This window comes from Anoplopoma fimbria, chromosome 10 (genome assembly GCF_027596085.1).
Source record: "Anoplopoma fimbria isolate UVic2021 breed Golden Eagle Sablefish chromosome 10, Afim_UVic_2022, whole genome shotgun sequence".
Taxonomy (NCBI): domain Eukaryota; kingdom Metazoa; phylum Chordata; class Actinopteri; order Perciformes; family Anoplopomatidae; genus Anoplopoma; species Anoplopoma fimbria.
Genome location: NC_072458.1, coordinates 13,954,904 through 14,182,900, shown reverse-complemented (window position 1 = coordinate 14,182,900; position 227,997 = coordinate 13,954,904). Strand labels below are relative to the sequence as shown.

The 227,997-nt window shown below is 40.0% G+C and overlaps 9 protein-coding genes across 10 annotated transcripts; 4 read left to right on the top strand and 5 right to left on the bottom strand.

Moving 5' to 3' along the window:
* Positions 1-24,739: 24,739 nt before the first annotated feature.
* Positions 24,740-52,763, bottom strand: glcci1a (glucocorticoid induced 1a). Its single transcript, XM_054605405.1, is given in 9 exon segments — positions 24,740-26,833; positions 26,835-26,979; positions 27,068-27,188; positions 28,898-29,108; positions 29,221-29,373; positions 33,308-33,460; positions 38,395-38,484; positions 44,192-44,343; positions 52,126-52,763. Coding segments are annotated over 9 exon segments (1,791 nt in total). The 5' UTR covers positions 52,487-52,763; the 3' UTR covers positions 24,740-26,428.
* Positions 52,764-55,813: 3,050 nt separating this feature from the next.
* On the bottom strand, positions 55,814-66,773 carry umad1 (UBAP1-MVB12-associated (UMA) domain containing 1). Its single transcript, XM_054605413.1, has 4 exons — positions 66,358-66,773; positions 65,929-66,019; positions 62,899-62,984; positions 55,814-58,598 (listed from the first exon to the last, which is right to left on the bottom strand). The coding sequence occupies exons 2-4, from the start codon at positions 66,008-66,010 to the stop codon at positions 58,323-58,325; spliced, it is 444 nt and encodes a 147-aa protein (XP_054461388.1). The 5' UTR covers positions 66,011-66,019; positions 66,358-66,773; the 3' UTR covers positions 55,814-58,322.
* Positions 66,774-66,848: 75 nt separating this feature from the next.
* rpa3 (replication protein A3) lies at positions 66,849-68,720 on the top strand. Its single transcript, XM_054605415.1, has 4 exons — positions 66,849-67,013; positions 67,091-67,165; positions 68,299-68,410; positions 68,496-68,720. The coding sequence occupies exons 1-4, from the start codon at positions 66,915-66,917 to the stop codon at positions 68,576-68,578; spliced, it is 369 nt and encodes a 122-aa protein (XP_054461390.1). The 5' UTR covers positions 66,849-66,914; the 3' UTR covers positions 68,579-68,720.
* Positions 68,721-70,801: 2,081 nt separating this feature from the next.
* On the top strand, positions 70,802-111,456 carry col28a1a (collagen, type XXVIII, alpha 1a). The gene is made up of 34 exons (XM_054606589.1): positions 70,802-70,844; positions 70,979-71,167; positions 81,282-81,871; positions 83,502-83,561; positions 85,514-85,567; positions 85,666-85,710; positions 86,570-86,596; positions 86,684-86,728; positions 86,833-86,877; positions 91,919-91,972; positions 92,074-92,142; positions 92,274-92,342; positions 93,556-93,624; positions 93,841-93,909; positions 94,006-94,074; positions 94,163-94,231; positions 94,967-95,035; positions 95,127-95,198; positions 96,224-96,292; positions 96,687-96,758; positions 101,112-101,180; positions 102,107-102,175; positions 102,401-102,469; positions 102,828-102,896; positions 103,267-103,335; positions 103,470-103,538; positions 103,865-103,933; positions 104,059-104,139; positions 106,434-106,469; positions 106,562-106,598; positions 107,732-108,286; positions 109,072-109,220; positions 110,607-110,883; positions 111,162-111,456. Exons 1-34 carry the CDS (start codon positions 70,802-70,804, stop codon positions 111,332-111,334), a joined length of 3,639 nt encoding a protein of 1,212 aa, XP_054462564.1. The 3' UTR covers positions 111,335-111,456.
* A 4,113-nt stretch (positions 111,457-115,569) lies between these two features.
* c1galt1a (core 1 synthase, glycoprotein-N-acetylgalactosamine 3-beta-galactosyltransferase 1a) lies at positions 115,570-124,443 on the bottom strand. The gene is made up of 4 exons (XM_054605412.1): positions 124,390-124,443; positions 123,674-124,063; positions 120,006-120,670; positions 115,570-116,491 (listed from the first exon to the last, which is right to left on the bottom strand). The coding sequence occupies exons 2-4, from the start codon at positions 123,825-123,827 to the stop codon at positions 116,327-116,329; spliced, it is 984 nt and encodes a 327-aa protein (XP_054461387.1). The 5' UTR covers positions 123,828-124,063; positions 124,390-124,443; the 3' UTR covers positions 115,570-116,326.
* A 3,469-nt stretch (positions 124,444-127,912) lies between these two features.
* sdhaf3 (succinate dehydrogenase complex assembly factor 3) lies at positions 127,913-137,113 on the top strand. Its single transcript, XM_054605414.1, has 2 exons — positions 127,913-128,252; positions 135,591-137,113. The coding sequence occupies exons 1-2, from the start codon at positions 128,076-128,078 to the stop codon at positions 135,783-135,785; spliced, it is 372 nt and encodes a 123-aa protein (XP_054461389.1). The 5' UTR covers positions 127,913-128,075; the 3' UTR covers positions 135,786-137,113.
* Positions 137,114-138,587: 1,474 nt separating this feature from the next.
* LOC129097678 (uncharacterized) lies at positions 138,588-172,387 on the bottom strand. The gene is made up of 5 exons (XM_054606588.1): positions 172,088-172,387; positions 143,101-143,289; positions 139,939-142,074; positions 139,712-139,805; positions 138,588-139,538 (listed from the first exon to the last, which is right to left on the bottom strand). Exons 1-5 carry the CDS (start codon positions 172,385-172,387, stop codon positions 138,976-138,978), a joined length of 3,282 nt encoding a protein of 1,093 aa, XP_054462563.1. The 3' UTR covers positions 138,588-138,975.
* Positions 172,388-204,615: 32,228 nt separating this feature from the next.
* Positions 204,616-209,675, top strand: tac1 (tachykinin precursor 1). Its single transcript, XM_054605416.1, has 5 exons — positions 204,616-205,008; positions 206,435-206,537; positions 206,633-206,656; positions 209,015-209,071; positions 209,151-209,675. Exons 1-5 carry the CDS (start codon positions 204,889-204,891, stop codon positions 209,195-209,197), a joined length of 351 nt encoding a protein of 116 aa, XP_054461391.1. The 5' UTR covers positions 204,616-204,888; the 3' UTR covers positions 209,198-209,675.
* Positions 209,676-209,869: 194 nt separating this feature from the next.
* Positions 209,870-225,681, bottom strand: asns (asparagine synthetase). 2 transcript variants are annotated; one of them, XM_054605406.1, is made up of 12 exons: positions 225,654-225,681; positions 221,933-222,188; positions 220,271-220,508; positions 219,993-220,178; positions 219,809-219,910; positions 218,101-218,228; positions 217,522-217,648; positions 216,042-216,148; positions 215,463-215,563; positions 214,613-214,694; positions 214,349-214,504; positions 209,870-212,006 (listed from the first exon to the last, which is right to left on the bottom strand). In XM_054605406.1, exons 2-12 carry the CDS (start codon positions 222,179-222,181, stop codon positions 211,797-211,799), a joined length of 1,686 nt encoding a protein of 561 aa, XP_054461381.1. In that variant the 5' UTR covers positions 222,182-222,188; positions 225,654-225,681; the 3' UTR covers positions 209,870-211,796. The 2 variants fall into 2 exon arrangements, with proteins under 2 accessions (XP_054461381.1, XP_054461383.1); XM_054605408.1 differs by lacking the exon at positions 225,654-225,681 and adding an exon at positions 225,279-225,368.
* Between the last annotated feature and the right edge of the window lie 2,316 nt (positions 225,682-227,997).

Genomic DNA, 227,997 nt, shown 5'->3' with positions numbered 1-227,997 from the left:
TATACCATAGAGCAAACTTCCTTTGTTTTATTATCTTCACTTTTAGAGTGGGCAATAGAGTCTCAACCCTTTACCACTATTGACAAGATGATCAATCTGGGACGGACTAAAGTTAGCGTAGGAGTCCTGTTATATTAAGAAATGGTATTGAATTAAACGCTGATGGAATCACTTCTTTAAATTTAGCTACAGCACTATCAGATAGACATCTGGTGTATAAATGTATGCCTAATGGCGTGTAGTTTGGTAGTAGCAATTAAGTTTTAAAGTTTTTAAATAATGTTCCGATAAAAGAGGGTTCTGTGAAAAGACTATAAAATGTTCACTTTCAATGCCACATGCCAGAACAAGGTGGATGGTGTGGTTAAAACAGTATGTGATGCTTGTACACACTGATAGAAGCCAATCAATTCTAAAAATGAGATAAACGCTATGCTAAGGCTATCATTTTCAACGTATGAATGAATACTAAAAACACCTACAATAATCTCCTTTTTTTAAGGACTAAATAACAATCTGAGAGTTCATATAGAAATTCAGAATACAGACCTCAGGTAGGAAACACTATAACAAATAGTATTGACTGTATTGTTTCCCAGGTTGGGGGTGAAAGACTGAGAGCAAAGCTTTCAAATGAGTTATAATTGTGTTTAGTTTCAGGCTTGATTAATAGGCTTGAGTCAAAGATGGCTCCGCCTCCTCGGCCAGTGCCTCAAGGAATGTGAGTATTAATTTGACTGGGGGGAGAGGATTAATTTAGGCTGACTGTCAAGAAGTATAGTATTTAAATATGGAACAGGATGCAACTGAAGAAAAAACATAAAGATTTAGAGACTATGCTTTGACATTTAAATCTGTTTGTTGCTCTGTCAATATTTTTAATAAATGGTATAAAGTCAGACGGTACTGCATAATGTCTCATGACATTATTCAGTCCCATAGTGTTTTCACGGGGCGGAAGGGTTTCCTTCTTAATGCAGAGGATTAAACGCTCCAACCCTCCACTCACAGATCCCACAGTGGTACTGTAAAGGTCCATGCTGAGCAGGGAGGGAGGAATCTGTGTGTGAGAGTGTGGGACACACACACACACACACACACACACACACACACACACACACCCTCACACTGTCCTCTCCCTCCAGTGTGTTTCTCAGATCTTCATATTCCATCAGCAGTCAGACGCGGGACGTCAACGCTCTCGCGTTCTGACATTAAGGCATCGAGGGGTGTAATTCCAATTTGTTTCAAAGGAACTATTAATTTGCCCATTTCAAGGCCAGGCAGGAGGGAAGCCCTGTAAGTCTGCCCAACCGTGAAAGACATTATCGGGAGGTCTCTCCGATTTTTGGTGAGGAGACACGTAGAATTGATGACGGGAGGCGTCGTTGCCTGCAGACGTTTTGAGCCGGGGCCCCCCGCGGTCGGGCTCCCAGCATGCCATCTGAGAGCGATGTCATTAGGCGTATGATAACAGCGATGGGCACATTAATGACAGAGTGGCCCGCTCTGCCACCCGGTGCCCCGCCAATCTCCCATTTACACCCGCAGCATACTAAACAGCTCCTGATGGTGGGAATAATACGCAGAGGCGGGGCAGTGCTTCACAGACAGCTCAAGCAGCAGCAGAGGAAACACTGCTGGCTTTGTTGTGCCTTCACATCCCTGTTCTCACCATCACATAACACACACGTGTCATATGATGGTGATGCTAGTGTAGTGCTAACACATCTGTTACAATCACAGCCGTTTGACAGATTCTGTAGTCTTTCACTTATTGAAATTTTAACTTGGGTGTTGTATAATATAATATGGTTCTCATTCTTCAACACAACTCCCAAATAAAACTGTATAAACAAATAAAGTCTGCTGCTTCAGCTTGTAAGCTTCATTTTGTTTGTATTGTATACCAGCCCGCCCAATCAGAGATTCAGAGAGTTGAGGACCATTTCTAATGTATCCTCCTTAAAGACATTTTTATTCCTTTAAAGCTACTATTGGTAACTTAATCCGAACTAATTTATTTAAAAAAAAAAAAGTCTCTTTATGAGAGTGAAAAAAAATCTGGTTCCTTTGCCTCCTTTTAGAGCTCCAAATGGTATTTGTAAGATTCCACCGCTCCCGAAGTAAAACAACCAATCAGAGGTGAGGAGTCTCTAACACAGCTGTCAATCAGCTTGTGAACTCCGATCAAACATGGCAGCACTGATCAAGATCAAGATTCTGTTAGTGCATTGTCTATTTATGGCCTCAAATGTTTTCAGAAAAATATTTTAGTGTAAAATGAGAGTTTGTGACCCGGCCGCCATGTTGAAAACAGTTTAGCCAAAACCCAAGGGCCGCGCGCCGACTGGAGCAAACGTTTTTACCATTCACTGGTCATGTGACCTGGCAGCAACCTCCGGTTCAGAAAAGTGTAAATTAATTGATTTGAACTTGAGTTTTATATTTAAATATGTAAGAAATATAATATATGGGTCAGTATTTGGCTCCAAAACCCTGTCAGTCCCACCTGAATGCAAACACACCACTCACCACTTTCATTAGACGGTTAGCAGATTGGTGCACTTAATGTTGGACTAGAGGAGATGAAAACAGCCATACGTCAAAAAACAAGCTCAGAAACCAGCAGAGAGGTTTGAGGCTGATGTGGACCCCCGTCTCCTCAGGAGCCAATCAGGAGGTCTATTTTTAGAGGTTGTGAGTGGAGCACAGTTCGGGCAGCAGATGGTATTTTAGAGGGAGTGGGGTGCAATTTACAGTAAACAGATTTTTTATCCTTGGCAGGTCATGGAGAGAGCTACAACGTATGGCGATTTAATAAGAGTGCTCAAACAAACTCTGGCAGGACAAGACTTAAGTGAGACAGAGTAACCTCAGCGTGACTCTGACACGAGCCCTGAAGCCACCGACTTGTTTGTTCTGGCAAATTGTGTATCTTGAGATGCACAAGGTGGATTGAAGAACTCAGACAACGGCATGTTGTGTTTTCAAAGCGCAGACACAAGGAAAACAATCTTCAAACAGACGTCCTGTCTGAAGGCAGACCGGAAATATAATCACCAGACATTTATTAGTTCTGAATAAAAAAGAATCCATGTCTTTATGCTTATGAGTTTAAGAAAAACCTTCACCTAGAGAGATGTGAGGCATTAAATGTACCCATGGCATAAACAGGCTTTTAGATGATGTACCCTCTGAAGGCTACAACAAAGTACCATGATGCTGTGCTGGCATTGAATGCACTGTAGTTAATGGCCTATGTATAAACAGTTATTTTCAAATGGTGGCTTTAATGGAACATCATGAGACTGTAAAGTATGAGTCACTGATCTTCAATAAAAACAATGAAAGTATCCTATTTAAAACAAAGTATTGATACTGTCGTATCATCTCATTGGATGTGTTTGCAGCAAGTCCAAGTCAAGTGTCTAGTCTAAAATCATGGTTTGGGTCAGAATAATTGTTACGGAACGACTAACGTCTAGATAATTTAAAATGACTGACTTGATAAGTAAGTTGACTTGAACAGGGCATTTCACTTATTTCTGTGTGATCCCACTGTCATATCTGTATGCCCCTCCAAGCAGCTTTGATTAACACTTTTAAAGCTGTTGCTCCATCTGCATCATTGCAGTAGACTGACGGATTGATATCTAACCTAGCCTAATCTAGCATGTGTACAGATTGTAAAGCCCTCTGAGGCTAATTTGTGATTCTGGGCTATACAAAATAAACTGAATTGAATTGAATTGAATTAACCACACAGCCAGTCCCCCCATACCAATACAGCAGTTTAACCCTACCGTACGGGCTAACCAACAGCAGTGACGTGTTTGGACGACTTGTGGGAGGGGAAGGCAACATAAGTGATGTGTATGTCCTTGGGGGAAGAGAAGAATGGCAGGAGCCGGTCTGCAGCGCTCAGCAGCGGCGTCCTCTGAGGTGGGTGTTTTATGAGACGGAGGGAAACTGTGCGGTTGACCCCCAACCACGAGCATCTGCCCCACCACACACACTCAACTGCACATTCATCAGTCAAAAGGGTGTGTGTGTACACTTTACTGCTGATACGTGCTCTTCAGATGGTGAACTCACTGACAAGATTAAACATGTTTCATTGAAAATAAGAATGGGGCCGAACACATCAGAATAACATCAGTGTTTTTCCCCATAAAATAGAACAAGAAAAAAACAAGACATCCACATGCGGCAACAGATAACGTGAGCAGCATATGATTCTCCATCATCGTATCCACTCCTCTATAGGCTCTTTTACTGGTTGAGGTATTTTGGAGGCACTACATATAAGCTGATAATTTCTGAAAGGGAGACAATTCTCGGCTAAGGCTCACTGGTGGATGATGTCTGTATGAATTACACCTTCCATAAAGCTGTAATAGAAAGGACAATCAGCAGCTTGTATCTGAGCAGCCTTGCAGGGTATTTACCTTTTTATGTGGGTGTAAATTTGACATGTGCCAAGGACAAGCCTCCTACCAGATGTCTTTCCTTTTTTTGTGTTGACTCTTAGGGCCACATATAGTAGAAACTCATAACCACACAAGAAAAAGAAACCAAATATCTGTTCATGTCGGCGTCCATAATGGTCTAAATGCTGGTTCAGACGCACAATGGAAATAATATGACCATTTCAGATCATATCTGAAGCAGAATATGCTATTATAACTTCAAACCTAAATATGAACATAAAGATATGTTTTTTATCCGCCACCAAATCCATCCAAGTAAAAGTAAAACCACAGTTATTAAACATGTAAAGGAGGGAGGGTTTTTACATATGTAATGGATAAATAATTAAACGGATGGTATATATTCTTTGAGCCATTAAATTCAACTAGCAGCTGTACGGTATGTAAAAGAAAATCAACAGAGTGAATGTATCATAAAAGCTGTCTGCCTAAGAGCTCTGATTGCTGCTTGTTGGATCTGTCATAAAAGCTGCATGTACATGAACAGACTGAATTATGGGTTTTTGGTCTGATAAAAGAAAGAAGAACAGAGGCGGTGAACATTTCTGGGTCGTATCCAACATGTGGTGGACACATATGGACAGGGAGATTCCGTTTTTGTAACTTGGATTCAATTTGTAAAAAATGAAAATCTGCCAATCAGCGACTGAAGCAGAGCACAGCTACATCTTTAGTGAAGCATACATAATTCCCACAACCCCCATCTATACAAGATGCTGTGTGCCAGTAACAGCATGTAAAACCTTTGGCTTTAATGCTGCCAAAATAGTCAATTGAGACATTCAATCCTAGAATATGGCAAACATTCAACATAGGTAGGGAATCAAATTGAATCCACTTCGACAAAAGTTCAAAGCTCAAAATGTCTGTCAATCCTATTTCATAAAAATACCGTTGAAACCAAATTGTCCCTATAAATCCAGGTTCTAAAAATGTTATATAACATAACATAGCACATATACACTGATTACAAAATAAAGTACAGTGCAATGTGCAATGCAATAACACATGACATTTAAAAAGGGTGTCCTAAAGAACAAGACGCACATTAGAAGGTGGGGTTCTTTTCTTCTCTTCCTTCATGTATATATCAGGCTATTCTGATCATCTTTCAAAGCATGTCATGGTGTTTCCTTTGTTGTTCAGCTTTCCATTCATTTCTTATTTGATCACAGCACTGCAGCAGTGGTTAGTGCTTACTTGCATGGCTGACTTATAAAGAAATCCTGGATGTCTTTCATTCACAATCCCCAGGAACATCACATTTACTGATGTTTCTTGAAGAAAGGATGGTTGATACCGAGGCAAGAACATCGATGCTTCAACTATTGCTAGTCGTGTCCACTGATGGGAAGCTGGTGAGGGATCATCGCTGCACTTGTACCTCCTGCTGGTTGGATGGAGTGCCCGCTCAAAGGGGAGTGGGGTCGGGGGTCAGAAGTAAGTTATATCTGGCCTTAAACGCATGATGGTGATATGATCCGTTTTAGCAGAGATGTCAAAAATGAAGTCGACAATTGAAAGGTCACCAACATACATGGTCCAAAGTGAATCTTGAGGAAACATGTTGCATAAAGTTTGTCCATTCTACCGAACGTAATCGAAAGTGTATTAACTTTAGGAATTTTTGCTGCCATCCTGCACAAATGCATTTCTTTTAAATTATTATTATTTTTATAATAATAATATTAATTCATCGTGGCTTTATTGGCATGAAAGTTTCAAAAGCAAATTGTTGCCAAACCATCAAAATAAAACAAAAAAGGTACACAATCATAATAATATGAATATAAACACAACATTAACATAACATTACGATTGTTTTACAATAACATAACACGTACATATTGTCTCCTTCCACTGGGAGTATATTTTTCATTTTGAGATGGTCATTAAACTCTTTGAAATCTATCACATTGTATTGATCACTAATCAACACCAAGCCTCAGTAATTGTTTGGACACTCGCTGACAATGTGGCATTTATTCGTCTCTGTTGGTGTAATTCATTTTCTCATTAATTTGCAGCCACACTTATGACTTTCCTGTGGTGGTTTTCAGTGAGTGGACCAGCTTGCTTCATTAAAGACTCTTTCCTAACACATTATCTGATCATTAGTGTGTGTGTGTGTGTGTGTGTGTGTGTGTGTGTGTGTGTGTGTGTGTGTGTGTGTGTGTGTGTGTGTGTGTGTGTGTGTGTGTGTGTGGAGGCAGAGAGGCTGCTGTTAGAAGCTCCTTTAAATAAATGTTGCAGAGACAGTATACATTAGAATATACAACACAGACACACGACTCTGATTCGTGTGCTTACACTGATGTATATGCACACTAACACACACACAGACAGCAGCCGGAGCAATAAAGCAGTGAAGTTTGTCAGTAAAGTAGAGCTGGAAAAGGTCATCCAAACATCTTCACCACATGGAGGAGATGTTATCTCAGGAATTATTCCCAGCAATTAAAAAAACGCAGAAACAGAATAAGAGTGCACTCAAATCTTCTGGTAAATGTCACCGTGGAAGCAAATCTTACTCTGCTACTGGTGTGACTCGTAGGCGATGTGCTCCCCTGGCACAGCGCTAGCTGTGGAAGTCAGAGTGCACACATCAGGTCACTTCTCCAGGGTTCAAATATTCCACACAAAGGGCCAGTTCAGAAATCGGGTCTCCATAGCTGTGTCCGAAATCACGCACCAATCACTGCATAGTGAGTTCCCAATTTTACATTATACATATTATACCCTAGGGACTCAAAGTATCACACAATGCACTGTGAAAAGTAGTTAAATCGATGGTCACTAAACAAGCACTTTATACCATCATGCATTGCGCTGAAGGAAAAATGGCAGACGGAGAAGAGGAGAAATGGCCTCTTGATTGAGACAAATGAATTTGTGGCATTAAAATAATAATAATTCCTGTGAGCAGAAAAGCTCATCGCAACACAAACGGCCACAAAGTACTTCATATTTACTTATTAATGAGGAAAAATACTCTTATTGACCCTTCTTTGACAACGGCAGCGCACAGGTCTTTACTCCTTTCGTTTTACCTTTCACAATGAAAGTGCTAGACATATATGTGGCATCACTGTTTACCAAGGAAACTTCAATTTACACAACATTTTGATAAGACAACATTTTTTATTTATTACAAAAAACCTTTCATATTTACGCCTATATTTGTTGCTGTGGTGTGACTGATTCCTCTAAGTAGAGAAGTGGACTCCCAGAAAAGCTTTAAGAAGGAACCAATTGCAGGTTGTGATATCATGTGTTGCTCATTGTGAGCTGAGGCTTTAAGCACTTTTGTACATTACTTTTATAAAACTGTGCAGATTAAGGGGAACACCACCTAAATTAGGAATTCCAATATGTTATAGCCATCGAGGAGGACAGTCCAATCAGTATATGTGAACATGAGCTGATCTCTCTCACAACGAGGGATCCAGAGAAGACGGTCTCAAACATGTCATCAAGCTGCTCCGTAGACAATGAATGTGAGACAGATTTTTTGGACCCACAGAATGTTTGTTTCTTTTTATAATCTATTGTAGCGTTCTCAGCTGTTAAACAGAAAATGAACCCTCAAACTCGGAACATTCCCCCTGGTGCTCTCAGGTTCACTTATAATCATAACCGTGGAACAGTTCCAGACTCTATTCTTACACAAATTTGAGTTTTAGCACTCTAGTTTTTGGATTTGGGAGAACTGTTCATGTTTGCTAATATTATTGGACCGTCTTAGACCATAACATGTATGAATTTTGAAAATGGTTGTAGTTCCCCACTTCACTTTCAGATTCTAGGACGGTTTTGGTTTCATTTGTTCAAATATGGTGTTTTTGTTCCCAAGAACGATGAAGTGTTCAACTTTACTGGCTAGCCTGTGCCTCATAGCAACAACAACTTCAACTGTGTCTGAGTGTCAGTATCATTTATAGAGTGAACATGAACAGATTTGGCACTTCAAACCGTGCAGTGACACTGATAACATCCTAACAACGGTAGTATTTTGTTGTTTAATTCACTACTGTTACAAATAAGAGGCTACTATTAAGTCCAGTGGAGATCCTGGTTTAGATACAGTCAGCAATGTAACAATAAATGTGACGATGATAGTGATGTGGCACATTGGTCATTAGTGGTGAAAACGGGTCAAGTAGTTGTCCAAACTGACAGTGTTGACATTTGCAGGTCTGCCTTAAAGCCGTTCAGTGTGCTAAAACTGAGAAGTTCATTCTATATCTGTATCCTGCTAACTGACATCAGCATCCTGTGCTAACAGTGCTAGCTTTAACATGTGAATACTGTAGGAAATGAATTGAAATCAACTCTAAATGATAAACAGCATCTTTTGAATAGGTTAAAAGGAATGTGTGATTTATATGTAACCCTTGAATATTTTAAAGTCCTCTTGAAGTCAAACATAGTCGCCCTGAACGATCGCTCTGTTCAGAGGTTGGGGTGCAGTGTTAAGAAATGACAGATACTACAAAATGCTCTCTGAAGTGCAGCACTTTTCCACCGCAGCCGATAAAGCAGCTCGTAGAATAAAAGGAAGCGGAGGAATCTATAATAATCTTCCAGAGGCAGAGCTCTGCACATATTTAAAGGTCACCGCTGGTTTTACAAGTGGAGGTGAGGGCGTTCCTACATTTCATGAATTGGCTGATCCGTCACTAAAGGCTTGTTTATGAGTGGTTTGCTCCTCTCCAAACCTCAGCGCTCATTTTAGCCGCCATGAAGAAACACAATCGCTCCGATTCATTGCCGAATTAGTGGAACTCTGACGGTTCCCACCATGCTGCCGATTTGATGGCTGATCCAGGTTCAGCCGCCAGCCGTTATTATATTAACTGATTAGCAGAGACTGTTGTATTAGGCGGATGGAGGTCTTACTGTAGGCTGCATTCACATCCAATCAGGAAAATTCCAGTCCTCACATTCATTTGAATGTGGGTGGTGCCTTTAGGCTGCAGCAGGGGATGCCAGAAAACACAACTGAAAATATGAAAAACAACTTTTGGTGAAACACAACCAGACGTCACGCTGCGTGGGCCATTCACGGAACCAGCGATCCAGAGCTTTACAACCGCAGCCATGACAGAACAGAAGCCGTTACTCATCGGCGGTGGCTCGGTGTTAATGGGTCATTAAGTTATGCTCCCACACCCAACGCACAACCCTACGCTACTCGCCGCAACGCCTGATTTGTTGTGAATGCAGCCCTTACACTGTCCTACTGCCTTGAACACATTTCCTTTACTGTGAGTTTTCACAGAACTGAGGCGTCTTCTGAGGACATCATAAGAAAACATTTGAGTGATGGTGTAGGAGAATCAATGAAGTGGAATGAAGGAAAAAACAGCAGCCTATATATAAGAAGTGGATGTAGTTGTCATGACGTCACACATTGGTTTATGGACTAAGGTTTAAGACCATAAAGAGTATGCTTTGGGGCGGGCTTACTGTGATTGACAAGTCGCTTGTGCTAACAGAGCCATATACTGTGTCTCTACGTCACTCCTCCGTATCCCAAATATAATAACTTCTGTCCATCGGTTGCAAAAAATCCAACAAAACGGCAGTTCCCAAACCAATGGGTGACGACTGATGACTACGTTCACTTCTTATATGCATATTATGCTCTGGTAGAGGAAGAGACCTGTCAATCACAGAAAGCCTGCCCTAAAGCATACCCTGCTTTCTGGTCTATTTCACTCTAAATAGACCATCATTTATTAAATGAACATCATGCTGTATTGAAGAAGACTTGAAACTAGAGATTGAGACCATAAACTCATGTTTACAATGTTTACTGAGGGAATAAATCAAGAGATAAGTAGAGTCATTTTCTCATAGACTTCTATACAACCAGAGGAGTCGCCCCCTGAACCCCCAGCAAGTTTGACACTTCAGCATTGGCTTCACTTTTTCAGAAGTCACGTTACAATAATTAATTGATTGCGTTGAGCAGTGTGAATGCATTTCATGATTCCTAATTAAAGTAATGTCTCATTCATGCGCTCATTATAAATCAATAAATATGTTAACTGAGCCTCTTCAAATCGATTGGTTGAGAAAAGAAAACCTCCATCTCCTTAACACGATAGCTTCAATAATATCTAAGGTGGCAGTGTGATGCTGATTTTTGTTGCTGTGTTGTCTCACTGGGTTGACATTGAGGAAAAACAGCCTTTGAAGCAGAGCGCGGTGCCGAGGACAGATACTGATGCTCAGCTGGCTCCCTGTGTATAACGCTGTGAGAGGTCGTTCTTCTTCGCCTAGCATTTTTAGCACAGTTCTATCTCTCACCTCCAGCTCCAGCGGGGCGGCGATAGCACCGAGGCGCGCTGTAATTTCCCTGCGTTTTTCCTCATCTTTATCTTCCCGGCTGGTTTGGGCTCTGTATGAGCGGAGCGTGTCCTACACACACCCCAGAGTGTAATCTCACTTTGTGTAGCAGCTTCATTTAAATGAGGCCCTCCTCAGGGTCGTCACCCCACTCGCTCAAACCCACCCACTCCAAAAGGGGACTCTGACAGGACTGCAACCTACACCGGCCCTCACACACACAGCGCGCAGACACACAGCGCGCACACACACAGCCAGCGGATGGAAAGCTTCTGTATGTGAGGTTTTGAGATGTTGTTCAGGGACAAAAAAAAGCGCAGATCAACCCTGAGGTCATGGTACATCCTGCAAACAATGTGACGTGCATAACGTGGAACAATTTTTTGGAAGGATGGCTTGGATTGGGATATTAAATTTAGTAAGTTCTATAGGCTGTCAGTAACGCCTCTCAAGAAAACAGCAAATGGAAGAAATAGTGCTTTTGTTAGGGACTATTTTAGTGGCGGATTAATCCATGTTTGGTATCAGGACGGTGTGTGTTGACTTGACTCAAAATAAACTACATTGTATGGTGATGAAGGAACATAGCATCCGTGGCTCCTTGATATTTTATCAGGACATAAATGGAGCTCTTTGGCACAAAGGAAGAACTTGTGTATATTGTTGATGATAAGAAAAATATAGAAAACAACAGACTTAGATTTGTTTTCTCTACCTTCTGTATGAGGTCTATCATGTTTTTTGATTTTTATTATTCTGTTCTGCTGTTACAGGTGTTACTAATAACTCTAACGATGGCTCTGTTCTATACAAGTGTCCCAGTAAGAGTGACAGTGAGCTAGCATGCACCATACAAGAGTCACGAAATCAAAGCAGCTACTGTAAATGGAATTCAGCCATCATTTATTTCATTATTAACACCTGTGCTTCTCCTACAGTGACGTTTCAAACTGTCGTCCGTGACGAAAGCCCACAGCGATGTCTTCCTCTGAGTCTGACGTTACAGAAGTGAGTGGATGAAATGCAGCATCGGAACTTGAATCTTGAAAATCTGATATTTGTTGTTGATGAAATGTTCTGCAACCACACTTTTTTACTTTTCTTATTTGAATGAAAATGAGTTTTTTCTCAGATTCCAGAAATCTCCACTTCAGTAGCACTTACATACACCAAACTTTACAGTTTCATTCCCCTCTATATTCTGAAGGTTTTTACAGAGGGGTTTGTTCATATATCATTATTGGCCTGATTTATACAACATTTCATTACTAAAAAACATGTTGAAACTTGTTCTACAATGATATATCTAAAACTCCCTCAGTAAAAATCTTTGACCCTAATATGTCAACAAAATAAAACAAGAATTTTGAACCTGGCTTAGTTCAATGTTCAGATTTCTCTTCTGGGAATGTATCCAAATTAGAACATATTGGGAAAAAATGCCTTATTTGCACATTTAAACATTCATTTTTCAAAATAATAATTTTCTTAATGTAAGTAATCAACCGGGGAAGTTTCATGACCATATCTAGTTAAAAGTTCTACCCTATTCACCTGGGGTGTCTCCCCTTACATTGATATATTATTCATTATACTGTATTATTCTCTGCAAAAAAGATGCTAGAATATGACATCAGACAAAAACAAGAAAGTGAAGCATTACTCTTCGAGGCAAAGATGCAAATACAACATTACTAGAAGGAAGAGAAATAGTTTAAAGTTTGGTTAGTGTATTAGCAGTTCAAAGCTTTAGGTGTTTATCATTACTAATAGTTTTCCATAGGACATTATTATTAATATAGAAAGCATTACCAGGCCTTTTATAATACAGCCTGTTGGGCCCAGCACGTCTGTTCCATGGTAGAAAAGTGAATGAATGTTACTTAGTGCCACATGTATTATTAGCCAACGGGCTGTAGGTTGGACTTTTAGAACAGCGGAAGGAGCAGCAGCACTAGAATGTTCTGGAGCCGCGTCAGCTGGCTACGGGCCCCGGCCCGCTGCGGGGAGCCTCAGCTGGACGAAGAAAAAAACCACATCACACCCGCCGTCTGAACAGCACACGATAAGGCTTCATTACCATACGTTTATTTTATCCCGTTCAAACGGCTGCTAAAACAAAAGGGCAGTTGATTATTTTTCCTTGATCAGTGTAGCATTCAAGGATTCTGATTTGTAAGGGGGGGGTGAAATCCCTCCCAGGGAATAGGGGAAGCTGACATGCATACAAGGCAGGGAGGACGGCTGGATCCTCGTGGTGGGATCGGCCTGTCCAGCCTCCACAATGGACCCGCGAGACAAGACGGACGCACAAAAGAGCTGATTCTGACAGTCCGTCCCCGTCTCCAGAGACCGGGAGCTGGTCACTGGCTCCTCCACCACCACAAAAGCCTCCTTCAGCATTGTGCTGCATATTTGACAGATTTGACACATTAGACTCAGTTCACGGAGCTGTGGCCACATCGGGGAATAAACTCATTTAAATAGGAGGGAGATGAAACTTTCTTGTGCGTCCGTGTTCTGTCTGGCTGGGTTTCCCATATCATGCCGTGCTGGAAACGGGCCTGAGCCTACGCTCTGTGGCCGAGGTGGACAATTCTATCCAGACAAACATTTCCTATGTGGGCTGAACTGCACTAAAAAAGAAGATATTAACATCGGAGACGAAGCTGCAGTTGTTCCAAAGTGAGCCACAACTGTTACTTCCTAATGGCAACCTTTATCCATGATACACTGACTGTACATTCAGATACTGAAGAGTCCAGCAGGAGGTTGATCTGGTGGCCATGAGACAATGAAATACAAGAGGAAAAGTCCAGTTTAAGGAGCAGAACCATGAGTTCGGAGGCTCAATAGACAGTAGAACGCTGTGGTTTATCTTTTCAGAGCTATTGAGGGAAGAGTTCTTTCATATTTTGTTGTAATGACCAAAAGGTAAACAATGGAAATACACCGTGAATGCAGTAAACCACTAGGAATGTGTGCTTGCACATTTGTGTGATTGGTGAATGCGGCACCTTTTCCAGATAACATTGCGTTGTGGCAGAAATCTAGCCAGGCGACCACTGGTGTCTTTTCAGCCCTCTGCATTGAACCGGCCTTTATTGATGTGAGTGAGAAGGCTGGTTTTTACAAACATTTCAGAATATCCTGAAGAAAGAAACATTACACCTATTCATTTATCACCAGCCACAACAGCGATGTTGGTATTGTTTTCACCTTGTGACAGTGTCACAACACTGAATCCGCTGCAGGGTCGCGACCTGCAGGTTGGGAACCACGGCTCTCTTAAATGATTGTTACAGGGTTCAGCAGTAATGCGGCTGTAAACTCCCTTTCTTCACTATTATCGTTGGAGCAACAGCTGTTTAAAACATGCTGAACAAACTGGACAACAGCAGATATTGAACTCAAAGACTTCCATCATCTGAACTGAAGTGAAGATTATCAGGGCTGGAGCTGCCATGAGGTCATGTGCTCCAATTAACGACATTAGGTTACCATTATACACTATTTTTAGTGTAATTCCATTATTTTAAAAATTATTTTGAGTTGTTCTAAATGCAGGTCTTGATCATGAGAAATAAAGTGGTAACATGTTTGTTTTAACTTTAATTTGTTAATAACTAACCTACAGCTGACTCTAATTAAAGGAAATTAGAGATCAAGTTCAGTCAAACAGAGACAGAGTCAGTGGAGCAGAATTTAGAGCAGTTGTTGATTTTTAGGGGAACTTCCTAAACAAGCTCCTTCATTTAAATTGAACCATAAAAAAGACTGATGGGAACGAAGGACTTGGAATCATCACCTCTCTCTCATCGTGTTTTTTCTTAATGAGCCTTTAAAAGGAAACTTTCCCATGTTTTTGTGTCTAAGTGACTAATGAGGAAAGCAATTTTTGAAATTGGTCCAGTCTTAAGGGAGGACTGTAATGTGATTCTATCAGGCGCCTCCTCATTGCAATGTAGAAACTTAAAGTGTCTGCTTTAGTCACTGACTGTTAACATAAGTGTCTGACAACATTATGGAAAGAACCCTACTGAGAATTAAAATGTGGTTCTTTACCTTTCGCTTGATCCAGTGTGTTTGTTATTGTGTCTAACCAAGTTACGCTCCAGAAGTCTCGTTCTGAAATCTCAAGAAAGGTGACGTATAGATGTGTAAAGAGAACCGGATACTAGTCTGAGGTGAGGCCCCATTTATTCCTACAAAGGTTCCCAGTGGAGCAGGGAGCAAAATAAGTTTGACTTCCAAGTATATCATTAAGATAAAGTTACCCGGATCTAGCGCTATCTAGTAGCACTAACGTTTCCTTTAGCCCCGCCTCCCAGCGCACATGAACGGAGGAAGGAAAATAACTCTGGATTCAGCTATTAGTGCATTTAACAACGTTTAGGACCGAATGGTTTCAAGTGTGATTACTGGGAAGATGATTTACAGTCTTTTTGGGCCCCATGACATCACATGTCGGACCCGATAATTCCACCGTTTGGACATTTTGTAAAAGTTGCTTCAGAGCCAGGTGCTCTTCCTGGAGGCTTGAAGACAACGGTGTCAACATGAGACCTCTCATGAGATTTCAGGAGGATTTTCTCCAGGTCCAGCTTGAAAAATACCCCCCAAAGATCCCCTTTAATGTGCACAACAGTACATGTAACCCTCATTTGTTCATTATTATTAGCTGATTAATTAAAGTCTGTGTTGGCCTATAATTTGTCTGCCAGGTCTGTGTGACATAGCAGCATGTGAATGCAACAGAATTGGATTTTGAACTTCTTGACCAGACTTTAAAGGATTTGAGGATTCAAGGATCATTTATTTTCATTATGCAACACAGGGATGCACAACGAAATTCAGTTGAAGCCCATTTGTAACAAAACAAAACAAAAACAATAGTACATTCCTGTAGTGCATTTTTTAAATTTGGATCATGAGGAATTGAAACAGCAGCAACAAAAACAATTCTCTGATAATATGGCCGACATCTGAACATAAAAACTCAAAGGTCACACCTCCCATCAGACACTGAGGGTTGAGGTGCAAAGTGTGATTCTAAGTGAAAGAGAACTTGCTGTGTATCTTGCTGATATCAGATATCTTAAAGTAAAGGATGAATAGTTGAACATGTCCAGCTTCTGCCACCCCACCTCTGATGGAGGTGTGTCGTCTGTTTTCAGGTCTCCTCAACCAGCCTCCACATGTTCATAAAAACCCTATTGGCTCTGTTCTGCAGAACTCCTTCTGCAAGGTCGTCTGCACATCTCAGCTTTGAATCTGGGTTTTCATTAGCGTGTGAATAAAACCAGCAGGTACCAAAAACAGCAAACACTATGTGGATCCGGTCAGAGGAGTGTTGGGGGGGAAGTGTGTGTTTAACCTCCGAGCTCTGCCTCCATGTCAGCAGGCCTGATTGACTGAGTGAGGGGGGCTCTGATTGGGACCACTCTCACTAACTAGCCGCTAATTTAAAAAGGCTTGATTGTTTCGCGGTGTGAATTCAGAGTGAAGGGCAAACCAACCCTGCGTTAAAGCGAGGTGAACTCTGAAATATCGTGATGTGCACCCGCAGGTCACACGTGCGTTCCAGCAGAAGGATGCCGATTCCATGTGTTCCATTATCTTTCTGTTTTTTTGTCTTTGATAAATAGGGATTAGATTTAGCATGGAGCTGCGTCTGAATGGAGAAAAAACAGCAGCATTGCTAAGAAGGCTAGAAACAGAGGATTACAAGAGTCTTGCTGCTCCCTAATTTGATTTTTAAAGGGTCTTACCTTTGTTCTGTGTGCCCAGTTCGGATGTGCTGGGAGGTGGAGATTAGCGCGGGGAATCGAGTTTGTGACAAAGCCGATTAGCAGTTGAAACAGGGCCAACAACGGGTTTCTTCCTACACAATGTGTGCTTTAGAGTAACGTTTCTCCTGTCAAGGGAATATTTCTACTTCCTGTTCCTTTTTTTTTTGCTGAAATGTGTCAATTATATAGGAGTTGTACTAACTACGTTTCTGATAACACATTTCATAATAAAATGTAAGGATGTTTTAGTTTCATCACGAGGAATCTGCTTGAGCTCCAGTGGTGGTCTACTGCCATCTGCTGGATGATTCTACTCCTACATGTCAGATCATGCATTAATCCAAACTTTCATTACAGGGTGCTTAATCAAGTGTTTACCTTTTTATTTTTAATATTCTTATTTAACTGCCTAAAATAAAAGGCTTTTCTTAAAACTAGGGTTTTATCTTTAATGAGAAAATGTCTAATAACTGACGTTTTCATTCTACCAGTATTTTATTCTTTCAATTTATATATGTTTTTTTAATTTGTAATATATTTATTATTTTAATTAATTCATTTTCCATAACTGCTCAGGAGCCGATCCCAGCTGTCATTGGGTGAAGGCAGGGTTCACCTGGACAGGTCTCCAGTCTATCGCAGGGCTGACACATAGGGATAGACAACCATTCACACTCACATCCACGGGCAATTTAGAGTCATCAATTAACCTAAGCTGCATGTCTTTGGACTGTGGGAGGAAGCAGGGAGAACATGCAAACTCAACACAGAAGGCCCTCTAGCCCGGGAACTGAACCCGGGCCCCTCTTGCTGTGAGGCAACAGTGCTAGCCACCACACCACCGTGCAGCCATATTTGTTATTTTATAGTTGACAAAATATTTCAGCGCAGTGGTCCAAATTAGTAGCTTATCTGGAGCTTTCGATCATTTCACACAATCTTCTTCAGCAGATGGAGTTGTCGTGGAATTTTAAATGTTCAAATTCTGTGAGCTTAAAAATTGAGATTGAAGGAAGTATATTGACCCTTATTGCTGAGTAAATGATAAAAGAGTTCCATTGAACTGCCTCAGCGAAACTACGATTTATGTAGTAGACAGACATTTAGTAGAATGTCTCAAAAATGACACATAAAATGTCACAGTATGATATGCTATGAAAAATGAACAGTATAAAGTATGCTGTAAAAAAAAAAAGAAATTAATACTAATATAAATATAGTATGCCATGAAAATAATATAGTATGTCATAAACCATACCATAGTATAGTTGGCCATAAAAAATAATATTACAATATGTCCTAATAAATGTTATAAAATATTTCCTAGTATAGTATGTCACAAAAAAATCCATTAAAAAACAGACTTTTTTTTTATTGTAATTTTGTTGCTTAGGCAACAGTTTTGCTACAAGTTTACTTCCTCTCAGCTGATGCATAAAAAAACATTGCAAGAGAAAATCCAAAAAGGGGCCAATTAACAATGTTATGATGAAAAGGTTTATATTATGGCATAAAAATGCCATAGTACATTAGGTCATGAAAAAATTATGATATAGTTAATCATAAGAAATAGTATGTTAAACCATATAAAGTAATGTAGTGTTCCACAGAAATAATGCTAATTATGTCATAAAAATCATAAAAAAGTGCCATAATAAAAATGTAAAAGTATAGTATGCCATATAAAACATGTGATTGACATGTCATAAAAGAAATTAATAGTGTAGTATGCCATAAAAATGTGTTAGTACACTGTAGTATGCCATGAAAAAAAATGTATATCGTACAGTATAGGGGCCACTGTCACTGTGAGCTATATATGGTATGTCAAAAAAATGTTATTAATAGAGGTCAGAGTGGTAGTTTCTTCACTCACTGTTACTCAGAGAGGTCTTAAGGGTCATGTCTGCTGCTTCTTAAGAAAGAAATCAGATAACTTGTGGTTTTCTGTTCCATAAGCCCCTCCCTCTGTGTCTCTGGAACAATGGGAGGAGACACGTCTCTGGACTCTGGTCTCATCACAACAGTGGGGTTTAGAACCCAACCTTGGCTCCTTCAGAACCGGGAGCATAGAACCCGAGGCACACAACCATTCTCTCCATACGTTTGACTTTTTCATTTTGAGCGTTGAACCTTAGGATTCACTGAACCACACAAGGATTGAACCCACTACCTCAGGTCCTTTGAGCAGTCCACTAACTACCTGAGCTACTTGGACAAATAGCTTCTGCTCACCTCAAACAGCCTAAACATCTGGAACAACTACAACATCTGCACACCTTTAAGCATGACAGATTCTTCTGCAAATTACAGATGTAGAAATAAACTATCAACTGTTGTTTGCATTTTTTTCATATTTTTTTAAAGTTCTGTTTTTTTCTTTGTAATCTTGTTTAGAAAAGTTCATTTTTATTATTATCAGCTTGCTGCTCCCCGTTGACGTCCCAGCAAAAACTCAAAACAACTTTGGACAAACTCTGACTGTGCTTTGGCCCATGAAATAATAGATCATTATAAAAATCTTTTGTCTCTTGTTGTTTTTAACTATAACTGTTGAAGCAGTTCAGCATATTTCCTGAAGTTGGTGTACTTTTTGGGTATGTCATTTCCTTAAGTTTTCCTTGAAGTATGAAGTATGAAGACACTTTGAAGTTTAAGTTCACGTCACAATTGTGCCAAAGAATTCAACTTTTAATAGTTCTTCAACATATTCATTGTCCTGATATTCTCTCCAAACACATCATTCATACAAACATATAACTTCTTTTCAATCAGTACTGGATCACAGCCGGAGTGTTGCAGCAGGAAATCTGCTGGTCAGCATGTTGACAGACTGTGGTCTCCGCTGTTGTTGTACAGTCTGATGGCAGTGGGCACAAATGAGCGTCTGAAGCGCTCCGTCCTGCTCTTTGGCAGAATCAGCCGATGGCTGAAAGAGCTGCCCAGCTGCCACAGTTCCTCATGGAGAGGGTGAGAGGGATTGTCCAGGATGGCTCTGAGTTTGGCCTTCATCCTCCTCTCACCCTCCTCTCACCCACTGACTCCAGACTGTCCAGCTCCAGACCCACCACAGAGCTGGCTTTCCTCACCAGCTTGTTGAGCTTGTTGGCATCTCCAGTCCTGATGCCACCACCCCAGCACACCACAGCGAAGAAGAAGGCGCTGACTACCACAGACTGGTAGAATGCCTTGAGCAGTTTATTGCACACATTGAACGACCTCAGCCTCCTCAGGAAGAACAGCCTGCTCTGTCCTTTCCTGTAGAGGGCGTCAGTGTTGTGTGTCCAGTCCAGTTTATTGTTAATCTGCACCCCAAGGTACTTGTAGGACTCAACCCTCTCCACTTCCCCTCCCTGAATGAATGCTGTCTATGAACCAGTAATTGTACCTTTTGCTTTTGTTTCTATCCTTGCAGATGTGTTTAAGTCTCTAAAACTGTCTGAAGGGTATTTTATTTATCAACCATGGAGGGTGGGAAGAGGGTGCTGCTATCTTTCTATATTCTTAATATGAAAGCATGCACATCATTATTGTCATCTTTACAGATCTTTAGGTCAAGAAAATGGATTTCAGTTAAAGAGTAATCTATGCTCAGCTTTAAATTACTCTTAGTGTTGATGTTTTGTTTCTGGCCCAGACCATAGAAGAAGAATATCATATCAGCCCCAACATAAAGGTATTTAGGTTGGAATGGAGTTTGTATCTTTTCAATTTATCTGTATACATTTTTATTTGTTTATTTATTATATTTCTTATCTTATAATTTGTATCAAATTAGATACAGAATGAATTGAGAGTATAATTTAAAAACTAAAAATGAATTTCTATTATTATACTAGTTAAAACATTTTGAAATCTTAAGTTAAAATTGTTTAAATTATTTTTGATATATCTTTGAACGTATAAAACAGTAATAACTGTTTATTTTTGTATAATTTGTTACATTTCAATATGAAAAAATGTATTATACTCCTCACTTTATTGATTTCAATGTTATGGCCTGATCCATCAAAAAAGTTCAAAGTAACTTTATTTAAAAAGGCGTCTGTATGTAATGTCCGCCTGTGACAACATGGAATTGAAAAGCCTCTAGGCTCTAGTTTATAAGAAATTCATATATTGATATTCAGGCTGATATCATTTCCAAACTTCATCTCCAGAGTGGTTTTATTCTGCACTTTTTCTCCTATGGGGTGAGTCCATATAATGATCAATTTCATCACTTTTTGCTGTATAAAATATTTGTGTTACGACCATAATCATCAAATTTTCTAGAAAACATGGGCTCCTCGGGTAGAGGTATCTGAAAAACTAAACTCTCATATAGTATTTTTAGGAAACAATAAGATGCCCAATAGAATCTGAAATAAAGTCGTGTGGTGAATCAGGTTAATTGTGTTATTTAAAAAAGGAAACGTGTGTCATGCTGCACCAGGTAAGGCATTATTTACACCAGTGGCCAGTAGAGGGCACATTCCACTCAACTAGTAAAAATACTGATTCTGATCTCAGTTCAACCCTCATGCTCAACTCCCCGTTTACTCAAACACCATTCATAAGAAACCAGATCGACCTGTCAACAGTAGCCTGCAGCATTTATCAACCCCTCATTCTGATAAATCTTTTAATATATAAATAAGACACAACCTCTACATTAAATAATCAACCACATTTGGGTTTCCCTGAACAGAAAACGATCATGTGGGCTGCGTTTTTCTTTCCAAAGACCTGATTAAATATAGTGACAGCTGTAGGTTCAATACGGGTCCTGAAGTAAAGGAGGAAGATGTGAAGTTAAGGAATAAGGAGGTGAAAAAGTCAATTTATTCTCCAGGTAATTTACAGGTTCCTATTCTCCTGTATTATACTACTGTAGCTTTCATATTAGAACAGGTACCTGCTCGATAAGGTGTGACACTACAGGCAAAAAAACAGTTTTTTATGAATTCAATTCAAGATTTTGTTCTCTTATGATTCCATCACGTCTTCTTTCAGACTAGTGTAAAGAAAACCTTTATTTACTACTTTGTCTATTTGTGTCTGTGCATTTAACTTAATTTCTCCAAAAGCCATTAGATAATGCCTTAAAAGCCTAAAAATAATGTTTCAGAAAACTTGTAATACAAAAAAATGATTTTCTTAATGTCAGGAATCAACTGGTGAAGTTCCATGGTGATATCTATTAATTTTTTTAACCTATTCACCTGTAGTGTCTTCAAAACGTGTGTAATTTTACAAAACATATTTTTGAAGGCCGTTTTCTCAAAATGAGTTTTCTTTTAGACTCTGATCCAGAAATCTCCACTTCAGTAGCTCTTACATACACCACACTTTACAGTTTCATTCCTCTCTATATTCTGAAGGTTTTTACAGAGGGTTTGTTCATATGTCATTAACAGCCTGATTTATACAACATTTCATTGCTGAAACCTTGGAGAAACTTTTTTATGGTTGTTGACAATATCTTCTATTTATGGAGAGATACAAACTGATATCCAAAGTCCACTCTTTAAAAACCTTTGATTCTTTTATGTCAACAAAATAAAAAAGATTTTGAGCCTGGCTTTATCAAATGTTTAAATTTATATTCTGGAAATGTATGCAAGTTGGCAAGGCCTCAAAAAACATTTATAATCAGCGGTTTCATGATGTTATCTATTATTTACATTTTTTAACCCTATTCACCCTGGTGTACCAACAGCACAAACTTGTACTACCTCATTCCTTAATTTACCATCTCTTGTACCATGTGTACGTACTGTGGTACAACATTACTACAAAGAAAGTGCAATGTGAATTATGAGGGAATACGCAGTGCATTGTGGGCCGTATTTAAAGCGTTTTCAAGGCTTTTGGAGGGCCTGGGATTATTCATAGATACAGATGTCTGTATGACTCGAGCAGACTCGTTGGGTATTTTTTTATAATACCTTCACACACACCAAAACGTGCACAAAACCAAATGTTTTTTTTGTTTTTGTATTTATTGCCATTGTGCATGAACTTTGACACTGTAGGTTACACAGGGAGAATCATGTGGTGAGTCGATGAACACTCTGACCTGCCAGTGATGTGCTCTGGTCGCTCTCAGTGCTGGTTTTGTATCAGTCGATGGCTTTACTACTCCAGCCGCCACGCTCAAAGACCGAAGGAATGCGAGATGAGACGCGTTGTGTTACAGAACGGACGACACCCGGGAGGACGACACGTTGTTTTTTTGTTTTTTTTAAATCCTACTATTGCACACATCTAGTTTACCAATGCCGGGTATACGTGGGACATTGGGAAAGCCATAGCTCTTGGTAAGGTGCAGAAACGCCTCAAGAAACCACAACATTGCATTGAGCCTCTTTGAAAGCCACATATATACAAAATATGAAAGGAGCGTCAATGCGGGGGACTCCGTAACACTGGGTGATAACAGACAGTGAGAGGAGGCAGGCCAGTGTGATCCTTTCATCCGAGTCTGTATCAGTACAGTAGCTCGTCTCTTACAGCGATCACATAAAAAGGCTGAGAGATATTTTAGGAATGGATCATGAGTCTATTTATGTCTTGGATGCTGAAAATCTCAAGGAATGCATTTTAATGGAATAGAAATGATCTGGATTGTCGAAACAGTTTGGATATGCAGATTGGAGTCAAAAGTTGTGCAAACATTCTTGTATGGCTATATTCATTATTAGTTTGTGCAAACTGTGCGGCTACATCTACTGTTTTCTTGACCGGGAATCCAACCTTTACTGGCACTGACTGAAAAGTGCTGCTGTGTCCGTAGCAATCATCATTTTAAACTGTACAGATACCTGCTTACATTTGTAATTATTATATTAGTGGTGTCTGATTTAAAGCTGCATTTATTGATATTTTGGCCACTTGGGGGTGGCAAAGCTGGAAACGCAAAAATCACCATATTATTTACCTTGTCAAGTTGTTACAGCCAACGGCATCTCAAACAATGACTTAATGCTACACCCGGCAGACACAGAGCAACATTAGCATCTTTCTGGTGTCTTGTTTGTTGTCACCTAAACAATGTAAGTCTATTATTCACTCTTCTTTTAAGCTCAGGTTTGGTCACCACCAACTCCTTAGAAAGATATCTGACCTTTCAGCTGCTAAATGATTCACTTTCTTTAACAGCTGGACACTAATTTAGTCTAAGTACGGTTTGGTGGTTGGCAGGTGGTGTACCAAGAGAGTTTATGGGCCATAAAACCAAAACAATGATCTAAAAGAGGCAAAAAAAAAGCTCTATAGCTCTCATGAGAGCTGCAGAGTTGGGGGAAAGTCGCTGTGGATTCATTTCATTTGATTCATTTTGGATGTAAAAAATATTGATCAGTGCAGCTTTAAATCATTGTTATGCCAGTCAAGGTTATGCTGTATTTTTTTGTTCTTTTAACATTTGAGAACAGCTTCTTTTGTCAAAATAAAATAAAAAGTATATATTCAAAGTAAGGTGCTCAATAAAGCATTGTTTTGTTACTGGTACTCAAACTTAAATACATCTTAAAGAGTTCCAAACACACAGTTCTTATTCTCTTTCTGTCGGACACTTTAGTCAGAAAGATATCACTCCCATGTTTATTTTATTGGATTCTTTTCTTATAACAGAATCAGGTCTTCATTAGAGCCCGACAGATGCATTAAAGGGCCAACACTTTTTATCCAAAATTCAAACTGCCACTTGATGTGGAAACAACTTTAAATGAAATCTGTGTTGCTCTGTCTGAAATCAAAATGTCCTGTAATGTACGCACAGCCGGTTGCTCTGTATTTTCTGCCCTGATGCCCTCACTAAACCTGAGGTCATCGGTCTCTTTGCTAACGCTAACTAGAGGAAACTAGCAGGTTGAGAGGAAGCATTTTGGAATTGACTCCATCGTAGATGAAAAGATAACGACAGGAATGTTTGCTAACTTTTCAAATTGCAACTGACTTACATGAGCATTACCATGACAACAAATCAGAGTGACTCGTTAGCATAAAGCTGGGGTAGGTAGTTTTCTGGCAAAGGATAAAAAAACAGGCTAATAGATATTCCATCATTGAATCAGGTTTTTACCATCTGAAGGCACATGCACATACACATCTGTATTTGTAGAGCAGCCAATAGGAACCCTCTCTCTCTGAAATGACCTGTGATTGGCCAAAGTCCATGCAGAAGTCGAGTTTCCTCTCAGACCACTTGAAATACAAAATGCTGAATGATATTATGGCATTTCTGCCCAATGACCCTCCCAACAAAAAAACTGCCTACCCCAGCTTTAAGTGTAGTGGAGGCAGTGCACATGCGTGGGCGGTGGTTGAATTTGTTTAGTTCTGGTCCATTCCCATTACTACTCTTAAAATTAATAATTTTAATTAATTATAAGAAACTCTTAGTCATTTTAATACACTAAGAGATGTTACTAATATTAGATTGATATTGAGCTGTAACATCACTGAGTCCGTTTGCTGATTTTAAATCTCTACTTGTGCTGCTTGTGTTACATTATATTTACCCATGTACTGTTACTTGTGTTGTCCATAGAGACTTTAGAATCTGATTACGTATGATGTTTTTAGGCCTGTATAACCGGGTTGCTTTCCAGTCAATCACTTGTTTGTTCTATTTTTTAAGTTACAGCCCTAATGCATCTGTCAGTCCAATTTATTCAACTTATGTTTAATTGCATCACAAGAAATGTTTGCTGATAGACCACTAGAGAGACTTTTCAAAAGGGAAAGGTCCTGCTCAGTGCTTATCATGGTCAGAATTCTTTAATGATCCAACTTCAGAGGATTCTCATTAACGAATTTGGTGTTTAAAACCAAATATTGGCCAGTATCTATTTTTGCTGGTTTTTAAACTCACACATATTGATTCAAGCCTCAGGAATCCAGTATCGCTCCGGCTCTGGTCTCGATAAGGTCAGGTTGGGTTGCACAAGAAAACGGCGTCTTTGGCTAAGAAAACATGAGGTTTAACTCATCAAATAAGATCATTTTCTATCTCAGAAGAAAGGTTTGCACAACTAAACATCCAATCTGCTCCAAAAGAAATAACTGCTTCAGTTTGATTGTATCTTCGTGGGACGGCACTTCAGCTTCGTCCACTTCTGGTCCCCCGTCAACACAGTCTGCAGGCTTAAATATCAGACAGACACTCTGCGTCATCCCAGTCTCTATTAACATACCTCGACCCGCTGCAGTGGGCTATCACCAGTCAAGTCTCAGACTGGACTCTGGAACAGAAACAAATGATTTGTCTGGGATAAAAAAAAAAAAAAAGGAACAGGAATAAATGAGGGTGAATTTGTTCTGCTTCGTCAAGCTGCAGATATTCGTATGGACATACATTCCAAATTACCTGAGTATAGACTCTGATTGTGAAATACCTGAAGCGGGGCCAGAACCAATTTGAGGCCATTTTTTTTGCTTTGCCCAAATGATTTCCTCATTGCATTTTTTTTAGACAGGGTTTAACATGTGACCTGGATAGTGTAAACAGAATCCTGAATAGTACATCTGTTTTTTCTTTTCTTCTGTTAGGTACATAAACACAGCAATACACTGTTTTGGATTTTCCTTTTTTTTTTTAAACAAGCATTTTTCTTTCTTTTCATAGAGATATATGTGTATATAGTATATGTTTAGAGAGCTTATTCATACTGTGAATGTTGAAACAGAACACAACACATAATTTAATCAGAAATATACTACCAGTTTAAAATGCATGCCCCTCCCCCCATCCATTTGCTCCGTTTCTTCCCTCTGATGCCTGCAGACCATCACCTTCGACCCTCAGCTCAGACATGATGCAGGACGCGACAGTAAGGCGGTGGTTCTTCGTGGTGGCGGCGGTGGTTTTATTCTGGACATTGTTGCTACGTCATGCAGAGATAGAAGGAGGGTGGAGGGGGGGTCAGCACAGAGAGACGGAGGCTCCCCCTGGCAGAGCAGAGGGGGAGAGGTGTTGGTGGGTGGGACAGTCAGTGGTGACGGGCGGTGGTCATGTTGGTGGGTGGTTCCGGAGGGCAGAGGCCAGCTCCGCTCCGGTCTAGCTGATGGCCGGGCTGTCTGTCTGGGGGTCTGCAGTCTCTGAGGGCGAGCCGGGCTCCTCCGGGGGTCGTCTGTGCTGGTGCTCGCGGAGACCTGAGCGGGGGCTCCGTGGAGCGACGCGGCCCCCGGGGTCCGAGCCGGCAGCCGCCTCGTCCTCCTCGGGCTCCGAGGCTGGTGTGAGATGCAGGGAGCCGGGCAGCTTGACGGGGCAGAACGCTGAGCCCGTCGGGATGAAGTTGACCTTGTTTTTGTCGGGGCAGGAAAAGAGTGGGGCCGATGTGGACTGCCTGGAGCTGCAGAGGGACACATGCAGTTCAGACAAACATTCCTGAGGCAGCAGAGAGGTGTTTCAGTTCAACACAAGTATCTAGTGGTCCATACCTCATTTCTTCAAAAGCTTTAATCTTCTCACAGCCCTCTGGCGGCTCCCGCTTGAACATGTAACTGTTGTTGGGTTTGGGCGAGGAGGCGAACTTAGGCAGCGGAGAGCTGCTCCCACTGTCTGCCAACACAGAGACACAGAGTAGAAACAGTCCGTACGTCCAGCACTCACATGTAACAACCCACACGGATTCCAACACCTCCACAAAGCTTTGATTTTTCTATCTTTTTCTATTCTGTGGTACTTTGTGAAGAATCGTTCTAATGACATCCTGTCTACATAGTGCTTTTTTTTGTGAAAGGGCCCACAGTGTCCCTGTGAGCTTTCTGGCTTCACACATTGCTCCTCATTAAAGGAAGTCCATATTTAAAGCAGCCAGAAGTAACATGCTAGCTCAACCCAGACTCTCTTCTGTCCTGTAGTACCAAACACACATACTTCAAAGTTTAAGTGTAGCTAACAATCCCTCCCCTACGCACAGAACAAAGGCTGTAAAAGTATCAAACACACTGAAAGCGATAAACGACGGGCCTCATACGATGCTCCTACGGCTCACAGCAGGTCTCAGATTTAAAATGGCAAAACCACAGAAACAGCATTATTTTAAAAAAGGTCGCAATTTAGTCAGTCTTAATCTTTAACTTGATCTAAATATTGAAGGATCCTTGATGGATAATATTAAATTATAGATATGATATTGACGAAGATTCAACTAGATAATGGAAAACTGTTGTCACACTAGACAGAAGACAAATCCCTCTGTTGGAGTTGTTGGGACTACAGAAACACTCACAGTGGTGTTACAGAGTGAAGCTTCTTCTGCCTCATAAACAATCTTTGACTGCGTACAGACACCGTCCTGCAGGGGGCACACAAACCGACTCAGCTGAGTTTTAGTTTGGTCTGCCATGAAGCTTGTTCATTTCAACCAGTGAAAGGAAAAAAGTATTATTATTATTAATTAATTCCTATAATCAAATATTGTTGTCTTGGAAAAGTACCATAGCTTTTTATTCCTTTTACCTCTATTCCAATATGTATTGCAGCTGCAGTTTTGCTTCCGCCTTATAGCGGCCTTTTAAACAACAGAAATTCAAAATGTGCACGTCAGATACATTTGGGCCTTAAAGCAGTGAAAATTACTGCTGTGGGATATAAAATGGGAAACAGTAGGGCTGGGACAATATGTATGAATATCTCCTTGTTCGATGCTATCAGGATACTTGGGTGCTGATTCGATATGTATTGCAATTTTTAAGTATTTTGATTAGACTTTTTAGTTTTACTTCTTTAAATTGATGTAGTAAAAATGTGTGACTTCCAGTGTGTATGTAGTCAGAGATGCTCTAAAGTCGAATATATATCAGTCATTTTCAGGAACCTTTTTGTTTAACCACAAAAGCTCAAAGAAAAATGATATCTCCCTCGTAATTTAGTGGTATTTTCTTTTTTAATATATAATGGACACAGGTAACACGTTTAATACTTCTGGCAAATATAATCCAGTAAATCTTATTTACATATACGTATTTTGTTAATAACCTTTGTTAACACCTATAAAAAATAAAAGCCGTAACTTCCTTCTACCTCTGCATAGACTCTAATGAAGCAATATTATTGATTGAGGCATTCAAAAAAAAAAAATTCTACTTCAATACAAAATGCGTATCTATTTTTCCCCACCTTTAGAGAACAATAAACATACACACTTGTGCCATTCATTCTACCCTTAATTTATATCGATTCTTACCTTTTCTAGGATTCGCCTTCATTTCACTGCTTCAACAACTGTTTTTTTTTTTTAAACAACAGTTTGTAATGCTCTTTACCTTTGTCCCGGTCATAGAGCAGGTCCTCTGTGGAGTAAGGACTGCCTTCATGTGACCCAGGCGGGCAGGCAGGCGAGGGGCAGGGCGACAGGCTGGAGCAGCTGCTGGAGCGGCCGGGGGCCGAGGGGGTCTGGGTGTCCACGCTGCGGGTGCTGCTGCTGCGCTGCTGGGGAGGGAAGGGTGCCCGCCGCCCGTCAGGAACCTCCAGGGACTGCAGAGACCGATGGAGACACACGGCAGGGAGGAGGGACAGAACACTAATCAGGGCTGAGACAACGGGAGTCCTGTTAAGAGTTGGAAATGTAAATGAAGCAGAGTCCCACCTTGAGCTCCTCTTTCTCCCCGTTATCTTTGATGAAGACCTTCTCCAGCTCATGGTTGATGCCCTCCATGCTGCTGGGCACCCTGGAGATGGAGGGCTTTGGCACTGTGATGCTGGACAGCGGCATCTGGGCTGACTTCGACATGGAAAACTGCTGCAGAACACACACACAATTTTCTTTGATAAGAAAAAAGGACGTCCTCCTTCCCACCTGTATAGAACGGTTTCCAAAGCTGATATAATGTTGTAAGGGCTTGTATTTAACAGTATGTGTGAACGAGTGAGGGACTGTGATAGAGCAGAGGAGTTCCAAATTCAAACATCTCCTGTGTCACACCATTCACATGTTGTGTAGAGAACATGGGATGCACCCATTCCATGCAACACACTGGATAGTATAAAGTGCACACTATTACTCTGAACCTCAAGCAGTTTCGGGCATTTTTCTCCCGTCATATTTCTCTCTCCGTAGTCTGTTTTTCACTGCAATATAAAAGTCCTGCAGCTCTATGGAAACAGCAGAACCACGGCTAGAAGTAGAGAGAACTCAAAAATATATTTTGTGCAGAATAACACAGTAATAATGCCATAAATCATTACATAAGAAAAACATATTTCACATTAAATGTGAAAAGTCTTTGATAGTTTATTCAAGAAAAAAATGACAAACTATGGAATCTATATTTTCATTGTACCAGAATAGTTCAAAATATACGTGCCGTATATATTGAACTATTCACAATTTTACAACCTCTACTTACAGCCTCTGCTCTCCTCCATTCTCTTTTACAAGTTCCGACTACTTCATACAGTTTATTCGGGGCGAGATTTTAAATGAGACATGTAGAATTAAATGTTTTTGATGGAAATCACAATTTAAAGTTCAGTTTCGATTGCTTTTTATGATGGAAGTGTCCGTCACACATGATGTGCTCTAGGACCCTTGGAAATATAAATACATTTTTTTTTTTTTTTTTTTTTTTTTACAGCTTCTGGCTGTGATAAGCCGTGTAGCTTTGGTGATTGTTTGAAGGAAAAATGCTTTTTCATCCTGCCGGGAGGTTTTTGGGTTCAGAGGGTTTAACTACCACTCATGTTGACAGTGAGGGAATAAACTAGCGTAGTTTGGTCAGAAGTTAACGGGAAAGGCTAAGCTTTTACTTGTGGCTGTAATCCTCCATTGAAATGAGTAGTAGAAGAAGCTGAAAATGCCAACCCGAAACAAAACAAGTTGCCTTGCCCATCTAACCATCTATGAGAGAGAAATGGAGAGAGTTCTTCAGGAATAAATTTGTTTCTTATTCTCTCCTGTCAGCTGGTATTGGACATGTTTCATGACGTCCAGATACACAGACAATATAAATATATATATCCGGGAAGTCGCAGACAGCAGAAACAGCTGATCAGTCATGTGAGTTAAATGTTCACCTGTCCCTCCATCAGAGAGACGCAGCAGACAGAAGCAGAGGAATGGATAGGAGCGACAGAGACTGAGCACATAGAGCATTCAGAGGACACCATGGTCTCCATTGGAATTGATTAAAATATTTTTTTCTCACGGTGTAAGCTAGTGTTAGTGGGAGTCCGTGGGGCCAATCTAGGGCTGCAACTGACGTTTATTTCATTGTCCATCAATCTGTTGATTATTTCTCAATTAATCAATGAGTCATTTGGTCTATAAAATGTCCAAAAATGGTGAAAAATGTCAATCAGAGTTTTTCCAGAGCCTAAGATGAAGTGTTCAAATGTCTTGTTTTGTCCATAACGAACCTATATTCATTTAACTGTCATAGTAATAGTAAAGGAGCCACGAAATATTCACACTAAGAGGCTGGAATTTATTACTTTTTTTTTTTTTTTTTAAATAAAGCCATTAACTGATCATCAAAATAGTTAAATCATTGTTAATCATTGCAGCTCTAGCTCAGTCCAAAGATAGAGTAACATCACAACATGCTAATTTTTAACTGCAGTGCTGAGCTGTCAAATATTATCTTCAGAAAAATCTAAATTTCTCAATTGTTAACTGTCCTCACAGTGTTAGCAGGAAGAACAAAGTGTGTCTACTGACCAACATGGAAGTGCTTTCTTTGACTTATTTTGGTCATTTAACTTCCTGTCTCGAAGGAAGTGGGAACATGCTGTGCTGAGCATATTGATCACCTCAAACCTATCTGACTAGTTTTATTATCAAACAGACTGACAGAGGTGGAAGAACATCTATCTACATCCTGGTGCTAAATAGACCAGTTCTCCAGCACAGCACTGGCATCAGCTGGTCATGTTAGTTTCTAATAGTCCAGTTGTCTGGGTGGCTGTTTAAAGTGTGTGCTAATACCAGATTTCGTCACAATGGAAACTTGTGTGGTTAGCTACGCCACTTCACAAAGCCCAGTTTTTCATCACTTGAGTGTATTGTTGGGTTAAGTTATTTTATCAATCAAATATGCATTTAATGCAGAGTTAGGTAAAAGATGTGTTCATGATTTATAACCAGGTAATTCAATTTGATGAATCAGATTCCAGACCAACAGAGTAATAAATCAGATGTTTCAGTGATGAATGCAAATAATGTTAATTCTAAATAACTTGCAGCATCATTCTGATAATTTAAGCATCAGAGCTCTTATTATTTCCCACCACAGAAACATAGTGCATCTGTAGCAAACCCCATGAGCTATTTGATCTAGTTGTGAGTAGGTGGCAACCTCCGTTCTTAACGTGTCGTAAACCTACATTCTCTCTACTGACCAGCAAGGGGCGACTCCTCTGGTTGTCAATGAGAAAATGCTACTCTGAGTTTTGTTCATACTGCGGTTACAGATGAGAACACCTTTCTTACTGACAGTGTTGTTACAGAAAATTATCCAAACAAGTTGTTCACTTATTTGAAAATAACAATGTGTTTTCCTACAATGAGACAACAGTGTACAGATAAAGCATTACATTCTTCAATTTTACTCTGTATGTGGATGGCTAGTTAGCTAGCTACCTTGCTAATGCCACCATAAGTTCATGATGCACTGGTTACAGAAAATGAGCCCAAATGCAGGCTAGTGGTCCCTCTGCCTCACTCCTTGCCGCAAGGGGACTACTTTACCTGGAGGAGAGCAGGCTGGAGCTCTGGACACTAGCTAGCTCACTAGCCAGCTTTGGAGATGGTCAAGCTAGTTGGCTCACTAGTCGGCCGTCCCGGTTAATGTTAACTTTCTCAAGTAACACTTGCGGTCCCGGAAGGTGACTGACTGTACTTTTCAGCTAAAACTTTCAAAGATATATAAATGTAAAGATAGTGGTGTATGTGAATCTTTTTATGTCCCTTTAAAAAGTGTTTCTAATGTGAAAACAAGTTGTATAAGCTATCCTCTACTGACCCTGGTTACACTGTTTATCGGTATTAGCCTGCTGTGTGTGTCCGTCAGAGAGGTGAAGGAATTCCCAGCCCAGCACTGTACACCAGTAGTCCTACTCTCGGACATGTCCATACATGTTCCCTCACACAGCTCCGACACTGGCCCGCTTTAGTGTTGTTGTTGCGAAGCGTGGCCCCAGGAAAACACTGTTAGCGCTGTTTCTGTCGTTTGCACTGTTAGCACAGTTAGCTTCATACTAACCTTATTTGTTACTGTAGGGCAACATTTCTGTCAGTGAATCCAACCATTTGACCATAACTAATTGTGATAGACAAAGGTCCATTATACTGAAGTGGTAATATGTGTTTCAAGTGCTTGATCAGTGCACTAATTATGTATTAATTAATTAAATTAATATATAGGCCAGAAAATGAGAGTGAGAGCACTAAGAAACAATTTATTGCAGACTAAACTATAACACATGATTAAAACGGACTAAAAATGTAATTATTTAAAGTCTAAATGGTTTAACAGTGTTGAATTTTCAATCAATTCCGCCATGCTATACAAACCTTCTGATGATATGTAATGTCATTATTCTACTCTTTCATAGCTACAGCTAACTTTCTACCCCATATGTAAGCTGACCGCACAAAAACCAGACTCCTTAAAAGTGATGATACTTTCTACATACAGACCAAACTGTTCTACTCAGTGAATTTGAATAACAGTTACCTGCGTGTGGCCGGCTGTGGAGGTGTGGTTTGTAGTGCTGGTGAGGGTGGTGTAGGTGATGGGGCTGCACTGCAGGGGGGACAGTCGGTCCTTGTCTTTACTGTGGCGTCCTCCTTGTTTACTGCGCTGGAGCTGATGCCTGAGCTTTGCGATCTGCTGGGATCAAACGGGAGAGCAGGGGAAGACAGAGACAGAAACATTTAGCAGGGAGGTGGGAGTTATTGAATAAGTCCATACAAACATAGCTCTAGCCAGTGTGGCATTAAAGCATGGTGGAATTGGAAACTTAGCTGCTACTTAGCTAGCTTGCTAATTACGCCATGCTTTCATACAACACTGGTTACAGAAAATGATCCAAACAAGTTGTTCTCTTATTTGAAAATAACAATGTGTTTTCCTACAATGAGACAACAGTGTGCGGATAAAGCATTACATTCTTCAATTTTACTCTGTATGTGGATGGCTAGTTAGCTAGCTACCTTGCTAATGCCACCATAAGTTCATGATGCACTGGTTACAGAAAATGAGCCCAAATGCAGGCTAGTGGTCCCTCTGCCTCACTCCTTGCCGCAAGGGGACTACTTTACCTGGAGGAGAGCAGGCTGGAGCTCTGGACACTAGCTAGCTCACTAGCCAGCTTTGGAGATGGTCAAGCTAGTTGGCTCACTAGTCGGCCGTCCCGGTTAATGTTAACTTTCTCAAGTAACACTTGCGGTCCCGGAATGTGACTGACTGTACTTTTCAGCTAAAACTTTCACAGATATATAAATGTAAAGATAGTGGTGTATGTGAATCTTTTTATGTCCCTTTAAAAAGTGTTTCTAATGTGAAAACAAGTTGTATAAGCTATCCTCTACTGACCCTGGTTACACTGTTTATCGGTATTAGCCTGCTGCGTGTGTCTGTCAGAGAGGTGAAGGAATTCCCAGCCCAGCACTGTACACCAGTAGTCCTACTCTCGGACATGTCCATACATGTTCCCTCACACAGCTCCGACACTGGCCCTCTTTACTGTAGAAACACAACGCACGCACTACTTCAATCAATGCAGGCTCTGTCTGAGACGGTTGTTATATGATCCCTATGTGTGGGCCACTGAGCCAGTTACACAGTGCAGTCCTGCTAGTCCTTGTTTCCCTCTCGGCCTTTCACTGGGCCTTCACTCGGGTCCTGCACTTCTCAGGTTTATCAGCAACAGTGGAGAGTTAGTCTTTATAACACACAGTTAGAGCTGACATTAAACAGCAGTGAGCTGACAACAGTGTGTACAGTCTCAGCTCAGTATTTTATGACCCAAAATATCTTTAAATTTAACACAAATAGTTTCAGATTTGATACCCTGCCATAGATACATGATGATACATCAGCATTTATCCATCCATCTCCATCCATCTCCTTCCGCTTATCCGGGGCCGGGTCGCGGGGGCAGCAAGCTAAGGAGGGTCCTCCAGACGTCCTTCTCCCCAGCAACACTTTCCAGCTCCTCCTGGGGAACCCCGAGGCGTTCCCAGGCCAGACGAGATATATAATCTCTCCAGCGTGTTCTGGGTCTACCCCGGGGCCTCTTACCAGTTGGACGTGCCTGGAAAACCTCTAAAGGGAGGCGTCCAGGAGGCATCCTGATCAGGTGCCCGAGCCACCTCAGCTGGCCCCTTTCGACGCGAAGGAGCAGCGGCTCTACTCCGAGCTCCCTCCGGATGTCTGAGCTCCTCACCCTATCTCTAAGGCTGAGCCCAGCCACCCTACGAAGGAAGCTCATTTCGGCCGCTTGTATTCGTGATCTCATTCTTTCAGTCACTACCCAAAGCTCATGACCATAGGTGAGGGTTGGAACGTAGATGGACTGGTAAATCGAGAGCTTTGCCTTTCGGCTCAGCTCCTTCTTCACCAAAACGGTCCGGTACAACGCCCGCATCACTGCTGACGCTGCACCGAACCGCCTGTCCATCTCCCGCTCCATTTTACCCTCACTCGTGAATAAGATCCCGAGATACTTGAACTCCCTCGCTTGGGGCAGTGACTCACTCCCAACGCAGAGGGTGCAATCCACCGTTTTCCGGAAGAGAACCATGGCCTCAGACTTAGAGGTACTGACTCTCATCCCGACCGCTTCACACTCGGCTGTGAACCGCCCCAGTGCGTGCTGAAGGTCACGTTCTGAAGAAGCCAACAGAACCACATCATCTGCAAAAAGCAGGGATGTGATTCTGAGGTCCCCAAACCGGAAACTCTCCTCCCCCGGCTGCGCCTTGAAATCCTGTCCATGAAAATCACAAACAGGATTGGTGACAATGGGCAGCCCTGGCGGAGGCCAACACGCACTGGGAACAAGCTCGACTTTGTGCCGAGTATCCGGACACAGCTCTCACTTTGGTCATACAAGGACCGAATGGCTTTTATGCTGCTACTAAATGCAAAAAACTACAACAACCCTAATCTCACATGCAGCCCACATTTGTAGTGTCTGCCAAAGTGTTGTCCTCAATACACACGGTGTGTAGCTGTTGACAGGAAGTTAAATGCCTTTAGGACTCTGAAGACCATTATGTCCTTGCCAACAGGTTTATTTATAAGAAGAAAGGATGAAACTTCAAAGAAAAACAATGAGGTAAAAGGTGAATTAAGTAACAATATTTGGTTTTACCTTCCTGACCTTTATCCATGTTTTTTTGCATTTGTCCCAAAAACACTAACATGTACTTTAAATATAAACTTACAAATATGCTGAAAAGGTGCTTACTCAGACTTTATGAGAAATATCCGTTTTCTTCACAAGTCTCTCGACATGGTGATGGCTGAGCTGGAGGCTCGCGGCTAACAGAGCTAACAGCGCTAACAGTGTTGACAGAGATAACGGTGTCGGGGACCAGAGGTTGGGCGCCTCACAGCGAGCTGTTTGATGCTATAGTAATGCTCCGAGTATCAAATTTAGCACCTCTAAGTGAGAACGAGACCAAATAAAAAATGACATGTACAACTACTTCCTGGTTAAAGCTTGAACAGGAGTGGCATTAGTGTTTCGAAAACATTAGCATACCAATAGGAGCCACTGGGTATCATTATTGTTTGACACAACTCTGACAGAACAAGAGAGGGTTTTCTTTGACACACTTATTACAACACACCTGCCCTACTGCCATGATGAGCCCTATTAGGCACACTGGTATCCCTGCTAATCATTCTGTAGTTCTCTGAAGCATCCGCACTGCTCAGGTCCCTCCCTTCTCCTCCTCCTTGTAGCTTGTCTATTGACATCTGTGGAATCTGTGTCAGTGCCGCTCCTCTGCAGGCCTTGTAACTCAGTAACGTGCCCGTGCACACATTAGTGAGGGCTGAGCTGTCATCCGGCTGGCCCCTCATTGTTCCTTTTGCTGCAGAAGAGCCAGCTGGGACTTGAGCGGACCATAAATTGCAGCGTGTCTTGGCCATTGCAAAGAGGGGAAGTGGGTAGTTAAGAGTGAGATAGCATTATCTGCCACCTCCCTGCTGCTGCGGAGTATCAGCAGGGTGGAGCTGAGAGGGGCTGATAGTGCCTTGGGCGGGTGCAGCTTCACGGGCTGCTGTAAACCATCGGCACCATAAAGACACGTAGACCAAACACAGGAGATTATACAGACTGAAGAAAGCCATTCTCCACTGTTTCATCACCTCTGCTACAGAGAACACTGGTAGATCTGATCCTTCTTAAAGAATTCCCCATGTCATCATCAACAATGTCACCAAGAGATGAGAACGTGGATAAAAAAAAAAACAAGTATTTCAACCTACTCTATGCTTCCACATGCAGAGCCCTGGTGAAAGTTTAAAAGTGTAAGAAGACTTTCAATGACAAAAAAGACAAATACCTTTTAGTATGAGAAATTCAGCAACAGCAAAATAAAACTTTTTTTGTTATTTTGCTCAATCCATCTAAAAAAGGCAGCCATTTTAAGTTAAAACCTCCTCAAGTGTGAGTTTAAAGTTAATACTGGAGTGTTTGTGCAACAGGAAATAAATTGATTGCAGGTTTAGAGTCAAAAAATAAAAGAAGAGATTTAAACGTAATCTTTCTTATTTTTATATGTATAAATTCCACAGTCCTGTTACAAAAATGAGCTATACGTATTATGAATAAGGCTAGTTACTATGATCACATAAATCCTTTGTTTGTAAAATCTCTTGTTATGAAATTTAATGATTTGGTATAAAAAGGGGATTAAAAGTAGATTCATTTCTATTGTTGGGGTTAAAGTATGGAACAATTCTAATATAAATGTACAAATGTGTAACTCTTTTTTGGTTTTCAAAAGGACTGTTTATAAAACTATTTTTGAGGGTTACAAGTCTGAATGAAATATATTCTTTATTTTATTTTTTAATATATTTTGTTTTATTGAGGGTGGCTTTATTGATGGGAAAGTAGGATAGGCATATATAAGTTTTATGCTTCTGCCAATGCCTTTTCAGTTATATTGAATACTATTTTATATATAGCCTGTATACATTGTATTGTGTGTGATGACTGAATAAAAACAATATCTATCTATTTATGGTTTTGTCAAGACGGCAGCAAGACACCACCATCCTGTTCCCGGTCCCCCCAAATCCTCATATATTAGGATTACCAACACACAGAATGTGTTAAATTTCAAGTAAAGTACTTTGTAAAAATACTGATTCTCCAGTAGAGGGGAAGGGTTGCTATAATGTTCAACTGTTAAATTAATGTGTCACAGCAATACTTGGGAATTTAAGGTACCGTATTTTCCTAATACAAATGTATTTTCTTGTTACATTTGTTCTGTTTTTATAGAAGATGATTGAATTAAATAGTAAAATATAAAAACAAGTTTCTGATATTTATTTGGGGTAAATTAATTATATTAATGAGATAATAAAGAAAACAGAATAATCAATAAATTAGTCATTAGATTAATCAAGAAATCTTAAAAAATAAGTATATATATAAAATAATCAATGTATAAAACTGTTGGAGTTCCCCTTTCAAAACTTTGAATGAAGTCATTCTTTTGACGCCCGGCCATGTGCGTTCAACATCAGTGTGAATTAATTGATGTTATTTATGAGTGCCCTTGTTAGTGTCGTACCTCTTTGAGCTGGTCGGTGCTGCCCCAGGACGCAGAGCGCTGGTGGGTGCTCCTCTTCTCCCTCGTCTCCTCACTCCAACATCCAGGAGTCTGAAAAGAAAAGCACACATACACGTTACTGCTATTAGCAAACGTGGAGTCGGTTCAACACAGTCTCACAGACTCTTTTCCAATTTATTAGAATTTTTATGTTTTTTTTTGTAGTTTTGTGCCATCAATCCTTTAAGATGTGATTAAAGTGTACACGTGGAAGTCTGTCACTGAGATGTGAACCTTGAGTATTCCAGCAATGGACTATCAATGTGACAAATTCATACAGACTCCAATGTATACACACACACAAACACGCACACTCCTCAGAGAAAGCTGAGCTGGGCTCTGCGACACAGTGTGAGAGTGTGTGAATAACTACAGTGAGCTCTGTCTCATCCAAGCATACATTCACACATTCAATAGACCTCCCCGTCCAACACCCAGAGGACACTCACCTGCTGTCCTGCTCATCTTAATGTATCATTTAACCATGTTGTTTTTCTTCTTCTTTTACCAAATATTTATTTTGGTTTACTACTTACAGTTACTAATGATTATAACTGTAAGATAAATGAATTACAATAAAATGTATGTGCCTCTGAAATGTAGCAGAGTATAAGCATAACGTAGCATAAAAAGGAAATAATCTAGTACCAGTACATCAAAACTGTATCTGAGTAAATGTACTTAGCTGCTTTCCAAGAAAACACAAAGATATTAAATTTAACATATTATTTATGGCTTCCCATTTTGAGGCGCTTTATCAGTCCAAGTTTACTGGTTTTTTTGTGTTGTAAAGTCCTTGCCTTTTATTTTATTTTCTGTTGGCTTGTCTAAGTTCATTACCACATGTTCATCAGGTCACAGGTGATCACAACGATCAGCCACCAATCGTTTTCAGCTGATATTCTTTGCGAACAGCTTGATCCCTGGTCTCTATAAAGGTAGATCAGAAGGCACCTTGCACGGCAGCTGGATTCCCACTATGTCACAAGATCAAGGGGAAAATTGTGGAATACCTTAGGGACTGATCAGCGTCCTGTGAGGAGCTACTGGCACCTAGGGGCGTGGCTTAAGTGTGTGTGAGACAATAAGGAGAGACGACTGTTCGTTCAAAAAACAACAATGGCGGCTCCTGTAGAGGTTAGCGTAGGCGCTGCAATAGCATCAGTTCTATCAGAACTGGAGAGTATTTCTTCATTGAAACAGGAGAAGAATGCCACTGAAGGCTGTTCTCCATGGAAAACATGAGGCTTCAGTAAGACTTTGATTGACGGATGGTTCATCCAATAACATGCCAAGTATTTTTTTTAAAGTGCCTGCCCTTTTCCAAACAGTTTGCAATGGAGGCTTGTCGGATGGTTCTGTGTAACAGACACAATGCATTTGCGATTTCCTTATAGGCTGTAAATTTGTTTATAGACCAAAATGAACTCATAGACCCTAAATTAACCTATAGAACGTAAATTAACGTATAGACTGTAAACTAACCTATAGACCAAAATTAGTAACCTGTCATAAATGTTCTGGGTGGCCGACCACCTAACATTTCACTTTTCATATCCGTACTAAGAACATATTCAAATATTCTCATTTGGGAGGCTGCAAACTGTGATTTTCTGACATTTTTGACTTAAACACAATTTAATTGATTATCAAAAATAATTGTCAATTGTCACCTTAGCTCTAAAATGTTCCTTTTTATTTGATGTAACTGAATCCTCAAGGGCCAAATGCCATTGAAATAAATGGAAACTTATCAGGTCAACAGTGACCAAATCCAGTATTTTGTGGCCTACTAGAATCAATTCAGCATTAGAGCTTCCTAGTGCCATACAGTACCAGTCAAAAGTTTGGACACACCTTCTCATTCAACTACTTTGAAGAATCTAAAATATAAAACATATTCTGGTTTGTTGAGCATTTGTTTGTTTACCACATAATTCCATATGTGTTCCTTCATAGTTTGGATGTCTTCAATATTAATCTACAATGTAGAAAAAAAATAAAAAAATAAAAAAATAAAAAACATTGAATGAGAAGGTGTGTCCAAACCTTTGACTGGTACTGTACATAAGCAATTTACAAAATGAATACTACGTTCACCAAAATGTATCATGTCAGAGGAAACGGCTTGTGACTGGCCTATATCATACTCTCATTAAATAATATTCTAAAATATTGAAGTATAAGCGATTTAGGAAGCTATCAGGTTGCTAGCTTGGTCATTTGTGTGCAAGATTACTTAGACATGAGCGTTTTTCTTGGCTCTGTGAAACAATGGTTTGAGGGAAAATTGACATGGGCCTAATCCTTCTCTGTAAATATGACGTATAAAAACATAATGGTGTAGTAATCTGCTATTGCCTTTTTTATGTAATTTGTTAAGGTTGACGGATGGACTATGAAACTGAGCAGGAAGCTTAGTTTATCCTCGCACAGTGACGACGGGTGCGAGATGCGCGCCAGAAAATGATGCCATTACGGCGTGTGTTATCTTGTGCACCTCAGAATTTTTGTTACTAGGTGAACGCTGAGATCCAAGCTCTTCAGACATGACTGTCACAAAAAGTTCACTGATAAAAGCACTGTTAACTTAAAATTAATTTTAAATGCTTGAGTAGCAGGAGGTCTTAGAAATCGACAGATGAATACATATTTTGCAGCCAGGTCAAATTGTTTACAGGATATTCAACCTTCATCTCTTTATAATGTATGTATAGTAATTAACTTTTTTACCAGACTTGTTTAAAGCAGGCTGCAACCTCCGGTTCTGAAGAGTGAAGCCAATGCTTGCATGCTCTCTACTGACCACCAGGAGGCAACTCTTCTGGTTAAAAAAAGAAGTCAGAATGTATAGAAGTCTATGAAAAGATTACTCTACTTCTCTCTTGATTTATTCCCTCAGTAAACATTGTAAACATGAGTTTATGGTCTCAATCTATAGTTTCAAGTGACTTTTGTTTACTGGTTGCAAAAAAAACAACATGGCAACGGCCATAATCCAAGATGGCGACTGAAGCTGAACTCAAGGTTTCATAACGGCAGTCCACAAACCAATGGGTGACATCATAATGACTACTTCCACTTCTTATATACAGTCTATGGTTTAAAGGCAATCAAGTAGTCCATGAATATGAGGTATGAGTTGTCAGTAAATAACAGTCCCTCCTCTGTGTTGTGGAGGTTTGTTTATGTTGTTTTGCGGAGACATTCATGGTCTTATTTCATTTCAGTTCATTTTGTTTATATTCCCTCTGGCGTTTCGGAGAATACTGCGTGCTCGTAGCTCAAGAGCCGTCTGTGGAGGCTTGCACTACTGTGCCACATGCAAGTTGCATGCAAACCTTAGGAAGTAAAGACATCGCTACATTTACAAACAACTGTCAGACAGCAGCACCACACATGCAGACTCTCACAATCATGCCTTTGTATCACCTGAACAGTTAATAATAAACTGGAAGCTCAGAGCAAAGAGGTCATCTGGCTTTTGAAGCTCCAGAGATATGTAGGTGGTAAATGTCACGCAACCAGGGAGAAACAGGAAGTATAGACCAGCTCAGAGGTTGAACAGCGTGAGAGGAATCACAGGGCAGGAAGTTGTGGGCACAAATTAAGATCTAGAATAGGTAAACTGATACCTTTACTATCCTCCAAAACATTCCAAATCCTGCAGAGTCCACATGTGACCTATAAAGACTCATAGTGGTGGTGACTCATGCAGTCCTCACTGAAAACTGAGGAGGATGATGAAGATCATCTGCTTCTGGCACACCCATGGGGTGCAGCTCTCCAATCTTCAGAAAGGTCTTATGTAAGTAAAGAAGTCATGTTGTTGTTGGCATGTTCCTGTTTACATCAATCTCAAATGAATCTCATAATAGCTAGTGCATTCATTCATTCTTTCTGCAGAGGAAGGATAAGGCTTCTGACCTCCGCTTCACGTTGTACGCTAGTGATGATGTTATAATCAGACTTTACAAAAAAAATGTACATAGGTAATAATGTCAGGGTGTTTATTTAAATATGTTGTTCATGTTTATACATTCAGAGATGTTTAGGAATAACATGCAATTTCAATACTTTAATCAATTCGTATGGTTTATTTACTTACATAACCATTTTGCTTAGGATGTAGAGATGTCAGGGATATGAAGCATTTGAAGAAATTTGAAGAAATGACATCACGATGAGCAAAAATACTAATGCAGGCACTGGGGAAATATTTCTATTAAAAAAACAAAACAAGCCTTTGCACTTTGCTCATAAAAATGAACACATATACAAGATTAACTTAATGTTTCTTCATTTAAAAATCTTTTGGATCAATATGTTTTGTTAGACATGTTGTCAAAATTCGATGAACAGTATAATTTTTCATAATACATTTTTTTAAATTCATGACACAATTTTAAAAACTTTAGGAGTTATCTCTATTCATCAGAACAGGACCCAAGTCAAGAATAGTGCTGTACGGTTTATCGATACTAGAAAGGTATCGCAACACATTGGCATTTAAAATGGTACGAGACCCTATTTTATTAGTACCAATACTTTGAGAAGAGCTGGAGGCTATGTGCTGTGACAGCAGGGCAGTGACTGTGTGCAGCCTTCTGCTTTAGAGAGCGTTGGGTTTGGGATCCCACATGAGCTGGCGGTTTTTCTTTGCTGTGGGTGGGAACGAGCAGTCAGAAATAAACTGCTAGCGTTAATCAGAAGGATGGAGTCAACAAATGAAGTCGAAAAGAAGATTAAAGCAAGTCATGAACCGTTCTCCTGGAGCACATTCCCGCTCTGAGCTGTATCAGCAGAACTCCCTTCAAAAAAACATGGATAGTAACAACGTGGCTCTTATTACCAAACAAATGTGCCGATAAAATTAGATTCACCATCTTTTCTGAATCTGTCCAAGCGTCTCTTGTAATTCTGCAAACACATCATAATCCATCAAAGAGCATCTGTTAAAATTTGATTTTATAGGGCTGTCCTCGACCGAAGAAATTATTAGTCAACTAACACTCATACAATTTGGTCAACTTATTGATTAGTTTGTGTAATCAACAGATCTGTAAAGCTCCACAAAGAATAACACAAAATCAAGGACAATCTCATTAATTTAAGTATAGGGACATCAGATTACTGCATACTATGTACATTTTAAAACATTTGACCATTTTTATTTCATTAAAAATATCCATCATTAAGGCATTATCTCATGGCATAGAAAAAAGTCATGATATTCATAAACTATCCAATGAAACCAGCTTTATCAAAAAGCAGATCTATCAAAAAGATTTTGTTTTGGGGAACCCTTTTTTAACACCTTACCTTCAGTCACTACTATCACCAATGACAAACATTAAAAAATCTTCTCCATTATCATGGATCCCATAGTAGCCACCATTCGTCAAAACATCTACATAAAAGGAATCCAAACACCCAAAACTCATTATAAGATTATAAGAAGACGGTATACCAAATCTCATCCCATCAGTCCAAGAAACCTCCACTCTTCAGTCTGCCAAGGCCGAAAAGTTTCTCATCCTGGATAGCCAGCTTTTGCAACAGCACTTACAGAGGACGTTCATGCCATACATTGTTAATCACCTTCTTTTATTATTGCATTTGGAGTGTAAATACTGCATCAAATTCCCAATTCAGAATTGTAATGAATAAATACCTTTTGCCTCCTTTTGTCATTTTATCTCTGTAGGTGACAGGATACAGCACTTGTAAGGAAGACGAGTGTGGGGGTCGTGCTCACCTGTGTGGATTTATCTTTCATACAAGGTGGGTGTTGCACATGGGGGTCACGAGGCCACTGCCCAGTGAGGTAGGGTCCAGTGATAGCGCCCAGGGAGCAGGTTCGCCAAATAGTTCCTGAGCTCCGCACCTGCTGGGATTTTGTCCTTTCAACTGCAGAGACACAAAGACAAGAGACAAGATAAGAGACAGAGCAACACTAGTTCTATGTATTAGGAACACTAGTGACAGACAAATAGCACCTAAACCGCAAACTTTACGCAGCTTCTGGCTTCTTTTGGCTCATTGTTTTGGTTTTAGGGTACATTTCATACTAATAAAAAGCTCCAAGTACAAATAGATAAACCTCTGTACAACAACACAGTGCATTAGTATAAGACATAAATAAAAATATGAAAAGTTACAATATAATATGATACAAATAAACAGACAGTATAATAATAAGTCAGAATAAAATAAATAAGGCTATTGTTAAAAAAAGATAAGAATTAAAAAAAATTCTCACATATATTTGGCATATAACAAGAGATAAACTCTGAATGGACCAAACTAGATTTTTGTTATTTCACTAGGTCTTAAAGCTCCAACAATTGCCAAACCAAAGTACTGTTGGCAGACTAGACAGCATCTCCCTCAGATACACGCTCTATAGGAAAACATGTTTTATAAAAGCCACAATGTCACGCTCCGAGAACAAAATAATAATGACTGCATCTACCAATCCAACGCGTGTTCACACATGCTGCCTCATCCGGTCAGTGTTCCTGTAGTAAACTGGTGTCTTGGCTTCTGGTCAAACAATAGAGAATCCCATTAATAAGGTAGAGGGCTGGGTCACTTGCTATAAATCCACAGGATTACAGGTACGCTAAAGGGACTAAATTAGACATGGCCGTGATCTTCCACATATGTTAAGTAGCTCAACAAAGGTTGCCCTTCTTCAGAGGGACTTTTCTAGACCAGTACTGTGAATCTAGTCCGCTTCTAACGATCTACCACAGTAGGATTCAACCAATAATGGGCCTGGACGATTTTCGGCTGCAATATTCATCATTTTTACAATTCATTCAAAATGTTTTGGAAAAAGGTAAAGTATAAGGCTATCATCAACACATGCTAAAATCTCAGCAGCTACCTTGATTAACACATCGTTGTTAATCATTGCAATAAACCAGAACTAATCTTTAATGAAAAGTTTTTTGTTTTGTTTTATAATTACCAGCTTTAAAACTAATGCAGGTATTTGTCAAACATTATCAGTTAGGCTGCAATGTGTGAACTATATGGACATTTGGGTCAGCCAGCTACTATTTTTCACAATCTGCCCAACTGAACCAGCTACAACTGTACTGCATTAACACATCAACTCGCTGGTTAAATAAGGTGAACACTACATAGCAAATATGGACTGATCTGATGACTTATCATGTTGCAAATCACATTTATTTCAAAATGAACCATTGTGACCATGTTGGCTCAGATAAGTAGCTCAAAGTGCAACAGGGCTACTACTTCCTATCATTTGATGTGTGCTTACATGACACCAATATGCAGCTATCATCACACCACTGAAGAAAAACAGCTCTGGAGTGTTCTATGCAAGATATTTAGCAGAAATGTTAATAATTATCATAATAAATGTAAGAACCCCTTCTTTTACTTTTGACACTTCAACTATTTAACAATGTTGGTCTTATGACTAGAAAAATCCCTATACAAGTACAAGTCCATTTACCATTACCTTTTACTACAACACGGCTTTAATGTCACATGAAACTAACTAGCTTTACTGAAATTGGAAGCACCCACACATGGGTGTGATCGAAGATATCCCATTGATCCGACGGTCCATTATTGCGAAACTATAACAGTCGGAAAAATGTCCCATTTGGGGTTTTGAGCCATTATTGCCTTCAGTTTGAACGTAGCCTTAGCATCAGCAGCTCTGTGAGGCTGAACGTATGGCTCATTTACATGCATTAGGAATGGGAGCTTGCATTGCAGTTTCCCAATGCAGCCCTTACGTGTTTCTAGAGTCAGATTTACTGAAAGAAACTTTGAATGAAATTTCAATAGACCTTGAATAGAACATTTCCTTATTTCTGGAGATTCCGTGGGGCCACAGGCCTCGTGTTATTTATGCATGTAGCGTTAGCGACAGCTGATCGGAGCCCGTCTGGACTCTGGGAGTTCATTCTAACATTTGGTTGATGCTGAAAACCTTTGTGGGATAACAAGGTCATTCAGCATGACTTTGAGTCATCCGACCATCTCAAACCGCAGAGACACATTCCCACCAAGGGGGCTCATACATTATTCAGAGTGCTCTATTTAAAGGACCATTTCACATGTTTGGCATCTCATTTCTATACACAGAATGTGTCACTGTATGTCATAAAATATTACACCGTCGTTCTCTGGTTTACTCACTCCTACAGAATGAATGGCAGTGGATAGTTTACAGTGGGTTGAGTAAAATTACATTATGCAAAAAAATTAAATGTCTTTCTTTTGCCACCCCGCACACATAATATTGCTGTGAATTTATGTAGGTTCTGTATTACATATCACGACAGTGAAACACATTAGCATTAGCCAAGATAAAGTCTGGTCATACCAGCATTCAAAACAGCGAAATTTCACAACAAAATAATTGAAGTAATCACAAATCTACTCGCAGAGGCTAATTATATTAACACAATTCTTTTATATCCAGTTGAAATTTATTTTCACTATCGATTCATCTGCTGATTATTTTCTAGATTAATCATTGAGTCTATTAAATGTGAAAGATATTCTGTAAAATGTCCACCATAGGTTCCAAAGGGCAAAGGTGAAGTCTTGAAATGATTTGTATTGTCTGACCAAAAGTCCAAAACCCCCAAAAATATTCAGTATACAATCAAAAAAACTGGATATATTAATGCTTAAGAAGCTGGAACCCATTACTTTTTTTTGGCCAATTTTGCATACATTTTTTTTGTAACAATCGGTTATCAAAATGGTTGGCCATTCATTTCTTTAAGTTATATAATCAGTTAAACAAATAATAATTTCAGCCTTTGTTTGACCCATGTTCCGGGTTGAATCAAACAAAAAATAATAAAATATATTTGAACTCCAAATTCAAAACTCTAAACTGAGTCGAAGTGTGAATTGCCCGGCATACATTTTTTTTTTTTTTTTTAAACCTTGTAAATATATAACCTTAAATATAATATTTAATAGCTCACAAAATTCACGGTTCGGTTCAATACGACACAATTGTGCAACGGTTCGGTTCGGTACAGCAAAATGCAGAAATGCCAGAGAAATGTACTTGATTGTAAAATATTTTATTTATTTAAAACTAACATCAAAAGTGTTCTTTTTTACTTTGAACAATGATGGATTAGTTTGTGTACAGGAAGCTGCATTAGCTCCTGTTTTGTCTTCAACATGTGCTGCAGTTGTCACAATCTCTCTGATCTTTGCTAGGAGGCCAGAGATCTGCTGCACTGCCAATGCTTTCTGAGATGCTTGATTAATGACAGTGGCAAAGAATCCAACAGCATTTACTATATTCCTGTCATTGTCAGTAGTCACAGGAATAGTTAGAATTAGCTCGCTCCAACTTCCAGTACTTCTGTCATCTTTTGGGCCAAATCCTCACTGATGTGACTCTCAAAGGGGCGTGTCTGAAGATCACGGCTCTTCATCTCCCATTCAGCAGTGAGGTAATGTGCTGTTAAAGTCAGGTAGCTTTGTGCAGCCCTAAACGTCCAGCCGTCTGTTGCCAGAGTCACAGCGGGTGCTTCGGACATTTGATTCTCTATTTGGGCTTTTATTTTCTTTTGCTTAACAGGAGTTACAGTCTGGCTGTATTGGGCTTGTTAAGGAGTAATGTAACTGGACTCATTAACAATATGAATGTTCATAAAGCCTGCGTTTGCCATTTCAGAGTAGGGTCTCATATCAGTGGCTATAAATGTACCAACCTCCGTGGTGATTGCCTTATCCCTGTTTTAATCGGTATGGAATATCAGCCTAAACTCTCGTTTGTATTGTGTGTGCTGCTCCTGGTTTTCTCCTGTGGTGGGAGTGTCTGACAGCGGGTTGCCATGTTGAGCGCAGTGGCTCCACCAAGAACATTATATTTCACACGATTTAAGCTGTATTTATTTTACAAATGCAATAGTTTTATTCCAACGAATTGTTCGGTTTGTCATGCGCACCCAACCGAAAGCCTCGTACCGAACGGTTCAATACAAATTCATGTTTTTTTACACCCCTAATATATACACTCAACGGCCACTTTATTAGGCACACCTGTTCAATTGCTTGTTAACACAAATAGCTAATCAGCCAATCACATGGCAGCAACTCAATGCATTTAGGCATCTAGACGTGGTGAAGACGACTTGCTGAAGTTCAAACCGAGCATCAGAATGGGGAAGAAAGGGGATTTAGGTGACTTTGAACGGGGCAAGGTTGTTGGTGCCAGACGGGCTGGTCTGAGTATTTCAAAAACTGCTGATCTACTGGGATTTTCAAGCTACACCATCTCTAGGGTTTACAGAGAATGGTCCGAAAAGAGAAAATATCCAGTGAGCGGCAGTTGTGTGGACGGAAATGCCTTGTTGATGTCAGAGGTCAGAGGAGAATGGGCAGAGTGGTTTGAAATGATAGAAAGGCAACAGTAACTCAAATAACCACTCGTTACAACCAAGGTATACAGAATACCATCTCTGAACGCACAACACGTCCAAACCGGGTGCCACTCCTGTCAGCTAAGAACAGGAAACTGAGGCTACAATTCGCACAGGCTCACCAAAATTGGACAATAGAAAATTGGAAAAACGTTGCCTGGTCTGATGAGTCTCGATTTCAGCTGCGACATTCAGATGGTAGGGTCAGAATTTGGCGTAAACAACATGAAAGCATGGATCCATCCTGCCTTGTATCAACGGTTCAGGCTGGTGGTGGTGGTGTAATGGTGTGGGGGATAGTTTCTTGGCACACTTTGGGCCCCTTAGTACCAATTGAGCATCGTTTAAACGCCACGGCCTACCTGAGTATTGTTGCTGACCATGTCCATCCCTTTATGACCACAGTGTACCCATCTTCTGATGGCTACTTCCAGCAGGATAATGCACCATGTCACAAAGCTCACATCATCTCAAACTGGTTTCTTGAACATGACAATGAGTTCACTGTACTTCAATGGCCTCCACAGTCACCAGATCTCAATCCAATAGAGCACCTTTGGGATGTGGTGGAACGGGAGATTCGCATCATGGATGAGCCGACAAATCTGCAGCAACTGCGTGATGCTATCATGTCAATATGGACCAAAATCTCTGAGGAATGTTTCCAACACCTTGTTGAATCTATGCTACAAAGAATTAAGGCAGTTCTGAAGGCAAAAGGGGGTCCAACCTGGTACTAGCAAGGTGTACCTAATAAAGTGGCCGGTGAGTGTATATACATCTATACATATATACACATACACACGCATCATGGACAGCCGACAAATCTGCAGCAACTGCGTGATGCTATCATGTCAATATGGACACACTCTGACACACACAAAGAATTAAGGCAGTTCTGAAGGCAAAAGGGGTCCAACCTGGTACTAGCAAGGTGTACCTAATAAAGTGGCCGGTGAGTGTATATACATCTATACATATATACACACACACACACACACACACACACACACACACACACACACACACACACACACACACACACACACACACACACACACACACACACGCACACACACACACACACACACTGGGCATTATCTGCTCATACATACTGCATTCATATATATCCATACTTTCCTAGCCATGTACAAAAGAGTGCCACAAAGTCATTATTCCAACAAAGACCACAGCAGGAACCTTCACTCATTGGATCCTCTCTAGCTGAAGGAGTGCTAATTAGTAAAATCCCTTTGACTGGAACTTCAATACACGCTTCAATAGCCTCATGTCACAGTCGTCCTCAGAGCCTTACATCCTGTCTACATTATCATTGTAAGTCATTACCTTTTATACTAAACATACATTTTTTTTTGTCTATTTTCAATTCAAAGTTGATATGTTAGCAAACCTTTGCTAGTTTTACACATCCAGAAGAAGAAAAACAACATTGGCATTTAAAGTCCTGAGAAAAATATCTGGCTCTTTAGCTATGTCTGCACTTTGTCTGTCTGCAGTTTATTGCTTTGCTGGCTTGCCACAGAGAGCACAGAGTCCTGTCATAGACCTAGCCTTTTAATTTCGTCTTCAAAGTGCACCAGGTTGATGCATTTAACGGGAAGACCCCCGTTAGAGGGCCCAAGGGCCACCCACCAAAGTCTCAAAACCATGTGGGAAACACTGTATGAATACATTGTTTATTGCAACTTTCAATTTTGCATTGAACTGTTTAAAACACCAAAGTGACTAATGACCACAAGGATATTGCAATAGACTAAAATGTCCATGTAGCATGAACAGGACTATAAAATGAGGAAATGATGCTGGCTAATCTATCCGTCTAATATGTCCGACATTGATGGCACTAGCAGCCTTCCATAAGCCATCCCTGTGTGTGTTTACTGGTTGTTGGCATGTGTTCAAAACACCACCCACAGTGCCACCCTGGCTTAAATTCACGCCCCACCTTGGCCAGCCCCCAGCAAAAAAAAACACCAGATAACAACATTGCATTCTTCTTTGTAGACAGCTATGTATTCTCATTTGATCATGTTTGCCATATTATATTTGTATATGTATGCATGTAGTTGCAGAGGCTGGCCTGCTTGCCCAGAGGGCTCTGTTTATGTCTCACAGACGGCTAGGCCCCAATGTTGCCATAGAGCTACCAGCTGACGACATATATTTTATTTTTTTCCGTTTCAATGATGGTAAAATAAAATTTAAAAAAAACTAAACGTTATGGGCTTAATAATAATAATAATAATAATCATCATATCCGATTCTGAAAATGTGGCCAATCATCCGTGTAATGCAGATCAGCGAGCCCTGTTTATCTCCGACAGAGTAGCTGCATCATCACCAACACAGGCATCCATATCCTGACGTATTTACCTCATCGTAGCAAGGGTTATACCAATGTAATGTCATAACGACAACATTCATTTATACCCGTTACATCGCAACAGAAGCACAGTGGAATAATAACTTGCACTAGAAACAGCCCAAAGCTTTCGCATGCTCAAAAATATTACCGATATAATGATATATCTGTGGAAATGTAGCTATGTTTTCCGAGTGTATTATGTGTCTTCTCAATGTGCAACGTTATAGCGTCAATTTTCAGATCCCTTATATGTTATGACCCAATTAGAAAGCTAGCCATCTAGCCTAGCATCTCGCCCAGATATGGATAGTTTCATCGTAGCAACACAGAGAGACGCTCGCTTAATTGAATCTTGCTCAGGGAAACTCGACATTTAAAGGTGTTCGGGCTTATGAGGTAAGTTATATAAGTTTAGAACAAATGGCACAGCCTCTGTCTGAATAATGACTGTCCGCTTTACAATTCGGCGCATATTTAATTTAGAAACTGCGCTCATTTGAACTCAAACGTATTAGTTTTAGCTGCCTCGCCTATCATTTCCACCAACGTATATCACCAAAACACAACGTGGCGCCTGATGGCGAATGGTGGAGGAAGATTGTTAAGAGTTGAGATTTTATTTAAATGTAATGTTTGATAGCGAGCTAGGCATTGGCCGATAACGAGAATAGCGTGTATGCGTTTGGGGAAATCTGGGCTCTCGTTTTTAAAATAGCAAGAAACATGTCAATTAATTGCTGAAACCTCCAAATGTCCTATTTTTCAACCTAGTTTGGCGTGACGGTTAAGTTAGCAGCCAGCTATCTGAACGATGACGGCTGCAATACCAGACACACTTCAACGTACTTCTGAAGGGATTACCTCTGGAGACAGGCGAGTGGGGGGGACGTTCTGGCGAGCTCCTGCTGTCCGGTGGTGAGAGTCTCTGCCTGGGGACCAGCCTGCCGTCCGAGCTGCTTCCACCCGGGTTGGCGGGACTGGAGGAGCAACGGGACGTCGTCGGTCCTGTTCTGCTCCCGGCTACTGACAGGGAGCAGGAAGCGGAGCGGGTTGGGCTGTGCTGACTTCCACGCAAGAGCTGGTACGGCACCGTGGCGCGGATGGGCGGCTGCAACCGGACCGCGGTGGCGTTGTTGCTACAGGAAGAGCCGGGGGTCGTTGGGGAGCCGCTGCGTTTAACCCGCTGCTGGGATGAGCAGGCTGCAGCTGGTGATGCTGACATTATCAGCGGATAAACCTTTTACAAGTGTGTCTTGTTAAACAGCTAAAAAACGTACTTTACGGTAATGTTTTCCAGCACAATACCTATAGGCTATCCATTTGACAAACTTTGACAGCTTTCAAGTTTTCTGAAGTTATTTCATGTTGTCCAGTCTCAAACAGTCTCCACTGTTCTGCTGTCAGCGACGAGACGTAGCTAACGTTACCAAGTCAACACTTCTTTTTCCGTGTTTGAGTACAAACACAAACTTTAAGCCTAAAATATTGCTATTACTGCGTTACTTGGTCAATGTTGTCAATTTCGCAACTCCTGATTCCTCACACGGTAGTTGACAGTTGACACAACCGACCCAAGAGGTTGGACCATGGGTGGGCCCAAATCATTACGAAGACTTTCTGATTGGTGCGGGACTACTTCCTGGATATGTCAATCGGTTTTTCATTGGACGTAAGGGAGCTTTGACCAATATAAATGAGAGTCGGGTTAAAGAAGTGACCTCAGGGTCTGCTATTTGTTGGTGACCACTGCCATAAGGTCATAAGGTGAAGTTGTATTATTTGCATACATTTAATGGGCATTTAAACAGGACATAACATTATACCTTATGTTAATTGGAACTTTCTATGACCCTGATCTTTTCTTCTTATTCCATCGCATTTAAGATTTATATTTCTACAAAGGTTAATGCTGGTGTAACACAAAAAGTATTTTCTAGGTTATCAGATAGTGGTGTGTTAAAATTGACGGTTGGACATTCAAACATGCTCCTATAACATTATAATAATACATTTTATGCTTCTTCACTATAAGTACATGTTGAAGTCCTACATTACATTACAGTCATTTAGCAGACGCTTTTATCCAAAGCGACTTACAATCAGTCATCCTAGTTGAAGTGTCCACAAAGGGGAACATTCCAGAGATGGGACGAAGTCATTGTTTAGTAAGTCTCAAGTAAATCTCAAGGCTTAGCTATACAATTTAAACTAAGGTCAAGACAAGAAAAGGTCCCAAGTGAAGACAAACAAGTCCCAAGTCAAGTCCAAAAAGTCCCCAGTCAAAGCTTACAAGTCCTAAGTCAAAATCAACCAACCTTAAGTCAAGGCTAACAAGTACCAAGTCAAGACACGTACAGTGGGTACGGAAAGTATTCAGACCCCTTTAAATTTTTCACTCTTTGTTTCATTGCAGCCATTTGCTAAAATCGAAAAAGTTCATTTTTTTTTCGCATTAATGTACACTCAGCAACCCATCTTGACAGAAAAAAACAGAAATGTAGAATTTTTTGCAAATTTATTAAAAAAGAAAAACTGAAATATCACATGGTCATAAGTATTCAGACCCTTTGCTGTGACACTCATATTTAACTCACATGCTGTCCATTTCTTCTGATCCTCCTTGAGATGGTTCTACTCCTTCATTGGAGTCCAGCTGTGTTTAATTAAACTGATTGGACTTGATTAGGAAAGGCACACACCTGTCTATATAAGACCTTACAGCTCACAGTGCATGTCAGAACAAATGAGAATCATGAGGTCGAAGGAACTGCCCAAGGAGCTCAGAGACAGAATTGTGGCAAGGCACAGATCTGGCCAAGGTTACAAAAGAATTTCTGCAGCACTCAAGGTTCCTAAGAGCACAGTGGCCTCCATAATCCTTAAATGGAAGAAGTATGGGATGACCAGAACTCTTCCTAGACCTGGCCGTCCAGCCAAACTGAGCAATCGTGGGAGAAGAGCCTTGGTGAGAGAGGTAAAGAAGAACCCAAAGATCACTGTGGCTGAGCTCCAGAGATGCAGTAGGGAGATGGGAGAAAGTTCCACAAAGTCAACTATCACTGCAGCCCTCCACCAGTCGGGGCTTTATGGCAGAGTGGCCCGACGGAAGCCTCTCCTCAGTGCAAGACATATGAAAGCCCGCATAGAGTTTGCCAAAAAACACATGGAGGACTCCCAAACTATGAGAAATAAGATTCTCTGGTCTGATGAGACCAAGATTGAACTTTTTGGCGTTAATTCTAAGCGGTATGTGTGGAGAAAACCAGGCACTGCTCATCACCTGCCCAATACAATCCCAACAGTGAAACATGGTGGTGGCAGCATCATGCTATGGGGGTGTTTTTCAGCTGCAGGGACAGGACGACTGGTTGCAATTGAAGGAAAGATGAATGCGGCCAAGAAAACCTCCTCCAGAGTGCTCAGGACCTCAGACTGGGCCGAAGGTTCACCTTCCAACAAGACAATGACCCGAAGCACACAGCTAAAATAACAAAGGAGTGGCTTCGGAACAAGTCTGTGACCATTCTTGACTGGCCCAGCCAGAGCCCTGACCTAAACCCAATTGAGCATCTCTGGAGAGATCTGAAAATGGCTGTCCACCAACGTTCACCATCCAACCTGACAGAACTGGAGAGGATCTGCAAGGAAGAATGGCAGAGGATCCCCAAATCCAGGTGTGAGAAACTTGTTGCATCATTCCCAAGAAGACTCATGGCTGTACTAGCTCAAAAGGGTGCTTCTACTCAATACTGAGCAAAGGGTCTGAATACTTATGACCATGTGATATTTCAGTTTTTCTTTTTTAATAAATTTGCAAAAATTTCTACATTTCTGTTTTTTTCTGTCAAGATGGGTTGCTGTAAGTCCAGAGTGAAGAACAAAAGTCCTAAGTAAAGTCTTGCATTAAGACAATTAAGCCTCAAAGCAAGGCTAACATGTCCAGAGTCCAGGCTAGCTAGTCCCAGATCAAGACAAGTAAGTAACAAGTCTAATTCTGCATCAAGACAAACAAGTCCCAAGTCAAGGCAAGATAAAGACAAGTAAGTAACAAGTCTAATTCTGCGTCAAGAACAAGTCATGAATCAAGGATAACATATCCCAAGTCAAGGCTAGCAGTCCCACATAATGACCGGTAAGTCCCAAGTCTAATCTTGCATCAAGACCAACAAGTCCCAAGTCAAGGATAGATCAAGACATCAAGAAATCCCAAGTCTAATCCTGTTTAAAGAACAAGTCCAACGTCAATGACAACAAGTCCCAATTCAAAGCTAACAAGTGCAAGATCAAGACAGGTAAGTCCCAAATGTAATCCTGTACGAAGAACAAGCAGACCAAAGTCAGGTCTCATATCGAGGTTGCTGGCTCAGAGGTAGAGCAGGTTGTCCTTCAATCAGAGGATCAACAGTGCGATCCCCTGGTCCTCCGGTCCATGTCAATGTGTCCTAGGACAAGACACTTAACCCAAAAATGCTTTTTAATTAATTGTATTGAATATAGATACAATCAATGATCAAACATTCCCCTCATAAGCAGAGACAGTCACAAAATAGACAATGCTCTTAAAATTTATTTGTGAAGTAAGTTGCCATCCACAGTTACAACCAACAGATGTGATCTCAAGGAATAGCATGGTTTAAGAGGAGGGTCTAAGTGGGAGTTAATAGGTGGCTACGTGCTTACTTCTAAAAGACTGTATATTAAAAAGGCACAGCAGGTTTAAAGAGACCTAATTTGACTATGTACAAACAATCAAGAGCTACAAATACGGTATTTGTTAAATTCCTGGGTAAAATCATGACTCTACGCAAATGTATTTCCTCTTCTCAGCGACAATTCTTTGTTAATTTCCAGAGCTCACGTTTACAAAATAACTCAAAAGGAAATCACCCTTGTAAAGTAGTCAATCGAGCCAACATTATGTTAACTGCCTAGAACATGATTCAGATCAGGTTACACATATCAAACTCATCAACAAGCCCTATATGTTTACAGTGTTTACCCGCAATGAAGCATAAAGAGATTGTAACTTGGGGGATTCAAGTACAATACCTGCTCAGATGAAAAATAATATTCAGATAACAGCTTAAGCTAAAGTCATAACCAGCACAAACAAAAGAAGGCCATACGCTGACAAACCTGGCTGTAAAAGAATGTTGGAACTAGGATTACCTTCTTGTAAATTCTAACTCCTCACTCTGCTGCTCTGAGTTTTAACATAAATACTAATTTCATACAATCATTTTCAAACGCTTCCATCCTCCCGTTTAAAAAAAAACAAAAATTAAAAGGATGTTAAGCAACTGTCAGTAAGCAGATTTTTCACAATAAAAGCCTACCAGGAAGATTAAGACTTTCAATGTGAAATACCAGGGAAGGAAATATTGACTTCTATTGACAGTAACATAAGAATAAAAAAAAAGAGAAAAGTAGAACAGACTGGACTTTGTGAGTGAATGCAAACATTTTTTTCTGTTGGTAACTCAGAGCAGTAGAGAGGAGAGTGTGACACAAATTAATGTGAGAAGTAGCACAACACTCTTCAGCATCATTAAAAACAGATAATCCTCATATGCTGTTGACACTGTGCAATGTTTAAATGTAAAAAGTAGTAACACAGCTTCATCTCTTGGGTAAACAAAGAGTACAGTACATGTTGTCGTGGTTTGAAACTATTTCAGTAGATGTAAAACGTTCCAAAAGTCATACTGAGCCTGACTAGTGGCATGTATATTTGATTGTATTCTACTGCAAAATGAACACAAGAAAGCCATGACGGATGGAAAAAGCGGAAAGAATGAATGATCCAATAAACAAAATCTGGCAGAAGATTATGCTGGATCTGAAGGAAGGCCACATTCAGGGAGCAAAGTTCAAACATGGTGAAGATTTGGAGAGAATAACCTTCGTATGAGTCAAAACATGAATTGTGGCAGGAAGTGATATATATATATATAATGTCAAATACAAAAATCGCATCATATCAATTATTACACAAAAGCTGTAGTTAGTAAAAATAGTGTTACCGCATATTCCATCCATGATGAATGCTATTTGTTGTCCAAGTTCTAAGCGTGCAATAAAATATCAAGCATCACTGAAAGGACTATTTCAACTTTAGACAACTGGTTTTAGTAGTTTTGGCAACTGTTCATATATTGGTAATAATCAGACCGTACTCTCCATGTTAATTGCTGAGATCTGGCAAAATTGAAGCATCACTAAAAAGTGCGACACGGCAAGAAACATGACCAGTCAGTAGTCCTAAAACTGACACATAAACCTGGCCCATACCCGGGTCTTCAAGACCAGACCCACCTACCGAGACCTGAAGCTATACCTATGCTTGGAAAATAAAGACACGTACAGACCCAGGAGATTGGCACAGTTAGAGAGAGAAATTTCGAATAAAATAGATTTGAAAATAACCAATCATGAACAAAAGCCTTAAAACCTTTGGACCTGCGCGGTTTGGAATTCTCCCGCTCCCATGATCAGATACCAGGTTACCAGGTTAGTTCAACTTATTTGGAAGTGACAACAAAGGCTAACGGTAACATTATCACCCAAACTTTATCAAACATCCACTACAGTTTATTGAGCAGTTTAACTTTGACCTACCGTACTTACCGTACTTGTGTCCACAGCCATTTTTGGCTCTACCACTTTGACTTTTCATTGCAATGTTCCCAAATCTCAGCAAATTACGAGATGAGTGCAAAGGTTATCATAAAGTCTAGAAACCTAAGGAGCAATATACCATGAGTATCCTCTTGAGTTGTACAACATCGTTATGACCCACTACTTCACTGTATCCGTAGTGTAACATGACTAGGACTGGACAGTCAGGACGTCTTAACCGATCATAACAGAAATGGTATGCTTTGTAGTTCCACAACACATTTTATGTTTCATGTGATTTTGTAAGTTTCTACTCATTCATAATGCTACAGAATCACATTGACTTGTTCAGTATGCTGCCAGGCTGGAACCTCTCAAATACCCAACAACCAGAGGAAGTTCCCCAGAGCGTGACCTCCTGATATCAGATCTCTAACAGACTAGGCGCTGTGGAGCACGGAGTTCTCTAGAGTGAAGTCGTACTGAAAGCTGGTCAGGTTGTAGTTCATGTCCCGGGACAGCAGCACATCGGGGACGAGGGGGAGCCCGGCCTGCGCGGCCAGGACGTGAGGAGCCAGGGTGAAGGGGACGTCCCCGAGGAGATCCGGGAGAGCTGAGGCGGCCTCCGCCACCGAGGTCCCTGCTGCTGCACCCGTGGTAGACAACGCCGCCGGGCGCTCTGTGTCGGTGGGTTGAGCGGGAGCTGTATAGTATGACTGTGAGGGAACGGAGACGCAGAGTTCATGTCAGTGTGCAGAGTTGAGATATTACCTTAAGATACACATTTGCTGGTCGTCTCTTATTTTTATACCTTGCAAGCAGCGGGGCGGGAACTTGAGGATGACCATGCAGACAGAGAAACTAGTGAACTTTTGTACTAAACTAAACTCTTTCTAAAGAAACAACAATATTTTCTCAAACATTTCTTACTATCCTTAAAAGATCTCCCTCAAGCTGACGAACCACCATCCACATTGGTTTTACAAGTTTTGCAGCTGAGAGCAGCACCTTAACTGCCTTTGTGCATTGAATTGTGGGACATCAGCGAACATCAACAGAACACTTTTGGAGAAAATCAAATATCACGAAATTTGACCAAAAGCTTTGATATCGATTTGGCGACGATGTTGAAGGTTGACGTTTAGTGTTGTTCGATTCAGTTAGGACTAAACAAGCTTTTCTTGGAATGTGATATTCAGTCCTCAGTCATGGTTTGGATTTATTTATTTGCGGACAGTGCTGCACTTAGATGCACATTCCAACATGCTGTTCCTAATTAGTGCAGTTTGCTGAAAAACAAAGCTTTACCGCTGTCATGAAATGAAAGACTGTTGGTAAATTACGGTGACCATTCTGTGATTCATAATGGCTTTAACTAAGCACAAGGAAGCGCTCACCCATGAGTAAAGACTGAACATGAAATCCTGTTTATTCCATTACTGAGACTTTTAAGTAGAGAGCATTGTGCTGTGTGTGGAGGATTTAAAGGTGAGGTGTATTTTCTTTGGCTGAAGGTTGAGGGGTACTGAAAGCCCCCTAGGGAAGGAAGTTACAAATACTTTGTCTCAACCATTACGTACTATGCTTCTACAGCTGTTGACCGTGTACTGGGAGCGCCTTGGTAGTGGAGTGGTAGCGCATGCTATCGAACCACAATGTCCTAGGTTCCACTTCTGCCATTTGACCTTAAATGCACTTCCATTTCTACACTGCTCTCTGTCAAAGGCAAAAATCATAAACAAGCGTCCTGAACATGGACATACACAACATGTCGTCAAACTCACAGCGGCAGTGACTTTAACCCTCTGAACCCCGAAACCTTCTACATGTCTCATTTTAAAACTCGCCCTGAATAAACCCTTTGCTTGAACCAGATTCTGTAAAAAAAAAAACATTCAATTCTGAGCCCCTCAGCGCAACTAGGAAGCCATGATTGATTTGGTCATGTGACAAAAAGTTCTATGAAACTCTGACTGAACTGCTGCTGAACACAGAGCGGAGAGGAGAGTAAGTAGAGGTTGTAAAAAAAGTGCATTCCATTTGCTATTTTTTGTTCAATAAATTATCAAAGAAATCCAACTTGCGTTTTTCCAAATTTTTATGATTTATTGTATTATTACTGAGTTTACTGCACTAAAGACATTTTTGAGTTCTCTCTACTTCTAGTGGTTGAGCTGAACTTTTATATTGCAGTAAAAAACAAGACTGACAGGGGAGAGAAACGCTCTGAAACTGCTTTGGGTTCAGAGGGAGAGACAATGCTGTAAAAGTGAGGGAGAAAAAAAGCTCATGAAGGATTTTAAATGTTGCAAGGTTTCTTGATGAGTTAGCCTAATGTGGGTGAGGTTCACACATTCATTCTACAAAATGGTTTCTCTTAAATAGCGACTTCGTTCTTTTCTTGTAGCTCGTACCGCCTTCAGAGAAGAGCGGACCAGAATGTGAAACCCATCCAGAGTGGCAGATTTGAGACTTTGTTTTTGTGCTTTGGCATGTAATTAGAGGCAAATGTGAGACTAAATGCAGAGAAGATGTTGTTACAGGAAATGGTTATTCCTCTGCAATTAAGAGGCAGAGGTTTCCTCTGGGACTGGAGCACAGAGCAGCTGGAGTAAGATCTAGCTTTGTGTCATGATCTCTGAGGCAGTTTCTATGAAACAAAGCACAGAGCAAAGATGCTGCACCTGGGAATGATTGTGACGTTAGCAGTAAGGACACAGAATCTATGTACACAACAATCATTTTGGTCCCATTTTCCTGCATATCTTTATGAGAGTAAGTGAAAAAAAATGTATGAAAATAATTTAAGTGACATTCACACTAAGGTGAATGTAGAGACATTTTGCTGGACGAACCAAGTAAAGTCAGAGCTCCCCCATTTTGGTAACCGGCCTGCATGGCTGCAACTAACGGTTATTTTTTTACAGACCGATCTTCTCATTGTTTTTTTTATTAACTGATTAATCATTTTGTCTATAAAAATATAAATAAATATTGAAAAATGCACATTTTACTTTGCCGGAGCCCATGGTGACATTTTCAAATGTTTTGTCCAACCAAACGTCCAAAACTAAAACACATTAAGTATCCTCACATTTAACATGAAACCAGCCTGGGCTTAAAAATGACTGAAACAACGAATCCATTATCAACAGCTGTAGATTCCTCTTGTGTCAAATGACCAATGGATTATTTGATTCAGCTCTAATGAACTATTTGAATCAAGCTCTCCATCCATCTCATCAGATGACAGGAACTTTATTCACAGTTCTACCAACTGCTGAGGGGATTGTAACAGACTCTCAGAGCACAAGAGAACTGAGGCTGCAGCTGTGAAGTGTTACATGTTGTGTGTATTGGCCCACCTCAGATGCCGCTGCAGCACCCTATCACACTTCAGAGTGCGCAAGATTTACACACTATATGTTAATATTTGTAATGAGCAGATTCATTTGTTTTTGAAGCTTTTTAGTATACTTCAAATTAAGTTATACAGTAATAACTGCAAGAATGAGATTATTATGTATCATCTGTCCTAATGGACCCCAGCTATGCTATACACAATAATTCAACATCCTGCTGATCTGGCCTCCATCTCATACCAGTAAACAGGTAAAAAAAAAAAAAAAAAAAAAAGGTACAGTAGACAGCGGCCTAAAGAAAACAACGGGGTTTAAGGTGATTGGCTGAGGAGTCAATAGGCTATATTGTTCAACAATATTGTTCAACATTGTTCAATATTACAATGACTTTCTATAAACAAAACTAATATTGAAGAGTGTGTGTTAGCTATACATTTCCTATGTCAGCCTGGTTGTCTGTATATTCAGAAGCAGATTAGAATTGAATATTTCAAATACATTTTTGTTTCTAGAGTAGCAACTTTGAACAAAACATGGAATCCGTCTGCATGACACCGTGTCGTTCACTACGGAGCCTGGATCACATGTTTCCTGATACCCTTCAAAACCACAGATGATAACTTTTAACAGACAGAGGGGTCTATGTGAATTATGACTCCCGTCTGTAAGGAGCAAAGGTGAAACTAGCGTGACGTGAAACGTTTGAAGGTGAGACGTTTGGGGGTGAAACGGGTCGACACTATAAGAGACTGATTAAGAAGCACTGAAAGAACAGTGTTGTTCTGAAGTATACATCAGAGCTCCGGTGTGTGGAAGGAAGTTACAAAGACATATTATTTTATTTAGTGAGGAGGACTAACTTAACTGTACAACAATATCAAAGCAGGCAGTGTTTGTATGATGCTGTGGTTGTAGCTGCAGCACAGCAGCACAGGCCGTAGCTTAGCATTAAGTTATTAGCTTTAGAAGTTGGCTTAAATCTACAGCTGGACTCTTCTTACTGTTTTTTGCGGGGATAATAACTGTTACTGCCACAGCGTCATTTTGAAAACACTGTTTTATCTGTGTGTGTGTGTGTGTGTGTGTGTGTGTGTGTGTGTGTGTGTGTGTGTGTGTGTGTAGGTGTGTAGGTGTGTGTTTGTTGACCATATATGTTCTGGAGTGAAATTCTCAGGGCTTCTTGCACCTTGTGATTAAAAACTAGAGACTCACTGACTGTGTGACATGTGGTCGCTACAGGATACCATATGGACCAAATGTGCGCGCACACACGTACACACATGTACACACTCACACACCACTGTCCCTAATTAGAAACTGAGCAATTAACACGGAAGTATTAAGACTCATACATGTACGTAATAACAATCAGAGGCCAGCAGAGCTCTTTGGAGGCTTCTGTCTCCGCCTGGTTTGCGGCGGCGGCACATGTCGGTACACTGGTTTACATCACTACAGCAGAGATGGTTCTGTATGAACCACGCAGGACGAGGCCAGCTGGTGATGCTCACAGCTACCGGCTCCAACGCTGAGTCACTCAGTGTACAAAGATAAAACAAGGCTCTCCTGCCATGATTCATGAGCTCCACCATGCTGAGTAGAATGCTGCGGGGTGAAAGTGTACATCAGGAAGTGAAAACCTCAACACGCTTACCCTTGATGGCTGCACAATGACGTTTGTAGACGGATGTGCAATGTTCATGGTCTGCATCTTCCTCCTCTGCTCCTCAACCGTCTCTCCTGCAGGAGGAACGTGGCAGAAAGAAGGTTGTTGACAAGTTATTCAAAGTATATATACAAAGGTGCAATGTGTAATTCCTGGCATCATGCCATGTCGTCAGCATTTCACCTCCACTACTGAGTCCACACAATCTAAATTTACAGTCATAAAGTTATGAAAAAAAGCAGTAACTAACAGCAGGGCAAGAATCTGCTACATTCAACCAAACTGCTGAAACTCTGAGAGAGATCAATGTAGCACTGCTATCTTATTGCCTATAGTTTAGGTTAGCCATCGCTGTGTTGACTGTGACACATTCATTGGATTAAATCCAAAGTGGCATTAACAAGAAAATGTTTTGGTTCTGTCCTACCCACCACCAGGAGACTGCTTCAGCCGGCAGACAATGGCAGACTTTCAGCTCGCAGAAATGGACCTCGTCATTGTGACGTCACCCACTGCGGTTTTGAGCCTCCAGTTTGGCTTTTTGTTTTTTTTTGCAACCAGTGAAAGTAAGTGACCATATATGGACAGTGGAGGAGTGAGGTAGAGAAGCCGTCATTGAAGCAATGTGCTGCTGGGGACACACATATTTTAGACACCTAAAAAAGAAAATAATTAGAATTGTACGCTATATTTAAAAGTTTTCTGACGGGGAACTGAAGTAAAACTTATCTATGCTGTTTTCGAAGCTGCCAGACTCACTTCACTTCCAGTTCAGTTTCCCGTCAGAAAACTTTTAAATATAGCGTACAATTCAAATGATATAGATGTTTTTAGGTGTGTAAAATACAAACTGTTCTTAACCAAACAATCCTTTCCATGAGAACCACTTAGCATATCGTATTAGACGGATGGCTCTGGTAATATTTCCAAATCATGTTTAAAGACATATCCGTATAGTTTGACCCATTTGTTGTAACCGCCCCCTATTAATATTCATTATCTTATATACTTGTCTATAATGTGTTGTATTGCTTTTATTACATGGTGTTTTTCAATGCTCTATCTTTACTATGTGACTGTATCACTCTACTTGTAAGCACTTGATTCACATCTGTTTTGATAAAAAACAACACAAGAGAGCTGCAGCGTGTCTTATAAACCTTCAAGCTCAATGACGAGTGACTCTTTTCTGACACCGGTTGACATTACAGATTTTTTTTTACGCCTATATTTCACACAAGACTGGTTTCTGTCTGGCAGATCTGACCACCAGCCTCGTCCTGCTGGGACTTCCCACAGCTCCAGTTTGGTCTGGCCGGGCTGACTCAGTGATGCTCCTGTTGTTGAGTCCATGTGTGAGACCGTCCACTCAGCTTTGGAGAGGATCTCTTCTGTTCAGATGATTTACATCGATGTGAAAAAAAACAGCCTAGCTCTGACATTTGTTTTCCTCGGCCAAAAATATCACGCACCTCCTGACCATCTGTGTCGGCTCCACAGCGAGGGTTATCAGCAAATAACACTGCACTGCTCTGGGGATGGTTGTGATTTTAGGTAAAAACAGTTTGGAGGATGTAGAATCACTGGTAATTAACAGGAACTTCAAACTTAATATTGAACTATTAATAATTCTGTACACATTCATTTCCATTGCTAAGCATTGTCAAGGCATTTCTGAACAACAGAATAACAGACTTTAAAAATATGTTTTTTAATTGATCAATAAATCTATACAACTGTACGTTGAACAGTTATGATGGGAGTAGCTCAGTTGGTGACACGTGACCTTAGCCAGGAATTTCTGTCGTATAATGACAGGTGGTTGTATTTGATGTAATCTCAAGATCTCTGTCTCTGTTGAGGACCATGAGATGTAAGGGGACCTTGAGTTAAGATTCTGAAGTCAAACCAGAGATATCAGAAATGAAAGTAATTTCCTGTTTCTTTGCGACATGGATGTGGCCACTGCTCCGTCCCTTTAGGAGACTATAGTGGCAGCTCCTGAGTCTGTGAACTCCAATGGGAGAAGTGAACTAAGACAAATAATGACCCATTCTATGGCTCCATACTCACCAAAGTAAATATTGGACCCATTTTCTCAAAGCCACACATCTTCACAACATTCTTACACTTAAATGGAATTGTTCAAACACATTTCAGAAGAAAACTAACGTTCCAGACCTGTCTCTGTAACACATTCTTGCAAAATCTTGCAACAGAAGTTCACAAACACCCTAGATAACCCATTTTTTCCCCCTTAATGCTAATTATGTTTTTTTAGCTGTGTCAATATCTAATAATAGCAAAAGAAAATATAAATACATCATGCAAATATATCCCAGTGTGCTTTCATACATCCATATACCCTTCACCACACTTCTAAACGAGGAGGGGGGTCGGGGGTGGAGGTGAACATGACATGATCACGCCCATTTAGGACACAGAAGGGCAAACAACTTCAAACAACTGGCAGAGCTTGTAATGCATCGTCTTTGGTCACACTACCGTCTCCAAGGTCAAGAAGGACGTCTACGCTCAAGAAAAATGATTGCAAAACAAAGTTACACACTCTGAGGAAACTGCTTAACGTGTGATATTTCAGTTTTGGTCACACGGTGAAGGATGATCATGAGACGAGGAGCAAAACAGTGAAACACCACTAACTTCCTGTCCTAATATTTCCTTTTTCTATTCCTCCCTTCACCGTCACAACCCATCTGAAGAGCTCAGCGTCTCAATGAGCTCAAAACACTGTGAATGACTGTAGTTTGATACCACAAGGTTGATTTTTTTCCCCATATTTGTTCATATTTATGAAAAAATACACATGTAATATTCAGATTCAAATTATCAAATGACTGAACTTGGAGAAAAACAAATCCTACCACTTTTGCTAAGCCAGTTTGGTGTTTTAAATGTGTAGAACATTTGAACAGACAAATATGGTGAGCCAGGAACAAATAGCATTTTCAAATGCCAAACTGTCCCTTACTTCTGATATGAGATTGTGTTTCTCACCAATGATAACAAAGCCTCCATCTGCTTCCTTTTCGGATGTTGACTTCTTTGAGTCTTTACGGAGTCCAAGGAAACTGAACATGATAACCCTCTGTAAAAAAAAAAAAATAGAAGACATTAAAAGTTAGACCATGAGGCATTGCGATACGTGAGCTGCAAGTATCCGTGTGTTCAACTTGGAGGTTCCATTTTGATTGTTGGGAAGAGATTAGCTAGTTACACTCAAAGTTCAACCGTGGCTGAGATGTTTATTTATTTATTTATAGGTTTATTCTCAACGCCGACATTAAACATTCAGCTTACACTTCCTGAGATACTTTTAGCTCATATATATCGGACAGGGACAGTAATAGCGTATTCATGCACTGAATGCTAAAGGCTTCTTTTAACGAAAGCAATGTCACAAGAACTGGATAATGACGGTCTTACTGTCGTTGTGTTTTGTTGTCATGAGGTTCAGAGACGGCAATACGTTCAGTTCATGGTTCGCTTGTGTTTTAGTTTCAGTTAGTCCGGTTCCGTCCGGTCCGTATCAGCGTAGCACGGCCCCGCTAACTATTGTAAACCACACGCTATAACCCCATTTAACCTTCCGTCGACGCTTTAACAGTGCAATAATATCCGTGTTATGCTATGGCGCTGACGTCACTGGCCACAATATGGTCCGTGTTTCGTGTAGAAACTGTAACACCACCTACAGTTCCTACACAAACGACGCTGTCAGCAACATGTAGCAGAACTATTGATTGTTGTTTCCGGGGAATGAAATGTCAGAACACAGCGGATATGTCGTCATAAACGTTGGAGGCGTTGGATTTTAATTCCTGCGTTTGCCGTTATCACGAACGCCCGCGGTTTGTCAACGTAAACACAGAAACCCCGCCCGCGTGAGCTTGTATGTGATATAAAAACATGCAACTAAATATTTCCCGCGCGATATTGCTTTGTCGGGAGTTCAGTAACACCATAAACAGCAAACTGTAAAGATGGCAGGTATACTGGATGTCCCAAAACCGAGAATAACCTGTTCTATGCTGTCCCAGCACATAGGCAGACCGGTCTGCTTCGTTGGACGCGTGGAAAAGGTCAGTATTGCTTCAACGAGGTTTAGTAATAATGGTATTTTAACAGTTGCTAACGCGCTACTTTCCTTCTGTACCAGGTTCACCCAACGGGGAAAACGTTCACCGTCTCGGATGGAGAAGGGAAGATCGCAACGGTTGAACTAAACGATCCAGTGAGTAACAACACTTTATGAATCCATTCTTTAACGCTCATCAAATTGCTGTTAACTGTTCGGCATAAAACTCAAACGAGGTTCCGTTGACTAATGCCGCGTTCTGTAGTAACACCAGAGGCAACATCTCTGACGTCACGGATCCTACATGTCACCCTTTGTCACAGTTTTTATGAATGTCCAAATCTTGTCTCCTAATCCAAACAAAGAGGGAAGCCCAAAATGAATTTTCTCAATTTGTATGTTGTTAAATAATGTTTGAAGTGTGTTTTACGATCAGCTATATGTAGTCTGTTTTGATTTGTATTGTAACATAATTTATTGTTTTATATTTTCATACAAAATAAGGTATTGATTATTCTGTCTGTCAACCAAAACGGACATGGGGTTGTGTCATTTGGTGCTATCTGGATTGGAAACACAGGAGCAACTTGAGTGTTTTAGTTGTTAAATTACCTTTCGGGTTTTTCAAAGATCCACATTTAACTTTTTATTTGATTCTTAGCTCTGTGAGTTGTATGTTTAGGTGATACAGGACTGGGCTCACGTTATTGGCCTAAATGTAAAACAGTATGCAGATTTGCAAAACCTGGAACTGGTTTTGTGAAAGACTTTCACAGTACTGGTGGACATGCAGTACTGTGTTGAATATTTGTCTGCACATTCAATATATATAATGTAGCAGACATTCTTCTTGGGGCAATGAGTCTCCTGAAAGATGTCCTGTTAATGTACCGCTCACAGTGGACTGACAGATGTACTCTAACCCACTCCTTTTCACTTGTGTGCAGTCGTACGTTACTAATGTGTTTTGTGTTAAGCTCAAGAAAATGTGAATAAAAAGGAAACGTTTTACAACAAACAAAACCCTGTAACGATGCGTCGTTGCAGAATTAGACAGCATAAAAAATGGTTGAAATTATTGGTATAAATCTGTCTTATTTTAAAATATTAAAAAGAGAAAGGAAAAAGTATGGTTTTTAAAATATTTCTTCCACCACTCTATGCTAAAATTACATGCCTTTTAGTACAATTCCTCCATCAAAAAGGCTAGCCCCTTTTTTCTTTTCTTTTTTAATCAACATGGTATCAATAATGGAATTCTAATAAGTTCTATATATACATTTGCCCAGCTTGAAGAAGAGCTGAGCGGCATTGTGGAGGTCATCGGCATGGTGTCCAACAAAGGAGCAATAATGGCCAGCACATACAACTTGCTGCGAGAGGACAAGGGCATTCCTTTTGGTAGGTCGTCTTTATTATTTCATATGTGTGAATAACCGCATCTCTTTAAAGATTCTAAACTGTGTTCTGTCTGCTCACCACACAGACTTAGAGCTCTACACTGAAGCCCTGAAAGTCATCCATGACTTCCCGCAGCACTACCCTTTTGAAGTGGCTGCCAGTGGATGAGGCTCATTATGTGTAAGAGGAGGTGGTCACTAGAGACTGATGTTTGGTTTATGTGCCCATGTGTTTGTTGTGAGTAAAATATAGATTTGTACAAAGGAGATTCTGTAATATCAAGTTCTGTAAGTAAATAAAACCTGTAAAGACCAAATAAAGTGGTTAGTTTGATTTAATTTATTTATATTTTCCATCATGAGATCCCCTCTAAACGTGATGTCAGTCTGCACGTACACATTCTAAAGTTCATGGTCCTGATCCTCCTTGGAAGGGGAGTCCAGTCTGATCCGTGTAAAGGAAAGAATCCCCAGATCTCAACCCCATAGAAAATCTGTGGAGGAGTTGAAAGTCCGTGTTGCCCAACAGCCCCAAAACATCACTGCTCTAGGAGGAGATCTGCAATCCAGGTGTGAGAAACTTGTTGCATCATTCCCAAGAAGACTCATGGCTGTACTAGCTCAAAAGGGTGCTTCTACTCAATACTGAGCAAAGGGTCTGAATACTTATGACCATGTGATATTTCAGTTTTTCTTTTTTAATAAATTTGCAAAAATTTCTACATTTCTGTTTTTTTCTGTCAAGATGGGTTGCTGAGTGTACATTAATGCGAAAAAAAGGTGAACTTTTTTGATTTTAGCAAATTGCTGCAATGAAACAAAGAGTGAAAGATTTAAAGGGGTCTGAATACTTTCCCACACATACCGTACCCACTGTATGTATATGTATGTGTATATATGTATGTGTGAGGAGAGGCTGTGTGTATATATGATAGTATTTGTGGAACTATATGCATATGTATGTATATGTATATATATCCCATACTTCTTCCATTTAAGGATTATGTGTGCGTATATATATATATCTATGTGTATATTATTCTGTCTTGAGCTTATTTGATTCTCATTTGTAATGGTGCATGTGAGCTGTAAGGTATATATGTATGTCAATAATCACAGACAAATAATATCTATAAGTATGTAGTAAATATAGGTCCAAATCAAAAATAATCAAAATTTATATATATATTCTAGTAAGCGTTGGTTCTTCTTTTTCAAAGATCGGTTCTCAAAAGCTGTTGCCACTTTTCCGCTCAAGTCCTTATAGTAATCCATTTCCTATTCATTTTAGTGAAAACTGGTGTCTGACTTTTATTTATTTTTTATTTCACAAAACAAACTTTCATTTCTGGTTTGCTTGAAGTTTGTTGAGCTGTTTTGGGTGAAAAGAAAACAACAGCTCCATGTGCTGAGGAAGACCATGAAGACGGTGTTTAAAGCTCCAGAAAAATCTAATAAGTGGACCTTCTGTTAAGATTTTTTTAGTTGGAACTAATATTTTATAATAATTTCATTGTGATACAGCTATACATTTAGTATTGATTAACCTCTCTTTGATAAATGCATAACAGGATGCTAAATAGACCAGAAAATGACACATTGAGACCCTAAAGATTTCTTTTTTTTTTCTTTTTTTCCATTTCAATTAAACATGGCCTCCTAAATTCACTCATACCTTGATCTCTTTGTCTGGTTACCAGTCTATCTGATGTTATCATGTTTTGCCATTAGACAGTTTGATGTATTGTATCTGAGTGGATCCATAGGAGTGGAACCCTTGACCGAGCCCTGCAACTCAATGAGCCACAGGACCACAGCATCAAGGTTTTGGTTGTAGCACACTCTGCTGGTCACATGTGGTCTACACATACAGAGACCTGCATCCTTTGAAGGGTGTTTGTCTTAAAGGTGACACTGAAGTGTTTTCGTATTGTACTTGCTTCAGTTGGAAGACTTTGAAGAGACACATTTTGAAAAAGATTGGTCAGAATTGATGCTGCAGAGGACGAGATATCAGGACCTTTACTTCCTAGTACGGAGCAAGTTCCAAAAACACAAGATCCTATATTTCCCAACCAACAGCAGCCAATTTCATTTGTAAACCTAACCTGACCGGCCAGATGGTTTTATCAGAATGAACCATCAAGAAGCCATCATTGGAAACTGTTTGAATTTAAAAAAACTCAATTTAATAATAATAATCAAAATTAAATTTTTATTTGTTTAGCGGGTGGGAGTTTGTCGGTGTAGGAGGTGAGAAAGGTATGAATGGGCCAGGTTGTGAAGGGCTTTGTGCGTAATGAGGAGAATCAGCGGCTGAGGAGGAGAGAGAGGGGTATAGACGGGCAATGTTTTTTAGATGAAAGAAGGCGGTTTTTGTGATGTGGTTGACATGACGTTCAAAGGAGAGAGTTTGATCAAAAGTGACACCAAGGGTACGGATATGTGTGGAAACAGGAACAGTGGTGCCATTGTGCATAGAGAGAAGTTCGTGATCCTCATGATGAGGATTTCAGATTTGTTGCTGTTGAGTTTGAGAAAGTTCCAGGTCTTTATATCTGTGAGGCAGTTGGGCATGGTGGAGTGTGTGGCCAGGGTGATGGATTTGGTGGAGATGTAGAGCTTGGTGTCATCAGCATAGCAGTGGAAGTGGAGACCATGGTGGCGTATGATGTTACCAAGGGGGAGCATGTAGAGGATGAAGAGGAGGGGACCGAGCACCGAACCTTGGGGGGACACCTTGAGAGACTGGGGCTGTGTCAGAGTTGATGCGAATAAACTGTTGGCGGTCAGATAGATATGATTTGAACCAGGAGAGGGCTGTGCCAGTGATATGGAGGGAGAACTCAAGATGGGAGAGGAGGATGGAGTGGTTGATGGTGTCAAAGGCTGCACTGAGGTTTAGTAGTATTAGGATGTTGGGAGAGTGGTCATCTGAGGAGAGACGGAGGTCGTTGGTGACTTTGAATAGGACCATTTCTCTGCTGTGATGAGATCTGAATCTGGATGTTGAAACTGAGGTACCTTGAGCCATCGAGTGCAAAGCCGTGGTAACGCCGTTCACCTCCACGTAACCTCAGTTTCATAAAGCGTGTCTGTGAACTACAGTGGCCTTCAGGTAACGTTAAAATGCAATAGTCTCCCTCTAGAGCCAGTGTTCTGTTTGTCCATTCTGGGCTACTGTAGAAACAGGGCGCAGCAACACGGTGGCCTCCGTGAAGAGGACCTGTAGATATGAAGGACTCATTCCTCAAAATGCTGCAGAATGGCCCTTTCATTTACTGTATTACCAAGCATCCTTAAAAATATTTTATAAACCTTTTCAGTGCAATTATACTGAAAAGACACGCAAAAGTGGTATATTTATAACATTTTCTGCATGCATCACATTTTATACACTAATTAATGATTTGTAAATTTGAATCTTCAAAGTAACTAGTAATTACAGCTGTTGTAATGTAAAAAGTACAATATTTCCTATATCTAAATTACAATCATTCAGTAAATACGTAATGTATTTGCCTGCACAAGTTGTCAGACAGGAAATCTTATGGTTTCATTGGAGCTTTTAATAATCATTGTTTAGTTTTTTTCCACAGCCCTGGGTTTAAATGTACATTGACATGAGTTTAAATTGTAATTGTCATCCTTCAGCAGGATGATAAATGCCAACCACTTTTAATTGTGATATAAAATGCGATCAAGGAGGAAACGATCCCTGTGAAATATGTCTTCATGGCAAACCGATGTATGGATGAGTATATCATTACCAAAGAGGCGGGGTGATAATGTCAACTGTTAACAGAGATGCATCCACCTTCAGTCTGCTGATGGGTGGGAGAGCAGTAGCCTGGAGGAAGCCAGCTGCCACGTTCCAGCAAGTCCAGACACTGTTAATGTTGCAGCATCTGCTCCATCTGCCTCCATCCACGGACACTATCGCCTCCATCTCACACACTTTGTCATGAAAACGTCTTCATTTTCTGCCACATCCCGGTCAAATCCTGCACACACACACATACATTTTTTTTTCTTGGTTTACTTTGGCTCTAAAAGACCAAAATCTTGTGATCACGACCTGATTCATTTTATAGTGTTTAAGCCTGCATTTTATCCAGGTACACACTCTGGTACACACTCTGGTGGTAAAACAACTCTAGTGCTGTAACATTTAGTCAATTAATTGATTAGTCAATCAACAAAACATTTATTGACAGCAATTTTGATAATCAGTTTACATGATTTATGGAGAAAAATGTGAGATTTGCTGCTTTAATGCATTTTATATCCTTGTAAAACTTTGGGTTTTGGACTGCTGGTCTGACAAAACAAGCTATAATAATGATGTAGAGCACAACAAATAAAATGGCATATTCAGAGTTACCAGAGCGTGTTTTCAAGTTAAAGTTTAGTTTCAGTTTGTCTGAAAGTTTAAGTTTTTCATCTATTTAGTTTTAGTTATCTTTTTAGGGCCAGGTAGAACACCTCAGAAGTATGCAGCTACAAACTAAATACAGTTGGAGAACTGTGTGAGAATGTTTGATCTTCGTGCTACTTTAGTGTTCGATGTGAATCAAGAGCGGCATAGCGTCATCTCCTGGAATGTCAAGTCCGATCATTTTCACTGGTTCAAGGTCACGAGAGGTGATGGAAATTCATGCTGTCTACTTTATTTGGTAGTGATATATATAATATATATTACATTAATTTACATGAATTTTCAATTTTTCAGCTATAGTTTACTTAATTAACCCTGATTCACACCTATGGGCAATTTAGTGTCGCAGATTAACCTAATGAACTGCATCATTTTGGACCCACGCTGACACGGGGAGAACATGCAAACAGAACCCTTTTGCTTTGAGACAACGATGCTAACCACTGCACCACCGTGCCGGCCTTAATTAATCTGATGTTTGTTTATAAAACCTTGATTAGTGCAGCTTGAAAGTAGTATTTAACCATTTTGAAATGGACCGCTTTTAGTATTCCTTGCTGTTATACAGAACTTTGTGCAAACTTTAGATTTAGTTCTTGGTGGATAACTAAAGCTGTGAAGTGAAATTCTCTGAGTGAGTTAAGAGCTCCTTTTGCAGAATGAGGCACGTTTTACAGACTGACACTCCTAAAAACTGTCAAATAAAATGATCCTTTTGATGCTGTTGGTGGTTCACCGCTGACTGGTCTCAGTCCCTGAGAAGCCTTTTTTTTTGGAGGGCTGGATGTTTATGATGCCATTCTGCTCTGCTTGTTAACCATGACATGACCACAATAACTGCCAGACTGAGCTGTGGATCTTGTAAACTCGCTGCGTTTAAGACATCACCATACGTCCAGAGGTTATTAGTTCATATTCTGCATACCAAGGTGGACACCGTGATTCTTTTTATTCAGGATTTGCCCCCTGAATGCAGCAGCTCCTCGTAATGCAATGTGAGCCAACATGTCTAAGACAACCTCTGCATATCTACCACATGCCTATCAGGGCCCCTGGGAGGGGCTCTTGGACCGGCCCTACGAAGCTGTCAGGCCTGCCAAAGTGCCACAGGGAGCTTTGACAAATGATTCAAGCATGGCAAGTTCAGGAAGACTCCATACATGCGAGCTCCTCATGTAAGCATTCAAATCTCTGCGGCCTGTTGCAGCAGATATATAGCGCTATGTGGCACTATGAAGTTACATTTAAACAATGCTGCTGTTTAAAAAAGAATAACCACCGCTCAGCCTAAGTCTGTTTGAATTTGTACCTCAAGAACAGTTTCTTCCGCAAGTGTTAGGACTGTTGTCCTATGTTTGAATCACATTCAATGTGTTTTTTATCAGAATTTTTGTTCAGTCCTGAATAGTTGTATGAATAGAAGTTGGCCCCATTGTTTTATTTTATTTTGAAAAACAAAACCTGCAGGGTTAAGTTCATCATGCCCTCATAAGGCTGTGAAATGCAGTCGAAAAGATACTGCTCCCATTGTCCTTTTCTGGTAAATGCTAGGTAGGCTGGCCCACAAGGCCACCAAAAAATGATAGGAATAACAAGGTTTATTAGGGGTTACACGGTCCCAAATTTGTCAAATTGCCAACGACCAATTTGGTTCCCACTGGGACCCTGGCAGCATTTCACAGGGCCATGCTTGAGTCCCGAAAGCATCTGGGCGTGCAGCTGTGTGCTGTAATAATGCCCGTTGGTCTTATCAAAATATGTTGACCTGCGGCAGGAAGCGCTGTCTAAACTCCCAGCCTGGTACTGGTGTTGTAGCCGCCCGGCTGTGTTGTCTTAACGCAGAGCTGTCCGCAGACAGTGTGCCACTGCCGGAGTTACCGTCAGTCTCTTCCCATGCAGCCGGCGGCATCAGGCCCCCGGGCCTGTTTTCTCCACACATCTGCTGCCTCACACACACACATTTAACATGCTTTTTAAACGTATTTACTATTCTGTGTGATATCTGGAAGATTTCATTTGAGATAAAATCTCTGACGCTATGATTCTATATTTGTCACAGTGGTGGATCCAGGGCCCTTTTTTTTTTTTTTTTTTTTTTTACATCTAACGCTCAACACTTGGATGGCTGCCTTAAGTCTCACAATATGGCGCTCTAGGTCTTTAATGACTGTGGCTCAGAGGTAGAGCAGGGTCTTCCTCCAATCAAAGGATTGGCGGTCCATGTCCATGTGTCCTTGGGCAAGACACTAAACCCCAAGGTTGCTCCCGAAGGCTGTGCCATCAGAGTGTGAATGTTGTATGAATGTTAGTTAGAGTCCTTATGTGCAGGTGGCACCTTGCATGGCAGCCTCTGTCATCAGTGTATGAATGGGTGTGAGTGGATGAATGATGACATGTAGTGTTAAAGTGCTTTGAGTGGAGTACAGTCCATTTACCATTTACTTAGGTCCTCTACCTTTGTACATGCACAGTGTCTTTTCAAAATAAACTTCATCAGGGGAAGTTAGGTTTAGGCCACAAAAATAATTGGTTCTGGTTCGGAAAAGATGGTGGTTGAGGTTAACTTCAATGACAAGCGACTCACCAGACTAGAGAGAGCCTCACGACTCACGTGACTCACCAGTGACTATTAAGCTTGACTCTACTGTTTCTTCCCACAAAACAATTACAATTCATGAATTACCTTCGCAATGTGTGCATGTGCAGACAACAATCAACAGTAGTTAAAACAAGTAACTGTGTTTCCATTGATCTAAACCAGCAAGTTTAAAACTTTTCTTGGAAATTAAAGGAGACATGTTTTGCTTATTTTCAGGTTCATACTTGTATTTGGGGTTTCTATTAGATCATGTTTACAAGCTTTAATACCCAAAAAACGTATTATTTGTCTCATACTGTGATTGTCCAAAGCAGGTCCATTTAGATCCACCAGCAGACGCTAAGACAGGCGCGTTTCACGCAAGCTGTTGCGTCTCCGGTCAGCTGTGTCATTTACAGCAGAAAATTGTTCTCTCGCACTCACTCTCCATATTTGTGAATAAATGTTTTGCAGTTTGAATAATGAAAACTGCTAGGGATTAGTAAGCTTTTAAAAGACATTAAGTGACGATTACAAGTGACAAATAATTGTCTTGTGATTTTTGAGACCCCCAGAAATGTTGCTATTAGGGCTTTCAGGTGGTCTGATGTGTCAACCAGAGACACCCCTTTAGTTTACACACTGGATGATTGCGTTTAAGCTACATCAATTTATATATATATTATTTCATGTTAACAATTAATCAAATGACTGATGTAATAAATTGTAGGGGTCGTTTGCCTTGGCAAACCCAGAGAACATTATCAGCTCTGCAATCCCCCTCAGCTCTATAGAACCTTTTAGCATCTTCAGCTCACTGGCTTGGTTTTACTGCCAGAAACTTGTCATCAACCTTGTTTACAGCAACAGCAGGACGCTCGGAATTTTGACAAAACACAAAATATCATGTTAAATGTATTTCTTACTTTCAGTTTCCAGTTCTTTCTCCAAACCAAAATATGTTAGGATTTAATGGTGAAGGTTTTTACTAGATATCATGTGTTACCCCAACTTAGCCTACCATCATTTCCATTTGCCAGAATAGATATTGACAATATTGACTATGCAAACAGGTGTGTAAGCGTGGATGACTTCAGTTCAAAGCACAGTTTATTCTAAGCAGTGGCAAAAAGATATGTTCTTAAAAGGGAGGGTCTGTGAAGGAATGCTTTCTCTGAGGTTCCAGGTAACTTCTTGCAGCAGGAGCAGTGGCAGGTCTCAGACAAATCCATGATTTATGTCAGGAATTGGGCATGAGGCCTTATCTGAGCCTGTCTGTATGAATTATGGAAGCAGCTAATAGACGTTTCTCACGCCGACAACCTCTAGGTACATTCACACAGACGCTCAACCTTCTCAGGTTGCCACTCGGCATACGACTCCATAAAGATTAGGATTAAAACATCCTCAATATTCCTTTTTTCTCTCCCCCACCCTGAGAGAACTGTATCTCTGTCTAACCCCAGACTCCATGTTCTGTCTTCCTCACCCTTTGTCATTTTTAGTATGGACTTGTATTGTATTTGACTAAGTCTCATGCTATTTAGTTTTCTTTGCAGTGAAAGATGGTTGATGGATGCAATTATCTTTTCATGGATCAACACCAGCCACAGTTTGACAGTGTGAAGGTGAGAGCATTTTGCAGAATTAGGCGACTTCTGCAACTTTTCATTTTGCACGTATTTTGACAATGGTGGAAATAAACATTTAGTGCCAAGTACTTAAAGCTGCTCTACTCAATAATTTTATGTCAACATAAAGAGGAAATAATTACGTGTAATGTAAAAAGTGATGAACCAGCACTCATCAACCACGTTTCCAACAGCAGCAGGCAGCTGTTCACAAAAAAATGCTCTGAGAAACTTACAACTCAATAAAATTTCTCAGGAGTTGGTGGAGACCAAAACAGAGCTAATAGACAGTGAATATTGGGCATAAACTCACCATGTGGTAAGAAACATGTTTTAATTCACAACGTTTATCTCGTGTTTACAACTTCAACCATAGTTTTAGAGAAAATATTTTTCACCTCGAAATGTAACTGAGAATGCAGTTTAGTTGTGTGGGAACGTAATTTGTCAGAGACAGGGTTGCCTTGTTTAATTAGACAACTGTTTGCGAACACATTCACACTAACAACCTTTTTTAAAATGATATTGCTTTCTACAAAAATGTACCCATCTAAATGTATTTGACAGATAGTTGCTTTTTAGATAAAACATTTCATCCAACTATTCTGATCCTTTTCTTTATTGCACTTTTCACATGACACAGTTGACCCAAAGTGCTTTACAGTACACACAGAGGAAAACAAGCAAAATAATGGAGACAAAACACAATAGAAGAAAAAGAAAAGATACATGGATACAGGGATTAGTAATAATATAAAGGCGCAGTTAAAGGATGTATCCCAAAGAATGGGATAGTCATAAAGTGGGAGAAAGAGAATTCCATGGGGCAGCCGTAGAGAAGAGCCTGTCCCCCTAACACTTGGTCCTGGATCTCTGGATACAGAGCAATCACAAACATATCAGACATCCTGAATTTCCACCTAAAAAAGCTACAACAATTTGCTGCTTTCACATTAATGATTCAAATATAATAATTTGAATAATATACATTGTACAATAGTAGAATAATAGTATTTTTTTCTTCTTTTACAGTTAGCTCATGGTTCTTCTGTGCATTGTGGCTGAAGGGCTTTTACTGGTGCTGTTCAATGTGTAAAAGTTCCCGTTATTAGTGGTGCATTTCCAGTCACTTCATCAGAATCCCTCAATAGTGAAACTTGGCTCCAGTTTGCTAGAGCGATTAGCCTTCAGAATAAAAGCAGCTGGCGCTATGCAGAGCAATGAACAGCATTTCCAAATGTGCTCCTAATTGCACGTGGAAATCATGCCCTTAATATGAAAAACAACTCTAACTGTAAACACTTTGAACAAATAACCACCAGTTGCTTTGTTTCTCAAGTAAAGTATAATTGTGAAGGGGACTGACAGGAAGTGTAAGTTGGTGTAATGTGGGTGTCTTGTCACCGGTGTACTGTGACCATCAGAAGGGCTGCAGGTTTGAGTCCGGAGCTCAAACCCTTGTGGAGACGCAGCAGTGTAGCTCCTGTTGGTCCTCTGATGGATTAACCCGCAGCTCCTATTCTACTCACACACAGGTACGGGTCCCGGAGGGGTTCACAAACTCTAGGCAAACCTTTGCCTTTATTATTATTATTATTATTATTATTATTATTATTATTATTATTATTATTATTATTATTATTATTATTATTATTATTATTATCATTATTTACCAGATATATTGCACCAGTAACAGCAGCAAGTTAGCAGGGCCAGTTTACTGGTAGGATTCAAAATATAAATAGCATCACTACACTGGCACTAGTATCATCAGAGTCAGGAGCAATATGTAGTTTTGGTAATTAGCTGTAGTGGAAGTATTTCAGTGGCAGCAGCAGGGCAGTGGTCATATTATAATAGAGTTATAAATAAAAACAATAATATCACTAGAAAGCCACTGGCAGTACTTGTAATAGTCATTGGTAGTAGTAGAAGATGATAACATAATGATATTATCAGTAGTAATTGCAGTAACAGTGTTGATAGTAGGGGTGGGCGGTATGAATAAAATCCTTTTTTCATTGTATATGTGATTATGTATCACAATATCAATACATATTGCATGAAATCAATTGAGGTATTGTCATTGTCGGGTTATTGTAACAGCAAAGGAATTTTTGACAACGCAAAAACCCTTTAGAATAAAATAGTGCATTAAATCAGTCTGTCTCTTTGCCCATAATGACCTCACTCAAGCAGAATTAATAAAGAAATAGTTACCAGAGTATAAAAAAGCTTTCCAAAAATCTCTGATGGTGGATAAAAGTATGTCGTCTCACTGTATATATATCATCCTATTGTCCAACGCTAATGTACTAGCTGCTACTATATACTAGCACAAGTAGCACTGGAATGTAGTTTTGCAGCAGTAGTTGTATGAGAAGCATTCATTATACACTAGTATTAGCAGTAGTAGTGGTTAGTTAAAGCAGATGTAGCCATAAAGGTAGAGGTAATAGTGAAGATGTCAAACAGCAGCTGGGACTTCAGCTGGAACAGGGAGCAGAGAGGATGCTGAGGGAATTCACCTGAGGGCGGTCCTGTCTCCCTCTTGTGTCCGTGTGAAATCACTGCTGTAGATTTAAGTGATGCTGCAAAGGGCTGATGCTGTCTATTTATAAGTCTCAGAGGAGCATCATTTAGCAATAGTGCTGCTATAATCGCCTCTACATTTTCCCAGGCTGAGCAGCTGGACTGAACGATGACTACGCGGTGGCTCCTTAAGGTTCTGATCCTTACTTTGACCCTGTCAAGCCCAACCACGTGCCAAAACAGAAGGAGGAAAGGACAGAGGGATAATAACCAAGTCATCATTAATGAGGCCAAAAGTAAGTGTTTAAAACAGACATGACATGTATCAATGCTGTGTATCACCTAGGATACAAGGATACAGTACATAGATTATCCTAGAGTCACTGATGAAGTCTTACATCTTACATTATCTCCTACAAAGCCATATGTCTGATTGTAAGTAAATGTGTTAAGTGTTAAATGACTTAAAGGGGACATATCATGCTGGTTTTCAGGTTCATACTTGTATTTGTGGGTTTCTACTCGAATATATTCACATGCTTTAAAGTTCAAAAAGGAAAAAAAAAAGATTAGTTTTTGAGAAAAATATGACGTCTTTTTACCAAATGTAGTTCTCTAGGAGTGTGCGGTACTTTCCAATGAGCGTGCATGTGACATACTGTATGTGGAGCCAAATCTGAATGGCTTGTTGAATCACATGTTTTTAAACACAGTTTGTGGGTCGGTAAGCACTGAAAAAAGTGAGTTTTTCATTAAATCCCCTTTAAAAGCAGTTAATAGCATAGACTGTATATAAGAAGTGGACGTAGTCATGGTGACGTCATCCATTGGTTTGTGGACTGAAGTTTTGAAGCCTTGAATTTGGCGATTTCACCGTTGCCGTCTTGGAATATTGCTGTCACCATGTTGTTTTTTTATAACTAATGAAAGGAAGTTACCACATTTTGAATGCGGAGGAGAGACGTAGAGACACCTTTATACGGCTCTGGTATCACTATGTAGCCTCGCCATAAAGCATATCCTGCTTTATGGTCTATTTAACTCTAAATGGATCATAATTTACAAAATGAACTCATGTTTACAATGTTTACTGAGGGAATAAATCAAGAGAGAAGTAGAGTCATTTTCTCATAGACTTCTATACAACCAGAGGAGTCGCCCGCTGATGGTCAGTAGAGAGAATGCAAGATTTAAGACACTTCACCATCAGCTACACTCACCAGAACAGTAGAGGTTGCCGCCTGGAAAAGACTTTAACATTTTCTCTTTGAATGCCATATACTAGAACAATGTCAAGCATGTGCGTCTCTGACAGAAACCCATCAAATCTAATAATGAGATACATGCAGTGCTAAGGCTTTAATTATAAACGTCCACATAAATATTATAATCACCTACATTAATTACTCTATCTGTTTTAAGGACTGAACTTGATAAGGACTCTGAGAATTCAGTAGGAATTAGAGATGTCTCATCATTGACTGAAAGGGTTTGTCCAGGAAAAAAGTGTTCTTAAGTGTTGGATGGGTGACGGTATCATTGCTGGTGGAACAATGGAGCCTACCGCTCTCTGAAACATGCAGATATAGGTGTTCATTGTCGAAGTTTTAATGTATCATTGCACCAACTGCTTGACGCTTCTCTAACTGGTTGCTGTTAAAATGTAAGCCGGCTGTATTTGGCTCCTACCTAGCCCTGATCTGCCCGGTGGAGATCATGTTCATCGTGGACAGCTCAGAGAGAGCCAAATCCCTGCTGTTCGAGCGACAGAAAGACTTCGTCCTGCGCTTCAGCACTAAGCTCTTGCAGCTGCAGTCGGCTGGCTGGCGTCTGCGGCTGCGTCTGGCCGCCCTGCAGTACAGCAGCACCGTGTCGGTGGAGCACAACTTCAGGGATTGGCAGGACCTGGACGTCTTCCAGAGCCGCGTGGCCTCCATGGCATTCATCGGCCACGGCACCTACTCCGCCTACGCCATCAGCAACGCCACCCAGCTGTTTGGCCGCGAGACTTCCTCCAGCAGCCTGAGGGTGGCGCTGCTGATGACGGACGGAGCGGACCACCCACGCAGCCCCAGCGTTGTGACGGCTGCCGCTGAGGCCAAGCAGCACAACATCAGGGTGTTCGCCATCAGGCTGTCGGGCCCACCAAGGGACAACTCCATGGGGGCCAGACTGAGATCCATCGCCAGCGCCCCCCCGCAGCAGCACGTCCTCAGCCTCACTGACAGCCAGCTGGATGACAGACTCTTCAATGAACTGGTCAGTCATGTCTGTGTCAGGGTTGCATCGGGGTTAATAGTCTTCAGTGTAGTCTGAAGTTTCACTGATGATGTCGTTACTCTCACAAATCTACTGGCATACATAAAGAGAAAACAGAGTGTTGATACTCAGATAAACCATGAAATACACAATTAAAACATATGAAATACAGATGAGCAACATATAAATAAACAATAAAAGCACCAACCATGACGTAGTTGTGTCACACACCCAACTTGCGGCTGCTCAGAAATACGCTCTGGTTTACAGGGAAAAAAACTCTAGATGCAGACTTTACCGTTAGGCAAAGTGGGCAACCTGGGTCTGGGGGGGCCCCCAAAGCAAAATGCTCCTAACTGCTACTATCCTGTATTATGATTAGACAGGAAAATTTGTAGATCATGTGGAACCTTACTGAGCGGTATTAATTGTTTTATGATAATAGTTAATAGTTTTACTTTGCAAAAAACTTTTAAGTAGGCCTATCTTCTACCTCTGCCAATATTCCCAGTTAGAGAGAGGCTGTAAAGTAAATTCCAGAGGCCAACACGTCCACTTAATGTGCCCAATGGAAAAAATACAGTCACAGTTACTCGCGACAGAGACGTTGGTGAAATTCACTTAGTGGAGATAATTTCCAAATAGGCTTATTACTCGATTGCTTTGACGTAACAACCACGGTTATAAAATAGAGCATGGCTTTAATTTGGTGGGTTTTTTTGTGGTAATGCTATTAATGTTATAAGTTAATATCAAGTAATACATCGGGGAAAGACAGTCTTACGGTGGAAAACACCCACCCAAGTCTCGGCTTACTCCCGGTCACACTGAAATACACTCTGGTACGATCTAGCCCCCCCGTCGGATATCCACTCGTGTTGACTCCGGTAAGGGAAGAAGAGTTGTAAAGGTTGTAAAGGGAAGTGTAGTTAATGAACCGGCGTATGTGAAACAGTTCAAGGTTATGCTGCAATCAGACTGATTCACTGTACTAAAGCAAAAAAAACCTGCACCCTCCTCATTCATTTCAATGAGACCCCTATGTGGAGCAGCAAGGCCCCCAAAGGTAGACGATTGATGAAAAACTAGGTAGTTTAAGAAAAATGTAAGTATTGAAACATGAAGTAGGACTGTTATATGACAAATGTGTAAGACATGACATGTGAAAGTAAAAATAAATATATCTGCAAAACCCACTCTACCTTTGAATATAAATAATATATCATATATGTTGAAAATAATATACATTTCTGCAGCATTGGACTATGAGTGACTGTCTGTCATTTTCTTTAATTTTTTCAGAACACAATTGTCAAAACTGGGGTAAGTACTATGAGGTGTTCAACTAATATCATCCTTGAGAGTATTCACTCACATGATCATTTTCTGTACTATTATATATTGATATTGTTCTTACAGGTGCATGAAACTAATTCAAGATGAGATAAAGTGTAAAAAAAGTATTTAGCAAACTATCAACATTAGCCTTGACAAAAATGAAAAAAGATAAAATTACACCAAACGGAGTAGGTCAGAATTTTCTGTTTTTCTTCTAATCATTTCACCTTTTGTCTTTTTTTTGCTTTGTATCTAAAGCAGATTCTTGTTTTTTGTTTGTTTATATTTGATTTTTCCCGTCACATCTTTATTTCAGTGCCCACAGCCAAAGAGCTGTGTTTGTGAGCGGGGGGAGAGGGGTCACCCTGGGAGCCCGGTGAGTGTATTATAGTATTATAGTATTATAATATGCTACTTTACTATAAATCACTGTCCTTATGTGCTAACTTCTGTATCTATCAATCTGTGTTTCATTTCTCAAAAATATGCATGTATAGATCTACATATACTACCTGGTATTGTGGATTCATTCCACATAGAATAGATGGATGTATGGATGGGACTCTTGCTGACCTAAATGTACATGTATCCCAATTCTTAATACATGTTTATAAACTGGCAATAGCTACAACAACCAATGAGATATAACCATACGTTTGGACAATCAATCAGCTGACAGCCCAAAATCTGTAACTGGTCTTAATGTTATCAAACAGGTCAAACACCAATGAGACATGAGCCACCATCAAAAAGGAAATGCAAAATGTTATATCAAAACAATGCAAATCTGATCTTTCATCTCGATGAGCTTAGAAATGTATTTGTTACCTTGGAAACAGCAATTTCACATACAATACCAATTAAAAATTCACCAACTAACTTTTTTACCGAGTTTTCAAAAAACTTTTCACAATACACAATGGGGCCAGGTAATATGATGTAAAATCAATATCATCACAGTTTTACAAAGCAAGTCCACTAACTAGCTTTTTCTGGATCAACCACATGAGATGGTCTTGATGAGTGAATGGAGATGGGGCTGTTGACATGTTTCATTGAAGATATTCCTAGTAGTTTGTTTGCATCAGAGTGTTGGCCTGTTTGGACAGAACAACTGGCCAGTTCCACCATGAAGGAGCCGGGCCACTAGCTGATCCTCTTACCTGGAGAAAATCTACTTTTCTTTACTTTCTCATGAGAGTAGTGGGAATGAGCTGCTCTCCTGGCCTGACATCCTGGAGACTTTTGTGTAATGTGACACTATTTCCGGCCCAGTCATTTCTGCAAACCACAGATACGTTTAACGTCTACTTTTTGCATGCAGTCAGATCAAGTGATGTGGTTTGAAGAGTGACCAGTATTGAAAGTTACGTACTATAACGATGAATAGGCCACAACAAGTGAGGAAGTCCACTTAGGGAGGGTCATAGAAACACTGGACTTTCACCTTGGAGACCGCTCTACAGGTCCTGTGTGAAACCAAAAGTAAATGTTGACTTTGGGCTTGTTACGTATTGTTGTTTAATAATGTTGTTACGTTACGTTACATGAGAAAGTCTTCTAAGGACGGTTGTTATTTATTAACGCTAGTAAGATTAAGTTATTCTTTCAACACAAACCGTGATCATTTTTATAACTTCATCAAAGTTGTTTGCTTGCCTAAATGTTAGGCAACCTAACCAATCGTTTAGGCAACGATTGGTTAGGTTGCCTAACATCGTGCAGCTCTGAAAACGTGATACAAGGCTGATATCGGTCATATTTTTGGTTCAGAGGCGCTACGCTCAAAGTATCCCCTGGTTTGCATAAAACCACGCCAAAAAATGTTCTGGTGCCGGGGTTGTTTTTTCTGCACCAGTTTACTGCCCGGCTGTGGTAGTGTCTGCTGGCTTCAGGTTGACAGTCACTTCCTCAGTCACACAGAGCCCAGTAAGCCTCACACAGTGGGGCTGGGGGGCCTCCACTAGCAGGTGCGTCTGGCCCGCATTCAAAGCGCTACAGGGAAAAGATGTGAAAGAGCAGGAAATGTTTCCCACAATGTAAGTGTAGCAGGTGGTGCTGGGGCCCCGGCTGAATGGGCTGTTTTCACTGCTAGAGAGGCCCTTGGAAAGAAGCAAAGGTCAACGATGGAAGATTAAGCAAACACACCAGGCTGAGAAGATGTGAGAACCTGCTGCTCTGAGGTGGAGGTTTATGTTGGGCTGGGGTTACAGACAGGTCACACTGAGAATGGCCGTCTCACCTTTGCCTATACATACACAGAGTCCAAACTAAAAGGGGGCCCAAATATTCTCATTCGGCACAATCTCTCCCTTTTCTTTCATCCAGGGGAAACCAGGCGAGCCGGGGTTTGATGGAGCTCTGGGTCCAAAGGGATCTCGTGTAAGTCCCTATTGTCTCCCATAATCCAGCGCTGGTAACAGAGAGAGTCCATGAAGTGGTGTTTGATGTGCTGTTTTGTCTGGGCTCGGTCACTGTAGGGGGAACCTGGCATTAACGGACGTCCAGGAATGGAGGGCCTTGAGGTAATCATCAAATATTTCTCTCGACCTCCTCCTGTCTGGGTCAGGCTGTAAATCTGACCATGATGTTCTGTTGTTTTTAAAGCATGAAGGACGCTCCAAATGGATTTTATTGACCTTCTCTTCAATGTTTTCTCATCAAAACATTGTACTGTAAAATAATGAAGTCTGTAAGAAATAATGGGCCAATTTATTCGGTAAAGGAATACCTTCTTCTCAGGTCTTTGGTTATTTCTTGTTCACACTTAATGTAACATTTTGGTAAATTCACCCCTTCAAGCTACACACACATACAAATATTAAAGATAGAATAGAATAAAATTACATTAAAAAACTAATTTAACAACAGCAGAGTATCCATTTTCTCACTACTATAGTACAGCACATCCAGCTGGATACAGCTTTCATCCTCACTGTGATGACAAGACTATGAAAAAAGTTACTCCGTCCAGCTGTTTCACCAAATAAATGAACTTTTGGACAGCTGGTTCCCCCCTGCTTCCAGTCTTTATGCTAAGCTAGGCTAATCACGTCCTGATAATGTGAGGAATTTATCTTTCTATCTCATTACATCAGAATGAGTGAATTTTCCTTAAATGTCACATAGTTGATAGGTTAATATTACTTATAATAATATCTTCTATAATAATAATACAACTTACCAAATAAAACCATCTATAGAAATTATATGAATAGAATCTATTTTTTTAAATAGTCTTTACATCTATGAACTCTCCTGTGCTCCCATCACATCAATAAGGACAGTTTTGATGTTGGGTATCTGACTGTCTATAACAACAAGCATGATTGGGGGACAGCCAACTGATATATATAAGTTGAATTAAAACTTCCTTTTCTACAGGGTCGACCTGGCAGTAAAGGGGAAAAGGTTTGTAATATTATTATTACAAAGTTTTAAAAATATATATTTTATTCATGATGAATCACTTTACTCTTAACTGGTTCCATTTTCTAGGGAGAGCAGGGTGAATGTGGTGCTCAGGGTAAAAAGGGAGAACAAGTAGGTTTCAATATTTATTTACTTTTTAATCAAAACTATGACTTTTTTTCCGTGGAAAGAGCTGTATGTACACGTAGTGATACTGTACTGATGTCCTTCCTCAGGGTAAAGATGGACCTCCTGGCTCCAGAGGCCCCAGAGGAGAGCAGGTGACGTTTTTATCCAATTAACCAACACTCTTTGCATTTATAAATGTCTGGGCAGTACATTGACGTCCCTCTGTGATCTCTGTGAAATCCCAAAATATTCAAGCAGTCTAATTTGGTCACCAATAGCATTAATACACAATGTTACACATATATGGATCCACAGTCCAAAAAGTATTATAGAATGCCATTTAAGTCAATTTTGAATAAATATAAATATATTTCATATATTCAGTTATATATCTATATCTATATCTATATATATATATATATATATATGTGAAATATATACCCATTTAAGCAGATGGTCTTCTCACCAGAAGATCTGAAGTTCGATCCCCGGCTCCTCCAGTCCATGTCAATGTGTCCATGTATATATATATATATATATGTCCATGTCAATGGTATATGATATATATATATCACTTGAATATACCCCCTCAAATAAATACAAATAAATGTTTGAAAGAAAATCCCTCTTATTTATGGAACTATATCAACTCATTTATAGATTTTACATTTCTTTATTCATTCCCTTATTTATTTATTTCTGGGTTACTTTATGGCCGTATTTATTTACTTTTTATTTATTTAATACTGACTTAAATGGCATTCCATAGTATATGAGTTAGATTCAAGTCATAAATTCAAATTATTTATAATCAACAACAGGTATAACTTTATAATTTATATCAGAGTTATGATTACTGTCGTGCCTATAAGTGTTACAAGCATGGCATTGAAATGTAAGAAATAAAAAATAAAAAATAGACTCTGTGATTGTAGTTCAGTAAAAACTGAACTTTGTGAGTCATGCACTGTAACCACCATGTTGCTTTTTATTAATACTTTATTGTCCAATGATGCATTGTCTCCATATCGATATCATGCAGTAGGTTGGTTATATATTTAAAAAGATATGACGATTGATGTTTCATTTAAAAGCCTGATATTACTACATGCAGTACACCCAACTGAGACATGTTTTCATTTAAAAATTGAAGTGAACTCGATGCATATGAACCCTCATCCTCATACCTCAATGGTTGTGTGGTCATACCCCCCCCCTTCAGATATTCGCGCTGAAACAGTCATCTCTGCAGTGAGAGCCACACACTGCGGGTCCATCTCATGCCTCTGCACTGGTGGAATGTGAGCTGTGGATTAGGTCTTATCCCCCTCCTAATGTAGCCTTTCCAAAGCGGGGGAATCCGAGCTTGCAATGTTTGGTCGTAGTCTTTGAGCAGACGTTGTCCCAGAGGATTAGGATTTGGGCACATGTAATCCATTCCCTCTCTCCTTAAATGCTGGTTGCCCCCTTCAGCGTCGGTAGAACAACGGCCACCAATCGTCAGAGTGCCATTGGCTTTTACGTCCTTCTGGTTCCCATGGGATCTACCTACACACACTGTCAGATGTGTATTCATAAACCTGGAGCACCAAAGTCTACACCGCCACAGTATCAGAGTCCACCAGTGCTTCAACAGCCTGAAAAGTCTCAGTGCCATGTATATCGTATATCAGTATAGTCATAATAACATTATCTCGATTTAAAGGACCAGCTGGTGTTTTTGCATGTTTTGGCCCATTTTACATCAAATCACATCTATTTTACATTCCATTTTCCAAAGCATGTTTCTGCATGGAGCTGTTTTTTGCGCCTCAGAACAGTACAGGATTCTGATAGAAATGGCCAAGTTTGAGCCCGGTGGCTAACAGTCTACTTCCTGGAGTCTGTACTTTACTGTAACTGGTGCAAATATGGTGCCGTCACAATCTTTTTGCCGTTAAACTCCAGAGATTTGGATCTGAGAAGGACAGAGGATGAAGCAGGATCTCTGTGACAATAAAAATGTCACCTCCAGCTCCTACACAAACGAAGTGATGGCAGTGTTTAGTTTAGCTTTTTTACCGTAACTTTAAGACTGACCATCCGACATTTTAGTCCAAACCATGATGTTTCCTAAACCCAACCAAGTCATTTTTGTGCCTAAATCAGACCATACCTTAACCATATCATCATCATCATCATCATCATCATCATGAGACAGCTTTTTTTTTCATCAGTGATTTGTAAGCTCTTTGGAGGACACACAATGCTGAAGGAGGCGTCACATCTGAAAACACTTGTGTTGTTTCTAAAGGACAGTCACTATTTGGAGATTTGTTAACAGGGACAATTGAATAGAACAGATCGATCACAGGTTTTTATTGGCAGCAATGGAAACATGACACCCAGGTGAAATCGGCAATTATCGCCCTTATTCTTGCCCTTTTTTTTTGTCCTTTCAGCCACAACTTCTGTCCCAAAAGATCTAGAAATGCATGAAATTCAATGGCGTTTCACTCAGGTGGTAGAATCATTAAAAGAAAAGATATTACCATTAACTAATCGCTTCACGCCAGCTGAACGTTTAAAACCCACATATAGTTAAAGTTAAGTACAAAACAGTAAAACCCAACTGTGAGTGGAAAAAAATCCCTTTCCTTACTCCCACTCTAAACTAATGACATTCTCCCAGAGCTGATGAGTGTAAAAGGTCAAACCTGGAGAAAACTGTGACCAAGAACCCTCAAAAATGTAAAAAATCAAAAAACACTACTTTGATTGAAGTGAATATAAGTGGACGAACTCAAAAAACACAAAAAGTAGGAGGAGATCATTTGAGGTTTCATTCAGTTTCTGGACATCTTTGATTTAAAAAGCAAACAGTTTATGAATATCAAAGTAAACAGAGCAGCACGTGATCCAAGAACCACTGGGTTTTCTTAAACTTTCTTTGACGACAAGGCATTGGTGGAGGTGTGCTGATCCTGGGAGCATGGGGTTAGAATGGAACCTTGTTCATCTACAGGTTGGAACTACTGGGATGCAATTGTGGGCTTTCAATTCAATTTCAATTTATTTTATATAGCCCAAAATCACAAATTACAAATTTGTCTCTCAGAGGGCTTTACAATCTGTACACATGCAACATCCTCTGTCCTTCCCTCACATCGGCACAGGAAAAACTCCCCTAAAAAAACCCTTTAACAGGGAGAAAAAAGGAAGAAACCTATGGGAGAGCGACAGAGGAGGGATCCTTCTCCCAGGATGGACAGAATGCAATAGATGTCATGTGTACAGAATGAACAGCATAACAGAGATACAACACATTCAATGTATATGACATAAATGATTCATATAATCACAGAAGTAAGCAGAGTAACGAAGGAAACGTTTAAGTACTTATAAAAGCAGCAATGACTATAGTGGAATTAAAATAATGATATAGGTTATAGTATTCGTAATGTGACTAATAATAATAATCAAAGTAGCAGTGGGTGTCAGCCGGGTCACAGCAGGAGGCATGACCACGGTCCAGATATAACCACGATTCATGGAAACCTGCGAGGCGAAAAAGCACAAAGACTCCAGGGAAGAAGCAAAGCCAATAAGCGTAATAGTACAGGGAATAGTAATAGTAATATGACTAATAATAATAATGTTGTTGTTTGTTTGGCCATTAAGATAACACACACACACACACACACACACACACACACACACACACACACACACACACACACACACACACACACACATGCATGCACACCACATCTCTTTTAAAAAAAGATTGACATTTATCTAGAATCCACATTTAATTAGATTAAGAAACATTTGGTCTATATATCTGGATTCAGAATTGGGTTTCTCTTTAATGAACATTTTGGGTGTAGAACTGTATTTGAGTATGAACCACTTCTTATTTCATCACTAATATTTATGTTTTGCTTATCTTGTGCATTTTGGAGAGGTGGTAGCGGTAACATTTTCTTAAAGTGACAGGGTAGAAGTGGGATTATTCTCCTGTCTGGCGCCTAACTCTTACTTTGGATATTTGGAGGTAAAACCTATGCTTCAAGGTACAGTCATACTGGTTTGAGTCAGTAATACTGTCTATCACAGTCAGCATACAGGTTTGGTGCTTAAACCATAACTACAGTTAGTATTTCGTGTTGGAAGTTGACACGTGTTGCTGGCTTTCACAGGAAAACTCCCGAAAAATGAGGACTGATTTTTCATGCGATATCATATGAGCCTTTGTGTGAGGATGCCTGCATGATAATGCATTTGAAGCTCTGATTGTTTTGAAACATCAACAATATTTAAACTTTGCAAAAAAATCAAAGCGCACATTATCAGAACTATGACTTCATAAAACAACGTGTGATAAATACTTAAAAGATCTCTGACCATCAGATAAAAGACCTGACCATTTGATATTTTTAGTGACATGAATTATATAGGCATGCTTTGGTTGATTTTGCTTACTTTTCTCATGATACAGTGTTGATCTTCTGAGGATTTATAACTTATTAGGACAGACTGTGTGTCAGAGAGCTTCATGTGGGGGAGACGTCCATAAAGTCCAGTCACTCTGCTCGTAGACTCCAGCAGAGGGCGCTCATAGATCACCAGCCAGTGCCCCATACGCTGTTCCCAATGTTTTACAAGCTGAATATATCTGACATGCATAATTAACAGTTTCATTTAAACATGCACCCAAATCTCCAACCGTTGCAGAGTTGCATCTGTGGTGATGTAGGCGCACAATTTTCACATGAAAGGAAAATTATTGGAGTAAAGAAGATCTTTTGTTCTCCTGCATCTGCGTCTCACATTTAATATCCAATATTTGATAACCCACGTGTAACACGTGACTACGTACCTTTAGTTGGCGCAGTGGAAGATGCTCTCAGAAACCACCACAGGTAACTGGGCTCAATCCGCTGTGTTAGTCAATGGGAAGCCGGTAAGGGATCCGTGAATCAGAGCAGACACATAATTCCCAGAGAGCAGTGACAAGACTGCAGAACTGAAATAAATAAATAAATAAAAATAAATACACAAGTCTTGTTGCATTACCGTTATTTTAACTAAAATACTGATTATTTCTTATTTTTAAAAATGGTAGTTTAGTTTTTTTATATTTAAGTGCTTAAATGTTATTTATGGTTTATATGTGTTTACTTACCCCTTCCTGTTTTGTTCCTGTCTCAGGGAGCCAGGGGAGGACCTGGAGACCAGGGTCCAGAGGGGACATCTGGGTCTAAAGTAAGAATGCTGGCAGTCAAACTTCAAATATATCAATTGAATCAGTTTGTTCACAGGTTGAAGCTATAGGCACGTTTGTTAATTCCTCCCTCCCCTAACAGGGGGAAAGAGGACTGAGGGGTGCATCTGGACCTCCAGGAGACAACGGCATTGGGTTCCCTGGTCCCAAGGTAAATTTCAGGTTCCGTTTAGAATTTGACTGAATAAAGAATAATATGTTCCTTCTTTCCTATCGCTAGGAAGGCCAATGTGTGTCCTGTTTGATTTACAGTCATTTCTAATCTGCAAACTTACTTTTCAGGGTGACAAGGGAAACCAAGGAAGACCAGGTCCTCCTGGACCAATGGGTTTGGGTGAACCAGGAGCACCGGTGAGTTCACAAAACTAAGTGAAACTAAAGAAATGTACTGTCACTAATACCATCATCTCATTCCTGTAGGCTATGGTATTTTAGAAAGTGTCACTGAATTTCCTATCAATGCATGAATTGGTGATTTTTTTTTTTGGGGGGGGGGGGGGCATGCTAGCCTCCTCGCTATTAGCCTCCTAGCTACCTAGTGACAAAGGCTAACACAGGTGTTCTCATAGACGGAAAAAACGAATTAAAATTCCTTGTATGCGTAAACATACTTGGCAAATAAAGCTGATTCTGATTCTGACCAGTAATCCCTTCCTGTAAATTCCAGTGTGTCAAAGGTTTCTGATCTGTTTTATTTTAATCATGTGACTGACAGAACGTGACCTGACGGAGGTCTGATAGAGTCCATTCAGGCTCGATTGCTCATTCTTGGTAGCGGTAGGGTCTGAATTAAACTAATCCACCCTAAGCAAACCTGATTTTAGGACATGAATTCAGTTTTTGGATCTGAATTTGACAAACTCTCTGAGCACCACATATTAGATGCTTGAATTTTTATGAGAATTTGTGAACCTTCGAAAATTTGAAATTTCTGGATTTAAAGAAAATTAGAAGGATTCAAACCGTGTAAATTCAGACTTGACTTTTAAAGTAAAATATTTGAATGCTACATATTCAATGGTTTTCCAATTTCCACATTAAGTATTCAGTAGTGGGTATTTCAGTTGCTTATAAAATGCTAACTATTATGCCCTTCCTTTGCTTCCATAAAATGATGTTTAAAGGCCAGCCCACTCAAATCTCCAAAAACTAATTTAGTCACAAACCCAAAGGGATCATTACAGAGATTTTTGCCGGCCAGTCTTTTGGTTGGATAATAATTTGAGGAACACATCCAAAATGTTCATTCAATAAATGTCCTGAATACTCTTGATAAGCAAACTGAGTATTTTTTCAATGTTTCCAGGAGCACAAGCACATTTACATTCATATCCTTTGTATTGGGGTGTATATCAAAAACTCAACAAGATAAAATGAGCTATCTGCATGGCCAGGTCTGGGGGGTTTGGGGTTGACCTGATCCTTTAAAACACAAAAGTTACTATTGACAGTGCAGCTGCTTTTCCAGCAACTGGTTTGTATCATTGTTGCTTGAATATTATAATATATAATATAATGTAATGTCTGTTAAGTCAGTACTTCTATCTTTGTGTGATGTGTTTAGGGTCCAGCGGGGCCACCTGGGATGCAAGGGTCGCCAGGGTTTCCAGGTGAGGGTCTTGAAGGGTCCAAGGTAAGTTCCAGGACAAGCTGGTTCACTACAACTAGCATGTGTCTTTATATTTGTCCTCTACTTAAGACAGTCTGCAATCCACAGGGAGAAACATTTCCACAATGTATTTATGAACTGTACATTGGTTGAATGATTTGATTCTTTGGATGCTAATATGTTGTGTTATTCTTCTTGGTGTTGCTGTTCTCTTAACCCTCCCACTGTGTTGTCTTGCAGGGTGTCAGGGGGTATGAAGGTCCCAAGGGCGGCCGTGGTCCTCCAGGAGTTGGGTACAAAGGTGATAAGGTACGGGTTAACTGTTAAACATTGTTGAGATTGCAGACGCGCGTCTAGTGAAAACCTGCGACGACTTGTCTGACCTCTGACCTGTCTGACCCTCAGGGAAACACGGGAGCCCCCGGGCTGCCGGGCTTGGTGGGTTTCCCCGGGGCAGGCATGCAAGGAGAAAAGGCAAGGCCAATGAAAATGTTTGTTCCCCCTGTTTATCCTTTATTTGTGTAGCTATACTTTAAATTCTGATGTCCTGCTCTGGCTTTAGGGGGACCAAGGGCCAGCTGGGCCTTCTGGTCCCAGAGGACCTCCTGGACTGGGTATAGTTGGACCAAAGGTCAGTAGCAGTTATGGATAAAGAGTTGACATTGTGGAGTTTATATTCAAAGGAATGAGTAAAGTTTAGCAGAGTTAAACATGTATCTGACATTCATGATACAGCAGAATATACAGTAAATACATGGCTTTGAAGCACAGCTGGGCCTCAATATTGTGCTAAATGTCAGCACTTGAATAAATATACTCCTGTCACATGTGGCCGCTGCTAAACGAACATGTGCAAAAATACTGAAATAGTCTCTTTTGTTAGGCCTTGCCCTACTTCACTCATTTACTATTTGAAATCATTAAAAATAGATCCAATGTGGCAAGAAACAAGCAGTCATATGATCCAACAGGTTAGAGGCTACACAAACCAGCAGCAAGAATTCCTTGATTTGAAATAGAAAATTAAACTATAAGTACACCCAAAATGTCTGTAACAATCTCTCCTTGCACTATAAAACTCCCAGTTTCCTCTACTGAGTGTGTGGTGGGCTATAACGAGCAGGATACTCTGCAAACTGTGATGGATGTGTACAGCATATAATTCTGGTAGCTAATATTTTTACCAAGGTATTTTATACCAGTTTTGTGCCATGATTTCCTCACAGTCAGGTTATTTTACTTTCCCTTTTTAAGTTGTAAAATCTTAAAATATGAGATTAACCTGAAAACCAACAATAGAGCGCCAAAAACACCTTTTGAATCTTTCAGTTGTTGGTCGTTTGATGTGATTTGTGTTGCTTCCCAGGGCGATCAGGGTTTCCCCGGAGAGCCCGGACATCAGGGAGAGAGGGGTGTTGGTGAACCAGGATCCAAGGTAAGACAACCAAAATCCCCATCGAATAAAACAGGTTGAATAAAAGGCCCAGTTCGACCCAGAAGTGTTGATTTTACTTGTGTTTTCCCAGGGGGAGCCAGGGCCAGATGGGGCTGCTGGGATACCTGGCATTCCTGGTGAGGACGGAGCTGTTGGGCCTAAGGTGAGGCACGGTCACATTTTGTAAAATGACATGGTCCAATCAGAATTAAGTCCAGATCGGATATAATGAACATAACCAAACAATTAAGTACGTGATATATTTTGAAACGGGTGGTCATAGGAATACATAACAGTACTATCATTTGAAGACAGTGGAGCTATGAAATGGACCATTACTGTGTAACAAGTATTTGAAATTATATTATTAATAAAATATGTATTATTTATTACATAGTTTAATGAAAACACCCTATCAACATAGAAGCATTGAGCTGATGTACTGCTGCATAACACAGTAAGATAGTTGAGCAAATGTTAAGCTAGCTAACTCCTTAGGGGTCTTTCCTCCAAAGATGGTTCCTTTAACCCTATATCTGTGCTGGACATGATGGTGTCCGGACAAAGACTTTAAACTTGTATTTACTTTAGCCAGAAATACAGTGCTGCAAGAATGAGTCCTAAAACCCATAAATGAGTCAGCATTTTTGCATTTCCGAGTCCCTCGTCACAAATTCAGTTCTTTTTGGAATGTTTTTTGGGTTTTTTTTTGCCGTTGTTAGCCCTTTTAACACCATTAGCTGCTAACACCATTAGCTGCTAACAGCCTACTCAGACATCTTGGTGTTCAGAGCTGTATGGGTTGAAGTAGTGGGCCAATCACACATTGCATTAAATCGAAAAATGCTTGCAGTGATTGGCTGCGCTCAACATCATGAAAATAGTATGTTTTATCCTAGATCGGAGCACAAAAAGGATTGATTGTAAGTATTGTTTGATTGGAAAAGTTAGTTAGTTAGCCCCAGTAGGACAGAACATTAAATGATCCCTCTTTGTGTTACATGTCCACCTCAGCGTTTTGTTTCAACAGGAATGAAACTACATCGAGGAAGTGAAAAAAGCAATTTCATGATGTCTCTTAAGATGAACTACACCCCTGCTCTGTCTTCACTCACAAGCTAGCTTGCAATTCACTTAGAAATGTTTCTTTAACGCTGTGATGCAGTTTGATCTGCTGTTTTACTCTAGGGAGAGATGGGGCTGCCAGGTGTGCGAGGCCTAGAGGGAGCACAGGGGAAAGGTATCCCTGGAGAAAAGGTAATCCATAATTAGCCACTGTGCAGCTGCTGCCCAAGTGAACTTCCAATCCCTTAGAGGATATCCCTTTTTCTGTTTGTTCAGCATAAACAAATGTTGATTTGTTTTAAAATCCCTTGCATGTGGGTTCTTTTAAATGTGAAAGTTGTAAAAACTAGGACACGTAGGTTAATAGTAACTAAGAATTCAAAGTGGTGATTGTACATATTTTCATACCTGTACTGTCATTGTCTTTATTTACTCTGTCATGTATGCAAAGTTTACTATCTTGATTATTGTATTAAGTTGTATTTACCTTTCAGGGCAGAGATGCTTTTTGAACATACTACACCTTCCTACTAGGGTACCAGAAGTACTGAGATGTAACACGCCATGTGTATGTGTTTCTTCTCAGGGAGACAGAGGTGACCGTGGACCTAGGGGACTTTCAGGGTCTCCAGGCCCCGTTGGACCTGCTGGAGCTAAGGTATGTTGAATAGGTTACCCATAAGTACTAATCCCAGAAGAGACATTAAATTACATCACTCCTGGTTCTTATTTTACACACACACATCGTCCGTGGCCTGCCCACTGAGCAGTTAGGGGTTCTGTATGTTGCTCCAGGAGGAGAACTGGCTCCCAGTTGACTCTCTGTTATCGGTCCGTGAGGGACTTGTATTCCACAATCAAGTTGAAGCACATAGACTAGGGGTGGCCAAACCTTTTTGATTGATGGCCATATACAGAAAATATTAAGGGGTCAGGTGCTAAATAATAATAGTGCATGCATAGTTTTCAACCAGTTGCAAGAAAAACTGTGTTTTTAGACCAGAAAACCTAATATGCCAAAAAAAATGATATGTTGTCAAAACAACCATGCAACAATACTAAACAGTTTAACGTTTGACATTACAGTGCCCAAATATCACCAGAAGTAGTTATGTTTCTGCTACTTTTAAATTGAATTATATGAGTTTAAAATTCAATAATTTTAAACTCATATACTCAAGTGCCCCCTTAAAATATGATGTTATGTGTAAATCTGTAAAAAAGCCAATGGTGTTTTTTGTTAATGGTCTAAAGTTCCATTTTAAAGATTACGATGCAAATGTAATATCTGAATATATAAGTTTAATTTTGAGATGTAAAAGAACAGGCCAACAATGGTAATATATATTGCTTTCTGCGCCAAGAGGTTACTACAGAGATAATTTCACAACATTTAGTCAACATCTTTGTTTTAAACTAGGATTTGCTTTGCACAGTGCCTAAGTCATTTCAATCAGGAGAGGAAAAGAAAAAAAAAACACTGCCTAATATTTCCCCCAAAATGATGTTTACTTACCAACCCGGAATTAAATGAAAATGACATTTTATAGATTTGGCACAGCAGTAAGTCTCCATTACCTGCCCCAATAATATATCATACATCGCTTGTAAGGCATTGAATGGATTTAACCAAAAGAGGTCAGCGGTGACCTGAGGATGTGATGGACACCACACGGGAACAAAAGTGCTGCAATGACTAGGTCAGCACTGATCAGAGCATCCACGAGATCAGCCAGCAATAACTTGAGGACAGCTAGACACAATTACGAGAATACAAAAATATGATCCACTTGTAAAAAATTGATTGGATGCTACTTACCAGATATGACGATATAACACCAATTACCCAATATGACTGTTATGACACCATATATCAAAAGACAATTAATATTGGCAATTAGCAGAATACGATGAAAATGGAACAATTGCAGATTACACATAAGTAGTTATTAGAAAAATACGATGGATACAACTTATTGCTAAATAGATGAATACGTAGAAATAGAAAACCTGGATGTGAAGAATTAGCTAAATACATGAATATTAGTAATTAGCCGAATTATATATTTACTAGATTTTATGAGTTATCTTTTACTGGAAATAACAGATAAAGGTAACAGTGAGCAGCAAAATAGCTGTTGAGCCAACACGCCACCATCAGTTATATGTATGTATCGAGAATGTGGGCAGGCATGATTACGGAAGAATTTAGATGCTTAACAACGCAATAATGACAGATTATGATAGCAGGCAATGAAATGAAAGCAATGGCAGTAACAAAAGCTCCGACACCAGTTAAAACATGACTTACAAGAGATTTAGGGCGGACTTAAAGAAGTATGGGCAGAGCCTGAACAATCAGTTTATCTAGACTTATTGTATAGAGCAGATCAGGACAAACCTCTATATTGACCCAACATTCCCCCACAATGCTGCTCCTGCAATAAATGCAATTCCATTTAAGAGATCACCCAAAGCAGATGCTGCTGCTGCAGCATATGTGATTCCACTAACAGATCCCCATGCTGCTGGTGCAACGCATGTGATTCCGATCACCCAATGGTGCTGCTGCAATGAATGCGTTACATGACAGAATAAAGTTACCAACATGTGAAGTCATGAGGACTATGGTGCAATGACTGGGGTTACGATAGGTCAAAATGCACTATATGTAAAGAACCTTTATTTAACTAGGAAGACACACACTGAGATGAAACCATTTTAAAAGAGACCTAGCCAAGACAGGGTCAGATAGCAGCATCCAACACATGACAGGACAACAGTATGAGGACACATTAGACCATGATGCAGTGTATGAGGTCGCGTTAGACCATGGTGCCTTGACAGTGACCCACTTACCAGAGTACCACAGATAGGAGGAATTGGTTAGCTATGAATAGTAGTATCTAGAAGAGAAGAGAAGAGAATCTAGAATGAATAACAAAATAATGAATACATCAACAGGAAGACATCTTGCGATGGAATTGCGCAGCTAAGATGCCAAATCAGGCCAGAGTGAAAAGTGGGCTTGGCTCCTGATGGACGTGCTCAAACTGCAAAAATCTTGGACCCGTTTGAATTTATTTAATTTATCTTTATGAGCTGCGCTGATATGGAAAACTTCTGAACATGTCAAAATGAGCGTGCCCTTTGCATTAAGGTTTGCCTTCGCCTGATTAAAAATGTAACCATTTTCCGTGTAACAGCAGCATGAACGTACTGAAGGTAGAGAGACAATCATATTTAAAAAGAGACAGCAGCAAGATGATAGGCTAACCACTTAATTGTGTCGCTGTGCTATTGGATTGAGGAGACCAGCTGATCTAAACAGCTGATATCATGATTGACACCCCCGAACAATGACAGCGAGGAAATCATGAGTGAGCATGGTGAGGAGACATTGGCAGATGTATGAGAAATAAATTACAAGACTAAGCATACAATAGAATTGTATTCCTGACTGAACTTACGCTACAGCTCCATATAATAGTTTACCTTTTAAAATAATCTCTAGCTGTTGTGGCCAAACTACGTCCTGTCCGCTGTCCATTTCTAAATGGTCTATTTACCTCCAGCTGCACCCAAGAAGCTGTTTCCAGTGAAAAAGCTTGACCTACCTGCTCAGCTGCAAACAGCAGTCAGACACAGTTAAAGAGCAGCTGGTGAAAAGAATGCAGCATTTAAAGAAACATGTTTTTCATCAGGAGTTGGTATTGACCAAAAACGGAGCTAAAGGAGAGTGAATATTGGACTTTCATTCATCAGGTGGACATAAACATGACTCCAGATGAACTATTTTGTTAAACAATAGATAATTTGTTTTCCAACATACTAGCTACTTTACAACTTTATCCGGTGATAATACATCAAATGTTGAGTTTTCAGCTTGTTGGCTACAAGTATCAGAACAATAGGAACATTCAGGCTCCCTCGTGTGGCTCAAAGGTGTACTGCAGATATAAATGTTAAACAAAAGACTATGGAAGAAATTCAGCAAATTCATTCAGCTACCCTAATCAAATCTCCAGTGAACCCCTCTGAGGGTCACGACCCAATCTTTGGGAATGACTGGTTTGCATAATTCTTAGCTGTGTAAGGCATATGTGAATAGTTTTAAATGGGCTAAGACACACAAAACCACTATGATCCTATAAATCATTAACTAACAGCCTTAAAGCTGCACCAGGCTAATTGATATTACTGTAAACAGAGCACAAGGCTAGTTGATGTTCAAGAACAGTTAGCCTATTTACATGTACACCAGAAATTAAGCAACATCAGCATTCTTTTGGAGTTTCATTTTGTCTGTCTCTGATGAATGTAAGTCCAACGTCCACTCGACTTTTAGCTGTTTTGGTCTCGACCACCTCCTGAGAAAAAACATCTGTCTCCTCAGCTGCTGAATGCTCCACTATGTTAACCAGCTTGTTGCTAACTTTATCCGTCAAAACATTTTGCGTGCCGTGAAACCAAAACAATGAGCTAAAGGAAGATGAAACACTCCAGGGTGAAGGGAAACTGCAGAGTCCGGTGATATTTCTCTGTGATTTCATCCCTATAACCGACACCTTTCAAATTACACAATCATAATATCTATAAATGTTCAAAATACTGACCAGCAGCTTTAAGGAAGAATTACCATAAATACATACAGTGTAAAACTATCTAAAATAGTGGTTTATATGCTACCGAAGAACTGAAACTGTTGGTGGGATGTTCAGTGTTGATGCATATCTTGATGTTCAGTCTTATTCACCACCAGCGTCTGGGCCTGTAACTTCTTTTATCAGTTTGAGTCTGAGAAATCAGAGAGAACATCTGGTTCGGGTTACTTTCAACAGGGTTCAGGAGGACTGTAAGACAAACCATAGTTTATATTCAGGCAGCAGACGGTTCTGAAAAGTGAAGCCAATGAGGAACTACTGCTCTACAGTACTGCTGTTATGGTCTTCTTGACACAAGCTGTCATCTGCAGACAGCTTAACGTCATTTCACTGACATTTTTGTTCAGGGAGAGCCGGGGAGTCCGGGACTGGTGGGCCTTCCAGGACCTGCTGGGCGTGGCTTACCAGGAGCAAAGGTAATAACACCTAGGAAATCAGTTACGCACATACACTCACAGACCCATAATGAAACAGACACCCTGCCTGATGAGTGATCAAGTGATGTTTGACATTAGAATGAGTCTAACAAAGCGAGAAACCAAAGAAACCCCAATATACCCAGTTCAACCAAAGTGATTTGAAAGATAAAGTGAGGACAAATGTTAAAATGATTACCCCCTCTGCCCTTTGTAAATGTCTATTTACATAGAAGACTGCAACCACCTCCTGTTTCACCTTGGGTGCTCACTGTCATTGAGTGTACACACCTTTTCTATGCAATGAGGGATACTAACAATGTTTTGGGTGTGCTCCAAATGAATGGAAAGTTACGTTCCTTCCATTACTTTGATGTGCATTGTCAACAATTATCTTGCTGATAAAAAGGCCTATGTGGTAAGCCCGGTGGGCTAGCAATACACTGGTGGAAATCCTAACTACAATAGCACAAACTCATTTGGCTATAAAAAAAAAACAACACAAAAGAATACTCCCATGTATTGTCTATGGAGCAGCTCCAGATTACAAGTTTGGGACTTACTTGACTGGTTTCTGGCGTTGAAGGGAGTAGCTCATGTTGTTCCCCTCCATTGTTGTAGTTGGGGAGATTTGATCTGTCTGTCTGTCGTTCTATTTTCTTGTTATATAGATTATTCTCTTTAAAAAGACCACCATTTATGTTTTGTGTATAGAATAACAATCTGTAAATTAGCAGCTGTAGGAGTAAAGTAAATGTAACATAACTTATTTACATCAATATCTTATCTGTTTTCTGCAACTATGTTTGTTTTTCTCCTGATACATAACAAAAAAACTATTTGTAGGGGGTATACACAGTAAAAATGGTATTACTTATATTATGAGCTTTAATAGTGGGTTAATTGTTAATTTTTCGATATAACAGGGAGATCCTGGTCCTGTAGGACCAGCTGGACCTGTTGGAGAAGCTGGAGTAGGAATCATTGGGCCGAAGGTAACACAAGCACAAGATTTATTAACCTATATGAATATATCACACCTCACTGCTTTTCCTAATCCTTTTGATAAAGTGGTGTGTAAAGTCTTATCACATTACAGTACGTTTGCAATATAACCACCTCCAGTTCAATCTGTTTTTGATGCTAATGTGTATAGACACAGTGTTACCTTACTGTTTGTCCCCCTGAGTATTTGAGCTGTTCTCCTGGTACTCCATCAGGGTAACAAAGGAAATATTGGACCTGTGGGGCCACCTGGAATGAAGGGAGATGGCTCCCCAGGACCGCAGGTGAGAGGAAACTGTTATCAAAAATGAGGAGTACAATCGAACTATGCTCATATTTAATGCAAGAAATCAGGCTGTTTTCATTCCCTCTTTGTACAAAAAGATGTGCACTGGAATTCTTGCAGGGTTGCCTCTAAGGAAGATAAACACATAAAAAAAAAGTAGTTACGTGTTACGTAACTTGTGTTTGTAGCCTTAGTTAAGAAAAAATAATCACAACACATGCTCGCACTGCTTGATATTCGTAGGAGAACTCACAAAAAATAAGAGTAACATTGCGTTAGATATCATAAGAACTGTTGTATGAGGCATCGTGGAAGAAAGACACGTTTGTAAATCAACATTTTTCTGTGACCGTTAGGGCCTGCCTGGCTTACCAGGAGTGCAAGGAGAGATGGGACCTGAAGGGAAAGGACTGCCTGGACATAAGGTGAGCACTCATTAAGTGTTACTTAATGAATTAATGAGTTAGGATTCTTCACAAACAATTTAGAAATATTTCTACACAATTACCATAGCATACTATAAGCATGAAGATGATTCATGCAGATTTCAACTGCTTAATATCAGCTTCAACACCAAAGAAGCAAAACTCCTCTTAAATGTGGATATGGTTGTGAAATTTACAACAGTCCATGTGGTTCCCATTTGGAACAGACTATTGACTTGTGTTTAGTGTTGTTGGTGATATGGAAAGGGACAATAGTGGAAGTGTAACAAACAAAATGGTGGTTAAGGTGCTGTATAAGATGGATAGTCAGCGGAAAGTATTTTTAGTCTAAGTTTGTTTTGTCTGTCAGGGTGACAGAGGCTTGTCGGGCATACCAGGGCCATCAGGTCCTTCTGGAATTGGACTTTATGGACCAAAGGTCAGTGTGTGGATCTACAGTATAAACAGGGAGTTAAAGAAGTCAATTTCTATTGTTCTTATAAACCATTTCTTCCATATATTATAACATTAGCCTAATAACTTAACAAATACTGTGATGCATTGTGCTCCCAGGGCTCTACAGGGCAGCCTGGTCCACCAGGCCTGCTAGGGCCTCCTGGAGAGGGCATCCAGGGACCAAAGGTAGGCAATAAAAGCACTTGCCAAGACTGGAATGGATTACTTCAAGATGATCGGATCACAAATATGCCCCAACTGTATCATGTTATTCATCAAGAATGGGATAGGTACTTTCTTCGAGGATTCAGCAACCAGCTACTACGGAGCTGAGCATGTTCATCCATCGTCTTACAAGGATGACCATTGTCTCCCCTTAAGTCATAAGCCTTTGCTGTCACATCAAATAAATCCATCAGTGATGTTTTACTCAATAAACAGGGCTAGAAGATACGTCTATATGCTGATGATACTCTTGTTGTGCTTACCAATTCATCAATCTTTATTCTAAGGGAGAACCTGGGTTTCAGGGGCCAATGGGCCCTCGGGGACCACCTGGGGATGGCCTTGCAGGAGAGAAGGTACTGACAATACAGCTACTGCATGTGCCAATGGTTGCATGTCCTGTGGCCTATTGCCTATGATTACCAGTGCTCCAAATTTGCTGTAATAAGGAGTGCTTTCACACCAACTTACTCACACACAGGGTGACCGAGGCATTCCTGGAGACCGGGGAAAGAAGGGAGACAGTGGAGACTATGGAGAACCTGGATCTACTGGACCAATGGTAACACAGCATGTCCCGTCGTGCTTTATTTAATTTAAAATGGAACCTATGAAGGAACCTCCTGATAGCATTTTTGTGTTAATTTCAATGGTGGGAAAATGTATCACATACAGGCTTCAATCAGCAATTTTCAGGCTGATGCAATCAGCAATTTATCATCATTAGGATGGACTGGTCCTAAACAGATTACTAATAAGGACCTGTTCTACAGTTGTAGTCTCTATTTGTAGGATTTGAACACTTCTGACCTATGCGAGTCCTAGTGGTAGTATCCAAAAAGACATGGCATGGCACTAAAACTGAGATAACTCAGAGTAACTGTTATAATTGTGCTGTATTTTTGTGACATGGAAGACATTGTATTTAGTAGTTTTGTATCTTATAAATACTGTTCAAGTCAACATTTTTATGGTAAATACAACTGAGAATCCAATATTTCCTGAAACTCCAACTTAAGGTGGTTTGGCTAAAAGCCCCAAAAGTAGGAAATTGGTCCTAACTGGCAAAAATGTATGTAGCCTACATGTTAACATTATACATTTAATTAGTGTATAATCCGTACCACTGGCTTGCCAGTGTTTACTTTCAGCCTAATTCAAATGTCTTATTGGTAAATATAATTTTGAAATTGATATTTATTAATTTTAACATATTATTTTGCATAGAAATATGACCATTCATCCTCAATCTATAGGAAAATAATCAACCTAACTTGTCTAGATATAAATGATTGACTTGTTACCTCAGTTACCTTTCATTTACTCATACACATACAAAAAGTAGTGCTACTTTTTTCATTTATAATTTTTCGTTACTTGCCAACCACAAATTTCAATAGGTCATCATATTTTTAGCTTTACACAGTGCTATATATGAAACAGCAACTTCACAATCCCTCCCAGGAAATATCTTTCTCTTTGCTAAAAGTAATTGCAGCTTCATAAATATGTGCGTTTCCATCCACCTGTTTTTGTGGTTATTTTTTCAATTTGCGCATAAAAAACTGTGAGTGAAAACATCATTCATTTGAAAAGTTGAAGTATTATAAAAAAGTTTTACACTTGGCTGAAGTGGAAAAGTTGGTGTATTGGTCAAAACAACTAATGTCACAAAGTGCATCCAAACAGACTCATCATATTTTAATTCATGCCACCGAAGAGCTGAAAAATTGCACCAGATTAAAACAGATCACGGTGGACTAATGATGGGACTTTGAGTCACCTTTCTCAAATGAATGCATGAATTAAACATTTCCAACAGGTTTTCTACATGGATTTGTTTGAGTTTAACAAAAGCTTGTTTAATTACGTCATCTCATTGTGCTCTCTTCTTCTCCAAAGGTTAATTGGCACCTTACTGGAGAAATAGAACCACCAACTATTTAACACCACACTCACTTCCTAATATGCATTCAGTTAGTATGTGTGATAATTCGGGGGGGACTTGAAACTTGACAATTAGCTGTCCTAAGTCTTACTCTGAGGTAGGAGTATTATCTGTCCTAGAACAACTTTCATAATGAATACCAGCCTGGTCACCTACAAAAATACATTCCTATACAGCGAAACTGCATTGTCAAGTACACTGACATCTTTGGTTCAGAGATAGAGCGGGTTGTCCAATCCAAAGAATGGCTGTTTGATCCCCAGCTTCTCCAGTCTATGTCCAAGTGTGCTTGGGCATGGCACTTAACACCAAGTTGCTCCTGGTGTTCAGGTGGCAACTTGCATGGTAGCCTCAGTGTATGAATGTGTTTGTGTGAATGGGTGAATGATAACATGGAATGGAATGGTAAATGGACTGTACTTGTATAGCGCTTTTCTAGTCTTCCGACTCAAAGCGCTTTAACACTACATGTCATCATTCACCCATTCACACCCATTCATACACTGATGACAGGGGCCATTTATTTCAAGGGAAACACATTTTCTCCCAGATGAATCCCACAAACGTTTCTAATCAAAGTCAGCACAAGTCCACGTGGGGAGGATGTCAGGGTGGTGGATGGGTCAAACAAACAAACAGGACTTTTACCAAGGGGGACACTGTTCAGGTCCTATGTAAAAAAAAAAACGTTGACTTATTTTTATTCAAGCCCATAACGCTAGCCTCCACCAATCGGTAGAAACTAGCAGGCTAAAACTTAGCTGCTGATCAGTTTTTCTGATTCGCAAATAAAAAAAAAAGTTTAGGTAGTTAGCCAAATGGATCAGGGCTTCCATTAATAACTGTCACAATGTATTTGTCCTATGGAGATTAGCCTAATACTTCCTAATGTGAGTTTAATCTTACAGGGGAGACCTGGAGAAAATGGAGAACCAGGACTCAGCGTGAGTAAAGTGACTGGCATCAATGACACTGAGCTAATGTCTTGACATTCAAATGTAAAACCAATTTTTTTCATCTTATTTGTTGAACACAGAGAGAAGAGGTCATCAGGATTATAAGGGAAATATGTGGTAAATTACTAATTTTATCATTTTTTGCATCAGTTCAATCTTAATATTTTTGTGTTGCTTATTGGGGTGAACATTTTGTGGGTCGGATTTAGTGGCATCTAGCAGTTAATACTTCACCCACTTCAACGTAAAAACGTAAAGGTCCTAGAACAAACATGCATTTGGTTTGTCCATTCGGGCTACTGTAGAAACATGGCGGTGCAACATACAGCAGACTCCATGAAAAGGACCCGCTCCCTCTCTATGTAGATATGAATGGCTCATTCTAAGCCTACGAAAACAAGATTTATAGTTTCAGATACACTAATGAAAACATAACAATGCATATAAGATTCCATTTCTGCTAAGAGATCCCCCTAAATCCAGACACTGGACCTTAAAGTGGCCCTATTATGCTTTTCCACTTTTTCCCTCTTCTTTAGTGTGTTATATACTGTATATTTTTGTACATGTAAAAGGTCCGTAAAAGGAGTGTAAAACCTGAAGTCCAAGCCTTAAAGGAGTTACCCTCCCCCTCAGAATCACTGTTCCTTAGCTGCCTGAAACGGCTCCATTGAATTCTCTCCTTCACTTCTGTAACTTTATGAGATCACAATGTTACAGAAGTGACGTAAAACTCTCCGGCTAGTTTGGCCGGCACTCAAACAACAAAAGAGAGAGACAGAGCTGAAGCTCCGGTGGAAGAGTTTTTTGAAATGTGAAACGTTGACCAATCACAACAGAGTGGGCTAGCTGACCAATCAGAGCAGACTTTGCTTTCTGGAGGGAGGAGCAAGCGCTACAACGGAGCATTTCAGAGAGAGGGTAACTTGAGATAAAAATATGCACCCGGAAAATAGCATAATAGGGCCTGTTTAAGTAAAATACATATTAAATAAATCTTATGATATAATGCAGTCCCACCAAAAATGCTTTAAAACATAACAGAGTTGAGTGAAGACAAATGCAATGTAAGAATAACAAGTTAAAGTCTGAGCTGAATTTGGAGCGTATTTTGTTCCATCAGGTGAGATAATAGGCTGCACAGAGATAGTACTTATTCCGAAATTTTAGATTTACAATGGTTCATGATTTTATATTCACAACGCAGTTTTTTTTACAATTCAAATTTATCTCTGACATTTGTTGTCCAGGTTGTGGTCTCAAGTGCAGAGAAAGCCCTCTGGAGCTGGTGTTTGTGATAGACAGCTCTGAGAGTGTGGGACCAGAAAACTTTGAGTTGGTGAAGGACTTTGTGAACGCTCTTATCGACCGTGTGTCGGTAAGCAGAGAAGCCAGTCGGATCGGCGTGGTGCTCTACAGCCACGTGGATCTGGTGGTGATCAGTCTGCAGCAGCAGTCCAGCCAGGACGACGTCAAGGCCGCCGTCCGGAACATGCCTTACCTTGGCGAGGGCACCTTCACGGGCAGCGCCATACATCGAGCCAACCAGCTGTTTCGGGCCTCACGGCCAGGTGTGAGGAAGGTGGCTGTGGTTTTGACGGACGGGCACGCCGACCCCCGTGACATCATGCAGTTTGAAGAAACGGCAACGGACGCCCACGCCGAGGGGATCGAGATGTTTGTGATAGGAGTCGTGAACAAGACCGACCCTCTATATGAAGAGTCCCAGGCTCAGATGGATGTTATTGCCTCTGATCCTGATGAAGAGCATGTCTACCTCATAGATAACTACAGGGCACTTCCCAGTAAGCAATCAATGTCTTCTTAAACCAAAAACCACACTGTTGACGATTTGCAACATTGGCATGCTGACACATAGCATGCTGTTGAAACTTCAAACCTAATCGAGTTGGTATGCACCATTCATCACCCACGTCTGTAATCTTTAGATCTTCCATTGTTTTCATCAAATTCAAATTAAATGGCTTTCAGCCGTAATCTAGTGATAATGTATCCATGGTAACTGTGTAAACAGGAATCGTTAGCTGCTAATGCAGCATTACTTTCATATCTCAGATTCTCCAAAATGTAAACAAAGACAAGCTACTCAATACAGGGATAATGCAAATAAAACTGCTGACTCACTCACAGGAAAGTATGATGATAACTTTAGTGCTAAAAACTCAGTAATATTAAATGTCAGACAGAACAAAAAAGTAGGAATGACAACCTCCTTGATCATTTTACGTTCTGTATAGTGTGCATGCTTAGTACAGATGTATAGTATCCATGTATGGTGTTTGTTTATAGTGTGCATTTACAGTATGCGTGTATAGTATGCATGTATACTGTTCATGTATAGAATACATGTATAGTGTGCATGTATGGTATGCATGTATTGTGTTCATGTATAGTATGCATGTGTAGTGCAGTTGATACAGGGGTTGATATAGTCCACTATCTCGTGGTAATTGACTCAGTAGTTTGACATTGACCAAGGGGGGTTAACAGTCAAAAAAATCTCTATCATATATGAGTACTACCTGAACTGGTCATTTTTGTAAATGCATCGTTATTTGTTTTGGTACAGCTCTGGAAGGCAAAATACTGAATCGGATTTGCGAGCAGGATGACGGAATGGCATTTCTACCAAACTCTGTCTTCCCACCTCTGGAAATCCACCCAGAGGTTCCAGAAGACGGCCGAAAGAAAGAGTTCACAGTTAAGGAAAACATACAAGTAATGCTGCTTTTTATCTTGTTGGCAAAATTATACTTAAATAAATTACTGTTGACCTGTTCAAAAAAGAAGTTATCTCGAGACACTTTTCATGTAGAGCAGGTCTACACTGTACTTTAGCTTTTGGTTGCTACCTGTTGGGTTGAGAGAAAGAGAGACAGGATCAAAAATGATAGCACAAAAGCTATAATATTAATATGAAGAGGACTAATAAAAAAAATTATAGTAACGGTGACGGCAAGATGGCGAAGGCAAATTGCCAAACTTGAGGCTTAAAAACAGCAGTCCACTAACCAATGGTAGTATATAAGAAGTGGATGTAATCATTGTGATGTCAGTCTATGGATTAGGCCACAACATTGTCTCTGTGTGATATCACAGTGTTAGTTGACTTTATATCATCATAGCTAAACATTGTTGCATTTTGGAATTAAACTAGTATTGAGAATGGCTTTAGTAGTCTTTTCAGCATGACTTGTTGGTCAGTATGCTACTTTGGTCCACACTGAAATATCTCAACTACTGTTGGATGGGTTAGCATGACATTCATGGTTCCCAGAGGATTAAACCTACCCGTGATCTCTCTTTTTCTCTAGCTGCACCATAAGATAGACATTTTTGGGGGTTTGAAGTGTAATGTCTCAACAACTAATGAATGTATTGCCATGAAGTTTAACAGACTAAACCACTCAGATTGAAAAATAAAACTTCGATCCCTGTACTTTTTTTTCCAGAATCAAACTATTTTTACCTAACTACTGGCATTCCCATTATTTTGTGTTTAGTGCTAATTTGTAAATGTTATGCTAACACCATAAACTATCGTTAACTATCATAGAGCTAAATGTCAAGCTAAAATTGCCATTGGGCATGTTAGCATACTGATAATATTATTTACCTCAAACTATTACTGTGCTTAAAGGCACAATGTGTAGGATTTCTTACCATAGACTGTATTTAAGAAGTGGACGTAGTCATGGTGACGTCAACCGGAGGTTGCCTCCTGGTTCTTATAGAGGTTGATGCCCAGAAACCTCCCAAACGACGATCGTTCGGTGCATCTCAGCTCCATCATTGCATGTGATAGGTTAATGTCAGTCAGTCGGGGTAGGCGATGCTGACCAACTTCTCTTGGCTCATGAACAGATATGATTCAGGCTTTTATTCATTGAAATATGATATCAGACTCCAAAAGTTACCCTTGACACCCATCTCTGCAGTCAATGATGGTACTTATGGTCTCGGATGAGGCTAGTCAGGCTAAGGGCTTTTTTTCCACTAGTGGCTGCATGGAAGACAGAAAAGACTGCATTGAGAAGATAAATCAAACTGTGTCATGTAAAAGTGTCTGCAAGTGTGTCTGATCTGAGTTCCTGTACTTTCCAGCTTGAACTACCAGTGGAGACAGTGACAGCCTTGACTCCACAGTCCCACGAGTCAGGTCGGGCCGACGAGAACCTGGTTGATACCAAACTGTTGGTGAAGCACTGGGATGAGCTGCCCGTTATTAAGTTTGCCTCTCCCGGTGGCGGGGGGCTGCAGGGCCGTGGTGTGATCTCCATGGTGGGTCCTCAGACTCCGACTGGCCGGCTGCATAAGGCTGAGAGCAAACAGGCGCCGGTCAGCCCCCCTCCTCCACCCCAGACCGACGCATCGCTGCCCGGTAAACAAGCAGAGTGGCGACAGATGGACCAGCCTTTGATATGCGCCTGTGCATCATATAGAGTTTTACTGATAAGTGTATTTCCTACACATGACAAAAAAGATGGTGTCATAAGAGATAAAATCTTGAGTTGTGCAACACTTCGTGCCTTTTGTTACACCACAACAGGCAGCTTATGCAGATGACCTGCTACATGCATGTTGAAACTGTGACACACAGTGAGTTATCAGACCAAGACAAAACATTTCATTCAATGCACCCTTTTGTTGGCCTTTCAGGTGAGGGGTGCAGTCAGCCTCTGGATCCGGGTCCCTGTCGACAGTATGTGGTCAAGTGGTACTACGACCCAGAGGCCAACGCCTGCGCTCAGTTCTGGTACGGAGGTTGTCAGGGAAACGCAAACAACTTCGAGGCCGAGGCCAGCTGCAGGAGTTCCTGCGTCTACACGTAACAAACTGTGCTCCGAAAAATAGGATGTGCGCAAAGCGAACATGCTCCATCAACTTCGCCGAGGGCAGAACAGGCTGACCCTCATCGGACTGCTGCAGGTCAAGGAGGGGATTGAGAGCAGACCTGGACCTCCTTACTGTTTTTCAGGCTACGTTCCCACTGCAGGTGCTCCTGCTCAATTTTGAACTGCTGCACATGTACTAGCTGGTCATTTAGGAAAAATACTAATATCTGCTCTGGGATTTATACCCAAATATAAAACTCCAAACTAAAACAGGAGAATCTAAAAGACTGGGTTCAACATGCAATCCCTGATGCTAATAATTTTATTGTCCCTTTCTTTCTTTATGTTGTCCATACACTCAGCCTTACTCGTCTTTACACTGGACTGGAACAACCAGGGGCATGTATCACGAAGCAACAATGGTCTTAGTCTGTTTTGTTCTGTCTTCATTGAGCTGAACATCTGTGATCCTGGGTCAACAGGTTCAGTTCTTCAGCTCTGAGCATGTGAACCTGAAGGTTCTTAATCACAAGCCACCACGCTCAAGTCCTTCAGTACCATGAGTAAACCTTACTATAAGGCGAAATACACAAAATACTATAATCACACAACTTGAATAGAATAGCTGAAAATAATTTTGAAATATCCAACTGTTAAAGTAACAGGCTACTACCTCTGTTTTACATTCCAAACGCAAAGAAGATTTTCGCCTCAGGTTACCTGTGCAAGTTCGACCGCCGGATCATTTGTGTTAACTTGTGAGAGATATGAGAGTGGTGGCAGTCTGAATATCTAACCATATGCCAGAAAGCAAATAAGAGTTTTACCCAAAATGTGGAAATATTTCTTTAAATCTAAACAATAGACTGATTTATGGCGACTATGGACACACATTAAACTACATTTGGAGGCGGTTTAACCCTGTAATGCACGACAAAGTGACCTGAACTAACATTCTGATCTTTGCATTTTATTACTCAATATTTCATGAATTCATCAACTAGGTTGTCTTTTAAAAACATAATTAAAATGTTCATATCACCACCCCAAAAATGCCCAGCGTTGGTCAAAATTACTTATATGTATTCTCAATGGAATTTGATAGATGTGAGTGAGTGCACAATGATTATGTTTGTCTGTGATGAGATAACAACAAAGGAATGCAAGAGTTATTTAAAAAAGAAAAAAAATCAGTATTTTTCCACGAGTCTTAATGGTAATACAAATTCACATTTAGAGCAAGTGGCGAACTCAGGCTCTGAGAGTTAGGGGTTTAAAACATATAAGGGCACTAGCGTGCCGAAAAATTTCATGCATGTATGGCAGTTAATATATATAATATATATATATATATAGACATAGATATAATACATATATAATATATATATATATATATATATATATATATATATATATATATATATATCTATCTATATTATATATAGATAGATATTATATATATAGATATAATATACTTATAGAATGCAATATAGAATGACTTATAATAAGTAGAACAGAAACATTTTTTAAATCCTGGGTAATGACATAATATTGTAAAAACAGATATTAAAAAGAACCGCTCAGCTTTGTGTCATATAATAGGGGAAATGAAAATGTTTGACCCATGTTGTGCATTAGAGGGTTAAACAGCGTCTCTGAAAGTGCAACTCATTCAGAGTGTTGTTGTATTCCTCCCTCTTCGGTCTGAGCAGGTTCAACAATAGCAGCAACACGGGTGGAGTCAGCCAAAGAATAGCAGAGCCTCAACAGACAACTGGGTTTCACATCTCAGTACACAGTGTATAATGAATACAAACAGTCAAACTCTGCACCACAATCAGGACATTCCATCTAGTCCATGCAGCTTGGCAGCACTCACAGCTGTGGACAAACAACATTATAACTCATTCTGTCAGTTACTATGGCAACTTATTTCTCAATTATTGGCAGTTGTGTCTAAATCTTGTTAGATCAATTACATGTGGCAGTAAGAATTATGTCCTGACAATATTAACACTATCAAAACAGCACAGGGCAAAACATCAGAATTGAGTAACTTTCACCTGCAGTGTGAATATAGTTACAATATATATTATTGTTACAGATCTAGTTTATGGACCCAACAGTGTATAAAACACTTTGTATTTCATTTTAGGGTATTTCATTCTTTGTTTAGCTATTGTTTTTGTGGGTCACTGTTTGTGGGTGTTTCTTTGAGTTGTCCACAAAGCAGCAGAGCCTTTAAGGGCATGTTGATACCTAAGCACACTGTGTATTCTTAAAGGGATAGTTTTGGTGTTTTGAAGTGGGCTCGTATGAGGTGCTTAAACATAATCCGTGTATTACCTACAGTAGAAAGAGATCGGTACCCCCCCCCCCCCCCCCCCCCCCCATTTTGGAGAAACAGAAAGGAATACCGGCAAGGGATACAAGGAATATACTGCTGTGGAAGAGGCCTGCAGTAAAATGTATTTTGGAATCCTAAAAGAAAGGCTCACTAAATAAATCTGTTTATGTAAACATATGCTATAACATATTACCGTCAGACAGCCCTTTCAGACAGGCAACTGAACTAAAAGAGAATCTTGGCTATGCTCTTTTCAAAGCCAAGTTTCACTTTAAGTTCAGTTACCCATCTGATATTTAAAATATAGCGCACACTTAAACACCAGTACATTGCTTTGCTCTGTTTCTCCATATTGGGGGCATGACTGACTATGAATAAGTCCCAAACACACAAACTTTTCCTTTAACCCATTTAAGGTATATTCACACTAATGTTGTAGCTACTTCAATATTGATTTCTTAAGCTGTAGTTGTTTTAGTTCATCTTAAGAAAAATATTTTAACTTCCATTATGATGAATGTTGTATGGAAAGAGACACACTTGACTGTAAAATATATTGTTTTGTTGTTTAACACTGTTAAAATGCCAGAAGGAATAGTAGACTTAGTACATGGTAGTTCAACAAAATAAACCTTTTTTTCAATAAATAAAATATAATTTCTTAAAGATTGTCCATTTAATAACCCTTTCAAAAGTGAACACAGAGCAACACAGATATTGCATTTGACATCGAGGACACACCAAATAAGCTCAAAAGTCATTTTTTGCAAACCAATTCATATAGCAAACCTTTGTTGAGCAAGATTCCAAATGAGGACTTAAATCTTTGAGCCAGAGTCAAAGTCAAATCTGGAGTCTTTAAAAGTTAATGTCTAAGTCAAGTTTCAGGACTTAAAGCTCGAGTTCAAGTCTCAGGTCCAAGTGAAGTCTCTGATCTAGAGTCCAAGTCAAGCCTAAAGTTTCTGAGCCGGAGTCAAAGTCAACTCTTAAGTCTTCGAGCTAGGGTCAAAGTAAAGTCTCAAGTCATTGAGCAAGGGTCCCCGTCGTCGAGTCCAAGTCACGCCTGTGAAGGAATTTTCCTTGTTGTATGTTAAATTTACCTCATGTAGGTTAAAGGTAACTGTCTGTAGATCAGGTCAACTGTCTGTCTCTCTTCGCCTGTCTCACTCTATGTGCCTGATAAGGCCGAGCTGGCTATGGCAGCTGGTAGGCCAAGGTCAGCTAGAAACCTGTATTAGGTTTAGACTCAACAGGCTGGCGCCTGGTTGGAGACACTGGATAAGAGAGACTGTACAGAGGCTATGTTGTTACTAGCACAGCAACGGTAGATGTATTTCCTTGTTTAGATCTTATATCCAATAGAATCCCCACACATGCCAGGCTGATGTAGAACTAACCCTATTTGGATATAGCGGAACTTAGCTGGTCTGGGGAAGGTTAAATACTGTGCTCAAGGACACCATCTTCAGAATTGGGTAGCAGTACGCTGTGATTCACACGTGGTGTTTCCCTGTTCTCCTCGATCGAGAAACAATAAATGTTACTGTTACTTAAGACATCTGGGTCTGCCAAAACTTTTTCTGTCTCAAGGGAACTAGCTCTAAGATTTCCATCACAGCGCCTAAAGTTTTTCAGCCAGGTTCCAAGTTTTTGAGAGAGGCTCCAAGTAAAGTCTTTCAGCTAGTGGTTGCTTCATATTTATTGTACAAACTTGAGTTGTATCGATCTCCCAGCCATTGATAAGTATTTCTCAAAATGTCGAACTCTTGCATCAAAACTCTTCCGTTATTCTTGCTTTATCATTCAAGTGGTGACAACTTGGTCGGACAATTATATAACAGCGAAGTGGAACCAAAAGAAACACTAAATACACAAAGTTCTTGGTCAAATTCACAGTTTAATGCTTTCGACATACTGAACCAGTTTGCCCCAATAGTGTTTATAATGTACAGAAAAAAACTTTGTAGCTTTGTCTAGCTTGTCAGGTACATTATGTGTAGTGCTGCTGGTTTCCACCCTGCCAGATAGTACAACTGTTCACACCCATGTAATTATAAACTTCCATTGACCTTTACCCATTTCTTGATCGATACAATCTTTATCTTGTGCATGTCTTTTCGTTGCATGGCTGGATATTCCCCACACCCCACCACCCAAACCTGATGTGGTTTACCCTTGATGCTGCCAAACTTCACATCAAGCTTCTTTCAGCAACATCGCTACATTATATACACAGATGTTTTCCCAGAGAAAGGCAAGCTTCCTAAAGAACGGTACAAGTTTGTAATAGGTTATAAAAAGGCAAATATAAGGAAGACAGATTGGCGGCACCTCATGTTAGAATTGGATTCTTCCTCAGATTTCTTGTTGTATACAAAGTAACAGCTTAGTAACACAGACCCATTCACCCCACAAAACATCATGAACACAGTTTAAATCAGACCTTCATCAGGAATACTTTGGAGGTGCTGGTAGAGGGAAACTACACATCTATAAACTTGAAAAGTCTTGAATTATAAAGATATGGTAAGGGGGAATTCAATAAATTATGGTGAGTAAGATAAGCATGGCTCTGAAACCTGCTGAGATCCTCAAGCCCTTCTAAGATTAGTGCAGAGGTTGTTGTGCACACACTAACATTTTTATTTTGGCTTAATTGTGGTCTTGAACTCAGTTTGTTCATCCGGATTAAATCTGTATTTGTATCCGTAAGGCCGCAGATGGTATGTCAGGTACTCCAAAACGTACATCTCGACAGCGTAAATGTAGTGAAAGGACACGACTAAATCCGAGCAGCAGCCTGGACCCTGGAGAAAAAAAGAGAGACAACCAGCATAAAGGTTATTTTTCAGGAAGCCAAAGATGACTCAGCAGCTGTGAGTGTTGAATACCGTGAACTTCCATCCACTACACAAACAAGTATATTTACATTCCAGTAAAAACAGCAACTGCCCCTACGTTAGCTACAGTATTCCCTTAATGCTACCTGTTGGTGAGCCTGTCTCTAGACACTGAAGTATCGGTACAGTGCCTTGCAAAAGTATTCAACCCCCTTTGCGGTTTTCCTATTTGTTGCATTACAACCTTCAAGTAAAATGGATTTTTATTTGGATTTTACGTAACTTGAACTAAACAAAAAAGGTTAGAATTGGTGAAGTGAAATGAGAAAAAAACAAAAAACTGGGTGTGCATATTCATCCCCTTTGCTATGAAGCCTCTTAATAATACCTGGTGCTATCAATTATTCTCAAAAGTCACATAATTAGATAATTTTGTCATTATGATCGGTCACATAATCTAAACAGAGCACCAATAAAAAATGTATTACCAAAATGTAAAGAATAAGGCACCACAACAAATCTGCCAAGAGGGGACCAAATACTCACTGCGGGTTAGCCATTAATCACAGAGGCAACAAAGAGACCAAAGGTAACCCTGAAGGTGCTGGAACGGAGACTGGAAAGACTGGAAAATCTGTCCACACTTTAAGACGCACACTACACTGAGCTGGATTCTATGGAGGAGTGGCCAGAAAATAAAAGACATTGCTGAAAGAAAATAATGCAAAAACACAAAAGACAAGTCTCCCACATGCCTTTGAACAAAGTCAAATGTTGTACACTATTTGGAGAGGCCGTAGTGCACGCTAGTTATACCAGTTGTGAAGCGCGCACACACCATCAGTCGCCTCCTGATGGACAGTAGAGAGAATGCAGGTTTAAGACACTACATCAGCTTCGCTCGGCAGAACTGCAGGTTGCCGCCTGGTTGCTACCCAATGAAACAACACAGTATATTATTCTCTTTGGCAATCCTCTGACTTATCCTCAAGTTTATGGTAAAGTCTTCCGACCACTCAAAGCGCTTTAACACTACATGTCATTATTCACCCAGGGTTCAGTTTCTTCCCTGAGGGCACACAGGAACTGGACTAGCAGAGCCGGGGATCGAACCGCCGATCTTCTGATTGAAGGAAGACCCTGCTCTACCACTGAGCCACAGTCACCACCATGTGGTTTTGTCTTGACAACTATTGGATTGGAATTACTTTAGCAATTACTTTAGTGATCATCTAACTTCATTAGGCAAAAATTTCAGTATGTGGTTTCTGATCAAAAATCTGGAAAACTCCTGACTTTCAGTGGAAATGTCTTATAGTGATCAACCACGTATGGATCAAAAGCTTGGGACAGAATCATTCCTATACCAATGTTGATTGAATAATCTGCTTATGGTAATCAAATCGTCTGCTTACAGTGTTGAATTTGAGTATTTTCATAAATGACAACATATGACAAAATATTTCAAAACTTGATTTTTACTTTATACCAATGATACTTTGCCTCATGATAAGCAGTCTGCTTTTTGGCTGGCTGTCTGAGGCCAGGGCTGTGTCCACATTTAAATCATGAGGGGGAAAAGACAAAACAATTGAGGATGGGTTAAGCACCTGTGGTTTAAGTCGCCCCTCTCCAGGGGATTGCTAATGCCTGGTCATGTACTGCCCCCTAAGTCAAACTGCACATGCAGATGAACGGCACCCTCCTTCCTCTATGACACTCACCGGGTGAGCAAGGATCCCCAGCAAAGGGGCGGCAATCATCTGCATGCAACGCCTGCACAGCAGTTAGATAGGGCCGGCAGACCGGCAAAGCCTCACCCAAAGCAAGCCCTTTGTCAAGGAAAGGCAAAAGAAGTGGCAGCAAGTCAGCAAATAGCGACGCTGTCATTACTTTATCTAATAATCATCCACTTATAGTGATCAATTAGACCCGGACAGACAAGATCACTATAAAAAGGTTTCCACTGTAGTGCTGATAAGCAAATGGGAGCTTTCTAACACACAAAACTAACATTGTGAACACGGTAAACCTTAAACCTACTAAACCTAATCATGCTAAAATGTAGCATGTTAGCATGCATTTAGTACACCCTGACAGAGCCGTTAGCGTGGTAGTAGACCCTTACGGCACCTTATCCCCAGAAAAGATCAGTAATAAAAAAGGATAATTCCCCAAAAGCTCAGATTCCGTTCATCTGCAATACTTTCTAACGTTCAATCACAACCTTAAATTCTTCCCACAATATATTTGCTACCTTCTACATAGGTTTGTTTAAGAAAGGATTGTGGTTAAAAAAAAAGGCCAACTTTTATTGCAGGTCTGTGAATTTCAACCGCTCTACACAAAAGCCACACTACACTGGATGGTGTGCAGAATTGTGCAATATGTGAGGAATCTGGGTGTGAGTGAGGAATCTGGGTGTGACCCTGGACGACCAACTGTCGTTCTCAGCAAACATTGCATCGGTCACACGCTCCTGCAGATTCCTCCTCTACAACATCAGGAGGATTCGCCCCTTCCTCACTGAGGAGACGGCGCAGGTGCTCATCCAGGCTCTGGTCATCTCCCGCCTGGACTACTGCAACTCACTACTTGCCGGAGCCCCGGCGTTGGCCATCAGACCCTGGAGCTTGTCCAGAAAGCTGCAGCACGTCTGGTGTTCAATCGCCCCAAGTTCTCTCACACAACTTCCCTTCTCCGTTCTCTACACTGGCTCCCTGTAAGAGCTCGCATCCAGTTTAAGACTCTGGTGCTAGCCTACAGGGCAGTGAAAGGAACAGCTCCTTCCTATCTCCAGGCCTTGGTCAAGCCCTACACCCCTGCCCGACCACTTCGCTCTGCTGCCTCGGGCGATTGGTTTCCCCGTCGCTCAGAGGTCCCTCCGGCCGATCCACCCGGTCACAGCTTTTTTCTGTCCTGGCCCCTCAGTGGTGGAATGAACTCCCCACCGACGTCAGGACAGCAGAGTCGCTGCCCATCTTTAGGCGCAGGCTGAAAACTCACCTCTTCAAGAAGTACTACCCTGAGCCTTCCTCGTAGCACTTATTGCACTCGTATTAGTTGTTGCACTTACTGTATTTGTATCAGTTCGCTGCACTTATTGAATTTGTATTTGTTTACTGCACTTATCCTATTCGTAGTAGCTTGTAGCACTTACTATATTCGGATTAGTCTGTTGCAATTATTGTTTTCGTAGTAACTTGCCTCTGCACTATACTTTTTGCTCTGGCTTATGCTTTAAGATGCTTGTTTAAGGAGATGCACTTACGACTTCTGGTGACTAGTAGTTCTCTTGAATACCTATGTTGAATACACTTCCTGTAAGTCGCTTTGGATAAAAGCGTCTGCTAAATGACTGTAATGTAATGTAATGTAATGTAATATGGATGAATTCCTATTCAGGAATAGTGGGCATCTTAATGGCATTTTGAGTCTAAATCCAGATTCTCAACAGGAATTTGTGTACGGTGTTACATACCTCTACTGGAGGATAGTGGTCGTAAAGCAGATACCAAGGCCTCGCTCTTGGGGGCTGCCTGACCAGGTAGTGGTCTGGAGGAAAAGGATGAAATGTTTGTCTCCCTTTAACGTCTCTCGAGTCCGCTGGCTCCACCTTCATTGTCTCCATACATTTGCCTAGAGCCATGTCCTCTAAGGAGGAGAAATGGGTACATTTACCAGTATCGAACCCTTGGATAAATCTCCTCAGTGCTTCCTTACTGAGGACATAACCTGCTCCTCCACTCATGTAGCCCTGACTGATGAAGGGGGCAAACCTTCTGCCCAGGTACAACGGCTTTTCTGGATCATATCTGGACAAGGTGTAGCGTAGATTCTCTACGACAACGAACGTGTCGTCGTCTGCTTTCAGGAACCAGTCCGCTTCGTCCAGGTGGTGCTTGTTTATGTACTGAAAGGCCCGGATGGTCTTCCAGTACAGGTTGTCCCTCCCCTCACTCACGTTCAGCTTCACAGTGGGGAAGTCCGTCTTGACGGAGCTCATGTACAGCACTTTGTTGCAGCGATGGGCCCACGTTTCCCTGACGTGCTTGGTCCGGGGTTCCAAGTTCTTTGGCCCCGTCATGATCCAGCACAAGATCCGCGTTGCGCTAGAGGAGTAAGCCGCTGAGCTCTTGTTCTCGACTGGAGGAAATGAAAACAAAAAAGTATCAGAAATTTGTTGAGGACACTTTAGAACGGAAGTTTAAAGACCAACAGTTCTCATGGTAACAATACTGTCCTTGGTATCTGCTTTTATCACAATACTCTGATTATCATGGCAGGGTACGATATTCACCATGGCTCAATGGCTTGATGGCCACAAAAAGCAACTCTGTCACCCCCAAATATCGCCAAGAGGTGGCCACCTGTGGCCATCAGGTTTTGTCAGGTCTCCCTTGGGAATTAGACAGCCTGTCTCAATGAGATTCAAGTTTTGTTACACTAACACGTCTTGTGTCCCGATCCCCAGTTTGAGAACCACAGGGCAAGCGTAACTAGCTCCGCCTTGACAAGCTACAACAGTCAAAATACTGCTTGCATTTCCAATAAAGTTACATAAGAAGAAGTCACTCAGTACTTTTGATCATTTAAGTACGTTTTACTGAAAATACTACTGTACTTTTACACTCTTGTATGCAGGACTTTTAAGTGTGTGAGTAGTTTGACATTGGTACATTTACTACTATTAAGGATATGAATATCTCTTCCACTACTGGTTGGCTGTCAATCAATACCGTCAAAGCACAATATACCGTATTTTCCGCACTATAAGGCGCACTTAAAAGCCTTTAATTTTCTCAAAAACGACAGTGCGCCTTATAATCCGGAGCGCCTTATATATGGATTAATTCTGGTTGTGCTTACTGACCGCGAAGCGATTTTGTGTGGTACACGGCGCTCTGTCAACATGTTTTAGTACGACTTTGGTAAACTACAAAGCCGCACCGCAGCAGCATCACGGCCACCGTAGTCAGGAGCGCCGCGGAGTAATACATACTGTGCTTCACCATAATATTACAGTGTGTGTGTATAAGGACCCAACATGGCTCCTGTCAAGAGACACGCTTACGACACGGACTTCAAACTCAAGGCTGTCAGTATTTTATATATTGTAGGAGTGTGGGAAACAAAAGGGCTGAGAAAGGCTTTTTGTGGACGGAGTAAATAAACGTCGGCTTTATTTCACACTCTGCATTCGCTCTGAAAACACAACACGCGCTCCCCCGTCCCACATCATTAACTCATCAACCCGCTAACGGTCATGGGTAATGTAGTTTGACTGACTGACAGTTTTGTTTCGCTTAATGCGCCTTATAGTCCGGTGCGCCTTATATATGAAAAAAAGATTGAAAATAGACCATTCATTGACAGTGCGCCTTATAATCCAGTGCGCCCTATAGTGCGGAAAATACGGTAAGCTGGACCTTGATATTTATTTTATTTAGGATGAAATGTTTCAGATTTAACTCCCAACAATGAATTATAAATCACATTTTCCCCATGCAGACTGAACTCCCAAAAGGTAGCTTAAACACCCTTAACCCTCATCCTAACAACATATTGAACAAACATATTTAACATACAAGGGCTACTGAAAATAATAAGCTACTGACAACCAGCATTGCATAATGTATTTCTTGTCAAAACATTATTTAATTAATGTCCTCTGAAGAAAAAAGATTATTAATATTCATGTAAATGTACAGTTATTTTGCATATTGTGTGAAGCAATAGACAGAGTGCATGAGGAAATGAGCGTCTGCTGGGTAGAGTCTGTCAGTGTCTCCTTTAAAATGACAGAGTAACACTCAGCTCCTGATGTGACCGATACTTTATTTGAAGAGCCATGGCAAACATAGCTGAATAAATACTCAGTAAATGACACAAAGTCACCAGGAACAAATGGATTGACAAGTCACGGAAAATGGTAATGATAGAATAAATAAAACAAAACAGTATACGAACTGGGTTTGTGGGGACCCCAGTCAGTAGGATGAGGGATGAACAACCGTTTAGTTATTCTTAGCGTCCACACAACTAAATCATCACACCTAGGCTAACCGTAAACCATCGGCAAGGTATCATTATCATCATTATATTATTATCAGAGCAGACTGTATCTGCTGAGGAGACTGAGGTCCTTTGGAGTGCAGGGAGCACTCCTGAAGACCTTTTTTGACTCTGTGGTGGCATCAGCCATTTTTTATGCAGTGGTCTGCTGGAGCAGCAGCATCTCGACAGCCGACAGGAAGAGACCAAATAAGCTTGTCAGGAAGGCCAGCAGTGTGCTGGGGTGTCCACTGGATACGGTGGAGGTGGTGGGAGACGGGAGGATGATGGCCAAGCTGTCATCCCTGATGAACAACACCTCCCACCCCATGCGGGACACCCTGGCAGCTCTGTGCAGCTCCTTCAGCCACCGGCTGCTTCACCCCCGGTGTGTGAAGGAGAGGTACCGCAGGTCCTTCCTTCCTGCTGCTGTCAGGTTACACAACCAGCTCTGCTCCCAGCAGACCACATGACACTAAAAACCTGTGCAATACAAATACACTGTGCAATTATAGTTATAATAGGTTTTTTTTTCTGTCTGTAAATATAATATTTCAGTTATTGTTGATTTCTACTGTTTTTTTATTGCTCATTTATAAAAAAAAAATTGGGGGGGGGGGGGGGTTAATTTCATTTTCATTTTATCTTGTCTTGTCTTTCTTTTCCTATGTATCTTTACTATGCACTTTACCCTATGCTGCTGTAATCCTGCAAATTTCCCCACTGCGGGACTAATAAAGGATTATCTTATTTTATCTTATCTTATCTTATCTTATTGTAACGGACTGAGTGACATGTAATGTTGAACTTGTTATGTTATGACTGTTATTGTGTTCACAGAAATATGTTGTTCAAGGTAAGTGTAATAGTTATTGCATTTACGGAGTTCAGGGAGTCAGTGAAGGTCTCATGACGTGTTTAGCTGTCAAACCTGTCAGTCATGTCAAAATTAAGTTTGAAGATTAGCCCATTGACACTGATAGACCTTGTATATATATATATATATATATATATATATATATATATATATATATATATATATATATATATAGAACAGGCCGTTGTATAAAGAATATGGATTAGATCAGTGCCTACCTGTGTGCACATGCTGTTGGACTTCATTCTTGGCATTCCTCATGAAGTAAGGGGCTTGTTCTGTTGACAAGTACGAGTCCAACAGTAAGCGAGAGGAGAGAAACCCCATCAGGAGTCCAGTGGTGAACACTAGATGAGACGTAATGGGCCTCATCCTCCTGATTGACCTGCCGGACACAATCGCTCACTGCTCCATGCGCACGGGGTACTTCTCCAGTCACTTGGTTCAGCTGCCAGCCAGGACACACGTGACAAAATAATGATGTTCCCGGGACCAAGGATGATCCTCGAGCTGCAGCTCTCTCTCTGTTTGTCCTGTCAACTGCTCTGGCGCGCGGCTGTTTCCACTATATGTGATTCCATTGAGGCGGAGCTCAATGAAACCAAACCCTGTAAACACAGACGCCTGGATGTTAAACAGTAGCTGTTATTCTGGTGCTTTGAATACAAACATGCATTAACACTTCGGGTGAATAGATATCGCCATGAAACGTCAACAGCTGATTATTCATTCATTAAGGCAATTATGAGTAATCTGAAAACCATGTTTGAATATGCTAATGAGGCATTCTCTTATTAAACATATGCTAATTTAAATACAATTCCAGTACAGAAATCTCAATTTGGGATTAAGCCAGGTTAAATTAGTCAATTATTGTTTGGGTCAAAGTCATTTGTATATTGGTATAGACCAGGTAAAAAAACAGAGTCATTACCAGTGGGTAACCCTGGGTTCTGAAAAGTGAATCCAATGCAGTAATGCCTCAAACCTATATTCTCTCTATTGACCAGCTGGGGGCGACTCCTCTGGTTGTATAGAAGTCTATGAGAAAATGACTCTACTTCTCTCTTGATTTATTTCCTCAGTAAACATTGTAAACATGAGTTTATGGTCTCAATCTCTAGTTTCAAGTCTTCTTCAATACAGCATGGTGTTCATTTAGTAAAGTATGATCCATTTAGAGTCAAATAGAACATTAAGCAGGGTATGCTTTAGGGCGGGGCTACCTTGTGATTGACAGGTCTCTACCATGGAGTTGTCCAGTCAGAGAGTTTCTATGTTTTAATCTTAGAACTGTAATCCTTTCACAGTGGGTTTTCACTCAATGAAAGTTAACTGTGATATTTTCTACACCTAAAAATGTTTTATTCAGCGTTTGGTTGTACACAAAATACGTCCACCTCTCCAGCCCAAGGCTTGTCAACAACTCTGTTTCCACACTCAGAGTGATGGTGGTTTTACATTTTTCCACTTTTATTATCTGTGATAAACATTTTACAACATCTTTCAGAATATCTGTATTTTTCAGCACTCCCACAAGCAATGAACAAAATTCATCAGGCGTTTAACACAAATATTCAGAATGTTAGGTGAAATATGATATAATCTTACTAAATAATATTTTGTTTAACAGGGGTAAGGTAGATCATCATTAGTCACTTATACCGACGTTGTTTTTGGCTTGTATTAATTGACTGCTTTTGTGCCGTAAAACCGACAGTTTCCCATTCCTCCCTTAGCATATCTTCTATGTCTTTTCCCCAAACATTTAATCTATCTGATGTTGACTCTGCTGAATGTGTTGCCAATGGGTGATACTATCTACATATGTTTCACTTACCACCCCCATTTTTAAGTTATTAGTTTTCTCAATAATTGATAGCTGTGGTATGGCCATCATTTTCTTATATTTGACGTTATGAAACTTCTTATTTAAAAAAAATGAAAAAAATGTTTTGTGGAAATTTGTTACTTCTTACACAATTGATCAAATGAAAGAAAGTATACCCTCCAAATCAGGCTCCAAAATTACCTGAATGCCTTCTGCCTCTATTTTGAATCCCCCATCTACTTTGCCAAGTTTAAATTGACCATTTCGCCACATAGGAATAAATTGTGACAAAGTTATAGTTTTACAGACAAGTTTATGCAATGTATATCAAACTGATACAGTTTTTTTTTGGCTGCTTTTTCAGTGTCCTAACATCTGAGGACTATGAATCTAGCATTATTGGTAGATCTTAAACAGATTTTTGTTAAGGGGTTACCCAGTTTCTTGGTGGTGGAAGTGGGAGCAATTAAAAGAGATAAATGAATTGGGGCAAATTAGACATTTAAATTAGATTTATCCAATCATTGCCATGAGCAAATGAGACCACCGATCTAATGTCTCTATCACTATGTCCACCAGATGGGTAGAGTTTATGGAAACACTGCCACCATGTTTAGAAGTTATCTTAACACCCAGGTATTTAAGCCCACCTGTTACCACAAAGGATGTATTTAGAAGTTAAGCCTTTCTTTTAAATTGATAATGCTTATTTAGATTTGTTAATTCCATGTCCAGAGAAGTCACCAAAGTTTTCAGTCAATCTAATAAGATACAAAGTACTTTCTCCAAATTTGTTAAGAAAACGAATCCATCATCAGCGATGAAAGATATACAATGTTCTGAGTCTCCTGAGAGTCAAAGGCGTTAAAAAACGTATACATTCATTAGTTACAAAGGGATACATTCAGTTCAAGTTTTTACGACAAAATGACACTGTAAAGTGAGGGCTGTATTATAAAGTGTTGTACTGTTAAAGAACAGAGGGAGCATTTTGACCTGATTAGTTCCCAAAAATGTCTTTGGCCGTGAATTGGCCTTCAGCAATAGACTCGCACACAAACTTATTTTCAATAGGGAGTGCTGCACCAGATAACTGCATATGTGCACATGTGTATTCATGTTTGGAATAAAAAATGATAATGCATGTAGTATGAACCAGCAACTGAGCTCCAAAAGGGTTTTTAAAAGAGCCCTGGCACACAGGGCCCGGGTGTTGCCATTTTAACTGATGACCCTCTTCCACGCACACCCCCAGTATCTGCTCCTGTAAGCAACAGGCAGACAGGGCGAAGACGGTCGACATAGCTAAAAGAGACGGGACTCAGGTTTGGGATATTTTAAAAAAAGTGAATTTTTGACTAGAAATGAAAAAAACACATATCAACATTAGATAAATTGAACGCTAATAGAGGTCAACGAAACATAAATAAACTCATAATACATCAAACTGAAATGAGTGACTTAACTGACCTTAACAAAAAGACAAAATTAGTGACGGGAACATACTGTATGCTAGCCATGCTATTTAAGAGACATGAGGGCTGGACAAAACATAACTAGGTTAAAGGTGCTAAATTCCATTTTCAGAGGGTCAATATACCAAATGGCGTTTGCCAAAATGCTAAACTCGAGAATTCTAAACCAATGGGTGACATCACCCTGACTACGTCCTCTTCTTATTAACGGTCTATGGTAGTGACCAAAAACAGAGCTTAAAGAGAGTGACTATTAGACTCACGTTTATTATGTATACACAAAGGCAGGAATTCAAATTGCAGGATATTATTCAGATACTGATATGACACTTAATGGAGTCAGAGTTGTTTGCTTCACACACAGGGAGAATGTCAAGCTTGGACAAAGAAATTCAAAGAAGTACATTGAAAACCATATTGTTCATGTCCTGCTGCTGAAAGCAGGAGCCTCGGTTTATGGTAGTACTTCAGGAAACAACTGCTGTACTAGACAGTGACATGAGCACATAAAGCGGTTTGGCAGGCCTGATAAGATCAAGTTTCTCCACAACGATGCACAATGAAAGTTTCAGCCCATCAACATTCCTGTTGATGATCTTGAGGAAGTCTATTGTTGTTGTTTTTTTCTGGTTTAGAAACAGAAAAATTGTCTTGCAGTGAATCTTGTTGAAAACAAAACATTTGCTATTGTTTGGACCGTGAGTCCTAATATTTTTCTGCATATGGCACACATTTTTAAAAGTGTGACCACCTCTGCCCTAACAAAACAACAAACAAACAAAGCATTAGAGTGTGGGGAGAGTAGTCTCTGGACCAAACACACCTACACAGTCTGTATAAGAGCCTGAGCTTCCTGTGTGAAAGGTGATGAGGGTGTCTGCATACACGCCATTATGAAGCAGGAGTTGGAATGAGGAAAGCATCATGGGTAATAAACAAATAAACGGGATTATAGAGAAAATATGTTAAAGTCTGATGTTCAGTTTATTGAGTAAAAAAGGAAACTATAATATTTGGAGTGTATCATAGAAAATATATAGATACCCATTGTACAACTCAGATTTTTTTTTTTCTGCGGAACTGTTGCTCTCGTCCAGTAGGTGGCGGTAATGTGCCCGTTAGCTAGCTAGCTAACCAGAAGAAGAAGGTTCATTTCCGGGATAAACAAGGACGTTTGTTAAATAACTACCCTTGCTAATGCCGGTGTTCTGTCTCTACCCTTTACCTCCGCTTGGTCAGTCACTGTTTTGAAATATATGACTACTATTATAAGTGTTATTTAAGTAGACACCGTTAGAACCTCTTAGTTTATGTATGGCGGCCTCGGCTCACGTCTCCACAGTCCGGTGTCTCTACAAGAGGATTCTGGTCCTGCATCGGTTCCTGCCGATAGACTTAAGAGCCCTCGGGGACCAGTACGTGAAGGACGAGTTCAGAAGACACAAAGGTGCTGCACCCGAAGAGGTGAAGGGCTTCATGACGGAGTGGGAGGTAAAATGATTCCACGCGCACCAACCAAACCCCATTCATAAATCTCTCAATTAATAAAAAAAAAGTTTCCATGATTGTAGTTTGGGGCCCCGTTATACACTTCACTTAGACCCACATTTTCATCAGTTTCTACAGTGAATTTAAACGCCACATCTACGATAGGTGGACTGAGCTATTTAAATGCTGCGCTTTGGATTTATTCCCAATTAACACCAAAACTGTCCAACTGACCAAGTATCAAGTCCTTTTTACTTTCTTTTTTTTTTAGCCACATCACTAGCTAAACACAAACTGAAATAAGTTTGTGCTTATTTCCCTTTTATTGGTAAAGTTGCCGATTGCATAGTTCATTCAAGGAAATGTCCATCTAAATTCATAGGAAATGACTTTTAAAATAAAGCCTTATTGTTTTATTTCCCGAAATAAAAGTTTACGTGCTGTTTCAAAGCACGCTGTTGGGAATATTTCTAAAGAATTCTGGGGGGAGAAATGATAAATCATCTATTTATTTAACTTAAAATTTGTCAAATTGAGTTTAGAAATACGTTTAATCAACCTATAATTTGTCCTGTAAGATGTCAATTGTTGAATATAAAGTCCACTTGGGTTGCCTTAAAAAACAGATTTCCCTGTAAAATGAGGACATGACCTTCGTGTTGTTTGAGGGGGCTGATGTCTGCACCAAAGGTACTCTTTGACTTGACCAGTCCTCAGTTATGTTGGCTTTGATGGCCTTTGCATTCCCGGTGTGTTGTCAGTCCATCGCCACATGATGGCAGAGCAGCTTCAGTAAACAGATTGGAACCTAAGAAGTAAAAGTATACTGAATATTCATATTTGGGTTATAACTTTCACTGAAATGGTCACAATGTAAAGGATGTAACTGCGTAACATGTGTTATTGTTGAACCAAAGATACTTTATTATTTTGGGATCATCAGACTGTCAGTGAATGTCTGTGGGAAAGTTTAACAGAATGTGGAGCCGAGCCCATCCCCCTTTAAACTATATAGGATACATTTCATAGACCATCTGATCATATTGGCAAATATATCCTAGCATAGGATCAGGGAGATGTTGCGCTTGAAGGTTCATTATTGTTGTTGGAAATTGTAGTTAAGTAAATCTTGGTACAAGGCCCATTTATTTGGAACTTTCCAGAGCTTTCAGCCACAGTAGAATATCATGAGTTGATTAGTATTGTATCCACAATGAAAACTTATGTCATAAATAAGTATACTAATTGGCTAATATGTTGAATTAAGTTTATTCTTTAAATAATGTAAAAACATGAAAAAATATTCTTGAATCAGCAGATATGCATCTTCTTCACCAGTATTCTAGTGATCTAGTCCAGTAGTGTTTTTCCTTTGCCTTGTTTTTGTCTGTATTTAGCTAAGTCTCTTTTCCAATGTAAGTCTAGGGTAAAAAGTATTTCTCGGTCCGTTGGCATCATGTGACGGACCCTGAATTTGTATTTCACCGTTTGGTGCCAATGTTAAATTTGCTTCAAAGAGTGGCGTGCTGAAGACCGGAGACCTGAACATGCCGCTGTGTGCGCACCAAACAGCATCAGCCTGTGAAATACTCTACTTCTCTACTATGTTGCAGCTGCAGTCCAGAGTACAGTAGCTCGTTTTGCCCGTCTGCTCTCTATTGTATTACAGAGACCAGAACGAAAATACACTGAATTCATGTCAAGAAGAACCTTGTTTTAAGTCTTGTTTTGATGCAAACATTTGCAAATTAGCAGGAATTTAGCACAAAAATAATGATTATCATTGTCATTTCATACCATTTTTTTCTTTTTATATTAATTAACCCAGACCTAATCTGGTCTGATGTGAAAGTTTGCTGAAGCCTGGGAGAAACCTCAGTGGTGTTGGCGTTAGACCACAGTGCCTGTGAATACCAGCCTGGCACCAGCATCAGACCTACCTGCATTCATGTGCTGATGGGGGATCAGTATATATTTGCAACTCGTCCTCCAGTTCCCCAAATAATCATGAGTGTGTGCCAGGTCCTCTTTTTTTACGTCACTACGGTGGAGAGCCAATGTTTTCTGGCACAATTACACACTGCTGGGGAAAGGTAAATCACCCATCTGCAGCCAATTTATCTAATGAAGTAGATGGTGATTGCAGCTGGATTCCTGGAGGTTCTTTTGTCATTGTCATAGCTGTGAAGCCACCAGGGAGGAGGTAGTCAATTTCATTATGCCTCACTATATCAGTATGCATTGTTTTCAAACCCAGAGTCCATTTGCATTGGTTATAATCAGGGATGAGTGGCTTTTGTTATATTTGCACACTTCTTTGGCTGTATTTCAAATGGAAACATTACAAAGCAAAACTAAGTTTGACTAAAGCCACTGGGAGGCATTTGTTTCTGGATTTGGTTGGAAATGTACAGAGTAATGACTGTAAGGTCTCTGTCTAATTGTTGTAACCTCTAGCCAACCAAAACAACAAACCAGCCAATGTGGTCCATGATAAGTTGGTGGGGAAAAGTCACCTGTGCTGGACTGCTGGCCCCATGGGGACACACAAGTACCATTATCTTCCATTCTCTACCACTGTTTTCACTGCTTTCATTGAAGTTCTTGGGGGAAACTTTGATGTTTGTAATGCTGTATCCAGAGCGCCACGTTAACAAAGTGGGGTGCGGGAGAGGTCATTGGTTTTCTTTACCGTGAAAAAGTCGTTTTTGAAAGGCTTAACGCCAACAAATGTGGATTGAAGTAAAATATCTGGTTAGATGTTTAGTCTCCCAAGACATCTAGATGTCAGTAGAATGCAGTATTTTCAAAGCATGTTTTATTGACTCGCAATAGCAACCACAGGGCGCTGGGAGATGCCGTGAGCATGGCCAACCCGAACCCAAGGCCATGTGTCTGACAGGGCAGCTCATAAGCTTCGGTTGCTACAGCCAGCATCAGGCCTCTGCGATGGCTCTGGCATGGACACAGAGTTTGAGGCCTTTTTAAGAGACATCCCCCCATGCTTGGGTACAAACTGCTGACATACTAGTTAAGTCAACTTGGGGAAATTTCCCGCCAGTATATCTGCTTAAACCGCAACATACAGGTGTTTCCAGGGCTGTAACAAAAAAAGATTCATTAATAAGGTCTACATTCCTTACTTGCTGAACCGTATAGGAAACTTGATTTGAATTGCATTCTATTTATATTCACATGTCGAAATGCATGTGATGTACTGTGCAAAACCATTTAAGTTCTACTGGAATTTCAAAGTCGTCAGATCGTTCACGTCGTACTGTTCACACTACAACTTGCTGTCTTGTAATTCGTAATGGTTAATGTGCTTCTATTTATATAGCGCCATTTTTTTCTTCCGACCACTCAAAGCACTGTACACTACATTTCAACATTTACCAATTCACACGCACATTCACACACTGATGGCACTGCCTTTGTGAACAGTTTGGGGTTCAGTGTCTTGCCCAAGGACACCTTAATTGGTAGACCTGAAGTTGTTATGCGTAGCCATGCTTGTTGATGTTGTCCTCAGCACGTGTTTACATTATAGCTTGTTTCCACATGTCTTTATTAATTCCTCTATGAGGACCAGTCACTGTGATATGTGTTATGTGTATTCATGCAGACATCCACATACAGTAGGTGCGACAACACCAACTTAAGTCCTTGTTGCAAAAGCAACACAGGTAGGCCAGGGGCAGGGCGATCCCTCCGCCAACTTTCCCCTCAGCCTGTGTCCTGTGCTCTCATTGGCTGTAGCTCCCCAACAGATCCAGATATTTGGCATGCTTGTTATCTGTACCGCGTCTGCGATGCGTCTTTGACCAGTTCATGTATAGCGCTTTGAGCTCCATGAGCTATGCAAACGCCGAGCCAACGCGCATTCGCCTCTGATCTTTGGCTTTTGTCCGGGCTAAAGTCATGTTGTGTGAACAAGGCATTACAGTACACGTTACATACGGCTAATAACAACCAGAGCTTATTCACACTTTTGTCATTGTCCAGTCCAGAGGCCAGGATTGACTTTAGGGCTGTTTTATTGAGATACAAATAAAATTATTTCATTTATCAGGATCCCTGTTAACTTCAACGAAACAATGTTTTTTCTCTGTGCGGTCCAATCACACACTACATTAGTAGACAACACACAAATCTTATTCCCACACGTTGTACCCATTTGCACCAATTACTGTATTTGACAGCTGTTGTAAATACGCCAAATTGTAATATGTAATGATTATGGCAGAGCCTTAATTAAACAAACCCTCCTCTTACTGTTTACATAGTCCTCTTCTCCTCTCCGTCCATTCTGTCAAAAAGAGGTGAATTTTCACTGTATCTCGGCTTCCTCAGAAAAATACAGAGGAGTGGGAACAGACGAGGAGCAGGACTCAAAATGAGATTACAAGCACTGAGTGTTCAGCGTGTAATCCATTTATTTCAGAGGCACCCATGGGAGTTCTCTGCTACTAATAAATCTGCTCCGCTGGGCCAAACAAGTTTCCCCCAAAGAGACAGAGAAATGTGTTTGTAGGGCACAAAGGAGAAGATGAGGGAGTACTGTAAATAGGAAATAAAGTGATGTTGAGACAACTGGAGAAAACCACCTGTTGTGAAGGTTTGTCTTACGGTGTTCTATTTTTTTTAATTAATATTATTTGGTTAGCGGTGCCAGCAACGTCTCTCTCCTGGCGTTTAAGATTGGTCAGTCTTTTTATATATTTTCATCAAATCTAATGAAAGGATCACATTGATACTTAACCCAATAACAACACAAAACCCAAATATTCTATGGGCAAAAAAATAGTTTTGGATCACATGTCAGACCCGGTAATACCACCGTTCGCAATAGTCCGTGTCGATGTGTCCTTGGGCAAGACCCTAAACCCCAAATTGCTCCTGACGACTGTGCCATCAGTGTATGAATGGGTGTGAATGGTTGAATGATGACATGTAGTGTTAAAGTCCATTTAACATTCACACACATACACACACAATAAGTTAAGAGACATTCATTTTGACGGGACGTTGTATTTTGAAAAGCAAGCGTACATTGATTTCTGTTAGCGGACCAAATGTGAACATAATGGGCGGGGTTGGCTCTAGATTGTATTGTTTAGGACGCTGGTTAAATAATTATAAGACCTGAATGTGTCAGATGTTTTTTGGCTCCGTCTGTTTAATCTTTACGTATCGATAGAAAAATAGCAGCTGTGTGGGCCCCTGGTGACCCGCTTATAACGCCAGGTCTTCCCTGTTAGACCTTGACATTGGTACTCTGTTTGGAGAGTTTGAGCTGCTCCCCTTTGGACGGATGTTCAGACTCTGACTTGAGTTACAATAGTGTTCCTACACAAAGCAAATTTAAAATGTACTTAAATGAGTGTGTGGTTCAAACCAAAGGAAAGAATTAAACAAAACACTGATGACTGCATGACTCGGGTGACTTTCCCAGAAAAGACAGCAGGCCTTATGCTCCACTTTCCCCTTTAGGATTCATCAGATTTGCTTCTAATAAAACCAAAGTGATGATGTTCCCAGAGGCCTTCACATGGCTCAATCAGTGACGCGGCAGACCCCTGTTAATGTTATGTATGGAGAGGCAATAAGAACACATGCATATACTCACCCAGACTGTTCCAGTGAGTCCTTGAATTATACAGTCATAAAGTACGAGCATGCCAAACTGTTGGCGTGATCCTCTAAGCTGCCTCAGGGAGGATATTTCCCTTTGGCAAATGTTCAACATAATTACATTATGTGCAGGGAGAAGCCTCCCAGATGAACGGCTCCTTATTGCTCGGCAGTGGAAGTGTTCGGAACGCCCAAGATGCTCTCTGGATGGGCAAACATCAGACGTTCGCCGTGCGCCCTCTGTTCAAATGACGGATGGCTCTCCAGAAGTGAAACAGACGGAGGTGGACCGCGGGCCTGCTCGGGATGATTCACATGGAGTTCTGACAGCTATGACTTATCATACACGGGCTAATAGGTTAACTAGCCGGTTCACTCCGTAAGGAAAGGAGATCTATGCGTACAGATCAGCCCTGAGCCATACCCATGCTGTAAAAGAGGAACATAACCTTGAGTTTACTATATATTAGTAAGCATTCATCTTCTTCCCATTCAAGGAGGACTAATTGTGATGGAACAGGGGAGAATTAGAAATGTAGTGATATTTCTTCCTGGAGGATCTCTGACACCATCAGGGCTCTGCCACATCTGTCCCTGAGCCACATCAGTCAGAGTCAACCATCACTTTGCTTTTATTCTAAGAACATCTGTCTGATCTTTGAGGAAAAAGTTAAATGCTTGCAAGAGATCACTGAGGTTGAGTGTTATTCCAAATATTACTGGGTCCTGTACTTTTCAGGTAATAATTGTCAACTCATTTTCATAGTTTTGGCTCTGATCATTTTAATGTTAATGTTTTCAAGATATATGCCTGAATTTGAATATACTCCTTCAAAAATACTTGATTTCTAAAATAATGTGTTTTTATCATCTACAAAAACAATCATGGACACCGTCGTATCATATCATATCATGATCACAACATACAAAATTAATATAAGCCTTGATCTATTAATTCCTGATCAATGCATACACAGAACCAAAGCTAAAGTGCAGCTGATGTCGAGAACACATTGGTTAATGCACTTGAATGCATCAGTTGGAAACAATATAAAGGGTCTGATACACACAAGACTCATTGGAAGGTTATTTGTTTCCAAAAAGAAAAAGTTTATCACAGAGTTACCTTTAAACCTTGTGCATAATTTTAAAAAGTTGTCCTTAGGGGACAAACAGTCCCCCTTTTGAGACTGCTGTAAAAATACTTTTTATTAATATTAATTTCCACTTTCACTGAGTGAATAATAAATAAATATTTTAACCAACTCATTTTCTGAATTGTAATCATTTTAATGGCAGTTTGTTTACATAATGCCACTGATGTTTTTTGAGGATTTTTTTAAATGAAAATTTAAAAACAATATCACATTGTTTTTGTCATTGATGATCAGCTGCATTGATTTTGCTGCATTGCATCAAACACTGCTCCATATTACAGCAGCAATGCCCCTAGCAGAAACGAGGACATTAGCATAGAGGATCAATATGAGAAAATTGCTTAATGTGGTGGAAAATAGTAAAACTAAAATGAAAGCCTGATATAATAGAATGCAAAATGTTTTACTGCAATGGCTGTGAGAGTTAAAAAAATGTCTGTATTTTGGCTACACGGTTTATTATAGACTTATTATAGGAGCTGAGGTTGAAATATTTGCTTTATGCTAAACACTGCTGCTATTCCTGTCTGTGTCTCAACCCCTCCTCCAGAACTACAAGGACACCCTGCAGACCCAGGTTCTGGACTCGGCGGGGGAAGGATACGGCTCGGTCAAGTTCGGTGCCAACCTGTCGGAGGGGAAACTCGGCAGCTTTCAGGACGACCAGATAGGTCAACTGTACGAACTCATGCTGGAGTCCTCCAAATCCAGCAGACAGTTTGACATCCAAGGTGACAGCAAGTGAAGCAGCAGGCCACAGAAACCAGAGGCTGGGACAAAAAAAACAGATGGTGCTATGATGGATTCAGACCATTAACATATTACCTCTGAATGCTTCAGATGAGAAGTGGTACTCAAAGGCCGAGTAGAGGCATTTAAGAATATTTGATTATATTAAAGTGCTGTGTAATAGCTCCGTGTTCCTGTGCTTGTCTGTAAAAGCGCTTCTTCGTGCTCCTCCACGGGTGCATTATGGTGGCACTAATTAGTTTCGTCTGTCAATTTTTTTTTTTTTTTTTTTTTGCATGAATACAAATGGGAGTTTGTTTGTCTCGGTGGATGCACCCAGAGCTCACATCAGCGACGCTTCTTTCAGCCTCAACGCCGATGTGGCCATCTTCGGGGTGAAGCCACCATTATCCATGTGGAAATATGAGCACATGAATTCATGAGCTGGGGGTTTGGGGGGGTGTTAGAGCTAACTCATGGTAGCTGACGCATCGAGTTCAGACATCACAATGATTTCTCAAGAAGAAGAAAAAAAGATTCTTTGTCCTGGATCCGTTCCAGATATAATGCTCCTCTGAACCCTTCTTCTCTCTTCTCATAGCCATTGTTTCAATTGTCCTTTCAAATATCTGGAGAAGAACTCATGTCAGATATTTAGTAGTACTTAAATTCTTTATAATGCTCTCACAGCCAGGGGGCAAACTCTGCTTCTGACAAGTGAAGTGAAGTGAAGTGCCCTAAAGCTGCATTCTCTCTAATGTCCATCAGGGGGCGACTCTGGTTGCATAGAAGTCTATGAGAAAATGACTCTACTTCTCTCTTGATTTATTCCCTCAGTAAACATTGTAAACATGAGTTTATGGTCTTAATCTCTAGTTTCAAGTCTTCTTCAATACACCATGATGTTCATTTAGTAAATTATAGTTAATTTAGGGCTATCTTGTGGCTGCTACCAACGGCCACTGCTGCTTCACCCAGTCCACAGACCAATGGGTGAAGTCACTGACTATATTCACTTCTTATAAACAGTCTATGCCATGGATGCTGGGGGACAGTCAGAGTCGGGGTTGCTGAGAGAAAGTCTTTGTTATGACATCATACTTAATGCTGCTAAATGACGTTCATGTTTTTATGCTTCTTTTTGAATGGCCAGAATCATTTATATTTATTAGCTGTCAACATGTTACACTTATATGTGTGCAGCTTTTTGGGATTAAAGCTGAGCAAATGTAAAAGTCTTTGACTTAAAACTATGCAATTATTTTTTACCCATTATTATTATTGGTAGTTAAATAGTTATTTTAATATTTACATATATCACAACCTTTGTCTAAACATTTCAATCGATTGCTTATTCTGTAAATTAAAATATTCAGAAAACAGATCCAGTTCCGCCTATCATTTTACCCAAATGACTGGTAGATCTGCCTTTGCAGAACCTGAACATATATATTGTATATATATATGTATATGTATATATTACAGCGCCCTCGTTGTGACCCTCCTTTACCGCACCGCCTTGTTCCTTGCTTTCTACGTTTTTTAAGCAGCGCAAAAATTGGCCGCCATGGTTGGGAAAACTCTGATTTTTTTACAAAAGCAAACTTGAACATCAAGATACTGTATGCCAAGCAGCCGCAGCGTGACAGCTAATGCTTGAGAGGATGACCATGTTACTATAGTTTATTAGGCCTAAAAAAAAAAAAAAAAAAAAAAGTTTGGTTCCTGTTGGTTGTCAGTTGAGGTCATGGGTAGGTAGGGAATTTATTTTATTTTTTTATTTTATTTTTTCCAGCGGCAGCGAATGATAGGTAGGTTTTTTTTTTTTTTTTTTCACAGCAGCAATGGATACTCCCAGCATGTTACAAACACACACACTAGGGATGGGCGTGAGGAATCGATTACTCGAGTACTACTCGTTACAAATGAACTCGATTGGAGGAAACACAAACTCGAGTTAAAGTTTTCTGAAAATGTATCAATTTTCTGTTTGGCGCCACTGGTGCGTGCCGTGCGCAACGAATACGTTAAAAGTATTTTTAGTATATTTTAAAGTATTAAAAGTATTCTAAAGTAGTGAAGCACAAGCCTGCAGCGTCGAAAGCACTTCAGAGGCACTTGACACCCTCTTCGGGAGGACTACTACGTAAATACTAGCGACGTCAACGAGCTAGAAGCGTATTTCAATGAGCCATGCATCCGTCCACATCAAAACCCCATGGAGTGGTGGAAGTCAAACGGGGATCGGTACAAAAAACTGAGCGTTCTGGCAAAGCAGCACCTGGTTATCCCCGCCACCTCCGTGCCAGCGGAGCGAGTGTTCTCTGCCGCGGGACTGATAGTTAATAGAATGCGCTCTCGTCTGTCTCCAGAGCACGTCGATATGCTGGTTTTTCTCACAAAGAATTGATTTCGGTTTTCGCATAATGTTTCGTTCTTTTTTTAAACCGTTACAGGCCTTTGTTCGGTGATTGTTACTGGCCTTTGTTCGACGCATATTTATTTGTTATTGTTAAGGATGTGTTTACTTTTGAACGTTAATAATATGTAATGTAATAATTAATAATAGGTTATATTAATAAATAATGAATAGTCTCTGATAACTCTGACTCTGACTGATTGAGAATAAGCATTAGGCTACATGTTGGGTTGGTAATATTGCCGTTAGCGTTAGGGTTAAAAAAAAAAAAAAAAAAAGATAAACGAGTACTCGATTGATCCTCGAGGAATTCAATCGATCACTCGAGTTTGGAATTACTACTCGTGCCCATCCCTAACACACACATTTTTATATGAACAAAATATGTAGTCAATACGAATGCTTCAATTAAAATGTGCAGATTTTTTATGTGTGTACTATTTTCTACTCCTAAAAACTAAGAACCCACTAGTTCTGGACCATTGGCATTGAAGACATCTCAAGCGATATTTCCTAAATAACTTTAATAGTATCAACTCTTACAATACTCAATACAGTGTTTATGTACAAACCTACAAAACGTTGAACAAACGTTAAACAAGGTAGCGAGACATCATCCAATCAACCCGGAAAATATTATAGAAACATGAATGACTCCGAAGCTGTTTAATTAAAGTGTAACTCTGGTGTTCTGTGACTCAGTTTTCTGTTGTCCAACATTACTGCCTGCTATTAGTTAAATTAAGGAACAATACAACTGCAGGGCCTCTTTAAACCAGACCACTGCTCATTTCTGCTTGCCGTAGGGTCTGGCCACAATGTGCTTTTTTTCAGCCCCAATACAAATGGGGCAGCAGGGCAAGACCGTTTTAAATTTCAATAACAGGGCTGGGCAGGTGTTGCCCTGAGGCCCGCCACAGTGTGCACAGAGATCTTGCCTCCCAAAGGGTGCCCGGTAGTAGGCCAGCTCTATGGGATCACCACACGAGAGAGACAGCCTGACCTGCACAGTTGATGCAAGTGGATGTTGGGGCTCCAGGATGTAACTCCCACATGTGTAATCCATGCCATCATCTGACAAGGCCTCTGCCAGTGTGGCCTGGTGGCGAGAAGAGAGGAGGCGCATTGAGTAGATCACTCTTGGTTTAGAGCATTCCATGCAGCCGACTACTGCCCGTGCATGTTGGGCAGTAAACAGCCCAGACTCTTTCTGCTGCTTCTCTAGTGCGTCCGACAAAAAGAAGTCAACACATGCAGCTTGTTTGTGTTTGTGTGACAGTTGGGCAGAAGGTCGATGGGCGTCATCTGTGTCTTTGCCCATAACCTCAGCCAGAGTCAAGTAATGGTCACCTATTTCAATACAAGCACAACACAGACATGTATTAAAGTATTTTGCTATAAGCTGTGGGCGTCATACAAATATGTGAACAGGTGTAATATTAGGCTAAAGCATGTTAAAAGTGGATAATCGACAAAAATATTCTTACTTTACAATGTATTGAATGATAAAGTAAAATTCTTACCAGAAGCATCAGGCATTGGGTCAGGAAGCCAGATCATCCTTTCAGACGGGAGGGATGGTACGGAACAGCATTCAGGGTCATCACATTTGCGTATCTGAGGAAAGAAAGAAAGACTTATTTAGCGTCCTTCATACATGGAATGCAGCTCAACATCCTTTATAGTCGAAATATAATAAAATAATCATTACGCGTTATACATAAAAACATAGGGAAAATAAGATCATTACCTGAAACAGATACTGACGTTGCCGGCAGTGTTTCTGCACCCACTCAGTGAATGCTGGATCCTTGTCTGCTTGTTGCTTGGTCACTGTTGCAGGATTGATGGAAGGGAAGAGTGTGGTGATAACCTGCATGACCGAATCTTCCTCTGCATCTGTGACTGCATCTATGATCGTCATTGGCTCTCCCTTCAACTTCAGCCGACTGTAGCGTCCTGCCACTGTGTCCAGCACTGGCGCAACTGAAGTGCTCCAAGCCTCAGCAAGCTGTGGGTTTTTCTCGCCCGCTTTGCGAATCTCTGCCATTGAACTGCACCTCTTCAGCAGGTGTTCCATGTCCTCTGCTGTCTTGTCTCTCTCCAATGCACAGTTCTGCAGGCCGATGTTGAGTATAGCCATCACTCTCTCAACTGGATTCTGCCAGCTCTGGCCTGGAGCTGCTCTGCAGGCAATGAGCATGTCCAGTCTTAGCATCTTAAATATTGCTATCAGACTGAGCTGAACTTTGACCAGTAGGGTGCGATGTTCTGTTCCACCATCACTGTACTTGACATGGATTGGTTTCCATTCAGAAGGGTCTTCCTGTGCGAGCCTAACTGTTGCTGCTGCATTTCTGTATGCTGTAGACTTTTGGAATACAGAGTCCTGCACAATGATCTTTACCTTGCCACTGTACCATGAACCCTCTGGCTGACAAGGGACATTGGGTTGCATGTATACTGTGGATGTGATTGATCCCTTGCTCGTCATATCGTGGTCCAGTGCTGCCAGTTGGGTGGCTGAAGGCACAATTGAGTGTCGACCTCGAACACCAGTGGACACAGGCTCCCCTGGTTCTCCAACCGGGATCTTGGCCTTATCGTCCATGAATAAGACAAATATTTCCGAACGGAGCTGATACATGTGTAGACGCAATAATAAGAAGAGTGCAGCACAGAAGTGTGCATCAGGGTGAGATGCTCGGAGCTGTCTTCGCTGGATCTTGTACTTGAGCTCAAAGCGTGAAGTGAAGTTCAAGGCACTCTGGGTGTAGGGATTCTTTGGTGCAAATTGCAATCTCACAAGGGCTTTGCTGGGCACCTTGGTTCCTTCAGGGCATTTGGACTTAACCTGTTCAATGAGATCCTCTAGCGACAACCACTGTGACAGGTGGGCAGTGCCATGTCTCCTTTCATCTGCTGCAGTGACTTCATTGACTGCTTCTTCCATCTTTGAGAAGAATTCCTCAAAGTTGTCACCAGGACGGCCACTGTTAAGGGTGCGCAAGTCGACAATAATGCCAGGCTCTCCCTGGAGAGCCACTTGGATGCGCTGGTTCATGTGAGGATTTGATGGGGCTGAAGAATCATGGGAGATTTCCTGATAGATCGCCTCTACGATGCTTGGTATCACCCTAGCCACGTTCGCTACCTTCCTCTTGAAATCCTTCTTCATGTACCTGGTGTGGTACTGTGGGAGAAATGGCTGCAGAGAAGTGACAACTCCAGTGGTCTGGGTCAGCTGCTCATCCTGTGTTCTGTTCCTTTCCACTTTCCACAGCAAGGTGACGCCAGTCTTGCTGCCCCCAGGTTGGTATTTCAGCACATCGACAGGTACAGACAGCTGGATTCTGTTGATGAAGTCAAATCTGTGCCATGAACTTGCAAATGGTTCCTCCAGGTGTACAGTGTCATCCAGGAGCACAGGAGTTAGAGTATCTGTTTGACACATAACGTTGTCCAGCAACCGGTACCTTGCAGCCATCTCAGGGGTGTTTTTGTGGTGTGTCACGGCAATGTTCTCAGATAAAACTCTGACAGGTTGACTTGAGTTATGGTTTGCAAATGTAGTATCCCTCTTCCTCTTCAGGTACTCCACATAGTTGCGAAGGCAGGTGGCAAGATTTAAAATGTCCTCTTTCAGTGTTCTCCAAGCAGCAGTTGAGGACATGTATGGTCGGTCACACAAAGACAACAGGGCTTGGGAGTGACTGTCCAGAAAGGTAGCACACATGGGTTGCTCCTTTATTTTCTTTCTCTTCACTTCATTGTATCCTTCAAAGCTCCAGCATGATGGAACAGGAATCACATCTCTCTCTTGGAGAGATGCATCACGTATCACTGTGTGCTGGTTTGTGATGTACCAAAGACAATTTGTTAGCGTCTGAAAATACAAAAAAACAAAATGGTGTCAGATATTTAATATTAAAGATGTTTAATATTTTAATATAGCTCTTTAATAAAAAAAAAAAATCAGAAATGGCGTCAGAGAGAGCGGAAGCGGCAGTTGCAGCAAATTACATATTCAATGACAAAACTATGTAAAAACAGTGTGAAAAAAAACTGGGAATATTTTAAATTTGTAACTTTATTGTCGAGGTTCAATTTCATTAGCACGAGCCATATAACCAGTGCTTAATTTGAGGGGGAGCAAGGGGGAGCGCGCTCCGGAAGCTCTGACGTGCGCTCCGCCAGCTGGATCTGGATTTGTGTGTGAAAAATCAAATAATTAAATACATAAATTAAAGTTTGTTTCGTTTTAATATCTGGTTTTAATATCTGTCATGGTGATTTCTCAATTCTCCCATGAAACGAGATACTCAAAATATCTGGGCTAGCCTATTGTGGAAAAGGAGCGTGCACACCGTCATTGAATGTTTGTTGTCATGCCACGGAGACAGGCGCGCGCCTGTGTGCCTGTGCCTGTGCCTGTGCGCTCCGGGAGCTCCCACTTGACAAATTAAGCACTGCATATAACGTTAAACTAATTGACGTTATATTTTATATAATTATTATAGAACCGAATCAGAAAACTTAATTGATCCCCGGGGGAATTGTTTTGTTCCAGGTGTTCCGTACAAATAGAAATTACAAGCATAGAAGATAAGATTATAAAAAAATAGAAAATTATAAATAAAATACAATAAAATAAAAGTAAGAATAAAGTAAGAAGTGGACATCTCTGAATGGGTTATATAAAACGGCTTCATATTTCTCCTCCGCCGTCCGGTTTGAACCGCAGGTGACAGGAGCGGCGCGTCATCACGCAAGGTAAAGGGTCTTTAACGGCTTGTCACGCAAACTTGAAATGCTCCGTAGGTCTACCAGTCGATCACTGTAGATTCTACAGTGATCATTTCTTCAAATGTAATAACAGCCTACAATTATTCAAATATTATAGTTCACTTACCGTCAGCAAAAGTGAGCCTTGGGTTGTGCTCTCTGGAAGAGAAAAGCCCACTGCCCTGGTCCGTAGATTCTTCAGAATGTCATTATTCAGCTCGTCTTTTTTGGTCTGTAGGCCTACAACTTTCGGAGGGGCAAATGAGTACGTTGCTGTGCTCGAAACAGCATCTCGAAGGCGGACGGGATCGTGGTACTCGTGGAGGACACAGATATTTGCTCTGGGGCGCACTTCAGTGCTAAATATTTGAAGTTAAATACAGATGCGATGCTACCGACATTCGAGGTCGACACTACATCGCTGGCGATGTCAGTCCATCTGTCAGCTCGGTCCACTTTGCCGGCTGCTGACACAAATGAACAAGCGCACTGCTTGACTTCTTCAAGGACATTTCCAAAAGATTTCGTACCCAATCTTACAATTTTGTTTGTTACGTTGTTGCATGGGCAAACAATGGAGACAATGCATAAGTCCATCTTTCTCCCGCAACCATATAACAAGCGCTACCGTACCGATATCGCGTCGTCTGCATGCAGATCCCGTGTGAAGCCGTTGTTTTCATTTGAAAACGAGAGAATGCGCTCATCATTGTACAGAATGAAGAGGTGCTGTACAAAAACGTAATTATTTTTTGCATTAAAACATTTTTTTGTGTTTTTTTTTTTTTTTTTTTTTTTTTTTTTTCAAGCTCATAAAATAATTTGGGTCGCACATAGATTGACAGGGTCGGTCGGAAACCGGAACCAAACAAAATTTTTTTTTAGGCCTTATAATGAAGGAAAGTGAGGATACAGCTATTTCATATGGGAGATGAGTGAGGATCTACCGATGCAAGGTTCATATGAGACGGCAAAGCATTACTAACATTAACGTGGCCGACACATTCTGTACATCAGAATGTCAGAAAGTCATCAGATAATCAAGCCAGCAATGTTACATGTTTGTCTGAAAAGGTCTAAAGCAGCAGGTGTCTTACCTCTACCAGCGGGCGATCGGTGGAGAACAGCGGGGACGGACTGGCGGTCCCTCAGGACGAACACATACAGCTGATCGGAGTGTTTATTTCATTATTATCTCATGCATTCATGATCTGTTAAGAGGCTGGTGGTCAGCTGGTCCCAGGTCTGCTGGCTGATAAATCCTACTGCAGCCCAACTCCACGTGACTCCGTTAGCGTTCGCGTTAGCACTAGCAGCTAATATTTACAGATGAAAGATCAGAGAACAGTGTCAGGGCTGGTTGTGAACGCTGGTCTGAAGTCAGTGCAGCAGAGAACCATGCTGACACCGTTGGTGTTGTAAATGCTAATACAAGGCAGCAACCTTCGGTTCTGAAGACTGGAGCCGATGCGGAAGCATTCTCTCTACTGACCAGCAGGGGGGGGGACTCCTCTGGTTGTTGTTTACTCTTAATCAAGTAGTTATTTATGACTGCTTTTACTACTTGAGTACTTGTTTTTTGCAAAGTAAAAGTTCTTCACTTGAGTTCAGTTTTATGGCTACTCACCACCACATATGCTTCCTGTGATGAAGGGGCCATGAGTACACTTTTTTTTCTGTTTAAAAGGGTCACCAGCCGAAAAGGCTGTAAACCACTGATCCAAACCACTTTATATAGACGTTAAACTGAAAATGAGCACACCTGAAATGTCTGTAAAAATCAATAGAATGATGGACACACCTACAAATATAAAACTACCCAGTATAAAACCGAAAATTCCATTTTAAAAACGCGCTGTACGGATTTAGCATTCCATTCATAAAACATTGATGGACAGTTAAAAGTAAAAGGCTGTATCTTCATCAAACACCATCTGCTCTGACAGTCCAGTGGTCTCAGCTTTACATATGAGGTGATAGCTGTCACAGCAGTGATCTTGCACCTTTTACATGAGACGAAACACACAGCTTAACAGAGCAACCCCCTTAATTGAGACTGAGCAGCACACCAACGGGGCGATACACACCCAGAGAAAAACCTCATCAGCCTGACAGGAGAGTTTCCAGAGGGAAGCGCGTGGGGCTCTGTACCGCTCTGCTTGGTTACCATCGGTACTCCTTCACCATACAACACTACTTTGTCTAGAAGTGTGCTTTACACGAGAGGGGGAAAAAATCAATACTCCACAACAGCTTAATTTGCAGCATTATGTGAGCTGAATTCACTTCGAGGAATAATCCCAAAGCGCTAACTTGCTAATCAATTGCAATCAATTTGTTGAATGCAGAGGTCTTGTTGACCACGCTAATGAACAAACAGAGGAGGCTTTGAGAGGCTGAAGTAGAAGGGAGCCCGGGGTTGAGGTTAAGACTTACGTTAGTGAACTGAGGGTAAGCAGTCGGATGACTGAACGTGCACAAGTGCATGCACCAGAACTCATTCTGTGCAGATGAAGAGTGCATCCATGAGCTGTGTGGACATTTCACTATATATGGACCAGCCAACCATCAGCATCCCTATAGCCACACTGCAGAACAAGAATCATTTGTTAGCACTAATAGATTTTTGCAAGCTGTAAACACAACATTGACATGTTATTAGATTACAGATAGCTGAAGTCATGATGTCCCATCTCAGTGTGTTCTAATGGGACAGAGCATACACAGAGCAGGTGGTGTACAGAGGTAGCAAACTCAGGTTCTGCAGAGTGAAGCCAATGCTGCTGTGTCTTAAAGCTGCATTATCTCTACTGTCCATCAGGGGCGACTCCTCTGGTTGTATAGAAGTCTATGAGAAAAACCACACCTCTGCAGTCCTTATATGATCACTCCCGTTCACAGGTTGCAGAAAAACGAGTTAACGATGGCTAAAAATGCTGAACTCGAAGCTACAAAACCGCCGTCCACTAACCAATGGGTGACATCACAACAATGACTTCCACTTCTTATATACAGTCTGGTCATGTCTGGGTACAGGAAGAGCCGAATGTCTTGAGTCAAAACAACAATGGCAGACCCTAAAGAGGTTAGCATAGCTGCTGTAACAGCATCAGTTATGTCAGAACGGGAGAGTATTTCTTCATTGAAAGAAGAGCAAAGAATGACACTTAAGGCTCTTCTCCACGGAAAAGATGTTAGTGCTCTTCTCCCGACTGGCTTCTGTACAGTTTCCAATGATGACATCTCAGATGGTTCTGTGTAACAAACCGTGTGGCGGGAAGGGTCAGCAGTGAGACTGAACAAGAACAATAAAGTTGCAGGTCTTAAAACTGAAACTATGAGCTGAAAGAGGCTTAAAGACTAAAATAATCTGTAGATTTTGGGGTCAGTTCATCACTACATTTGACCCTTTCATATTAAACATATTAATTTGAACCCATTGTTCTTATACAAATTATAAATTACTGCAGCTTTGATGTAAAACAGACACATATTTATTTTTTCTTAAGAAAAGACTACTTTGAATTAAAACTTCCACAGGAAAGTTATGACCTATTCAGAATAGTAACGTATATCTCCTTGTGTTGTGTAGAATGTTCCATTGCATTGAATGAGTCATACAAATATTGAAATGAAAGCAGCGTATCATATAGTCCATTACTGCACAGTTATAGGGCCGTCAGGTGTATAGCAGGGTTATCTAAAGAGGACCAGATCCACAGCTGGCAGCTACTGATGAATCAATTATCATTGGCAAACACTGTTTGTAATTAGTGTGAAATTAGTGTTGGAGAACAAACGCTGCTGACAACAGTCAATAATATGACAGTACAAAGAGAAATCATTGTGTGACAGCAAACGAAGCAAAGAGCTTCTGTCCTTTATGGAGTTAATTTAAGATTAGTCTCACAATGAAACATTGCATATGGGTTGAACTGATTCATTTTCACTGTGTGTGCAGGTAGCATGGAAGCCCTTCTTCTAAATTTATCGGTATGTTGTTTATTTATCACTATTCTCTGGCAAACCATTATTTTAGTTATTATTTTATTCTTTGGTGTTTTTCTTTTACTTTAGAACAAACAGAGGTCCAGTGAAAAGTCAGGACTCTAACTGAACTCAGAGAAAGAGCATCCAAAACTGAGCAGATCTTTAACATTGTGTGAGCTGAGCATTTTAATATTACATTACACTACATTACATTACAGTCATTTAGCAGACGCTTTAACCCAAGCGACTTACAATAAGTGTATTCAACATAGGTAAATAAAATACACATGCATAATTCATCATTTGACTATTTAGCTTATTTGTATATCTCCTGCGTTTTTTATGTTCTGATCTAATTTGAAACATCAAACCAAATGATCTAAAAAAAATATGCACTTAATGTTCAATAAACCGCTCGCTCTCATAACTGACTTTGTGACCAAGACCTGGTAACCTATGTTCAATGCAAACATCATGTCATTCTATGATCAAACCCAGGATCATTCCACAGGTGTGTCCTCTACCTGAGCCACTCTGTTAAATAAAAGTTGTAATGGTAAATCATGTATTTATTTAAAAGTTACCTTTGTCAAGGATGGTACATTTTTGTCTCAGTTTGTCTGTTTGTTTGTACACACAAAAACAGCTAATCTGTTGTTTAAGCATATAAAGTACAGTTCTTCTTTGTAGCGTCATGTTGTTTTCATATTCCCACTTAAAGCTCACGTTAATGACTTAATAACTGTGGAAATTGGACCATCTGAGGAGACAGTGAATGCACCATTGTCTCAATGGAATTTTTTACAGCCGGGAAAAATATCCTTCAGCAAAATCCATAACTGATACATGAAACTGTCTGAGAAATTTCTATTTAAAATTAGACTCGAATTAAAAGTAAATAACCCCAAACTACATCTTAACTAAAACAAAATAAAAGGACTAAAATATTACTTTAAACCAACTACAATTTTCAGTATGAGACTAAGACTAAAACCAAATTTTAAATTTCTGGTCGATAGACCAGAAGGTGGGTTGTGGTTTGGTTCTTGTTCTTGTTCTTGTTCTTGTTTCTATGTCTAGTCTAGTTAACTCAAACATCTTAAATAAGGGGTTGCTTCATGTTTTGAGAAACAAATTAAGAATATTTGTCCAAACTAACATTGGCACATTTAGAAACTTATTTATTTATATTTTGTATCAGTATATATTGTTATAGTTTAAGCCACCCGGTTGTATACTGAATGAAGTAGTTTCAATTAGCTCCATCTATACCGGCTGCAACATTAAAGTGATGGACACATTAATGCATCAATAATTATAATTAATTTATATGACCATTCTCTATAATGAATACCTCATATTTCAATGTCAATACTTTCGTATGCTTACTTAAGTAAGATTTTGATAGCAGGGCTTTTACTTGGAACAGATAATTCCTACACTGTAGTGTTGCTAGGCCTATTTTTTTGAATATTGTCTGCCATCACTGCTGAAAATGTTCTTGATGTCTTGCTCCGTCTCTCCCGTATGTCTCCCTCTGTCTGCCGTTCTGAAGCTGTCTATGAGTTTGCCTGGATTTCTGACAGATTTCTGACCACTTAACATTTTTTGCTTTTCTTTTTTTTATCTGAAGGCCTATACATGAATGCTCCTAACATCCCCTGTGTTGTCTCAGTGACATAAAACAGCATCTCACACTCAGTGGGTGTGAAGACCTGTGAATGACACATCGATGGCCCATTAAGTGCGAACAAAAAGGACACTGTAGTGCTAATTACAGTGTCTTGGCTCAGCGAGGATCAGAGAACGCTGTCATGGCCTACTGCGTGCAATAACCCACCTTCTCTTCCTCACTCTGAATCACACGGACGCACAGCGGGAGTTTCAGAATGTATTGAAAAAAACATTGATGTCATTTTTTCCCAAAATTCACAACATGTTTTTATCTAATAAAATGTTCCACTTCAATCCATACTTGTTGGCGTTAAGCCTTTCAAAAACATTTTCACTGTAGTCAAATACTGTTTGCTCTGCCAGTTGCCGCACACAGGCAACAAAAGGCAACCTCAATGAAAGCTTTGAATGTTCAAAAAAGAATTTAAATCCAACATATTTTATCGTTATACTGTATTTATGAAAAGGACAACATTTTAACTGTAAACACATCAAATTCATTTTGGCTTAATCATTTTTTTCATTATAAATTTGTAGTTTTTATTATTTTCCACCAGCCAAATTCTCATGTTTGCCCTATGTGGCACATTCAGGCTATTTTCTATAAGGGGCATTGCTGCTGTATTATAGCGCACTGTTAAGAAAATGATGTGTGTGTTGATAAGGACGTTGGAGAGTGGGGTGTGTGCGTGTGTGCGTGTGTGTGTGTGTGTGTGTGTGTGTGTGTGTGTGTGTGTGTGTGTGTGTGTGTGTGTGTGTGTGTGTGTATAGAGTATGTGTGCAGCTAAAGAGATATCCCCTGCATTTCAATGTGATTGCATGACCATATGACCCCAGAGCAAGTGGTTGTCATGTTTTTTTCTGATTATTTTGTCTTTGATCAATATATTGTAGGAGCACCGGGATGAACAAAGTCAGCAAGCGTTTGTCTTTTGGCTGCACACCTCTGTAGCCGTTTCATCCACACTCAACAAACATCCACCTTCACTCTGACCTCACATCACCTTTAACCTTTTTTTTTCATTTTAAAATATAGTGGCATCATATCACCCACTGGCATTTAAAGGATTACAATTCTGAAAATGAATGAAAGTTTGTTGTCCCTTGTAATTCTGCAAACGTAGGAAACTTAAAGTTATTTCTTTCTGTTTTGATTAAACATTTCCGGGTTGTCCCGGCCTGTGACAACCGGTCACACCTGGTACCACTCCAGATAAATCAGCTGCTCATGAGCCAGAAACACCATGTTTCTCTTTATCTCATAAAACACTGCGGAGGTTAGGACACAGGAGCTTAGGAAAGGCTTCCTTTAACTCTCGGAGGTGTTTGCAAATGGATGAGAGGTCTCTTTTCCAAGAGGGGCAAGTCAATTCCCTACTTTCATGAGATCAAGATGGCCTCTGGATAACCTGGTCTCCATCTCCCTAACTGCCTCAAAAGCAGACCACAGGTGAACAGGATGAGCCTGTGGAATAAAGGCTTCAAGACACCAAGCACTTTCAGGAGGAATCCCCTATTTCAAGGAAATCTTGCTTTCTCAGCATCATCCACAACCCTGATGCCCCTGTGTGAGTCCCACAGCTGCTGCACTGTCCTCTGAAAACTCTAAAAAGGATCCTGAGAATAGCATCGTCAAGGCACTTTGTCACATCATGGTGAAGTGTCCACTGTATCACCAGCAAGCGTTTAAGAAAGGGGGCGTCATGGTTTTGTGGCACATAAATGGCGATGGAAAAAGGAGAGCAGTGATCCTGATCAAAAATCGGTGGCTTGCCTGAAATACATGCAAATGCAGCTGGGATGGATGCCCCAAAGCCTGGACCCCACCCCTGATCCCATTCATAACTGAGACTCAATGCAGAGAAGTCCTGCTCGTTATCAACATCACTATGTGCGCTTTCCAGATGGCCACCAATAGGAATCCCATCAACGGCAAGAAACCTCCCTACGTCTCCACTGCTTTTGATATGATATCTATTTTTTTCTATCTGGGTGGGGCCCAGGAGGTCCAATTAGTTTCCCAGGTTACCTCACTTTGGTGCATTTAAGAGCAGGCTACAGCAATCTTCAGATGAAAGTGGCTGGATGCATGCTTGCTGAATCCCTCATCTTTCTCTAATGTAGTTTTCCAATTATTAAATCCTTGATTGGTAAAAACTATACTTCTGTCATTCAATGTGCAGAATTTGCAACAGGGAAGAGAAACCCAGATCTATCTTTGTAGAGGACTCCAGCCACGGTCTCCTGCTGTACCAGCCTGGAGTTTAATGCATGTGCATTCTGGCCAAAGCTAGCCTTGGGAAAAAGAGGGTGGGGGTTTAGACGGTGCGAGGCTGTTAACACCGTGGAGCTTTCCTTTACATAGTGCTTTTCCAAAACAGTCACAATAGGGTTGCAAGGTTTAATAACCAGAAATAAATGCATGGTGATAGTGAGAGAAATAATTGAAACAAAATTTAAATCTTTGTAGAGGAACATTTCAATGCACACATGCAGTCAGCTAACCATAAATGTTACTGTGAACATATTTTCAAACCCCCAAACTGGGACCCTTAAGTGTAGTGTACCACACGTTCATGCACAAGTACAATGCCTATAAAAAGTATTCACCCCCCTTGGATGTTCCCCTTTTGTTGTTTTTATACATGAAATCATGGTCAATATAATTTGGCTTTTTTGACAAGAATTCGCAAAAAAAAAGCTTCTTTCACATCAAAGTGAAAACAGATTTTTACAAACTAATGTCAATTAATTAAAAATATATATAGTCATTGCTGGGTTCTTTACAAAGGAAGAAGTAAACCTCCTGGTGCTCTTTAGAAAAGACTGACTTTGTCTTCAGCATGAAAGCTAACCGTTGGTCTGATGATGTGTACTGAAGCATGTAACCACACATTGATTGATTTGCACACAAAAAGACATATCAGTGTTGAATTGATTGTTTATGTTTTTATAGTGGGTCAGGAAACAATGTTAGACAGAGTGGGACAGAACATGATTAACGTCTGATGTAATTGCTAAAAGCTGAATTATTATCATTTTAATAGTGGTGATAACTGCGGCAATTTGGTAGTGTATGTTGAAAACTTTAAATTTACCACCAGTATTTAAAAAAAATCTAATCTCTCTAAATTATCTAAATCTAAACTAAATTAAAACCACAAAGAGATCCACAAAAAAATCTTTGGAGAGAGACAAACACATACACACACACACACACACACACACACACACACACACACACACACACACACACACACACACACACACACACACACACACACACACACACACAGCCACTAGCTAACCCCTATATTTATAGTAATTCCAACAACCATGAGTTGATGCAAATCACAAGTTTCAATAAATTTATCTACCGCCACCAGTATTTAGACTCAGAATCAGTCACTCAGCCTAAAACCCAACAAGTTACAAGTAAACACAGAACTTTCAATCAGCAGACAGCTGTTTGTGTCGTAGTTTTGTTGCCTAACCTAAGCGTACCTAAAAGCAATTTTGAAAGTTATAGTGTTTAAATGTTGCTATGAAACTTATTTTTGGTTCAGAAATGTCGATATTCAACGTATCAGTGGTTTGCAGAAACATACAATGCCAACATTTTATTCTAGAATAATAATTAAATAAAAAAATATTTTAAATGTACAACAAACTGAGGTGTTAGGAGTGGGAGAAGTTGATAGAAAATTCTGTAGAGCGATGTGATGGCTTTCATAGTCTGACAGCCTCCTGCTCTCAGAGCTGGGTTGATTCAAGGTTCTTCACAACACTTTGAAAAGCCAACATTAAATAAGTTGAGTGTTCCAATTACCCTTGGTGGCTGGTCCATTTCACTGCAGCACACACCAATACTGTATGCGATGCACTGCATGTTGACTAGAAGGATCACAGGTGTAAATGGTCAGCAGTGACTCACTCTGCCTCCCTGTTCTCAAAAACAAGAGTGATGACACAGCCGCACTGTGTGTGTGTGTGTGTGTGTGTGTGTGTGTGTGTGTGTGTGTGTGTGTGTGTGTGTGTGTGTGTGTGCATGTGTGTGTGTTTCAACTCCTCTTCAACAAACCTACGACTGAGCCCACAGTCTTCAGTTATGTACATTTTGTCTTAATGCTGGTGCGTTTAATGCCTGGTATTTTCCTGTACTGCATCGTGACATATCATAAATGTATGTTATCAACCCACTGGACAGTTTGATAGGTAACATATATTACAGGAAGTACTTAATAATAATAAGCTTGATTTTTACTGCAAAGAAATCCCTATTTATTACTGGTTTTGAAATCTGGAGTGAAAGCTGCATTGAAAATATGGTTGATCATGATTTTAGAAGTAATGTTAGGACATTTTGAGAATAAAATCATAATGTTACTAGAAAATGTTATATATATATATATTTATTATAATTTTTTGCCGAAAACAATAATATTTTGAGAATATGGCCATAGCATTATGAGACACTTTAAGAACCATATGGTTATGTTATGCATAGATAAGGTTGATTGGACTGCATTTGCTCACATTTCCTGACACTTGATACTGTAACCCACGGCAACAATTTCTGGTGTCCACACTGTGTTTCTGCTGAAGCACGCTGATGCTGCCAGCCCTTTTTTCTAGATAGAGTTTAATAATAACGGCTAGAATGTTTCATTCAGTTTCATTACAAATGTCATTTATATTTATCCTAGACAGAAAAAAAGTTAACTAATTTGTAAAAACATATATAAAATAACTATCCACAATTAAAATCCAGTAATCTATTAATGTTAGAGCAATGCAAGTTGTTGCATTTTCTGATTGGATGCACGACGAATCATCTCACCCTGCCAAGGAATCCATTACATCGAACAAAAAGACATTTGTGTGAACCTTTTATTATTGACTTGTGAATTCTTGAGTTATGGCCAAAATGTGTTTTGTGAGGTCATAGTGTAAGAGGGTAAAGAATGAACAGATTTTGCTTCAATAATCAGTTCATCATTGAGTCCAAGTCGACTTTTGTTCCAAGATTGAATAAATTCCATCAAGGCTTTTAAAGTTATCAAGTTTGCAAGAATAATTGCCCAACGTGAGGTCACAGTGACCTTTGACCACCAAATTCTAATCAGGTCATCCTCCAGTTGGAGTTCCACATTTTCCAACTTCCCGATGTGATATGCTGATTAGCAAAACTAATCTGTGAACTTCCATAACTAATATGGAAGTTCCACATGCAGTATCTGAAATATCCTTATTCAATTGCATATAAGTTCTGGAAGTCAGCATATTGATTTTTGAAATCGGACTTCCTGGTCTTTCACTTTCTAACATGCTGACTTCCAAAACCGCTATGTTAACTTAAGTTAATTATATTTTATTATTTATTTTGTAAGTTATCACATTCAAGACTAACATACAGAAAATGGAAATTGGTTTATTTTTATTGATTCTAAAAGGTTTTGATATCAGTTTTGGAAGTGGGCATTATGATTTTGTAAATCCCTTTGTAGCCCTAAACCCATTTTTCAACACGCAGTTAACATTGAGAATTCAAAGAACTTTTAGGCAACAAAACTAATTGGTTGGGAAAATATGGTTTGGATTCAAATAAAAAAAGTATGTTTGTTATGTAAATAACGTCATGTTAGCAAGTTAAGTGCATTATGTAAACGACATACGTTTTTTTGTTTGGTTAGGGGTTAGGGTTTTTGGTTTCACTCCAGTAAGACTAACAGTAGCCTCCTGGGTGAAAGTCCTATGTTTGTTTTCTACAAATCCACCATGGCTGTATTCAAAATTGCATTCTGACATACTGCATACTACAAGCTTAATCAGTATGTACTGCACACAGCCTACTAAATAAACGATTTAAGTATGATTTTTCCAGCAGCCTTTACACTCTGAAGTTTTCTCACGCAAAGGCCTGGCCCTTTTCAAGCCCCCCACACCAGTGGCTCCATCCCTTCTCTGACAGGACGAACAGATTTATTTAGAAAAAATGACCACATATTGGGAACCTCATTACATTACATTACATTACAGTCATTTAGCAGACGCTTTTATCCAAAGCGACTTACAAGAAGTGTATTCAACATAAGTATTCAAGAGAACTACTAGTCACCAGAAGTCATAAGTGCATCTCCTTTCTTAAATAGCATCTAAAAGCATAAACCAGAGCAAAAGTATAGTGCAGAAGCAAATTACTACGAAAACAATAATTGCAACAAACTAATACGAATACAATAAGTGCTACAAACTAATACGAATAGGATAAGTGTAGTAAACAAATAAAAATACAATAAGTGCAGCGAACTGATACGAATACAATAAGTGCAACAAACGAATATGAATGCAATAAGTGCTACGAGGAAGGCTCAGGGTAGTACTTCTTGAAGAGGTGAGTTTTCAGCCTGCGCTGAAAGATGGGCAGCGACTCTGCTGTCCTGACGTCGGTGGGGAGTTCATTCCACCACTGAGGGGCCAGGACAGAAAAAAGCTGTGACCGGGTGGATCGGCCGCAGGGACCTCTGAGCGGCCTCAATGGTTACTTTCTCACATAAGAACTTTTTAAAATTTAAATAAAGTGACACATTTTTTTATCCTGGCTGAAAATCTAACAACACTGATGGCCAGGCGGGTTTCAAGGCACCCCGTCAGCGCCTGTTTCGAAACACTACAAAAACGTTAGAGCACATTTCCATTACGGGTTGGATAAACTGACGTTACACATAGTATGACTAGCATGAGTGGTATGTTAGTATGTGAGTTCAAACACAGCCTACATAAGCTGACTTCTTCCTTTACTCTCGTCATAATTATTACTGCTTCTAGAGGAAGCCCTGCACGTGCTAAACCGACAATAGATCCAGTGATGCAATGATTTTGTAAACAACCTTGAGGAAAGCAGTGATGGTACTAGTTTCTTTCCTGAAGCCAGACTGGTACAATGCCAGACTATTATTAGCACTCAGAAACTACTTTAATGGATAATTTGCCAAGTTGGAAATAGGCCTGTAATTTTTAAGTGAAGTGGGGTTTCCCCTTTAGACAGAAAGAGAACATGGGCAGATTCCAAAATGATAGGGAATACATTCTGAGTGAGAGTGAGATTTAAAAAAATGCTCATTTAAGGTTTAACAATAAAATCAGCTGGACCTGCAAGTTTGTTAATGTCCAGTGAAAGAAAAGCTCTGTAAAGTCCATCAACAGAGAAATTAATAAAATAAAAGGGCTGGCCATAAAAAAAAAAAATAACTAGACCTACAATCAACAGGCATGTCAGAGGATGGTGAAGTGTTTAAAGGCACAGACTGTTTGAGAAGGGAACCAGAGGCAGTGCCATGTTGAGAGAAAGAGTAACTTTTAGCCAGGTCGGCCAGAACCAAGCATTCTCTAGTCCTTTCATTCTAAACCTTCAAGCAGGAGCGTGTTTATCTACAATAAACCAGAACCTATCATAAAACAAGCATCTTCAACATCTACCATGAGATCAATTACTACCAAGTCGTGGTAGAATTTAATAAAAAATAAGATTGATCACCATTTTGGCAGATGTGATTTCACTGAACTGCAGCTGTGATATGAGCTGTGATAACAAAGTGCAATGTGCAAAATACAGGAGCTCTCGGGGTCCTGAGACCCCTTTAATGACACTTCTGACCACTGAAATCCCCAATAGCATAATTTCTAGGGGTCTGTAAAATCATAGGACAATTATTTGTCACTTGCAATTGTCACTAAAATGTATTTTCAAAGCTTACTAATGTTCAGGAGTTTTCATTATTCCAACTGCACAACATTATTTCAAAAATATGAACTGTGAGTGCGAGAGACGATTTGCCGCCGTTAATGACACTAGCCAGCTAGAGCAGCAACAGGTTAGGTGAAGCAAGCCCGTCTTCAGTTCTGTTTGTTGACCACTTTAGACAAATTTGATCCAGTGCCTTTCATTAGAACCTTGATAGCAAGACAATGTCTCTCCTCTTCTTGTATACTGGGATGGCAATGAGGAGAAGTTTAGTTTAGTATTATAGCACAATTAAAAAGAAACCACAAACATAACACAGATAAATATTGGAAAATGTATAATATCACAGTGAGGGAAGAGGCAAAAAAACCCACTGGGCTTATTTCAAGCCCTCACTTATAATATAAAAATGTCATAATATGACAAACGACTGGGACAACAATTTCTCAAATTTGTCCAGTATTGAGGGAGAGCGCTGTATGTGGCAGCCTCTCATTAACATCCACTCCAAGTGCATGTTTTTGCCACTGACAGGCTATGATTGTTGATGTAAGAGATTCTCGCTCAACAGTCTCCACAGTAAAAAGGCGAGTACCGACCGTGCGGTTTGATGTGTTTGTCATGTCTCATGTGCGTCTTGTTGTATTTGGTTATTTATCCTCAGATTTTCCACTTCCTGCTTCAGTGTGTTTCCCGCCAGTGTTTATTGTCTGCCCTGCCTCTAATTAGTTCCGCCCTCATCAGCCCCTGTTCCGAGTGTATTTAACCCTGTGTAGTCTGCACCTTGTCAGGTCGTCTATGTACTTCTGTCTACCGTCTCAGCTTTTTTCCTTGTGTTAGTTTACCCTTTTGGATTTGTTTGCTTTGCTGACTGATCTCCTGTGTACCAAAACCAGCTTTTCAAGTTTTCACTAAACAGATCCACTGTGTGCCACCGGTCGTCACAAGCTCGGTGTAACCTAACAGATTTTCGATGTTACGGCTGAATATTTAGCTGATTCTGACAATCTGCATGAGGTCTTTGAATTCATGGGTTGCTCCACATTTATTTGAGCCGGGGAAAACAGATGAAGAGCCCCTAGAAACTAAGCGCGAACTAGGAGAGAGAGTAAGAGAAAAGAAAGAGGGGAAACAGGTAGAGGAGGTTGAACGAGCTGCTGACTGGCCGAGAAGCTATAGGGAGTCTCAGAATCATCAAGGAATATTGCTGTCACCATGTTGTTTGTTTTCAAAACCAATGAGTGCAGAGTAGGAACGGAGAGACATATACAGCTCTGGTAGAGACCTTTCAATCAGAGTAAGCCCGCCCTAAAGCATACTCTGCTTTATTGTCTATTTGACTCTAATTGGACCATAATTTACTAAATGAACAACATGCTGTATTGAAGAAGAATTGAAACAAAAAAGATTGAGTCCATAAACTCATGTTTAAAATGTTTACAGAGGTAATAAATGAAGAGAGAAGTTTTTTCAATTTAATTTTCTCATAGACTTCCATACAATTGCATTTCTTGCTACTGGCCAGCAGTCGCCCCCTGCTGGCCAGTAGCAAGAATGCAAGTTTTAAGACACTTCCACATCTGCTTCACTCGGCCGAACCGGAGGTTGCCGCCTGATGCAGACGCATCACTGTCCCGGATCAGGCTGGCTAATGTTGTGACGTATGCAAACCCTAAGTCGACAAATGAAGAAAGCTGTAAAGAGTGGCACATGTTGCCCCGCTCCGATTACACAATGGGATCATTTTCCTCAAGCGAGACTACAAAATAAAAAGAGACCGGGTCAAACATAAGGTTTTTGGAAAGTTTTATTTCTCTTCAGGGTCCTTTCTAAACAACCCAGCCTTGGATACAAAAACATGGGAAAATAGGTTCCAGGTTGAAATATACCTAACTCCCCTTTTAACATACGAATCTCCGATACCTACTGAGTAAACAGAAGATCATCTTGTAGAGAGATTGTAGTTACCCCATCAGGACTTATTATAATCAGTCAATTTAAATGAACTGCTTCAATCCAGAGACTGTGCTGAAGACTTCCATAAGTGCATTTAAAATTCACACATACTGTATAGTATGTGTTAAAGAAAATCTTCTGTCTGAACAGAGAAGAGTCGAGATCATCAGCTCTTACTATAATCAGTCAGTGAGTGGGTCAATATCAGTGTTTTTCTTCTCGCATTTTCCAAATGTACGGCTTAAACCCTGTTACTGTGCTGAGTACTTGCAGAAGTGCATTTAACATTCACAAAACATAAAGTATGTGTTAAAGAAAATCATCCGTCTAGCAGAGAACAGTCGAGAACATCAGTTCTCATTTTAATCAGTCCAACAACGCAAAGTGTTCTCAAAATGAACTGCCGAAATCATGAGACTGTGCTGAAGGTTTGTATAAGTGCTTCTCCTCACCCCAGTAGCTCCAATGGCATCCAGCGTCTCACCATGAGCTTTGAAAATCAGAAATAATAGCCTGTGACCCAGGCGACAACCTCCGGTTTTGCCGCGTGAAGCCAATGTGGAAGGGTCTTAAAACTTGCATTCTCTCTACTGTCCAGCAGGGGAGGACTCCTCCGGATGCAAAAACAAGTCTGATTGTATAGAAGTCTATGAGAAAATGACTCTCTCTCACTTCAATACAGCATGATGTTCATTTAGTAAATTATGGTCCATTTAGAGTAAAATAGACCCTAAAGTGGTGTATGATTTAGGGCGGGCTTACTGTGATTGACAGGTCGCTGCCAATACCAGAGCAGTATACCGCGTCTCTACATCTCTGCTCTGCATTCCAAATATGGTAACCTCCACTCATTTGTTGCAAAATAAAACAACATTGCGACGGCGAAATCGCCAAACTCAAGGGCTTCAAAACGTCCACAAATCAATGGGAGGCATCACAATGACTACGTCCACCTCCTATATACTGTCTATGGTGTGACCATTTTTGTCTACAAGTAGATGCTCCACAACGTTAATTCAAATTTCAGTCATCGTAATTCTCGACATTAGAGCAGGGAAGTTGATTACCGTCAGTATACACCGGAGGACATAGCTAGTCTGCTCAAGAATACATAGAGATGCAGACATTATTTTTTTCAGATTCCTTAGTATATATCACAGAACCTACAGTATATCTGAGAGCACATTTAGACACACAGTTTACAGTATCTGACACATGTTTTTCTATGCTGCTGCTGTTACTGTAACTGACAATAAAATAACTTAAAGTTGACGCTTGGTGGGAAGCCAACTAGGATGACCAGATTCAACAGGGATGGACTGGCGCATACACATGATCATTAGCTGGCCAGCTAGCCAATTATCTTCACAATCATGTAGGTTAACCTCCACCATGTGCGTTAACTAGCTAGACACCATTTCCTAGTTGGTATACATTTTCTAGATACAAAAGCAATTTAAAACGCCAGCCAGCAGAAATTACAGCTATAAATGTTTCCTTCCATTATGTTTTAAATGTAGCTAGCTACCAATTTTACCAGACCACAGTCTATAGTGCTCAAACGTGCTAAAAGCACGTGTTATTGAACATGCTCATGTTCTGTGAACTGACTGTATCTGTTTGCAACGTGAACTTGAGCGACACTCATACACTGTGGGTCGTGAATATTAGCTGCTAGCGCTATTTGACAGCCATAGCGTTAACCTCACTCCTGCTGTAGCTTCAGCAGTAGGAACGAGCCAGCAGACCGCGGAACAGCTGACCACCTGCCTCTAAACTGTTCATGAATGCATAAAATAATACATTAATAAAAGTTATGGGATGAATGTATCCAAATGTAACTGAGTAAAATACTACTAGACTCAGTGTCTTACACAATGAAAGGCTGTATTGAAGACATCTGCTACCTGTACTTACAATCTACTTGTTCATCCTTTATTCTAGAGAATAATTATCACTTCATGTCATCATGGTTTTAAAATAAATGATAAGGCATATTCTACTTTACCTTTTCTAGCGAATCTGCCACCAAAGGCTGGGAAATTTAATACATTCTGCAGTTACATCTTAATCACCATCATGCTACTTCCTAGACCGAACAGTGATAAAACTTTCCTCTCCCCCTCTTACCTCCTGAACATTCGCCTCAGCCTTCATGAAAATAAATAGGGGGCTAGGGAGAGCATCAATTATTCAAAGTCAATTACTCAGTAGGGTTTTTTTTTAGGGTTGTATCTATTAGATGATGTCTGCAGCCTGCTTCAAATGTATTTTTAGGGTTGTATTGCTGCATATCTGTGCCTCGTGAAAATCACAGTGAAAACAATAAGAAACCTTTCCCCCATTTAAACATGTCTACATGTTGCCAATGATTTCGGAATTTCTAATAAATCAACAGGATACATCCGAAGTATTTTATCTTATAACATTTTTTGTGGATTAATATTACATGCTGTGTGAGACAATATATCTTTGTTTTGCAAAAAAATCACTTTGTACTTGGTCTTTAGTCTTCATTTAAAGTAAAACATGCTGTTTACAGCAGAACCTTCAATAGCATCTGGCAACAGAAGTACCAAAGACTCTAAAATCCCCCATCTCAGCTTTGATATTTGACGCCTCAAGGACGGCAATCATTTTTTATCAGAGATGGCATCTGTTCAGTAAAAAAAAGCATATTTTCAAACTAACATTTTTATTATTTTGACATTGGGAAATGTCTCCTGCATATCCCTCCAGGCACACATTGGTACATATGAGTAACAACCAGGGTTAAATGGAAGCACCAGAGACACTCTCACTGTGAAGAGTGTGATGCCTGTAACCATAGGGTTTCAAACCTCAAATATCTCTTAGCAATGTAAACTCCGAAAAATGCCTATTTGTGCCAGTTCTAATATTAAGTGTGTCAATGGATCTTCTCTGTTCTCTTCTTCTCAGATCAGTTCTAAGTAGTTTGCTGTTCTAATTGGCATTACATTTGTTGTTTATATCCACAACCCCAAAAGATAATTGATTTTCATCCATCAGGATTGATGGGTGGTCTAATGAAAATATTAACAAAAACCCAGAAGTCAACATCGACTTATTTTACATGTAACTTCCGTACTAATAATATATAATAATTCTCTACACAATATTTAGAGCATTAATCTAACAGTAAACAAAACATTTATAAGAGATAGTGTAGTAATATAATCGACTACATCTGACAACAGTCCAGACTGATGGTGGTGTCCATGTTAGGCCCCTCCCTTCTGCTCCCCCTCAGGATGAGACTGGTAGCTCTGTCAACATTGTTTCTGTTGTTTATACTGATGGCACTGTTAGCTGCTATCTCGCGGCTCAGACATTTCAAATTAAGCCCCTTTATGTAATGCCTTATTACTTTAACCCAAACCACAATATTTTCCTAAACCTAACCAAGCAGGTTTTTGGCCATTCTTTGGTGCTGAACAAATGCACAAAAATAACAAACTAACTTTTGTAAGATATCATACCACTCCATAATACTTTTACCAGGTATTTCCATGTGACCAACCCTTTTTCAATAACAAAGTGTCTTCAAATCTTACATCCATTATATCTACTATATCTATATATCTAATCCCCAGAGGATAAACCCCTCATGTTTTTGGTGACAAAAAAAGAAATTAAGGGTTAATACTCTGCCTCACAGCATATTTAAACAAGGCAACAGAGGGATGAGGGAGCAACAAACTGTAGGAGGCGTGGCTACATAGTGTGTGACGTAGGGGGTCAGGGGACACTGGGATCCTGACCAACCCCTGTTTCTCCCACGACGTGATGTAGAGCTGGTAGACAGAGATAACCAGCCAGACTCTCCTCGTCTCTGATGGAAATCAGGGAGTCTGATGGAAAGGCTCTCAGTACACAGTTATGGTCCTGTTGTTTATACGGTTTAAAGTTGCTGTTCATCTTGATAAGCTCTGAACATTGTTGCCGTTGGCCTGTGTGTTATGTTTACTGCCACTGCAGAGAAATAAACATGTATTTTGTAGGATACATCATCATGTATGACAAATTGTAGCCTTTAAACACCTCTGTACAATGTTTGATTGATGCTGTCTAAATAATAGACAGCTGATCAATCTACTGGTTACTCATAGTGAGGAATCATATTATTTATGCAGCTTCACTGAGTAGCAGAGTTAATGTTATGATGCCCCAATAACACAGAAATATATTAATGTATGCTTAATCTCATTTTACATGATATTCTATGTTATGCATACACAGTTCATTTCTTAGTTCTAAGATCACATTGCTCTGTGTAGCTGCATGCTCAGGTCTTATCAATACAACACTGATGGAAATTAGTTTGGAATAACTATATGATCGGCCATGATTGCAGTTACAACCCCCACAGTTCATTGTTACTTAAGTAGTCCCATCTTTTTGTCCTTACCACCAGCCTCACCAGCACCTCTGAGTCAGCAGCCATCTGTGCTGCCGTCAAACCAGAGGCCTCAGTTAGAAATTGATCAGGTGATCAAAAATCAGTCTGTCCCATTTGCGAAACATTGGACATGTGCACGTTACTTTGACTGGAAAGTCTCATCACTGTGGATTCATGGTGAGGTTATATCTGTTTCTCGGATGCACAGAGATTGTGTTGAATGGTAGTTGGGGGACAGGGGAGGGGGGGGTCATTAATCAGGAGCCTAATGCGAAGAGGCAGCGGAGAGAATAGAGTCCGTCTTCTGAGTGACAACTTCTTGAAAAGGCATGACATTTCATCTGGGCATGTTTCCGCCAGCTTACGGTGGTGAGTTCTGCAGCGGAGCACCCCGGCAGCGACACGCTCGATACCAGCTCACATACTCACTCCCACACACACACACACACACACACACACACACACACACACACACACACACACACACCACCATCGCACCACGCTCAAAAGCTCTGGAGCCACACAATGATGTGACATAACGTGTTAGCTTTGGCTTTTTTCCCCTCTCCTTCCAGTTCGAGCGACGGCTCTGGTTTTGTGTTTTCACACATCTCTTACTCACTCACACCATTCGGCGGTCAGAGCTTAGAGTGCGTACAGATAGTTTCATAACGAATTATCACTGGAAGAATCTTCAAGAGATCATGTTGTCACACAGCAAACATTAGACTGAGGACATCTAAGGACAGTCTGTTTGGTGGTGAGAGGAGAGGACTCTTTAATCTTTGTAAAAGAACAGCATCTTGTTTTTTTCATCCCACTGAATTTTTTTTGTAGTTTTTTGATTAGTTTGATGATATTATAGAGAGACATATATAGACGTTAAAAGCCCAACGATTGAATTATATATTACTTATATTTTATTTTATAAAAAAGCTAGAACCTCTTTGCAACCTGCCCTTCCCTTGACCAAACATCAAAATGAATATTGTTTTGTGATGTTACAGTTCAATCTTTATTTTACAAGAAAATGCATTAGAGAAATAATTTGGGATGACAAAAAGTAAAAAAACAAAAAACTACCCAGCTCAGTAAAAGAAAAATCTGACACCCCTCCCCATACCTAAATAATAAAAAGGAACCCCTCCCCCCTCTCTGACCTCCTCCCACCCCCATATCATTTGTGCACAGTGCCTTAAACTCTTCCTTAGGCTGACAGCATGAACTTGTGGTTAGGTGAATTGTACTGTGGTCCTTGTTTTTACCAGTGGTAGCATAGTCCCAGTCCTAATCCCTCAGGTTGTCTGGACCCAACCCAGGTCAGGACAGAGACTGGAGTGGCACCTCCGCTTCTCCGTGTTGAAAGGAGCCAGTTAAAATGGTCGGGGAGGCCAGGAGCTATTCTTGGCCCATGCAGCTGGGAAGAGAACCCGTGGGCCGAAACTGTGACACACTGGAGGGATTGTATTCACATCAGTGATCCGGGAACACCTTCAGATCCCCGGGAAGAGATGGAGCTGGTGGCTGTAGAGAAGTATGTGGATGGATTTATAGATGATGGACAGACCTGGCCAAAACACTGTTCTTAGTTTTCCTCTCACATTTTCACTTAAAAACTATGTAACCTTGGTGAACTGAATTATACGCACGTCGATTAGGTGCACACAACAGCTCCCAAAAGGAAAAAGGTAACGCCTGCACACTTACTCCATGCCACAATTTTTAAAAAATGTATGACTACATTTTGCAGCTGTGGTCTGTGGATGATAATGCTGGTAATTTGGTTAGTCTGTCTTTAGGTCCAACTACTGGCAAGACTGTCATTAAATCTGGTCCACAGAGGAGGAATTCAATTATGTATTGTGACCTCTTGACCTATGCCACCTTCAGGACAAAAAAATGGAATTTGTACTCAAGAGATATTAAGATCTAATGGGAAGATAGCCATTATGGTAGCCTACATTGTTTGATATACGATTGTCTACACAAGAAAAACAGCAATGTTTGTTCAAATTCCTAAATCAAAATTTTCACATTTACTTGTCAAGGAAGTAAGCTGGTGATGTGTAAATAATGACTCCTGTGTCTAGAACAGAAGAAGGGCCTATCGAGCTTAACATTTTTAGATTCTTCCCTTATGAACAAATAGAGTGCTACATACCATCCCGAAAGTTAGCATCACATGGGTTCCCCCTACAAAAAGTCAACTGGATCGGCTTTTGGATTATTGCAGAAAACAAGCATGGTGCTGGACAAACTTTTATACCTGCACATTTTGTTGAGCAAGATAATCTTCACAAATTAACACAACTAGAATGATTTTTTAAGCTTGAATACAATTGCCTGAAGTAAAAAGCTAATGTAAGGCGACAATGGAGCAACACCACGAATGCATGACTTCACGTCACCGCCAAAGATAAAGGCTAACTAGTGTTTGGCATGGTGACATTTAGTCATCTAATTTAGCCACTTGTAAGCAACTGCCTTTTATAAGACACTTCAAAAATCATGAGAGGGTTATTTACCGACATATTTTATGTTGTAGAACAAAATGTTCCTTAAGCAACCACAGACCTTTTTACAAGCAGCTATCCAAAAACCCATCCAAAAGACCTGCCGACTTTGAGAAAACGGAAGTGCAAAAACGAAAACTCATTTTGGTGTTTTCGGACTCAATCATGCAGCACAATACCTTCGAAACTGAAATTCCAATCTCCCTCATCTGTACTTTGTGTTTACTGCTTACTGACAGACTCAGCAGCATGGATGCAGACTCTTAGTCTTGTTGTACGTAAACATGACCAAACATTAACCATAGCTGTGGCAGATCAGAAAATGATCATGTGAATCATTTTTGTTCTGTTCACATAATTTACGAGGAGACTACATATTTTGCCATTAAGTTCAAAGGACTTGGTTTTTAGGTTCATTCTCCCCCAAAAATAAACTTTCTTCATATTAAACGCTACTTGTTTTTTCTCTAGCACCATCTTCTGGCAACAATGTCAACTTCTTTAATGGGTAGATAATGGGTAGTCATGAAATTGGCAAAGTACTGTCATGCTCCCAGAAGGATGAACCCTTTTAAAGACCCTATGAACGTTCCTCCAATGTAACAGAAAGATAAAACATTTTCATGTTTAATTCCACTACTAGTAAGGCTTTAGGAATGGCAGTGTTCTGTATTTCCCATGTACCATCCATCACTTTCCCACTTTTATGAGGTGTAATAACCTTTAGTTTGAGTTTTCATTTCTACTGCTAATAAACCAGGAAGTTAAACTGAACAGTCTGAACAGTCCAATGTAAAAAAGCACTCATCAATGGACATAGCCAGATAACACTCCATGCTTTGAAGAATATTTGTACCAGCCAATGTAGACTGAAGCTGAGTCAAAGGTCAGGTCTCAGTAGGACCTGAGCCCATCAAAGAGGCTCGCCCTGGTATCTGAGCAGCCACTTAAAACCCATGGAGACTAATTAACTCATAAACACCAGGAAGCTTTCTGATCCCTCTATAGTTTGACAAATGCCCTGTCACAGATATATTACAGTATATGAATAAGTGAAAGATGTGCAGTACCATGTGATAACTGATCCTGAAGAGAGTATACTGAAAGATCTTATATAAGCAATCACAATCACATTAATAGATGCAGTACATGTCCATCACTGCATGGTCATCTTTCACTCACTCACAAACTAAACTCTAAAGCGGAGTCCAGAAATAACCAACATCTTATCTGCACAGTGGGACTCACTGTGGCATTATTCTGTACTCGAAGGAGCTGATTATCATCACTGAGACGATGGCTTTTTATTCAATCTATTTGATTTATGAGGAACTCGAGGGGGGGCAGACTCCAGACACAAGCAGCGCCCACTCGTCGTCGCAAAAGAAGTTGAGTGGCAAAGCATTCCTGATGGCTTTCAGTCAAGTTGACAGGCGGCACGTCAAACAGCAGCTTGCTACGCTAAGATGATACAAAGCTCCGTTGCAATTGGAAGATTTGATTGAAAATTTAAACCTGAGTGAATGAAAATGTGGCGAGAGAATCAAATGGGGCCGTCTGTGGTTTGAGGAGCAGTGTGCCTGCTGTCAGCTAAGAGGGGGGTTAGGACTCCTCCACCAAGTGCTGTCATGACTGTACGTAAGGACAATAATTAGTTGAGTTTTGAAAAATAAAATAAGTTTGAAAGAACATTTTGTTTTTGCACAGCTGTTGTTTACACATCAAAAGTAGAAAAAAAGCTGATTTTCATTCCTCTTGGACATACTGTACCACAGCGTCTTAGTTCCAAGAACAGCTGCAACTTAGAGCTCGGTTTAAAAATGATTAAAAGACAGTCAGAGGTTAACTTAACAAAACAAAAAGAGTATCTAGAGAACAGTCATCATTAAAGTGCATTGGCAGCCTTCCAGTACTTTGTAGGCCTACTCGTGTCTTGATTAGAGATAGATCAATATTTTAATTCACTATATGATAATGACCTTTATAGTGTAAATAAAAGCTGGTTTTGTGCTCTAGCAGTGGTGCACTGTAACTAAATAAGTTTGGCTTCTCAAGTACTGTACTTGAATACAATTTGTTAGGTACTTGCACTTAAGTATTTCCATTTTACGTAATTATAAACTATGGTGTGTTATTATAATTATTAAGTAGTATATAATAATATAGTAGTTGAAACATTTCCTCAAATCGTTTACTTAAGTAAAGGTAATACCAAAGAGAATACCGCAGAATGGCCCATTTCCATTTATTCTTTTATATTATTGGATTATAAGTATTGATGCATTAATGTGTTTATCACGTTAATGTTGCAGCTGGTTAAGGTTAAGGTGGAGAATTCAAGTATTTCATCAACTATATTATTATATACTACTTAATAGTAAAAAAATACTTGAGTACGAGTATCTCAAAATTGTATTCAAGTACACTACATCATTAGCCTAAATGTACTCAGTTACATTACATCACAGCTAAAGCAGTTGTTTTTTTTGGCTGAAAACCTTTTTGTTACTGAAAATCTTTGAGCAAATCTTCGTTATGCACTCACACATTAGAACATATTTGTGCAAATCTTTTGTCCATTCGAATTCAAAAATTAAATAGATTGTTTTCAGATATTCTTTTATACATTCAAACATTGAAATGCATTTGTTCTAAATATTTTTACACATTCAAACATTTAAATGTATTCATACAAAATGATAATAACATTGAGATATGGTGGTACTCAGCTACAATACTTTTGACCCTGTTTTGATTCCATAAAGGGTAAAGTGAACCTCTGATAAATCCTCATACTGATGTAGTATTTCATAATGTCCCCTAGCTCTTTGGACCTGCAGAGTGGGATTGTGTGTCCTGCAACCGGCCACATTTTAAAATGCCCCTTGGCCGTCTCTCCTCCACACTCCTGGGACCATCTCATGGGCTGCACTCTCCCAGTCAGCCACTGTGGGTGGTGTGTAGGCTTCTGCCCTGCGTTCTCTCAAGTAATTGTGCATCACAATTACTAAAGGTTGAAAAGGTTTATGTAAATTTGGACAAATGTTTGGGGATAAAGAAATGAAATCTTTTGAAAAGTTTATGTCACAAAATGTTCTAGCCAATTCACAATACACTCATTCATTTAGATTCTTACAAGGGAGAAGTTACCTTTTGGATGTTTTACAAAAAAAGGGGGATATTGAACATAAATCCTAGCTGTGGGACTGTGCGGTCGAAACTAAATATTAACTAAGATGGTTAAAATAAGTAAACCATTAAGATAAACAAATGGATGTCAATATAAAAAATAAATGGAAAAATTAATTTCATCCAATCAAACTATTGGAAAGAACACACATAGAGGATTACAATTCATTATCTGAAGACTCAGACTTTCAAGTAAGTACAGAGAGAATGTTACTTCAAGATGCTGATGGGAATGTCGTGTGTAGATGTCAAAGAACATATTATAGTTATGGTAGGCCATAGCTTCTTGAAAAATTCTATTAAAGAACTATTTCATATTTTTGGTATTTCTCAAAATGCTTAAACTAAATAATTTTATTATTTGGGAAAGAGACCTGGAAGAAAGATTGTGACTTATTCCATTAATAGAAGTAGCAGTTATTAAACAAAATACAAGGAATTGGTTAAAAGATGATGACAAATTAAAAAAATAACCACAAGAATGAATCATATCATTGAAGAAAAAATGGGAAAATGGTTAAGCTATACAAAACACAAAATTATTTTAATTTGTCTTATTTATATCTTATCTTTTTGACCCATATCCTTTTTTACTACTGTACATCATTTCTTATAATGCAAATAAATGATGCCAGGGTTATCTTTACAACCATATCTAGATCCAGGCAGACGGTGGTTCTGAAGACCCGGGCCTGTTGGGCAAAATAACCGAGCTCTTGAGAGGCGATTCTTATACACCCTCTGGTCTTGATCCAGCTCTCTATGCGAATCAAGGTCAAGTCGTAGAAGGCATCATTTCCACTTAGTGAGGCATCGTACTGTGGCTATGAGGCTATTTGATCACTTGATTAAATGTAATGAATAGACAAGAATAGATAACCTTTTATTAAAAGCAACTATCTAATCACAGTATTCATACAACATCTTGGTCTCAAACAATAGGGGATTGTAACCAATTAGCTGGTGATTATCATTAAATGACAACCTTGGCCATTAAGCTGTGGCATTGAGCCATATTTACCACCAATTGGACACACCACCTAATTGAAGAATTCCAGTATGTTATTTCCATGGTCTAGGAAAGTTCAATCAATCTTCATAAATATGAGTTACTCTCTGTCAAAGCCAGAAACCAGAGAAGTTAGTCTCAAACTTATGATGTCATCAAGTATAAAGTTTGGAGCTGCTCCATAGCCAAAATTTTTCAACATTGCATGTTTTCTCATCAACAGCATATTTCGCACTTCATTGACCAGACTTTATATGATACAAAATCACAGGTTTGTGTTTTAGCACTCTCGTTGTTGAATTTGGTGGGGAGTTGTTACATGTAAATATCCTGGATTTATTACAAAACAGAACTCTCCATCTATACTCAATCTGTTGAAGCAGGGAAATACACAGTACATAACTACTTCATATCTACAAATCAAATTTGACTTCCCTCCACATCCAAAAATAAACCTTATGGCGCCTACTAACTGTCATGCTTTTCTCATAAATTGCAGAATTTGTATGATATGAGTTCTTACCCACTGCACTATAATAAAAAATGTAGTCAGTAACCTAAACAGTATCACAATAGTAAAGGCACGTAACTTGATCTTGAATCTTTCTGTTAATTTTGGATTACCTCAATAACAAATATGCAAATAAAGACAAGAGAAAAGAAGAATGCTGAAATGTGGACAATATATTCTATTAATAGCAGAAAAGAGGAACACCATCACAGTACCTTTCAATCTTTCGTCACTTTACTGTTGCCAGATTTTACCATATAAATTCAATTAACAATTTTTTTTTGCAGGACCAGAAATCTTAAGCAGTTTGCTAATTTCACTACGAGCTGCTTTGTCACGCTGGGATGCCTGTTGGCAAAAAAGTAGTCCATTTATTATTTTATAATAAAGTTGTTCTTTCTGTTACTCCCCAATCCATTCAGGTCATTCCTGAACCCGAACGAGACCCAACAAACACATGCATTTTAAGAATACACTAAATATGTGCCCAATTTTATTTCAATATAATTTAGGCTGGGTTACTCTTAACACTATGCATTGTTCAAAGACCAGGCCCCCAGTTTCAGGTTGAAATTGGTGGCTATAGTCAATACAATTTGGGGCCCTTTTCAGAGGTAGAATAGGTACCATCTTCAAAATGTTTCTTCAAAGTCTTCTTCTTTCTGTGATTGATTTGGAATTAAAAGCCAATACAGGATCCAAAGCAGCAGATCCATATTGATCCCTGGTGGTCCATATATTAGAAGCAGTAACACATTCCGACCTGTCACAGGGAGGAGACCTGCTTGCCGTTGCATGATAATTACTCAATTCCCACAGGTGCTGTGGTTTCACACTATGGATTAGCACGAGGTGCTGGATGAGATCAATGCAAAGGTCAGATTCGATCCTCTATCCCACAAGGCAACCAACAAAGGCTAAAAACGAAGATGAAAGCCTCCGTGTAACAGCTCTGGCTCCCCCGTGAAGTGTTAATCTGGATCTTGTGTATATGTGTGTATCTGTCTGAGTAGAGATTAGACAGAAAGATGGGACTGCTTACACTGAGCTACAGCCCCAACGGTATTACGACGGATAATGGGCCCAGACTAATTCCAGGTTTGTGTGAGGGAATTTGATTTTCACAGCAAATAGACAATTTTGTTTGGTAAGGCTAGCTAACAATATTTACTTTTAATAATAATTCATCAAAATTAAGTCACATAATAGATCAGTATTTTTTGGAGGCGGGTGCTTTGAGGATGGTGCCAAGAGTACTCCAAGATTTATAACAATATTGTTCTTTTTTAATAACAGTTCACCACAATAAGAAAAATATATTAGTTTTAAGTTACATGGTCAAACATCAAAAAGCAATAAATCTTAAAAAAAACACTTGACTCAACACTGCTCAGCTAAACTGGGTTTAACCGACGGTCAGTTATCCGTCTGTGTCTGACAGCACATTCACCGTGGTGCTGTGTGTTCATAACATAATGACTGATCTGGATCTCATAGTACATATGGTACATATGAAACAAGAATGCCCCTGTCAGTGAAGTCTCTCTGCCCACGTCAACAACAACCTCACATGAACCATCAAAATCCCTGAGATGTTAGTTTGTCCTAGTACACCTGAAATATACGTTGAATTGAATTCTGAAGAAATACATTTCAGCATATATTCACTGTTCATTTCAAGTTAAATAATTATCTGTCAATCTGCAGAGCACCTGTTGGCTTGACTCTGAGTGGTTGAGAATGAGCCTATATTATCTAACTTCAAATTTATATAAACAGCTCTTGAAAAAATCGAGAGACCACTTCAAAATTATCAGTTTCTCTGGTTTTACTATTTATTGGTATGTGTTTGAGTAAAATGAAAATGTTTGTTTTATTCTATAAACTATTGACAACATTTCTCTCAAATTTCATCATCATTTCGTCATTTAGAGCATTTATGTGCAGAAAATGACAACTGGCCAAAATAACAAAAAAGATGCAGTGTTTTCAGATCTGGAATAATGCAAAGAAAACAAGTTCATATACATTTTTAAACAACACAATACTAATGTTTTAACTTAGGAAGAGTTCAGAAATCAATATTTGTTGGAAAAACCTTGATTTACAATCACAGCTTTCATGCGTTTTGGCATGCTCTCCACCAGTCTTTCACATTGCTGTTGGGTAACTTTATTCCACTCCTGGCGCAAAAATTCAAGCAGCTCGGCTTTGTTTGATGGCTTGTGACCATCCATCTTCCTCTTGATCACATTCCAGAGGTTTTCAATGGGATTCAGGTCTGGAGATTGGGCTGGCCATGACAGGGTCCTGATCTGGTGGTCCTTCATCCACACCTTCACAGACCTGGCTGTGTGGCATGGAGCATTGTCCTGCTGGAAAAACCACTCCTCGGAGTTGGGGAACATTGTCAGAGCAGAAGGAAGCAAGTTTTCTTCCAGGACAACTTTGTACTTGGCTTGATTCATGCGTCCTTCACAAAGACAAATCTATCCGATTCCAGGATTGCTGAAACACGCTCAGATTATCACCGATCCTCCACCAAATTTCACAGTAGGTGCGAGACACTGTGGCTTGTAGGCCTCTCCAGGTCTCCGTCTAACCATTACACGACCAGGTGTTGGGCAAAGTTGAAAATTGGACTCATCAGAGAAGATGACCTTACCCCAGTCCTCTATGGTCCAATCCTTATGGTCTTTTGCAAACCTCAGCCTGGCTCTTCTTTGCTTCTCGTTGATGAAGGGCTTTTTTCTAGCTTTGCACAATCTCAGCCCTGCCCCGAGGAGCCTGTTTCTAACCGTCCTTGCCGTGCACTTCACCCAAGCTGCTGTTTGCCATTCTTTTTGGAGGTCAGTTGATGTCATCCTACGGTTGTTGAGTGACATTCGAATGAGTTGGCGGTCACCTGTCGTCGTTAGCCCTGCAGTCACCAGACCTCCTGCTCACCTGCTCCCACCTACCCCCATTAGTCACTCACTATTTAAACTAGCCCTGTTCCTTTATTATGCATCGACCTGTTTGTGGTCGAGGTTTGTTTTCCTGTTATCTGCCAGCAGCTCCTGCATTCATTCCTAGTATTAAGCATTCCTGCCCTTGTTCTTATTATTTAAGTTCTGTTTCCACCGTTCCTAGTTTGTGTTGGATTACTTTCTGTCACCTGCCTGTTTTTGGACTCAAGCCGTAAATTCCCTTTACCATTAAAATCGTTGAAACTCTTCCTGCTGCCCTCTCACATCTTCATCTGCGTTTGGGTCTAAACCTGCTATTCCAAGAACTGTGACGACACATGAACAAGGTCCATGGGACGTAAGGTTGTATCAAACATAAGGAACCAGGACAGAATGTTTTTCATCTCAATGTACTTGACTTAAGTGTACTAGTCTTGGACCTTTCTTCCAATTTCCAGTTGCAGTTAAAGTGATTAAGGGCCCTTCGGTCGCACGGAGCTCTTTTAGAAAGCTTGTTTGTGCCATCGGATTTTCTTTAAACTCTCAGTAGATTACGAGACAGAAATTCTGTATTCTGCAACTGAGAAGCAATAGATGCTAAAGTGTGCCTTTGAGAGCTGGTCTGAGTGAATCTGGACCCTGCTGTTCTGAGCAGCCATGGTGCATTCCAACTGTGTTTTCACTAGTTCTGTTTCTGATCATTAAACTCGTCTGCGCAGGCATTTTTAGAAATGTCTGGGAATAGCTCCTACTTGTTCTTTGGCTCATTTCAGCCTTCTCGACAGACTGAGCTCAGATAAGAGCTGTTGAAGGATAGATGAGGATTATTTCCAGCATCAAAGCAGGGGATCAGGATCCTCCAGTATGGCGCTCACAGCACCTTACACTGGCTCGATTCTTTTCAGCAGGGAGCAGACTGAATGCATACGGGAGAGCAAAACTTTTTTTGCATCTGCCCACACATTGCCATGTAGCTGCAATTATACTGTCACCTTTTCAGTAGAATACAATAGGACCAGGCGTCAGAGCGAGCATCCTGTGTTTCAAGGAGTCTTGATCCTAAAGATGACGTTAGACCAGAGTGTCTAAAATGCAAAACAACAACGAGACTGTTTTCAAAAGATGCTGAAAAGAAAGAACAACCTGCTATGTTCACCTCTGACAACGTATGCAAAGTTGTATCTTTGTTTGTTTAGAAAGTATAAAAAAAAAACTGACAATTTTTTGGCCACTGGAGGCCAGCGCTTTAAACACAAGATGGACATATTACCCCCTTATGGTTATGGTTACTTCCTGGAGACAGAGCAAAGTTACCATTCACTTGGAGCCGTTTTGTGTCCATCTGATGATGTCCGGTATTCACTTTCTTTTGACTCTGTTTTTGATCTCCAGCAACTCCTGAGGAAGATATCGGTCCCCTTAGCTGCTAAATGCATGGTTCAGTGTAGCAGGCTTGTATCCGGACCCAGACCCAGACTCCCTTCTCAGCGTGTCGCCCGATTACACTCCGATAAGCAACTTGAGATGTGAGACGGAAGATGGAGTTGTGTATGACTGGATTGTTTCACAAATACCCAGTTTACGCGCTAATTTGAAACCAACAAAAAAAGCGATATCATAGTCAGGAGATAGCCGGTGGGTTCTGCGGTTGCATTTTGACCAATTTGTTCGGCCTCTGCATTAGACCAAAGCCTGCTTGAACGTGATTTGCAAATACTAGTCGGACTACAAACTGAAACCAGAAAGCTTTAGATACCAAAGTCTTGTCCCGGTGTCATGGCGGTATCCACCATTTGAGGTCTACGAAGTCTGAAACCACAGTATTTTCTTTGATTTCAACAACTTGAGGAAATCGGACAGGAAGCTGAGTCCATGCAAAGCCTGATTGAGGGATCTGGTTTCACTAGTGGGCTGCTTGTAGTTTAATGCTAATCATCCCCTGACAGACATAATATGACCAATAGCTCCTGTGTCTTCATGCTACATTAAACAGAGGCCAGTGATGTCCACTAGCTATTTTCACTTTCAGCCCGATATAGCCTACATGTGTTTACTTTCCTCACGGAGACGGACAAAAGTGAAACCACTGTCACTCAAAGATCAGATTTGGGAAGAGTAGTTATCGGGACAAAATGTGGAGACAGAGAGCAAAGAAAGAGAGAAGGTGATGGAGATGAGAGAGGAGGAGCAGGTCAAACTATGTGATTACATCAGAAATATACATGTTCTATGGTTGGTGGAACCTACAGGCTGACTTTAACAACAAAAACACCTTGCACGATTATAATGTAATTACATAGCAGTATTGTGTACTTACATGCAAAGGAAATGCAGTGAATAGAGAGGGTGAAAGAGAACAGTCATGGAAATCAAAAGAATTTCGGGGGACATTCCCCCGAACCCCTCTAGTAAGCTTAGTATTTTGACTTTGGTATATGTAAAACCCTGTGTGCGGCCATGCCAGTCGCCATACTGTATATAAATACAGAGTCTTTTTGTTGAGAAAAATACTACGTCTTTGTCTCAGCCTGGCAATCCACACACCAACTCAGTTGGTGGCATTATTGGACCATAACGTTGGCTGCTAGGAGTTCACGGTATTAGTCTGCCTTTGTATTACTGAGAAGACGATGATGTAATCATCCTTAAGATGTCTGTCTTGGTTGATTTGTTTTATTTTGTAGTTACTATAGTTACAGCAAGTGGTGTTTAATACGACAGCAAACAGTGGGTTGAGCAGCTACTTTGTCAGAAAGCCATCTTTAGAGCTGTTTGCAGTGCAGCCCAAAACAACTGGTTGGTCAACAATAATCAACACAACAGCTGGATACATTCACAGTTTATTACAAATACATTGTGTTTTCTGTGGCTGCTTCAGAAGACAGCAACTGTGTTTCACGCTTGTAATGTGAAGCAGCAGCTATATGATGTCCTGTTGGCAGGAACTTCAGACACCTCTGACATGGATATAAGAGATAGTGTGTAGGTAGGTCATCTGAATCCGTCATGGGATTGGTGGACCCCGCCACTAAACTGATATATTTAGAGGGATTGTGTAGAGTGTAAATACATTGAATCATGACAATTGCTGGAACATTAATAGTATCGAAAAATGTGGTGTAATTTCATTAAAATATGATGGATAAAACTGTGTTCTCTAGATTTGGGCTTAAAAACTCAACTGGGGCTTCTGACATGTATTTTAATTCAAATTCCTGGCTCTCAGTGCATTCTCATCTTAGCTGTAAAACAAATAATGTCTTTTGAAATAGTCTATAATGATGAGTTCTAGAGTTAGAAAATGTATGTCTCTTAGATAATGTCCCCTCTCTCTTCTTTGATGCTTGACTGGAGTCTCTAATTAAGCTGTGAACAGATCAATTAAAATACTGTTAAAAAAACATAAAAGTAATCCTCTATAAAGGATTTGACCCATTCATCTGCTTGACATCTTCATGAAAAGAAAAATCACTGACTTACCTCTTAGACATCATATCAAGGTAACACAAAGACGTCTTTTCTCTCCCAAAAATAGATACTGATACTGGCAAATAGTCCCTTTCTTTAAAGGGGACCTATTCTTATTTTCAATTTCAATACTTGATTTTTGGTGGGTTTCTACTAGAACATGTTTTGCACCACTTTAAAGTTGTCCTTATCTCATTCTTTATGATTGATAAATATTGTATGTCATTTACTATCGTATTTGAATGATGTACAATAGTGTCTTTTTAGGACTATAAAAAGTAACATATACATTTAGTCCTTTATTAATTTTTTTAACAGAGGAGTTTGCCGTGTTTTTACAGCGTGAGTGGTGAAGAGGCACCTCTCAGGCTGCAGGTATGACCTCCAACTATCTCAACAGAAAACTCAAATAAAAGGCAACGGTCTGTAGAAGATATAAAACAAGCAGCGCTTCATCAGTTTGTCTGCCAGTCCTTGAGTTTATGTCAAGTGTGACACTCATAAAAAAAAGCCATCTCATTCATCTTTACAGCTTGAAATGGTAAAGCTTTCAACAACAATAAGAGGCACATGAGTTTTAACAGTATCTCATGAGGGTGTTTGGTTTCCCCTTTTTTGTGCTTCTGAATATTCTCAGTGGATTAATGTCACCTCAAGATGCAAATTTTAATGAAGCTTTGGTTCTGTGAAGTTTTAAATTTTTCAACTAAAAAGTTCTTCTGAAGATTGTAATAGTCAGAAATTGTAAATGTTGCATACTCATATTTAATATATCAGTTGTCAAGAAAAATATAAAAAGACAAGCCTTACATTTTTAATCAGCCGTCTTCAGTTTTAATCTTTAGGGAAGAGGTGTCCACCAAAAACATTTCAAGCTTGACAAGGACTCTCCTTTTCTTTTAATCAGAGCACCGTGAATTCAAGCTGAAGTACAATGCAATGGGTAACCTAAGTCCTCACAAGCTGCCAAATCCCATCACTTGACTTTTTAATGTAGAGTTGTTTATGGACAAGGAACTTTTTCCCATTCAAGTCAAGTTTATTCTGTTAAGTCCTATTTCCCTTAGGCTGAAGTAACAGACCTTTGCTTGTGTCACCTTGTTATGGCCTGCAATTGTAATGTTTAATTCATTGTAAAGCGGTGTGGAGATTCTTTGCTTTGGTCAACCATATGTAACTAAATGGTGAAGAAAAGGTGTGACATGGAGCTTTCATGTTTGCAACAAGTTTCTGATTCAGATGAACTTCATTATCCCACCCGAGGCACAAATTAGGCAAAAGTTTCTACACTAGATGTCTATCTGATAATGCTGTAGCTAAATTTAAAGAAGCGATTCCATCAGGGTTTAATTCATTACCATTTCTTAATATAACTGAGGACTCCTCCTACGCTAACTTTAGTCCATCCCAGATTGACCATCTTGTCGATAGTGCTGCATGCTCACTGCGAATGACACTAGACTCTATAGCTCCTCTAAAAAAGAAGACAATAAAAGAAAGGAGGTTTGCTCCATGGTATAACTCGAAAACCCCAAAACTTGAAAGGATATGGCGTTCCACCAATGTGGAAGAAGCGCGGTTAGTCTGGCGAGACAGTCTTAAAATATATAAGAAGGCCCTCCGTAATGCTAGAGCAGCCTATTACACAGCATTAATAGAGAAAAATAAGAACCACCCCAGGTTTCTCTTCAGCACTGTAGCCAGGCTGACAGAGAGTCACAGCTCTGTTGAGCCGTGTATTCCTATAAACCTCAGTAGTAGTGACTTCATGAACTTCTTTAATGATAAAATTCCAATTATTAGCGACAGAATTAATAATCTACTGCCCTCAACCAGTACCGATCTATCCTCAAATACAGTAACCTTAGAAACAGCTGTAGAACCTGAAATATATTTAGATGGCTTTTCTCCCATCGACCTTCAACAATTGACTTTAACTATTTCTAAGTCTAAACCTTCCACCTGTCTCTTAGACACGATCCCGACTAGGCTGCTTAAGGAAGTTTTACCTTTAATTAGCAATTCTTTATTAGAAATGATCAATCTGTCTTTACTAACGGGCCATGTACCACAGGCCTTCAAACTAGCTGTAATTAAACCTGAGATGTTGGCTAACTATAGACCTATATCTAACGTTCCCTTCCTCTCTAAGATCCTTGAGAAAGCAGCTGCAAATCAGCTGTGTGACTTTATGCATAACAATAGTTTATTTGAGGATCTTCAGTCAGGATTTAGAGTGAATCATAGCACAGAGACGGCACTGGTGAAAATGACCAATTACCTTCTAATTGCATCAGACAAAGGACTTGTCTCTGTACTTGTATTGTTAGACCTTAGTGCTGCATTTGACACCATTGACCATCAAAACATATTTCAAGGACAGCCTTTTTTCACTTACGTAACATTTTGAAAATCAGGCAAATCCTGTCCCAAAGCGATGCAGAATAACTATTTCATGCATTTGTTACCTCTAGACTAGATTACTGCAATGCCTTATTATCAGGCTGCTCTAATAAGTCTCGTGTTCTAACAAAAACTAAGAAAAGAGATCATATTACTCCAGTATTAGCTTCTCTGCACTGGCTCCCTGTTAAATCAAGAATAGAATTTAAAATTCTGGCCAGGCACCGTCTTATCTTAAGGAACTTATAGTTCCATATTACCCAACTAGAAAGCTGTGCTCAATCAATGCAGGGTTACTTGTGGTTCCTAGAGTATATAAAAGTAGGATGGGAGCCAGAGCCTTCAGTTATCAGGCTCCTCTTCTGTGGAACCAGGTTCCAGTTTCAGTCCGGGGAGCAGACACACTCACCACTTTCAAGAGCAGGCTTAAGACCTTCCTTTTTGATAGTGCTTATAGTTAGGGCTGGCTCAGGTTTCCATGAATCGTTGTGGTACCTGGACCGTGGTCGTGCCTCCTACCGTGGCCCAGCTGACACCCACTGCTACTACCACTATTATTATTAGTCCCATTACTATTATTATCATTTTTATAATTATACTATACTCATTGCTGCTGTTATTATAAGCAGTCTTAATTTTTCCATCATTATTCAGCTTACTACTGTGATTATATGAATAATTTATGTCATTTGCATTGAATGTGTTGTAACTCTGTTGTGTTGTTCATTCTGTACACATGACATCTATTGCATTCTGTCCATCCTGGGATAAAGGATCCCTCCTCTGTCGCTCTCCCATAGGTTTCTTCCTTTTTTTCTCCCTGTGAGTTTTTCCTGTGCCGATGTGAGGGTTCCTGGACAGAGGATGTCGCATGTGTACAGATTGTAAAGCCCTCTGAGGCAAATTTGTAATTTGTGATTTTGGGCTATATAAAATGAATTGAATTGAATTGAAATGCTCCGTAAATGCTTCCAGCACATCGACACAATGCATGGCAATGACTCCAGCTCTGAACCTCACACTAGTGGGCACTTGCTGGCACGGTGGCATGGATTGGAATGGAAGATTTCTCAACTTCATTAAGAATTAGTAGCTTTTCTACTCGGAAGTGAGTCCCTCGCACCACCTCCATTTAAATAGCTCAGCATTGTGAGTGCATGGCCAAGGCTGTTCTCCCTCAAGCAGCATAACCTTGAAACCCGTTCTTCCACACTTCCATTGTCGACCCCTCACACTCCTTGAATGACAGACCCCACACTGGCGTTTCACAACCGCACAGCCTTGATCCTTGCTTTTGCAAATGGAAAAGGTTTAGTGTGTGAGGAACAAAAAACCATTCATCCAGAGGTGTATTTCTAAGGGCTCGCCCCATTTTTTTCAATTATAATAGCTGAAATTCTGTTGGTACATGCAGAAATAAGCTTTAGTAATGTGGCACACGTTTGGTAAAAAGTTATCAAAAGGAGTAAAATTGACTCACAAACCTTGTGCACTGGAAATAGGCCATTCCTGTATTGAAAAAAGAATAACTGCACAAATGTTTAAATGAATTAAATATTCGCACCTCATTCACATCCACTTTGGACTTTTCCACACCTCAAAATGTATGAACAGTGCCAACAGCCAGGGCAAATGCAGGAAGTTAATGGGTTTTTTTTTACCAGTTGTATCAACAATCTTTCCTCAAGCTTGAAGGGAACATTTGGCACTTTTTGTTTTGATAGCAAATTAAGTAGATCCTCTGGTTAGCCAGATCTTCCATGTTCTCTTCACTTGTATTGCAAACTAGCTACATCTCCTTGGAGCAGGTGAGGTGTGTAGCATTTATTACCATGGCAATCCAACCAGATTAAAACTAGAAACTACAAAACCAAAGTGGAACTTTGAGCTCTAATTTTCTGTTTTAAGCAAACACTTCTTAACAACCAGTTCTCAGTCCCAACTCGCCAAATACCGTCGCTTGGTCAGCGCCCCTCAACATCTGATACCAATGCACCGAGGCGTCCTTTAGCATCTGTATGAGACGCGCAGGGCTTTCAACTGTCTTCAATGTAAACCCATGCACATTTGTATTAGATGATCAGAGCAACTGCTGTAGTATAAACATCAAGACAGTCTGCACAGGGCAGGTTGGAGGAGAAGTTGGATTGGGTAAACAAAACAGCGCTTTCACCCAGTAAACCACTGTTCATGTCAAGTCACCATTGACCTATTTTACCTTATTTTTGTTAAAACATGAGAACTGAAGTGATGCCAGTTCTGTAAAAATCATACTTATTGAATGTAACAAACATACTTATTTAACCCAAATCACAAACTTTTCACATTCCTAACCAAGTACTTCTGTTGCAAAAGTAAGCCTAAGTAACAAGTAAACCTACTGTATGTTGGTAGTTTATTTTGAAAATGGACTGTTTGCATGTGAAAAGCAGAAAACTGTTTCCTGAGAACAAGGAAGATTTATTTTAAAAAGACACCAAGCATGTAACAAATGGAAACTGACACGCCGTCCCTTACGCCTCCAACACTGAAGCCCCTCTAGCTTCATCTACCTAGTGTTGTCAAATTTGAAGCGTTGGGCCACAGACCAAGCGGCGGTATTTGACGAGTTATTTTGTTCCTCAAAGTAATAAAGAAACTTCCATAATTAAATAGTTCACTCATTTGTATATGGGGGCAACCAGTCAAAACTCAGCTTTGAGGGTCACATAATTTCCCACATAACCTCTATTGATATCTAGCCACATGCTTTTTTAATGGGTGTGGGATAAGAAAAATTTGATATCACAATTAAATTCCATTTACCTTCATACTGGGATGGTGGAAAATCTAAGATGTAAATGTTAGAGCCTCAAAAGAAAAAAATAACAACTTTCTGCATAGCTAGCTTCCACTCCCAGTAAGAAATGTGTTTGTTATCTGATATGGTTGAGCTGATCCTTTTTAAGGAAAACATTTTCATTTTGACTGACACTTTGATTAAATGCTCTTGGAAGGGTAAGTGGGTCATTGTAGCCACAAAATATGAACTGGACCAAAATGCTTTTTGTGTAGCTGTATCACTACACAACCTACCTGATATTATGTCTGTGACTAAATTAACCAAATCAATTTACCTTTTACTTTAATTAAGAAAGGTTTATTGACACTTTTTTATTTATGTTATTCACTTATTTTATTATATTTAATAACATTTTATTTATTACTTATTTGATTGGGTTTAAGTTGTATAATCTATTTTATTCTCTGAATCTACTTTTTATTTCACAGTTTGACCACTGTTAATATATCTTTTAGTTCTATTTTATTATATTTTCATAATTTTATTGTCCTGCATGCATTGATCTCAAATTGTTAAATGCTTCATTGCTTTTGTCCTTTCTGTTGTTTTCACAGTCCACACTTATTTTCAGCTCATCAGTCCTCTCTCTGTATAAACTTATATGAAAGGTGACATAGAAATAAAGTCTGATTGATTTATTGATAACAGGAATCAATAATCTTATGTAATGAAATTGGAAAGGGTTTATGCTGCTGTTTCACAACCCAGTTTGATGCATGCTGATTAGACCCCAAGATATCCCTTAAAATGTTTTTGTAGACAAAAGGACCAAAGATAGCGCGGGAGTCCCGTTTGTTTTTGATGTCAGAGTAATTATCATGTTGAGGAGAGAGCGTAGCTTCTAAGAGCTCTTTTACTGTCAGTACATGATGTTCCACTCTATAAGGGTTTAATTGTAATAAATTTAGTGGATTCCAAGAGAAGAAATTACAGTATCTATGCTCTGAATGTTATCTCAAAGACAAGAACACAATGGTGCAAATGATATGTTTGTCTTTTTAATAGCTGTGAAAACCTGTTCAAATAATAATTTTTTCAGTTCTTAGAAACAGTCTCATATTTCCATGTGATTAGCCTCTCAGTGTGTGATCTGAAATAAAAATGCATGATCGAAAGGGATAAAAGCAGCTCCTTTGTCAGAAAGTACAACAGAGACGGAGGTGCACTTCAGAGACCAGTGAGTCATTTAGCCTGTGTGCATTAAGTAATGAATGCTCAAGCTCGCCTGCCCAAATGGCAGGGATTATAGGATCCCACATGGCAGTCGTGATTAACATGGTCAGCATTTGTTTTTCTGATGTAATGTGGATGGTTTTAATGTAAAAATGTTTTTTAAAGGTAAGGGGGATCTAATGGAAAATGGGCCTCAAACTGAATTAGAGGTGGCGGGGCTTACTGGCTGTGTGGCTTACTCGCTACAAGGGCTCAAATTACATTAATAAGATATAAAAGGTTTAGCATTCAATGTAGATATCTGCTGAGGAACGCCCTTGGTGTACATATAACCAGGCTATAGGCCGTTGGTTCCCATCAGGGACCATATAATTATCACTTAACTCCCATATAGGTATTTTAGCACCACTTATTTACAGCAGGAAAAAATAAAAAGTTTAGTTTGTTTTGGATGAAGTTGACAATCCAGGATGGGGCCCTCTTGTGGTGGTTGCTGGTTCTAGCAGTATTGTATTTCATAGTAGGCACGAGAATTGCCTGCAGGATTACAGGTTACCAAACATATAGGTTCCCACACGTGCCCATACGATGTCTACTCAGCGAGCCAGTGAGCGAGAGAGAGGGATTGATTCATGATTGGTCAATGTAGCTGGCGATGGACTGAGACAAAGAGTGAACAGAATGCTCCCCTCATCAGTAAGCACAACATGAAACTCATCAATACAAGACAATTCTAGGGCTGTCCGAACAGTTGAAAGCTTCAAAGCTTCATTCATTTGATTTGATTTTAGTTTTATATTTGGATCACTTTTAGCTAAGCATCTTCCAAGAGTCCGCATTAAAAACATTTCCGCATGTAATAATTTATATACAACCAACGCATACTTGTTGACACACATATCAAATACATGCAAACACTGAAACAAATCATAATGTCGACAGTTAAATTCTTAATCAACATTCAAATGCTGTGCAGCTTGTTTGTGTTCATGTCCATTCTTTGTGTTAAGTCCAAAAAGTAAAAATGGATTGAAATAAGATAGATGTTAACATTTCAAAAATTCACAACACGTTATTTGATTTTACTTCAATCCATATTTTGTGGTGTTTAGCCTTTCAAAATGCCAGGGCTTCAGCCTCTATAAGCAATTGCATGAAGGCGCCATCTTGGTAGTTTTATAAAATAAAACCCATAAAATAAAACCACCCAGATAATATTAACGCACGGTTACCAACCAGAGGTGAGATGACTGGTCTCAGAGTCCAGAACCTCAAGGTCCCCTGCTTTAGTGTATTTTTGGACCCTTTATTTGGTTAATCCAACCCTGCTGATACATAACAAGATACAATTATGATAAAATACGTTGTTATGATAAAATACATAACATATTTTGTTATGTATTTTATCTGATACATAAAAAATTCCATTTGCATCATTCATTTCAGGTGTAAATGTAACCATTGTACCATCTCTTCTTTCATGCTCTATCTACTCTTTGTCTTTGAATGATTCTGAAAACATAAACAGTTTTCATCAATTTAATCCATGATATTTAAGGAGCTTTTAAGAACAGAAATCCATCAGAGAGACGGTTGAGCCTTTTTTTAGTGAGAAGTGAGAAGAGGGCACATCCCGATCATGATCAACAGCATTTTGTTTGACATGTTACAAACCTGTTTATATAATGAATATTCATGCTGCATGTGGCTGATTCAACTTCCCAAAGGTCACAAGTTCAATGCGATTTCAAGAGGTTCCATTTCTCTGGCTGTTGAGTACCATTTTTTTTTATCTCATTTTACTTTCATTGTCCACAAATGAACATTTACATGCAGAGAGTAAATTACTGGCCAATATTTCACTCCTGCTGAATCCAAGCTTAAATGGGAGCATGAGCACTTAAGATGACACTGTAAATTCTTTTTCCTGACACCACTTATGTGAGCTGCGGTTGGTATTAGATTTACTTCATGAAAACAAGAAGAAGCTGTTTCTAATGCTGGCTGAGTAGCTATTGTGATGTCGACCTAAACGGGTAGGTTTGTTTGTCTTGTTTCTGATTGAGATACAGAAACAGAAGTCACATAGACTTGGTGAGGGTTCATCATCCATGGATGGTAAATCTAAAAATCCAATGGCCTTCATAATGACCCTCCAAATGATAAATACTTGATTGAACAAGGACAGTAATTTCCGTTGCGATACAAACCTTTATGGGTGAGAGAATAACTCATTTTAGTCATAAGTCTTCATCACCCCTCCACCCCCTCCATCTCTCATGGAAATCATTTTGCATGTTCCACACTCAACTATAAACTATAAACTCCAGCAGCTGTATTTGGTTAGTAGACCTGTGCTGTTACCTTCTACTCCCAGTCATCATCCAACCAGGAAATTAACTTTTTTTTTTTTACAATATGTCAACATACAGGTGGAAATACCCCCAAGAGCCCACAGCAGACCAGACCGTATCTCTGGGCATAGACATTGCTACTTCAGTGGCAACTCACGCTTGACAATCAATAAACTTACTGAAAACCCATTTCCCATTGAAACTACACAACGGACAGATCAGTTCTCAAGTCAACCTGTCAAACAAATGATTATAAATGATTATAAATTAAGCGATTGCTCTCCAGAAACTAGTTGCCATGCAACACATACAGCTTATCTATTTAATCCTGTAAATAACATAATAGTCTCTACAAATGAAAGTGGAGAAAACCCAAACCTTCTAACCCACTTAAGAGTTTAATGATCCTGATAGTTTGTTTAAAGGTATAATATGCAACAATTTCCTATACTAATATTGTAATGTCTAGACTGATGAAAAAAGAATCCCTCTCAATCATCACTTATGACCCATTAGAAGTGTGTGGGGATGTCTGTACCTGCAGAGACCCTGCCCTCTGCCTGTATCTGCTGTGCTCGGGACTCTTCTGGCTTTCAAAAAGAGCCTTTGGGTCCCACATGGGGGTGTAACACTCAGCCAATAGGCAGGGTGTGCAGCCCGTTCTCATTCCCAGGTCAAACACAGCCGCTTTGTCAAGCCCTCGGCGTACCGACGCTCACAGACATACAGGCCTGGGACGGAGCATTCTTTTAAAACCCAGCACCTTCCAGGTTTGTTAAGGAGGGTGTGGATGTATTTATTTGTGCTTCAGACTGTAGCCGGCGTGAAAACATGAAGGACAATTATGTTCATTTTTCGTCACTTTAAATTTGCCTTAATTTCTCAGCACCGGAGGTTGCTGCTTGGGACATAAACAGTGGTGCACACGCACTCACTATGATAATCCTGGCAGAGATAAATATGTCGATGGAAGGGGTATAATATACATAGTTTTAGCATTGGTAACATAACATAGCCTATGGAATGCAACCTGCAATCCTGGTAGTCTTTTTCATTGAATATGAAGTCAAAGATGGAATTATTCTGGAGCCCGAGATTGGCAGTATTTTAATAAGTTATTTGACAGAAATCTTTTCTCCATTCAAGGAGACTCCAGGCAAATCACTTCAGAGGGGAACCTTGTCCTGTGCACACATCAACAAATGGCTAAAAGGAAAAATACAAAACCATATCGTACTTGTAGTGATTGCTGGGTGGATGTCATTGAAGAGCAAGGGCGGCAGGTTATAAATGGATTCCTGCTGCATGTGGTGTGCATAATTCTGATTAAGTACAGTCTAATCATTTGTAATTTGTTTAGAATTAATAATGATGCCACGTAATGATCTCGTTAACACCAAGGAAAAGGAGATTTTTACACTTCTAAATGTATTCTCCTACAGGGGAAGTCTGAAACTGTTACTCAATGTCCAATTTCTATTTCTATAGACATTATTTTTACCCTTATTATTTACTGCTTTATTGGACACTTATAAATACTTTACATATCAACAATGAGTTAAATGACTATGTACAATTTGAAACGGTCACTCGTAGTAACAAACCCACAGAGAAATATGACCGACACTGCTGTTTTCAGAATTTAAGCGTCCTTCAGCTTATTGTTTTGTTTTACGCCCCTTGACTTTACTGTTTTGGTTCAGTCTCACGGCTCTCATCAACATCATTTCCAGCAGCAGCAGGCAGCTATCTTCTGTAAAAAAAAGTGTACACCACCTGCCCAGCACCAAACAGCAGACAGATGGAGTTGGATACAAGCTATTTGATTAAGGAGGTAGATTGAGACCAAAAAATATCTAAAAGGAGAGAGAATGTTGGACTTACATTCTCAGAAAGCTGGAGACGAAATGTCCTTCTGTATCTGCTGCATGTCTACATAAGCAACATTCTGCTTACACGTTCACAATGAAATACTTAAAAGGTGATATTATGCCAGTGTTGTGTTAAAAACGTTTCCAAAAATGTGATGTCATAGACCTCCATGCACCAATCAGCAGTTCCCCTACAGAATAGTAACTAAAGATGTTTTTAGCTACGTTTGTTTGGCACTAGGGATGGCGATGTCAGTCCGCTTCCTTGGTCCCCAGATTTTTCCTCTAGCGCCACCAACACGTCAGAGTTTTCACCTATTCTGGGAAATATCTCAGCAACCGTCGGATGGATTGGCACAACATTTTGTACACACGGTCTTGGTTGCTAAACAATGAATCCATTAACTTCTCCTTTAATGCCAACATGAAATTGACATATTGTCTCTAAGTGAAATGTCCCAAAATCTTTTCGATGGATTGCCATGAAATTTGGTCTTATACTTAGCTTTTCATCAACATCATTTCAAAGTCTTAATTAAGTCAAATACCTGCAAAACATCAGCCTCAGCTGTACTTTGTGTTTAGCACTTTCTGGCAAATGTTAGCATTCAAACATGCTAAACTAAGATGATGAACATAGTAAACACTATGCCTGCTTAAAGTCAGCATTGTCATTGTGAGCATGTTAGCTTGCTGATGCTAGCATTGGACTCAACATCACTGATGGTCGCATGATTTAAATCCAATGTTTATGACAAAAAATTAAACCACATTTTCAGGAGCTTTAACACAAATAAATAAATAAAAAATAGACTGCAGATCACATGATCATATTTTTCACATGATCCTCTACAGGCAGTTGACAAAATAACTTCCTGTGATTTTGCTGCAATCTCATCCAACAACACAAGGTATACCTGTGTATATTTTTAATATTCATGCACTTTGTTTGGGATCACATTTATGTGTGTTTCTGTTATTTTGTCCATCTCCTGTATTTTAAAAGCTTATTCTTTGAACTTTCATAAACATAAAGCATCTTATAAAGTTTACTAGTATTGCAGAGGATGAGTCACTGATCCCGGTTCAGTGTATCGGCCTCTTACGGCCACAAACAGCAATGACTTACTGAATGAATAAATGGATGAATGAGCGGAATGGGAGTAAGTGGTACTTTCATATCTAAAAGCCCATTCAAGTCATGACCATTTTAAGAATTCCATTGGCATCGTTGAGAAAAACCATTCATCTTTAGCGGGCTGGCAGCCAACAGCAGCAGTATTGAATTCATTACCCAGATTGGAAGCAGTCTGCTTAAGCAGCCTGTATTTCATCCTGACCTGACAGGGCTCAAAAACTGTGGAAAGCGTCAGGAGCTCAAACAAGGGAAAAAAAGAGGAGCTTAAGTACAAAAAGTGGTTGTCAAATACTGTTACAGGAACACTTAGACATTCTGATGACGCAGGAGGTTTCTTGTTAATTGAGTTAAAGAGTGCGTCGACGGGCCACGCCCTCCCTCTTACTCCTGTCTCCTCACTGTATTTGTGGCGGTGCTGGGGGAGCTCCTGCGTATTTCCCTGTCTGAGTGTGATTGATAACGTCTGGACTCCGTCCTCTTTGTCATTGCTCGAGGAGTGATTTCACTCACTGGTGCGAACACTCAGACTGTGCTGGGAATAAAGAAGGGAGACCTGGAGTCAAGCATGCATAAAGGAATTTATTAAGTTCCCGTGTACTGATGGTTTGTACGACAATTAAAGGTTTTTACACAGTGGGGACATTTATTTTTTTGCGATATACTTGTACGCCAATATTCCTTTTTTAAACTGTTCATTTTGTCATGAGTACTATCACACAGGACGTGAATATGTGATTAAAGGAATCCACCAATCAAGTTGTACTGAATGGACATATTTTAACAGACAAAACCAATATGACTTTATTACTACTTTCAACTTCGAAAAAGACCAGATCCACTCCTTCCGTGTCAAGCTTTCAAAAACTGAATTTGATTATTTCACAAATTCATTATTGTGCTTTTTTTTCTTTGTACATTTATACGATAATATATTTCATATTGATTCCTTTATTTTATCACTATTGAAGACTTTGGGTTTCCATGAATAAATGATGAAAGCAGTAGACAATTAAGTTTATTGTTGACTGGTACAGGGAACGTGTGTCTCATGTGAGCTCATAAGCAGGAAGTTAATACACATCAGCTAACAGAATAATAAAGATAAGAAAGAAACGATAAGGACAAACAACCATCACATATTGCTACTATTTAAAGCTAGCAGTATGAACATAGAGATGATCCACAGCAGCTGGACAAACAGAGAAACAGGTTGAATTGTTTGGATGCTGGTCTATTGGACTACTAAAATAGGTGTCATTGGTGGATAAAGTATATTAACATTATATACAGACTGAATAAAAGTACATTTATATGGTTTGTTGTTTGCTCTTTCTCTCTCTGCCCAAACAAAGTCACTCCTAATTTTGTTGACACACTCCTAATTCAAAATATTGAAAATAAATATGAATTAGATAATATGATATTGTAGCCTAATGCAGTTCGGCTTGTTGGTTACTTGAAGTTAAGGGCACAGTTACTAAGTGTACATTAGGAGATACTAGAGAACATCTTGTGATGGGATCACACCAGGCGCAATGCCAAATCAGTCCAGGGGCGTAAGGTAGGGGGGTACCTGCATCGTTTTCACACTATAGACTAAAAATATAAAATATAGACATAGTCTCAGTGAAGTCACCCATAGGTTTCTGAAGGATCGTTGTGAAGCTGAAAGTGGGTGGCTCTGGCTGTCGCCATCTTTGGCAGTTACGACACAAAATGTGTTGAAGGCAGAGCTGAAGTCGACAAAATGGATTGAAGCGAAGATGCTTCAGAGTTAGATGGACTGGATGAGAATCACCACAGCATCCTCTGTAACACATTAGTTCCTACCGGCAAACTGGCTGGGGTCCAGCTGTGGTCTGACGGCCGGTGCTCAGAATGTGTTTTTCTAGGTATTTCATGACTACTGAAGGGATTGCAATGGGTTGATAGTGTTTGGGTTCGAAAGACAGGCTGTGTTGGCTACTGGTATGATAGTGGATGTTTTCCAGAGGGTGGGATATTGATCCTGTCCAGTAGTATTCACAGAAAATGTAGTGGAGGACAGGAGAGAGCTCCATGGCACAGAGCTTTAGCAACTCAGCTTAGATTCCATCTAGCCCTGCTGCCTCGCCAGGTTTGCAACTGCCCAGCAACGTTCAGACATCCTCCGGTGTGAAGGGGGGGATGTGCAGGCTCATGGAAGGGGAGGGTAATCAACAGCTCCTCAAGGGCAGCTGAGTTGTTATGGATGTATGGAAATCCAGGGTTTGGAGATTAGATACATGTATTGGTTTTACAATTGTGTAGATATGGTGGTGTTAATGCAGAACTTCATGTGGAATAAACACACCTGGCATGTAAACACAGCCAAAGGGGTCTAATGATAGGGTCAGCATCTAGACGTCTGGTGTACAGACTTGTGCTGTGGGTTTTGATGTTTTTACACCACCTGTTTTTGACATAAATGCTGACCCCTCTGCCCCTCTACTCGCCAGACTGACTGGTCCTGTCAGATGAATAATGGAAAAATAATTGAGACTCTGGGACGGCCTGTTTGAGACAGATTTCAGTCAGGGGGATGATAAGGTCCTCACCACCAGGAACTTGGCACGCAGTAAATCCATCTTGTTTCAGAAGTATGCTGAGACGTCGCAGCAAATTTCCCAAAACAGGCGTTATTTGGATAAACTGACCGTATACTGGGAATCTCGCATGAAAACAAAAATATTCACAGCATTTAGCCTGACTCACAATCTCACATGACTGACGGCAGGTCTCAAGACACACAGATGCAATGCATTGTGGGGCAGTTGAATATGTGCAGTAGGCTCACGTCTCGTACTCAGAAATGTTTGCTTATGTAGTATAAAGCAGGGCATGTCTTGCATACATAAAAATGAAAGTATGTCATTCATTGGGTTGTTCATTCAATTAAACACTACAGCAGTGGTAGCTGCAGACACATCCGGCGGAGATCTGCACTTTACTGAGTCCACCTTTCTAGTTTTAGTTCTTAATACACTTATAGTTTATGAATAGCCTTTGGCCTTATTCTTTAAAACTTACATAGTTGTATGTGTGGTTTTATTATAGTCTTTAAATATTATATTAATATTGGTATGATAGACCTAAGAAGGCATAATCAGCGAATTGTTATTTACACACTTGCATTTGTGGATGCAGTTCATTATCCGTAAACACTGCTGTGTGTTCAGGCCAGAGTGCAGCAGGTTACGCTGAATCTCAGAAGGCAATTCATAACAATGGAACAATAGAAGTGCGGACCAGTAAAACCCAGAGATCAATACGTACGACTTAATACTTACCAAGCATTATTTTTTACAAAGCCCATTTAATCCCAGGAAATGGAAAGATGAACATTAAGATTTATTGAGGCACGGTCTCAGGGAGACGTTGCCTGTAGCTGCAGAGGTCCATTCGGACAAACTCTGGAGCATCATCTCACTTTTGTCAGCACACTTTAACAAAAAGAACAGGAGCAGGGATGTGAGAACTGGTTCATGTAAGGAATGAGTGGCCATGAGAGTGTGTCGTGCAGAGCTGACGTGTCCCATCTGGACCATGTTGATTAAAATTCCTCTGAAATGAGCCTCCAATGCTGCTAGAACATAGTCACCCCTAAGCAACCTTCAAAAGGTGGTTCACATTTTTATACCCATTGGAGTTTCAATTGTGTGTGTGTGTGTGTGTGTGTGTGTGTGTGTGTGTGTGTGTGTGTGTGTGTGTGTGTGTGTGTGTGTGTGTGTGTGTGTGTGTGTGTGTGTGTATCGTGTGGAATAGCACATGAGCAAGCAACTATTGTGGCAAACTGGATTCCTTCAGATGCCACATTGCGTGACTCATTCTTGTAGTATCTAAGAAAATGAAAGTGTCCTCACAACCTTCAAACATGAAATTGTATTTTCTGGTCTTTTGTGTGATTCATGTGTGCGTCCACTTGTGAGGGAGGTACACAAAACTGTTGTTGTTTTTCCCCCCACTCCAGCAGGACCCACATGATTCCATTTGCCCTACTGTCCCATCGATGTACTTGACATTTCGCGGCTAACAATAGCTAACTGAAGTTGCTGGTGTGAAGTAGAGATGACAATTGTACATTGACTCGTTCAAACGCCTCTCACACTGGAAGCAAACCACCACTCCTGGTGCTCCTGAGTGCTTGATGGCCGAGCACAGCCACTTCACTTTGCATCGCTTCACTTGAACAAAAGCCACGGCTGGTGGGCGCTTTAGGGACAATATTAGATTGTTGATAAACCCTTTGCAAAAAGTGTGTGGAGATTCTGTGAAATGTGCACTTGTGAGTCAGTAGAGGAATCTGCTGAAAAATTACTTTTCTTATATTATGTCTATTTACTTTTAAACGTGCAGAATATGACTGAACTCTAATGGAAACCGTTCTAGTTCAAACAAACCCTATTGTACAACAAATTATCCGATGACGTTAAAAGGCTGAAGCATTTATACCAGTCTCATTGGCCACATTTGAAAGCATAGAGAAGGGCAGGAGAGCGGTGCATACATTAGGACAGCCCCTAATCAATAGTACCAATATGTGTTGGATGTGTTCGTGGTATTATTTAAACATTATTGTTCCTATTCTTTTAACACTTTATTTTTGTTGCCTTTTCATCATACACAGAACACATACATACAAACATTTCAAGTTGGTTGATGAATGTGAAGGCATGTGTCAGGGTCCTCTAAATAACAGTTTACCACATCGGCAAAAAGTCCAATGATGTATTCTTCATTCCCAATCTTTATTCTTTAGCCTAATTGCTTGTGCCAGAGGCTCTATAACTATTGCAAATAAAGTTGGTGAAAGACAGCATCCCTGCCTGGTAGATCGTTCTAATGCTATACTATCAGTCAGACTCCCATTATTTTTATCCTTGCTGTTGGGTTTTGATAAAGTGTTCTAATACATTGAATGGTTTTTTTCATTTAGTCCAAATTTCTCAAGTACCTGATACAGAAATTCCCAGTTTACACTGTCAAATGCCTTTTCTGCATCAAGACTTATCAGGGCTGCACTGACATTTTTGTGGTTAATATGTTCAATTATATGTAGGGTTCTCCTTATGTTATCTTGGGTTTGGCGTCCCTTGATAAAGTCTGGTCTCCATCTATAATATCATGGTGGTGGAGTTCACCATGGTCAAGCATATAGTTTAATGACGACTCAAGTAGTGGTATTAGTTGTTCACTAAATGTTTTGTACCACTCCGCCGGTAGACCATCAGTGCCAGAGGATTTGTTTGTTTTCAGTCCACCCATTGCTTTCTCTATTTCTATTGTTGTGATGGGTGAAGTCAGCAGGTCATTCTGGTCTTTCCCAATTGCTGGTAGGTCCAGTGTCTCTGGAAAAGCTCTAATTTGATCAGGGTCAGCTGATGGAGTTTGACTATACATATTTCGATAATATGTTCTGTAAATAGTTTCAATATCTTTGGGTTCAGAGGCTATTTGATTGGTGACGGTATCCCTTATCTTATGAAATGTCCTATCTGCCTGTTGGTTTTGCAGTCTTTTTGCCAGTAATTTATTTGCTTTGGGTCCCACTTCATAGTAGGATTGTTTATGAAATCTCTATCTCTGTGTTTAATAGCTTATCTATACTTTCTCTAATTTATTTTATTTTGGAAGCAATGTCGAGTCTCGAGTATATTTCTGTTGTTGTTGGTTGGGTAGTTTCCCTTTTCCTTCCTGTAGGCTGCTTGTTTAGCTTTCTTGATAGATGCTGTCTTAGCAATGAGTATCCCTCTCATAACTGCTTTAAGAGCATCCCACAAGATTGCAGGATTAACCTCTCCCTTATTATTTTCTTCTTGATATGTAATAATCTCTTATACATTAAGATGTTAAAATAAACTACACAGTGGTCCAACACGTCTCCTGCTTTGATTTCACACTCCATAACTCTGTATATGTCCTTTTTATTCATAAAAAAAATAGTCAATTCTAGCATAAGTTTTATTATGTGCTGAGTAGTCTGTAGAGTCCCTTTTAGAGGGGTGAAGCTCCCTCCAAATATCAACTATCCCAAATTCTTTAAATAAGGTCTCGATCTACTATTCATGACAATATTAAAGTCACCTCCACATATTAGTATTCACTCCATATCAAGCATAATGCTATCAAGTAGAATTTAAAAAAGGACTTTTCGCTAAACATTGACCAATGTCCCTTTTTTTCCTTCCAGTTTTCCTTTCACAATAATATATCTGATGTCAAATTTCACTGAGTTAGAAAGGAGTATAGTCACAACTCTTCTACATCCCTGGTGGAATGAACTATTAAATGTATTTGCATAGCCAAACTTCTTAAGCTTCTCATGTTCCTGCCTAGACAAGTGTGTCTCCTGTAGATATATAATCTGTACCTTATCCTTCCTTAATTTTGTCATTATTTTCCGTTGTTTAACAGGGTTGTTTAAACCGTTCACATTTAACAACAGTATCTGAATATTATCCTCTATCATTTGTGTTTAGGAAGTGAAGTTCCATGAACCATGGAACATCAATCTAACATAGAACAGTGTGACTTCAGAGAAAAATGATGCAGCTTGCCATCCCTTGTGTTCCCTGTTGGTGGGAGGAGGGTATAGTGCCTCTTTACTGTGGGGTTTTTTTCTAGTAGTGAGAAAAAACTCCTACAAAGTGGTATTCCTCCTGTACTAGAAATGTCAAACATTTAGTGCATACATAAAGTTCTCCCTCCATCGGTTTCCTAAAGATAATCATATGAGTCATAAGTCTTTCTAAATATGTTGGCCTGGGTTTGCAAATTTTCAGATGGCAGAGACTATAACTAACAAAACAAAGAGTTGTTTTCTTCATCATTGTAACTTAAACCATTAAGAGTCCTGTTCTTAAAGCTTGTATTATATATAGGTGTAGTATGAAGTAGGCCTGTTATAAGATTCAGAACCTCAAAGTCCAGACTTCAAGTTGGAAAATAGCTAAAAATATCGCTTTGTCTCTCCCGTTGCCTATTTTAAAGTGACATAGCCTGTGTCCCAGCTTTGTCACATAAAAAACCTGGTTCAGATCTAAAGTGTTTATTACTTATCTGGTCCACTTCACTTCAATCCCTTTGTTTTAAGAAGGTGGGCTCCGTCTGAACTCTGTGAGCCTCTCTCTGGCCCGCTCGGTTGCGCTGTCTGTCGTGTTGGTATGTTTCCATGGCAACACCTCGTTCAGCTCCTCCACTGCAGCCGCGGTGTTCACCCTCCCCGTCATCAACACCTTTATCCCACGTTTATTCAGGTCCCGTGCAGCCTCGTCGGCACTATCGTAGATCCGCAGTGCAGTGTCCCAGTGCTCTCGTATGTTTGTGTAGGGCGTCTGGAACCGGATCCCTTTCTCTTTAAGTACCGCTTTGATCGGCCCGTATAGGTCTTTCCATTATGTCAGCTGCATAGTCGTCGTCAAAAAACAATCGCTTGCCATCTAGTTCAATCTTCTGCTGCCACCCTTTCTTAAGTACAAGTTCTTTAACAATAAACTGTAGAAAGTTAACTATTATTGATCTCGGAGTTTAGGTCGCAACTGGCTTTGGGGTCAGGGCTCTGTGTGCCTGCTGGATTTGGAGTTCAACGCCATCGGGAAGTGTAAGATGGCTTTTAAACAACTCAATTACAAATTCAGTATCTGATCTACCTTCTTTATCTCCCAGGACTCCATAAATGCGGAGATTGTTTCTCTAAGAGCGACTCTTCAGATCCACAATTTTGCCCGAGTTCTGTTTCACAACCGTTAGCAGCGTGTCCTTCATCTCCAGGTAAGCTGATTCAAGGTCTGCTATACAGGTTTGTGCCTCGCCAATGCTTGCGTGTTGACTCTGCAGCACACATAAAACATTTTCTTTAAACTCAGTTAAGTATTCTTCCATAGTTTTCTTGACATCACTTCTAAATTCACTAAGTTCCTGTTTCATATCTTGTCTGAAGCCCCTTAGCTCCTTAGAAAGTTGTGTGAGGCCCTTTAGCTACGTTAGCATCATCACCTGCCGTTGATTCTGCGTCGTCTCCATTGCCATCTTCTTGATTATTAACCTCGGTAACACCAGGGGTTTCTTGATTTTGATTTTCTTGTCAGACTTACAACTCCTTTGCGATTTCCCCCTTCTCATACACAATTTAATCTCATTTTTGTGCAGATTTATATTAAATTTTGAAAAAACGACTCTGAGGAGCTCACCACTACACGTCCATCTTGTTGTAGCGCCACCGGAAGTCCTCTATTGTTCCTATTTCTAAATATCAAAACCAAACTGTACATGTTTTCAGACCTTAAAATCCTGATCCGTGTTTTAAAAAAGACCCTTCTTAAACTTAGAAATTGTAGCTTGCTAAAGAAATTCATCAGCAGATGATGAAGTAAATTCTACAAGCTGGTGAAGAGTCCACAGAGCTCCACAGATGATGATGCAAACTCGATCCATTGATGTGAAAAGCTAATTGCTCACACTTTTGGACAAAATTTTGAGGATTTACATTGTATTGCTTTCTGGCGTAAACACAAGTTTAAATCCTACCAACACACAAAAAATCGATGACCCAATTTTGGTAACCACCAACAACCAATTCTCCTCCCAACTCATCACTCGTTGATTAGGACTTTGTGATGTTTCACTACGCTCACATTAAACAAGAGGTTCACATAGTGAATTCAAACCTACCACTTAGGTTTACGATTGGGGAAAAATACTAGATTTGGAAAATGAAACTTTACATTGTGATCACAAAGACAAACTATTTGTTAGTTTGCTACGTCATCAAACTGTCAGAGCATTTTTTCTGAGCGTAATAATGACGCATGAGGGGAGGTGGTTTCAGACGCTGTTAAAAGATCTGCCAAACAATTCATTCAAAGGCCCTTAGCCTGGCATCTCACCTGGGACCAATTTTCTTTGAGACACAGATCCTATACTGCAGGCAAAGCTCTCTATTTAGGTTCCATCTTCAGTCATGAGGCGTACCGACTGAAAGAATGAGAATGCTAATTACAGTGGCAGAAATTAGCTAACTTCCTCCGTAGAGACAGGGTAAGGAGTTCAGACATTTAAAAGGAGCTCAAAGAAGAACTACTCCTCCTTCGCACTCTTTCATTAGGACGCCTCCTGGCCACCCCCTCTGGATTTTTTGGCATGAACGCCCAACTGGAAGGAGACCCTATGTCATACCAAGAACACACTGGAGGGATGTTATAACCTATCTACTCTGGGAATCCTATCAGCGTCCCCAGAAAGAACTGAAGGACGTGGCTGGGAAGAGGGATGTCTGGGCTACCTCACCTTACTGGTCTGATGCCACCGTGACCTGCACAAAGATAAGTGGCAGAAAACAGACAGATGCATTTGAATAGTACTCTTGAGATTTACAAATTGTGACAATAACATTAATAGTGTAAAGATATAGCTCAGCAGATGAAAAAAAAGACAATTCTGCAGTTCAATTTGAAAAACTCTTCTCAATTCTCTCTGAACTGACTTCTGCTACAATAACCTTATAGTCTTTTACCTCTATCATGTGGTTGATCTCCACAGCAGGGCATGGTTATTGCCCTCAGTTGCCATATTATTTCATAATTCATCTCATCATCTTCTTGTGACCTCCCTTTTTATTATACAAGTAGTTATTTCTTTTTTATGGACAGTTAATAGAACAGTTAATAGAACAAAATCATTTATTTGACAGCTTTCCTGTGTAGCAAACTTTACCTCATTATCTATTGTGGAGCTTGTTTCCTCCTCGTCTGGGACAATTATCAATATTCCCCTCACATCAGTCACCTACCCACAAGTATCCATTATCTAGACCAGTGGTTCTCAACCTTTTTTCAGTGATGTACCCCCTGTGAAATATTTTTTCAGCCAAGTACCCCCTAACCAGCGCAAAGCATTTTTGGTTGAAAAAAAGATGGAATACACAGCGCTGTGCCATCAGTGTCTGATTTATTAAACTGTCAACACTGGAGATTGCATTGTGGCATTGAATTCAGTTTATGAACTTACACTTATATTTTATTGAATATTTATTAAATAACTATTTTGAAAGGATTTTTGAATGGATGCTAATTTTAAATATATTCTTTAAAAATCTCAAGTACCCCCTGGAGTGCCTTCACGTACCCCCAGGGGTACACGTACACCCATTTGAGAACCACTGATCTAGACGGAGCCCAGGGGATCAACTCCATCAAAAGGTCACAACATTGTTCATGCAACCAAACTCTCAGCATAGAAGCCACAAAGAAAAATAATGATTTATAATCCAAACTTGATGCAAGGATATTTTCCAAAAGCACAACCAGAGATTCCTGGAATTTTTCCAGCATTTCTCAAGCAGCGCCATGGCTGATGAAACACAATAAGTAATGTAATCATTGTTTAACAGAGTTAAATACGGTTATATCGTCATTCAAAAAGTGACATATTCACAGAGTACTGGAAGAACTGTCAGACTTTGACAGCTTAATTTGAGTTTTGAATCTATGTCAAAATTAAGCTGTTTATTTTCTGCTCACACACAGACTATAGGACTCACCAACATTTTTTTTATTCCTATACCTTTTTGAGCAACTCAGGCAAGGACTCAAAGGGCCTTTTTTACACACATATAAATTAACATTTGAAATTAGCGCCACAATGCGGGTATTCTCTTCTTTGAAGGGTAACTTCACGTAATGAAATGAAATGAAATGGGGGATGATAGATGAAACCAAGTCCCCATCCGTGTGACGAAAGCCTCGACAAAGTGACAGCCATGGTAGCTTGGAAAATAGCAATATGCTATGAGGCACTGAATTTGATGAATTGACTGTTTATCAGGCCAGAAATTAGACCAGAATTTCATCCTGCGCTTCCTTCACCTCACGTCCCGTTGCTGGAAAACTACGTTGCCGGGAAGAGAGCTGGCTCCAGCCCCGTAGAGAGACCTTGTGGCTGTAGCAACTTGAGTGGCTAGTCTCCTGGTGTCCACCATCCTGCAGTCCCGTTCATTTTCTGTAACCAGCATGAAATATATAGTGGAATTAGCTATCTGATGTTAGCTAGCTAACTAGCCAGCAGCTAAATGAGAAAAATGTAAGAAATGAATGGTTCAAAAACACACAGGAAAGGCAGGAAAGCACATTGCTATCGCCAGATAATAAGTGATTAACACCGATTCAACAGAGTTTGTAAAGTGCTGCTAGCTTAATTTAAGTGAACGGCTGGTTTTAAAGAGTAGATGTGGATTTATTTTGTTAAAATGAACCTATTCACGTTGACTTCAGGTAGATTTTCCACAGGTCTTTTGCAGATCGGGTCCAACATTTTATACCTGCTAACACTTTTCATATCAGCTATGTGTTACCAGTTTTACTTTTACTGTGTCAGTTGCAGCTATAACTCCAATCTTTGCTTTATCCTTATTGGTAACATTAGCATGCTAACACTGGCATGTTACAATCCAGATATGATAGTTGTGTATAGTAGTTGGCATGTTACAATGATAAAATGCATTCATACATTTGTTGGTACAGACTTTCTGGGGACTGTGAACTTTCAATGACAATTGAATTTCATGGCAATCTGTCTAATTGTACTTTTTATATTTGTGAACATTAATTATGACTATAATTAATTGATTTTGTGGATGATTACATTTCATGGCAATCTTCGGATAGCTGAACAAAAGTGTAGGAAAGACAACAGACTGACAGATCGATCAACATCTCCATTCTCAGGCCCCACCAGAAGCAGGGCAAAAAGTTGATCGGCACAGCCCAGTAAACCATACACATTATGACTTTGTGGTCCGGAACCAGGTCAAGTCTGGAATTGATCTGATATGTCTGTTCCTTGGAATGTAATACAATCAAGCATCTAGGGAATAAATAGTGGTGAGATTTAATTACTGTAAGTCTTTTGCTGGGAGAGTTATTAATGGCCCTTGGTGGCCGCTGCCCTGGAAGCCAGTATGTGAACCACAGGAGTAAAGCACATCGCTAGTTGTATTAATTAAAGTACTGAGTGGCCACCAGCAGGAGATTACACTGGGAAACCCCAAATAATAACATGCTTGGTTTTATTGCTGTAAAATTAAGGAGGTGATGTTGGAACAGAGAATGTATGCCCAGCAAAGCTATAAATTATTTGGCAATGAAGTTTTGGATTTTATGGCGCCAACAGGGGATTTAAGGTAGTTTCGGTAAGCAATAACTCAAACTCAATTCAATATCATGTCCTTGGAAGGATTAACTACAGTCAAACACATAGCCTTTATTTCAGAAGTGTTATTGGCCTCTTTGTTGGAACATTACTTATTAGGCGTTTTGTCCTGAAATTTAAATGGATCGAATGCATCAGCAAGATGCATTAACCTCATGACTAGTACAAGCAGTCAGCACACTGACCAGCATGAATACACATGAGATTTTAAATAAGAGTTAGGCTACTTTACTCACACATAAATAATATTTCAGGCTGTTTCATTTGAGGATTCATACAAGGCAGACTGCAAAAATAGTGGAAATGACTGCTCTTTTGACTGCTCCACAGAGTGTTGGTGGACACAGAAATAGGATGCTCTAGTTTAGAATAAACACAATTAATGAAACTATTTTCTATTATTATTTAAAAGTTTTCTAAATCTGCTCTTTCGATTTTCAGAATATGATTTTACATGGCAAACATAGCCAGAAGAATACGAATTAAATGTTTAAGTTGAAGGCTGTGATATGTGTAGATAATAAAATAAGTATTTAAATATAGCAAGTTTAGGATCACTGTTGGAAACAAGTCCTAAACATTATGGCTTGCCTTTAGTTGTAGTCTTTCTCAGCTTAAACCATTAGTTTACATTGGACAATTTAATTGTGTATCCTTTCTTGCTCCTCATGAATTTACATGTATTTTCAGAAGATGTACAGTAGTCATATGTTATCTCAGATAAAAGCCACAGTCAGTGCAGCTGCTGCTTTTTGTTCCAATTCAAGCACTGTAAGCAACCTCTCGTGTTCATGCAAATAATTACCGTCCTCTCTCACTATTAAAGGTGCCGACCAACAATGTTGCCCAGAGAATATTGGCACAACATATTGGGTCCTTTTGGGAGACAATAACCAGCATGTTTTGTCATTTATTTTTGAGGAACGGTTGCTACCTTTAATTTTGTACAAAAGGTCCCTCATATCTATGTAAGAAGGAGCTTTCATTTCAGTTCACATCTTTTCATATCGTACCAGGTTCTCAAACTGGAAATATCTTGTGAGCATATTATACCTGCAGAGAAAATCAACAGGTGGTAGCCCCATTTAAATTATCAGCTCATCTTTAATTGGAAAAAAACGAAAACGTTTTGGCTTACTTTGCGAGTTAGTCTGTATAAAGAGTTGTTATGGGTACCACATGTATTATTTAACATCAATAAATTAAAGCCACATGAATTGCCAGACAGTGTAATTATAGTAAAATTACTTAAATCCCACGCTCATTTGACAATGTCATATATTACGTTACATACAAAACAAGTATTAGGGTTCACTATAAAGGTTCTTCTCAGTACATTCTATGGAAGATCAGAAGATCATTTTCATTTCTTGTTCTCGATAGTTAATATTTCAACAGGCCTTTTTTTATTTAGCATCTTCTTGGCTTTTCTAATTGAAATATAAATTGAATGTTTAAAACAATCCCTGTTTACATCAGGGAGTTTCTGATTTAGGTTGTTGAGCATCAACTATTGGCACTGTGTTGCTTTGACTCAGTCGTCTCTTCCAACAAACGATGCAATCTGGATTCATTCTATGCACAGAATCAACTTATGCTCTTATATATTCATGCATTTCAGAGTCACATTTGCTGCTGGATGCCTTATCAAACTGAGAGGAGTGTCCACAGTGACCGACCACGCAACACATCTGATCCTATTACCTATGCAGCAGCGATCATGACAGCAAACGCCACTTGGTCTCTCTGGACCTGACGTCCTATTTGTCCACATTTCCCCACATCGTAGGCTTATCTGTTTATCTCTGTGCCCCAACTTCATTAGCCCCCCTGCTCTCTTTACCTCCTGCTTCTCCTTTTCTAATCCTCCTCCTCCTTCTTCGTGGTTACTCCCTCCCATGGTTCCAACAGCTCCATCACCTCTCTCTCTCACTCTCTCTCTCTCTCTCTCTCAGCTTTCTCTCCTCACCTCCCCCTTCCGTCTGTTAATTGGATGAGCTGTCACAGTTGTGAGCATGATTAAATTCCATTTCGGAGTGCTTCGTGAGCAAAGAGCTCCCGTTGGTAGGGATAAGTAAATGTATATTAGTGTAACCATCGCACAGTCACTTCGACAGCTTTGGGAGTTCAACAGGACTTCTTCACTTTATGTGTCCCACAATCAAACATGATTGAAGAATTATAATCATGGTTTAAACTCAAGGCTCTGAATTCTCAGAGATAATAATAATAAAATATACAGAATATCAAGGTCAAATAGAGCCAGTCAATGCAAAGCTTCCTTCAAAAACACTGAACTTGATATTTCATCTTGGATTAATTAAATTAATAGATGAATAACACTTGCCATAGAAGACCAACTGAGGTCCATCCCCACCTCCAGGGAAAACATTTGCATTTGCCGATAGCACATGGGTAAATAAAATTAACTCATTGTCAATGGAATAAAGGCTCTTGGGCAAATCAAGCACTTGTTGAGGTGCACGGACGCTGAACTTGTTGCGGCAGAGTAGTCCTCTATTCATCCCGAACACCCTACCCTTTAAAAAACTGCTTTTCTGATGGAAATCAGTGGCGACCTCAGGGTCACACGCCCTTCTCCTTTCATTCACGGTTTGTAAACAGTTTCTTCTTTGAGCTGTAGGAACATCCTGTATACAGTATTACATAATACATGATGCATCAGGTGTAAGTGTCGCCAAAGTCAATATAAAAACGATACAAACACAGTGTATTTATATAGGAAAATAGATGGAATCATTTCCTCAAAATGTAAAATTTGCACTTAACCTGATTGAAAATATAACAAAACCGAGTAATGTATAAACCTGACCATCAATGTGATAAAATGTCCTAGCTTATATTTTAATAATATTTTACTGATAATGTGCGGATGCATTTGAGTAAAAGACAAAACGTTTGCAGGAGGCTTTTCTGTTCATTTAAAAAATTGGATTTAAAAGCCTGTTTTTGAAAGTGGAGATTTCCCAAGAGCAGTTGAGGCAAAAGAGAAATCACTGTTGACTCAGATGGAAATGAACATTTCATGGAGATTGAATCGTCCTTTTTTTTCCTTGAACGCTTGCTTGTGTGTAGCGCCATCTCCTGCACCCACGCTGATTGGTCCAATCAGACCAGAGTGGCTCTCATCTAAGATCCACTCTGTTCTGATGGACCAATCAGCGTGGGTGTGGGGTGGTTCATTTCCACATTGATAGGGATTTTACGTTTCATGGAAACTTGCCTGAAAACGAAGCACATCTTACCATCTATTGTCAATTTCAAATTATACATGAAGCCTACTTTACATTTGCAAACATGAAGTCAGTAGAAGTAAGTGTTTTTGAATAGACTCCCATCACACTAACAGTAAAATGTATACATTTTACAAAAACATGTTTGACATGAACCCTCAAAATGATTACATCGTCAGTTTTGAAAAAAATGTGATTACACCTGAAAAATGTTATTCCAAAATCAGTCAGGACATTTTTTTTTAATTATTGGGTCAAGATTGTTATTGAGTTATTACATTCTCTATTAGGTTAAGAGCAAAGGCGTTATTACATTCTCAGAAAATCATTATGGGCTGCTACGGTTACACGTACAAGCTGCGTAAAAGGAAGTGCGTCATCACAGACCTACGTGACCGTCACGTAATTATGTGTAGACACGAGCTTTCTGCTTCATGTACATGTCACGCAGCATAGAACTAAAGAAAACACTGTTCCAGCTGATTATAGACACCTGTGTGTATTACTCACCCAAACAATCACTGAGTGGCATCCAGAATAGAAGTAGGAGGCCTGTCGACTTAAAACAGGCTTTACATTGGGGAGTGACACTTATCAATAACTGAAACAAATCACCAATGAAGTGTTAAGCAAGAATACAAAGGTGAATACAACATTGAGCTATTATTCAGTATAAAATCTCCTCATCACAGACTAATAGCTCACATGAGGCCCGTTCATCACGAGGACACTCCAGTGAGTTTTATGATGACATCAATTATCAGGTTGCTGAATGACTTGATTTCTGAATATTTCTGATCAAATCTGATCCCATCCAGACTTTAAGGTGGAGAATGTCCAGTGACTCACGACATCAGAGGGCGTTGACTGTAACTACATTGAAGCAGTACTCGTGACATGGGTCGCAGTAATCACACTACCGGGATTGCTGATGTATATAAAGGAGCGCATGCGAGGCACTCTGGACAGGAGGACGCACAAGACAGAAAAGAAGCTGCTGCAGGGGCTGAGCACGCCAAGAGCTTTTTAGGGGTTTGACGCACGCACGCACACACGCACGCACGCACGCACGCTATGGACTACTGTTGAGCTCTTTGGAAAGAAGAAGCAGTGCGCGCACAGAACAGCTGCTGCTCGAACCTAACTAATTGTAATTTTTTTTTTTAAAGTTTTGAAGTTGAATATCATCGGTTATTTGAACACAACAGCCGGTCAAACAGAGACCATCGCAGCAGCATGATGAAGATACTGGTTTTACCGGTTTTAATGGCTTTTTTCGCCGTCGCCCAAGTTTTTTGCGAGGAAAACGACCCGAAAGAAGAGGCGGACTACTGGACGAGCAGTAATGACATTCAGGTAATCTGCTGCAAGAATGTATCTATCTATATATATATATATATTAAGAATTATTATTTATATGTATATATATCTTTTGGAGGAAAGTTGCATTAACCTGTAGATCCTAATGTAAGTTTGTTTAAACCAAATCTGAAAGAACTCAAAAGCTTTTGTTTTTGACTTAAAGGGATGTCGATTTACTGAGGTAAAGTTAAACCCAGCATCAGATTATAGCGTTTTATGTTTTATGTATCTATTTGCTACACAGCTTATATTTGCTATGCATTTTTCTGTAGATAGAGGTGAGCAATAATGATGAGATGATGTGGGACAATTATTAGAGGTGCGGGTATCAGCACTTTCTCTTTTTAAGGTTTTTGTAAGATGTGGTCCTGTGGATTTTTGTTATCTTTTACTCATTATTTTCTCTCTCCATTTGCCGTCAATTGAGTACAATATGATTAATTAGTCATAAATTGCTAACATGCAGTGTCACACCTTTTTGAATTGCAAGCAGTTGTGTGACTGATCAGTTTCGGTTCAAGGCTGCTTTTACTCAAAAACCCAACCAGTGTGAGTGAGATAATGATCCTCTCTGTTCTCATGCAGATCAATTAATATTCCCAAATTAGAGTCAATATAGAGATGCAGCTTCTTTTTTTTTCTCCAATGAAATATGTTAAACTTGATCCTAGAAAATATATCAGGGGAAACAATCTTGCATCCATAAATAATAATAGGATTTTAGGACCACCCATCATGAAGATGGAGAACGTCCTGCTCGGAGCAGCCAGCCGACAGGAAATTAAATCAACCCTTAAGTGCACACTATAGAGGGAGCTGAAGCCCAAACATTGTCCATCGACATGGAACGCACGTCCTGCGTTGACATTGGGAGTTGGAAACGCGCCAAGCTGCTCCATCAGCAGTCTAAACCGTACGGGGTCTGGGCCATTCTGCAGATGAACGAGCACCGCAATAAATCATCACTACTGAACGTGCGAGACATTAGTGGCCCTCCGGCTCCACGTCTCAGGCAGACTAGTGCACGCTGTGGAAATATATCCTGAAACACTTAATGGAAGTTCAATTCCAGCCGTATATGGATTATTACTGTGTGGGGCTTATGTGTGTGTGTGTGGGAGGTCAGTGTGGTGTGATGTGGTGTGTGTGTGTGTGGGATATCCTGATATATGAAGTCACATTAAGATGCATACAAGAACAGTTACAATTTAGTGACCGCCATTTAATAATATCTATCTGACCGGGTACAAATACCTTTTCACTGCTTTATTTTGTTTGCAAAAACGCTTTATGAATTCAACATTTTGGTGCTCTATGACATTAGGGCAAGGAAATGTCCAGTACTTATCCTCGTTAGCCAGGTTCTGCGCGCTCCTGATAGGTGTGTCATTCACTGACATTTGTATTTTCCTCCTCTCAGGACGGCTGGCTTGCCAGCGACCCATTCAGAGAAATCCTACGGCGGATGACAAGAAAGCCACGGCCGCATCAGTTCATCGGCCTGATGGGGAAACGCTCCATGGGTACGAGTCGCTGTCAACGCCACGCGGTTTGTCTTTCTCTGTGGACCGGTTTTTTTTATTTTTTATAACACGTTTCTCTCTGTTTCCTCCCACAGCAAATGCACAGATCACCCGCAAAAGTAAGTCACACATCACACTCACACAGCTGTCATTTCATTTCCCTCCAGTCCCTCGTTGTCACTGTCCAGTAAAAAAAACATCCGTCTCCATATTTCCTCATTTGTAGGTCTTTCAGATAAACTGAAGGATTTTATGTGTTACAAAAATACTACTCTGCAGCATATTAGAAATATTGAGGTCATTGGTCCCTCCCACACACACAAATATCTCAAATATCTTAGTACTTTCTCAAACCTTCAAAAAATGTTGTCAACCTAAAAGTGATCACACCTAACAACACCCATCCACGTGTATGTTTGCAATTGTGTAAATATATTCAACCCCACATTTCCATAAAGTTTACAGAGAGCATGATGTCAGCGTCGTCAGTGGGAGCTACTCCCTGCTAGTGGTAGGCATCAAATAAACCCAGTGAATTATTCAGAATGCTTCATAATACTAAAATGATATGGATTCATTTAGATTCTCATGCCTTATTGAAAGAAGAACAAGTATGGAGCCAGCAGGTGTTTAAGGGTATATACATATATACACATATATATATATATATATACCTTGCCTGTTAGTTTCAAACGCAGAGTTCCACTAGTGGAAGCTCATTGGGGGAAAAAAGAGCTAAGCCTTTCATATTTCACCAACAATATTACAAATAGAATATGTATATTTCTGTCAGTGGTTAGACATAGTGGGTTGATCAGAGGGAGAGCGCAAAATTTCAGAGGGTTTAATTAATTGACAACGATTGTTTTTTGCCTTCCTTTTTTATGAATGCTGGACCACATCCGCTTGTCAGCGAGGACGGTGGGCAAGAGCGTTTGTGACAAAGAGGGAAGAGATAAAGAGCGCACAGGGAAAAAAGGAATGAGGAGGAGGGGATTTTCTCTTTTCTCTGTCAGGGTTGTTATTTTCTTTGTCTAAATTAGTCACTGACTCTGTGAAGCAACACAGTGCAGCGTCAAGTTAAGTCTCATTTCTTCCTGTTATGCAGGCATGACTAGAAGTCACTCATCATTAGGGAGGTGAGAGTGCTGGGATCAATGCCCCAAGGACATCCCAGAATTCAATTGGATTGTTTACGCTTGTGATGGATAGAGGGGAATATGAATTTTACTCCCCATTGTACCCTCTGAACACATCTCTTGTTCTCCAGTCGACAGGAGATTCAGCTCCCAGTGACAGGGGGCATATTCGATATATTTACCGCAAACTCTCATCAGTCTAATGCAGATATTGATGTGTGTAATGTCAGATACTCCCTCAGGGCTCTCTACAGTTTTATAGCCCGATCCAATACACAACCCCCCCCCCTTGTGATCATATTACAGTCCATTACTGTGATTGACAGGGGCCCCAGCCAGGCTGTGATGCAGCTGTCTGTCACATTTACACCACTGAATACCTGACAGGACTAAGCACGGGACGATATGGAAATCTCATGTCGAATGAAGATCCCCACCAAAGTAACTGAGATTCACAATACTATCTGTGATAATGATCAAAATATGCTTAAAACACTTGGAATCCCTTTATCTTACATTTTGTTAAGAAACTAATATATTTATTTCATCATACATATGATTCTTTTTTTAAATACAGTAATAATAACTCATAAGGTACCTCTGCATAAATAAGGGATACATAAAACAACATTGTGGGGGTCAGCTCTTTCTTACATAATTCCTCTATTTTTCACTTCCCCTACCATGATAGTGAGCTGTTTCAACTCACTAGTTTGAGGATCTACACTGTTATCCTGATAATGGGAATTTGTCACGATCAAATGCGTAATCGTGACGAATCACAACCGTTTATTTTTTTCTTTTTAAGCCAAGATAAAACATATTTCATCCCATCCTCAGACAGGACCCAGTGTCTCGGAGCTCAGTTTGGTTCTGGACAAACCTGGTTTGGTTTCACAGAACTAAACTCAAAGTAAAAACACTTCTTTAGTCCACCTGTGATGCAAAACAGGAGACAACAAGGTCATTGACTGTGTACTGCCAGGGAATCCTGAGGAAGAGGTTACATTTCGTCACACACAGAATACACATGGCTGGTTTTGAAGAATAGTCTTTTATAGACTCAAACCGGGGTTAGGTTAATTAGGAACTATTAAATGAATGACTACAAGGAGAATACATTTAAAAGCCAATGAGTTAAGATTGAAATGATCAAAAATGCTCAGGCTTTTTAACTTTCTTCAGAGGGGACTGGGGTTGCTCGAGGGGAAGTGAACTTTTGACCTCAGTATCTCTAAAAATCTTGTTGCAGTTAACTAAACGACACTAAATCTGTTCAGTTAACGAGATGAAATGCTTTGATATGACTGTTTCACATCATATCATCTTACTTTGAAGGGCATAAAGTCAACTCTTTTGTCGGGCTGATGGGGAAAAGGAGCCAAGAAGAGCCAGGTAAGACGCATTAAAGTACACTCCGCTTTTTAAGTAACAAAAGTACCGGGTGAAGCTAACAGGCTCTCTCTCTCTGCAGGCTCGTATGAGTGGAGCACAATACAGACGTACGACAAGCGCCGCTAAGCCGTCTCCTCTCTACCAGCACCTGCACCCCATCGAGCCATTCCTTACCCGACGCTGGCTTTTGTTTTCCCTCAAACTGTGTATAGCTGTTAGTCGAATAAAAATGATTCTGTTTCCACATTGTAGTGATGTAGCAGTGCTGTACCTGTGCCAGTTTCCAGTTGCCCCAGCAGAAGGTCGTCGAGGGGAGGGGAGGGGGTGGGGTGGGGTGCCATGTATCAATGTTAGTGGTTTCTGTGAGCGTTCTTTCACTATCTGCCATGCTACAAAACACTAAATGTTGTTGTGGATCATCAAAGCAAGGCTATGCCCCATGGTATGCTACAAAAAAAATTTGCACTGCCAAAGTCACTGTATAGTGCCTCATTACTTTTTAATTGCAAATGATTGTTCTATAAATACAACACACCGGGGGAAAAGCACTCATTTCGGCTTGTAAGTGGCTTTTAGAATTTCCCCATCTGGTCAAATGGTGTGATATGACAGGATATCTGTGTGTTATGGTTCAACGAATATTAAAATTATTTTCTTTACTTGTTCAACTTTCAGCTTGCAAGTCGTGAATTCCTTGTGAAAAAAATCAAACTGGTGTTCAGAGCGTCTTTAGAAGTGGAGTAAGTGCGCACTCCGGTGGACGACAGAAACACTACACAAGGGACGCAATGTCAGAGTTTTATTTCAGCAGCAACGAGTAGAAAACAAGTCGGACAGATAATGGTGATGTTAGATGGACAAAATGACAGCCTCAAAAATATAATGAATGCAGCCCAGTACAACAGCCTTGCAACGGATTCTTTTGAGAACCTTCAAAGCTTCAATGTCCAATTTTTCCTCTGCGTGAGCCTTTCATGCTGTAATGGTAAAAGGACTGCATCGCATTGTCAGCCATTAATTCATCCATTTCCTGTAGTGCGCTCTCATGTCTCCACACTCAAACAAAGGGTGGGCGATATCGTCATACATCTTATCGTCCAGCACTAACTTCAACATTGTACAACAAACACACACACACACACACACTCTTGGAACAAATATCTGTTTGCATAGCCAGTCCTATAACCCCAACACCCAGTAGGAAAACAAACAGCAGAGGGGACATTAAACAGTGGGAAAAGCTTTGACAGTGTCACTGACAATGTTCACATATGACCAACCTCTATCCATGAGAAACTGTAAAAATGTAATTCACACATATTGTATATTATTCTAGTCAGCAGCCCTTTTGGTGTTAGCAGCTCTAAGTAAATCCATGAGGTTAAATTCTAAACCAACATAGACAAGTATAAAGTCCAGTGATGGTTTGAAGCTATTAAAGTAAATGACTCATGTCTAAGGTCATTCATGAGGCCACAGTATGTAAGAAGTACCATCAGGAAAACTTCTGCTGAACACTGTTGTGTTCATTACAGTGTAGAGCAAACATCACACTCAGAAGCTGAACCTCTACATCAGATCAGTGCTTTGAGCTGCTGATCAGTTTTTGTGCCCCTGTAAAAAATGTAAAGACACATATAAAAGCCGGTGTAACGGCATGTAGCCTATCATGATGGGTCGCTAAAGTTCAGACTCCTGCGACTCAAGGCTGGCTTCCAGCTTCACTGCAGCTGCTCGGTCCACTCTGGAACTACAAGAACTCCTAAAGTACCCAAAGGTTGATGTGGTGTTTACTGTGCTGGATTACCTATCTCCAGCCATTTCACATCTCTGCTTGGAAAGTAGGACATGGAGCTGGTATTACTTGTACGCTTTGGAAAATGGTTAACAAAAAATAACATGTTTTAACACATGAATGGTCCTTTAAACTATAGACCGACACGTCAGTCTAACCCAAACTTATGTACCGGTCTTTGTCAGCCTTTGATGCAGTTTGTCAGAATTAGCTTTAAGAGACCAGGCCAATGCTGAATTGTCTGAAACGTTTCTCTAATGTCCATCAGGGGCGACTCCTCTGGTTGTATAGAAGTCTCTGAGACCACCTCCGTAAACATGAGTTTGTGGTCTCAACGGCCATGATTCAGTAACGGAATAGTACCACATGTTTCAAACTGACACATTATACTTAATATTTGCTAATCAGGGCTGGTTGTGCTTTTGAAAGTATTAGCTAGACTTTGTGGGACTTATCTGTTTATTCATTATTTTTTATTAATACCAGCCCACCAACAGCTCACAATTCACTTTATCTCCCAAGGCATCTTTCTTGTTCCAAGTCTATTGTGTTATTTTCAGATTGTACAAAGTGAACACCCAGGTTAAAGTTACATGTCAATACTGAAATGATTGGCCGTAAATGGTTACAAAGCTGTGACGCATCCAGCTGGCAGCAGTGGAACAGGACATGAGGGATGTCCCAATTTATTTATGAACAAGCCCCTTAACAGCAGGTCTGACAAATTGCTGCTAAAGCTAAGCCTGACAAACTCCATCACAGTGAGAGATAAGATACACTCGGTATAACTCGTTCCAAATAAGCTGAAGTGAAGCTGAGTCTGACAAAATAAAGCCGAGTATGACACAAAGTATGACACAGGTAGAATGTTCTAAAAAAGGCCAACATGTTGCTGACTGACCCACGCAGACAAGCAGCTGTTCCAGTGAATCACTGGTCTTTATCTGGTTTATAGATGGCCAGGGTCCGGGCTGACGGGTCGCTGGCGTTGGTCCAGCGCGGCATCCAGTAATGGGAGAGCCACTGGGCCTTGCCCGGGTAATGCTTCTCAAACACCTGTCTGAAGTAGTAGGCCTCTTTGGTGCGTGGAGGGTTGTGAGGGAACGTCTTGTGGGCCTTCTCCATCTGGTCATCATTCACCTGAGGGACGACAGAACGCAGGTCAGACACAGTGGGGCTACACATGGCGTTCTGTGTACATTGGAAAACGTTAATAAAGCAGTGTGGAAGATCCAAACTACGACTAAAAGTATTCTGATTTATGAAACCTTGCACATGCCTGCCAGTACGCATTTCCTTTCATAAATCCCAAATGAACTTGGACGTGGATCCAGCCTCTACACGCCTATGTCCACTCATAAACGGACAATGCAAAGCACCACCTGAATGTTGCTGCATAGAAGTGAGCCTGCTGATCAGAGGTTCTTTATCAAGTCAAAAACTGGAAGAAGACCAAGAAAAATAATTACTGGTCCCTGAACACTCGTCCTCTAGCAGTGCCAGTGCACCCACCAGCTTGGTTTATACTCCCGCTTTGCACCGTAGAGCGAGCCTCAGCAGACGGAGTGCGAGTTGGCGGTACATACAACGGCATTCATGTGCTTTTCGTTGCATTATTCTCTGAAACGCCAGAGGGCGTTCAAACCAAATGAACTGTAAAGAATCGAGAAGACAAGTGTAACCCGCAAAACTCCATAAACCAACCAATCAGTGTATTGGAAGTTATTCGAAAACAGGAGTTTCATAGTTCAACAATGAAATATTTACTCATTTATTTTATTTGTGTCTATGATCAGGACTGATAATGAGGAGATGGAGTGTAACACTTTATTGTGACTGGAGGAGGCAGACTGTGTAGCGCTCTGGAGAAACAGTGTCAGTATTTTAGTGTTTTACACACTAAAACTATGCGAAAACAAAATTGTACTTGAATGCACCCTTTTAGAGGATTATAGAGGACCGATGATGATTTCGTCAGCTGCGCTCATTAGCACAAAAAGCACTGCTGGTTTGAATATTTACATTAAAGTACATTCATTTGTCGTGTTTAGCCGTTGTTTCCATCAGTGCTGCTGCTGCATATTTCCTTGATTTTACTCTTATTCTTGTGCTTTGCTATCATTGATTTATTGAACTCTGCACATCAATATTTTTTTTCTATAACTTTATCAAAGCAGATTTTGACTGAAAAAAACAAAATAGTGTCAAAAATGTATTGTAGAATTAAAGTGAAGTGAGTTAATCCATCAGAAAAAGGTATCATACTTTTAAGTGTATACTGATACTGCAACGGACGGATTATTGGTATTATTATTGTATTAGTTTGAAATGTTGGACTATGACGTCTCCTAGTGGTTGCATCAGAAAATACACTGTATACTCTGCTCTGTCAACATCAACTACTAAACCATAGTAGTCAGTCCAACAACAAGTATTATAAGGATCAGTTAATGTAATTTTATGATACAGGATTGCACAATGAAATGTAGCTGTATTAGAGATATTAAAAATATCTTAATGAGAATAAAGAACAAACAATAAAATAGATTAAATGCAATTTCAAAGAGGATGAATCATTAAAATGTTGAAATGTTTTTGTGATGGCGTGATTTATACCAGTGTTAATCCTGTTACCAAAAACTATGACTAAATACATTCGTCAACTACTTTTTTTTTCAACGCGACTGAGACGAGATGGCAACGACATCATTCAACACTAATGGTAAAATGTGGTTCTCTCTCTCTCTCTTCTGTCCTTCTGGTCTCAGTCCACTCAGTGCATAAAGTGTGGGTTAGGGTTAGGTTCTGGTGGTTGATCAGTGCATATTTCTGCATGTCGGGCGATGCTGATTGGCCCGTTCATCACTAATGAGCACAGTCAGGAGGACTGCATCCTTATTCATTCAACCTGTGTCTTTCATCAGATAATGATAACATTTAATTTGGGTTTTTGCCTCAACTAGCTTGTCTGAAATGTTCAATATAATTTGATGACTAAAAAAGGACAAAATATTTTGACTAAAAGTAATAACCTCAATTTTATGACTTTAGCAGACCAAAACATTTTCAAATGGCCTGTATGGCGTCGCAAAATTAACCTCAGTCAAACTCAAAAACAAGCGCCAACATATGGAGGCAATGGGTTGCGACAATTGGTTGTTCCGTTAGTCAATAGCCAAACACACCGTCCCAAACAATAAAAGTGAGCAAATTGTGTCTCTGGCTGCAGAGCATCAGCTGAGGGTCTGAGATGCACTCATCCGGTTGAGAGTAGGGCATAATTGAAAGGTGTTTTGACAAAGTGTTATCCACACAACGAGAGGTCTGTGAGCATGAAGCCAGAAAGATTTTAAATCTTGTGTCGTGTATTGGTCAGGCCTCCGGTGTATGAAGACCTTAAAACTGACCTGGCTGCCTAAATGAACATGGATTTAAAGTGAACACTGTTGAACGAGTCTTACGTGTCCTACTGTGAGACTTACCATGGACTCCAGGTGCTCCTGCAGGCAGATGTACCAGGACTTCTCCATGGACATCATACCGTCGCTGAAGGCCTCTTTGCGCCTCCACAGGATCTCATCCGGGATCAAGTTGAGATCTTTGAAGGAGTCCCTCAGGAGATGCTTCTCTACTCCATGCTGCTTGAGACAGGACAACGCTATGATCACAAAGCCTTACTGGAGCACTGCCTCCGAAGATGGCTCCCTGTGTGTCTTTCGGTGAGATAAACATCAGGATTAACTGACCTTGGGAATCCTCATCTCCTCGGGCAGGGAGAGGTAGTATGCTGTGAGTCTGTGGTCCAGGAACGGCACTCGGAGCTCCAGACTGAAGGATGGAAAGGAATGCAGATGAGCTGAGACATATAATTGAAGATGTGAAAGGATTGGAAGACATTTGGGTAAAAAACTGAACTAGTGGTACTGTATGAAATGGACAATGGCTCCATTACCAAGAATTTTCACTGTTCATCATTGGGGTGCTTTCATTTTTAATTCAGATACTTATACAGAACCGATATTACATTATTGGCTTCAATGGATGTTTAGGCCAATATTAAGGTATAATAAATCACATATCGCTCTAAATTATGAAGCATTATTCATTTTGCCATTGATATTACTGTTGAACGCTCTTATGAATGATTTACATTTTCATGGAAAAATTAAAGATGAGATTTTAAAAAACTGAAAATCACATTCATCAAAAGCTTTTGCTCTTATATTAATCAGTGCAATTTCTTATATCAGTTTATTGTGTCTCCGTGTTTCTACCAAATGAATTGACATAATATATATATATATCAAAGACGCCGCCAACATCCAAAGCCAGAAAGTAAACTACAATTTAAAAGAGCTGAAACTATTTGTGGATCAATAAGTCGATCAACAGAAAATTAATAGGCAACAATTAAAATGATCAATTAACAGTTTAAGTTGTTAAATTAGGCAAAGAAAAAAAAGTGCCTTTTCCAGCTTGACAACAAGTGACAACCCATCCTCTGCTGGTTTGTGTGTCATTGGCACACTGCAGTGGTTTTTGTTTATGGAGCGTGACTTGTTTGGTGACGGTGTTTAGTGAAGTAGAATTTGTTACCCGTTTGCAGCAGTGGTGCGATCAGCACGGAGGACATCGAACAAGTAGAGCTCCTTCATCAGTCGAACACTGTCCTCTGCAGCCGCTTTTGGAGTCGGAGCCTGGAGGAGGAACTCAACTACGTCAGCAGCTACACTACATGTATAATAAAGCCTCCTTTCAAACATGTTACAGGACAGCTCAAATGCTTGTTCTCTGTCTCTCCACCAATGTCTCTTTCCGTTAATGTGCTGTCATGTCTCAACACAGCCTTAAGGAACATGAAATGTTGGGTTGGTAATTTTCTTCCAAAAACATTTTTGATATTTTTGTAGAAATTCTCTTTACATCCTGAGAGCTTCCATGAATCAAATGCTCTGACAAAGAAAATAAATCTGCGCCGTAGCATGCTAGTTAGTTAAGCCCTGTTAATCGAGCTCAATGGACCATGATTTGTATCAAACTTTATACCGACCAGGCAGCAACCTCCAGTTCTGCAGAGTGAAGCCGATGAGGAAGTGTCTTAAAACCTGCATTCTCTCTATTGACCAGGTTTCTCTTGCAAAAGGCAAAGAAAAAAAAAAAGAAAAATTGCCTTGCCTTGTGGAAGTAAATGTATCCCTGAGTCAGCTCATCAGCGCCCTCTCCAGAGAAGATCACCACACTGTCAGACTTCTCCTTGATGTACTTTGAAACCAAGTACATCCCTACAGCGGAAGACACAGAAAGAACGGTTTACTAACAAAGAAATGGAGAACATTGTCAAATTTATGTCCCAAATATTATAATGGCGCAGATAAGAGCCTTTGAAAGATGGCTACAATTATAAAAGATGGTTTGAGCAGCCTTGATGATTGATCATCATTGAAGCATTGAAGATGGGCTCACACTACAAACAGATGTTCCTTTCTATGGACCATTTCTGGGCCAAAATTAATTGAAAATAAATAATGGCATAGAATGATGACAACTTAAACTGTTAAATTAACAAATGACCACATTAAATAACATATGGTCACATCTTTAAATACAATTAAATGCACTATAAGATATGATCATGGTTTATTTTTGTCAGGCTTTGATATGGTTTCATTGCAGTCATTTATTTCATTATGATTTTATCAATGCATATTGTGATATATAATTGGATTGCAGTGCTGGGTTGTGGCCGCTCAATGTCCCATGGTTTGACCTCCATTGACCTCTTTTTACTAATCTCACTGGATTCCACTGTGATTCAAACGAGCCAATGGGGAGGAAGAGGAATGCAGTGATGCAGCAGGCACATTTTTGTCACATCAATCAGCAGAAATGTGAGGCGACCTTTGAAATGCCCTGTTAGCAAAACCAAATCAGTTGCCAATATGGATTTAAATCCCCTGAGAACAATATAGAGTCTTCCTTAAACTTAAGTGACATAAAAGGAAGTTTAAGCAGAATGAATTCAGAATGTCACAAATATGAGAGACCAAATTGGACCTCCTACCAGTGGTGTCTTTTATTTCAACATAAAATGTAAGAAAAGATATGTTTCAACACAAACGCTCAATAAATCAGATTATGCTACTTGGTATAAACCATGGATGTCACCATACAAGACATTTAGTGGACAATGCAAATACCAGTGAAATTCCACAATTCTCACCGTCTTATTCAATACCATGATAAAAAACAAAACACTTAAAGCTAGTGAGGAAGTTCAACATGTCCTAATTCCCCCTCCCTCTATGTATTTGTTATTGCTGTCAAAACATCTCCTTCAAACAACTGTATTTATTTGGGTTTCTGGCAAAAACTTAATTCTACAAGATTACATTCCAACATTTGATGTGTTTACCGTTGTCTAATACTCATATTTACTGAAAAGAGCTCAAACACGTCATAAAGAAACTCAATGCAACCTCCATTAATGTTAGCTGTTAGCTCTGCAGGACTGTGTGCTTCCCACCGGTTGCTAACAGCTAATGTTAACTAGCTCTCCTCCTGCTGATTTTGAGAAACAGATTTGTAGTTCACAATGTGTATGTGTGTATATATATATATATATATATATATATATATATATATATATATCACTCACCAACAGAGGCACGTATGGTTGTGATGTCATAGGTCTCCAGGTGATAGATGACATCCTCAACAGCTTGGATGCCTTCTTCTGCCGTGAAGTTCACCTCGTGGTGTTCGCTGCCAATGTGAGCTGCAACCTGAAGAACGAAACCACAAACTGACTAAAACACACCAAACTGTTTGTTTTGCAGACCAACTGCATATCATAAGATACCAAGTGGTCAGATAAAATGGGTAACACTTCACATTAACCATCATTATAAAAAATGGTAAATTGATCATTTATTGAAATGTAGTTATTTGACAGTTAATCAATTCAGCGATAATTAAAATAGGTTAACTAATTATTGGTAATGCTATAAAATATGTTATTTAAAAAAAATATTACAATAAAGTCACACACATTATAACATTTTATATTCTATATTAAGAGTTTGTTGATGATTTCCAAATAATTTGTGAACCTTTAAGAAAATATGTTTGTAACACAGCTTGGTTTGTAAACCTTCTATAATCATTATCTGGATGGCTATTACAAAGTTATGGTTCTTTTAAGCAGCTAATGTTGCTTTCTATCAGAAGAACCGACCTTACGAGCGGCCAAGATGTCTGGACTGTCCTCTGACCCGATGGAAAACGTCTGGATGGGATACTGCAGCTTCTCCTCCTTGGCCAACTTTACCAGCGTAGCCGAAACCAAACTGGAGTCCAGACCACCTGAAGAAGAGACAACGCGAGTGAGTGATCATCAACATCAATCAAGGATGCCTTTCCTCAGTAACGCTTACCAAGAGTTATCTTTATTCAGGCTACGCTGATGACAACGTAACAAATACTGATGATGTAACGTGAAAATGTGTGGGCACTGTTGTTCTAAGCAAATTACATATTTGGACAGAACAGACACTTACAAGTGTGTTGCATTTTGAAAATATGCCAACTGAACTGCCTTGTATTTTATATAACATTACCAATATTGTTCATATGTTTTCTGTATGTGTTAAACATTAGCATAAGCCCATCAGATTCTTTGGTCAGTCAGCCATAGGGCTGGTCACACCAGCATTTTTAACCAAAATAAATTAGTTTCAATGGAAATGCTACAATCAGTGGACTCAATAAAACAAAATCTGGACAAAATTCTGTATTGAGCTTCTTTCATATGAAGTTTGACATGTTAATTTAGGGACGCACTGATTTATTGTCCGGACATCGGTATCAGCCGATATTTTCCATATTTATCTGTTGTATTGCATCAGTCAACTGGTCATTTTGCGGTCGCTCTCGCCACTTGCAGGACACCCTCTGGCATTAGGATGGGTGCCGTGCATCGTGTGCTCATGTGGTTTTGTTAACAAATAGAAGTGAGAGAAAAAGTCGGCCATGTGGGAATACTACACTGTCTCTGGGAAAGATCAGTTACAATAAGGTTGTCGCGTTCAATCAAAAATAAAGCAGTCTGACGAGGGCTGACGCAGCACCCAGTACGTTACAGCGGGAACGTTCTCCAAGCCCGTCGCCCATAACGGGGATCCAGTCCCTGATGATCAAAGCACAGCAGCACGTTGGGCCGCCGCGCTGTGGTAGCGAGTAGCGCTCCATCCCCTCCCAGCGGTGTTCTGCAGCTACTAGTCAACTACGTTTATTGATCGTGGATAACGTTGTTCTCTCAGACAGAAAAAAAACACTTAAATTGCTAAATTGCATTGCTAAATATACTTGGGCGTTTTTTGACATACCTGGGTGGCCCGTCTCAGTGTAGTATGCATGTGGAAAGCACTGTTTATGATCTAATCGCTTTCAAATTTATATTTAATTACACCCAAAACAAATATTGTTGTCGGGTAATGTGTTGGAACATTCTTCTCATTGAGTAGGAAGATGTATAGCCAGACGTATAGCTTTTGAAGCATTTCTTTTTGAGAATCTTATTCAGGTGACAGATTATATCAAAGGTTGTGATATGCATTTGTAATATTGAATTTATGCTCATACAAAGACAGAGTAATGAGCTGCTGAATGACTTCCAAACAGATAACTTATTTTTTGTATATGAAGATGTCTTTGTTTCCATGGCACAAAAGGGGAATAAATAACAGCCAAAACAAAGCTACAACAACATGGGTGTAAGTATTTTCAACATCAGTATCGGCCACAACCTTTAGATGTCCCACCATCTAAAGGTTAAGCTAGTTTATGGTACAGGATGACTTGGGATGTGAGGAAACAGTGTTTATTTTTATGAAGGCTTATGTTCAAATAAAGTATCTTAGGTCATTTTCCGTATTTTAAATTACCTGACAGAAGACAGCCAATTCTCCTTTGAGCCATGAGACGTTTCCTCACAGCATTCTCAAACAGGGCTCTGATGTTGCTTTTCACCGTTTCCTCATCAAAACCTGCAGGGACATCAGCTGATAAAATCCCAAACATTTACAGAATGAGTCAAGAAACACTATATAACAAGGACCGGTTTCATACTTGTAGGCAGTCTCTCCACAGTGTCGTAGACGGCATGAGCGGGCTCTTTGGTGCAGCAGTGAAACTGCTCCATCTGAACGGACTGAACTTTGCCATTGTGCTTCAAATCAAAGGCCTCAAAGTGCCCAGGGAGAAGGGGAACGATGTTGGCAGGGGAAGCCGTTGCATGGGTGATGTCTGTAAGTCCTGTGATCAGAATAATAACAAGTTGAACAATGCAAAAAAAAAAAACGCTGTAAAACAAGTAGAGTATTAGAGACCCACCACTATCCCATTACCTTTGGCTTCAGAGCAGACTGCAAGAAATCCATCGTCCGTGAGGAATTTGAACAAAGGCCGGACACCGTACGTGTCTCTCCCCAGAAAGACTTTCCTGTTGGCAGTGTCCAGCAGAATAAAAGCAAAGACACCATCCAGGAGGGAAGCCATCTTTTGGATGCCGAAGCGGTCATACAGATGGAGCAAAATCTCCCCGTCCACTTTAGTCTGGTGATCAAAGTCAAACTGCTTCCTCAGCTGAGGAAGAAAATGGGAAAATAACACAGACAGGGTTATTTTAGCCGTGTTGATACAACTGCGTTTCCACCAGGACGTTCCTGGTCATTTTTAGTCCGAGGGGGTACTATTCAGAGAACTGAAAGGTTCGCTCAGCCAATTGTTGTCTGCGTTTCCAAAGTGGTCTAAAGACCTGCGATGACCCAGCAAATTAGTATGCTGACGTGGGGGAAAAAAAAGAGACATGACATGAGACGAGGGCTGCTGGTGGTCAAAGGGTAAACATGTTATTGTATCATTGCTCAAAAAGACTGTACATTTTTTATTTAATTATCAATCAATGCTTTATTTAATTTGTAAAAGATATGTGCCCCTCAGTATGCTAGCATGGATGTTGGATGTTGCAGGGACTGTGATTAATGCAAATGCAGATCCAACTATTCTAATTGCATATAAAAGGAATATTCTTTATATAGGAATATTCTTTCTCAGAAATTATGCATATGGCAGTGTGTTCTTTTTACGATGAAAATATCGGAGTATATTGCCTTTCTTAGAGTACGGCAATATATTGACTGGTAACCCCTTTGTCATGATTTATATCGTATAGCCAGATTTTGTGAATTTGCTTTTGAAATTTCACTGTTTCAAGTGCTCTGTAGGCTCTTACCAATGATCAGCAGGGCAAATATTGGCCCATGTTAGCTTATTACAGATATATCAGTGTTTGTGTTTGTGCAAGAAATTACATAACAGAAATGCCAAAGATCTGTGTTTCCGTTACATAGTTTGTTTATCAGAGTGAAGTGACCAGTTTATTTTGCAATATAAATTGTCACACTCTTTACTATCAACCTTTAAGATATCCTTAGCAAAATATGTTGTTTATGTAAAAAATGAACATCTGCCAATATATCAATATATATACACACTATATGACATTACATATGTCAATATTTTGAAAAGTTTAATGACAACTGGTTAGTTGTTAAACAAACAGAACTAAGGCACTGTGCATGTCCTCTTAAAGGTCCAATGTGATTGAGTGGGATCTACTGGCAGAAATGGAATATGATATTAATAAGTTTGTTTTATTTAATCAACTGAAGCTTAGAATTGTTCTGTTTTTGTTAGCTTAGAATGAGCCACGTATATCTACAGAGGGAGCGGGTTCTTTTCACGGGGTCTGCCATGTTTCTACAGTAGCCCAGAACGGAAAAACCAAACACTGACCCTAGATAGGGCCATCAGTATTTTGCCGTTGGCTACCGTATTCTCCTACAGGCCTGGCACACAAGAGAAGTTTCAGCTGGTTGCAATCTGCAACCTCACCATCAGATACCACTTTATCCTCCTACACACTGGACCTTTAAGAGATTCAGAATAAAGTTTTTCAATCCACCGCTAACACGGATGCCATCACCGAAGCGGCTACCATGTCTTACCGTGTGATGGTTGTAAATTTCCCCATTATAGCAGAGCCACAAGAAAGGGAACTTCTTGATGCGCAAGGGCTGCATACCATACAGCTGGTCCACGATAGCCAGCCGGTGGAAGCCGAAACAGCAGTTGGTGAAGCCGTTGACATTCTCAAAGCGGAAGGCATCGGGGCCCCTGTGGGCGATCTTCATGGCACTGGTGCACTGGACCGACAGACACTCATCACTGCCAAACAAAGCCCAGATTCCACACATTTCACAGCTGTTGAAGAGGGACAGAAAAACAAGACAGACAGTGTTGATAAGTGTTAAGTTTGTAATAATGTATGCAATATAATAATGTATACAATGAGAAACCAGTTATCTGAAATGTTTAATGCCATCGAATATATACTAAATGAAGTCCAGAACCAAGAACTATCTGTTGTTGTTTTTTTATCATTTGTGGAAAAACTAATACAATGTTTTTTAAGTTTTAGATTTCTGAGAAATGCTTGTGTAAAAAATGAAAAATACCAGATGGTAAGGATTTCCTAAAAATAGCTGAAAACCAAATTAAAATATGAAGTTGTATTCACTCCAGAGACATTAACGCTAAAGAGCTATTGTGAGTCAACAGCCTCATGAGGAGTTAATGCAACACAGAGAGGTCAATAGTTGGTTGTTTCACCTGCACTTGAATAACGGGGGATCAAATTGCGGATTAAAAGAACAACTGTCCCTTCTGGCTTTGGGCGGAAGATTCATTTCACAGCACCAAAAGTTCCACAACCCTTACTAAGCCTATACATGATTATTTAGTTCAACTAAGATATTTACAGTACCAGTCAAAAGTTTGGACACACCTTCTCATTCAATGGTTTTTCTTTATTTTTTTCTACATTGTAGATTAATATTGAAGACATCCAAACTATGAAGGAACACATATGGAATTACGTGGTAAACAAACAAATGCTCAACAAACCAGAATATGTTTTATATTATATTTAGATTCTTCAAAGTAGTTGAATGAGAAGGTGTGTCCAAACTTTTGACTGGTACTGTATATAAATTGTTGTACAAAACCATGTAACAAATACAAAATACTTTACTCCAGTACACTTAAATATAAGCTTTAACATTATTAAAAAAAGCAGACCTACGAAGCGTATTTCATAAATTCTATCCACTGCAGCAGACTGCTCATAGGTAACAACAGGTGCAAAAGGTTTTCACTGAGCTAAAGTTACGGGCCTGCTTTGCCTGCACTGATTGGTGTGCTATTACAGCTACAGACCTGGATTAACTCACTGACTCATCTTAGATCAGTTTTTGTAAGGCTGCGTGTGCCGACTCAAACCTTCAGCACATACAATCACTCGGTTTGCTGTGAAACCCAGGCAGCTCTGCCGGGACAAGGAGTAGAACTAGAGTAGGGGGGAGGACTCCTGTACAACCAGGCCAGGAACCAGACAGCCACCTCCGGTTCTGCCGAGTGAAGCCGATGCAGGAGCGTCTTAAAACGTGCCTTCTCTCTACTGACCACCAGGGTCGAAAAAGAAGTCTGATTGTATAGAAGTCAATTAGAAAATGACTCTACTGCTCACTTGATTTATTACCTCAGTAAACATTGTAAACATGAGTTTATGGTCTCAATCTCTAGTCTTCTTCAATACAGCATGATGTTCATTTAGTAAACTGTCTTCCATTTAGAGTCAAATAGACCAGAAAGCAGGGAATGCTTTAGGGCGGGATTGACAGCTACTAGAGATTCCATCCATCCATCCATCGTCCGTTACCGCTTATCCAGTTAAGGGTCGCAGGGGTGCTGGAGCCGATCCCAGCTGTCAATGGGCGAAGGCAGGGTACACCCTGGACAGGTCGCCAGCCTATCACAGTACTAGAGATTCCAAATATGGTAATATGTTGGCGCCGGCCGTAATCCGAGATGGCGACAGCCAAAGCGTCAATCTCAAGGCTTCATAACGGCAGTCCACAAACCAATGGGTGACATCACGATGAATACGTCCACTTCTTATTTACAGTCCATGACAGGAACACACTGACAAAAGGAGTTCGGAGTAGCAAAGAGCGGCTACTCTGAAAAGATGACAAACAGGTTTTCAGCCAAGGAAGCTGCATCATTGTGGAAGAGCCGGCAGGACGGCACAAGCACCAGTTGACCACTTTGGAGTCCCATCAGCTGGCCCACCAGCGAACGCGAAGATCAGGGTGGCTCCAGGCCCAGACGGCGCGCCTCCCTTCCTGTCAGAAAGTCTGTGCTGACCAGCTGCCCCCTACTTCACACGGGTCTTCTACAATTCAGTGGAGCTGTGTGAAGTCCCCTTGCTTCAAACGCTCCCAACCATCCCGACCCCCAATAAACCCTCAATCACCGGATTAAATGAGGTTCCATGCCCGTCGCCATGACGTCTGTAGTCATAAAATCCTTTGAGACTGGTGTTATCAAACCTGAAGGACATTACAAGACCCTTCCTGGACCCCCTTCAGTTTCCTACTGGGTTAACGGCTTAGTGCATGATGCAGTCAACACAGGTCTGCGCTACATCCTGCAACACCTCGACTCTGCAGGGACACACGAAAGCATCCACCTGTTATTGGATCATAAACTCCCAGCACCCAGATCATCTGTTAAAACTGCTGAAGTATGCATAGCTGGCCCTCTGGCATGGTCACGACAACCTGGAGCTGAGCGCTCTTAAAACTGTGGGGATGACAGTGGACTTCAGGGGGAGCCCCACTACACTGCCCCAAAAACACTATACTGAACAACACTGTGTATGCTGTTGAAGCCTTCAGGTTTCTGGGATCCACCATATCCAAGACCCTAAAGTGGACTTCCAACATAGACACCATGAAGAAAGAAAGCCCCAGAGGCGAATGTTCTTCCTGCTCCAGCTCAGGAAGTTAAATCCAGTTCTTCACTGCAATCATCCAGTGTGTTCTCTGCACGTCCATCACTGTGTCGGTCCATTTAGCCACCGAACTGGAACAGACTACACCAAACAGTCAGAGAAAATCATTTGGTGCAAGCCTGCCCTCAATCCAGGATTTATACACCTTCAGATTATTTTTCCATTACTTGTGCACAAAACATCCTATCTATTATTAACTTAATTTGTCCAGCTTTGTTGTCCTTAGCTGTCATTTCTCTATCTCTGTGGAAGCACATCAAATTCCTTGCATGTGCAAACCTACTAGGCAAATAAATCAGGTTCTGATTACAATATGCTCTTGTGTTCTAACTAACACCGAGCTCCTTTCAAAATCCTACTAACTAAAACTGTGAATAGCTGTGGCCAAAAACGTTAAACGCTAACAACATGGCTACGGAGCTCTCATACATTATTACCTGGTATTGCTCAACTCGGCACGGACAAAGCTGCGCTTGTTTCCGTATAATGTCAGACAGGTTCATCCTTTATTCCCACCACTGTCCTCCGCCGCGGTGGAACCACCATGAGGCGGAGGACAGTGGAATGATGTATCATGCTCGGATTTGTACGAACCAAGATGCTGCCCGATGGGCTCACGTATACGCCGAATTTTCAGTAACACCCAACCCATTCAGGATCGGTCAAAAGTTATGTGTGTGCAGTTTTACTTGCTAACATATTAAACTACTTTTAAAAACTCTGTTTAAGTGAGAGTCACTATATCAGTCTGACGTTACCGCCCGAGACAGATGAACAGCACAAACACACACTAACTAAGCCACTTAACTGACCCGTTCTCTTCAAATGCTTCCCGCAGGTCTGATGGTTAAAGACAGTAGCGTCTCTTGGATGTTCCGCAGCTGATATATTTAGTGAAGACACAGAATGTATAACCGGAATTAGTTACGGTGCCTTCAAAATAAGAGCGTACAGGTACCACTGCGTTGTAGCAGTGAGGGAAAAGCTACAATGCAGCCACAAATTATACTATATGTAGTGTTAAATCTCGAGAATAAACTACAGTTAAAAAAATATATAATAGTAGTTAGTAGTTTCTTGTATGGCATAATTTTCTGCAAAAGCTAACTTACATAATAGCGATGGTCAAATTGTCAGTCATATTACTACATACTCTTCGGTAAACGTTTTATTTTGAAGGCTATGTCCACAGACAAGAGGGCTGTTGTTTTAACTTGACGGTGCAGCCTCATGTCCACCTGCTACAGTAAGTGGCATGTAATGTTGCATCACCTACAGATAGTGGTAAAGGAAGCATAAACATACTCTGTTGCAAGTAAAGGTCCTGCATATGTTAGTCGAGTAAAAGTAAGTAGGCCTATAAGGAATTAACTTAACCCAGCCCATACGTAAATGTAATATATCAGAATCAGAATAAGCTTTATTGAATTTGACTCCGGTTTCACACGCTCACTGGTACTGAGAAACAGACAAATAAACAAAGAATAAAAAAGGACAACGACAATGAAGTTATTGAATATATGACATATATGCCCCTATATCAAGAGTGACGACGCCATATATATGTTACATTTAAGGCAATATATTAGTATCACATACATACGTGAACTGGATATATGTGGATATAAGTTTATAACATATATGGAATACCCCTAATAAAATTTGTATATGTTACATATATAAAAAATAACTATAGTATATGGTATTATATGTTGCAACCATATATGCTTAAAATATATATCTTTTTTATATATGTGCGTTTATTAAAACAACATATACAGTGGGGGAAATAATTATTTGATCCCTTGCCGATTTTGTAAGTTTGCCCACTGACAAAGAAATGAACGATCTATAATTGTTATGGTAGGTTTATTTTAACATTGAGAGACAGAATATCAAAAAAAAAATCCAGAAAATCACATTATATAAAAGTTATAAATTGATTTGCATTTGATTTGCCCACTTTGTCAGTGGGCAAACTTACAAAATTGGCAAGGGATCAAATAATTATTTCCCCCACTGTACACAACAATGTATGCTAATATATGTTTTTCTTATAAAGACATACAGCGGGTAAAATAAGTATTGAACACGTCACCATTTTTCTCAAATATATTTCTAAAGGTGCTATTGACATGAAATTTTCACCAGATGTCGGTAACAACCCAAGTAATCCATACATACAAAGTATTAAATAAATTTCAGCAAGCGTGTTCAATACTTTTTCCCTGTGTCATTCCATTTGATTACACATCACCTAATTTCTGAATTTATTTGTTTGGTTTTCTTTGTATGTATGGATTACTTGGTCTGTTACCAACATCTGGTGAAAATTTCATGTCAATAGCACCTTTAGAAATATATTTATTGAGAAAAATGGTGACGTTCAATACTTATTTTACCTGCTGTATATGTATATTTTTTTATATTTACATATACTATATAAACATATATTGGCGGGCTTTCGGATGATATATATATGTACATAACATATACGTATGTCGACAATATAAGCTTATATTATATATGAACAAATAACTTACACAGGAGATTTTTATAGGTCTATCATAAATTAATACATATAAATAGTACAAATTCGGGATTCATATGGTGTTACATACTGTATGTTTAACATACATGTGTTTCTTTTACATGCACATGTCTAGGGAATACATACATTGAGGGAGTCACATACACACACATATATATATATATATATATATATATATATATATATATATACTTCCCAGAGACAATGCTCTTCACCCCTATCTCCATAACACCAAATAATATAATAAAAACGTTCATCTTCCAATCTGCTATAAGTCGTTTTGTTATGTCTGGCTATGTTTGTTTTTCTTTTTATCTGCTGTACTCAGGTCTGATCTTAATGAGATAACCTGATGAAATAAGGTAGTATAAAAAGTAAGTGAATATCTTGTGGAGGAATGGTGTTCATCCCTCTATAGAGTTCTACAGACTTCGTAAGGAGCACTGAAGCAGTTCTCGAGGCTCGTAGTGGCCTGACTCGTCCATACTATGACACTTTTTGTTGGTTTATTCTTTCATTTTCACCCACCTATATATGTCTTTAATATATGTATTAATAATATATGTAAATATGCAAAACAATTATATTGGGTATTTTTATATGTC

What these genes read in the sequence shown, in the direction of transcription:
- umad1 (XM_054605413.1), bottom strand. Translation starts at nt 66,010, where the DNA reads ATGTTCAGTTTCCTTGGACTCCGTAAAGACTCAAAGAAGTCAACATCC. An exon ending in TGGAGGCTTTGTTATCATTG is followed by an intron (nt 62,985 to 65,928) that starts GTGAGAAACACA and finishes TTCCTCCTGCAG; the next exon opens with GAGAGACGGTTGAGGAGCAG. An exon ending in TCATTGTGCAGCCATCAAGG is followed by an intron (nt 58,599 to 62,898) that starts GTAAGCGTGTTG and finishes GTTCCCTCACAG; the next exon opens with TCATACTATACAGCTCCCGC.
- rpa3 (XM_054605415.1), top strand. Translation starts at nt 66,915, where the DNA reads ATGGCAGGTATACTGGATGTCCCAAAACCGAGAATAACCTGTTCTATG. An exon ending in TCGTTGGACGCGTGGAAAAG is followed by an intron (nt 67,014 to 67,090) that starts GTCAGTATTGCT and finishes CTTCTGTACCAG; the next exon opens with GTTCACCCAACGGGGAAAAC. An exon ending in GGACAAGGGCATTCCTTTTG is followed by an intron (nt 68,411 to 68,495) that starts GTAGGTCGTCTT and finishes CTCACCACACAG; the next exon opens with ACTTAGAGCTCTACACTGAA.
- col28a1a (XM_054606589.1), top strand. Translation starts at nt 70,802, where the DNA reads ATGACGTTCAAAGGAGAGAGTTTGATCAAAAGTGACACCAAGG. An exon ending in AGGGTCTTGAAGGGTCCAAG is followed by an intron (nt 93,625 to 93,840) that starts GTAAGTTCCAGG and finishes GTTGTCTTGCAG; the next exon opens with GGTGTCAGGGGGTATGAAGG. An exon ending in CAGTTAAGGAAAACATACAA is followed by an intron (nt 109,221 to 110,606) that starts GTAATGCTGCTT and finishes TGTACTTTCCAG; the next exon opens with CTTGAACTACCAGTGGAGAC.
- c1galt1a (XM_054605412.1), bottom strand. Translation starts at nt 123,827, where the DNA reads ATGAGGCCCATTACGTCTCATCTAGTGTTCACCACTGGACTCCTGATG. An exon ending in CCAACAGCATGTGCACACAG is followed by an intron (nt 120,671 to 123,673) that starts GTAGGCACTGAT and finishes CATTTCCTCCAG; the next exon opens with TCGAGAACAAGAGCTCAGCG. An exon ending in ACCACTATCCTCCAGTAGAG is followed by an intron (nt 116,492 to 120,005) that starts GTATGTAACACC and finishes TTTTTTCTCCAG; the next exon opens with GGTCCAGGCTGCTGCTCGGA.
- sdhaf3 (XM_054605414.1), top strand. Translation starts at nt 128,076, where the DNA reads ATGGCGGCCTCGGCTCACGTCTCCACAGTCCGGTGTCTCTACAAGAGG. An exon ending in GCTTCATGACGGAGTGGGAG is followed by an intron (nt 128,253 to 135,590) that starts GTAAAATGATTC and finishes CCCCTCCTCCAG; the next exon opens with AACTACAAGGACACCCTGCA.
- LOC129097678 (XM_054606588.1), bottom strand. Translation starts at nt 172,387, where the DNA reads ATGTTCCCCAACTCCGAGGAGTGGTTTTTCCAGCAGGACAATGCTCCA. An exon ending in AACGCATGAAAGCTGTGATT is followed by an intron (nt 143,290 to 172,087) that starts GTAAATCAAGGT and finishes GTCCTCCACGAG; the next exon opens with TACCACGATCCCGTCCGCCT. An exon ending in CCCAATGCCTGATGCTTCTG is followed by an intron (nt 139,539 to 139,711) that starts GTAAGAATTTTA and finishes GTATTGAAATAG; the next exon opens with GTGACCATTACTTGACTCTG.
- tac1 (XM_054605416.1), top strand. Translation starts at nt 204,889, where the DNA reads ATGATGAAGATACTGGTTTTACCGGTTTTAATGGCTTTTTTCGCCGTC. An exon ending in CGAGCAGTAATGACATTCAG is followed by an intron (nt 205,009 to 206,434) that starts GTAATCTGCTGC and finishes TCCTCCTCTCAG; the next exon opens with GACGGCTGGCTTGCCAGCGA. An exon ending in TGCACAGATCACCCGCAAAA is followed by an intron (nt 206,657 to 209,014) that starts GTAAGTCACACA and finishes CTTACTTTGAAG; the next exon opens with GGCATAAAGTCAACTCTTTT.
- asns (XM_054605406.1), bottom strand. Translation starts at nt 222,181, where the DNA reads ATGTGTGGAATCTGGGCTTTGTTTGGCAGTGATGAGTGTCTGTCGGTC. An exon ending in AACCATACGTGCCTCTGTTG is followed by an intron (nt 216,149 to 217,521) that starts GTGAGTGATATA and finishes CTTCCGCTGTAG; the next exon opens with GGATGTACTTGGTTTCAAAG. An exon ending in GATACATTTACTTCCACAAG is followed by an intron (nt 215,564 to 216,041) that starts GCAAGGCAATTT and finishes TTCCTCCTCCAG; the next exon opens with GCTCCGACTCCAAAAGCGGC.